The sequence below is a fragment of the Capra hircus genome, chromosome 16 (assembly GCF_001704415.2).
Source record: "Capra hircus breed San Clemente chromosome 16, ASM170441v1, whole genome shotgun sequence".
NCBI classification, from domain to species: domain Eukaryota; kingdom Metazoa; phylum Chordata; class Mammalia; order Artiodactyla; family Bovidae; genus Capra; species Capra hircus.
The window spans coordinates 67651518-67939875 of NC_030823.1; the positions used below are offsets into that span (position 1 = coordinate 67651518).

The 288358-nt window shown below is 44.1% G+C and overlaps 2 protein-coding genes and 1 long non-coding RNA gene across 4 annotated transcripts; 1 reads left to right on the plus strand and 2 right to left on the minus strand.

Annotated features, from left to right (window-relative positions):
- Positions 23799–212682, plus strand: PTPN14 (protein tyrosine phosphatase, non-receptor type 14). 2 transcript variants are annotated; one of them, XM_018060733.1, is made up of 19 exons: positions 23799–24332; positions 96941–97262; positions 108508–108677; positions 156102–156199; positions 159731–159798; positions 170269–170339; positions 171299–171386; positions 174985–175073; positions 178340–178427; positions 179196–179278; positions 182350–182407; positions 185752–185830; positions 187944–189427; positions 194103–194246; positions 195953–196171; positions 199977–200105; positions 203307–203541; positions 207035–207198; positions 212281–212682. In XM_018060733.1, exons 2-19 carry the CDS (start codon positions 97089–97091, stop codon positions 212407–212409), a joined length of 3570 nt encoding a protein of 1189 aa, XP_017916222.1. In that variant the 5' UTR covers positions 23799–24332; positions 96941–97088; the 3' UTR covers positions 212410–212682. The 2 variants fall into 2 exon arrangements, with proteins under 2 accessions (XP_017916222.1, XP_017916223.1); XM_018060734.1 differs by lacking the exon at positions 23799–24332 and adding an exon at positions 86432–86620.
- Positions 223110–276816, minus strand: SMYD2 (SET and MYND domain containing 2). The gene is made up of 12 exons (XM_018060735.1): positions 276499–276816; positions 256130–256193; positions 245936–246046; positions 243245–243305; positions 242406–242530; positions 236839–236906; positions 234030–234132; positions 230552–230662; positions 229743–229863; positions 228521–228695; positions 225704–225812; positions 223110–223552 (listed from the first exon to the last, which is right to left on the minus strand). Exons 1-12 carry the CDS (start codon positions 276669–276671, stop codon positions 223472–223474), a joined length of 1302 nt encoding a protein of 433 aa, XP_017916224.1. The 5' UTR covers positions 276672–276816; the 3' UTR covers positions 223110–223471.
- On the minus strand, positions 270930–276079 carry LOC108637790. Its single transcript, XR_001919330.1, has 3 exons — positions 275360–276079; positions 271231–271332; positions 270930–271065 (listed from the first exon to the last, which is right to left on the minus strand). It is a non-coding gene; the product is annotated as an uncharacterized LOC108637790 (long non-coding RNA).

Genomic DNA, 288358 nt, shown 5'->3' on the forward strand with positions numbered 1-288358 from the left:
TCTTTACCATCTGAGCCACCAAGGAAATCCCACTAGAGACAAAAGCCTTTCTCTTTGATTTCCTGGCTGCAGTTTTCTTTCTTTTCTTAAAAAGTAAATAAAAATAGTCTCCCTGCCTGATTTTATCATTGTTTACTATATCCACAGAAGTGGAACATAACCAACTTTTCACTGCTGTTGCGTCCAGGCATGATATTATTTCAGATAATCCACCATGATCAACCCAAGTGCATATTTGGATTTTGCAAAAGTTCTCTGACATTAGAATTTAAAAGCATTCTGAAAGAATGGAAACTATTTCTCCAACAAGGACAGGAGGAACTGAAGAAAAAATGCACAGAGGGTATGTCGTGTTACTTACATTCTCTGCTCTGGGGAGCATACGCAGAGAAGTAACCGAGGGGAACTTTTCAGAAACATGTCCAAAGATACTAGGGAAAATCCTCTCTCTATTAACAAAAATGTCTTAAAGGCTTTTTAGATGAAACAAAAAGTAGAAATGTTTTTCTATTTAGGTCTCCCTAACTTTTAAAATCTCCCTTGGTAGTAATAGAAGTGGATACAGGGAATAGAGATTCATGAGAGAGAAATAATTCTTTTTTGTGTGTCTAGACGTCCCTACCTAGGGAAGCTTAAAGGAAATTGAGTGCAGTCAACCTGCAAGGGTGAGCAGAGATCATGGAAATGCACTGATAATTCAGAATCTCATTTCCACCTCATTAATTTCAACCCCTGTTCCCTTCTACTGGTACTTCTACAAAAGAACAGGCAGACTAAGTTGAAGATAACATCCTCTCTGCACTCCTGCCCTCTCCTCCCCAAGATGCTCAGCTGAGTGGAAGATCATGAACAGAAGAAGGCAAAACAAGTGGCCCACAAGTTTCACAACCTACCTAGCCTCCTCTTCATCACTTAATTGTGCAAAGACTGCAGATGAGTATACCACTTTAATATTGGTGAGATCTAATATGAAAATTATTTCTGGCCTTGATCTGTTTCCAGTTTGTCAATTCCCTAGATTTTTACCAAGTTAGGGAACCTTAGCATAATGATGGCTAACATCGCTTAACTACAGCTAGTGAACTTCTGGGTTTTTACTCTCCCTCCCATTCTTTGGGAAGGGGGAATTTTGCATTGTTTTCAATAGGACAGTAATTGAAATAATTTCAATAGTTGATAGGGTTATTAATTATTGCCTTTACTAGAAAGTGACTGAGGTGCTGCCTCTCTCAAATATTTTCCTCTCTTATTTTACAGTATGTGCTCATCCTATTATTGTATAAGAATGTGAATTGTAAATACACTAAGTCATTATAAGGAAAAAAGCCCTATATTCTTGCAAGGAAAATTTGAGGATTCACCAATACTAGATAACACATCTGGGCGATAATCTAGGGAACATCAGACATTAAGTAAGTATTCTAGACCAATCAGGTATAAGTGCAAAGAAGAATAGTCAAAGTCATAGGAAGCCATTGTAAAGAGAGAGGAGGAAATTAAAGCAGATGTAGACACCAGAGACTAGATGGAGAAAGAGTCAGAGAAGGTAGTTTCTTGTGAGAGTCAGTGAGTCCTACTCAAAACTAGCTGCAGACAAACTTAACTTTCCTTTTTCCTCTTCTTTACCAAGACCAGCTCAGAATTTTCAAAAACACGATAATTATTATTACTACTTACAGAGTTTACATTTTAAGTGTTTGACACTTAAATTATCTCTAACTGGCAAAATTTTAGGCTGGAAAAACATGGATGAAGGGAAACTTGTGGAAGCAATTCCCTAGCCCCAAATTTCTCTTGCACATTAAAAGTGCTTTAGTCCAACCTTGAATAGTGATAAGGAAAAATTCTAGGCCCTGATCAAGGTATCTGGTATGAGGAAATAAAACACATATGCCAGCCACATGAAAAGAAAGATTAAAAAGAGTCCAATACATCTAGCAGGGTGTGTTGGTTGGCTTTATGTGTCAACTCAGCCAGGCTATAGTATCCAGGTTTTCAATTCAATATTAATCTAGATGTTGCTATAGAAGTATTGTGTAGATGTGGCTAACATCTACAATATGTTGACTTTCCCTTTTATTTTTTCAGTTGACTTTGAAATAAAAGAGATAATCCTACTTAATGAGGGTGGGCCTCATCTAATCAGTTGAAAGGCCTTAAGAACAAAACTGAGATTTCCCTGAGGAACAAAACACAGTTTTGTTCTTGACACAACAGTTTTGGGGAAGAATTTACCCAAGACTGCAGGGTCAGCCCTTGCCTGGAGTTGCCAGCCTGCTGGGCTGAACTATAGATTTCAGACTGCTACCACCCCTCCCCCCATAAAATGTCTATCTATTTATCTATCTACATAGCTCCATCTCTGTCTGTCTGTCTGTCCTTCTATCCATCGTCCTTACTGGTTCTATTTCTCTAGAGAACCTCAACACAGAGAGTTACCAGGGAAGACCTGAGGAGGTGACAATAAACTGACCCCCAATGAATAAGGAATCAGCTATATGGGAAGTAGAGGTTAATTATATTCCTTTCAAAGGGATGAGCACATATATATCCAAAGGCCCCGAAATGGGAAGTAGCTTGTGATAAATAAGGATGTGAGGCAGAACTAAGGATGTTTTAGGCACCATGAGAAATAGAGATGGCCCAATATGAGGTTGGAGAGGTTTGCAGAAGTCAGATCATACAAGACTCTTAGTAAAATACCTGAACTTGTTTTTTAAACTACTATAGGAGGCCACTGAAGGTTTTTAACCTGTAGAAAGATGGCTGCCTCTGCAAAAGACAATGGAGACCAATCAACAGGTAGAATGTTACTATAGTTGTCCAGGTGGGTAATGGAAATAGCCAGGCCTAGTATGCTGGCAGAGGAGATGGGAAGATGTGGGCTGATTCAAGGTTATATGATGCAATGCATGAAGAAAGTAGGAGGTGAGGGCTTCACAGATACTCCAATGATTCTGGGTCATACAGTTGGGTGGATGGTGGTGTTAATGCATACAATGGGCTAGACTGGGAGAGGAACAGGCTTAAAGAATGTAAATTAAGAGTTTAATCTTGCTACTGGAGCTCAGAAGAAAGACTGCAGCATTAGACATAAATTTGGAAGACATCTTTTACCAATGGCATTTGAAGTCACATGAATGAGCATAATTGAGGAATCAAAGACAGAGTGCTCAGGACAGAACCCAGAGTCATTTCAACATTTAGAGATGCGTAGAGAAGAGCTAGAGAGTTCGGAAGGGGGCAGTGAGAGGAAGAGTGTACCAAGAGGTGTTGTGTTTCAAAAGAGAAGGTCGTCAACTCAGCAAAATGCTGCCAAGAAGCCAAGCAAAGGGAGAACAGAAAGAAAAATGAACGTAGGGCTTGATAGCATGGCCTCACTCTGAGAGTCCTGATGTCCGGTGTGGCTGATTATTTACTTAAGGTGTCCTCATATACCATTCACCATTTATCATGACCCATCATGTCTAATTCCTGGCTATTACTGGGTCTCCTGGGTATTGGTTTTCATAACTGGGTGTATGTGTGTCCGTGCTGTCGTTCCAGTCGTGTCCGACTTTTTGTGACCCCGTGGACTGTCACCCACCAGGCTCCTCTATCCACGGGAATCTCCAGGCAAGGACTGGAGTGGGTTGCCATGCCTTACCCCGGGGATCTTCCCGATCCAGAGATCGAATCTGCCCCTCCTGCATCTCCTGCATTGCAGGCAGATTCTTTACCACTGAGCCACAGGGGAAGCCCAGCTGGATGTACTTGGGGGCCTAATTGTTTCTGAAAGAGAAGGAAGGAAAGAGTCGGTTTCCAGGAACCTGTGGATGAAGAAGGAAGACCAGAGAGAGGGTTATGGAGAGAAAGGACATTCTACATTCCCCAGCTTGATCTTTGAGAAAACATCTGATCTATAGGAAGCATCTTATATAAAAGATGAATGTTTTAGGGAATTCCCTGGCAGTCCAATGGTTAGGACTTGGCACTTTCACTGCTGTGGCCTGAAAGTTGAATCCCTGGTCAGGAACTAAGTGGGGTACACCTATGGGGTATAGCCAAATAAATAAATAAATAAATAAAATTTGGAAATTTTTTAGAAGATGAATTGTTCTACAGGTTCAAATATCCCAAGTTCTAGGTTACTCTCTCCTTTAATATTGGTTTTTTCTTTTTTTCTTCATTGTATTCGAAGGTTAATTTTATGTGTTGACTTGACTGGGCAAAGGGATGCCCAGATAGCTGGTAAAACATTATTTCTGAGTGGCTGTGAGGGTGTTTCTGGAAGAAATTAGCATTCGAGTTAATAAGATGAATAAAGAAGATCCACCCTCACTGATGTGAATGGGAATTTTCCAAACCATCGAGAACATGGATAGCACAAAAAGGCAGAGGAAGTGGGGATTTGCTCCTTCCACCTGAGATGGGACATCCGTTTTCTCCTGTCCTTGGACATCTGCACTCCTGGTTCTCAGGCCTTCGGATCTGACCTGGACTTACGCTGTTGCTGCTGCTGCTGCTAAGTCGCTTCAGTTGTGTCCGATTCTGTGCAACCCCATAGACGGCAGCCCATCAGGCTCCCCTGTCCCTGGGATTCTCCAGGCAAGAACACTGGAGTGGGTTGCCATTTCCTTCTCCAATGCATGAAAGTGAAAAGTGAAAGGGAAGTCGCTCAGTCGTGTCCCACTCTTAGCGACCCCATGGACTGCAGCCCACCAGGCTCCTCTGTCCATGGGATTTTCCAGGCAGGAGTACTGGAGTGGGTTGCCATTGCCTTCTCGTTAGCTCCTCTATTATCGGGCCCTGGGACTTGAACTGAACTGCACCCCCAGCTTTCTTGGTTCTCCAGCTTGCAAATGGCAGATCATGAGACTTCTCGGCCTACATAATCATCTGAGTCAATCCTAAAAGGACTCTCTCTCTGTCTGTGCATGCTCAGTTGCTCAGTCATGTCCGACTGTTTGTGGCCCCACAGATGGTAGTCCTTTAGGCTCTACTGTCTGTGGGATTTTCCAGGTAAGAATACTGGAGTGGGTTGCCATTTCCTCCTCCAGGGGATCTTCCAGACCCACCCAGGGATCGAACCCACATCTCCTGCATTGGCACAGAGCCACCAGGGAAGCCAAATATATATATATAGCTTCTATTGATTTTGTTTCTTGGAGACCCCTGACTGATACACTCAGCCTGGCCTCAGAGATCACATCTGACCTGGCATAAAAGAGAAATTGTTTTGAAGATTCAAGTATCCCAGATTCTAAGTTAGGAGATTTATCCTCTTTCTCTTGATACTCTTGTTTTTCTCCCTTCATTACCTTTAGCACAATTTGTGATTATGAATGTATTTCGTATAACAATTTATTTAGTGCTTGTCTGTGCTAGCTGTAACTTTCATGAGGCCAGAGCCTGTCTCGTTCCATCTACTTGCATCTAGTGTCTAGCACAAGGCCTAGCACATAGTAAGAGTTCAAGTTATAGTTGTTGAGTTAGTAAATGATTATAGTTTACATAGGAATAGAAAAGGACAGCCATACGTTTATAGGCATAAATAAACTCATGAACTAAAATTCAGTATTCTGCTATTTCTCCATCTGCATTCATTTGTTACCTGTTTATAATGCTGTCCTCCACTAATAGACAAATGGTGGAAGACCTTAGAAACTTAATGTCTGGAGAAACGGTAGAGAGCATTTGGTGTATTAACTTGCTTTTCCAGAGATTTTTTAAAGAAAAGACAACTTTTATTTTACCTATAGAAAGTCTCAGGTAGACTTCTGTACTGATATTTGGACATTAAAAACATTTTTTCTTGACATGTCCCCCAAAGTCCAGATGTATAGAAGCCGAAGTTCTAGAAACCACAGGAAGTTCAATTGTGTAGTTTCCAGACCATTGGCCAAAACCACCGCTCTTTAAAATAGGGAGTCTGGGGACAAGGTGTATAAGGGAACTGTGAACTTATACCACTGATGTAGTAAACTTATCTTAGAGAAATAAGAGAATCATATAGTTTAGAGTTAAAACGTGTTTTAGGCCAGTTTTCCTGACTGTATAGTTTGGGAAACAAGGACCCACAAATGAATTGTAGATTTACATGGCCAGTTACAACTTGTAATAATCTCACGCCTGACCTCAAAGTCAAAATACTACATCATGTGTGTGTATATATGCGTGTATATGCATGTGTATAATTTGTATAAATTTTGAATTCTGACGTGTAATCAATACTGGAGCACATAATATAAGTGAGCCTGTGATTAGAGCCTTGGCTATTTACCTTGAATGGGAAACAATCCCTCAATATATTTAGTTCATGAGTTTGGAATTTTTATATTAGGTTTTCTCCAAAATGAGGCGCTGCTGAACTTTTCTGATGAAATATCAGTTTTAGTATGAGTGAAAATGTCACTTTCTCCTCTTACAAACTCTTGCTAAGACATCGGTGAGCTCAGCAGGGGCTTTAGAGTGTGGACAAGCGGCCTGTGCTCCAGTGACCCAGGCCTGGCCAGCAACAGCCTGAGTGGAGGGTCTCACACATGAACACCCCTGTCCTGCCAACTGTTTATAACTCACTTATTTCTGTGCATTTTTGAGGAAATTGATAGTTTTGTGTGGCCATATATTAATATTTACTTTCTCGGTTACAGAATTTGGTTTAGAAATGACTACTATAGTAGTTTTCTCAAATGTTTTTCAACAATATAGAGAGAGTGTTCTCAAATGTTTTTCCTAGAGTCCTTGCTTTCTATACTAAAATGGGTACCAATGGCTTTGCTGGTTGCAAATCAATAAAAATGTGTGTTCAGTCAGATAGAAAACACACATAAAGATGTAACTCACTCCCAGAACAGCTATTATTTAGAGTAAAATTTTTAGTTCCTTATTTTAACATTGTTTTCTTCCTTTGTGTGGTTTTCAAATACTAGGAATTCTGAAGTCAGACTCCTTTTATATGCTCCATTTACAGTTCTTACAGCAAAGTGCTGTTTTAGCCAGAAATGATATTCTTGTGCTCCTCCTAAGGACTGTTTTCCTAAATTGTCATGATTTGATGATATCATAATATTTTTCAAGTTTTACCTTAAGTATCACTGAATTCGAATGATTCTTTTTAAAATTAAAGAATATAAAAAGATGTGGTAATAGTGTTTCAAGGAAAGTAGCTATTGAACCTTTTCCCCAAATTCTGTTATTAAAAAACACCCTTCATTTGTATCAAAAACCATGTATTCATGCATAATTTTGTCTTACAGATAAGAAATTTTTAAAAGATGATAACAGAGCCTTGCTTTAGTAGAAATGTGGAAGATTGTTTAAAAAGTTCACCCCAAAACATGTCTTATTCAACTGTATATTATCAACACTTAACAAACAGTAAGGGCTTATTAAACACTTTTGAATTAATGCTAATATCAGCTGGGTACACAGAAAAGAATAATTAACATTAGCCAGTATTAATCTGTATACCATCTATAATAAATAGATTAAATTTTACACAGATTCAGTCATGTAAGTGCTTTGAGGAGTTTGCAGAAAAATTGAGTAGGAAATGTGCTCTCCTTAATTGGAAAAAAAAAATCTCACAAAGAGATACATTGATTTTAGAGACCATATGGAGCTGGCCTGGCAGATGGGTGGGAGTAGGTGGTTCCTGGCATGCAGAAGGGCCCTGCAAGTCCATCTTTCTGCTTCTTGTCAGAAAAGAGATAATAAGATTGATGCACACCCTAAGTGTTTCTCTCTCTGTTTTTAAATAAGGTCTGTGTAGTTATGATACTCGGTGGCTATTTATATTCTTATGCTTGCTGAGCTTTCTTTTCTTCTCTTTCCTGGACAGGTCTACTGTGAGTAATTTATCAACTATTTAAATGGAGTATTTCTAGCTGAAACAGATAGTTTTAAAAACCTCACTGACAGGATTGACCAGTTGTTTGGATTCCCAGCACACAGGTTACCAATAGACTCAGGTCTTCTGACTTCAAATCCAGATCATGGATCATGGAGTGTGTGCCTTTGAGAAGGAAATGGCACCCCACTCCAGTGTTCTTGCCTGGAGAATCCCAGGGACAGGGGAGCCTGATGGGCTGCCGTCTATGGCATTGCACAGAGTTGGACACGACTGAAGTCACTTAGCAGTAGCATAAATTCAGTAGAACTTAAAAATCAAAATCAGTAGTGGAATGCACTACCTAAAGGAGCCCTAAGCTATACTTATGTTTACTTGTTTCAAGTGAAGTTTCCTTCTATCCAATCCCAAACAAATTTGTTTCCTCAGTTTGGAATGTTTATAGTGTGTTTTCTCCTAAGTGAAGTATCTTGGAACTTGTTCTGATAGCCTCAAATCCCAAATTTAGTACAAATGAAAATGTCATTTTTCTCTTCTATTTTGTTAACAGTTTAACATGCATAATTACAGACTTTAAAAAAAACTTACAGTCTTGTGTCTATCCTACCCAAAATGTAGGATGGCTGACAGCATTTTGTAGTAGCTAATGGTTCGCTTCAGTTTTCTCTTGCACTTAACATATATATAGCTATAAAATAACTCATAAAACCTTTGTATCAGTATAGAATTAAAGTGATCGCCTGCAGGGAATTTTGAGATGGAAACAGGATTTGAAAACATGCAACCCATCTTTTAATTATATACTTCAATAATATTTGAGATGAGGACATATTATTCTTATATTTTTCTTTTTTAAGCTTTTTATTATTAGGCTTTCAAGTTTATTATTTCATACTTTTACAAAATGAACCAGAATAGTAAAATGAATGCCCATATATCCATCAACAAGTTTCAGCAATCATAAACTCTTTGCCAATCTTGCTTTACCTATACCCCCATAAATTTCTCACCTCCTATCTTATTTGGAAGCAAAGCAGAAATATAACATTTCAACTATAAATAAATTTTTAAAATATGTGTAGAGGGTGGGATGATTTGGGAGAATGACATTCTAACATGTATACTATCATGTAAGAATTGAATCGCCAGTCTATGTCTGATGCAGGATACAGCATGCTTGGAGCTGGTGCATGGGGATGACCCAGAGAGATGTTATGGGGAGGGAGGTGGGAGGGGGGTTCATGTTTGGGAACGCATGTAAGAATTAAAGATTTTAAAATTAAAAAAAATAATAATAATAAAAAATAAAACATTTTAAATCTTAAAAAAAATAAATAAATAAAGAAGATCAATTTGGTTGTTCATTGGAAGGTCTGATGATGTAGCTGAAACTCCAATACTTTGGCCACCTCATGTGAAGAGTTGACCAAAAAAAAAAATAAAATAAAATAAAATATGTGTATATATATATATGTATATTTAAAACAGAAGAAGCTATTTTTAACATACAAACGATCAGTTATCTAAAATATTTCATAATAATTTCTTAATATCTAATCAGTGTTCAAAGGTCTTCATAAATAGAATAAATAACTTTTTTTTAGATGCTGTTTGAATCAGGATACAGATAAGGCCACATGTTGTGACAGTTAATATGTCTTTTAAGTCTCTTTTAATCTATACATTAACCTTATTTCTTCCCCACCATTGAAATGCATTGTTTAAAAGGAAAAACAAGTTTTCTTCCAGACACTGCCACAGCCTACATTCTGCTAATACTCATTTACTGATCTCTGAGATCTGTTTGAACATATTCCTCTGATGTGCACGTTTTGTAAATTGGTAGCTAACTCTATCTAGAGGCCTGATCGGGTTCAGATTACCTTTTTCAAAACAAAATAGTCCTATGTTTGACTCTCTTTAGTCTTCAAAATAGTCCTCTTTTTGTGATGTTAGTAACCACTCCAGCTGTTGCCTAGATCCATTCCTTATCAGAAGTTGCGAAATAGTGATATTCTAATTTCATCATCCCTTTTATTTGTTATCTAGGGTATTTCCATCATGTAAAACCCCTCCTCATCTACTATTTGGTTACCAGTGGAGTAATTTCTTAGGAAAGACATGGTGATTTATTTCTATGCCTTCATTTATCATTTTTCAAAATAATGAGTTGGTTCCAATGGTGACTAGTTAGGGGTTTTTTTCTTTTTCTTTTTCTTGTACCATTATGAACTTATAGGTTTCAACACAGTTGAAATTTTATAACCAATTGCTGTTATTATACTTACAAATGCTAAAATTGTTCTATCTACACCCACTGGGAATCTCTTCAAGGTGGTTCCTGAGTTTTTTGGTTATGACCCTAGTGTTCTTTGGATACCTTTCTTGTACATTTCTTTCCTCAGACTTGAAGTTTGCCATTTCTCTAAGGAGTCCATGTTTTGGTTAGTGGGAAACATTTGGAATGAAATAATTTTTTTAGTTGAATGGATAATTTGACCCAATCACTTTTCAGCAAACCCTGAGCATAGTTCAGGGGCTAACATCACAAGGACTGGCGTAAAAAAGATCAAAGCTTGAACCTCAGCTCCATCACTCACAGCTGGTGATCTTGGGAAATTTACAAAGCTTCTGGTTCAGGGCAAGATAGCAAAGAAACACAGATTGAGTGTTCTCTCCTGGAGAATTGCCACGGGAGATGACAGACCTTGGAACTGTGCTCAGCAGTTAGCCACGGAAAGAAATTCTTGGAGAATATCGGAGTTGACTTGATCTACCAGCAGGGAAACTGGCCAGGGGTGGGGAAGCCCTGGGGTCACAAGCAGGGACTCAAGTTTGGGGGAAATGTTTTAGTTCTGCCCTTTCCTCATCCGTGTTGCCCTAGGCAGATTTGTCCCCTCCTTTGGGTACTGTGGAGGCAGGATTTTCAGAGCATAGGCCAGGAGCAATGGGGTAACTATAAGGCAGAGCTCAGATCAGGTATGGGTATAAGCAGATGGCAATGAGTGTAGCTGGTCTGACCAGTCCCTAATAATACCCCCTCCTCACACATCTCCTCGCTCTCATCCCCACTATGGTATTTACTTATGATACAGAGTGGCTGCCTCCAATAAAAGATAATTCAGAAGTTCTTTGGAGACCAGTTGAGCAAAGCCCTGTGCCTTTCCCACAGATGCACATAACAAATATAGGCACCAACTCATCTAGAGCAGCATAAGCTTACTATAGATGTCTGCCCCTCTGCACAGACGAATTTTGCTAACCAAGGCAGCCCACGGATAAAGACTTAGCCTGCCAATGAAGAAGATGCAGGAGACGTGGGGTTAGTTCCTGGTTAGGGAAAATCCCCTGGAGGAAGAAATGGCAACCCACTCTAGTATGCTTGTCTGAAAAATCCCATGGACAGAGAAGCCTGGCAGGCTGCAGTCCATGGAGTCGCAGAGTCAGACAAGACTGAGCAACTGAACACACACACACACACACACACACACACACACACACACACACAATGGTCCCAAAGGAACAAGGATGAGTTCAGAGGGCAAATACTGAGAACTGTGAGTCTGAGGAACAACCAACTGAACAGCTTATGTCAGAGAAAGCAGAACACATGGAAAAGGGGAAAAGAATTTAAAACCAGAATAACAAATGTGCTTGAAGAGCTGAGAGAAGATATTGGAAACATAAAGTGAGAATAAACAGTTCTTACTAGAAAAGTAACCCCTTCCCTGATGGCTCAGAAGGTAAAGCATCTGTCTGCAATGCAGGAGACCCAGGTTTGATCATTGGGTGGGGAAGATCTCCTGGAGAAGGTAATGGCACCCCACTCCAGTACTATTGCCTGGAAAATCCCATGGACGGAGGAGCCTGGTAGGCTACAGTCCATGGGGTCACAAAGAGGCAGACGCAACTGAGTGACTTCACTTTCACTAGAAAAGTAAAAGAATTAGAATGAACCCCGACAGAGAAAGACAGTACTGATGTTGTCACTTCTAGGTGGAATTTAAAAAAAAAAAAAATCAAACTCATAGAAGCAGAGAGCAGAAACAGGAGCTCGAGGGTGAGGGGAATAGAGAGAGGTTGGTAAAAGGGCACAAACTTTCAGTTACAAAATGAATAATGTCCGAAGACCTAATGTGTAACCTGGTGACTATGGTCAATCACACTATTGTGTAATTGAAATCTGTTAAGAGGGGTAGAATTTAAATGTTCTAACCCACCTGCCAACAGTAAATATGTGAGATGATAGACGTGTTAACTTAATGGGCAAAATCCTTTCACAATGGTTATATATATCACATCAGGGCACCATATATTTTTAAGTATCTAACAATTTTGTTGATTATACCTCAATAAAAAGGACAAAATAATTTTAAAATCCTGTACTTATTGAATAAATAATTCAATGGCTTGCTTATAGAATGAAGGTATCTAGTAAATATATGAGCTGGAAGATTAGGTTAAGGAGTTTCCCCAGGAGGCAAAGAAAGTGTAAGGATAAAGAATGGAAAATGGAGAGAAAAGAAACGTGGAGAATCAGGTAAGTGTTAAAGTCTCTGTACTAGGGACACAGAAGGAAAAAAAAGGAAATGGAGAGAGATCAAACGTTCAAGAATCATGACCAAGAATTTCCTAATGTTACAGCTAATAAGTGGCAAAACCAGGAGGTCAGTCCAAGCAAACTAGCTGGACCCTTAACTATTATTTACTGCCCTAGACATACAATGTCAAATGCAAATCTGGAGGAAGAGAACCAAGTTAGGAACAGGGCATAAAGAGGGAAAATTATAAAATAAGCAAGAGAGAGGCAGTGTATAAACTGAAGAACAGAGTGTGTTTGGAATGGAGATTCCAGGCTTCTCTGGTGGCTCAGATGGTAAAGAATCCACCTGCCATGCGTGAGACCTGGGTTCGATCCCTGGGTTGGGAAGATCCCCGGGTTGGGAAGATCCCCTAGAGGAGGGCATGGCAACCCACTCCAGTATTCTTGCCTGGAGAATCCCATGGACAGAGGAGCCTGGTGGGGCTACAATCCACGGGGTTGCAAAGATTTGGACATGACTGAGTTAAGCACAACACTTAACTCCATGTGACTGAGGTTCTTATAAACAAACAGTCAGACTTCCCTATGGTCCAGTGGGTAAGAGTCTGTCTTCCAATTCAGGAGATGTGGGTTCAATCCCTGGTTGGGGGCCTAAGATCCCACACGCCATGGGACAATTAAGTCCAAGTCCCACAACTAGAGAAAGCCTGTGTGCCTCAACTAAGGCCCAGGGCCACCAAAAACAAACAAGCAAACAAACATCAAAACCCCCTAAACACAGAAACCACCAGCTAGAAATAACAACAAAAACAGGTAAGTTATTTCATCTCTCTAACCCTCAATTTCTTCATCTGCAAATGGGAGATTATAACCCCTACATCATAGGGTTGTTGTAAAGATTAAATAACATAGTACATGTAGAATTCTTAGCACAGGAAAATAACTGTATATAATGACATAAAAATTATACAGCTTTTATTTATCCAAATATTCATAAAAAATTTGTTGAAGGTCTATGTACCAGGCAGTGGAATACAGTTGTGACCAAAAATCTCTACCTGTGATGGAGCGTCTGGAGGGGCAGGGGTTGGGGTGGGGGGGCAATAAACAAACAAATGTGAATAGATACAAAATTGGAGCAGGATAAAGGAAGAGAGGGTTCCCCAGGTGGCTCAGTGGTAAAGAACCCACCTGCCAATGCAGGAGATGCAGGAGACGTGGGTTCAACCCTGGGTCAGCAAGGTCCCCTGGAGGAGGACATGGCAACTCACTCCAATATTCTTGCCTGGAAAATTCCATGGACAGGGGAGCCTGGAGCGCTATATAGTCCACGGGGTCGCAAAGAGGCAGACATGACCGAGCATGCGCACAAAGGAATAGAGACTGGAGTGTGAAGAGGTTCTATTTTGACAGGACGGTTGAGAAAAGTCTGTCCAAGGAATGAAGTGAAAAAACACCTAGAGGAGTGGAGTTCTCGGCAGAGGAAACAGCGCGTGCAGAGATCCTGGGGTGGGGAGTACTCCGAGGGTATGTTCAAGGAACAGCCAAATGGCGGCATCCCGGGGGCAGAGGAAGCCAGGGAAGTAGGGTTGGAAATCAGGTTGGAAAGTTTTTCTTTCAGCATATAAAAGCTCTGTCTTTGTGTATCCCAGGACCTCAGAGGCGCCCATCGTGGAGGCAAGGCCAGGACACGCCCTCCTACATGAGTAAGCTCCTTCTAGCATCTTAAGGGAGAAGGCAATGGCAACCGACTCCAGTACTCTTGCCTGGAAAATCCCATGGACAGAGGAGCCTGGTAGGCTGCAGTCCATGGGGTCGCTAGGAGTCGGACACGACTGAAGTGACTTAGCAGCAGCATCTTAAGATTTAGGATGTCAGCAGGTACCTCTGTCTCCTCTTGTAGCAGAAGATATCTCAAAATTGAGCTTCCTAGGCCATTTGCCTTTCCCCTGCTGGCCACCAGAAGTATCTTTCGATCCTCAGTGGTCATTCCAAACCAGTCCTCTAATTGCCCTTGTCTGGGTCCATGAGAATTACTCAGAAATGTTTGAAGTCAGGGAGTCAGCCACACTCTGAGTCACCCCTTATTCTAGGGGAGGCAGCCAGGAAGCAGCCGGGTCTTTGGGAAGGTTTGACTGAGTGCTATTGGATTCACTGACATAGCCCTGCCCATACTTGGGGGTAACCCTATCTCACCCCTGCAGGCTGGGGAGTCCATGTTCTATAGAAAGGCATCCCAAACACGACCTGATTCTTCCCTCCCCCAGCAAAGGTTGTTCCTTGTTGCTAATCACAGCAGAAGATTCTTTTCATGGCCCGTCCCTTCAGAGGGGTGTTCTGGCAATAGCGGTCCAGTGTTAGAAACAAATGCACCCTTTCTTGTCCTGTTATCCAGTCCTCTGAATCTGTAATCCATCTGGAAGTCTATCTAGCTTTTTTCTTTTTTTTTGACTTCCATAAATGCAGTAGTACAGTTTGCATTATTATTTATTGACAATTTCATTTAGGTGTTTAAATTACATTTAAAAATAAACTCAGAACCAAAGAGGTGAGGGGAAAAGAACAAACTAATGAATTGCCTTTTATTGGGGCTTTATTTAAATGTCACATTCAGGACACGAGATGGAGAAGAGTCAGTTGCCCATACAGTTGGAATCCAGCTTCCTCAGGCTGGATATATTTTCAGGGAGATTTTAGGGCAGCTGCGAATATTAGCAAACACAGTGTCAGCAAAAGGGCTGTATCTCGCCTGGCCCCTTTATTCTGAATGCCATCATTATAAGAAGGTACAGACTGACGCTCTGGCTCTAAACATTTTTCCTCTGAGGTTGGTGGGAAAGGAGAATGTACACAGTGGAGAGGGGGGAATCTATTGACGTTTTACTCAGAAATGTCCTGGCTGACTTGACTTTTTTCTTTTTTTTTAATAACAGTGTGTTTAGCTATCACTTTATCTCCTATGAAGAATGATTTTAAGATTCCACTCAGGATTTCTCTAGCCCAGTTATTCTTAGCAACCTGGCACCTGTAGCCACTACCATGTCACAGAATGACAACAGGCAGATATTTTGGAGATGGTTAGACAGGGATAATTACAGCTCTCATTGACCTGCCCTCACGCAGCTCCTCGAGGTGTTGATGGCTCCTTGGCCAGCCCTGGTAAATTCTATAGCTGTGTACCTTTCTCAGAGCTGGCCCAGGTAGGGATATAAATAGGACGAAGAACAGTTTAGCTCAGTTCATGGATTCCTGAGAGATTCACAAGCCACTATTCTTAGAAATTAGGGTATTTCTGACCTTTTGAGATCTAGGTCATGAACAGAAATGACTCTGCACTACCAGAAACAGTCACTTCATGGCAGAAGGCGAAGGCGATCTGTGTTTTAGGAAGGACCGTGGACCCAAACTGCCACTTCTTGGAGTTCATGTAGCTAAACAGTGAGGACTTTAACTCATAGGAATCTTGGGAGCTGATGACATAAATATTGCTGTTCAGTCGCTCAGTCATGTCCAACTCTTTGCAATCCCATGGGCTACAGCACACCAGGCTTCTCTGATGAAATAATTAGTAGTGAAAATTAGACGTCTTTGAAAGGAGCCGCTCCCAGACCATATGGCAGCAGCTTCCCTTCCCCCTTTTACAAGCTGCACTCAGAAATACATGGGAAAAGAAGGATTTAAAATAATCGGAGATACATACTCTGGGTATGTGCCTTCTTATTTGTAGAATTTAACATCAGCCAAGTACAACTGTCCTCTTCATGGGGAATTTTGACTCTACCCTGTTGATGGCTTAATTTCCCTTTTTGACCATACAAGCTCAGCCACCACCTAACCCTATTCCTGAACTATCCTGGTACTCAATAAACTTTGCGGCCACGTGATGGTTTAGAAAGCACATAAACAAATGGAATTAGAGAGGTCCATATTCGAATTTTGGTTCTGCCATGTACATAGGTACTTAGGTACTCGTCTAAATGCAGCTATTTAATGTCTTGAGATCTCAGTTTATTCCTCTGTTAAACAACAAAAACACTAACCTCAATGTATCAGCCTGCTAGGGCTGCCATAGTGAAACAGTACAGGCTGTGTGGTGTGAACAGCAGAAACCAATATTCTCACGGTTTTGGAGGCTGGAAGTCCAAATTAAGGTGCTGCCAGGTTGGTTTCTGGAGGGGCCTCTCTCCTTGGCAGGAGGATGGCCTCCTTCTGTGTTCTCACGTGGCCTTTCCTCTGTGCACACGTAGAGAGAGATCTGGAATCTCTTTCTCTACTTATAAAGACACGGGTCCTATTACATTGGAGCCCCACTGTCATGACTTCATGTAACCCTAATTAGCTTTGTAAAGTCCTTATCCCCAAATACAGCCCTGTTGGGGCTTAGGACTTCAACATATGAATTTCAGAGGGACAGAGTTCAGTCTACAATACTGAAACACCATCACAAGCACTACTTCAGATCGCGTACATACAGGCCCTAGCCTTGTTCCTAGTGCGTAGCAAGTGCTCAGGGAATATTGGTTCCCTTCCTTCCTCCCTCTGTCACTCCCCTCCCTAGGAGGTCACTTTCTTCTTTACCATGAGGAGCATCCCTGGGCACTCTCTCCTGTCTGAGAATTCTCTTTCCCACCCAGAGGGCTGCACCAAGCCTGCTCCTTTTCTAAGACCCTATACTGACACCTGAAGACATATTCTTTCTCCTGGGAATTTGGATTGAGATTCAGATGTATTTTCCTGCTGAGGCAAGAAATCCACTCTATAAGAAATCTACAGAATGAGGTTGGTGATGGTATTAATACGTACGTAACACATTGAGAGTTCAATGTGAACCAGGTGCTGTTTGAAGAGTTTCCTACATAGTGACTCACTTACCACAACCTTACTACTGCTCATTGCTGCAACCCTGTGAGAGAGACATGCTCATCATTCCTCATTTTACAGGTGAGGAAGTTCAGGTGGGAGAGATTTAGTACTTTGCCCAGGGTCACATAGCTATCAAGTCGCTTCCCTGGGGACTCAGTGGCAAAGAATCTACCTACCAGTGCAGAGGAGACACAAGGTCCCTCCCTGGGTCGGGAAGATCCCCTGGAGGAGGGCACAGCAAACCACTCTAGTATTCTTGCCTGGAGAATCCCACGGACAGAAGAGCCTGGTGGGCTACAGTCCATATAGTCACAAAGAGCTGGACACCACTGAAGCGACTTAGCATGCACGCACCAGATCTGTTAGGCTCTAACAGACTGTGCTTTTGAGTTTATCAATCGCATGTAAATGACTACAGAGAGCCTTTCTTTCTCTCTTTCATTCCTCCCTCCCTCCTCCTTCCCTTCCTTTTCTCCTCTCTTCTCTTTCTTTCCTTCTTTTTTAATGACTCTGTTTCATTACAAAGTTTAAAATGGTTGAAATCAAAATGAAGAAGCTCTCCAGAAAAATAGTGAAAACTTTTTTTTCCCTCTCCTGGGTAATAGATGGCTTTCAGCAGTAAGAGGAGGGTAAACTCTTCCTTGGCAGTGTGCTCCATGGAGCCTATGGTGATGACTCGTGTGTGTGTGTGTGTGCACACGTGCACGCGTGCACATGTCAATGTGGGAGGAAAACTGTGTGTTCTCATCAAGCCCGAAAGGCTGAAAGACAAGGCGGGGGCCGAGAGCAGGGTGGGGGAAAGTCAGCAAGCTGAGACCGGTGAATATGACCAGGAACTTTGCACCTTTAAGATGTGATTCAAAGTGTGTTTGTGATCTAAGGTGAAATTAGTAGAGAATAATGAATACATTGAAATAGGCAAGATACTTGATGGTGCCTAGGTTTTATTCTTCTTAAAACTTGCTGAAAATAGTGCAAATGTGTGTGAATTAATTACCTTTCTCAAGTGTACTTGATTAATATATATTGCTATTGTATCAAATTTTAAAGAGTAAACAATTGGCTGCATCTTATACATTTTCTTTGGAAAAACTAGTGATCAGCCTAGAGTGAGGCTGCCTGGTGTAAATGACCCTTGCTGATACCATTGCCCATGTGGTCAACTGCAGTTGCCAGGGGAGCTGGCACAGAGTCCCAGAGGACAGATTTATCTTTCTCCTCTCAGCTTGAAAGAACACAACCCCAAAATCTTTGAAATTCTTTCCAGAAGGAAATAATAAGGCAATAATTCATTTGTGACCTTGGTTGATGGGCATGGATCTGGGGGCCCTCTCTTCTTTGACTTAAGTCAGAGGATGATCCCTTTGGAAGGCAGGGAGCATTTTCCGGAGAGGTGGATAAAAGAAAAGAAGTGGGGCAATAATAAAGTGGCCAGGTTTGGCGGCCAGAGATCGGGGTATATCAAGAATGAGAGAGCTGAGACATGAGGAAAGATGATGAAACAGAGACAGTATGTAACATAAAGGGTGCAAGTATGGTGGGCCTCAAAAAGAGACTGGAAGAACAGGTAACTTGCACTTTCGTCCTATTCATGCATCCACAAAGGTCTCCTGTTATGTTCAGTTCAATTCAGTTGCTGTCTTGTCCAACTCTTTATGACCCCATTGTCTGCAGCATGCCAGGCTTCCCTGTCCACCACCAACTCCCGGAATTACTCAAACTCATGTCCATTGAGTCGACGATGCCATACAACCATTTCATCCTCTGTTGTCCCCTTCTCCTCCCACCTTCAATCATTCCCAGCATCAGGGTCTTTTCAAATGAGTCAGTTCTTCGAATTAGGTGGCCAAGGTATTGGAGTTTCAGCTTCAACATCAGTCCACACTCAGGACTGATTCCCTTTAGGATGGACTGGTTGGATCTCCTTGCAGTCCAGGGGACTCTCAAGAGTCTTCTCCAACACCACAGTTCAAAAGCATCAATTCTTCTGCACTCAGCTTTCTTTATAGTCCAACTCTCACATCCATTCATGACCACAGGAAAAACCACAGCCTTAACTAGACAGACCTTGTTGACAAAGTGATGTCTCTGCTTTTTAATATGCTATCTAGGTTGGTCATAACTTTCCTTCCAAGGAATGTGTCTTTTAATTTCATGGCTGCAATCACCATCTGCAGTGATTTTAGCATAGTCAATAAAGCAAAAGTAGATATTTTTCTGGAACTCTCTTGCTTTTTCAATGATCCAGAGGATGTTGGCAATTTGATCTCTGGTTCCTCTGCCTTTTCTAAAACCAGCTTGAACATCTCAAAGTTCATGGTTCACATATTGTTGAAGCCTGGCTTGGAGAACTTTGAGCATTACTTTGGTAGCGTGTGAGATGAGTGCAATTATGAGGTAGTTTGAGCATTCCTTTCTTGCATTGCCTTTCTTTGGAATTGGAATGAAAACTGACCTTTTCTGGTCCTGTGGCCACCGCTGAGTTTTCCAAATTTGCTGGCATATTGAGTGTAGCACTTCCATAGCACCATCTTTCAGGATTTGAAATAGCTCAACTGGAATTCTATTACCTCCACTAGCTTTGTTCATAGTGATGCTTCCTAAGGCCCACTTGACTTTGTATTCCAGGATGTCTGGCTCTAGGTGAGTGATCATACCATCATGATTATCTGGGTCATGAAGATCTTTTTTGTATAGTCTTTCTGTGTATTCTTGCCACCTCTTCTGTTATGTTAGCATTATTTATTTGAATATGGTGTGACTTTCTCCCTTTAGTCACCATGGGGAGATCTGAGCTTTAGAAAGTCACTTTTTGGGAATTCCCTGGTGGTCCAGTGGTTAGGGTGCAGCACTTTCACTGTCAAGGGTGCAGATCCAATCCCTGGTTGGGGAACTAAGACTAAGATACCACAAGCTGAATGGCATGCTCCCTCCGTCCCCTGCCAAAAAAGGGCACTTTTCTTCCCCATAAAGTCCACAGAGATGCAACCAGGAGGGAAGGGCTCAGCCTTCTATGCCAGAAATGGTTCTTCCAGAGCAGATTCCACGATGTTATTAATATCTCTAAAATGAGAGCTCATAATATCACAGCCACCACCGTGCCCTATCCAGAGGATGCCATTCACACTGCAGACTATTTGAGCTCATGGAATTCTGTATGCTGTGCATGAGGCTGTACGTGACAGTTCTGCAGTCGCATAGCTTTTTAAAAAGTCACTAGATAACACAAAGTCCGTATTCCAGTTAACTTCCTAATTTGTTTTCATTGATAAGAAGCTCTGAATGTGTACTACCATTAAAAAACTCTTAAAGTTGGTTGTTCTAAACTATTTTTTCCTCCTCTGCTATGTAATATTTTTTGTAGGTATTAATAATCTAGGCTTATTTATGATTACTTTTGTTGTAAGTCAACAGTTCTGAATTGGAGGTGGCCAGGCATAAAATAATTACTTGGGAAATGTTTTCAAAATATACTTACCCAATATATCAACAGAAAGATGGATAAGCAAATTGTGACCCAGACCCACATATACATACACACATTATATTTATAATTCTATTTATAGGAAGTTTGAGAACCTGCAGAACTAGTCTATGGTAGTAGAAGTTAATTTTGAGAGGTGATACTGACCGAAAAGTCACTTAAGGGAAGTTTTTGTGGTGATGGACATTTTCTATATCCTGATTTGGGTGGTTTTCACATAGATATATCTGCGTGAAAAAGTCAAGTTGTATGTGCATTTTTATGGCGTATGGATTTTATCAATAAAATACGGCCTAAAAATATTATATATATATATATGTATATATGCACCAACTGAAGTCTCTCTACCCTAGACCATGGGGATAAGATGAATGAGACATGGGGAGCAGGGATTAAAGAGGATGCATATTTTGAAAAAGCTTCTCTTTTTTCCTCTATTACGGTAAACTGCCAAATATCCTCTTAGGAACTGAAATTAGACTTAGGATAAAAGCAAACATTCTCTCTACTTATATATGACTTTACATTTTGTAGAAGGCCCCTAGTGGTTGTCAGACTTCTTCTAAGAGAGCCTGCTCACTTCCCAGGTTTCTTTGATTGGGGAACTTATTTTGTTTTGCTTTTCAATGGTTTTAAAGGTACAAAATTAATAAATTAATGAGAAACACCTCGGAGGCGGGAGGAATCACGGTGGCCCATGAGATTTGGCCTTTATTTGTAGTTTAAATTGGGTTTAGAACCAATTGAAAGATTTGGGAGCATATGTAATATTGACAAGTTCCTAAAATTACGAAGTTTGAAATAAATGTGTAGTGATGTGTTTGGAGCTTATCCCATCAACCAAGGTCCTAGTCACTCTGATGCATACTGAAGAGACTCAAGTATAATGAAGGCTTAGGCAATGGGTTGCTTTTTTCTCTTAGGAAAGAAACTTGTGACTACTTTTATATATTTATCTAGAGAATGAAAGTTTTTTTAAACCACTTTGTGGGCTTTTAAATTACTAAGGCTTTTTTTTTTTTTTTTTTAGAAACAAAATTATTTAACATGAAAATGAGTCCATAGGAGTAGTACTAAATTTTATTTGGTGGTTTTCTGTTTTGCCATTGAACACCCAGCAACATTCTTAACATTTATTTGGATTCTGAAGGCAGTGTGAAAACAGTCCTTTCCCCAAGACGTCCTGGCTTTATCACTTAGCTTCCTTCATAGGCATGCCATCTGCCGAGAGGAGTGTATATTCATCCCACTTCAGACTGGGAAAGACTTCAGAGATGAACTCCTTCAACCAAGCTCCAAAGTTCATGTCACACTTCACAATCAAACTCAGGCCTACAGGTGAAGTGGCTTGCTCAGGATCACCCAGGTGCAACTGCTGTCTACATACAAGTCTTTTCTCTTCTGCACAACAGTCTCAGCATGTTGTGCTCCAGGGTTTGGTAACAAAGTGACTTTTGAGCAAAAATACACAAATGCCACCTCTTTTCCTTGAAACCCCAAGAGAGCCTGTAGGCATTTCCTTATCTTTGATCTTAATCCTGTCCTGGTTAAATTTTACAGAGTTTATAACTTTGCATTTTGGGGCCAGACACACCAGGGTCCATTATCATAGTATACTTGCTGTGTGATCCTTGGTGAGACAGATAATGTCTTCACACCTCACTTTCCACATCTTACAAATGAGGATAATAGTACATGAACCCACGAAGTGCTTTCCACACTTTTTGGTGGACAATAAGGCACTCCCTAATTTTCTTTGGAAATCCAGCAAGTCTATATTGAAAGTATCCAGCTATTTCTTGGAAGTTGGAGAAACTGATCTTAACTCTCTTCAGCCTTTTTCCTTCCATCCCTTAGGGTCTTCTCTGCTTCTTTGTAGTTTTGGATAGGGGCAAATGCTCAGAGAAGTCACATGACCACAGATTTGTGCCTGATGGGTACAGGAGACTCTTCCCCAAGAGCCCAGGAATTTCTCTGGGTTGTGGGACACGGAAGGAATTTGGAACGACATCCTCAGTGGCAATTCTCCGAGGACCCTATTCAACCTCGGAAGGGTTGCTCGAGTAAGACCACAGACTAAGGCATCATTTTTGCAATGCCAAGGACCACAGAAAAACAGGCAAATCCTTTAATTTTTACAGCTACAGAGGCCAAGGCTTTCAGGAACGGGGACGGCAGGGCAGGTCCGAAAACCCGGGCTCCTGGGCCTGGCTCCGAGAGCCTGGTTCGTCTTACCAGCTGCGTCTCATTAACTCCACCTCCGAAAATGCTAAGGAAGTTTCCTCCCAATGCCTACGCCGGCTGGGTGGGGCGATTCTGTGGCAAGGAAAGAACCGGGAAAACTAACTCCTTGGGTACACTAATTCCTTGGGTATACTAACTCCTTGGGTAGACTAACTGTGCGATTCCCGGAGGAGCGGGTGAGGGGTGGTTTAGACGCCAGGTTTGGTACCCAGAGGTTCCAGGAGTCCTAGACAGATAACTTAAAGGATTGCCACCCCTCCTTTCTCCGGGTCTGTTTTCCCTGTGCAGTGACTGCGTGAGGACATCCTGCTTGGAGGGGTCCCCCGAATAAGGTGGGGCGCTCCAGGTCGGGGTGGGCCAGTCCCCGCTGCGGCCCCGCCTCTGCAGGTTGCGGAGTTCTTGGGGCGATTTTTCCTGCCCCACTCCCGCCCCCCGCCTCGGGCCCCGCCCGGGAGAGGCGCTAGGTGGGGTTGCTGTGGTCCCTTCGTTTTCCGCACTCCCCTCGCCTCTTACTCCAGGGGAGTTTCACCTCGTCCTCCCTGCTCAGCCCTCACCTTTGAAAACCTTCTCCCAAAGCCACCACATTTATAAAAGTGCGCGACTTCTCCCGGGCCTGCAGAAGGAGCTCCGGCAGCCCGGCATTCCTCGGATTCCAGCGCTGTGACGTCCCCAAGGACGCGCGCCCGGGGCTCGGGAGCCGGGGCTCCCCTTCCCGCGCCGCCCCCCTGCGCCCCCGCCCGCCCCGCCGCATTCCTCCCCGCCCCCGGCGCGCGCCCCGCGCCCCCCCACCCCGCGCCGCCGAGCCGGGCCCGGGGGTGGGGGAGCCGCGGCCGCCGGCGCCTGCTCCGTCCCCTCCCACTCGCCAGGCCCCTTCCTCCCTCCTCTCGCGGCCGCTCGCATTTCCTGCCGCTCTGGCTCTCCCGGCCCCTGAAAGTTCGTCCCAACTTTTCTCACCCCGGGGAGGGCGCGACGGGCGCAGTCCGGGGGCAGGTTGCTGCGCTCGTGCTCGCTCCGCCGCCTGCCCTCCGGGCGCCGGTCCTCGGCGAGCAGCCGCCACTCCGTGGCCCCTGGCGGCGCGTCTCCTACCACCTCGGCCAGCCTCCCCGTCCCGGCTCCCTCTCTGGCGGGACAGCCCCGCGCCGGGGTGGTTCTCCTTTCCCCCCTTCTCCGGGCGCCCCCGCACCAACTCTCGCGCCGGGATCGCAGCGGAAACCTCCCTCCCCTTTCGCCTCCTCCGGCTCCTTCCCTCCGCCCCTCCTCCGCCAGCCACTGGAATCAATTCCTTGGGGGGACTTGGGGCTCCGCCGCCCGCGGAGGGCAGCCTTTCGGCGCGGGACTCCGGGGTTCCGACGGGGCCATGTAAGCAGGTAAGCGGCGTCTGGGGCGGGGAGTCGGGCCCCAGGTTGGGGGCCGCCCTGGGCGCTCCGGGCGCCTTGCCGATGACTTGGGCAAACGCTGGCCACGCCGACTTGGGATCGGCGGCCCGGGACGCCTGGCAGGGCAGCCGGAGCGCGAGGGGCCGGGCAGCTGAACTCGTTAAGTGGCGGTGGGAGCCGCCCGCTAGTGCGCACGGCTTGGAGTTGGCGTTGGAAGGTGTGCGCTGTCTGCAGAGTGGACGGTGAAACTCGCACTCTCGCCCCCTCCTCCCCACTGCTGTTTCCTTTTGGGAAACCACAGAGGGCCTAGCGAGGGCAGCTGAGATACGCAGACAGCGGGGGCCGGAGGATGGAAGCCAAAGACGTCGCTGCCTCTCAAGTTGGAGGGGGTCCCCCGCCGCGACCCTCCTCTGTTCCACACCCCTCCCCCGCCCCCGGTCCCCCCCACTACCTAGGAGACAGGATCTTGAGAGGGAGAAATTTCCATGCCCTTCCACTAGGCCACAGCCTTGCCACCAAACTCCTGGGCTTCTTGGCCCCTACTTGGGTGGTCAGCCGACTCACAGGGAGACCCTCTGGCCCCCTGATTTCAGAGCAGGTCTCCACCTCGAACGCCCCAAGTTCTGAGTATTAACAAGTTCCAAGAGTGGTGTTCAGACACCGTCTCCCCTTTCTCCTGGCATGACCCCTACTTCTGGGCTTTTAACGCTCTGAAGGGGTTTTTCACCTTTTTGAGGAGCAGTGAGGGAGCGCTGCCCGGACCCCCACTTTCCTTCCCACTTCCTCCAGGTCCCGTCACCCCTACCCCACCCCTCCCTACAGCTTAAGGCCGATTGTGGGCTTTGGCCTTCAGTCCGTCCAGGGGCTGACTGTTGCTGGGTCTTTGTGAAGGTGAGGAATTTCCAGACCTGCTGTGGATGGGTTACAGGGTTTCCACCAACGTGTGAATTTCTTCAAGTGGGTTAGTTCGTTGGCCCATTCATTCAACAAACCTAGTATGGCAGTTTCTCCCCCTGGGCTAGGAATTGGGGATACAAAGATGCTAACACAGGATGTAACTGCAGCCTGCGGGAGGAAACCCACTGGCTGATCTGCAAGTAGAGTGTACTGAGAGGGCCTGGGAAGGCTTGGTCCAGAGGAGAGGGGGCCAGGTGTGCGCTGAGTCTGGAGAGTTGAGGTGTTGCTCACCTAGAGGACCGATTAGGAAAGTGCCTTCCACGGGGGAGGAAAGAACTTGTGCAAAGTAAGAGTCATCCAAAATATGGGTGCAAGGAGATCATACCTAGTAGAGAGCTGGGGACTGAAGGGGGATTTATGGCTTGGTTGGTTCAGTGTAGCCAGGACAGCTTATTATTTATTTATTTATTTTTAAAAATATCAGATATTAAACTGGAAGCACTTAGGAACCAAGTAGCTTCCAGCGGCGTACACATCCCTCTCTTTAGATGCCTGATGCTGGATCTGCAACAAGCAGTGGTTGGGGGACCATCTGTATTTTCATTGACACTAATTGGCTCATGCTCATGCCTGGTTTCAGCAGAATGGTACTGATTCCCTTTCAAAGGGCCACCTGACAGCAATAGGTGATAATACCGCAGCTTACAGAACCTTGCATTGAAGTCGCCTTATCTTTTGGTGATGGCGTTAAAAGCATGTGCCTTGGGAATGATAGCCTTAACGAGTGGAAGCTGGAGAGCACAGATGCCCTTTCGCCTAATCTGACTGGGCGTCTGTGCCGTGCAGAGTGAGTTTGTGTCTCACTGTGTTGTTGTAGTATTCTCCACTTTCCCACGTCATCACGGCATCAGCACCGTTGGAGGAATGACTTTTCCTTCCTCTGAAACTTTATGAAAAGCTGAACGCCTTCTAGCAGATTGTTGTCGCCTCCTGGTCCAGGATTCAGCAGATCCTGCCTAGAAAGCTTTTTATAGCGCAGGAGCCTCCTATGCGTGGTTTGCTGCTCAAGGGTGCCTCTTCACTGGGCTGAAGTGGCAGTATAGTATTATGCATAGTGGCTGCGTCCTGGCCGAGGTGGCGGAAGTCCAGCTCTCGGTGACCTCACACCAGTACCTGCCAGTGTAAAGAACACACTGACTTCCTACAGTGCTGGGTAGGAAGTTGCCTCAACCTCCCCCAACCGCCCCCCCCCCCCCCAAAAAAAGAAAAAAACAAAAACACACCTTTCTTTATCTCAAGAACAGCCCCTGGACAACGGCTTTCCTGAAGGTATAGGACCTTCATGAGAGAAATGGCTCAAGAGAAACTCTTGCTATTCCCAGGTACCGGTCCATCCTCCATCACTGGCTTAAACATAATACTTGTTACTATTAACGCTTTAGATATTCAGGTTTGTGTGGACCTTGTGGAACAGACAGCTATAATGGAAAGAGCATTTAGACTATTTGCATGTGGAAGACCTTTAAAAAAAATCAGAGAAAGATTAGGATGTTTGGGAGAATTCTTACTTGTCCTGAATGGATGAGCCAGAAGTTGACAACTATGAGAACTTTCCCCCCTAGTGCCTTCCCTCCTTATTAAGGATTTCTGTTTTGGGCTTCAGGGTTGCGAACATATACCCTTGGATTGCACCTTGTCCCCCACCTGGGTTCCGTATTCTTATCCTTTGTCACCTGCAATCCTGCATTCGGACTTCTTCAGTCACCAGATGCTGTGCATTTTTTGAACTCACTCTAAGCCTCAGTGCAGTGTGCCTTGTTAGCGATAAGGCAGGGGAAAGAGATAAGATGAAATCTTAAGCCAATTCAATTATTGCTGCTGTGCTGCTTGAAAAAGAATGAGGGAAAACAAGCACGTTTTGGTGGAGAAGAGGTTAAAATTGATGTCTAAAATAAGATTCTGTGGTCTCCCCTTACTGATTTAATTGACCCTTCCCCCCGCCTGAGCCCCAGGGAGGGCTTATTGAATGGTTCAAGGGGTGTGTGTAGCAAATTCAGCAGCTTTTCTGGCCTGTTGGTGTGCTGGAGCCGGAGATCCAGGGTTGGGAGTTCGAGATATAGCTCAGTTTGTGTCCCAGCTCTGCCGTCTGTTAGCTGTGATGTTGACTGAACTTTGCAGCCCTTCCGAGTCTCCATTCCTTCATCTCTAAGGTGGGGGCGGTAGTGGTTAGCATGCCAGGATACTTGTGGGGAATTGTGCGTAATGCCCTGTGCCCCTCTGCTAGCGGGGCCTCTCTCACACTGAGTAGGTGTTGGGTCAAGGATGGCTATTTATATGTTCCAGGAGTTATATGTGGCCATGAATGTGCTCTTTGTGTGTCACTTTTTCCCCGGCAGCCTGAACTCACATGTGTGCCAACATACACATAAGTCGTTGTCTTTGACCTTTTTTTTTTTTTTCAGTCTGTTGGCTCAAAGCAAACATGTTGGCTGGCAGCTGCTAGCCCCTCATGTAGAAGGAGGGTGTGAGTTGCAGGACCAGGCTGTAGGTTAGTTTAGGGAGGGAAAGTCATGTAGACAAGCGCAGCAAAAGGGATCCTTTCCTCCATATACTGCTTCCTATAATGAGAGTCTAGTGCTAATACAAGGATCCTTGCCTTTCTAATGTTGCAATCCAGTGAATTAAATGATGTTCGAATAAATCCGCCTGCCTTTAACAAGAATGCAAAAGGTAGCCGATTGGCACAAATGAGTCTCTGCAGCTTTGCTCTCCTTCTTTGAAGCTCAGGTCTAAGGAGTCAGTTGCAACGCGCCTCTCAGGTCCTGCCAGCTTCAGGTCGCTTGAACTTTAATGTTGCCTTTCATCCGAGAAGCCTGAAGTATTTGGCAAACATTAACTCACTGATCTTCATGTCAACCTCCCAGCAGGAGGGGCTGTTAGAAGAAAAGAACAACTCCTGAAACGTCAGGAGGACAGGTGTTTAGTAACTGTTCCAGAAGCCGAATGGATTGTTGGAGCCAAAAAATTGATTGAGGATCCGACATGATGTAGGATTGCAAACAGGTCCCAAGTGAAAGAAGACCCCTTTGAAGAGTAGAGGGAGAAAGTTCAGGAAAATGTAGATCAGGCGGTGGTTTTTGCAGTGGAAAGAGAGAGGAAATCGCATTGCTAGGACCAGCCTTTGCCTTTGCTGTGTATTGCATGCATGCTGATTTTGAAAATAAATAATCTCTGAATTATTTATAATTTTGAATGAGAGGATATGATGCAATTCTTGTGGATGAGGATTTAGAGTAGCTGAGGTAAAAGGTAAGTGACTAAGTACCTTTTTGTGGGATAGGAGTGGTTCTGTGTCCAAGTTGGATTATAAATGGCATATGAACATTGTTTCAATTTCCTTTCCCTTTTTCCTGTTGGTTCCATATGCCTTGGCTTGGTTTTGTTTCACTCTCCACTCAAGCTTTTGCTGGACTTGTTTTATGGTCCTTGCTACTGGAGAAAAAAACACATTGTGGCCAGGCTTGGATCAAGCTTGTATGTAAAATCTGGTATGTGGCTGATTTGGCTTAGTTCCTGAGGGGACTCCATTAGGCCCAGCTCAAGGATTTCATCCTGAGCCTGGTCAGTTAGCTTGACCCAGAAGTCTGTTGCATTTCCAGAGGTCCTGTAAACCCTAGGTGGCCATCCCATCAGTGCTTGATGCTGGTCAACTGGGAGGTGACTGGTGAGAAAAGGAGGAAAAGTGTGGCATGACATCCTCTGTGAAGCTGAGCATCCCCTTCACATTTGTGATGTTTGAGATTTTAGTACTGACCCATATTCCTAAATCGGGGAGCTTCACCATGAGGGCTGCTGACTTGATCTCCTTCGGGCTTCATTGTTGAAAACTTGCAAAAGTTCCTGATGTTTGTCTTTGTGTAAAGTGTGTCCTTTTCCAGCACTTCATTTCCTCAGGTCCTTGGGTTCCTCAGGTCTTTGGGAATCTGTTTCCCAGGATTTCTTTCTTTCATACTCCATTCCCTTCAGGTAATTGGGACATTAGCTAAGGTGGCGGTAAGCCTCAGAATCACCTGGAGGGCTCATTAAACACTGTTTGCTGGTATTATCCCCCATGCCCACCCCACCTTCTGATTCTGTAGGTCTGGGATGGGCATTGAGAATTTGCATTCTTAAGACACTCTCAGGTGATGCTAATACTCCTGGTCCTTGGTCCAGCATTTCGAGAATGGCTGAGCCATTTTGGTCCATCCGTCCTTGTCAGCCTCGTGTGGTAGTCACTTAAGTTTTTCACTGCAGTGGTTTGAATGATTCTGTTTCTGGTAGTTTTGGAGCTCTGGAGAGGCTGGGAGTCACTTAATGGTAACTTATTCCTAGCTAGGCCCATGGAGAGCATAAATTAGATGCTTCCATTTTAATGGATTTGCTTGCTGCCCTCTCCCGTCTGACCCCACTGCTCAGTTCTAAACAGTTTGGTTTATCTGATACTTCTGTCTGTCTGCTTATCCGCTATACATGCCCAATTCTACCTGTCTCAAATTGAACTCATTAGTTTCTGGCCACAAAAGCTGCTGCCTCTGTATTTCCTGTCTTACTGACATGAATTGAGTTAGCTGCTGAAGCCAGGCACTTGGAGTTCTCTACAACATGTCACTCTTTGTTAGCACCCAGCGCCCCCGCCCCTGCCCCTCACCCCCCCATAACAAACCCAATTAGTCCTTAGATCCTTTGAGTTTGTGTCTCTAAAGTATCCTTGATTTGTTCCTTTCCCTCCAACACCACTGCCTCTTGGGATTGTTCAAGAGCTTCAAAGGCTGCCTTTCACATTCTCTTAATCTGTTCTCTTAGAGAGCTTTTTAAAACACAAACCTTTTATAGTATTTAAATTCTTACTGTGCTTCTTAGTACCTGTATGATAAGGCTTCCTTACCCTGACTACCTTCGCATTCCCATCTGCGGTTCTTCTTGTCTCTATGTGTGAGGGCCCTAAGACCCCAAGGGTGATGTGTAATCCCCTCTCCTTTATTCCTCACATTCCGACCCAGACTGACCTGTTCCCCTTGGCTGCCTGCTTAGCCCCTGCACCTTCAGCTAAAGCTTTCCCTGCCCTGACACTCCTTCCCACCGCCAGTTAGGCATTCCTTTCTTTAAAGTTCCAGAACACTTTGCAGTTAGCTCTATCAGTCATTTCTGTCTCACCATATTATTTATGTTTACCTCCCTGTCTCCTCTACTAAGTTATAAGCTTCTCCTGGCAGGATTTACATTTTATTTGGTTCAGAATCTCTGCCCTATATGGAGGTTGGCTAGAAAGAGCCGCGGCTTACCTTTACTGCTGCTGACTCTATCCCAGTGTTCTTAGCACTTTCTATTATGTCTTTCAACAACCCTGTAAAGTAGGTACTATTATTATTGCTGTTATGCAGAGAATGAAGTGGAGTTGACTTTTTATAAAGAAGTGAGTAAAGAATCCATGAATGAATGCATTTCTGAAATGCTGACCTGGAGGTTTAGAGCCCAGTTTGGTGTGGAATTTATTGTTTATTCTTTAGTAGGAGGTGTGGTACACTGGGAAGATTATATCATGTTAATGACTGTATGTGATTTTCAGAGTTAAACAGATATCAGTGCTGTTTATGATACACATCTTATTTGTTCATTTGAGGAGGCGAATCACATCCCTGAGCTGTTTTCTCAAGCTACTGAGACTCTGGCTCGTATTATTGTTTTGTTTTACTTGGTTACTTTCAAACATGTAGTTATTTTCTTTCTCAATTTTTCAAACCTAGGAAACCTTGCAGATCGAGGGAGTGTGAATATCACACAAAAATTAGTAAGTAGGAACATTTGGGACTTAAGGCATAAGACAAAATTGTTTTCACAAGTTTAGATGTAGTATTGATTAGAATATGTTTAATTTCATTTCTGTGCATTATTTTCTTTAGTTCCTTATATTCATGAGGAAAAGGCAAATCACTCATTATTCAACCTCTGAGTTACTAGTCTTTAAAATGGAAAAGAGTGAAACCCTCCATGACATTGTCATAGTGGATACCAACCTGTCCTTAACCAAGATATCCTGTTCGACGTGGTGGTGTTGCTTAGCTGCTCAGTCATGTCCAACTCTTTGCGACCCCCATGGACTGTAGCCCGCCAGGCTCCTCTGTCCATGGGATTTCCCAGACAGGAATACTGGAGTGGGTTGCCATTTCCTTCTTCAGGGGATCTTCCCTACCCAGGGATCAAACCCGTGTCTCCTGCTTGGCAGGTAGATTCTTTACCACTGAGCCACCTGGGTTCTACATATAGAACCATGTAATAAGCAGCACTGATATCACTGATGTTATCCCCCAAATCATGAAATGGGCTTTAGTCATTATTTCAGTTCTCAAGTAAAAGGAATTAAGGCAGATTTCATAGTCATGAAAGTGAGTTTGTTATGAATTACATGTACATACTATATATCCTTGAGCTTGATCCTTTAAGGTTTTCCATGAATAACACCTCCCCCTGACCCCCGCCACAATGTTCCTCTGATTTCTTCAGCTTTATGTCATGCTATTCCCCAGGGTTCTGCCACGCTGCAGCTGTTTCCTGAACAGATCCCAGGAATCCTAGAGTTCAGCCATCCTAACCTGTCAAAAGCATCCTCAAAGATCCACCGTAAACACCACTCCCCTGGACAACCTTCCTGATCTCACCCCCACCCCCTGACCGGGCCCCTCTGCCACTTTTTAAAAAAACGTGTTCTTTATTTGGCTCTATCAGGTCTTAGTTGCCTCAGGTGGGATCTAGCTCCCTGGCCGGGGATTGAACCTGGGCCCCCCCATGAGCTATCTGTGTTGGGAACGTGGCGTCTTAGCTGCTGGACCACCAGGAAGGTCTCCCCTCTGCCACTTCATCTTGGCATTGACTTCTCTGTGCTCTGTGTCCTGGTTAACCTGTCTCATCCCTCTCTTGACCTGCCAGCTGCCCAGGAGCTGCCACTGGCCTCACTGCTCTCCACGCCCCTCCTCCACCCTGGCACAGACTGCCCCAGACGGTTGCTTCTCTTCTGCTGCTGGTCACCTGGACCTGTTCATTCGGGTCTGCCTCCTGCTTGCCCCAGGGATCCCCTCTGAGGCTACCCCTTTTCTCTCCATGACAACAGTTCCTTCAGGAAAGATAGTTATCTCCACCTCTCTTTATCACCTGTCTTGCTGCTGCCAGTGCGGAGACCAGTCCACCCTCTATACTTCAGAGTCTTGTTTTAAACACATCTGGGACTTCCCTAGGGGTCCAATGGTTAAGACTGCCCTTCCACTGAATGGAGGGTAGGGGGGTGAAGGTTTCATCCTTGGTTGGGAACTAAGATCCCACATGCTGTGCGGTGTAGCCCCCCAAAAACAAAAAAAACACATCTGAATTTTCCTTCTCTTGCTTTAAATCTATTTTGCCATTTGATACTGTTCAGAGATACATACACCAGTAATAAAAGTGAAGTTGGACCTTAAACAGTGTGTGCATTGGTGGGAGGGCACCAACCCTTCGCACATTGGAAATTTCTCATGTAACATAGACTTGTGTACCCCTTGCCCCCACATCTGTGGTTCCACATCCATGGATTCAACAAATGCAGATCAGTAGCACTGTAGGTACTTACTATTGAAAACGATCCAAGTATAAGTGGACCCAGGTAGTTCAGATCACGTTCAAGGGTTAACCGGGTAAAGAAATACCAGAAAGACAATAAACCCCAAATACAGGGGACGAGGTGGTAGTGCAGGTGAGGGGAGAAGTGTAGTGTTCTTTTATTCCCTAGGCTGAGTGGTAGGAACATGTATGTTTACTATGTCCTCTTGTGTGTCTAACATACTTAATTTTAACAATACACAAAGCTGCCCAAGGTCAAGTGCAGACTTAGCTGAGCCTTCCGGGCTCTGCATGTATAGCTCTTGTTTCCACCTAACCTAACTGCTAGCCTGGGCTGGAAACATTTCTCAGGGTTGAAACATTGTGGCTTTGACTCATGTCTACTGTTACTCTTCAATGGATTCCTTTTCCCATCTGGTCACATACTAATTTCTTCTGTTCTGTATCTTCTTAGATGTTCTCTGACATTCCTCTTTTACCATTTGGAAGAGTTCATTGTCACCTGGTCGGTCTTCTTTTGGTCTCCTCATTCTTTACTGATACGCATCACATTAAATTATAGCTGTTTGTTCATCTACCTCCCCACAGTTTTGAGCTATTAGGGGACATGTTTTGTTGATTTATTTATCTTTGGGTTCTTGGCACCTGCTGCAAAGTAGATATTCAATAAGTGCTTGGAATTTTTGAGTCATAGATGTAAGATTAGGGTTTTTAATTGGAAGTAATTTTTTTTTTAAAGCGTGGCCAAAAAAACTTCAAAGCAAATTGAAGGAAGGAATATCTTGTGGATTCAGTATCAGAAATGTAGACTGTAGACTGAATTGATTTATACGTGTGTGTGATAAGTCACTTCAGTTGTGTCTGACTCTTTGCAACCCTGTGGACTACAGCTTGCCAGGCTCCTCTGTCCATGGGATTTTCCAGGCAAGAATATTGGAGCTGTCGTGACAGTAGTGGGTTGTCATGCTCTCATCCAGGGGGTCTTCCCAACCCAGGGATCCATTTATACATGGATTTCTTAAGTCAAACCCATGATTAGTTTTGGGCATTATTTCTTCTGCTTTTCCCATTTACCTGATGGTGACAGGGGATAGTGTAATTGTTTTGGTTTGTTCTTATTGTTTAGTCCTTTCCCTCCACGGTCATGGACTGTGCTGATGCTTCCTGTAGCAGTGTCTGAGAGTCTGTGTGAGTCTAGGTATGGAAGTGGATCTGGGCTGTGAAGTGGTACTGCTTGTTGTGAGGGAGACTTCTGCCATCAGTGCTACTTGCTTTGGGATAGAGCAGCAACACATCCTTATAGAGGAGAGGCAGCAGAGTTTATTTTTGCGGCAGACATGTCCCACTGCAGAGCTATAATAACCATATGAAGGAGGATTATGCTGTATTAGGTTTATGAAGGGTGTACTGCTCTGTTACCAGGGTCAGTGGTGACAGCTCAAGCCAGCAATTAGGTTTCATTAAAGACTCCAGCAGGCAATTAGCATTCGTTTCTGCCAATGAAATCCTATGATCTATTAAGCATATTCTTTTTCATTAGACATTTTGTAAACTGTGCTTTACATGACAGAGGTACACTTTTTTCTTTTTTAAGATATACACTCGTCTCCAAATTATCATTTGAAAAATGGGCTTTTAGACTCCCTCTGTTTAATGGCAACCCACTCTAGTATTCTTGCCTGGAGAATCCCTTGGACGGAGGAGCCTAGTGAGCTGCCGTCTGTGGGGTCGCACAGCGTTGGACACGACTGAAGCGACTTAGCAGCAGCAGCAGCAGCAGCATGCTAACATTCTGGGTGGATTGTGCTGTTTTAAAGTCTGTATATTTTTAAACATTCATACAGATTCTTTTATTCAAAGGAAAGGAATTTGTTATGGAATATTATATAATTATGTGATTTATGAGGGGCAAACAGTGTGACTGATGTGAAATGAATTATAATAAAACTCTAAAATAATGAAATGACACCTACCAGTTTTAATTATATTCTCTAGAAAATTATTGTTTTACTTAAGAGGCATCTAAAAATAAAGGCTGGGAAGGATGATTTGTGCTGTGTTTCAGCTGAGCAGCTGTTTGGTTGTTTTGAAAATGAGGCTTATTTTCCAAGGGGTGGGTTTGGTACAAGTGAATGTTTGATGTAGCTTCATCCTTAGGCATGCGTTTAGGCATTTAAACTTTGCCTGTGAGTATGATGTGATGTTTACACTTACTACATCATTAAAAGAAATTTCCTCCCTCCTCTCTTTCTACCTATTCCCGTCCTTTCTCCTCGCTTCTGTCTTCTTCCCTCCCTTCCTTCTTTTGTAATACATTGCTTCATGTGGAGGACTCTGATAGGTTAACTGGGGCTTCCCTGGTGGCTCAGTGGTAAAAAATCTGCCTCCAATGCAGGAGACATGGGTTCGATCCCTGGGTTGGGAAGATCTCCTGGAGGAGGAAATGGCAACCCACTCCAGTATTCTTGCCTGGAAAATCCCATGGACAGAGGAGCCTGGTGGGGCTACAGTCCATAGGGTTGCAAGGAGTTAGACACGACGTAAATGACTGAGCACAGCACACAGATAGGTTAATTACTGTGTATGTATCAGGGATGATAAAAGGGAGAGCTGCAGAGTACAGCCTATCAAGCTGGAAACTCGGTGCAAAGGTCCGTACAGATGTCTATTTCCATGAGTTACTTAGGCTATCTTCCTGCTGTTTGATTCTCTTGGTTCACTTATCATTTTTCTCATTTGTGACAGAATGGTAATAGTGGCTGAGCATAGCAGCTTGAGAAGGAAGCTGCTGAGAAGCTACTGGAGAAGGAAATGGCAACCCACTCCTGTATTCTTGCCTAGAGAATTCCATGGACAAAGGGGCGTGGCAGGCTACAGTCCATGGGGTCACAAAGAGTCAGACACATCTGAGCAACTGTCGCTCACTCACTCACAGCAGCTTGAAATCTGTGTACATGAGCATATTAAAGACTCCAGGAAGTCTTGCAATAAACAAAAAATAGGTTGAATTTATTTAAGGACTTTTTTTTAAAGTCAATTTTATGGAACACGTAATCTCAAGGGACATAAATATTATATAAAATACTTTCTAGGGAAATCTCAGTTTAGAAGGTGGCTGTAATAGAGAAGGCTTGTTTGTTGTCTTTAAGAAACCCCACGTCTAAATTAGAGAGTATAATGACTTAGATTATTAACACAAATAAATAAACATTAAAAATCTTTGTAAGCAGACTAGGCTAACTTTATACTTTTTATTAGTTGAATTTTGGTGCGGGGAGTGGCGATCGGGGGGAGGCACAGAACAAGAGCAAGTTTAAAATAAAATATCAAGACTTTATTTGCAAACCAACTTTCAAGGAAAGTTGTAGGAATAGTAAACATCTAATTTTATGTATTTGTAATACATAAAGAGTAATGTGCCAATTGGATTTGAGGCACTACAGCAACCTCATCCTTCAAAGAAAGATCCAGGTATCTTTACTAATCCGTCTAGTTGAGGCCAGAAGCTGTGATTAATATATACACTACCAAAAAATCTTGAGTCTCTAAATTTTGGCAGCCAGCCATTTCCCTCACTCCCAGCCCTTATCATTTTGCCTAAAGAAAGCAGTCTGGCTTAGGAGGTATAAACCTTTGAGGGCTGTAGAAATGTCACTGCAATTATTTTATTAATAGCTGCGAGTGTGGCAGTTGTTTTGTGTAACTGGGCATTTAACACAGATGCTGTGACTATCACATGACCAGTTTTTCTCTTCCATGGCCTTTTTATTATCTCTAGCTAATTTGCTCATTATTTCCTTCAGTTTTCCCCACTTTCATTCCTGACCTTTTACGAAGTGGAACTTTCTGTGTGGAAACCCCTTTTCCTTTACAACCTTTCAATTCATAACAATCTTAAGAAAGAGAAGTTATTTTTATCTATAGTTTATCTTTGAGACATATAAAAGAGATTATTAGCTAACGAATCACAACTACCAAGTGGAAGAAGTGGATCTGAGCTCATTCCACAGCCCAAGTTCTGAACTGCAACCCTAGGAGGTCAGGGACATCTGTTCTTCCCACCTTCCTCGTTCTTTCCTTTCATCCATTTGTTTAATAAATGTATTTTGATGTTTTTGAAGGTGGGGATGTTTTTCTGAGGTCTTAATCTTTAAAAGACTCAGCAACCATTCAGGTAGCCGCTAGGCACATGAGACCAGATGGCATTTGAAATGTGACTAGTTTGAGTTGCTATGTGCTGTGTTAAGTACACGCCAGATTATTGCAGAATTAGTACAACAACAAAAAACAATGTTACGTATTTCATTGTAATTTTAAAAAATTGATTACTTCTTGAAATAATTTTCAGATCTACTGAGTTGAATACAATCTGTTATTAAAATTAATATCTTGTGTTCTGTTTTGCTCTTTAAATGTGACTACTGGAAAATTTTAAATTACCTATGCGGCTTGCATTTGTGGTCCACATTATGTTTTGAGGACATAATGAATCCTTGAGGACAGGACTGGTACAGATGGTTATCCAACTAAGCTTGGGAAACCTAACCCCTGAGTGATGCCTCAGGACTGAGGGAACAGTGGATGCAGATGAAAATTAGAAATAGTTTTTGGTGATGGTGAAAAGCAAACTTGATGGTGCCTTAGGATGACCAGCAGAGAGAGGCTAATATTAGCTGGCATTTATTTGCTACTTACCGTGAGCAAGTACTTTGTCAAGCACAAAGTATCTTTTCTATCCTTATAACAACTCTGTGAAATAAGTGCTCTCATTGGCTTATTTTATAGATGAGAAACCTCAGGCTTAAAATGGCTAAGGCACAAGATCCTACACTAAATACTAGTAAATACTAGTATACTGTGTAAATGCACAGTAAATACTAGTTTACTGTGTAACACCATTGGCATGCAAATTCAAGTACATAAATGATGGAACTCAGTGTCAAATCCGGGCATGAATCCAGCACGTGTACTTGTAACCCTTCTGCATCACTGCCTCTCAAAGGCAAAGGGAAAACATTACCTGGAATCAATCAGTAACAGTTCCTTGATTCATTCAGTGCCTAGGAAGAACACACATTCCTCTCTGCAGCCCTGGCTGCGGTCATCTTTGAGTTAGGGAATGCAGTACAACCATCGATGGCATCAAGTATCAAGAAATGGTGAAGTTATGCTTAGTTTACTCTCTTTACTAATCCAGGGTTGTCTTAATTAGAAAGGTTTATACCAGAAATTGATTTTAGAAACTTGTAAGTGTGCTTCAGATTGCTTTTAACTGAGAGACATTGATGTATCTCATAGCAAGTACAGATTTTGTAAATATAAGTATTAGATCTTTTTCCTTAGTATAGCTATAATACTTTTCAAAAATTGGTAAAAGTGTATTTTACAAATCTATTTAATTTTTTAGCCTTTGTTCTTATGTAAACATATTTTTGTAGTTTTATATAAATGCCCTTGCAAATATGCACGTTTTTCATCTTTCTTACTATCTTAATAATGAATGTTATATGTCTGCATATAATTGACATGCTGTGAGTTCCTTTTTTGATTGTTGAAAATGCATTTATATTTCTTGCTATCTCATGAAAGAATATAGTGAGAATCTTCACATTAACAGTTATTTTGAAAGTCTTTACTGAATTTGTTACAACATTGCTTGTTTTATATATTTTGGGTTTTTGGCCCTGAGTCATGTGGGATCTTAACTCCCTGACCAGGGTTCAAACCCCAGCCCCTAGCATGGCAAGGCAAAGTCTTAACCCGTAGACCACCAGGGAAGCCCCACATTAACAGGTTTTAAAACTTACTACTGAATTTGTTTGATAAATTTCTGTAAGTAACAGTACTTGTTCTAATAAACATGATTCTTGAATCATACAAACGTAGTGGAATTTCAAACAGGTCATAAATAAATTCGGAGGCAGCGCAACTTATTTTTGGGTTAAGTGATGTCTTCTCAGATCTTGCTTTTGCACAGTGTTTGATGGCTAGAAAGTGGATCATCCCTGAAAATAACTCTTGCTTTTGTCTGTTTTTTGTTTTTGTTTTTTGACAATTCCCTTCCTTGTAGTCTGACAAAAGAATTTGATCAACCCTGAATTCTTACTTTCTAAAACCAATTAACCTTTCACACTAGATTCACTTGTAGCCTAATTGTTCACTAATCTTTATATCATTTAATGCAGAAAAAAGTGTGTTGTATAGAATTACTTCCGTTATAATTATGATCTGTATATATATATATATATATATATTTATATAAGTGAAAGTCGCTCAGTCATGTCCGACTCTTCGTGTCTGAGCCACCAGGGAAGCCCAAGAATATTAGAATGGGTAGCCTACGCCTTCTCCAGTGAATCTTCTCTACCCAGGAATCAAACCAGAGTCTCCTGCATTGCAGGTGGATTCTTTACCAGCTGAGCTACCAGGGAAGCCCCTATATTGATATAAAGGTAGCATTTAAAAGGGAATTAAAGATATATAAGGACCTGCTTTATCGATAAAAATAATCATAAACTTGTTACATCATTCTAAGTTAATTTCTGGTGCTTGTTGGCTTGCCTTATTTTATATAAATGTCTTTGGTAAATGCCTTTTAGTTTCATCTTCTATTTTCTCACAAACATTTTTCAAATATGTTTTCCTATATCAGCTACTCTATACCTTGCCATATTTTCATGACTGTTATATTAGTTTTTGATATGGTAACAAAAGAGGTTCTAGCATCTCAGTGGCTTATGACAACATCTATTCCCTGTCTGTGTGATGTGAGTGCTGCGGTGCGCTGTGGCTCCTGGTGGCTTGATGGGGCCTTAGTACCACTCCACATGTCTTCATATCTGGGACCGAGGCTAAAGGTCAGCCCCCATCTGGGGCATGCTGTTCTCATGACTGAGGGCAGGAATAATGTGAGAGGTGTGCAGTCTCATTTACAGCTGCTGAATGGAGGTGGCAGGGCTTCCCAGGTGGCACTAGTGAGAAAGAACTTGCCTGACGGTGCAAGAGATGTGAGGGACCCGAGTTCCATCCCTGGGTTGGGAAGGTCTCCTGGAGGCGGACATGGCAACCTGCTCCAGTATTCTTGCCTGGGAAATTCCATAGAGGAGCCTGGCAGGCTACAGTCCATGGGACCCCAAAGAGTTGGATGTGACTGAGCTCCTGAGCATGGAGGTGGCAAGTAATGCTGCCTGCTCACGTCTCATTGGCCAAAGTATATCCCATGGCCAAGCCGCAGGCCAGTGAGTTGGAGACCAACACTGGCCTGATTCCCAGGCAAGGCACAGGGATATGGATGGGATACATTATAGGAAGGGAGCAAAGAGTTGGGATCAATAATCTCGTCTTTTATACCATGATTGACTTAACTGTTCTCTTACGGTTTGGTATTTGGATGGTTTTCAACGTTAACAGTTATAAATAGCATTGCAGTCAACATTGTTGAACAAATTGCATTTATTTATCTGCAGAGTATTTTCTTAGAATACAGTTTCCGAAGTAGGCTATCTGGGTCAGAGGGCATGGATTGCTTGTAGATCTTGTTACATATGGCCAGATTGTTCTTTACAAAGGCTATCAGTTTATAGCAGCATCATCAATATTTAAGTATACAGTTTTCATCATTGCTTATCACTTAATTTTTGTAATTATCAAGGATGGTATTTTAAAACAAAATGTTTAGAACAAATTGTGTTTTCTTTTCTATTAAATTGAATAAAACCAGGGCCACTTATAATTTCCTTTCCCGGTTTCTGAAGGTCATTGTAAGTAAATACTCATTTGTGTCTTCTGTTTTTCTCAACACACTGTTTCTTAAATACACCTTTATTCTTGCAGTGAAACAAAATGGTGAAAAAAGTAGAAAGAAAGCATATATTTGATTTGAGGTTTTATAACTTTTATCCAAAGCAAATCAGTAATTCTTACTGTGGAACTAGGTAAATGGCTGAACCTACTCAAATTGCCGACTTTTGCTGCGTATCTCAGTCTTAGGAGAGGAGATTTGTTTATTGTTCTATTGCCTAACATTGGATGGCTTTAATTCCACGGCATTCAGATTCCCCATGGCCGTATGGTTTTTATAGCAGAAAATACCAATTGAAACTTAAGAACCAGTCTTTCCTACAGTTCCCCCCTCAAGCTGTAAACTAAAACGCTTTATTACCAACTGCATCCTCTCTCTTGGCTTACTTTACAAGTGTCCTATTGCCTGCTGCTATGCTTGTGCTTGTCTTTGGTTTCTGCTTAGAAATAGTAGTATCTAGACATGCCCATCAGTGTCCTTCGTTATACTTCCTCATGTAAGATCTGATATCTCACAGCCCAGGAAACAAGAGTTGCCAGACAGATAAGAGAAATCCTTAGGCCACTCAATCCAAAGTGCATAGGCAGAATAAGCAGGTGTGTGTGTGTGTGTGTGTGTGTGTGTGTGTGTGTGTGTGTGTGTGTGTGTGTGTTCATGTTTGGATGGGAAATGGTGTGCTGGAATTTGGGGATGATAGGTTTGATTTTGCAACTACCATTGAAGTGCAAATGCCTCCCACCTCATTTAGCAGAGGAATGTTAAAAATCCTCAGAACTGAGAAATTCATTTTCGAGAGAGATGGCCTGGTCAAGCTTGCAAGAAATATTACAGTTCAGTGGGAAACAAGTGTGTGTGTGAGCCAGGCATCAGTGTGTGAACCAGAGTTTATCTGAACAGTAACTATCGATGCTGATTGCAGAATGTAAAAGTGTGAGTTATTACTGTGACTAGTAAGACTCAGATTAATGTTGAAGAAATATTAATTTCAATAGATTTGCCATGAAAGTCTTCGGGTTTTTGTTCCTGAGATGGTTTCCTATTTCAACTTAAGTTCATTTTGTATAGGTCTTCTTGAAATTTGGTACAAATTTCTTTGGAAGATAAGGACCCTTGCTTTATGAAGTTTTGATTTGGTAATTAAATCTTTTGGGAAAATTGGATTCTAAGGCTCAAAGTAAGGAGAATGAGGATGTTTTACATTAATATAGAGTAAACCAAGTAACCACAGAAGAGGATCTTTTAAAAATCAGTGTTGTTAAATAGGATACTTGTTTTATATTGAGTGGTGATATATCTTCATCGAATTTATAAGCAGAAATTTATTGCTGAACTTTTCTCAAAGGTTGTTGTGCTCATTGTAAATGTTTTCTTAAGCTGCTAATAATTTTAAAGACAAAAGAAGTGCTTATCTTTGCAGTGTGTTCCTCCGTTCTGATTTCTGTATTTCAGAGTTGAGGCTAAGGGTGTAAAGGTGAAAGTGAAAGTGTTAGTCCCTCAGTCGTGTCCAACTCTTTGCGACCCCATGGACTGTAGTCTGCTACGCTACTCTGGGGATTCTCTAGGCAAGAATATAGGAGTGGGTAGCCATTCCCTTCTGCAGGGGATCTTCCCCGGGATCGAACCCAGGACTCCTGCATTGCGGGCAGATCCTTTATGGTCTGAGCCACCAGGAAAGCCCAAGGGCGTAAAATATATGTAAATATAGCTTTTAGGTCTAGGACTGATGGTCCCACTTAGGGCTCTCTGTACAGTGTTGCCCCAAATTAGTTAGTGTTATCCTGTTCACTCCTCAGAACGTCTTCCTTTCTCTTCTGTTTTCCTTCCTTCTTAGCCTGTGTGTTGGCCTAAAAGTGGAATCGACTTATATAGTGCTGTGCACTGAATGTGTCCCCCTAAGATTCATATGCTGAAATCCTAACCCCCAGAGGTGATGCTTTTAGAAGTGAATTTTAAAATGCTTACGTTGTGAGGGTAGAGCCCTTATTAAAGAGATTAGCGCCTTTATTAAAGAAACTCCATACAGTTCCCTAGCCTCTTCTGCCCTGTAAGGATACAATAAGAAGTCTGCAGCTTGGAAGAGGGCCCTCACCCAATCGTGATGACACCCTAATCTCAGAATTCCATTCACCAGAACTGTGAGCAGTAAATTTTTCTTGTTTGTAAACCACCTAGTCTGTTAGTGTTTTGTTCTAACAGCCCAAATGAACTTGGTCTCATGGCTTAACCCGATGGGTGATTGTCAGGCGCAATGTTGTGGTCGTTTACCTAGGAAGACCTGTGACTACTAGACAGTTTTAATATACCTGCATCCAACTGACTGTGTCTTTCACCAGCGTTGAGTGTTCAGTGCTTTTTAGACATAACACAGACTTGGGGTTCTTCTCTCCCATTGTTGGTCATGTAGTACTTAGGACCTGTTTGTTGATATCCACAAGGTGCCTGAAGCAGTTCGTAAGGAGGACAGTGGCAAAAACCATGTTAATTTCCCTCCCGTCTTCTTGCTCCAGGCTCCCCAAAGAAACTTAGGCAACACACTCTGTTGCACTGGCGTGCTCAGTTGTCAAATTCAGGTGCATTCTGGGCGGTGGCTGCCTTGTGAATGACCTGTCATCTTTCCCTTGGTGCTTCGAGGACCTTGGTGTCATAAGCACGTACTTCACCTGTGATCAGGTATCCTTGACTTACAGCTTAGAATCCTCCATCCACGACTTCTATGCTTGTGGGTATCACACTGAAGTCCCATTTTAAAAAACAACCATACTTCAATTCTTTTTCTTTTATTTTTGGCCGTGCTGAGTGGCTTGGAAGATCTTAGTTCCCTGACCATTCATCTTTATGTGTACTTTATTGATTTTTTAAAATGTTGTTTATAGATTTCTTTTTGGTGGGGGAAGCAATGAAGAGAAAAAAAAAATGTTAAAAAAAAAATCCAGACAGCATTTGTCTGAAAGACTTCAGGATCTGCTTAACTGTATACCCCAACTACTTTTTAGAATTTTCTGTTGGGTTGATTGTGATTGGCTAAGCATATCTTAGCATGCATTTCTGTGCTACTATGAAATCAGGTCCATTTTTAAACTACTTGAGTATTCAGACTCTCGGATGTGCCTGCTAGAAGGAAATATTGTTATGCCAATAGGAGTTTTTAGTTGATGAAAGGAAATGTTAAAAAAGAATTAAAAGTATAATTACAGTAATGTTTAAGGGTCATTCTGGACAGGTAGCAGGAGAATCAGTGCATGTAACAGACTCTGCTTGTTTTATAGCAATAGGTAGAATGATCTATTTCTCTTCATTGTAAATTTTTGAGTCCTAAACGGATTTGCCAAAACCCATTAGTCCTTTTGAGTTGAGAGTGAGCAGAGTCCCTTTGAAAGTTTAGCTTCTCAGTATAATTTCTCAATTGGCATTGATCATTTCTGGTTGAACTCAAAATCAAGTTCCCTAACCAGCAAAATCAAAGACCAGACTTGATCTGTAGACAGCCTCTGTTGGCATTTGGACAGAAATTTCCAGATATCCTGGGACATGTGATCTGAGTCTTATGTCTTGATCAGGGTTTTCCCCCATGAAGGCATGAGGGCTTTCCTACTGCCCTCTTGGATAATATACACCTTTTTTTTTTTTTTTGCCTTTCCTGGCTTGTATCTCTGGCTCTTTAATTCTTCATTACTTTCTTCTGATTTTCTATTCTCCCCTCCTGTTCTGTTCTTTCATCTATCATTTCTTCCACACATCCCAGGTTTAATATAAAACAACAAGCAAACAAGACCCTCTAGATTTTCAGATATCTTGCCAGTCAAAAAGCCCAGTCTTCTCTGCTGTGTCTGGGCCAGTCAAGACTGGGTTAAGACCTTGAATATCTTTGTTCCTGGGAGATGTGCTCAAAGAATTGCTTTTCTACTCAAGTTAGTTCTGTCTCTCTCAAATGATATGTATCTTTCTAGTGTCTAGGTGGAGAAGGCAATGGCACCCCACTCCATACTCTTGCCTGGAAAATCCCAGGGGTGGAGGAGCCTGATGGGCTGTAGTCCATTGGGTTGCTAAGAGTCGGACATGACTGAGTGACTTCACTTTCACTTTTCACTTTCATGCATTGGAGAAGGAAATAGCAACCCACTCCAGTGTTCTTGCCTGGAGAATCGCAGGGACGGGGGAGCCTGGTGGGAGGCCGTCTGTGCAGTCGCACAGAGTCAGACACGACTGAAGCGACTTAGCAGCAGCAGTGTCTGGGTACCTACCTTGAGCTGTTACTAAACAGACTCTCAGGGTAGTCTCCTCATTGTGCATATTTTACTGGTGACTGAATACATTACAATGGTATTTTCTCATAGATTACTGTTTAACCTAGAAAACGGAATAATGACTTTATTGCATGATATTTGAGCTGCTGTTGGTATGTGTACACTCAGCTTGATTTTAATCACTTTGATCACACATATGTCTAAAAAAGCTACTACCCCTTAAAAAGGCAGCACTATTATGAAGTGACTGGCTTGTTACATGAGAGTCCTTAGGTTGTGTAAGATGAAACTATGCTGGGCAGATGTGTAATGGGCTGAGTCCAGTTTGAATTTTTGCAGACACTCCACTCATCCCCCATCATCACCCATGTGGTCTGAAATTGCTTTCCTGTGCAATTTAAGAAACCTGAGTCCTACTTCTGCCACTGATTAGCTATTTTGGTTTTAGGCAAGTTTCTTGGCCACTCTTGACTCAGTTTCTTTGTCTTCATCATGAGTTTGTTGACCTAGTAGAGCATGATTTCTCAGGTTCCTGGTTTCACACTTCTCTGAAAATTCAATAGTTCTGGAATCCTTTTTGTTTTAACTCTGTGGTTGAGTTTGTGGTCAGAGCAAAGGAGAGCTCTGCTATTACTCTTCTCAGAAGAAACTACTAGTTGCCCCGTTTATTTTTGTCCAGGAAAAGATTCAACTAGCATATTTAAGGGTAAAACTTTTTTGCAGTGATGGTTAATTTTATTTGAATGAATCTGTGGCATTTATCTTTGACCCTTCCCATAAAAAATGGGGTTATCCTGTATGCTATATATGAACTTATTCCTTTTATTTAGATCGATACTAATTTTGTTTGAATATATTGTCAGAGTTTCACCCTGGTCATTGAGGTCATTTTAGATAGCATTAGGTATTTTCCCGTCAAAGCTTGGAAATCAGGGGAGTAAAAGGATGAGTAGAATTTAGAAGAAGTGTCTTTGTATTGTGGAAAAGGATTCCAGATCTTGGAGATTAGTGCTGACTGTTGTTACCATGTAGGTCTTAGAGTGTTTGTGGGTTGCTGTATGTTACATATGTGCCTGTTTGGCATCTCCTGAGCTGTGATGCTTTTGAACTGTGGTGTTGGAGAAGACTCTTGAGAGTCCCTTGGACTGCAAGGAGATCCAGCCAGTCCATCCTAAAGGAGATCAGTCCTGGGTGTTCACTGGAAGGACTGATGCTGAAGCTGAAACTCCAATACTTTGGCCACCTCATGCGAAGAGTTGACTTATTGGAAAAGACCCTGATGCTGGGAGGAATTGGGGGCAGGAGGAGAAGGGGACGACAGAGGATGAGATGGCTGGATGGCATCACCGACTCGATGGACGTGAGTTTGAGTGAACTCCAGGAGATGGTGATGGACAGGGAGGCCTGGCGTGCTGCGATTCATGGGGTCGCAAAGAGTCGGACACGACTGAACTGAACTGAACTGAGCTGAGCTGTGAATTGTCTTCTTTTGGGAGTTGCAACATCGTCTCCGAGGGTTTTAGGTTTCCTGATGCCCTCCAGGGTAGATTTCTTTATAGCATACACTTATTACATTGATTTGTTTTCAGAATTTCATCACTTATTTTGAAATACTTTAAGACATTCAGGGTGTTTCAAATTCCAGGCTGGAAATCTAGTCTAGAAAGCAGTAGGTGGTGGATAAGAGAGACAAGACAAGATTGGGAGGTGGGTCAGTGATTTCCAAACAGAGCCGAAACTGATGTATAGAAGTTGCTGGGTAAGAGTAGTCTGAAAAAATAGAGTTCATAGTATATATGTGATCTTTTCTCCCTATTTTGTTTTCAGTCCTTTCATATTTTTAAAAGCACATCTTGTGTTGCTTACTTTCCACTTTAAGTGATTGGATTTTAATGTAATCAGAGTATTTTTTTTTCATCACACACACAGAGTTTTGTTTATTGATACAAATTGCAATTCTTTCACTTTTGCTGCTTTGAAACATGCATCCTATTTCAACTTCTAAGCCCATTTTATCAAGAATTGATTCCGAAAGTTTGTGTGTAAATCAATTAGCCCAGAACCAGGAATTGATTTTCCTATGGAAAGATGTTAAAATTGATCCTAAGTTCTCAGCTCCCTGGAGAAAAAGTCTCTTGTGTTGTGTATTATAGAAGAAGCTCATCTTTTAAATACTATTTTAGTGCAAAAAGTGACTCCTATGTCTTTGCCCAGTAACAGGAGTCAGCAGGCTGGTGGGCAGCTGCTACAGGAGGAAGGACTCTGGACTTCACAGTGGTGCTCTTGGGGGCAGCTGCCTGGGGATTGCTGCTGGACCTCTAGGCTCCCTTACCCCTGGGCACCTTCATAGAAACTGCCTTCAGAGCCCCCAGCTGTCAAATCCATGAAGCCAGTTAAAGTTATTACTCTGGGTTCATTCCTCATTAGGAAAGACTACCCATAAGGGATGTACAAGGAAAAGAGGAAGATAGGAGAGGGGCAGGCAGATGTGCTTCAATGAGAGATTATGTTGACCTTTGCTTACAAGGTCCAAGGTCACTGCCCTCTGTAAAGTTGGGTCATGCCTGTCCCTATAGATCCTGCACTGTGAAAAAATCAGGATCATTTAAGAATTAATAACATATTAGTCTCCTGTATGCTTAGATGCCTCAGAAGTACGATGGAGTCAAGTCAGAATAATTTTCATTATTTTGGCAATTAACTCCTGACCACTATTGTAATAAAAAAAATCTTATGCTTGTATTTCCCTGCTGCTTAACTGGTCTAGATGGATGTGAGAGTTGGACTATAAAGAAAGCTGAGCGCTGAAGAATTGATGCTTTTGAACTGTGGTGTTGGAGAAGACTCTTGAGAGTCCGTTGGACTGCAAGGAGATCCAACCAGTCCATCCTAAAGGAGATCAGTCCTGGGTGTTCATTGGAAGGACTGATGTTGAAGCTGAAACTCCAGTACTTTGGCCACATGATGTGAAGAGCTGACTCATTGGAAAAGACCCTGATGCTGGGAGAGATTGAGGGCAAGAGGAGAAGGGGACGACAGAGGATGAGATGGTTGGATGGCATCACCAACTCAATGGACATGAGTTTGGGTAAACTCCGGGAGTTGGTGATGGACAGGAAGACCTGGCATGCTGTGGTTCATGGGGTCGCAAAGAGTCGGACATGACCGAGTGACTGAACTGAACTGAACTAACTGGTCTAGTGGTGGCTGCTTTTTCCTTTTGTCTTATTTTGCCAGTATTTTAAATGTAATTGATATCACTGGCAGTTATTAAGTATTAAGCATTAAGTTGCACGTTAAATCATTAAAAATGCCATGGCATTTATTTTCACAACTGGTGATCTTTTGTTTACAAGTGCAGTGTTTTTTTTTTTTTTACAATGTTCTTGCTATTTTTTTCTTCTGGTGGTCTTCATTTATACTTTCCAATGTCCTTTATTTAAAATAGCCTGAAGTCTGCTAACTGTACTTCTTTTTTTATGATTTTTTTTATTTTATTACTATTATTATTATTACTTTACAATATTGTATTGGTTTTGGCATACATCAACATGAATCCACCACGGGTGTACATGTGTTCCCAATCGTAGGCAAGCTCTTCCATTTAGCACCATTTGGTTTAGACTCATGGAATGTTAGCTATTTTTTATGCTGGTTTGAGCCAAATGTAATTAGGAAAGCAAGTTTGTTTCAGAATCTGATATAAGCCACGCAGCACATGCATTCTTGCTTACATTCTACTGATTGGGGATGTTTGCTTGTTCTTCTGAGCATAGAGAATCGAGTCTCTGGAATTGGCTGACTCTTTTGCAAGTTATCCTTTTTGAAAAGGAGGCCAGGTGGCGCAGTGCTAAAGAATCTGCCTGCAATGAAGGAAACATGCGAAATGTGGGTTCGATCCCTGGGTTGGGAAGATCCCCTGGAGGAGGAAATGGCAACCCACTCCAGTATTCTTGCCTAGGAAGTTCCATGGACAGAGGAGCCTGGCAGCCTACAGTCCATGGGGTTGTAAAGAGCTGGACGCAACTGAGCATGCACACTGGCTATTTAAAGCTTGCCTTGGCAGAGATCGTTATCACAGACTCTGCAACTCAGTTGGCAATTGTGTATTTAATTACAACTACTTTTGAACATTTCAGTTGCCATAATACTGATATGAAATCACTCATACTTGTGAAAAAATGATTTAAGAAGTTTCTGATTTATGTTTTCTTGTAAATTAAATAAAAACAAAGTGAAAATATTGTGAAACATGGTGGTTTTAGGTGCCTTTGACAAACAACTAGGGGAACATAATTAGGGGGTCAATATTGCCCATATTCCTAACTGTTTATGTTACCTCTTTGGATACGTTTTTTATTGAAGTCCTTTAGTTTTTTCTTCTTTGTATTTATTTATGCTGTCCTCAATTTAGTACTTGTATATGCTTTTCTTACTTGACAATTTTAATTGTGTTAGTTGTTTTGTAGGAATTTCTTTTGTATAACCTGGGCCAGAATAGGTAGCTAAGAAGTTCTTTTTGCCACTAATTAAGGGACTATCAAATACTTTATGAAAGGAATATACATGTGTTTGCATTTATATGAAAAGTCTTTTTATTTACTCTGTTAACATGTTGTATCGGAGAAGGCAGTGGCACCCCACTCCAGTACTCTTGCCTGGAAAATCCCATGGACAGAAGAGCCTGGTGGGCTGCAGTCCATGGGGTCGCTAAGAGTGGGACACGACTCAGCGACTTCACTTTCACTTTTCACTTTCATGCATTGGAGAAGGAAATGGCAACCCACTCCAGTGTTCTTGCCTAGAGAATCCCAGGGACGGGGGAGCCTGGTGGGCTGCCATCTATGGGGTTGCACAGAGTTGAACACGACTGAAGCGACTTAGCAACAGCAGCAGCAGCAGCATGTCATATGTCTCATGGACCACGTACTAATTGATGCCTTTTCACCAAAACTTGAAACAAACATGCATTTAGCTCTCTCTTTTTCTTTAAACTGCTACTTGCAAAGATAAATTTTATTCTCTACTTAGGAAAACAAATGACTCACTTTCCCTAAAATTCCCTCTGTGAAATGGAATGTGGACCCAGCAGCCACTGTGAATCTGTTTTATTTTTCCCTTGTGTTATATAAAGCAAGGAAGGCATTTTAGCCCCTTTAAGGAGATACTGGCCTGGGGTAAATAACAATTTAGTCCAGGTGGGTAGAAAAGAATGCTTATGACATTCTTTTCATCGGCTCCATGTGTAACCTCCAAGCAGGAGGTCAGGCAGTAAAACATTTGAGTGAACTGGTGAAATGTTTTGTATTTATTTACAAGGCTCTTAATCACAAGACTGATCCCAATAAACTCAACAAGTCAAAGTGATGGAGGAAAGTATATGAGGCATGCAGAACAGTAAAAGTGGGGAGGGGTCGGGGGTCTTCAGACTGACTACATTTAGCCTGCCCTTCTGTTCCTGCTGTGGAATGATGGCCATCAGAGTCTCTTGTGCAGCGGTCATGGGTGAATTTGATGAAGAATGCAGTTATACCCATTCTGTCCCCACCTGCTGCTGAACTACTTGACAGCTTGCTTTTAAGCTTCCAGACATCTTGAAGTAGTTGAATTCTCTTTTGCAAAAGTCCTCAATTTTTTTTTTTTTTTTTAACCTTCTCTGCCCCAAGTCTGTCTGTCTTTGTTCCTAGGGTATTCTGCATTTTCTGTGGCGCTGGGGTTGATGACTTGATTTCATTGCTTATTACAGCCTGATTGAAAGCAAAAACATTCAAATACCTTCTTTTGGAAAAAAAATCCATTTATTTTTGGCTGTGCTTGGTCTTCCTTGCCGCACTCAGGCTTCCTCTAGCTGCAGCTCGGGGGTGTCTCCCTCGTTGCAGCGTGCTGGCGTCTCGTTGCGGTGGCTTCCCTTGTCGCAGAGTGCAGGCTCTGGAGCTCGAACTCGGTAGTTGTGGCGCATGAGCTTAGTTGCCCCGCGGCATGTGGAATCTTCCCAGAGCAGGATCTTAAGCTGTGTTCATTGCATTGGCAGGTGGATTCTTAACCACTCGACCACCAGAGATCCCCAGATCCCTTCTGAGTTCTATCATTTAATGTCATTGTATTTTTAAAAAAATTTAATGTATTTAAAAAAAATAAAAAAAATTGTTTGGATGTACTTGTAGATTATTCAGAAAAGGGAAGTGGACAGTGCCTCTAGATAAGCAGTCCCTAACATTTTCTACCCAGAAGGCCGATCACATAGTGAGCTCTGGGGTCACAGACGCATCCTCCTTGTCTTTCTTGTGGCCTGTTCACATTTTGTCATGGCACTGCCACCAAATGATGGGCAAGGCTGTAATCCATACCTGACAGCTCTGCTTTCTTTATCTCAAAAGATTTCATGAGGTGGGAGGGTTCAACCCTTTTTGAATATTAATAATCCAAATGAATGTGAAAGAACCTTCATTTTATATGCTACTGGAAAAACAGTTGAGACAAGCATTTCTCTCACCCAGCAGAAGTCTAGGCAGGATAGATATAATGAGTAAATTAGAACAATTTAGTGTTAGCCTGTTAGACAAATAAGAGTGCTTTGGTATCTGGAATAAGATTTTGCCAGTTTTTGGACATTTCTTTTTTCAAACTGACTCTGGAATATATTAATGAATATTTGGCAGTTACTTCAGTATTTTATGGACCAGCGAACACTGAGGACTGACTGTGTTGTGGGTATGATGCAGAGTCTATGAGAATGAGGAAGGTGCTCCTAGCTGGAGTGGGGATGGAGAATAGACCAGAACCAGCCAACTTTACTAGAATGGTAAGAACCTGGTACAGGAATGTAATTGATGCTGCTCTCAGAACATGTTTCCCACTTGCTTCTGGAGAGGTTTTTTTTAATTGGATGATAATTGCTTTACAATATTGTGTTGGTTTCTGATATATATCAACATGAATCAGTCATAGGTATACATATGTCCCCTCCCTCATGAACCTCCCTCCCACCTCCCACACCATCCCACCCCTCTAGGTTGTGATTTTCTCTTTTTTCATTTGGGGGGGAGTAGTTTGCAGCAACCATTTCTGGAATATGAAATAGAATATAGGCCAGGCATTCTTTGGACATTTTTGTCAGGTTAGCATTTGTGTTTTTCTTTTTTGTTGTTTGTAGTTTAGCTTTTTCATTTTTCCTCTTTTTCAGTATAGTTGATTCTAACTTAAAATAGAATGCAAAATGTTGTCTTTAGAGGTAGAGCAGGTAACAGACAACTCTATCATTTCCTTATATTTTTTCCCCACTTGGATCCAGCTGATCCTTGTGTCCAGTGGGATTTTAGTTGATTTAGATGCTGTCTCTTGAGCCAGGAACTCAAGAGAAACCATAGGAATCTATTTTTGAAGCTTCGTCCTCTCTGTATGAATAAATTACTCATCATTATCTCCTGCTTTTTATTCTTTGTGAAAGAAATGAAAAGAGAACTGGAGGCAGGGAGAGAAAAGAAGGAAAGCAAAGAGACTTATAATATATGCAAAACTTATAATAAAATCCTCTAAAGAAGGAACTTAAAATTCATCATCTATAATAATGGATAATGGAGAAGAGTAGTGTTCTAGACAAAAGGACTTATATTTGGAATAGGTCATGTAATACAACATTTACTCTATTTAATGACTTTTATGAACAAAGGGCTTCCCTGGTGGCTCAGACGGTAAAGAATGTGCCTGCAATGTAGGAGACCTGGGTTCCCTCCCTGAGTTGGGAAGAATACTGGAGTGGGCATGGCAACTCACTCTAGTATTCTTGCCTGGAGAATTCCATGGACAGAGGAGCTTGGCTGCAGTCCATGGGGTCACATGGAGTCAGTCGTGACTGAGTGACTAAGCACAGCACATGAACAATGAAGTGAAATAAAATATTGTTGTTCTGGGAAATAATTTACCAACGTCTAAAGGAGATTGTCCTGAATCTGGCTGGGACATCTTTTATTAGTCCTGGTGAATAGAGGCTACTGTCTTGGATATGCTGGAGTCATCTTTTCATTGGGTCGAAATCTCTCTAACATTTCTACATGACATCAGTTCAGTTCAGTTCAGTCGCGTCTGACTCTTTGCGACCCCATGAATCACAGCACACCAGGCCTCCCTGTCCATCACCATCTCCCGGAGTTCACTCAGACTCATGTCCATCGAGTCGGTGATGCCATCCAGCCGTCTCATCCTCTGTTGTCTCCTCCTCCTGCCCCCAATCCCTCCCAGCATCAGGGTCTTTTCCAAAAAGTCAACTCTTCGCATGAGGCGGCCAAAGTACTGGAGTTTCAGCTTTAGCACCATTCCTTCCAAAGAACACCCAGGGCTGATCTCCTTTAGAATGGACTGGTTGGACTTCCTTGCAGTCCAAGGGACTCTCAAGAGTCTTCTCCAACACCACAGTTCAAAAGCATCAATTCTTCGGCACTCAGCTTTCTTCACAGTCCAACTCTCACATCCATACATGACCACTGGAAAAACCATAGCCTTGACTAGACGGACATTTGTTGGCAAAGTAATGTCTCTGCTTTTGAATATGCTATCTGGGTTGGTCATAACTTTCCTTCCAAGGAGTAAGCATCTTTTAATTTCATGGCTGCAATCACCATCTGCAGTGATTTTGGAGCCCCCCAAAATAAAGTCTGACACTGTTTCCACTGTTTCCCCATCTACTTCCCATGAAGTGATGGGACCAGATGCCATGATCTTCATTTTCTGAATGTTGAGCTTTAAGCCAACTTTTTCACTCTCCTCTTTTCTCTATTCTCCCCCCAAATGATAATTTCATCCTTGGGTAAAGAAGTCCATCATGGCTGGGTTTTCAGGTCCCTCCTTTGATGAACACTTATTGTTTACTGTGTGCTAGGTGAAGTCACCGTGATAGTTGAGGGATTGTGAGAAGAAAACAAAGCATAATTCCTTTTTTAGAGACTTTTATTATAAGTTTTAGATGTTTTAAGCCTCTTTTCTTCCTTCCTCTCCTTGCCTTCAGTTTTTGTTTTCTTTTTGTTTGTTTTTATTGTTTTAAAATATTCATTAATTTATGGCTGCACAGGGTCTTCCTGGCTACACTCGGGCTTTTTCTACAGTTGTGGCTTGGGGGCTCCTCCCTGGTTGCAGCCTGGTGGCTTCTTATTGAAGTGGCTTCTCTTGTTGCAGAGCGTAGGCTCTAGGGCTTTTGGGCTTCAATAGTTGCAGTGCATATGTTCAGTTGCCCCTTGGCATGAAGAATCTTCTCAGGTTCTAGAGATTAAACCCATGTCCCCTGCGTTGGCAGGTAGATTCTTAACCACTGGACTGCTAGGGAAGTCCTATTTGTTTGTGTTTTGTGTCCTTTTCCGTTTTATCTGAGAAGAAAGATTTGTTTCACCTTGCTGGCGTGTTCTTGCATCTTTTCATTTATGGCTCCTGGTTAGTGCTCTCATAAGATTTTCAGATGTGTGTGTGTTGAGTGACATTTCTTTCCCGAACTGTTTTCTCCATTTTTCTGAGGAAGGCTGCTAACCTGTTCTAGCAGCAGCATTTCTCAAGCATCTTCAGATTCAACGTTTGGGCTGACTTTCGTCTTAACTAGTCTTAATCTTCATGGCTGGTGTTCCGCTGAGATATAGTTGAGGAAGAGATCTCCTTCTCCATCTAGGGTCCTTAGGATCTGGTGCAGTGATGAGTTAGGAAGGCCCTGCTGAACTCAGGCATGCAGTAACGTTGTAGTGGATGCATACAATTTTGGGGAAAACTTTTGCAGTGCCCCTCCCAGGCTTTCACAGGAACAAAGTAGAAAGAAGAAGACACGCAGGGTTGATGACTGCTTAATAAATGCCGTGAATAAGATGTGACGGTTAGAGGCAGAACTGATTGAATTTGCCTGGACGACATGAGGCAATCTTAGCAGATGAAAGAGGTGGGTCAGGAGGAATGAGTAGGATGTACTTGTTGGGAAGAGAAGAAAGAATGTCTCCAGGAAGAGAGAAAACAGGAGCTGAAAGACTGGTGGAGTGGGGATGCCTTGAATACAGGGCATGGTCAGGAAGCCAGGAGTCCAGAATGTGTTTTTCTTAGCGTAAGTAGGGTGAGGTGGGGTGGGAAATGGAAATTGCTTTCAGTCTGGGTTTTGATGGTAACTCAAGAATTGTGTATGACTTTTCTCTTTGGAAAGATAAGAATTTTCCTGGATGGGCCCCTTAGGACTTGCCAGTGTCACTGATTTTCTTTTTTTCTTGTTTCCAAGTCAGTCCTTTGTTTTCAAACATAAATTGCCTATCTATTCCCATTTGATTCTGTCCCCGGAGAAGATACATATTTACAGTCCTGGTAGCAATGTGGATTGCCTGGGTAAGCTTTTAGGAGTAGGTAACGTCAAACATACCTTACCAAGGCACATATTGTATTTGTCTTGCTCTGGTGATAATCTGGCGAGAATGATGGCCAGCCGGAAAGTCAGCATATCTTACTAAACCATCTGTTTTACAGGAATGCTGGGGTTCTGGCAAAGGTCATATCTGCCTGGCATACATTTTATACTGATGACTCTTTTGAACTTGTTTGGGTGGCGACAGAAGTGTGTGTCTCCAGTCTCGGTCGTCCTTGCAAAGGGTAGTCTGAAGTGCTGTGAATTACTCTTCAGTTCGTTTGCATCCCTCAGCCTCTCACACTGTGAGCCTGAAAAACCAAACAAAAAGCATCAAACGGAAATTATTTCTACCATTTCACTACTGTGGCGTCAGAAGTGGGTGGTAGCGAAGGGTGAAGAAACTGGAGAGATTACGTGTTCTCTCTTTTTATCTGGCTGCACCAGATTGTGGCCGTGGCCCTTGGGATCGTGAGTCTTTGTTGCGGCATGTGGGACCTAGTTCTCCAACCAGGGATCCAGCCTCGGCCCCCGGCACTGAGAGTGCGGAGTGCTGGTCACTGGACCGCCTGGGATGTCCCTGTGTGTTGTTTTGTGGCTGGGTTTGTCAGCTGTGCGTGTGCCAATGTGTGTGTGTGCAGTCGCTCAACCGTGTCTGACTCTCTCAGACCCCGTGGACTGTAGCCCACCAGGCTCCTCTATCCATGGGATTTCCCAGCCAAGAATACTGGAGTGGGTTGCCATTTCCTACGAAGGGGATCTTCCCAACCCAGGGATTGGACCCGCGTCTCTTGTGTCTTCTGCGCTGGCAGATGGATTCTTTACACTGCACCACCTGGGAGGCCTGAGTGTGCCAATAGGGGGATTTCCCTTGAGAACGTGGCCATAGGGTGAGCCCAGCTCCTCTGAGATGAGGTGGAGATGTACTTCCTGCTTTTGTGGTTTGGCAGGAGGGGTTCAGGAGAATGATGCCCAGATATTGGGAGTTTCTTTAAAAAGTTGGCTACCACCCTCTTTATCAGATATAGGACAAGGCCTAGTGAAAGTGTCAGCCCAATTGCAGTTTGGCCAGAAAAGCGGTATTTGCCAAATGTTACTGTTCCAAGGGCAGTGATATAGCAAGACATTTCCGGAGAGAGGGAAGGAAAGAGGAAATTCCATGTTATGGGATTAAAAATGGAGAGAGTATGCTGAAGGCAGTTTCTAAAACCTCAAATAGTGTATACGTTTTTTATTGTCTTTTAATCCCTGAGGTAAGGCTTTTTCTGCTTATGGAGGGATCTTTCTGCACTCTTGAAGAGCTGACTATTGAGAAGGCATTGAAGAGATGCCATTCCCTGGGCACGTTGTCATTTTGATGAGGTGGTAATGTGTTGGAAGGAAAGGATTCTTTTCTTGCTAATTCTGCCTCTCCATGGTGGAGAGAGAGCTATGGTTGACTGGAGGGGAGTCACTGCCAGGAGACTAAACAGGGTTAAGAGGGCTCCTGCTCAGTCTGTGACTTACACTAAGCCTCTAGGGCCTTTTCTGGTCTTCAGGCTGAGCTTGGGATGCTGCCGTGTGAGGGCCTGAGGGTGCACAGCTTGTCTCTTTTGGAGTCTTAAAATGTGTGGCTTTGTGCGCAGTGCAGCAGTTGGTGAGCGGATGTGGGGGGTGGTGACTGCTGGATCAAATGATGGAGTAGACATACCTGGGTATTTCATCACACTCCCAGATTTGTTCACCTGGGGGCTCGTTAAACCTAGTTTCCTGCTTGGAGTTCCCCGGTGGCCTGGTGCTTAGGATTCCAGGCTTTTACTGCCATGGCCTGGGCTCAATCCCTAGTCAGGGAACCGAGATTCTGAAAATCATGCTTATCAACCAGGAAAAAAAAAAGAAAACCAAAAAAGTAGGTTCCTGCAAGGAACCCTGGACATGGGGAATCACACTCTTTAGTGAAGCCTTGGAATCTGCATAACAAATTCCTTAGGTGGCTTTTCACTTGGGAAATTGCTGGTTCCTAGTTGCCTATCTGCAATAGCTCTAAGTTTATTTTGTAGCTTGGAAGTCTTTCCCCCAATTATCCAGCTGTGGGGAAGGAGTGTGAGTGGCCCAGAGTGGTTCTGATATATCAACAGGACTCATATGTGCTGCGCATTCTAAACTCAGGGTCACCTGATGATATTTTGCAGAGAGCTTGGGAGTCTATTTCAGGAGCTAGGTTTATTGCCCTTTAAAATGTGGTATTTTCCCCTGTTTAAGAACAATTTAAGACTGTTAATTTGCTCCCTGGGGTTACAAGTTGAATATGCTTGCTGTTCTGGAATTTGTAGCCTGGGCTTGGCCAGATGGTAAAAGACCACCTGATTTTCCTAAGTCAACTCTCAAAATTATCCTCCTGAATATTCATTGGAAAAACTGATGCTGAAGCGCCAATACTTTGGCCACCTGATGTGAAGAACTGACTCATTAGAAGAGACCCTGATGCTGGGAAAGATTGAAGGCAGGAGGAGAAGGGGTCGACAGGGGATGAGATGGTTGGATGGCATCACTGACTCAATGGACATGAGCTTGAACAGACTCCAGGAGTTGGTGGTGATGGACAGGGAAGCCTGGCACGCTGCAGTCTTTGCAGTGGTAGCAAAGAGTCTGACACGACTGAGTAACCGAACTGATAAAATAAAAACAGGAGAGAAAAGAGAAAAATTGTTGGCCTAGGAGTGGTGCATGGGAGGAGTCTTTCACAACTGGATGGGTCCTAGAATTTCCTGCATGTTTTAGTTGTTTTCCTTGCCATAATAAGGATGGTGATGGTGACGAGAGTAATAACAAACACACACACAATAAAAATAGCAAGTATTTAATGAGGACTTACTCTGTGCCAAGCATTGTGCTAGACGCTTTGCATACCTTGTCTCATCTAATTTCTGTGACAATCCTATGAAGTAAATATTTACACTTCATTTTACAGATGAGGCAACTGAGTTAGAGTGATTAGCTCAAGTTGCATAGCTAGTGGTGGCACATATGGAATTCAGACTCTGTGAAGTCTGACTTCAGGTGCAAAATCCAGTGCAGATTATAGATTCCGTGCCTCCAGGGCAAGGCAGGAAGAATGAATGAAGGGAGCAGAGCTGCAGTCACATAGCGGGCGGTGGGGACCACAGCCAAACCAGAGTCCTTGCCTGTCAATGCAGTAGCCACTGCAGTCCCACCTCCTTGGTGCTAGGCTGAAATTCAGGCCATTGCTGTCAAATTTTTTGTTTTTTTCATGAGCTAATGGTATCTGTATTTTGTGGTGAGATATCTTGATTTCTGGGCTTTCCAGGTGGCACTAATGGTACTTAAAGAACCTCCCTGCCAGTGCAGGAGACGTAAGAGACATGGGTTCGATCCTTGACTTGGGAAGATCCCCTGGAGGAGGGCATGTCAACCCACTCCAGTATTCTTGCCTGGAGAATCCCATGGACGTATGAGCCTGGTGGCCTACAGTCCATAGGGTCACGAAGAGTCAGGCTTGACCGAAGTGACTTAGCACACACACACACATCTTGGTTTTTAAATAGGGGCAACAAATTCAGATTCTAAAATAAAAGTATCTCGGTCGAACAGAACAACAGAATGTAAACAAGATCTTTAATCTGTTGTGTGTACTGCCGTATTCGCAGCTTTAAGAACAGTGCCTGGCATAGAGTAGGTAAAGAAGGAAAAGTTGAAGTGACGCTGAACTTTTTGTTTTTCCCCAGAAAACTGAACCATCTCATAGTGGCAGAGCTTAGTGTATTTAGAAAGGATGGATAAACTGAAGTAGCCACATAAGAAACGTAAATGAATGATCTTTCCTTGTGCTGCATTGCTAGTTGGTAATGATTGAACAAATTTGATGGAATCAACGTGGTGAAGTGTTAGACGCTCAGTCATGTCCTGCTCTTTGCAACCCTGTGGTCTGGAGCCCACCAGGCTCCTCTGTCCATGGAATTTTCCAGGTAAGATTACTGGAGTGGGTTACTATGCCCTCTTCCAGGGGATCTTCCTGACCCAGGGATCAAACTCGGGTCTCCTGCATTGTAGCTGGATTCTTTACTGTGAAAATAGTGGTAAAGTCTAAAACTCTCAAATCCCAGAGAAGACTAAATTTAAGTCTGTGACAGCTAATTTGTAGTTTCAGGGTTAAAAGGTGTTATGTACACCTCTTGAGATTTTCATTCTAGAATTTAATATTACAGAGTGAACCTCTCCTGACTCAGGATTAATTGAAAAAAGGTACATATGTTAAGAGGTCTTAACTTCTGAGATGTTCTTTATTGATAGAGCATTGCTGTGGGATTAACCATATCTGCAGCCTTAGAAACAGGAGGCATTCCTGCCTTTTCACTGTCTGGTTCACAGACATGAAGGCTGGGAAGGATTGTCAAGGCTTTTGTGAGGCAGTCGGTTAATGGTTAACTCCTGCAGCATGCCAGACATAACACCTAATCTTTGATGAGACCTACAGCTCAGAATGACTAATGGTTAACCATTCCTTACCTTTGACTCAGACCATTTACCATCCATAGTTTGTTCTCTTAAATATGTGAGACTGTGAAGGGTTTTTTCTTTCTTTCGCAAATAAAATTTACATCGCACAGACATTTTATGACTCATTCCTTGCAAAGAAAGCAGGTGCTATCTATGAATAGTTTGGTGTTTTTTTTTCGGGACTAGCAGAATGATTGCTTCTGAGTTTTCATTTAACTCTATCACAGCTGTGTCGCTAGAGATCCGTCTCAAAGGGCCCTTTCCTCAGTGCAAAATATGAAAAAAAAAAATAGTGCTGGTGTGAGCAGTGCTGGTGTGTCTTTTTGTCTGCTGTGCTGCGTATGACGGTGAGACTTTCTTATTGACGGCGACCAGTCATCTGGACTGAAAAAGGTGAAAAATAAAAGCAAACAAAGAAAGACAGGGAAGCCTGGCATCTGCAGTCCATAGGGTCACGAAGAATCGGATGCGACTTCGCTACTGAACGACAACAGCAAAGAAGCAAAGAGAAGTTTGAGGCCTCTGTCTCCTCACAGGGGTTGTTTGAGTTGGGTTGGACAAGGAGTCAGCCCCCTCACTGCTGGTTACTGAGTGGTGGGCACCAGACAGAATGCCTGTTCCATGATGAGAAGTTTCAGATCTACCATGTGTTATGTCCAGCTGAAGCTTTTGGTGCTCTTGCCTACTTAAGAGCAATCTATAAACATTAGAAAGAGTCTTTATCTTTAAAAAGAAAAAATGAACCTGGGCTGAAGATTAGTTTTTGCCAGCTCTGAGAAGTTGATCCTTAGTGGTGTTAATGGTTCCATAGTCATTATCATCAGGGTCCTGGTTTCCTTTCTTGGTAACCTTGCTAAGCGGTTGGTCTTAATTTCCTCTCTGCAGTTTGTGTGCTGTCTGAGCCGAGGATGCATGGCAGACATGACCAGCGTCTGTCTGGCTTGGATTTACTCCTGAGAGCTCGTTGTCATGTCGTGTGCTCAGTTGTGTCCAAATCTTTGCGACCCTGTGGACTGTGACCACCAGGCTCCTCTGTCCTTGGGATTTCCCAGGCAAGAATACTGGAGCGGGTTGCCATTTCCTACGAAGGGGATCTTCCCCACCCAGGGATCAAACCCATGTCTCCTGTATCTCCTGCATTATAGGCAGATTCTTTACTTGCTGAGCCATTGAGAAAACCCTTACTTAACTGAGTTCCTTGTAAATGTGTTCTAAACGGACAGTTCAGTCCAGGTTGGAATATATTTTGTTTATTACAAACTCTTAAAATTAAAAGAGAGAGACTGGGCACCCTTTCCTTTGTAGATAATGGTTTTTGAGAAAGTTCTGCGGGCTGGCTGCATCTCACATTCAGACTTTGGTTCCATGCAGATGCTGGCAGCCCCACCTCACCTTGGACCCTGTCTTTGCAGAGGGTCTGGCCATCTCCTAATGGCCACAGGGCATGTTTCTCAGTTCTCATCTGATTTGACCTTCCTTTGGAATTTGACATGGACCTTGGCTGCCTCCTTGAAGCATTACCTTCTTGGGCCCCGGTGATGTTTCTCCTCCCCTGGGTGTTCCCTGCCACTGTCCTTTGGGGGTTCTTCTCTGCTGCTTAGCTGTGAGTGCAGGTGTGGTCCAGCAAGTGACCTCTGTTCTCCCGTCACTGATTTCCAGGTTTGGCTGTAGCTCTTCTCTCTCTGTCTTCAGGGCAGCCACGTTCCAGCTGCCCCTGGATTTTCCATGGGATTGACTGCAAATATCAAACTCAGAATGTCACACACATGCATTGACTTTCTCCTGAAACCTCTTCCTTTTTCCATATTCCCACTCTTGGGCGTGGTGTCACCTCTTGTCGAGTTAAATGCACTGGAGACTCAAGTCAACCTCCTTCACCCCCAATGTGTGTAATACCAAGCCCTTTTCCTTACTCTAAGGTTGGTATTTTTCTTCAAACTGAGCTGATTCTACTGTCCTTCAGAGACAGTCTATACCTTTCCTCGTGCAGATTCCCTGGGACTCTTGACCTGTTCCATTAGTTGTAATAAATCTTGTTTACCTGTTTGTCTCCCCCTTGATGGATGGAACTCAGCCATCTCCAAGCAGAATAGTACCTTGGAACTATGTAGTCTAGTGGAAGTGTGTGAATACTGTTCTGTGGCTGATGGGTGTGCTACCTTTTACGTTCAGAGTTGGGGCTGGGGTATCAGTCTGTGGACTTCCTGCTTCTGAGAACCCTGTTTGAGTGACGCCTATCATTTGGGTGCTTTAAGTTGGTGTGACAGTTATGAAGGTGATAGAGGGCAGGAGGCAGTTTTGGTTCCGTGGGAAGAATACAGACTTCCAGAACATTGCTCTAAGGATCGGGTAAGACTCATGCATCAGGAGCTCCCAATGAGAAGCAGGTTCTCAGTTGTAAAAGGTTTTGGGCAGCTCCCCACTGCCAGGGCTGGACAAAATGCTTGCATGCAGCAACTGAGAGAAATGGTCTTTGGCTAAATGGCAATTGACCGGAGTCACAATCCTCGCGTATTTCTTCACTCCTCCAATGTAAGTATGAAGGTCATCTCAGAGGTGGGCTCAGGTGAAGGCACTGGCTGTGCTTCAGTTCTGCAATGTCGGTTGAAAGACTTCAGTCTCAAGTTGACTCTCCCTCACTTCCAGAACCAGTGGGAAGGAATTGGGAAGGGGTGACGTCACTGACGGCATTCTAATGACCATTTCCTACTTCTGCAGTTGGGGCAAGGTACCTGACTTCCCTATTTCTCAAACTTCCCCAGGACAAGAAAGTTCTGTATTCAAAATGGGTAGAGTCCCAGACAGCTTATTAAAAAGCAGAGACATTACTTTGCTAACAAAGTTCTGTCTAGTCAAAGCTATGGTTTTTCCACTTGTCATGGATGGATGTGAGAGTTGGACTGTAAAAAAAGGCTGAGAGTCGAAGAATTGATGCTTATGAACTGGGTGTTGGAGAAGACTCTTGAGAGTCCTTTGGCCTGCAAGGAGATCAAACCAATCAGTCCTAAGGTAAATCAACCCTGTATATTCATTGGAAAGACTGATGCTGAAGCTGAAGCTCCAATACTTTGGCCACCCGATGTGAAGAGCTGACTCACTGGAAAGGACCCTGATGCTGGGAAAGATTGAAGGCGGGAGGAGAAGGGGAAGACAGAGGATGAGATGGTTGGATGGCATCACTGACTCAATGGAGATGAATTTGAGCAAGCTCTGGGCAATCATGAAGGACAGGGAAGCCTGGCGTGCTGCAGTCCCTGAGGTGGCAAAGAGTCAGAAGTGACTGAGCAACTGAACAACAAAGGGTCCCAGAAACCAGCCATTGCCCTAGGCTTGTCCTTACTGGGAAGGCTCAGAGACTCAACTGTAAGCTAAGATAAATAAGTAAAAAGACATAAGGCAATCTTGTTGAAGTAGGTATGTCAGGTATATTTGCTCCCAGACAGGTAGAAATATTCTATATGCAGATAAAATTAGACAACACATAATTATTGCTGATGTTAGTCTCTCCTCTTCCTGCAGCTAAATATGTCACATGGTTTTTGCTGATCGCCCCAACTACAAATTTCAATAACATCTCATTTGGTTTTTCTGCTATCTTATTAGAAAACTTGAAATCTGGTTACAGCCTATGTAAATAATTGATATAAGAAAGATAGCACTGTTTCATCTGTGTATTCCACATGTACATTTTCTGTGAGATTTTTTTAGCATTATACTGCTAGGCGCACAGGGCCACATATAAAGGTGCTGCACTTTGCTTTGAGAGGAAAGAATGAGCCCCTGGGGAGTTGGTGGAAATATAACAGTTCTAAACCAAGGTTTGAAGTGACAGTGCAATGCTGGATTTTATTTTTCTGCTCCTTAAAGTCTATTTTTAAAGTTTATCTTGTCTTGTAACTATATACCTGCATATTGGAGATAAGAATGGAAGAGGGGCAGCTGGCAATAAATTTATGACTGTGTTTACATAAGCTTTAGTCTTCTGATTACTGAGGTATGTCAAAGAAGTCATGCCTGAAATGTCTTGCAACATCTTTCTCCATGCCAACCCCAATACTGGGTGTAAGTTTAGGTCCGATTACCTCTTATGTATTGTCGGAGATTATTTTGAAGATGTAATGAGTTATTTCTTACAAAATATTTAGAATAGTGTCATAGAAAACCCTAAATAGTGCTTGCCGTCTTATTGTTAATGCTCTTGTTTATTTTTTATTTTATTTTTTTTGTTTTATTTTTTATTTATTTATTTTTTTAATTTTAAAATCTTTAATTCTTACATGCGTTCCCAAACATGAACCCCCCTCCCACCTCCCTCCCCATAACATCTCTCTGGGTTATCCCCATGCACCAGCTCCAAGCATGCTGTATCCTGCATCAGACATAGACTGGCGATTCAATTCTTACATGATAGTATACATGTAAAGAAGACATACGGATGGCTAACAAACACATGAAAAGATGCTCAACATCACTCATTATTAGAGAAATGCAAATCAAAACCACAATGAGGTACCACTTCACACCAGTCAGAATGGCTGCAATCCAAAAATCTGCAAGCAATAAATGCTGGAGAGGGTGTGGAGAAAAGGGAACCCTCCTACACTGTTGGTGGGAATGCAAACTAGTACAGCCACTATGGAGAACAGTGTGGAGATTCCTTAAAAAATTCCAAATAGAACTACCTTATGACCCAGCAATCCCACTGCTCTTGTTTATTTTTAACAAAATTGTATTTAAATCTTACTTTTAATTTAAAACTCAGAATTCCTCTGTTAACTGGATTTTGGGGGGTTTTTTTGGTTGAAATTTTCTTTTGAGATCCTTTGTTTACTTTTATAGGATTAGGCTACAAAACAAACTAATAATATATATTACCAATAATATACTTAAAAAAATTTTAAATTGAAGCATAGTTGATTTACAATGTTGTGTTAGTTTCTGGTATACAGCAAAGTGATTCAGTTATACATATACATATATTCTTTTTTCATGTTCTTTTTCACTATAGGTTATTATAAGATATTGAATATAGTTCCCTGTGCTATACAGTAAGATCTTGTTGTTCATCTATTTTATATACAGTCATTATTAGGTTTTTTAAATTACAAATTTCAACAAAGTCTCATCTGATCTTTCTACTGTCTTGTTAAAACACTAATGGTCATCTCGTTACCTCCTATGTGAATAATTGGTGTGAGTGATAACACTGTCTCATTTATGTTTTCCACATACATATTTTCTGTGATACTATTACTTTTAACATTGCTGTGTTATGTTTCATTATGGAACACTTCCACACAGTCAAATAACTCTGCCTTTGGTTTTCATAATTTCTTCTAATTCTTAGACCTTCAAATGCTGTATTTCCCCCAAAGTTTAGATTAAAATGCCTATCCTTTTCCTTAGCTTTTTAAATGATTAAAATGTTTAATATAAATTATTTTTCAGTTCCCATATTTTTCTTGTATAATTCTTGTCCCTTTGTGAGTTGTATTGTAGCAAGAGGAGGCTTATCTTGCCCCTGGGAAAACAAGCTTATAAAGTGTCCATCATTTGCCTGCCTAGTAAGAAAGGGAACTGAATTAAACTCAGATCTCTGTCTCTAAAGCCCAGACTCTTAACCAACATAATAAGAACATGTCATAACAGTTGCTCTTAAAATTGAGTATATGGCATGGAAAATGGCTTTAAGTTAATTTTTCTCTATATTACACCTGGTGATCCCAGTTCATTTTCTTAAGTGTTTGTTAAGCTCCTAATATGTTCCATGCACAGTGTTAGGTAGAAGTTAAAACAGGGATAAATATAAATAGTGTCCCTTCTTGAAGAGTTTATAGCTTCTTGTTCATAGAATTTTTATGGTGTTTTTACTGATTAAATTTTCTGTTTAATCGGCTCTCTTCTGGTTTATGAGACCATAATATTATTATCATACTGTAATACTGTTAAAATATGAAAAGAAATTTTAACATTTTTGCCCAGTTCTGCCAGATGAATCTCAATTATTTGCCATGATATTCCTTGAACTTTGGTATTGATTTAAAACTGCACAGCCTATCAATTAGAATACATTTTAATCTTTACTATAGTTAGTTTTCTCTAACTAGTCTTGAGCATGGTTAAATCCTTCATTGTTAGTGTCTGACATAGCTTCTCACATTAATGAATAATTACCAAGTACCAGAGGTTTTTCTTCGTCTTTCCTCTAAGGTTCACACTTGATCTCTGGAATGAATATATGCTTTCCTCATATTCATAACGCGAGGATCTAAGGCACCACATGCCCTACAGATGTGGTCGTTCCAGGCCAGAGCAGTCCTGGCTGGCTTTAGGTTTCTTTCAGACTTTCTTATAAAGACCTTAGATAGGCTGTAACAAGTTATCCCTTCATCTGCTCCTGTGATAACCAAGGTTCCTTATTGCCATGGAAATCTGGTGAGACCAGTGATGAACTGATTGTTGGACATTCATTTCTGCCTGTCCCTCGGTGGTCCTGACAGCATCAGGATGTTGTACTTCTCGAGAGATTTATTCAGTAAACAGTATCCCAGAAGCCACTTGTCTTCAAGCCACTTATATTAGGAACCATCTCTTGTCATTTACTGAGATGGAGAAGGGCTTCCCTGGTGGCTCAGACGGTAGCTCATTAATGAGATGGAAAAAGATGGTATTTCCTGCAGGGGTGGCTCTGATGATGAGAGCCCTCAAGTAGAGAGTGCTCAGGAGAGGTGAAGTTGAGCCATGGGAAGAACGTGGGAAGTTGGGGGTGTTTGAACAAAATTGGAGCCTCCTTGGGTATGTTGTAAAGGAAACTGCAGATTTGACTGGCCAGGGAGTGAGGCAGATATATGGTGCCTTTTAATTGGGAAGCTGGGTCGTGACTATGCCCTTTTGTTCCAGGCTCCTAAAAATCAAGGTGTTTTTAATGATGGTCACAAATATACCAGCAACATGGATATATAAGTATATGGTACTGAGTTGGGAGAATATTCTTCAGAGAACTTTTGTGCTTGGGCACATCCATGCTGGTGTCTTGGAATTAAGCGTAAAGCCGACATGCCCTCGACTGGAATTGTGACTCGTCGCCTTCCATGAGAAAACGTCACACGGAGTTGCGGGCAGACACTGGCAGGTCGGACTGTTTGCCCTTTGCCTCCTCAAGTGGCTGGTACATTTGTGTCCCCAGGAGCAAGAGTTCCTGCAGGACATGCAGTGGCTTTTGAAGTTGAGTTTCCTGTAATAGGAAGAGTGTTTTCTGTATTTGGAGACAAACGGAACTGAACATTATTTTCCTTTTAGGAGTTGTCTATCTTATAGTCATTTTTTGAAATTTTGAATTAGAAGTCATATAACAACCCAGGCTCCATCCCTGGATCAGGAAGGTCCCCTGGAGAAGGGAATGGCTACCCGCTTCAATATTCTTGCCTGGAGAAGTCTACAGACAAGTCTATAGACAGAGGAGCCTCGAAGACCACAATCCATGGGGTCACAGGGAATAGACACAACTGAGCGACTAACAGACATAACTCTCATAAACATAACTAACAACTTTACAGAGAGTTTGACATATTAACCATTTAAAAAATTATAGTGACGGGAACTTTAGCAGACTTTCTGAGTTCATACAAATAGATAATTTTACCATGTAAAGTGTTGGCTTTGATGTTTCCTTTTGAGGGCAGAGATAAAGTGCCTTAAATTTAAATTTGAAATCATATGTTTTAAACAATTTTTTGAAATGTTGCTTTATTTTTGGACACATACTAAAAAATGTGATCAGTGCTTCAGGTAGCTCCTTTAAGAGCTAATAGTTTTAATGAAAATGTCAATCAGTTAATCTTTATGACTGTTGAAGACTATTGCTACTGTATCTTTTTTATTAATTTTTGAGTAATAATTATTGTTGTAGAAATATAGAAAAAATTTTAAAGCAAAAAATAAAAAATCACCCAGCATCCTCCTACCCAAGAGTAATCGCTGTATCACTTGTCTTGTCCTTTTCTGTGTTGTGTGTGTGCACAGGTATGTGCGTTCCTGCGTGTGTGCATGTGGATGTATGTGTTTTTAATTAAATTGGGAACAACATACTGATACAGTTTTATGTTCACCTTTTTTCACCCTGTCAATAGCTGACAGTTTGGGGTATGTGTTCCCTGAACTATTTTTATGCACATGCACATGCATACACAATGTGAAATGTAAAGAAAGCTTTAAGAAAACAAATTAGAGACAACATTAGGCTTTTGTTACTCAGAGATATGTGGTAATAGCTCCTTATCCTGTGAGTATGTATACATCCTGGTTCTTTTAAATGTTTGCACCATGTTCCACACAAAATTTCAGTTTTATCAAGGTTTCCCTGTTATGTCCTTTTACATAAATACATGTAGAATCTTGTAGGATAGATTCCTAGAAGTAGAATTACTGGCTTAAAGGTCATGCACACACGTTTTCCCAGGTAGTGCCGAATTTCCCTTAAAAGGGTCTTACCTGTGTCTGTTCTGGGCTTCCCTGGTAGCTCAGAGGTTAAAGCGTCTGCTTGCAATGCGGAAGACCTGGGTTCGATCCCTGGGTTGGGAAGATCCCCTGGAGAAGGAAATGGCAACCCACTCCAGTATTCTTGCCTGGAGAATCCCGTGGACGGAGGAGCCTGGAGGGCTACAGTCCACGGGGTCGCAAAGAGTCGGACACGACTAAGCAACTTTCACTTTCACTTGTGTCTGTTCTAATAAAAAGCACTGTATCCTCATTGGCACCGAAAATGGTCAGTCTCTAATTTTTTTTCCAACTTGAGAGTTAAAAAATAAAGCAACAGACCACTTATGCTTAATTTACACAATTACATGTGTCTAATTTACACTTCCCTAATAATTCAGTGTGTTTGAATGTCTTCATAACTCCTTAGCCCTGTTTCTTTCAGTTATGTATTGCCCATTTTTCTAGTTTCTTATTGATTACTTATTGATTTCTTATAGGATATCTTTGATATTGACTTTTTGTCTGTTATATATGTTGCAAGTATTTTTTCCCCAGCAGGTCTTCTAACCTGCTTTATCTTTAGCCATGTAGGAATTTTAGATTATGTAATAAAATCTGATATGGTTTCTGAAGGTCAGGATCTTATTTAGGAAAGACCATACCTTCACATTTATAACGTATAAATTATACAGTTTTGTAACTTTAACATTTAATTTGAGCTAGATTGGTGGACCTCTACTATTCCTTTTCCCTGTAGATTAACCATGAAAACTGATATATTTTTGTACGGAATTTTTATGATTTACCAAAGCAATTCTGTATAATAATAAACCAAGTTAAAACTGAATGATGGCAATTTACATGTCCTAGATACATTTTTCTTGAGGATCTTCCAGTTTTTCTCTAGCTCCCATTTATTAATAGTTTGTCTTTTCAGATTGTGTTTTCTGTCAAATCATCTCCTTCTCCCACTGAGTCCCAAAGTTTCATATGTAAATTAGATAGCCAGTGAGAACTTATTGTATGATGCAGGGAACCCAGGGCCGGCACTCTGTGAAGACCTGAAGGGGTGGGTTGGGGGGGTGTGGTTTGGGAGGGAGGGGGCTCATGTATGCCTATGGTCGATTCATGTTGATATATGACAAAAACCATCTCAATTTTATAAAGTAATTATCCTCCAATTAAAATAAATACTTTAAAAAGATTGTGTTTTATGGTTACTTTAGAGGTCCCAGGACTCGGGGCTGGGGGTCAGGGTGACTCAGAAGGTGTCACCAAGTCAGTTCTGCTTTCCTCTGTAATGTTTTATTTGAGAATAAAGATGTTGCTTTAAAAAAGAAGCATACCTACTGATTTGCTAATGTGTTTGATATTTGGGGAGCAGGGTAGGTAAAAGCAGCCTTTTTTTGCCTGGAGGGGTCCAGAGGGGCAGCACTTCCAGGACTTGGCGTTGATCCTGCGTGTAGTCTGTGGCTTCTGGAGCGAGGATTCCTTGCCTCGGGGACCGGCACTGAGCTCCCTGGGCGGGCCTGGGCTCAGCCTCACCCTGCTTCCAGCCCTATCCTGTTACAGTTATAAAGTATGTTCCATGGCTTGACCTTCTACTCTAGAACACTTTGCACGCTATTATTCCACATTTCCTCCTGAATACCTTTCTCATCTGTCCACCGGGATGTAGTTAAGCAGAAGCAATAAATACTTCAGAGCATAAATATTTTTGTTAAGCACTAAAGTGCTTTTCTAAATCTGTGAGCACAAAAGTGACATGGAAAATTACTGAGTACATTCTAAGCTCCGGACCAAGAATGCCAGGAGAGTTTTATTTTTATGTTTAGAAAAGAAGCATGAAGTGTTGTTTGTCTGCGGGTGTGAAAAAAGTATTAAAATAGCATTTGCTAACCATGTTGTGAAGCTTTTTTCCTGCCCTATCTTAACTGGATAAGTTCAGTCTTGTTTAAATATGTTTTCTCCTGGAGTAGATGGATGGCAGTCTTTCTTATTTGGATTCCTTTGAGTTACTGCAGACGTTTTGACTCTTTAATTCTTACGCCTCATCTTACTGTTACAGTTTTTCAGACATTAACAAATAGAGTGTAGTTGTTAGTGTCACCCTTCAAATTTATTTATTTCTTGAGTGCTTTTTTTGTTTTTGTCTTTGGCTGCTCTGTGAAGCTTTTGGGATCTTAGTTCTGTGAGCAGGGATTGAACCTGGGCCCTTGGCAGTGGGAGCCCTGAGTCCAAACCACTGGACCACTGGGGAATTCCTTGAGTGCTAATTTTTTGCCACCTTTCCTCCAGCTGTAATAGATACATTAATAGAAAACTGGAGGAATCAACTTGCCTGACTTCAGGCTCTACTACAAAGCCACAGTCATCAAGACAGTATGGTACTGGCACAAAGACAGACATATAGATCAATGGAACAAAATAGAAAGCCCAGAGATAAATCCACACACATATGGACACCTTATCTTTGACAAAGGAGGCAAGAATATACAATGGAGTAAAGACAATCTCTTTAACAAGTGGTGCTGGGAAAACTGGTCAACCACTTGTAAAAGAATGAAACTAGATCACTTTCTAACACCATACACAAAAATAAACTCAAAATGGATTAAAGATCTAAATGTAAGGTCAGAAACTATAAAACTCCTAGAGGAGAACATAGGCAAAACACTCTCAGACATAAATCACAGCAGGATCCTCTATGATCCACCTCCCAGAATTCTGGAAATAAAAGCAAAAATAAACAAATGGGATCTAATTAAAATTAAAAGCTTCTGCACAACAAAGGAAACTATAAGCAAGGTGAAAAGACAGCCTTCTGAATGGGAGAAAATAATAGCAAATGAAGCAACTGACAAACAACTAATCTCAAAAATATACAAGCAACTTATGCAGCTCAATTCCAGAAAAATAAACGACCCAATCAAAAAATGGGCCAAAGAACTAAATAGACATTTCTCCAAAGAAGACATACGGATGGCTAACAAACACATGAAAAGATGCTCAACATCACTCATTATTAGAGAAATGCAAATCAAAACCACAATGAGGTACCACTTCACACCAGTCAGAATGTCTGTGATCCAAAAATCTGCAAGCAATAAATGCTGGAGAGGGTGTGGAGAAAAGGGAACCCTCCTACACTGTTGGTGGGAATGCAAACTAGTACAGCCACTATGGAGAACAGTGTGGAGATTCCTTAAAAAATTGCAAATAGAACTACCTTATGACCCAGCAATCCCACTGCTGGGCATACACACCGAGGAAACCAGAATTGAAAGAGACACATGTACCCCAATGTTCATCACAGCACTGTTTATAATAGCCAGGACATGGAAACAACCTAGATGTCCATCAGCAGATGAATGGATAAGAAAGCAGTGGTACATATACACAATGGAGTATTACTCAGCCGTTAAAAAGAATTCATTTGAATCAGTTCTGATGAGATGGATGAAACTGGAGCCAATTATACAGAGTGAAGTAAGCCAGAAAGAAAAACACCAATACAGTATACTAACACATATATATGGAATTTAGGAAGATGGCAATGACGACCCTGTATGCAAGACAGGAAAAAAGACACAGATGTGTATAATGGACTTTTGGACTCAGAGGGAGAGGGAGAGGGTGGGATGATTTGGGAGAATGGGAATTCTAACATGTATACTATCATGTAAGAATTGAATCGCCAGTCCATGTCTGATGCAGGGTACAGCATGCTTGGGGCTGGTGCATGGGGATGACCCAGAGAGATGTTGTGGGGAGGGAGGTGGGAGGGGGGTTCATGTTTGGGAACGCATGTAAGAATTAAAGATTTTAAAATTAAAAAAAAAAATTAAATGAAAAATAAAAAAAAAAGAAAACTCATGAGGGTTTATTTGCGGTCAGAATACCCTAACCGCTTTATATGTATTGTCTCATTTAATCTGTCATGGTGCTGGTGGTAAAGAGCCCACCCGGCCAACACAGGCGACGTAAGAGAAGAGGGTTTGAGCCCTGGGTATGGAAGATCCCCTGGAGATGGAAATGGCAACCCACTCCAGTATTCTTGCGTGGAGAATCCCATGGACAGAGGAGCCTGGCAGGCTAAAATCCATGGGGTCCCAAAGAGTTGGACACACCTGAAGAGACTTAGCATTCTACCCTGTGAAGTGTAGTGACTGTTATTTTTATCTTACAGATGAGAATATTGAGGTTCAGAGAAGTCAAGATAGTTTGCCTAAGATTTTACAGCTAGTTAAAACTCAAGCTTAGTATTCAAATTTAGGACTTTCTTACATCAAAGCCCAAGCTCTTAACTCTTAGTCATGTCTTTAGATTTTTTTTCAGGATGTGTGTCCATCCTTTTCTGGCATGAGGCTAAGGAGAGGGAATCTCTTCATCAATGGTGATGGTCCCAGTTCTCAGACTGTCGTTGCTTGATCTAAAGTGAGTTGTTAAGTAACCTTCAAGATCTGTTTAGTTTTGTGAGCTGGACAAGAGAAATTCCAGGTCTTGTAGGCATCTCTTTCCTTTAGGTTCACTTGTGGTGAAGATGACACACCGTCATTGTTGCTAATTATACTTCATTCCTTCCTTCCCTTGAACCTTGTCAAGGAACAGAATCACCCACCCTCACTTCCTCTCTTTTCATCCAATAGTGCAGTGGAGACTCTTGGTCTTAAAATGTCAGGAGAGGCCATTCTTCCTTTAGATATGCAAGTATTTTGCCAGCTTTCATTTTCTCCTTGCTCCTGTTCAGTTAAGAGCTTCTATGTGATCAGTTTCCTAACATCATCTCTTTCTACTCCTTCAGAAAAAAGAGCAACAGCTCTAACTTCTTAGATGATAGAACACAATGGAGCATACTGTGTTTTGGTTAGCTCGGCAGGTAAAAGAGGTATATACAGAGTTTGCTCATATTTTGACCAGTGAACATTACAGTGTAGGTTATATGGCAGGAATCACCCCACCTCTGTATCCTTGGGGACCATCAGTAGGCTGCCAAGACCACTCCTGTAACATAAGGAAGAGAGAAGGAGGAAGAGGAAGGCGCTGAAGATGGGAGAGAGGACACTGGTGGAGCGTCCCAGCAGTTTTATATTTGGTTGTCTTCATGTGAGTTGAGTGCCACTGGTTTAGAAGCTGTCCTTATTTTCTTTGATGCAATAAGAATGTGTTCTGTATAAGCTCCTCTCAATATAATCATTCTGCCAATATTTCTGATTTGAGCAGCTTCTCATCCTGTATGTGTGACCTGATGTGTAGTGCTCTTGTACATAAAGGAGGTCTAACACGTGGGCCAGCAGATCAACTTGGAGCATCACCACTGATCTCACTGTGTCTCTGAGGAAATAAAAATGGTGTTTAAAAAGTAAATGTCTTGCTTAGTGTTCTGGTTTTTTAAGACTAAGATCTACTGTGATAAATAAGCCTTTTGTTGGAGGAGGGTGGTGTTTGTGAGAACAATGACGCGTGGAAGGAAAAAGGTGCAAGTTTGCTGTGGCAGGCTACTCAGCTGAGTACCCACCTCATCTGGTCTCCTTCCAAAACTAACTTTCCATGTTCCAAAACTTTCATTGTATGTTTCCGGAGGTGGGGGGCGGGGTGGGAAGTGTGGGAGGATGCAGTGGTATTTTATCAAGGCCGGTGAATAAAAGTTGGAATATTTCAGCAGCATTGCCCATCTACAGCCACTGTAGATCTCTTACAATCGCACTTTTATCCATGAACTAATATGACATTGTGGCATCATGAGAACATATAAGATGAGGCTTGGTTTTCGAAATTTTCCAGGTCATTCCTAGTTCTATATCATTGTTGTAATAAAACCTACAGAGTTTTAACACCTATTAAAATATAATTTGAAAAGCAAATTGTTCCTACCTGAACAGGAGGGGAGTTTGGGGGAGAATGATACATGTATGGCTAGGAGAAGGCAACGGCAATGCACTCCAGTACTCTTGCCTGGAGAATCCCATGGACAGAGGAGCCTGGTAGGCTGCAGTCCATGGGGTCGCACAGAGGCGGACATGACTGGAGCGACTTAGCAGCAGCATAGGTACGGCTGAGCCCCTTCGCTGTTCACCTGAAACTGTCTCAACACTGTTAATTGGCTGCTGTTGTCATTGGTCAGTCGCTAAGTCGTGTCCAACTCTCTTGCGACTCAGTGGACTGGAGTACTCCAGATTCCCCTGTCCATGGGACTTCCCAGCAAGAATACTGGAGTGTGTTGCCATTTCGTTCTCCAGGGGTTCTCCCCAACCCAGGGGTTGAATATGTGCCTCCTGCCTTGCAGGTGGATTCTTTACCACTAAGCCACCAGGGAAATCCTAATGAGAAATAGACTTCCCTGGTGGCTCAGACGGTAAAGCATCTGTCTACAATGCGGGAGACCCGGGTTCGATCCCTGGGTTGGGAAGATCCCCTGGAGAAGGAAATGGCAATCCACTCCAGGACTATTGCCTGGAAAATCCCATGGACAGAGGAACCTGGTAGGCTACAGCCCATGGGGTCGCAAAGAGTCGGACACGACTGAGCGACTTCACTTCACTCCACTTTACTTCACTTCCAGTACAAAATAAAGTGTGTTTTGTTTTTTTAAAAAAAAAACAAACCCAAAAAACAGTTGCTCCTATGGCACTGAATATGGGATTAGGCCATATTAAGCAAATTATATTTCTTAAAGTAGCAGAAATATAACTAAATTCTGACATGGTTCATGGTATTGTTACTTGTATATACAAAAAGGGAAACACTTATGTTGTCTGATTTCTAGCTAAGGAGGTTTTGACCAGTACGGTATGAAAGGAGGAAACTTTTGAACCTGAACTTCAGTAATGATACAGTTACTAATAGCGCTCTGTCAGGGGTAATTGTTACAGTAGCAACTGCTTTATTCTGAGCTAGGTCATCAGTTCCCAGGGAAATGCTTGTTTTGGGAGAAAAGGTGAAATTCAAGGTTATAGGTGAAACATTGTTTTTCCTCTCAAAGCTTTATTGAGAAACCTAAGTGATTCTTAAAAGTTTAGCTCTGGAAGGGACTCAGATTGGTTGTGGAAGTGGTCTGTCCCGCCCTATAGCCATTTTGTAGGGGGAACAACTTTGTATCTGCTCAGAGCCTTTAGGCTGGAGGGGAGAGAGGAGCTGGGTATCGGGGCCAAAGTACTTTACTGCTAAAGGGTTGGTTATTGACTTGTAGTTTACTACTAATAGCTGACATTTATTGAACACATACCATATACCACATACTGAGCTGTGTTGTTAAATCTAAATCCTCTGAACAGCCTTTTAAGCTGTATGCTACTGTTAACCTTCATTTTAGAAGCTTAGAACACTGAAGTTGGTCAGGTTGGTAAACGATCAAGTTAGGACTTGAACTTGGGTATTTATTTCTGGCTCCAAAGAATGTCCTGGAATAAGCCCTTAGCTTCAGTTCTCTCTCCTTGATCATTTGTTCAGCCAACCAGCACAGCTGATTTGATGCCTGCTTCACATAAGCACTCCACAAAACTCTGAAGCTCCAAAATTGAATGTGAGATGGCCCACAACCTTGAGCAGATCAGGACTGTGTGACATGTTGAAATAAGTACTGTGAGACAGAGGACCCATGCCCAGGGCTGCAAAAATCCAGAGAAGAGACATCAGACCTTAGAGAGGGGCAGTCTAGAAAAGTTTCCTGGAAAGATGACACCAAACGAGTCCTGAAAGACGAGGAGGAATCAACTGGGTGAAGGTTGTAAAGAGAGTAGGACCTCTCAGAGGCCAGAGCACTTAAGGACTTGGTGATTAGGAAGGGTGTGCTGGGTTCCTGCCTCTTGCAGGTGATGGGTGCAGGTGGGGAGGGCAGAGTACACTGGGAAGACAGTTAGGTATGACTCTGCCACTTCCTAGCTTTGTACCCTTGAGCAAAGTCTCTACCTCTTCAATCCTCAGTTTCCTCATCTGTAAAATGGGGATAAATAATATAGCTATCCCATAGGGCTATTATAAGCATTAAATGACCATGAACCAAGACTGCTTAGCCCAACGTTTGACTTGAAGCTTGGTTTTAGAATTTTTCCAAATGCTCTGTTCATTGAAGCTGCAGTTATTAATCACCATCATTAACACCATCATTCTCTAACTCCTCCTCAATATTTAAGGAAGGCAAAGACCAGATCTTAAAGGGCCTTGCTTATAAAACCATATTTAGTCTTTGGGAGCAGCCTTTAGCCATACCAAAGACTAGGGAAAATTCAGATGACTTTGAATGCCATAGTGGGAGGGAGAGTGAATTTCATATTTTGTGAAGTGACAGCAGGCTCGTTTTGATAAGCACATTCCACCATAGCAGAGGTCAATAGCCTGATGTGATGTCAGTGCTTACTTGGGGAAATTTGTAAGGAGAAAAAGCAATAATATTACTATGTATCAATTTTGCAAAAATCTTCTTTTTATAAAAAGCAATTTATTTACTTATTTGATTGTGCCAGGTCTTAGTTGTGGCATGCAAACCCTTAGTTGTGGCCTGTGGGATCTAGAGCCCTGACCGGGGATCACACCTGAGCCCCCAGCATTGAGAGTGCAGAGTCTTAGCCACTAGGCCACCGGGGAAGTCCCTCTAAAACTCTTCTTAAACACAGCTCTCAAACCCCTTTCCAGAGAATACTCGTTGCCCTCCCTGATTTTTAAGCTTTCATTCTCACTAGATTATGAGCTTCCTGAAGACAAGAACCAGATTGTATGCATCTTGATATCTGCGGTGTCTACAGGGTTGCTCAGTGGAAATGAGTTGAATTAGAGACAGTTAATGGTGTTCCTTAGTGTTCTGGTATCTCTCTGTAAACAAGCGCAGCTGTCATTAAGAAAAAAGGTGAGACTTAATGCTGCTGCATTATTTGGTGATTTTTCTGTGCTCAGCGGTGATACTCCCCTACTTGGATGCTTTAGTGATTTTGATCTTTTGTGTACTGTACAGACAGTTGTTTTAGAGATTAAGGTATTTTATGGTAGGTGAGCTTCTTGAGGACAGCAGAGCTGTGTCTGTTTTGAGGAGTTTTATCTCTGCTATCTAGCACGGTGCCTGGCACATTGTAGGTCCTTGTTAAATATTGGTAATAATAAATTTCTTTTAAAAAATGTGTTGTTAGGCCATTGCCCTGAAATACAATCTCAACAAATTTGACTCTTACTGACTTCTCTTGGCTTGTACGTGGGAGGGTAGCCTGCGGTCAGTACACAATTTGAGTTTGGAGAGAAACGCCCTTCTGTCTCAAAGGTCGGCTTAGATGCTGTTTGATGTATACAGAGCCCTCACTTTCTCGCGGAGGCACCGTTGGCGCGGTGTTGTAAAGGTAAGGTCTTTGGGCTGAATGGGTTCAGTGCGTCGGGTGTGGACTTCCGGTGCTGGCTCTGTTTCGTATCCGTTTGCTCTCCGGACTCTAAGTGGAGTGTTGGAGGGATGTCCTGGCCAAGCGGGAAAGCCGTCCTGCAGGGCTCTCCCCTCACCCTCAGATGAGACTGTGTGGCCTGAAGACCACACCCAAGGCATCCTCTGCCGCCTCTTCCCAGGCAGGTCAGAGAGAGGCCTTCACCCAGAGCCGGTTTCCCTTCCAGTCCCACTTTAGCATGTGACCTGGCAACACAGTGCTTTCCTACCCTTTCTCTCTGTTATCTGCACAGTGTGGGTTGGTTGAGCTGCTTTTTCCTATTGCTTTCATAATTGGATGTCACAGTCCTTGATTCACCTGCCTTAACTGTAGGCTGGTTTTTGAAACCTCTCAGTAAGTTTTCTGTCTGGTCTTTCTTTTCCTTTTCTTTCCTTTTTTCCTTTTCTAGGTGTATGTGAGCTGCCCACAAATTGGTGACTTCAGGATATGCCTTGGAAAATAGGCATAATTTACTTTAATTTTGTTATTTTATCTTTTTACTGTGTATGTGGCTTCCCTGGTGGCTTAGCTGGTAAAGAATCCAACTGCGATGCGGGAGACCTGGGTTCAATCCCTGGGTTGGGAATATCCCCTGGAGAAGGGAACGGCTACCCACTCGAGTATTCTGGCCTGGAGAATCCCATGGACTGTATATCCATGCAGTCACAAAGAGTCGGACACAACTGAGCGACTTTCACTTACACATAGCTGATTGACAATGCTGTGTCAGTTTTAAGTGAACAGCAAAATGATTTAGTTTTTATATATATATGTGTATGTGTATATATATTCTTTTTCAGGTTCTTTTCCCTTATAGATTCTTACAAAACATTGTGGTGGTTCACTGGGCTGTATAGTAGGTCCTTATTGGTTAAATTTGTTTTAATACTGACACTGGTTTAAGAGGCGTGGGTGCAATGCCATTTGCGTTCGCTTTTGCACTTCCCCTGAGAATATAAAAGCATACTGTTTTTTTCTGGTATCAAGATTTTAAAAACTCAGCTTTATTAGGGATATAACTAACATGTAAAACTGTAATGTTCTTTTAGAATGAGCGTGATAGTGATTTGATATGCATGTATACTGTGAAAGGGCTCCATCCATCCAGTTAATGAACACATCCGTCACCTTATGTCTTTATCTGGTTTTTATTATTTGGTTGGTAGAATGAAAAGATGCTTTGGAGAGTTTGACCAAAGTGCAAAAATGAACATGAATAGGTAGAAGGTTGGTACCTCTGGTGACAGTGGTTCAGCTTTTCCAGATTCCGTGAGAAGTGTCAAAGCTAAAACTTGGGATGTGCCAATTTTTCATGTAAGCGTCTAAGAACTTCCCCACATTTTGGTTTATTTTTTTCAGTCCTACAGTATCAAGATTGGCCTCTGTTCATTAGTAGGAGGAGTTTCAGGATCCAGGGAGGTTGTTTTTGTTTTTGAAACAGAGGAGGAACAATAGTGGCAAACTCCAGGCATGTGTTTAGAGCAAAGGAGCACACGGAGTGAGGACCTGGCTTTTTGCCTTCCAGTCCCTCCAATCTCAGTTCTTTCTTCTCCTCCTGACCGTGGGTCATCTAGCAACTTTGTTCCTCTCGTTCTAATTCTAGGAACTCTAAGAGTGCATTTCTCTTAGGTGGTAATTAGCTGTGTTCCACACTGTCAGTTGGTCTTGAGCTCTGAGCTCCATGTCCATGGGTAGAGACTGACTTCCCTCTATTCCTCCAAACTCTAGAAGTGTCATAATGAAGGCTCATACTGTAATGTATGATGGGAGGTGGGACACCACACGGCCAAGTGGAGACCATGTGAGCTCCATTGCTAGCGAGTGAGTTGTCTTAGGTGAGTTACTTAAAACTTGGGAGCTTCAGTTTACTTATCTGTAAAATGGGTATGATGCCTAGTAGAAGGTTGGTGATGCGAGTATTGGAAATAATATATACACAGAGTTTAGTGTGGAGGAAATGCTCCATAAATGGTAACTGTAACGTCTGGCTTTTGGCCATGAACACTTAGTGATCAGCTCTCATTGACCTTCACTCGTTGACCCAGAGTGGTTCCAGCATCTGTACACATCTGTCCTCAAGGAATCACCACTTACCTATAAAAGCTGGAGGTCTTCAGTGCCCCCTGGTCATCCATCTTCATGGATTTAGACTCAGTGCAGAACCACTTGTATTTACATTTGGATTAGCCTCTGTAGTATCTGAATGGTGGAGGTCGGGAGCTGGAGGTCTAAGTCAACTGTATTTCATATTTCTCTCCCCATTCAATTCTCCCAGCTCAGGGTCTATGGGCCCTTCTTTGTCCAGTCTAGCTTCCTCTAATGAGACCCTGTTCTTCGGTCACAGACATCCTGAAACCGAGCGGGATGCTCCTCTTCTCACTCAAGGAATCCCAAAGGCTGACTTTGCAGTGTTCAAGGGGACCTTTCCTTCCTGGATAAACATTCCTCTTTTCTCAGCCTGGGAGGCTTCAAGGTGCCTTTTGTCTTGACCCCTTAGGAGAGACAGGAGCTGACTTCTAAGTGCTCAGAATAAAAATTACAGAACACAGTTAAGTGTTCAATAACGTAGCTTGGCTGCTGCTGCTGGCGGTGACGGTGGTGGGAGGTAAGGGCTTGAGCTCATTTATAGTGGATCTTCCTTTCCACCATCCTTTCAGAGTGATTAGAAGCATGAGTACTCTGGTTAGACTCAGTCCAGTGCATTCTATTCATATGAATATGCAAGTAGTGTTTACGGCTAAGCCCAGGGTGTTGAGATTGCATCTGCTTTTTCAAACACAGTTTGATTTTTCCTTGAGTTAGTAAATGCTTTCCCTTTCCCTTTGCTGGCTTTTCTTTAATCGTCCCACACACCTCCAGTGGCTTTGTGAAACTCGTTTTATACAACTTTCCACGTGATCCAGTCTTGTCGGATAATTTCACACCCCTCTCCTTTCCCTCTTCCCTCCTGGAGACATCTCTTTTGGAGCCCTCTGACTTCCTGTTCCATCTGGACTGGGAGGAGTAACACTTCCTTGTGAAGATGCTCAAACAGTTCCCCTACTTTCAAATCTTCTCTACTCACAACCTACAGACTCACAAAGCAAAACACAACAACCTACCCACCCCAGCAAACAAAACGAAACACCGGTGTGTTGTGCCTCTCAAAGGTAGGCTAGCAGGGCCAATTTAACCTGCTCTCCCAGGTTTTTCCAATCTGGATTTGCATTTTTTTTTTTTTTCTTTGCTGGGGGTTTCTGAAATACCCTCCTTTCATCAAGCTTGGAGCTTTTAGCATTTGTGTCTTGTTCCTCTCCTCAGTTTGAAGTGATCTTTCAGTTGGGAGAAGAGCATAAACATCTTTATTTTGTCAGTTAAACTCATCAATCTCCTAGCTTCTAGCTGCATATTTGTAGTTACTGATTGGATTCAAGCAACTAGATGGAGCAAGGAATTAAGCCTGCGTATTCCAGACTGATTTTATACTTTCTTTTTCCTTTGCCCTATTCTTTTTCTTCATCTGGTACAAATGAAAACAGAACTGGGTTGGTTGATTTGTCGTTTTTTGGTGTCTTCCTCTAGTGAGAGATCTTTTCCTTCAAGTATAAGATATGGGATGAGATGGTTGGATGGCATCACTGACTCGATGGACATGAGTTTGAGCAAGCTCTGGGAGTTAGTGATGGACAGGGAAGCCAGGCAGGCTGCAGTCCGTGGGGTTGAAAGTGTCGGACACGACTGAGCAGCTGAACTGAACTGAAAGATATGGGAAACTGCTTGTGTCTGCTATGTTTTCTGTTGAATCATGAGCTCATCTCAATGAAATAAGTTGTAAAGATAGCTTGTCTCATTTCACTTCTGCAACTAGAAAAAGATAAGGGGAATTTAGAGTTAATAGGGAACCACAGAGATAATTAAAGGGCAGCAAGCTAGTACCTAAAAAGAGAAGGTAAGAAAGGAAAGATTAAGTTGGAATCTGAGGCAGTGCATGTCATAAAAAGTGTTAAATATTTGAAGGTGTGATGTAGAGATGATGGCTCACAGTTTCCCTCTTCAAGATGAAAGACTGTAAGAGGAAGTGGGTAAAATTAGAAGTAGAGATTTAAGGGTATTTTACAAAGAAGAAATTTCAACACAGTGAAGATTGTTGTTGAAATGAGTTACTGAAACATGGTCACCCTGGGTAATTTTTCTTTGTTGTGTTTAACCATCATCTGAAAGTTCTAACCTTGTGACTAAGTGCCATTACATTTTTTCCGAATCAGTTCACTCTCCCGTGAGAATGTCCAGGAGCAGGTGGTAGAATGGCCTCTTCATTCTTCACTACTTGCCTGTTCGAGCTGCTGTGTTAGAATACCCCTTTACCATCTTGACTTAACTGCTCTGGAGAACTGGTGATTATGACAGTGTTTGAGTAAATGAAATGGTTTCAAAACACTGTATGTGATAGTAAGATCAGTAGAGTTTTAATTTTTATTCTTGTGCTGTATGTGTTCAGACCTTCCATTGCTTCTGTCTCAAATCTTGTGTTTATGTGAAACAAAATGAGCTTGAATGTCACCTTCAGCCAAAAACCTCTCCATCTTTGAAGCTCTTCTTGAGCCACCAACCTGTGTCATTTCCCTTTCTACTTTTTGTAAGTTATCCTAAAGCCTAAAACAGTCTCCAGATGGTTGGTGTGCGTTTTCATCTACTCCTTTCCTTCTTGCCCTTGCTCTCTCTGGGTGAATCTCTTTACAGCTGCTCCAAGCATTGGCTGCTCTTGGTTTTTATCCTTACCTAGCATTTCCTATGACTCGGTAGGGAGAGAGGGTGTCTTTGCTTGTTCTTTGAGATTTCCCACAATCAGTAGTCTGTGCTGAGTGAATAATAGTTTTTGAGGAAATGATATATAAATATAAGGAAGTATAGTCATTTGATGTTCAGGCCAAGTAATTTCCATAGTTACCTCTTGATGGAGGGCAACCTATTCCGTTTCTCAAAAGCTATCCTTAGAACTGCTGCTGTGTTACAGCACTGTACCTCTGGAGAGAGGGGATCCCATTTATTGCAGGCTGGATATTGGGGGGCATTCTGTTGCCCAGACCTCTTGTCACATGGCACTTTGGGGCTTTGCTGTCTCCTTTTTGGGTTGCAAGTTTCCTTTTCTGAGGCTTTTCAGGTTTGGGGGGAGTTGTGCTGATGGTAACCCAGTAAGAGAAGGAAGCTTTAACTTCATCTTTATACTTTGGACTCCCAAGTTTAATTACTTTCTTTTTTATTGAAGAGCTTTTTATGACAGTATTTAAGGAAACAAAGGTATTTCAGTCATTTTATAGGTGAAGAATTGGAAGTCTTAGCAATTTGTCATGGTTTCTGCATTTTATAGTCCTTTGGGAATTGATTTAGAATTATACAATGAGACTTTTAAAAATGTGTAGCTTTTGACTTGATAACACTCCGTCTTATCTACTGTAAAAAAAATGATCAGAGGTCTAGGCAAATCTCCTTTACCAATGGCAAAAAATCAGAACCAAGTTAACATTTCAGCAATGGAGAAATGTTGATCTTTCCCATAGAATATGATGTAACAGTTTAAACTTGTTTTTGAAAAATTTTCAGTAATATGGGAGGATAAAAAGTTGGAGTGAGAAAGAAGGAAACAGCTCAGTGTTGTACAATCCCAACTTTGTAAACAAATTTAAAATAACTTAGTTAAAAGAATGGGATAAAATGGGCAAAAGTTTTATATTGATCATGACATTATGAGTGACTTTTATTTTTTCCTTTTAATTTTCTATAATTTCCCAGTTTCTTTTAATGAATTTATAAACACAAAACTTTAAAGATTATTAAAAGTTTTAAAGGGACAAAAAGAATGACATTTCTAACTCTAATAATTCAAAAGAATGAAAACTCACTCATGTTCCACAACTAAGTGACTTTGAAAATTGCTCAGTTTTGTCAGACTCTTTGTGTCCCCATGGACTATACAGTCTATGGAATTCTCCAGCCCAGAATACTGGAGTGGGGAGCCTTTCCCTTTTCAAGGGGATCTTCCTAACCCAGGGATCGAACCCAGGTTTCCTGCATTGCAGGTGGATTCTTTACCAGCTGAGCCACAAAGGAAGCCTTGTGATTAAGTGGCTTTAATTAGTTCTAATTTTGAAAAGGAATGCTTGATCCCAAGTGACTTTTTTCCTTTTGCTTTTACTCAAGGGATGATTATATATGATGCTGAAAACCATATGGTTAGTGAGATAGTGTTCTAAATATTGATATTTATCAAGAGGGCATATATGGCAAACGTGCATCTGGCTGTATAATCTAATGGTGAAAGACTGGACTTTGGAGGGAGCCTCTGGCACCCACTTGCTTAGGGACCGGCCAGGTTGTGCAGTCTGTTGTCTTAGATTGGGATTGTGATGCTTAATTGATATGATGCATGAAAAGTCTTTAGCTCAGTTTTGGCACATAGTAGTTAATCACTCAAATGATGCTATGACTGAAGTGATAAATGATAGCTGACATAATACTACTCCTGAAGGAAGACTGCTTCCAAATTTCCTTCATATAGTATTTAAGAGAGGCAGAGACTAAGTGGTTTAAAGTAAAATTTTTTTTTTTTGGTGTAATACAGTATTACTACTCCAAAAGCTATAAAGACAAAGTAGACATTTTGCTTGCCCTTCATCTCTCTGAGGATGGATGGAAATGTTCTTCACCTTTCTCCGAGCTTGTATAAGCAGAAACGTTCAAGGCTGTGCTGTTTTCCCCCTTTTTTTTCAACTTTTCCAGGAAGCCAATAGTTACAGAGTTTTTAACGTGTTGCTCTGAGTTCATAGGTTCAGATATTCCTAATATATTAATAACTGCATGATACCAAAAATAATGTGACAATTATAGAATTTATTTGGTCATAACTCTACTAGGGGTTGTTCTTAGTCCACACTCTCTGCTATAGATGATGTTTACTGCCGCATCCTTGCATGTAACCTGAAGATCCATTGCTTTTATTTCCAGTTAGTTTCCCCAAAGTGGCATTGCTGAGTCAGAATATGTGTTAAGTACAGTGCAGAAGGATTGGGGTTATAGAAGTTGTGTAAAACATTGTTGGTTCCTGCCCTCTAACAATCTAGTTGAAAAGCTGATATGCACTTACTTTCCCAGGGGTTTCTTTCTTTCTTTCTTTTTCTGTTTATGTACAAAGATTTCAGTAGATGTTGTTTATTTCCAGGGAAATTTGAAATCCTTAACGTTTTAAAATATAAATCAGAGCAAAAGGAGGCCTCTTGGATAAGATTTACTCTGTATAGTCTTTGCTGCATTTGTTAGATATGAATTTGTTAGAATTGTACATGTGTAAGTTTTTCAGTTTTTAAGAGCTAAAAGTCCAAACTGCAAACTGAAGCACTTGACATTTGCCCTGGTCCTAACGGGGCTCACACCCTATAGGGCACAGACATCCGCTGTGCAGGGGAAGGGTTAACCCATGTGCAGTATCTTCTTTCTCAAGGCCCAGAGTTGCTCTGCGAGATGCAGGCAGCTGAACAGATCTTCAGGTTTGAGGTCACTGATCCTAACATGAAGAAAATGTTTTTACGACAGTGAAGTTACTGTGCTATGCTAGAGGCAGACAGATTTTTGTACTGTTACTGAGAACTACTTAGTACAACATGCGTTTTACCAAGTACCCAGTGTGTGTGTGTGTGTGTGTGTGTCTGTCTGTCTGTCTGTCTGTCTACCTACCAGGTAAGGGACAAAGAAAAGAAAGGATAGTTAGGGTGGGTTTGCCATGCATCGGTGCATATGTGTACGTAGTCTTCCTACATGAAGGGACGTACTTGTTGCATGACCACCTATCCATATGTAGAAGGTTTGTTTTCTCCCATTAGTAATTAACATTTGATTGCATCAGTGGGGATTATGCAACTCTCTGACAGCTGACACTAGTTCATACCTGTTTCCGATCTTTCTCCCCCCGATTCAGCATCTTGGCTCCCGAACGGTGGTGGTGTTGTAACACTTTGGAACCCACTTGGCTGTGTTCCTGACTCCCTGAGGTGGTCACATAGCTGAAGCTCACTGGGCATCCTGGCGTGGTTCTCCATCAGCGAGACCAGTAATTGCTCGTTTTTCATTCATGTTTTGCCTCCTTATGATGAATAGCCTTAACTTTAAGCATTCCAAAACCATTGATTTGTTAGAAAACTGTTTGTTTTTTTAACTCTTTGGGGACTTGGCGATAGTCTGGGTTTTCTTGGGCTTCCTGCAATATTCAGTGAAATAACAGTAACAAGGGCAACGAGAGCAAACAGCCGCAGTGCGGACCACATGCCAGGCACTGGGCCAGCCCCATTAATGGTCCTTAACTCCTCTCATTCCTCCAACAGCTCTGTGAGGGGTGGGACTCTTATCACCCTCCTGTTACAAATGGAGAAAGTGAGGTGGCTTTTAAGTGGCTCGTACCTGGAAACGACTCCACATCGGGGCGAGGCTCACTTGATGGGGCTGGAGAGGCTCGGGAACAAGGCGACGCACCCAGGGAAGCCAGAGCTGGATGGTGCAGACCCGGAGGGAGAGAATGGGCAGAGATGCTTGGCTGCCGCCTTTGCAGAGGAAGTGACACAGATGAGTCCTCCCATCCGAAAGCCCTGGACAGGGGACTCAGGGCAGGAAGGAAGCGGAGGAAAGGGAGGTGTAGAAACCGGGCTGAGGGCGTTCGCTTGCTGCAGCCTCTCACGAAGAGCCCCTGCTCTTCATCAGCTTTGTCCCTTCAGGGTGTTCATCCCAAGGGCAGGGGGGTGAAGCAAGTGAAAGGTGTGTTTACCTTCAGCCAGTTTTTTTTTTTTTTTTAAATTTTTGCAAGTGAGTCACATGACCAGGCTGGAAAACCTCGGTGACAGCTCTTGCGATTGTTTCTGAAATTGGTTTTTGAAGAGGTTGTATGTGACCTGCTAGGATTGCCCCACTGGGTGGCATAGACCACAGACCAGGACTGTAGGAGGAAAGCCATTTAGGTAAGAGGCCTTGGGGGTAGGGGGGTGTACCGTGGGCCAAACAGGACCTTGTCCTGCTGCCGTGGCCTCTGGATAGAACATGCTAGGGCTGAAGATGGCTCAGCCGCCTCAGGGTCTGTCTCTGCCATGTCTGCGTCTTGTGTCTGGGGGGAGCAGCGGCAGGCTGCAGAGGGCGTGTCGCAGTCCTCCTGATGGAATGTGGTGGCTTGCTTCTGCACTGTCATTTTCCTGCCACCAGGTCATGGCTTCCAACTTGCTTCCTGGATTTTATTAGAATGGTTCCTTGAGTCAGAATGTGGCAGGTCAGATAGCATGATTAGGAACTGGCGAGATCTTGAGCTCTGCAGCCTTGATGCCCTATCCTGTGACATGGGGCGTTAGGAAGCGCCATCTCCAAGGGCCTTTGGAGTTAAAGCTCAGCAGGGCACCCCTGGCCTCGAATCTCCTTTAAACATGGAGGCGCCCATCATTGCCTTCTTCATGTTCTGACTCTTGTGGGAATCGCCCTGTCTGATCCCTGACGATGATTGGCTTGAACATTCCAGGACACACATCACCATGCTGTGGGTGTAGACACTGACAGAAGAAAGAGCTGGAATTGAGAGCTGCAGATTCTACGGTCTCTCAAAGAAGGGTGGAGTCTTGAGGACAAAGCATTCCTGGCATGAATAGACAGAGAGAACTCATTTAAGGAGTAAACCCGAGTCAGGTATTTTGATACAAGTGATTATGCAAGTTGGACAGAGAAGAACCCCTTATTTTATGCCTGATTGATTGTTCTCTGTATTTTATCCAACTTGTCACTTTACCTACCAAAAGAGCTATTCCTGTCATCTTTTAAAGATGAAATGAAAAACTCCAGTCAATTTGATCTCCTGAGATGTAAGGTTTACTTTGGAAGGGCAAGAGGGGTTGGGTTGGAGGGAAACTATTGACCCTATTTTTCTGTAAAATACCTCTTGCAAAGTAGGCACTGTTATCTGTTATACCAGGTTGCTTTCAAAGTACCATTTAAGAAATACTTCTTTATTAAAAACAAAAAAAGCTTTTTAATATGGAAAAGATGGCAAGCACAAAGCTGTAGAGAGTGGTCTGAGCCCTGACTTGCCTGGCTCCAACCCTTGAGACCTGTCTACTCATGGCCAGTAGGCCAGTATTGCTTCACCTCTACCCGCCCCTCCCACCCCGAGTTCCCCCACCCCATTCCTTTTAAGCAAATTCAAACACCGTATCGTTTCATTGGTAAATATTCAAGAGGTACTTTGAATGCCTTAAAAGTTTAGTTAAGTGAAAAATGGAAATTTTCACATTTTAAGGTCCTTCTTGTGGGAAGACCCTGTCTCTCTAGAAACCTCAGGGCTGTAATCTTCAAAGTTCAGTTCAGTTCAGTTGCTCAGTCGTGTCCGACTCTTTGCGACCCCATGGGAAATGATTTTTGTAAACATCTACCTTGGGGGACCTTGTCCACTGCTTGTTTTCCCAGAGTTGCCTTCTGCAGGTCTCCTCCGTTTCCTCTGCGTCTCCCTGTCCTCCTCTCTCCTTCTCCCTTCCCTGGTTAAAAATGGCAGCATCTGATACTTCTTGGAACTGGTTTGCTTCTGAGTGTAAGAGCAGAAATAAAAGGGACCCACTTGCTTAAGGAAAAAAAAAAAAAAAAAGATTCCAAGTAACAGAAGCTTTACCTTCTCAAGAACCACTTTTTTTTTTCTTGTTATTTCTAACGACTATGAATGGGACTGTTTAAGAATATATTCATTTTCTGCCTTCTCAGCCAGAGTCCACTGGATGTTATTCAATCATTCCCTTTACTGCAGAGTGTTTTCAGTACAGCTGTTGTGTGCACGCTCAGTCGTGTCTGACTCTTTGTGACCCCCTGGACTGGAGCCCGCCAGGCTCTTCTGTCCACGGGATTCACCAGGCAAGAATCCTGGAGTGGGCTTCCATTTCTTACTCCAGGGGATCTTCTCAACCCAGGGACTGAACTTGTACCTCCTGCATCTCCCGCATTGGCAGGCAGTTTCTTTACCACCAGTGTCGTTTTCCAGTTTATCTGTCACCTCCCTCATTGCGGATTTTATGCCCTGTCAAGGTGCTTTTCCTTATCCCTTTTGAATCTGCTAAGGGCGGATTTAGCTATATAAAGGTATGTAAAATTAGAACAAATCAACTGTGAGAGTGTTGTTTCCCCAAGCAAAACTGTATGTTGTTGGACTTAAGGGCCTTGTGATATATGAATGCTCAAAGGCTGTTTTGTCTGTTTCCTGATTTTCAGCCATATTCTGCAGAGATGTTACTGTGTAGCTACCTTTCCTGTGGGTGAGGCACCCTTGTGATGGGGCACTATATTAGGAAGCTTTCTTCTCACTCTAAATACAGCTTAAGAAAGGCTTGAAAGGCCACCTACGTAGTTAGTGCATGGGAATGTTAGGAAATGTCTTTTTGGACACATTTCTTGCATCTCACCGATGGATGTTTGAAAGTGAGTTGGTGGGAGAGAAATAAAGGGATTTTAAAAGGTGGCCATTCTGTTTTTGTTGTAGTTGTTTAGCAACTGAAAAGTAGAGATTTGCATTTCAGACCTTGAACAAAAATTTTTTTTGGCTAAAAATAATTAGGCATATGGGTATATGTCAAATTTATAGTAGAAACTAATAGTCTGATTTTTTTTTTTTTTTACTAAAAATGAACTTCCTCTCTGCTATTCTTTCTGTTTGATAATTGCTTTACAATGTTGGGTTAGTTTTGCTGTACAGTGAGGTGAGTCAGCTATAAGTATACATGTACCCCCCATTCTTGAACCTCCCTCCCACCCGCTCCATCCCAGCCCTCTAGGTCCTCACGGAGACATGGGCTGGGTTCCCTGTGCTATGCAGCAACTTCCCACTAGCTCTCTCTTTTACACATGGTAGTGTTTATGTATCGAACCCAATCTCCTGTTTCACCCCTGCCTCCCTCCTTTCTGCTGCTCTTCAAAGAGGGAGTCAGAGAAGACATTTTCATCCCCTCTCACTCCATGCTTTTTTAAAACTCCCCTGAGGAAAATGACATAGTATTTTTCAGAACCAAGCTGTGCCTTCTGCAGGCTTATACACAGGATGTGTGAGTTACATCAATTTTTCCCTTCTCACACCCAGACCATGGTTACATAGTTCTGTGAGGTGTGCTTGGGAGTTGCAATAATATGGAATGCTGGAAAGATTCCAGAAGCTGTTGGTAAATAAAGAATGCAGCTGAACAACAGTTAGCTTCTGCTAGTGATTTCAGAAGCTTGCATCTTGGGGGGTGGGGAAAGGAGGCAAGTATATGTAACATAGCATGAGAATGCAAGAGAAAGTGTGATGACTGTCTTGAAGATTTGGGTTTTAATTTCTGTCTTTCATTTTTCTAAACGCTGTACAGGTAATTTAATAAAGCAGATTAAGCTGTATTTGGTTGACATTATGAAAGATCTCTCTACTTTTAACCCATCATATTTAAAGATTTATTAGATCAGCCAAATAATTTTTTCTGTATGATGATGAAGCTGTTTTTGCTTTGTGTTTTTAACTGGCAGGATTTTCACTGATATGTTTAGATAAAAGAAATACACAGTACTAGAAATTCACAGCTGATAGTTAGAGATGGATATGTACATGTTAGAGGTTTGGGAAATCTGATGGATTAGTCAGGAGTGGGTTTTAGAAGTGACTTTAAAGCTTTCTGTACGTTCTCTCTTACTGTTGCCTATTACATGAAAGGAATGGGGTGTTTACAGAGCAAATATCCCAGCAAATTGCTTTCAGCAGTCACGGGCACACTGAAACCCTGACCCATCAGTAGTTCCAGTGTAGTTTTTGCAGAGCTTCTGGGCATATGGCATCTTTCTGGTCTTCAAGACCACCCCTGGAATATGGCACATCAAAGGCTGGAGAAGCAGAACTTTTAGAAATCTGGGTAAAACTCTTCCCCCAAGAAGCACCAGGGAGCTAAATAACGTCTCATGCCATTTTTTCCACGGTTTAAGCCTCTCTTAAGCTTCCCCAAGTCCATCCTCTCTGAGGCTCCAGATTCCTCCAGTCTCACTGAGGTCATCTGGAGACGCCTGTCCTACCCTGGTTTCAAAAATCTCAACTGTTTTCAGGATTCATTCTTTCTTTCATCATAACGACAAATATTTATTCAGCTTCCTGCCACGGCCAGAGCTCCATTTCCGGGTCACAGGGGACCACAGAGCTGAATCCGACACAGATCTTTCCCTTCAGGATGCTACTTGGGAGCCCAGAGGCCTCTGGGAGATTCTTCAGTGTGAGAGAGACTGGGATATGCCTGCGGCTGTAGAGACACAGCCAAATGGGTTATAAAACCAAAGACAGATTAGAATCAACCTTCTACCAAAAAACAAGCAAAACAAACCAAACCCCAAACCAGTTGCTGACCCCACACACTCTCTACACGTTATTGCCTAAGATGACAGTCTTCTGACCCACTGAGGATGGGCTGGTAATGGGACATTTCCTCTGATGGCTGGTTCATTTCTGCTCCCGATGTCAGAGTCAGGGGGATGGCAAGGGAGCAGTGCTGGGAGAGGCCGTGATTTTGTTTTACACTTGGTCAGGTTTCACCATAGAATTGTCATTGCTTCATGCTAAACTTTATATTCTTTGTTTTGCCTTTTTCTTTTTAAAATTTTTTTTGGAGGGAGGGATGTGGGCTGTTTAAAAAGTCTTCATTGACTTTGTTGCAGTACTGTTTCTCTTTTATGTTTTGGTTTTTTTTTTTTTTTTTTTTTTTTTTTTGCCTTAAGGCATATGGGACCTGTTTCCTGACCAGGGATCTAACCCACACCCCCTGCATTTGAAGGCAACTTCTCCACCACTGGACCACCAGAAAAGTCCCTGCCTGTTTTCTCTTTTAAAAGACTTTGTCCACAGTAGGTGCCAAGATCCTCAAGTCCTTTCGAAACACACCTGCTCTGCTATCCTTGAGCAAACCCAGCTCACAGCTAGGGGCATAGGAGGGGAAAACGCCCACACTTACTGAGCACACCCAGGAAACGTTTTCTCATTGGCACCTCACAAACACCTGGGGAAGAGATTATCTTTACAGGTGAGTAAAGCCACTCCAGTACTCTGACCATGGAGAATCTCATGGGTCAGAGGAGCCTGGTGGGCTATAGTCCATGGGGTCACAGAGTGTCGAACATGACTGAGCAACTGAGCACAGTCTGAGGTTGAGTTTATCTTTATGGATGAGTAAACTGAGGATAAATAATTGACATCCATTCTAGGCCTCTCTGGATGAATCCAGTTCTGCTACCAAGGTTTGAGTGTGTCCTGTTCCCTGAGATTAAACTTTGAATTATAGAACTGCTCAGCTCATTTGGAATTCTCTCTCCTTCTGTCAAGTGAGTGACTTTTTACACCTAAATATATAATGTTGTTGTTTAGTCACTAAGTGTGTCCGACTTTTTGTGACCCCGTAGACCCTGTCAGGCTCCTCTGCCCATGAGATTTTCCAGGCAAGAATACTGGAGGGGGTTGCCATTTCCTTCTCCAGGGGATCTTCCTGACCCAGGAATCAAACCCGTGCCTCCTGCATTCCAGGCAGATTTTTTACCACTAAGCAATCTGGGATGAACATAACCACAATTCCACTATTGAAAAAGAAGAAAACCATAAAATATTCATATCATCTCATTTCTACTCCCTATTTCAGGTTTCCCTAATGTCTTATGTGTTTTATAACTTTTTTTTTGCAAGCTCGGTTTTATGAAGGTCACCCATTGCATTTTGTTTTTATGACTCCAGGATTTCTCTTACTCTGGAGCAGTCTGCCTCCAGTCCTTCCTGTCCAATTTTTGTTTCATGACATTGACTTTTAGAGGAACCAGACCAGTTTTCTTTTAAGCTTTTTTGTTCATAGTTTACCTGGCAAGTGTCTGACAAACTGAAGATTTCAAAAGTTCTTTAAAACTTAAAATAGGTATTTTCTAGGAGATGTATGGAGAAGGCAATGGCACCCCACTCCAGTACTCTTGCCTGGAAAATCCCATGGATTGGAGGAGCCTGGTAGGCTGCAGTCCATGGGGTCGTAAGAGTCAGACATGACTGAGCGACTTTCCTTTCACTTTTCACGTTCATGCATTGGAGAAGGAAATGGCAATCCACTCCAGTGTTCTTCCCTGGAGAATCCCAGGGCCGGGGGAGCCTGGTGGGCTGCCGTCTGTGGGGTCGCACAGAGTTGGACACGACTGACGCGACTCAGCAGCAGCAGCAGGAGATGTATTGTCAGATGTTGCACCTGATGTACCATTTTCTGTAGCTAGAATATTTGAGAAGAATCTTTAGTTACAAAAATAAGGCAGTTGTAAAATGTTAGAACAATTCAGAAATACAATTGGCCCTTTGTAGGCATGGGATCCACATATGTGGGTTCAACCAACTTCAGATCAGAAATATTTTTGAAAAGGAAAGTTCCAGAAAGTTCCAAAAAGCAACACTTGAGTTTGCCAGACTGGCCAGCTCTTTCCAAAGCATTTGTATTGTATTAGGTATTGTAAGTAATCTAGAGATAAAGTATAAGATAGGTTCTTTGCAAACACTGTGCTATTTTATTTTACATAAAGACTTGAGCATCCTCGAATTTTGGTCTCTGTTGAGGTCCTAGAACCAGTTTCCTGCAGAGACTGATGGATGATTGTACAATATATGAAATATAAAATGAGAGTTCTGCTTGATACCGTCGCCATGGGGCCCTGAGATAACAGTCATTTTGGTGACCTTATTTTTTCCCCCATTTCTTTGTGTGTGTTTTGTTCATTATAAAAACAGTGTTTATCTGTGCACCCTGTTGTACGGTGTATTTTTTATCGCTGGATTATGGATTGTGTCCTGTCAAATATGTGTTTAAGAGCAGGGACTGTGTTTAGCAGTGGCTGGGATAAATGTGCACCGAGCCAGCCGCATTCCTTCCTAGGTGTTCAGAGTGACACACCCAGGGGTAAGGTGCCCGGCCCAGGCTGAGAAATGTGACTTGTGCCCACAGAGCAAATATTTTTCTCTCTCTGAGGCTCTCTCGTTTTTCATATAGGAATTGAATCTTGATGTCTTCTGCCCTGTGTGTTAGCAAGTTCATGGAAATGTGAGAGGTGTAAACTCTTTAAGGACTCCATAGTTGAATTCTGATGCTCTTTTTTTTTTTTTCTCTCCTTTTTTGGGTGGGTCCCTCCGTGTTTTTTTCTGCCGATATCAGGAGATCGTCAGGTTGGCCTACCTTGGAGGTAAACACGACACACTGCCAACATAAAGTGATTTAGAAACGTTCGTCTATTTTACCAAGCCCGAGCCTCTTGCATATGTATTTTAAGCCTTCATAAAACATGTACCTGTCACGCTAAGGAATGTGCCGAGGGCGGACGACAGAGGCTGGCCCAGGGAGTCTCGGGAGTGTGTTTGGCTGTGTTGTAGGGTTGTGTCCTGACAACCTCCTGGCTTGAGGCCTGGGGTGATTTCTGACAAGGAGTGATTTCTAAATATTGAAGCCATTAGAATTATTAATTCAAGAATTCCTGCAAGTAGCTATTCCTGTTTGTCTAAGTGTAGGGGGCTCAGAGGTAATTCTGTGTGGCAAAGGCTTAACGGCTGCCTGACTTAGGGAATCAAATAAACAAAACGATCATATGAACAGGAGATGATGGTTCTTTGTGCTTCACGGGAAACAGAAAGTTGAACAGAGAGGCCATGTGGACATGTCTGGCTTCTCTGGAAGATGAGAGCCCTGGAAACCTCCCAGCGAGAGCATTGCTGGCACAGGGCGGATGGTAAAGCTGCTGCTGTTGTTATTTTATTCTTGTGTTGTCCATGGCGATAATGTCATCACTGGCATTCATGGGACATCTGGGGGTCAGTAAATCTTGTTATTACTGAGTTAAATTTGGTGCAGTTTGGTGACGGGCTTTTGCATCAAACATTTTGTAAAGGAACAAAATTAGAATAGGGTGGTTCCCCACATCTGTCTAAATATTTGGTGAAAAAAGGATACAGCTGTGATTTTAAGTACATTAAAGAATTCGTGTATTCACTTTTTCTTAAAAAAGAAAGTTGCAGACTAACTCATCATTAATTACTAATTTATAATTAATAATTAAATGCATATTCATTTTATTTTCTATCATCCAATAATATAAGAAAATAAGTATTAAAAATAAAGACAAATAATGTTAAAAGAGGAGCAAGATTAGATTTTAAGTTCAGGATCAATGAATTGCTTAAATCGTTGAACCTCACTTTTTCCATCTGTAAAATAGGGATTATAAGTCAACACCAGAGAGCTGGTAAATGGGGTTGAAATGGACAATATATTTAGAAGTTTAAAAAAAGTTCAAATTTCACTCCTTCTTTCTTGAGCAGACAGGCTGTATTATGTAACAACCTAAATAGGAAAAGAATTTGAGAAAGGATACATGTATATGTATAATTGAATCACTTTGTTATATACCAGAAACTAACACAACGTTGTTAATCATCTGTACTCCAATATAAGATAAAAAGTTTATCTAAAAAAAGAATAGAGAAGAGACTTAAGAAATTTGAAGTTAATGATACTTGAAGCAAACTTTCTGATAGCTGGGTAAAGAGGGGCAATGAGATATAAATATCTTATTGAACTCCAAGTTTTGCTGCCCATCTAAGACTTCTCCAACCTTACGGTTAAAGTGACTTCAGTACAAGCTGTTGGATGGTTTTAATAGAAGGTTGGTTCTTGAGTAAACATAGTATCTTATTCACTATGTTTTTCCCGATCATTAAAGCAGTGTTCACGACAATAAAAACAGAAAATCAAGAGTAGTCAAAGAAATGTTTAAACCACAAAGTCTCTCATAATTCTATTCACCGGAAACAACCATCATTAAAACTACCATGGGCACACTGAAGGAGCTTCCCAGTGGCTCAGAGGGTAAGGAATCACCTGCCGTGCAGGAGAGGGTTCAGTTCCTGGGCCGGGAAGATCCCCTGGAGAAGGGCATGGCTACCCACTCCAGTGTTCTTGCCTGGAGAATCCCATGGACAGAGGGGCCTGGCGGGCTACAAGTCCATCGGGTCACGGAGAGTGGGACACAACTCAGTGACTAACACTTTCACTTTCATACATTGAAGGAGATTTTCTTTACCTGCGTTGTCGTAAATATTCAGTTTTTAACTCAGCCAGAATTAATACAGTAACTTTTCCTTCTATCATCAGCGATCTAGCAGCACACGAGTTGGCTACCTATTTTTTTCAATTATAAAAGTGATACTCTGTAAGTAGATTAAGAATAAATCTTTATTAGAGCACACGGAAAAGTAAAAGATTTCTCTCCCAAGAAGCAGCCACCCAATAGTTTTCTGTGCATCCTTTCAGAAATATTTAATGTATACACAAGAATATATCTTTCTCTACATATTTTTTATGCAACTGGAATCTATGCATACAGTAAGCATCTTGCTTTTTTAAATTCCATTTAATTCCATGTCCTAGACTGCCACACTAAAAACGCTAGCTACCTAGCCGAATTCAAACAATTTGCAAATGATGTATTTATTTCAGTTGTCAGTGATAGCGTATTTTTACACTCTGTGGGTATAGTACTACTTATGTAACCAATCCTCTGTTGACAGAGAAAATGTTTCAGTTTTATGCTATATGTACATGCTAAGTTGCTTCAGTCGTGTCCAGCTCTTTGCAGCCCTATAGACTGTACCCCACCAGGCTCCTCTGTCCATGATTCTCCAGGCAGAATACTAGAGTGCTACTTATAAACAATTTTTCAGTGGATGTCCTTTTCAAGCTTGGTCAAATGTATCTCTAGAAAATCTTTCCTAAAGTAGTTCAGAGAGTAAAAGGATATATACATTTAAAGTTTTCTGTATTATTAGTAACCAAGCTTTGTTTTTTTAGCATTTCGTCAGTTTACACTCTCACCAAAAAATATTACCCAGCATTTTCCTCAGTGGTGGCTATTACTAATTTTTTTGGTCTGTGCCTATCTAATAAATGAAATATGATCTCTTAAAAATTGAAATTGCATGGACATTGGTTTGAATACTGACTTTGCCACGTGGGTTCTTGGATGAGTCTTTTTAATCCTCTGAACATCCGTGTCTCTAGCCATAAAGTGGATCTTGTCATATCACCCTTGTAAGATAAGGTCAAGTGCATGGGTTCCACCAAGGCGCTTGGGAGCATCAGAGTTTGCAGGCTCTTGAAGCTGGGCCTCAGGGGATGTGCTCATGCGGGAGGAACGTGTGCCGCCTGGAGCTTCCCTTCCAGCCCGTAACCTTGCTGCTACATTTGTGTTTGCAGCGACCCTCCGGAGCACCACGCCGGGCATGGACGCCCTTTTCCGCACCTGGAGGAGCACGGGTGGTAGTGCCCCGTCACGAAGCTGCTAAGGCCATCTCAAGGGCGTGGGCGCCGGGACACGAGGGCGGCATCCCAGGCCTGCAGAGCCATGCCTTTCGGCCTGAAGCTGCGCCGGACGCGGCGCTACAACGTCCTGAGCAAGAACTGCTTTGTCACTCGCATCCGCCTGTTGGACAGCAGTGTTATCGAGTGCACGCTGTCCGTGGAGAGCACGGGGCGGGAGTGCCTGGAGGCGGTGGCCCAGAGGCTGGAGCTGCGGGAGGTAAGGGCGCGCGTGTGAGGAGTGGAGAGGCCGCAGTGCGGCCCGGGGCCGGCTTGTCAGCCTCAGCCTGGTTTCCAAGCATCCTGTGTTTCCCAGCGTGACCTCCTTCATAACACCTTTCAGTGGATGTGGGGACCTGCTCTGACGCTGGGAGAAGCAAGGATACCCCCTAGAGCTTGCACGGTGGTGGGGGGTAGGAAAGAGGGGTGTGTGTGTGTGGCAGCTCCCCTTTGCTTTCAGCCCATGAGGAGGCTGTAATGAGATTCTCCTCCCCAAAGTCATTTACTCTCTTTAAAAACAATCAAGTGGGGTAGCTGGGGTTTTGATGTTCCAGCTACATATCAAGGAGAAAACTCCCACATACTGGGTGGATATAGCTGCTTTTATTTTTTGTTTGTTTCTGTACTCTCCTCTTCAAAGAGGGTAAAAGAAGAAAAAAGAAGAAAAAAGCATTTATAGTGAGCATGACTGTTGAAGCTTTTTTTGTGGGAGCTTGTAAAATGGGAGTTTTGTTCCTCTTAAGATTCCTCATGACCTGTGTTTTCTTTGGGCTTTAAGCAAACCCGGGGTTCACCATTCAGACAGTCACGTTATCTCTCTTTAGAGGAGACTCTTAGAGCAACATGCCCTTTGGTAATAAGCAAGCCTGCTGTTTTGCAGCCTTGTAGACTTTCAGGAGAAGAGACTTTTGAGAGAGACACACTCAGGCATTTGTTTCTTGAGAGCTTTGTAGGTTGGTAGGTAAGGGACCGTGGTTGAACGGTTGCCAGTGTTGAACTGATGGCAGACCCCTGAGAGTCAAGCCCTCCTTAGGGTAAGGAAGAGCCTGTGATTGCCCTGGGCCCTGGGATATCATTGCCCAGTTCTCAGGGTAGTCCCTCTGGAAAATGATCATATTTGATCTCTTTCCTCACTTCTCAGGATCCACACTCTCTTTCCATTTGCACAAGGAGTTGGGGTCAGGGAAGGTCTTCCTCTCCCCTTGGCACCTACCGCAGGCTGCCTCTTATCCTCTGAAGGACTGTTTCACCTGAGCACTTGTTTCTCTGACTGGTCTTCATGTTTATACTTTGGTTTGGGTGTTCAGGTCTTCCTTTGACTTTTCTTTTCCTGTGGAGGAGACTGTCCGGCCCAAAGGATATATGTAGCTTGGTAACTGACACAATTGGATAAGCACGTGAAAGGTTCTGACCTTGGTGGTTGGTAGTTGGCTCTTTTTTCCTTATTAGTAGCACATTTGGGTGTACGCATTTAAGCATCCGTGTGTAAATCGGCATAAAGCATGCATGTTTTAGAGTTTGCTGCTGCTGCTGCTGCTAAGTCGCTTCAGTTGTGTCTGACTCTGTGTGACCCCATAGACGGCAGCCCACCAGGCTCCCCTGGCCCTGGGATTCTCCAGGCAAGAACACTGGAGTGGGTTGCCATTTCCTTCTCCAATGCATAAAAGTGAAAGTGAAATCGCTCAGTCGTGTCCGACTCTTAGTGACCCCATGGACTGCAGCCCACCAGGCTCCTCCATCCATGGGATTTTCCAGGCAAGAGTACTGGAGTGGGGTGCCATTGCCTTCTCTGCTTTGTATTAAGAAAATAAAATAAATTTTGATTTCAGTTTTGATATACATTAATTACAGTTGGTGTTGTATTAGATAACTTAAAAATAGACTATAGGGGGGATCCCTGGTGGTTCATTGGTTAAGACTATATGCCCCCAATGCAGGGGGTCCAGATTTGATCCCTGGGCAGGGACCAAGATCTCACAAGCTAGAATTAAGAGTTCACATGCCACCGCTAAGACCCAGTGCACCCCAGAAAACAAAAAAGCCCCAAACATTGTAGGGAATTTCCTGGCAGTCCATGCTTCCATTGCAGAGGACACGGGTTCAGTCCCTGGTTGGAGAACTAAGATCCTGCAAGCTACATGCTGTGGTCAAAAAAAACCCCCAAAAAACAGAGGCTGTATTTTTTCAGGCAGTTTTAGGTTTATAGCAAATTTGAGTGGAAAGCACAGTTCCATATGCCTCCCGTCCCGCCCACACTGCTTCCCCGCTGTCAACACCCCACACCAGGGTGGCACCTTTGTTACAATGAACCCACATTAACACATCATATCACTCAAAGTCCATAATTTACGTGAGGGTTCACTCTTGGTGCACATTCTGTGGATTTTGACAAATGTACAATGATCTCTGTCCATATGGTAAACTTGTTTTTTAATTTAATGAACAGTGATTTTTTAGATATACTCAAGCGTTAATGTAAAAGGATACACGTTTTAGCGTTAAACACATATTCCTCTTCCAACAAAATGAAAGGTCATCCTGAGGCACCTTGGGTCACCAAAGGCCTCGTTGTCTTTCTACTGGTGTTTGACTATGTCCTATATGACTTCATCCTCCTGTTACTGAATGCAGGATCCTGTGTTTGATACACAGTGAGGCCAAACCAACATATCCGAGTTTGGAGCGAAAAAAGGTTTATTGCAGGGCCAAGCAAGGAGAACAGCGGGCTGGTTCTCAAAAATCCCTGAACTAATACGGTAAACTTTTCGAAGGTCAAATCTGGTTTTGAATGCACGGCTTTGCTGCCATTTCAGTTCCCAGGCCTGGTTCATGTGATTAGCAAACAGTCATCTCCTGGGGAAGCAGAATATGACAGGGTCTCTGCTCCCAAAAACCCGAGAGCTGGGAGAATAGGAAAAACAAGAGACAAAGCAAAGAGAACATCCTGTGCTAAGGTATAGAAACAGGAAAGAACGTGGAATTTTCAGGCAAGGGCAGAGGGCAGTTTGTACTGATCTGTGTGTGTGTGTGTGTGTGTGGGTGTGGGTGTGGGTGTCTAGGGGTTATGGAGGGGAGGAAGGAGCAGGTGCGTAGATAGGTGGAGACCACTTTTGAAGGGTTTGATGTATCTAAGTACTTTTAATTATTAACAGATCCCACAGGACATTGTTCCTAAAACATGTCACAAAAATAATTAAAATAATCACCAGCTTTTAATGTATCACGTGCTATGCTAAGCACCTTTTGTTGATCAGCTCATTTAATGCTTCTTACAAGCGTGCCAGGCGACTACTCTTGGTTTCTACTTTTATGGTCCAGGTAGGCTGACTCCACTGTTCTAATTCCCAGGGATGTGTAGTGGCAGAGAAAGGGGCCGTGGTAAGATGCTTTGAGAAACACTCTCATAACTTCTGCAGTTAAAAAAAAAAAAGAATGTGTTGAGCTCAGTGTTTCACAGTTATTTAAGCCTTCTAATAAATACTCTTTGAATCCTTTAGGGAATAAAACACTGCCTTGAAATAGAAAGCCATCGAAAGATTCCAAGGTGAAGCATGGCACAGGCACCTTGCGTTGTAAGAAAGAACCAAATGGCAGAAAAATGATGGGGATTGGGGTGACGGGAGGAAGTAAGTAAGCGCAAGTGTTAGCCACTCAGTCGTGCCCAACTCTTTGTGACTCCATGGACTATAGCCTGCCAGGCTTCTCTGTCCATGGACTTCTCCAGGCAAGAATACTGGAGTGGGTTGCCTTTCCCTTCTCACAGAGATGCCAATTAGGCATAATAAGAACCTGGCAAGAGGAAATAAAATGAACCCTTTAAGAAAAAAAATTTAATTCTTTTGAATAAGTTCAGGAAAAAAAGTGTGAGTTTCTGACTGGGAACTTTTATTAAGGAGGAGACTTGAGAGATACAGGAGGCTCAGAAAATTAGAATTCTGATAATACAGCTACAATATATTTGAATCAATGGATTTTACCATTTCCCTTTTCCCCAAATAAACTCTTGTGTGGAACTCCGACAGATAAGGTGGAGCCGCTCTGTTTGCTGAGGGGTCGATAGGGTTTTCTGGAGTCCCATCTCCTTGTGCCTTTCTCACCCCCGCATGGCTTGAAAAATAACTGACCTAGATTGGGAGGAAAATAGCTAAAAACAGTGCTGCCTTATGATTAGCTCTTATATTTGAAAAATAAACACCTGGAGAACAGCAGAGTTTAGTGGCTAGGAATGTGAACTTGAACCAAACTGTCCGAGTTTGAATCCTGGCTCTGTCACTGATTTGCGTTGTGATCTTGGGTAGTTTCTTAACCACCCTGTGCTTTTGTTTTCTCACCTGTGAATGGAGATGGTCAGAGTAGCAGCCTCCATGCATTGTTGAGAGGATTAAGTGAGTTCGTTTTTGCAAAATTGCTACTGTATCACAGTGTCGGGCACATAGGAGCCACTCAATACAGTGGTCTGCTTGGCAAGACAAACCACTCAGATCAGACAGAGAAATATCCTATGATGTTGCTTATATGCAGACTCTGAAAAGAAATGATACAAGTGGACTTATTTGCAGAAACAGACACAGACTCACAGACTTAGAGAAGGAAATTATGGTTGCCAGATGGGGATAGAGGGGAGGAGGGGTAGTTAGGTAGGGAGTTTGGGATGGACATGTGTACACTGCTATAGAATGGGTAACCAACAAGGACCCGCTCTATGGCACGGGAACTCTGCTCAGTATCACGTAACAACCGGAATGGGAAAAGAAGTAGAAAAGAATAGATACCTGCGTATGTATAACTGAATCACTTTACTGTACACCTGAAACTAACATCACGTTGTTAACCGATTATTGTCCAATATAAAATAAAAAGTTAATAAAGAAGATATTACCCAGGCCCCTCCAGAGACTGGACTCTCACCGTTCATAAGTCTCCTTGTTGCATTTTTAGGTGGCTTTAGTCATAGAAACTATGATCTACCACTGAGCTAAAATCTTTCAGTTCTTTGAACAGTTACTAATTGCAGATTGTGCTGTCCAGTAGGGTGGCCATTGGCTACATGTGGCTATCGAGTGCTTGAAGTGTGGCTAGCTTAAACTCACATGTGCAGTAAGTATAAAATATATAGCAGCTTTTGAAGATCTAGTATGACAAAAGGTTAAAATAATCTCATTAGTCATTTTTTTATTTATTACATAAGTAAGTAAGTGTTAGTCACTCAGTCATGCCCGACTCTTTGTGACCCCATGTACTGCAGCCCACCAGGCTCCTCAGTCCATAAGATCTTCCAGTCCAGGATACTGGAGTGGGTTGCCACTTCCTCCTCCAGGGGATCTTCCCGACCCAGGAAAGACCCAGGGAAGAAGTTGCATATTAAAAGCATAAAACTTTGAATGACCATTTTAAATAAAATGTATTGAAATTTGAATTTTACTTCTTTGTAGTTTTTAATGTAGCTTCTAGAAAATTTTAAATTAAGTATATGGCTCACGTTATATTTCTGCTAAATACTGCTGCTCTAAGAAAAGCAAGAAGGCCACTTTAATAGTAATAAGGAATATAAATAATTCCAATAAAATATAAAAATATGCTGGAATTACTTCCTTTAGGAATAATCGACTCTACATTTTTTTTTGAGTTATTTTTATTGGAATGTAATTGCTTTATAATTTTGTGTTAGTTTCTGCTGTACAATAAAGTGAATCTGCTATGTGTAGATATATCCCCTCTCTCTTGGACCTCCCTCCTACCCCCACCGCCATCCTACCCATCTAGGTTGTCACAGAGCCCTGAGCTGTGCTAAACAGCAGGTTCCCACTGCTTATCTATTTTTGCATATGGTAGAGAATTGACTATACTTTTCCCCTCGTGGCTCAGAGGGTAAAGCATCTGCCTGCAATGTGGGAGATCTGGATTCGATCCCTGGGTTGGGAAGATCCCCTGGAGAAGGAAATGGCAACCTACTCCAGTATTCTTGCCTGGAGAATCCCATGGATGGAGGAGCCTGGTAGGGCTACAGTCCATAGGGTCACAGAGTCAGACATGACTGAGCGACTTCACTTTTACTTTAATTAAAAAATAATAAAGAGAGATAAATAACAGAAGTACTTGAGACTACTCTTCCTGGCCATACTCTATTCAAGATAGATAACTTTTTTATTAGGAAATCCAGCACTTTGTGGAAGGATGAATTTGACAACTCTTGGGTCTCTTCTCAGGCTGGAATAAGAGTCCTGGTTTTTAAAGGAGCCTAAAAAAATCCATAACCATTTCATAGGGTTGGTGATTATCCTCCAAATTATCCCCTTTTCTTTTACAAATTTGTATTTTCATCTTTTCTGAAAGCTGATTTATCTCAAGCTAGCAGTTATGGTAGACGTGTCTCACATTTTGCTATTTTCATGATGGCTAGAGTTTATAAAGGTACAGCATCTTAACATGCATTTCCTTTCATCCAAGTAAAGCTAGCCTACATTAAAGACATTGCTATGGCGTGATTTTATGTTAATCTTTTGGGAATTGGAAATTTATCTGTGATAATGGGAGTACTCTCCTGGCCCTGTGAGATAATAGCGGAATTTGCTGTGTTTTATAGCCAGCTTAAATGCATCTAGATATGTTTGTATTTGCAGAGGACTAAAATAGTCAACCATGATTAAGAAACGACTGAAGAGTAGGCTGCTGGGGAGATTTCTGAATTTTGTACTGTGTTTTCTCTTTGTAAAGATTATAATGTGAAATCTTATTAGCTTAATGTCAGTTTTGTAAGGTAAATTGGCACCGTGTCTGTTTTCTTGATAGACAGATTGTAGGTGAGGTAATCCCCTGGTCTTCATCTTTTTGTGTATTCCAAGTGAGTGGTATAGCCTCTGAAGGAGGGATTTTTCTTGGCTATGAGATTTGCTTCTTTGGTCTGTGTTACCCTGCAATTTCTTTTCCTGTACTTTTACGAAGAGATTGCCTAGGAAAATGAAGATGGTGCAGTTGTTAATTATAGACGTGTCAGTTACAGAAATCCCAGACTACCCAGAGTAGAGGTTGATTGCGCATAAGTTGTTTTTTTGCAGTTATCCAACTGATGTATGGTGGTTTATGTTCCAAAGCCGTTGGAATGTAATTGTGTGAACTGCTATTTCAGAGTCTGCGTCTAGTCATCTTTTGAAGTATTTTCCATACTTCAGTGAAGGTTTGAATGCTTGTGTGTAATTCCTCTATATTTTATGTGGAGGCATCTCAACTTCTCTGCTTCTTAATTTACAACTGAACTATATGTTCCTACAGAGAAACCCTTACAACCTAATGCAAGGTATTTTAAACTTTTGCTTCTGGATGATTACCTCTTCAAAATGCTTGTGATAAGATCATTGGATTTAATCCCTGGTCCCTAGTAATTGCCAAGACTGTGTCTGTTACCCTTATAAACAGTTAGCATTTAAGCTGTGCTGTTGGTCACAAAACTAGAAAAACAAAACCCTAAAAAAAATAAAAACAAAACCTTACCCTCATTAATAACTACTGTGGGGAATAATACCATTTTTACAGATAAATGGACAGCAAATCAGAAACATCTCAAATTGTTTTTAAAGCCCTTCTTCACTATAGTCTTTTGATGATCCCACAAGAGGGGTCTAACTTTCATGCTGGAGGATTTACAGGCCAATCTGCCACTGAAGAAACCTATTTTTGTGGGCTCACATACACTTATGCTTTCCTGTTAAAATGCAAAACTCCAAACCAAATAAACCAGGAAGCTACTCATATGAAAATGACAGTTTAGGGTGACTCTTCTCCCATTGTTATTTTAGTTGTGCATTTTTAGCAGTTGATTCAGAGATGTGGTTCCTCTCCCTGGGAACTGGTTCTTCTGTCTTCTTTTTCTTATCTGCAGTGAACGCATTGCAGAATTCACAGCACCGGAGCTGTTTTTTCTAAAGAAAACTAGAGAAATAAAATGGAATTTAGAGCTCACACAGAGGTATTGTGAGGCTTAGATGGACCTGGCTTATGTTTGGTACTTTGGAGATAAATCAAGCAAGCGTCTCAGGCATTTTACTTGGGCAGTGCGGTAGAATCCTTGGTCGTGGAGGAGGGGGTTTCTGTTCGGAATCCACCACGTTTTCTTCAACCACGTGGCAGTGTTTAGCAGAGGAGCTCAGCTTTCAGAATTCAGCTGGAGTTGAAATTGGCAGGTGGCTTATGCACAGGCCTGGTGTGGCCTCAGCTGGGCTGGATGGGATTAGTGTCCCCTTGGATGATACACAGGAAGTTAACTGGCGCGCATGTTAGTTTGAGTGAGAGGTTAGGTTCTGGTTCTGTTTCTTGTGACACACTGTGAGACATGGCTGAGTAAACGTGCGGCCTTGTGGACTTGAATAGAGCAGGGTAATAAGAACTTGGGGACAGGGTCCTTCTCCTCTGTTGAGCACTCCAGAGCAGGCATATGGCAGAGGAGGAATAGGGAGGGGTGAGGTGGGAATGGAGAACGTTACTTGGAGCAGAGCTTTACGAAACAGTGTTGGATGGGGTGGATAACGGAATTGAGCACTTCTAAAACTAGGTCGTTCTGGCCATAACAGGTAGAAACTGTGTCCTCCAGGCTATCTGCCTCTTCTGCACGGTAACCCCATTTCTTGAATAGTTAAATAATTGTTTCACTGGATAAATGCATGTGAGTCACCCAGAAATACCCTGTATCTTGTGGAAAAGGCTATACTGAAGCAGCAAAAGTATCTTATGCCATGGATTAGGTTTCAACATTGAAAGTGGTTTGCCTTGTTATTTGGAATTCTATACTGTTAATTATAGCTCAAGACTATTTTCACAGCATGATTCTCTTATACCTCATCACCTGCCTTTTCTGTGTATGCACATGTGCACACATGTGTATATGTGTATTCCATGGAATACTTTCTCAGGGTGTTTTTTCTTTCTTTTTTATTTTGAAGAGCAGAGATCAGGTCTCGTTTAATGATTGGGTGGGAAGGAGAAAAGGAAACTTAAAATGCTGGCCTTTAAAGCACAGGAGAAGTAAAAGTTACCTTGTTTTTTTTGGGGGGTTTTTTTGCAAAATCAATTATAGAATGTTTATGCAGTTATGATGGACCCTTTATAGTTTAAGTGCTACTAATTTGAGTGAATGTTACAGTTTGAGTGAAATAGGGACCATAAAATCATACCTCCAAATGTCAAGACTGCTCTTAGTGAAAGGTGATAAATCACAGCTGGCCTGGGAAGCAGTTGCAAAGTTTGCCCTCACTTTCTCCACCCAGGCTTACAAAAGGGCTCTTTTCCAAGTAAAATAATTATCACATAGCCCATCACTGCTTACATATATTACCTCATTCATCATATACAGACTCACTCCTAGTCATCCTGAATACGATGGAATACCCTTATACGGCACCGTGCTCCATGAAGGAATTTGGTGCAATGCAGAACTGCATTGGATCTTTTTCAGAAGGTTTATTAAATTAAGTCCCCAGATTGCCTCATTTTCAGGCTAGCCTAAGCCCACGTGATAGATCCCCTCGGAAAGCTTCAGAGTGATATTCCAGTGTCCCATAAACACCTTTAGTGAGACTCTTAAAGAAACTCTTTGGGGAGACACTGCTTTGTGATGTTTTTTCTTATACCTTTTAGATTTTTATGTTACTCGTGGACCTTCCAGCTTCTGCTTTTGCCTGCCTCTTCTCCTCTATTTCCAGATAACTTCTGTTTTCTGATTCTGTGGTTGACAGGGATGGCAATAGCGGCTGATGACAAAGATGCTTAAGGCTTGCCTGCTTTTGTTTTTTTATTACTGAGGATGATGATCGTGGCGATACATAGCTGCAACAGAAAGCACCATTTGTGAAGTAGTTACTTAAGGTGGGCCACGCACATGGTGGCTGGTCTTTATCTCATTTACGCCCCTAACAGCCTGTGGCTGATGGGGGTAATCACCATCCCCATTTTGCAGAGGAGAAAGCTCTGAGACTCTGGGAGGTTCTATCACTCATACAGTTACGGAGACAGTGAGTGTGGAAGCTGGGAGATGAACTGACATCAAAGCCTATTTTCTTTCCGTTCAGCCACATTTCATTTCTTCTATATCATCAGTCACATTGGAACAACTAATGGACTTGCTGGAGCTGGGAAATGAACAATAGGGTCAGAATTCACTCAAGCAAGTTGGCCTAAGTTTTGAATAGAAACATAGCCTTGGTTCTGTTTGTTGGCATTTTGTTGCTTGAGAAATGCATAGATTTCTGGTGTGGACTTGCCCTGTGAAACATCATGGAGGAAATGGTCCCATCTGAAAGCTCACACATTTAAAAATATCCTTTAGAATTTTTAGATCTGCAGTTTTATGTAGGGAAGGATGTGTCTGGTTTTCTAGTAAACTCAGAGTCAAGACTTGATTACACATTTTGGTGGCTTGGTGACGGGGATTGACGTACTATATCGTTGAGGGTGCAGCCAGCTGTAGTGGGAACTTGGGCACAAAAACGCCTTTGGAAATTAAACATTGTAATGAAATCATGCCTTTGAAGGCAGATTTCCAGGTGTGCTGTAAACCATTCTAGGCTATAATTGAAATATAAAAGAATGCTTCAAAAGCAGTGATCTGTTTTTTTTTTTTTTGGGGGGGGGTGACTGCTGTGCTAATCCTGAAATCGTAGCATGAATTAATATATAAAGACAGGATTGAATGCATAAAAGTACCTGTTTTAATCATTTAGCACGTTGTTCAAAACTCAACCAGTTGAGGCTTCAAGTCCAACGGTGAAAAATCTCACTTTCATCTATCAAATCCCCCCCCGCTAATCTGCCAAGAACAGCCACTGGGGGTTCCTGTGGCAGCTGTGAAGAGCGACTCCTTCCACTCTCCATGCTTAATATAGGGGACAGACTCGTTGCAGTTCATGTATAACGAAGTGGTAGAGGCCGATGTTTCTTAAGGTACTTCATTAAAGCCCAAACAGAGTGAATCCATTTTCTGTTCAAATCAGGTACCCTATGAAAACATTCTACGCTGCAACGCTTAACGTTGTCAGAAGGGTTCATCTTCGGAGTTGAGCAGAGTTAAGCTACTTTGCAGCAGGTGCAGGAGCTGTGTTTGCCTCTGCTAGCGAGCTCCATGTGATATCACGAAGCATTCCAAAAGCACAAGGAAGTCAGCCTCGAGATCTTAGAATAAGTCCACATGGTCTCCACTCTGTATCGCCCATTGCCCTTACCTAACACAGGTGCATCCGTACCCATGTGTACAAAGAGCAGTCATGGGTAGGAATACTGCCCTCTGGAGACTCTGGGTGGTTTACAGTAAGTCCTCTGTGCCTCTGGTTTCTTTTCAAAAGTTCCAAAGTAAAAGCTGGATCCTGGTGTCCGGGCTAGGGGACCAAAGGTGAGGTTAGACGCTGGAGTCTTATTTCCTGTGTGGTCTCAGGATGCCCCTTAGGAGGCCTGAACTGACGCTGTCTTGTCTTTTTACCTAGACACACTACTTTGGCCTTTGGTTTCTCAGCAAGAGCCAGCAAGCACGATGGGTGGAGCTGGAGAAACCTCTGAAGAAACATCTGGACAAGTTCGCTAATGAGCCTCTGCTTTTCTTTGGAGTCATGTTCTATGTGCCAAATGTGTCATGGCTTCAGCAAGAAGCCACAAGGTAGGTGCTTTTCTCCGTGTTCCAAGGAAGGGTGTGGAGTAACTGAGGCTTCAGACGAGGTAGATGAGCTGGTTGCTTTGGGTGTGTGTGTGTGCGTGTGCGTGTGTGCGTGTGCGTGTGCGTGTGCGTGTGTGTGTGTGTGTAGTGGAGGAGAGGGGAGGTAGTTGGGGATTGTTTACCAGTCACTTTGCAGCTTTAGAATTTTTGTCTGAATCCATGTAGCTCATGCCAGTGGTCCCCTCTTCTGCTTGTGAGGTAGCAGTGATCCTGAGACAGGTAGAATTTTGTGTCTAGAAGCATAGAAATATTAATTGGAGACTGTGAGTAAAATAAATATGCTAAAAAAAAATTAATTAACCTCCTAATGCTGTTTGGTCCACTCCTTCCCTCAAAATGTCCCCAGACAAAATGCATCATCTGACTTTGGATTTGAGGATTGAGAAGGTCACTGAAGATGGGAGTAGAGTTGAGGAAAGCTCAGACAGGGTAAGAGTTTTGATTTGGTAGGTTTAATACAAAGAAACAGGAAGCCAGCAAACTGAGAGACCTGGGGATTGGCCCCACCCTCCTGCTCATTGGCTGCTTTACCTGGGAGAAACCCTGTGTGGTCTTTGAAATGGTATTTCTCCCCCATCTGTAAAGTGAGGGATTTGCGTCTAAGTCTTGAATGATCTGATTAGTCTGCAGCTCTGTGAATGAAATGAGTATGTTTTTATTGATGTTTGTTAAAATATGCAGGGGGGGGTGGTGTGTGCTTATCGAATGTTTATTTCCAGTAATGAAGGGAATTGCATAAACTCTCTACTTACAAGCCTTTTACTCGGATCACGACATTCAGAGTGCTTGGGAAGCAATGCCAGTGACATCTGGGGTAGAAGGAACAGTATGCTACTTGATTCTTAAATGTGTCATTTCTTAGATTTTAAATTTCTGAAAGAAGGATGCAGTTGAAATTTTTATTAACATTTTAAGGTGATAGTGTCCATCCTCTCCTTTTTTTAATCCAAACTATTGTTACATAGGTGGTGTTTCTATAAAACAGAGCCTGTGAGAGGGCTGACTGTCTGACCCAGGAACCTACATCAGTCTTCAGGTGTCATTCATTTGAAGCACTTAATTATAGACCATCATGTGCTGGTTTTGAGTGATTTCATTTAAGTCCTTTCTGTCCAAGAAATTATCTCCTCAAATCTCCTCAAGTCAAATCAGATCAAGATGATTTCCTCCAGCTTTTGAATCCTTCTTGAGTACTTTATACAGTGTTTGGAGCACAGCATTAGGTTAATAAATACTTGCTGATTCATAGCTCTTGGACCTTTAAATGCAAGACCATGAGTGCCAAGGGTGAAACATGGGCTATAAATTAATGCATACTGAGAAAAGTTCAGCCTGTAAGAAAAAAAAAAAATGAAGTAGTGTTCCTCTAGACAGATTTATTCTGTAAGGTCTATTTAGGAAGAGCAGTTGAAGTGGTGAGGGACTCAGAAATTATACTTTATGAAGTTAAACAAAAGATTGTTTAAGCTTAGAAAGATGAAGACTTGCAAGGGTACAGTAGCTGCCTTTGGACTCTCATGGGGAAGGAATTTTGTGTTAGCTCTAGAGAACAAAATTAGGGGCAGTAACAATGAAGTTCAAGGAGTTGAAAGACGTTGGTTATTTGGCTTGACATAGGAACAGAGTTTCTAATAATTAAAGCCATATAAATGTGGAAGAAGCAGACTTAACCAAAGAGCAGGCTCCTTGGTCTCTGGAATTGCTGTAGCTCAGGGTGAATAGCCTGTGTGGTGTCTTGAAGAGGAGACCGCCATACTGGATAGGATGTTGGAATCATCAGTGATTCTCAGACCAGAGCTTGCTGGATCATAATTAAGCCAAAGCATTTATTCGAAATCTGGATTCTAGGACGGCACCAGAAGTCTGAACTAGAATATCTCAGGCTGGGGATCACAAGGATGTGTTGTTTAAAATAAACAATATTCCTCAGGTAGTTCTGATGTTCATCCAGACTTGGGAATCAAAATAAGTTAGCTAACCTATAAAGCTCTTTACAGTTTTAGATTTTCTAGATAAGTAAACTTAATGCTACATTATTTGTCAATATTTGCCTATATAAGCTGAAACAAAGCATGTTTAAATCTCAAAACCTGAGGTAGAGAATAGGAACTTTTGACTTTCTTTTTGCTTGGTTAGGTTGGTTCACGTAAGAGGTTTGATAAGGAAGGAAAGGAGTGTTTTTCAACACAGGAGTTTGAAGCAGACTCTCTTACTGCTGTTTGAGCAGAAAAACTAACTGAAAATAATTCAGAACTTTGAAGGACATTTTTTTTAGATGTAAACTCTGGAACTAACCTATGTAAATTTCAGGTATAACCTTCTCTCTGTGAGAAAGGATATTTGTAATTAGGAGCTGGGTTTGCAAGAGGAGTTTTTTGGTACTCCTCCCTGCACCCTACCCCTGAGCCCCCTGCACCAGCATTGCAGGAATTTTTGTTGTCTCAGAGGGCCCGAAAACTGAAATGTGCCAAGGGGTGTCAGAGCAGGTCAAAGACTTACGCTGGAGAGATGGAGAAACAAGACAGGAAAGTGTTGTAAGTAAATAAACGAACGTTGATAGAGGGATAAAGAAGAGAAGCAGGGAATTCCATCGGGGTTCAGTGGTCAGGACTCAGCGCTCTCACTGTGGGGACCCTGGGTTCCAGCCCTGGTTGCGGAACCATCCGAACAAAGAAAAAGAAGAGAAAAAAGGAATGTATATACTTGGGCAGGTTGAGGGCCACTAAACATGACCCAGATTTGGCTCACTGAGACCCACCCTTAGTTTTGGACATATAGACCAGAGCGTAAAGGAGGCCTGGTTCAGACAGAACAACATTTTGGAGTGTTTAGGATTTCCGAGTTTGAAGTTAGAGATGAACAGATGAGCTGAATTCAAGTGGAAGAGAGCTGTAGTACTGACAGTCATTAGGAGCCCTAGGGAATGTGAACCTTCCTGGGAGGTTTTAGAAGCATCGGGGTCTCCACCGAGTATTGAAACTGTCTTCCAGGCAGAGCGGCCGAGGAGAAGCTGTGGTGGGGCGGGGTCCCCGAGGACTGTCTCACCGAAGGCCCCAGCAGCGCTCACGAGGAGCTGGTTAGTGACTGGCTCCCTAGTCAGTTCCTGTTTCCTGAGTGACCAGGGTTTCAGGTGCAGATGGCCTTGGGCTTCTGAGAGCACCTGGAGTCCGCAGCTTTGACACAGAACAGTTAGTCTTTGTGATGCCCACACAGTAAGATGTTTGCATAGATTAGAACTAGAGATCTGTCTTTCACTGCAGGCAACCCTTTGGAGGAGGCAACCATTCAACCATCTGTGCTTAAAAAATAAGCCTTTGTCTGGAGCCCACCACACTTGTTTTCACGCGACACATGTTTGCAGTGATTTGGCTACCTCTGTTTGAGAGTAAAACAGGTTCTATAACATTAGCCACTTCTCTGGATAAGAACAAAGAAGTTAGAATTAATACTGTCTCTCTCTGTGTGTGTGTGAGTCTATATAAAAACACACAGAGGCGAAAAGAAGATATATTTAATGTATATTTCATTATGTGTGTTTCATTTGTGGTCTTCAGACAGTTCTATCCTTGAAAACTTGCAGGTTAATACAGTATTTGGAACAATACAACAAAAATTGGAGAAGGATGTTGATTGCGTGCTGTTTAAGAAGGTGATTGACTTTATTAAGATGATCAACGTTTTTTAAATTAGAAAATTGAGACACTGTTTTTTAAAAAAATAATTTTACTTATTTATTTTATGCCGTGCTGGGTCTTGGTTGCTGTGCGGGCTTTTTCGCGAGCTGTGGCGAGCAGGGGCTCCTCTCTAGTTGCAGTGTGCGGGCTTCTCGCTGTGGGGGCCTCTCCTGTGGACCACGGGCTTTAGGCCGTGTGGGCTTCGGTACTTGCGGCTCCCGGGCTCTAGAGCACAGGCTTACTTGCTCCTAACCCTTTCTTACTGGCATGTGGGATCTTCCCAAACCAGGAATTGGACCTGTGTCCCCTGCATTAGCAGGCAGATTCTTAACCCCGGGACCACCAGAGAAGCACCACCCCCCCCTTTTTTTTTTCCTTTAATTTTGACATACTGTGTTTCCTCTCATCTCTCAGATCTGACTTTTCAAAAACAAGCCTCTTCATAAGGGAGGGAAAAATGCCAAGATAACTATGGTAGAGTCAGGGATGAAAGAGACAGTTCAGAACCAACATTTAGGTGGTGATTAAATAGAAGACCAAAGTTATCAGAAGGAGCACACACACAGAAGTACACATAAAAGGGGGAAAAACCTCTTAATATTCTTAAAGAAGTGTGAAAAAGCTGGTGAAGAGGACACGCTAACAGACAGATGGAGGATGAGTCATGAAACCATGAAAAGAAAAGAGATTAGGGAGAGAATTCTCTCCAAGCTCTAAGATACATTACCTTGGGGCTTTAAAAATGTTCGTTTTTTCCCCCTTTGGTTAAAATGACTCAAGGATGGACCACCATAATTTTTTCCATTTTGCTTGGCTTCTCTTCTGCCTTTTTGCCAGCTTTTCTGTTCAGCAATGGGACTCTGGTTAGGAGTTTATCTTCCCCCGTTCTGCCCTCCTCCTGACTCAAAGGAAAGATTTTTGTAATGTGTTTTAACGATGTGCATAGCAACAGGCTCATTATAAACACATGGTGTTCAGATTTTTCTGGACACAGAATGAAGAAAGATGGTTTGTGAGAGGTGGAGAAATTCTTAGTCAAACAGAAGGATCCTTAATAATAGCCAGGGGAAACCAGAAAGCTGCTGGCCAAGATCACTGCTTTTCGTTTAGGTCTGGGGTTTTTCCAAGTCTTCCTCCAGTGAGGAAGTCCCTATTTAGTTTTTTCAATACTAAAGAGAACACTTTGTAAGAGAAGAAGTAATTTTTGAAGCGTGAATTGGCTTTGAGGTTGAAGTTCCTTGAGTTCTAAAATTTTCAATTCTGGGGCATTTTTCCGTTATCAGAATGTGTTTATCTTTGCTTTATCCCTATTGAATGGTCTATTTGCATAGTGCCAAGGGCCTTCTAGGCTTCCTGGATGGTTCAGTGGGTAAAGAATCTGCCTGCAATGCAGGAGACGTGGGAGATGTGGGTTCTATCCCTAGGTTGGGAAGATCCCTTGGAGGAGGAAAATAGCAACCCTCTCCAGTATTTTTGCCTGAAAAATTCCATGGACAGAGGCGCCTGACAGGCCAAAATCCAAAGGGTCGCAAAGAGTTGGACACAACTGAGCAACTAAGCAGCAAGCAGCGAGGGGCTTCTGATTGTCCTAAGGAGGCCAGATAACCGTTCCTTCTTTTCCAGGACACGTTTGTAGCCCGCTGTGGAGGTGGGGTGGTCCGCGCTTCTAGAGGTGAGCGTCGTTTAGGCAAAGCAGTGCAGCCGCCGCTGTGGCCAGCTCAGTTGCTCTGCAAGGATGGTCTCGGGACACTGTCGCTCATCTGCTGGGGACTCCAGGTCTGTGGGGCCTGTGGCAGGCTCCCTCCACCCAGTGGGTGCTGCCTCTGTGTTTTCTGCATTTCTCAGCCTCTGTGAGTCGCTCTTCTCTCAGTATCACTCTTCTCCTGTCCATCTCCCAACTTCCCTAAAGCACTGGACAATGAGGCTACATGCTAGTCTGCTTGGTAGAACTGCCTAGCAGTTATTTCCAGAAAGATTTTGAAAAAAATTCTTAATCTCTTTATGGACTAGTAGGGAGCATTCCACAGTGATAAATGTAATTCCTTGTCTGGGAAGAACTAATGGGACAACGTGTCATTCCTCCAACTGGAAATACACGGCCGCGTTGAAAGCTGCGCTCTTTCGGTGCCATAGAGAGCATGGTGCATTTTGTGTTGTGATGGTGAGTGACAGGGAGGTATAACATTATTACAGTGTTAGATGGTGGTGGAGAGTGGTACCCCACTTTTCTTCCAGTTATATGTTTTGGGCTGTTGGCAATTCTGTTGATGTTTAAGGTAGATTTGCTTAAGACTTTTTATATCCCCGTGAAGGTCAAACTGGTGTTTTGATTTTTTGTTTTTTAACTAGGCTTCAAGAAGTGGTTCCAGTGACCTTACAAAAGCTTTCTTCACCTTACCTTTCTTGTAAATACCTAAGGTTTCCTCCTTAGTCTCTTGGCCTCTGCCTCGAGTGCTTTTGTAAACAAGTCAGTGTTCAACCAGTGTTTAAAATGTCTCTTTTAAAAGCTCTAATTATGGTAACGTTTCCATTTCCTTGTACAACACCATATATTTTGTTCCTCCGGTTCTCTGAGTTCTTTTATTATTTTGAAATGTCATTTTAATGGCTATTTAAAGTTTACCCGTGGGCTGGGAAATAGGGACTCCCTTCAAGTCAGACTTAAGATTCAGCATGAATTCCCTGTGGATAATATAATTTGCTGAGAATGGCAAATCCTTCTCCGAGCCAGCTCCAGCCAGTGAATGAGAACTTGTTCTCTCTCTGTCTGATGACTGAGAACGAAATTGTTTCTGCCAGATATTTTAAGATGCTGTTGATACTGAGATTTAATCTCAAACATTATACTGTGTGGCCAATGTCACGTATGATGAGATGGGAGGGGAGGATGGCTATGTGCCACAAACAGCCATCTTGAAGGCCAGAAGAATTGATTCCCCAAAGGAGATGAGTTGATGAAAATGTGAGTTGCCATTTGCATTATTTTTTATTTCAACCTTTGTGTTAAGCACCTATTCCATGTTAAGACACTTTGCTAGTCAGTTGGGAGAATAAAATGAACAGATCTCAACACGTCCTCTGTCTTCTGAAAGAGCAGTATCTCCAAGCAGCGTCTGTTTCATTTCCACTTATTTGATTTATTGGAAATTGGAGTTTGCCTGTAAAGCTTACACTGCTCATGTTATTTACTTCCTGGCGTAGGCTTTCTCGCTCTTTTCGTGAATCACGGGGAACCTGGTAAGTATCTTCCTGGCCCAGCTTTGTGGGCCTGTGACCTGTGCAGTTATTTGCACGGGGCCCCACACTCAGAAAGGTGCTGAACTTGGCTTTGTGCTCTGCTGCCATTCTTTGAAATTCTTAATGATTTTTTTTTTTTTTTTTTTCGGCTGCACCAGGCAGCATGTGGAATCTTAGTTCCCTGACCAGGGATTGAATCCATGCCCCCTGCAGTGGAAGCTTGGAATCTTAACCACTGGACCACTGGGGAAGTCCCAGAAATTCTTAATGATTTTTGAATTATGAACCCTGCAGTTCATTTTTCACTAGACTCTGCAAATTTTGTAGCCAGTCCTGCCCAGGACAGCCTGCTACCTATGTCCCTGTTCATTCATTTCTGCTTGTTTTGTTATTGCCTTGTGACTCGCTGGGTGGATCTGAGTCTGCTGTTATGGGTGTGATCAAAGAGGAAGAGTAAATAATAATAATAATAAAATCCACAGAGGAGCAAAAATAAAATTTTCACTCTGTATGCGCACTCTGACAGATAGTATGGAACAGGGAGGCCTGGTGTGCTGCAGTCCATGGGGTTGCAAAGAGTCGGATACAACTTAACGACTGAACAACAGCATGTAAATATGAAAATAAAATTGAGGCCTTAGTAACCGTTTCTGTCCCAGAACTTGACTTAGTGGAAAAATTCTGCAGAGTTGGGGGAGCCATTAATATTCTAAAATCAGTTGAATTTCCTTTAGGGAAGCTGATTAATTAGCTTATCTCAATCCTCAACTAGGATTTCCTTACGTCTTTCTGTAAAGAGGATGACTCTCCAAAGTTTAGACTTTTGTTAATTAAAGCAAAAGCACACCTTAGTGCCTACCTCATCATACCCAGTCTTCCACATGTATGGATATCCTTTTTATCCTTGTCTTGCCCCTCTTGGGAAAAAGATCTCATTTGCAAGAACATGTAGAGAGATAGAAGTTTAGGCAGCAGAACAATGAGGTATACCCAAATAAAATGAAGTTAGTACTTAAACACAATCTGGTTGTTTCTTTGTTTAAAGTTCTCATTTTCAATCATATGGCTAATGTGTATTTACTAGTATTTGATGATCTGTTCTGAAATTCTCAAAAGCAAACAAAAATCATGTGTTTCTGTTGAGCTACTTGAATATAACTTGATGTCTTAAGCAAGGGCAACGATTTTGTTCATTTTGTATTCCCTGATCTTCAAAGATACATTTATTCATGTGTTTATTCACTGATTCATTGATTCCAAATGGTTCTGAGACTGAGAAGGATCCAACATTTGACTCATGGAGTAATAAAGATTTATAGTACAGCAGGGATTAAAATTTTAGACTATTGAATTATTTCAAAAGCCTAGTAGAACCCAATGATCCCACACAACAGTGTTTACCTTCAGAGAGGTAGAGAGGGGTTGAAAATAAACAGTAGTGATGAGAAGAGGTGTTTTGTCATGTTAAAGCATGCCAGCTATGCTGTATGGATTTTTTTTTTTAAAGAAAGCATCCACTTCCTTAAAAAGCATTTATTGGATTTTTTGGGATACCATTTGTAATGGGTGGGATTGGGAGGAGTGTGTACATTTCAATACTAGGGTTTTAAAAAAATCTTGCAGGGAGAGAGAGGCACAGGGGGGTAGATGTTTTAGAATCCTTTGCTCTGCTTTTCCCCTGGCATCTCAGTGAGGGGGACCTTAAGTTGGGGCAGAATGGGTGGGGAGGGAGGAGGGAAGTGGCAGGCGTGCGGGACTCCCACGTGAAAGAGCCCCACAGTGCCTGAGCAGCAGCAGCATCTAGAAAGCATAGAGTCCTTTTTTGTGCTTTTTTTGGCATAGCTGTTTTCTGACCCAATATGAGACCTCCCAGTCTAGCCAGCAGGGCCTGAGAATATGACTCTATGGGGTTTCGTGGAAGAAGGTAGTTGGTATTCTGTCACTCGACAGAATTTAATAGTAGTAGACATGAGAGTGCAAGGTACTGCAGTAAGTGTGTTCAGTAATTTTCTTTTTTTGGTCCTCACTTGTGTGCTTAGCCGCTCAGTTGTGTCCGACTCTTTGTGACCCCATGGACTATAGTCGGCCAGGCTCCTCTGTCAGTGGGGATTCTCCAGGCAAAGATGCTGGAGTGGGTTGCCATTGCCCCACCTCCCGGGGATCTTCCCAACCCCAGGGATCAAACCCAGGTCTCCCGCATAGTAGGTGGATTCTTGTCTGAGCCACCAGGCTACAACCCCATAAAGGGGGCTCTATTAGCATTCTCTGAAAAAGGATTGTGGGTTTTTCCCCTAATAGAAGTTTTATTACTAATACGTGGAGATTTCATCCATCAAATTAGTTGAATTCTTTACATTTTGTTGCCAGAGAAATACTTCTGTCCACGTGTCCCCCGACTCCCCAGCTTTCGTAGAGAAACGAGTGGGGGTTAGTTCCTACTGAAGGGTCAGCAGAGAAAGGCAAGGGCAGGAGTTCCTGTGAAGTCAGAGATGGTGAACTGGCAGTGTGAGAGCTGATTCTGGTCTACTGGTGGGTTTTGTTGTACCTGGACCATTTTTTAAAGAGTTGGATTTGGATGCCTTGCAGGTGGGCATGTCCTATCCATCCAGTTTGCCCATCACCCCGACTCCCTGTGGTGCAATATGGACTCCTTCAAGTGATGTGCTGGCTCTGTAGGCATTTAGGTTGTGACCGCTGATACTTGTACTTTCTATATAACTTGGCGTGCTTCTCAGTACTGCGGTCAACCCATATCTCCGCAGTGGCCCATCTGGATCTATGGCACTCAGAGTCCAGCGGTCTTCATGCTTTAGCCACCTACCAGAAACTGGATGGTCCAGAGGGATGTCCGAGTATCGTTCTCCTTACATCCTTGTTTGAAAAGTTTCTTTCTATGTCAGATCACTGCAGAGTGCCAGATAACATGTTCGTGTACTTTATGTGGTGGAGATATGGCCCAAGTCTTTCAGATTTCCCCTCTTTATTGCTTTCAATATCTGCCTCATCTCTGATTACTCATAAAAGATTCCATCCATCAGAAAAGTACCAAATGTTCTGGTACCAAAGGTACCAAAAGAGAGAAGAAACCACCCAAATTTTAAGCAAACATAGCTTATTTGAAAAAGTAGTTTGCTGTCTATCAAGATAAACTAAGCTTTACCAGAGTCATGGTTTTATATCCAAACGTGAGATGCCACACATTCTAAAGGCCACTTGCTTTATTGTACAGATGAAGGAGACGAGAACTAGGGAGATGAAGGGGCTTTGCCCATAGTCACACCACTGCTTAGAGATGGAAGTCTGGCTCTTCAGCCGGTACTGGCGTGGTTTGTAGGTTAGCCAAGGATGCAGACATGGGAGAGGATTTATTTAAATTTCCAAAAGCCTTAGCCCATACTCCCCTCCCTTGCCCTGCCACAGCTAAGACACCCTGTAGAACTGGAAGAGATGTGTTTTGTCCAAGGGAAGGAAGTAGTTTAGACGGAAGAAACAAAGGGCAAAGGAAAACAGGCGCTTCTTTGAATGGAGTCCTTTAAATAGTTAGCCTTCTGTCGAGATTGGAACTGAGATGGGTTTTATTTAGCATTTTTATCAGTGATCTGCCGCCCTGGGCATAGAGTGAAAGTGCCAAGCTTTCAGCTGACACTAAGCCCTTTAGAAGAGTGGAAAATTGAGACATTGGAAATAAACAGTAGAAAGGTGTCAGCTGGTGTCAAGTTCCCAGGTGTGACTGTGAAAGGATGATACTGTGCTTTCTGGTGTAATTTGTGAGCGGGGGGAGGAGTCGTCCTAGCAGGGACATGTTGCAGCATGTTCCAGTTTACAGCAGCCCAGCTCTCAAGGTTAGCCCATCAATCTTGTGCCTGCAGCTGGCCAGAATGAGTGGATGTGTTGCCAGTGTAAAAATGTTTCCTGCCAACATGAAAAGGTGTTACTGTTATTCAGAGCAAATCCCAGCAAATTTTACGTAAGTTTCACTGAAATACAAGCCAGACACATGATAATTTACCAGAAAATCGGAGAGATTGAAGAAGTAGTGTTAGAAACAAATGTTTTTGACCAGGACACCAAATGTTTTGAAGAAGGTCTTCAGAAGACATGAACTGTGATAAATAAACAGAGAAACCCACAGATCAAGGAAAACTCAAAAAGGTCAGTAATTTGGATCCTTGAAATAAATGACCAACTGTGAAAAAATGGCTATTGGTGGAAAATATGAAGGCAAGTTAGGTATCTGCCAGACTGCACTGTGTATGTATTTTGAATGACTAATAGAATCAGTGAAGAACTGGTATTTGGTCTAATCTTCAAGGAAAATATTAGCTGGAAGTAAAATATAGTTCAAAAACAAACTCTGCTGTAGTAGATTTGTACTCAGGAAATCTGCTTTGCGGTTATTTGTTTCTTGGTCAGGGTCTGTAAACTCCCTCAAACTCAGCTTTTGTGTTTATTATCAACTGGAGATGATGTCAGCATAGCTCCTGTGAGGATTAATTCAGAAAGCACCCATTACTATGTCCAGGACATAGTGGATATTCAAATAATGTTTGTTTTTTAAATAACAAAGAGGTACTGTGAGGTAAGGAGAAATTGCTGTGCAGATAGTTGTCAGTCAGTTTTGGCCCTGGTAACCAGAAGTGTACAGGGAAGAGAATTCTGGGAATGTAGATTAATCTAGTCAGGTTGTGACATTACAGTGCCACCAAGGGGCTTAGTATCTCACTAAGCTAACTGAGCTCACGGTGCTCAATTATTCAGTTGTGTCCAATTCTTTGAGACCCTGAGAACCATAGCCCACCAGGTTCTTCTGTCCATGGAACTTCACAGGCAGGAATACTGGACTGGGCTGCCATTCCCTTCTCCAGGAAAGATTCCTGATGCAGGGATCCAACCCATGTCTCTTGTGTCTCCTGTATTGGCAGGCGGATTCTTTACCATTAGCACCACCTGGGAAGCTCTTGATTCTGCTAACTGATGATCAGCAGGGTCCAAATTACTAAAAACCCTGCTTTTGTAGAAACTCTTACTGGCTAGAAACTTTTTAATAGTACTGACTTACGAGTGCTAGCCCCTTCATGGATCATACCCTTGTCATGGCGAAGGGGCTTGCCATACAGAGCCACCCAAGATGGACAGGTCATTGCAGAGAGTTCTGACAAAATGTCGTCCACTAGAGGAGGGAATGGCAAACTGCTCCAGTATTCTTGCCTCCAGCACTGCATGAATAGTATGAAAAGGCAAAAAGATAGGACACCGGAAGTTGAGCTCCCCGGGTCAGAAAGTGTCCGATAGACTACTGGGGAAGAATGGAGAAATAGCTCCAGAAAGAATGAAGAGACTGGGCCAAAGTGGAAAGGATGCTCAGTTGTGGATGTATCTGGAAGTAAAGTCTGATGCTGTACAGACAATTCTGCATAGAAACCTGGAGTGTTAGGGCCATGAATCGAGGTAAATTGGACATGGTCGACCAGGAGATGACAAGAGTGAACACCGACATCTTAGGAATTAGTGAAGTAAATTGCACTCATTTTACATGCTAGCAGGGTAATGCTCAAAATCCCTCAAGCGAGACTTCAGCAGTACTTGAACTGAGAAATTACAGATGTACAAGCTGGATTTTAAAAGGGCAGAGGAACCAGAGATCAAATTGCCAACATCCACTGGATCACAGAGAAAGCAAGAGAATTCCAGCAAAATCATCTGCTTCACTGACTTCTCTCAAGCCTTTGACTGTGTGGATCACAATAAACTGGAAAATTCTGAAAGAGATGGGAATACCAGACTACCTTGCCTGTCTTCTGAGAAACCAGTATGCCGGTCAAGAATGGAACAACAGACTGTTTCAAAATTGGGAAAGGTATATGTCAAGGCTGTATATTGTCACCCTGCTTATTTAACTTCTATACAGGTTACATCAAGCAAAATGCCAGGCTGGATGAATCACAAGCTGGAATCAATATTGTGGGGAGAAATATCAACAACCTCAGATATGCAGATGATACAACTCTTATCTCAGAAAGTGAATAGGAACTAAAGAACCTCTTGATGGGAGTGCAAGAGGAAAGTGAAAAAGCTGGCTTGAAACTCAGCATTCAAAAAACTAAAATCATGGCATTCGGTTCCAACACTTCATGGCAAATAGGTTGGGAAACAGTGAAAACAGTGACAGACTTTATTTTCCTGGGCTCCAAAATCACTGCAGATGGTGACTGTAGCCATGAAATTAAAAGACGCTTGCTCCTTGGAAGAAAAGCTACGACAAGCCTAGATCGCGTATTAAAAAGCAGAGATATCACTTTGATGACAAAGATCCGTCTAGTCAAGGCTATGGTTTTTCCAGTAGTCATGTATGGATGTGAGAGTTGGACCATAAAGAAAGCTGAGCACTGAAGAATTGATGCTTTTGAACTGTGGTGTTGGAGAAGACTCTTGAGAGTCCCTTGGACTGCAAGGAAATCAAACCAGTCCATCCTAAAGGAGATCAACTCTGAATATTATTGGAAGGACTGATGCTAAAGCTACAATACTTACGCCACCTGATGTGAAGAGCTGACTCATTAGAAAAGACCCTGATCCTGGGAAAGATTGAGGGCAGGAGAAGGGGTGACAGAGAATGAGATGGTTGGAAAGCATCACTGACTCCATGAACATGAATTTGAGCAATCTCAGAGAGATAGTGAGGGTCAGGGGGGCCTGTCATGCTGGCTGCAGTCCATGGGATCCAAAGAGTCAGACACAACTTAGTGACTGAACAACAGCAATGTGAGTGCTAGAAATCAAATTACCCTCCAAAGATAAAGGATTTGATGTCATTGAAATGAAGTTTAACTTTGTCCCTATTTCCTCTGGCACTTCCTAAAAGTAGAGTTGCAAAAAGTAATTTAAGCAAAAACTGTATTGTTATCATCAACGTGTATTTCCTAAGTAGATTCCCCACTCCTGCCCCAGTCCCAAACGAGGGGTCAGATCTTGCCCAGAGGGTCGTGCTTACTGTGCAGAGGTTATCAGACCAGTGTGAGAAAACAGGATAAGGCAGGCCTGGCCTGCAGCTTCACAGATGGTCAGAGCAGCTGTTCAGGGTCTTGAAGCCAGGTTGGCTACAGAAAGAGGGGCCAGTCTTGCAGTACTTGTAACTTGAAGAGGGTGTAGTTTGAAGAGTATAAACAGATTTCAATTAAATTATTTAAGAAAATGATGACTTTTGGTAAGTGATGATTATCATTTTTTTTTTAAAAAAAGCGAAACTAAGAAATTGGACTGTTTGTGCCTTTAAGTGTGGTCTTTAGCGTGCATGGCTCAGAAGCATGAAAAATGCATGAAAAAATGAAAGTGTTGGTTGCTCAGCTGTGTCTGACTCTCTGCAATCCCATGGACTGTAGCCCGCCAGGCTCCTCTGTCCATGGGTTTCTCCAGGCAAGGATAGTGGAGTGGTTAGCCATTCCCTTCTCCATGGATCTTCCTGCCTCAAGGATCAAACCCAGATCTCTCGCATAGCAGGTGGATTCTTTACTGTCTGTGCCACCAGGGAAGCCCTTTGCTCTACAAAAGAAATTAATACAACATTGTAAATCAACTATACTTCAGCGAAAATTTAAAAAATGAATCTATACCTTAAAAAATTGCATATTCTTATACCCCGCTCTTGATTGCCTGGTCAAAATCTTTTAATTAATGCCACGTTGAGACTTAAAATTTGTTTGGTTAAATGAAAGGAAATTCTACCCTGATGTTCTTTCAGGTGTAGCTAGTGTTTTATGTTTGGAGAAGGCAATGGCACCCCACTCCAGTACTCTTGCCTGGCAAACCCCATGGATGGAGGAGCCTGGTGGGCTGCAGTCCATGGAGTCGCTAGGAGTTGGACACTACTGAGCAACTTCACTTTCACTTTTCACTTTCATGCATTGGAGAAGGAAGTGGCAACCCACTCCAGTGTTCTTGCCTGGAGAATCCCAGGGACGGGGGAGCCTGGTGGGCTGCCATTTATGGGGTCGCACAGAGTCGGACATGACTGAAGTGACTTAGCAGTAGCAGTGTTTTATGTTAGTAAATAGAGATTCTCAAAATACAATCTCAAGATAGATTGGAGGAATTGGAAAGGAATTAAAGAGTTGCAAAGTTCATTTTAGGCTGAGGAACCTGGAGGATAGATTATTTTTGTTGTTTAGTCGCTCAGTTATGTCCAACTCTTTGCCACCCAATGGCCTATAGCCCTCTTGGCTCCTTCTGGTCCATGGGATTTCCCAGGCAAGAATACTGGAGTAAGTTACCATTTTCTCCTCTAAGGGATCTTCCTGAACCAGGGATCAAACCTGGCAGGCAGATTATTTATCACTGAGTCACCAGGGAAGCCCAGAGGATAGATGGTCTTATTTGTACAATAAGTGGGCATCTTCACGATGCCTAACATGAACACAATGGAGAAACTGAGGCTCTGCAGTAATTTTGATTAGTTTTTATTTCTCATGTTTTATAGTCTAAAATTTTAGCCTTTTAGTTAAAATCTGTTAATGCATAACTGGTTATATATAATATAATGTATGATATATCCTCAAATAAGTCATTAAATTTCCTGACTGTACAAGAATTTAGCATTATGTTGTTGTTCAGTCCCTCAGTAGTGTCTGCCTCTTTGTGACCCGATGGACTGCAGCACACCAGCCTTCCCTGTCCTTCATCGTCTCCCGGAGCTTGCTCAAATCCATGTCCATTGAGTCGGTGAGGCCATCCAACCATCTCATCCTCTGTCGTTGCCTTCTCCTCCTGCCTCTATATTTTCCAGCATCAGGGTCTTTTCCAGTGATTGGGCTCTTTGCAGCAGGTGGCCAAAGTATTGGAGCTTCAGCATCAGCATCAGTCCTTCCATTGAATACTCAGGACTGATCTCCTTTAGGATGGACTGGTTGGATCTCCTTGCAGTCCAAGGGACTCTCAAGGTCTTTTCCAACACCACAGTTCAAAAGCATCCATTCTTCAGCACTCAGCCTTCTTTATGGTCCAGCTCTCACATCCATACATGACCACTAGAAAAACCATAGCTTTGACTACATTTGACATTATGTACATCCTTGAGAGAATTGGGCTAAATTGTAGTACTCTAGGACCCTAAAACCGTATGTGAGACCTTTTCCATTGTTTACTCATGCTTTGAAATTATAAATTTAACTTAAAAAAAAATTTCAAAACTGAGAATCTGTGTGTGGATTTCAGTAATTCTCTTGCCATGCCAATATGTCAACTTCTACTGAATTTAGGTAAATGTAAGATAAAACAATAGATGAATTTAGAAGTGATGATGAAAATATTTCAGCCAAATAAAAATCCCAAGTTGTAAAAACATCAGTTTTCATCATGAGTTTTATTAAAGAAGGTATTATTTTCTAGACTGGTTTATGGAATCCTTGATTCTAATTACCAACCAGAAGCACAATATATTTAAGTAAAAAAAAAGGCAAACTAAAGATAAAAATTCTCAGTTCTAGATTGGAGGTATTTTAATTTTCTGAACTATCTTTTGTGACCTTTCTATACTTTGAGAGGTTTTGTGTTTTGTATGTGTGTGTGGAAGTGCTCCCCTTTGTTATGAGTACTGAAAGTTTTATCCTGAGAGCTAATACTCTGACAATCTTTTACAAGAAAATTTAACTCATATATTTGGAAAAATATGGCCTGGAAGTTTTTTATCCACAGGAAGTTGGAAAATACCACATAAAAGAAAGCTGTGTTCTTTACATCTGGTTCATTTTCAAAAGAGTGTCACGAATCTTATAAAATTATACACTAAAGGAGATATTTTTCCTTCCTGATTTAATGTGATTATTTGCCAATTTGTAACCTTGTGTGATTATAAGGACAGTATGATTAGAAATCTGTTTAGAGCTTTGACCATCTGCAGGAGAGGAATGTTGAATCACAGAGGTTCTTATTCATTGCTCTGTGATACTTGCATTTACACCTGAAAATATACACACACACACACGGACTATAACATTTTACTTTTCTTTTCCCTTGACTCATCATATAAATAATTGGTTAGAAAGCATTAAATAAATGAGAGAATCAATCTAGCTTTTGATCATCCATAATGAAATACTGTATATATAATTTAATTATCATGTTTACTAACGTTGTGAATGAGGCTCATTTGGCCATGGTACAGATTCTCCTCTTATGATTTTCATTTAAGAAACACAAAACTTTATCATAATAAAGGACAATACAGACCATCAAATGGGGCTCTTCTCTAAAGAAACCACCCTGATCAGATCCAGAGCCAAAAGCCCAGGCTGGCGTCTGCTTCTGGAGTGGCGTCCTGTGCCCTTTAGTATGTTCCAGCTCCTGCTTCTCTTCTCCCACCCTTCACCAGGCCCCAGGACTGGGTGTCTGCTGTCTGCAAGAAGGCTGACCCTTCCATTCTTTTTTTCTTGACTGTCATTGCTTTCCCTAGGCAAGCTCCAGTTTCCAGTGATGTTCAAATATCTTTAATATCTGCTTCTTATAGATTCCTTACCTTTTTTTCAATCAGACTTTTTTTTCTATTTTAAAAACCCACCCCAAATATTCATTTCACATTTTTACTTCTTAATTACCATTTAGTATTTCTATTACCTTTGGGTGCCTGGTGTTTCTGCGTGTATTCTGTTTATCTGCTTACTGCTTCCATCGTTTTTCGTTTAGCCATTCCATCTGGAGCCCTTGAGAAATTATGTCCATCATTTATTTGGCTCATTTGAGCCCCTTGCAGGTTACCATGGGAACCCCCACCTCAGAACCAGGGACCTTTTCCTATTCATTTCACTCCCGACCAAAACTAGACATGGAGAGTCCACTCCTGAAATTCTCTCCCTCTTAGACTCCCAGTCCCGTTCCCTTATCTGATCCTTCGTTTGCCAGAACTCTGCCCTTCTAAATTTTTCTTTATCTATGATCTTTATAAAGCTTAAACATCTTCTGACCTTACAGGTAGTTTCTGATAGATGTGTCTTAATTTTATTCTTACATCTTATTCTTGATTCCCTGCTGAGGACAGTCTAGAATACATTCATACCTATATTGAGTATCTACTGTATACATGGCCCTGGAAGCGTATGCATAGTATGGCCGTTCTCTTAAAGCGTCTGCGTTCATGGGAGCCCTTCTGTGGCCTGTTAGTCTTGCTTTAGGCTCCTTGGGGTGATGAGGGCAGTACTGTTTGTTGATAACCTCTCCCTTGGGGCACTTTGCTCACTCTTGCACAACAAAGTTTTGCAAGACCTAGAAAGCTAGACAGTGATGAACTGTTACCCTCCCACTACCTTTTCCTGACCTTAAATCTTTCTCTAAACATCCCATTTTCCTGTAGATAGCTCTGTCTTTCTTTCCCTGTCATAAATCGACCGTCATCCAGGGCTCTCTGTCCTTTTATCATTTGTGGTACCAGGCCCTTGCCATTCCTCCGCGCTCTCATAGACACTTCCACTTGAAGTCATGTTGTTACCTTCTTTCTCTACCATGAGTCATTTTTTTTTAGGTAAATTTTTATTGAAGTGTGATGCATACAAGTGCAGAAATCAGACTGTGTGGTTACCAGTCCTTAGATCAAAACTTGGAGCATCACTAGCCCCTCACATCCTTTCTCTTGTTCCCTCTCAGCCTCTATGCCCCCAGAGTAACCATTAATCTGACTTCAAACAACATAGGTTAGCTTTACTTTATTTTTTAAAAAACTTTTTAAAGTGACTAATACGATATGTTGTCTTTGGTCTCTTACTTCTGTAATCACCATTTTGTGAGTCATCCGTGTAACAGTATAGGACGGTTAGAGCTCAGTCCTCTTCATTGCTGCCTAATATTCCAGTACAGACATACGCCACAGTTCGCACATTCTACTGTGAGGACATTTGGACTGGTTTCAGTTTGGGACTGTTGTGGACTGTGCTGCTGTACGTGTAATAGACATTCTAGTACGTTTTCTATGGACATTCTCCCATATGGCTTTGACAGGTGGACTCGTTTCCTAAATATGCACGTTTGTTTTATTCAACGGTTCTACAGAATTTTTCATTATTACTGGGAAAATGAAAAGCAGATTTTAAGGCTAGAAAATTTGAGCTGCTTGACCTTGCTTTCTCTGGGCTCCATGTATTGAGTTCATTATTAAACAAGCATGCCTATTGTGTTTGAGGTCCCTAGAGCACATCAGTAAACATAAAAACAGGTATTTGGGCACTTAGTTGCAGATCCTTATGATTATTGATCTTTCTAATTATTTACAATAATGACTATTATCATTTATTAAGTCTTTAATATGTGCCAGGGTACAATTCTAACATCTTTATATGTATTAAGTCTTTTCGTCCTTAACAACAGCTCTTAAAGTTGTTGTTACTAAAATACTACTACTTTTCTGATTTTACATAATAGGCAACAAAAGCCCAGTGAAGCTGAGTAACTTGCCCCAGATATGAATAAGTGATGGAGCTGTGATTCAAACCTATGCATTGTGGCTCAGAATCCATGGTTACCCCTGTGCTTTCCCACTTTTCATTTAAATCCATTCCAGCCTTGTTTGCCCTGCTTTGTGTTTTCTTTCCTCTGGCCCAAGATATAGGGAAGTGGTGACGACCACAGGCTTTTGAGTTGCACAGACTTGGGTCTGAATTCTAGCTCTGCCACTCACTCTCTGTATGCCCTTAGGTGAGTTATTTATCCTTTCTATGATTTAGTCTCTTCACAGCCAGATCTGGTGAAGATTAATCTGGCTAGTAAATGGAAAAGCGTGCTTCATAGTGCCTGACACCACTGTCGTGGTTATTGTTTGGCCTCCTAACTTGTATCTTTCCCAGCCATCTGCATGGTACATACCACATACATACCAACTTTAAGCATCTTCCTTAAGGGTGGTTGTTTACATCATTTTCCTTTTATCAAAAAGGTTTAAGTATCATTGCCTTGAAGATAAAGACAAACATCCACAAGCATTTGAAGCATTGCAAAATTGTATCTTCCTTCAGTCCATTTCAGTTCAGTTCAGTTGCTCAGTCATGTCTGACTCTTTGTGACCCCATGAATCGCAGCACGCCAGGCCTCCCTGTCCATCACCTACTCCCAGAGTTTACTCAAACTCATGTCCATCGAGTCGGTGATGCCATCCAGCCATCTCATCCTCTGTTGTCCCCTTCTCCTCCTGCCCCCAATCCCTCCCAGCATCAGAGTCTTTTCCAGTGAGTCAACTCTTCGCATGAGGTGGCCAAAGTCCTGGAGTTTCAGCTTTAGCATCATTCCTTCCAATGAAATCCCAGGGCTGATCTCCTTCAGAATGGACTGGTAGGATCTCCTTGCAGTCCAAGGGACTCTCAAGAGTCTTCTCCAGCACCACACTTCAAAAGCATCAATTCTTCGGCACTCAGCTTTTTTCACAGTCCAACTCTCACATCCATACATGACCACAGGAAAAACCATAGCCTTGACTAGATGGACCTTTGTTGGCAAAGTAAATGTCCCTGCTTTTGAATATGCTATCTAGTTTGGTCATAACTTTCCTTCCAAGGAGTAAGCATCTTTTAATTTCATGGTCGCAACGACCATCTGCAGTGATTTTGGAGCCCCCAAAAATAAAGTCTGACACTGTTTCCACTGTTTCCCCATCTATTTCCCATGAAGTGATGGGACCAGATGCCATGATCTTCATTTTCTGAATGTTGAGCTTCAAGCCAACTTTTTCACTCTCCACTTTCACTTTCATCAGGAGGCTTTCTAGTTCCTCTTCACTTTCTGCCATAAGGGTGTGTCATCTGCATATCTGAGGTGATTGATATTTCTCCCGGCAATCTTGATTCCAGCTTGTGCTTCTTCCAGCCCAGCATTTCTCATGATGTACTCTGCATAGAAGTTAAATAAGCAGGGTGTCAATATACAGCCTTGACATACTCCTTTTCCTATTTGGAACCAGTCTGTTGTTCCATGTCCAGTTCTAACTGTTGCTTCCTGACCTGCATGTAGGTTTCTCAAGAAGCAGGTCAGGTGGTCTGGTATTCCCATCTCTTTCAGAATTTTCCACAGTTGATTGTGAGCCACACAGTCAAAGGCTTTGGCATAGTCAGTAAAGCAGAAATAGATGTTTTTCTTGAACTCTCTTGCTTTTTCCATGATCCATGTCCACCTTTAGTACTTCCTAAAAATTTCTTGTCATTAAATACCGCATATTTATCCTTAGCATGGAATATAGCAAAATAATTTTTTATTAGCTTAGACCACCAGTTGGGGCAATATACCAGTCAGTTGGGCTTTTCATTTATTCATTCATGTGAGCAGGTATACATTCAGTAAGTATTTACTGAACATCTGTTATGTGCTGGGAATATCCTAGTAATTAGAGATACAACAGTGAACAAAATAGCCTACCTCCCTGCCCTCTAAAAAGGTCGCATTTAAAAAATATTTATTGTAGTTTATGAACACCTCCTTCCCTTTTATAAAATTCAAGGAATTATAAGAGGATATGGTACCTAGTTATCTGAATAATTAAAATCAGATACCAGTTTCCCTAAAGAAAATTGTGAAACAGTTTTGTTCAAGTCTCCCCAAATGGTTTCTTCTTACATAGTTATTAAAAGCCTTGCCATAGAGAAGATGATAGATATTAAATACACACACACATATATAATAAATGTAATATAAACTGTAGAGGGGTCTACAATGTTTGTTCTTCTTTAAATAAGCTTTTGATCTTTAGGCTTGACTTAAATCTATGATTATGACTTTGATGAGGAAGTCCTTGTTTACAAAGCCAGTCATTTCTTTATGTATGAATTGATGGAAGTTATACAGAATATACTTACTTGAGACAGTGAAGAACTGCTTGAGCCTTAGTTCTGTGTGGAATGTTTTCAGGGCTTCAGTTCAGTTCAGTTGCTCAGTCGTGTCCGACTCTTTGCGACCCCATGAATTGCAGCACGCCAGGCCTTTTCAGGGCCTAGTTGCAGTGTTAAAGAGGACAGTGGCTCTTGATGAGTCTTCATAAAGATAAAATTTAACAGGAAATGCATGAACTAGTAACTAGGAATTACACAAACTTCTTTTTTTTTTTTTTCCTCCCTAGTCTTTTTAGTGCAGGTTTTTCTATCAAGTTATTTTGCAAAACATTTTTTTAGTGTTACTATTCTTTAATTCGATGATGACGATGTTGTTTTTAAAGTATGGCGGTTTTATCATGGAGTTGAAGTGGGAAGGGCCCATGGTTTGGGCTTCCCAGGGGTTTTGCAAAGACTTGATGGGAGTCGTGGTTCATTTCCCATTTCGTACATGTCCTTTTGCTCGCTCCACATTTGCCACATGGGCCATTTTGCGGTTCTTGATCAGAACTCAGAATTCAAATCACAGGGAATTTCCTGGTGGTCCAGTGGTTAGGACTTGATGCTTTCACAGCCGTGGGCTGGCTTCAATCCTTGGTCTGAGAACTAAGATCTCACAAGTGTCACGGCACAGTTGGAAAAATCCCCAACAGTTTAATCATAGAAAACAGGAAGAAATATCTATGAACTTAATTCATTTCTGCTTTTTTTAAAGAAAAAAATATTTCAGCCATGTCACGTGGCATATGGAATCTTAGTTCCCTGACCTGGGATTGAACCTGTGCCCCTTACGTTGATAGCACAGACTCTTAACCACTGGATCACCAGGGAAGTCCTTCATTTCTGCTTTTACAGAAATAGAAAGCAGAAGATTTGGGGGGACGAGGGAGAAGAAGAAACAGAAGAATGAGGAAAAAAAAGTGAATCCGTTACTATATCAAAGACACCCCCTTGAAACCTAAAAAAGAGTAAATCAAATATTCAAATGTTTGCAGTGTTTTAATGAACTCATCATAGTAAAAGATAATCTGGTCATAACTGCCTTTTAACTGATAGTAAAATCCATTTCCCTTCAAATTGGCTTGTTGAAAAGCAGTCTGTCAGTTTTCCATAAAGGAAAAGTCTTTATCTGAAAGCGTTAGTTTAGTTGCTCAGCTCCAAAGTCTTGCCATCATCCTTAAATTCTCTTTCTCCTACACCCTGTAGCCGGCCAGAATATGTCCAGATTCCCGCGCCCACGGCTGCTGCTCTAGCTCAGTGTGTGGTCATTTCTCATGATTGGTGTCCCTACTCCCACCCTTGCCCCTTGCAGACATGTCCGTTTATGTAGGGGCTTCACTTGTGGCTCAGGTGGTAAAAAGTCTGCCTGCAATGCAGGAGACCTGGGTTCTACCCCTGGGTTGAGAAGATCCCCTGGAGGAGGGCATGGCAACCCACTCTAGTATTCTTGCCTGGAAAACCCCATGTACAAAGGAGCCAGGCAGGCTACATACAGTCCATGGGGCTGCAAAGAGTCAGACACGACTGAGCGACTTCACTTTTTTTTTTCTTTGCCCAGCTCCTCCACTGATTTGCCATCTTCCTTAGAACAGTCAAATCCTGACATTTTGCCCTAGAAGCTGTTTACAATCTGTACCGCTTCTTGTCTTTCACCCATCTTTCCATTTGACTTCTTGCTCACTCCTTGTTACACTGGCCGTCTTGCCATTCTTGAACAATCACAACTTGCACTTCCCCACAAGCCTTTGTACTTTCTGTTTATCTGCTTGGAATGAGAGCATCAACCACCACTCCCACCTCCCCCTCCAAGTAGCCACATGTCCAGTTCCTCATTTCTTTTGAAGATCTCTGCTCAGAGTTCATCTTATCAGTGAAACCATTCTTGACTGCTTCCACTTTGTTCCTTCTTACCTCCTTTTATCTCAGTGAGCTTATGTATTTACTTAAATATTGCTTGTTGTCTGCACCAGATGTAACCCACGTGATTGAGAGCAGGGATGGGGACTTTTGAGCCACTGCTATTTCCAAGTGCTGAGAACCGCTCTTGGTATAGTAGGTACTCAGTAAGTTTTATTGAATGGGTGAATACATAATTGAATATATTTGCATTTTACCAGTAAATTGGGTCTATGTTGGCCTTACTTGTTTTTTTTTAGAGAGTGAGTTGGCTAAAAGGTTGAAAGTGACTCTTTTTCGAATATAATTTTCTGTATTTATTTTGGGCTGTGCTGGGTCTTTATTGCTGCACAGGCTCTTCTCTAGCTGTGGTTCTTGGGCTTCTCACTGCGGTGGCTTCTGTTGTTGTGGAGCCCGGGCTCTGGGGCGAGTGAGCTTCAGTAGTTGCAACGCCTGAGCTCCAGAGCGCAGGCTCATTAGTTGTGGTGTGCGGGCTTAGTTGTCCTGTGGCATGTGGGACCTTCCCAGATCAGGGTGAGAACCCGTGTCTGGTGCATTGGCAGGCAGATTCTTTACCACTGAGCCACCAGGGAAGCCCTTGACTTTATTTTTGAATAAAGGTGTTATAAGAGATTGAAAAAAAAAATCATTGTAGTAGTAGAATTTGATGGCTTTTATTAGAATTACTCCCCGGTGGGTCTTGTGCTGGTTTCATGAACAGGTTAGCAAAGTATAAGAGGCCATGTCTGTTCTGCGGTCATAATTTTTAGGGAGAAGCCCATTGAACTTTTTGCTTAAGGGGGAGTTTGAGTGCTTACATAGTCCTTTTCTGTAGGAATCCTGCCCTTTGAACATGGCCCCAGACCCCGTGTAGCCACTGACTCTCCGGAACTGGCTCCCTTCTTGGTTTTGTGTACCTGGGTTTTTGGTTCCTAAAGAAACATTTGATGTGTTTTTATTCTGGTTCCTAGTGAGATAATTTTAAGTTCTTAAACACAGAAGGATGAAACAGGTGTTTGTAGCAGCTTTCTGCATGAAATGAGGAATGAGGAATTTTCTTTGATGTGGAAATCGCAGTTCTCTGCTTATCAGCCCCCTTCCCTGCCCTCACACCTAAACAAAGGGCTTCTTTCCACCTGGGTATGGCTTGTTGTCACTGTGGGTCATCATATTCATTTCTAGGAAATTAAATTTCCTATCTCTGATAGCTCGGTTGGTAAAGAATCCATGTGCAACGAAGGAGACCCCAGTTCGATTCCTGGGTTGGGAAGATCTGCTGGAGGAGGAATAGGCTACCCACTCCAGTATTCTTGGGCTTCCCTTGTGGCTCAGATGGTAAAAAATCTGCCCACAATGCGGGAGACCTGGGTTCTATCCCTGGGTTGGGAAGACCCCCTGGAGAAGGGAAAGGCTACCCACTCTGGTATTCTGGCCTGGAGAATTCCACGGACTGTATAGTCCATGGGGTCACAAAGAGTTGGACACGATTGAGCAACTTTCACTCACTCACTCACCCCTTTAAGTATTAGTAAACTGAGACTCTAATGGAAGAAAGGACAGTGAAAACTGTTTCAAAATTATATGCACCACAGGGAGTATCTAGTCCTTCAATCCTAGAGACCCGTGAAAGGAAGCATTTCGAGAGACATTTTCATGCCTGAAAATATCAGAGACAGTTTTGCCAGGAAGCAACAGGACAGGAAGATGGTAGATTCTTGCCCAATGAGATGTTTGCTGGTTTGGTATTTCATCTTTGGCTGTTGTTGCCACATTTGACATTCTCAGCTGCTTTTGAAGATTCTGCAAAAGAATAGTAGTATTCATTTCCAGCAGTACAAATTCGGTAAGTGGTCAGCGGATTCATGTTGCAATGTGTTTACAACCTCCTGGAGTTTTTTTCTTCCTTCCAGTTTCTCCTTTGAGGTTTATGCTTCAGACTTATAGAAACTACAGACTCTGCCAGTTTACGGCCCAGGCGCAACGTTGTCATGAAAGAGCACTTGACTCTGACATCAGAAGTCTTGGCAAGTCACCTTCCCTTTCTGAGTCTCTGTTTCCTCACGGGTGAAAGGGAAATTGTAGGGACTGTCTCGAAGGGTTGTTGTGAATACGAGGTAATGTGTTGCAGTACCCGTGAAAACGCTTGGAAAATAACTCTTCAAATGGAAAGCACTGTTATTATTAAGGATTATTTGAATCTTCTGATGTCTTAACATCTAGAGAATTTCACTTGTGGAGAATGCAAGTTGTCCATAGGTTTTGATGCACAGAGGTGCGTTTTTATTGTTTCTTTCAGAGGACCCCGAACGATGTAAAGTTTCTTTCAGCTAGCCTGTAATTGACTGGCTTTTAAGTAAGGCTGCATCACGCATGGCTGGCGTGATGTCTTGCTCTAATGAAGAGATGCAGTGAAGACCTACTTTATGTAGATGTTGAGGTGAAATACAAAGATGTACATAATAAGCTTATAAAGTAGCCAGAGAGGCAGAAATAAACCCCTGTAATTAAACACATTGCCTGATTAGGCATGCGAGAGTTACCAAATGCTGCAGGAACATAAAGGATGGAAAGAATGACTCCAATTCTGTGGCTGGGGAAAGTCTTTATTTTGCAATACCTGGAGAATAGGTGATTTGAGGGTTTTGTTTTGCTGCTGAGTGTAGTATTCTTTTATGCCAACTATTTGGGTGGCTGGCTTCCAAAAAAAAAAAAAAAGTGTTCTATTTTATCCACTGGGTTTCTGTGAGTCAGTAAATGATCATAGTGTGTTTTTAGCACAGTTATTAATGTCATGTCTGGGATCATCTGTGGGTCTGTGAATCACTGAGCGATGAGGGGTGGTTCTTGCCCTCAGAGTGCTTCTGGCTTGATGGAGATGGGTGAGCCTACCATCATTAGGAATGTGTAAAGTCTGTGATAATGTGACGTGCTGTGATTGGGGAGAAGTTGAACATGGATCTCATTGGCCAGATAGAAAAAGGGCTGGAAGGGGCACAACAGGTCCACCCAATGGGAATTTCAACCATCCCTTAGGATTTCAAGGTCTCTCCTGTATTTCTGACTTCAGGACTGAAATTGCAGCTGCTTTGTTGTTTCTGATGAACAGTCCATCCAACTTATGTGTTGTTGTTTTTTTCTCCTGTCAGTGTTTTTAAATATACTTTTAACATGAGTCACTCCTTAGGTCTCAGACATTTTAAGCAGTATATATGAGGAAGTGTGTAGTAAGTGACTAAGAGAGCATGGGGTGAGTGGGCACCTGAAGACTTAAGCACTAAAGTCCAAACCCTAGTGATGAAAAATATTTAAAACTTAATTGGTCAATATGTAAAAACAGCAGCAGGAGTGTAAAATTAGACTTGGCTAGCTCTTAGTTCGGAGAAGGCAATGGCACCCCACTCCAGTACTCTTGCCTGGAAAATCCCATGGGCACAGGAGCCTGGTAGGCTGCAGTCCATGGGGTCGCTAAGAGTGGGACTCGACTGAGCGACTTCCCTTTCACTTTTCACTTTCATGCATTGGAGAAGGCAATGGCAACCCACTCCAGTGTTCTTGCCTGGAGAATCCCACCAGCCCTGTCTCCGGGCTCTGATACCTCAGTACTCGCTATGATCAGCACAAAGACACACACCGGCCCCACCACACAGTATCTCTGTCATCAAAACCATGACCCCATTCAGGTTTTGTCCCTAAGAGCTGAAAGTGTGCACAAGTGGGGGAGCCTGGTGGGCTGCCATCTGTGGGGTCGCACGGAGTCGGACACAACTGAAGTGACTTAGCAGCAGCAGCTCTTAGTTGGAGCTTCCCAGGTGGTGCTAGCAGTAAAGAATGTACTTGCCGAAATGGCAGCCCACTCCAGTATTCTTGCCTGAAAAATGCCATGGACAAGAGGAGCCGGGCAGGCTATAGTCCATGGGGTCACAAAGCGTCTGAGTGACTGGGCACCACTGGCTGCTTAAGTTACTGACCTAGTTATTGGGCTTCCTAGTAGTTCAGTTGGTAAAGAGACCACCTTTAATACAGGAGACCTGGGTTCAGTCCCTGGGTTGGGAAGATCTCCTGGAGAAGGGAATGGCTACCCAGTACTGTATTCTTGCCTGGAGGATTCCATGAACAGAAGAACCTGGAAGGCTAGAATCCATGGGATCGCAAAGAGTCAGACAGGCCTGAGTGATGAACACTTGTGCACACTTTCAGCTCTTTGGGACAAAACCTGAATGGGGTCATGGTTTTGATGACAGAGATACTGTGTGGTGGGGCCGGTGTGTGTCTTTGTGCTGATATACAGAGTACTGAGGTATCAGAGCCTGGAGACAGGGCTGGTGGAAGACAGCTAAAGGCAAGGAGGATTCCCAGCCCATCATTGTGAACAGAAAAAAACCTCACAGTCAATGACAGATTATTCTCTTCCAACACTTATTTTAGACTAGAGATTCTCTTGGCTGGAGGGTATTGCCTTGGTTTGACTTGTCACTTGCCTTTTGCCAGTGTAGAATCTTTGATTATTTCTCGAATCTAGTGGGGGGTGTGTGAGAGTTGGATAGACTAGCACTTTTCATTTATAAGAACTAAAGAAAGCCTCCTCTTTGTGTTGCCCTGCTCTGATGATAGGAAACTGAGTTGGAGAAGATATTGGTAGAATCCTAGTACTCAGCGGTCTCCCCTTTCTGCTCTATCCATACTGAGTTTCCTGGTCGCCAGTAATGATCAGATACCCTATGGGTCAAACCATGTGACTTAATACAGAGTGGAAACTTCTGTTTTTATCATAGTTTCTCAGAATGTGTAATTGATTAGTTACTTTCATTCCATCATTCATTCATCAAACATTTATTAAGCCCATAGTCAGAATGTCCTTCTCATTTCTGGGGCATTACCTCGTTGACCGAACTGGCTTCTTTTGACAGTTGCTGTGGAAGTGTGGAGCTACCTTTAATTAAGGATTCTATCCCTAACTATGTTATATTTCCTCCTCCCACTGCAGTCACTGATCTTTTGGCCATCTTCATAGGTTTGCCTTTTTGAGAATGTCATGTAGTTGGAATCAGACAGTATGTACCCTTTCACACTGGCTTCTTTTGTCGATTGATATGCATTGAAGTTTCCTCTGTATCTTCTCATGACTTGATAGCCTAGCCACAGAGATAATCCTCTTGCCAGCCTCCTGTTCGTTGATTTATACTCATTTTCTCCTTCAAACCAGGCGTATGGCTAACAGCAGTACTGCTTTTCCATCTGCTAGCTCACCAACATTTTAAGGATGTTATGCAAACTTTTTAGCCACAAACCTGGCTCTTTCCCAGGAAGCCAGATCTTTGGGCAGTTGACTCACCCAGTGGCCAGGTGTAATTGAAGCACTCTTTTTCGCACAGTGTTGTTGTAGGTGATATTATGAACATCTGATTTTCGGGGCAGGCAGATGTGTAGTTGGCGCTGACGAGTCAAGACATATTTATTCCTAGTGTTATGGGGCTGCGACTCCTGTTCTACAGCAGTGGTGTAGAGGAGTCATTTGCCCGTGTAGAGTGCTAATTCGAATGAACTTTGTTCCTCCTTGATTTGTGCTGCTTTTGCCACCAGGAGGATTTACTTCATGCTATTGTTGATCATAGACTGTGATTCACCCCCAAATTCCTTCTTTGCCTCTTGGTAGCTCAGAAAGCAGCATAAATAATTTGCAGGTAAACAAATGATTCACATGCTGAAAGAGTATTTATTTATTTTTATTGAGTCTGTTGTTTGTTTTTTTTTTTTTTTAGCGGTTTTAGGTTTATAACAAAATTGAAGGATGGGTACTGAGATTTCCCGTGTACCCTGCTGCCCCAACACATGCATGGTCCCCTGCATTATCAATACCTCTCAGCAGGATTTTTACCACAGACCTAGGTTGACAGATCATAATCACCCAAAATCCATAGTTTACCTTAGAGTTCACTTTTGATGTTGTGCCATCTAAGGGTTTGGACAAAGTATAATAACATGTATCTGTCATTATATGGGGCTTCCCAGGAGGCACTAGTGGTAAAGAATCTGCTTGCCAATGCAGGAGACACAAGAGACACGGGTTCAATCCCTGGGTCAGGAAGATAATCTGGAGAAGGAAGTGGCAACCCATTCCAGTATTCTTGCCTGGAAAATTCCATGGACAGTGGAGCCTGGTGGGCTAAAGTCCACGGGGTCACGGAGAGTCGGACACGGCTGAGCCACTGAGCAGCTTCTGTCATTATATAATCATTGAGGGTGTTTTCACTGCCCTGAGCCCTGCTCTTTGCCTATTCCTCCTTCCCCTGTAACCACTGTCCTTTTTACTGTCTCCATAGTTTTGCCTTTTCTAGAATGTCTTAAAATTGGAATTGTACAGCACGTTGCCTTTTCAGATTGATATCTTTCACTGAGTGATATGCAATTAAGTTTCCTCCATGTCTTTTGGTGTCTAGACAGCTTATTTCTTTTTAGCCCTGAATAATATTCTAGTGTGTGGATATACCAGAACTTATTTATTGATTCACCTACTGAAGGACATCGTGGTTTCTTCTAAATTTTAGAAATTGTGACTAAAGCTGCTGTACACATCTATGTGTAGGTTTTTGTGTGGACATTAAGTTTTCAGTCCCTTTGGGTAGATACCAAGAAGTGCTGTTGCTGGATTGTATGTTACGAGTATGCTTAGTTTTGTAGGAAATCACCAAACTGTCTTCCGAGATAGCTGTGCCATTTTGCAGTCCCCCAACGATGAATGTGGAGAAGGCAATGGCACCCGACTCCAATACTCTTGCCTGGAGAATCCCATGGGTGGAGGAGCCTGGTGGGCTGCAGTCCATGGGGTTGCTGAGGGTCAGACACGACTGAGCGACTTCACTTCCATTTTTCACTTTCATGCATTGGAGAAGGAAATGGCAACCCGCTCCGGTGTTCTTGCCTGGAGAATCCCAGGGACGGGGGAGCCTGGGTGGGCTGCCATCTATGGGGTCGCACAGAGTCGGACACAACTGAAGTGACTTAGCAGCAGCAGCAGCAACAATGAATGAAGAGTGCCCATTGTGCCACATCCTTGCCAGCATTGGGTGGTGTCAGTGTAGTAGATTTTGGCCATTCTAATGGATACGTAGTAGTATCTCATTATTGTTTTGATTTGCATTTCTCTGATGCTTTATGAGTAGCGCATCTTTTCATGTGTTTATTTGCCATTTGTCTGTGTTCTTTGATGTCTGTTAAGGTCTTTTGCTTTTTTAAAAAATTGAGTTATTTGTTTTCTTATTATTGAGTTTTAAGAGTTCTTTATGTTTTGGATCAGACTTCTATCAGATGTGTGTTTGGTAAATATTTTCTCCTGGTCTGTGGCTTGTCTCATAATTCTCCTGATATTGCCTCTTACAGAGCAGAGGTCATTTTTATTTTATTGTTTTATGTATTTGGCTACACTAAGTCTTAGTTGCAACATGTGGGATCCCGTTCCCCGATGGAACCGAACCCAGGGCCCCTGCATTGGGAGCGTGGAGTCCGAGCCACTGGACACCAGGGAAGTCCCACACATCAGAAGTTTTTTAATTCAATGAAGTCCAGTGTATCAATTATTTCTTTTATGAATTTTTGTCTTTGTTGTTTTATCTAAAAAGCCACTGTCATACCCGAGGTCGTCTAGATTTTCTTCCGTGTTCTAGGAGTTTTATAGTTTTGCATTTTGCATTTAGCTCTGTCATTCATTTTGAGTTAGTTTCTGTGAAGACTGTAAGGTCTGTGTCTAGGTTCGTCTTGCATGTCGATTCACAGTTGTTCCAGCACCATTTGATGAAGAAGCGATGTTTCTTCCATAGTGTTGCCTTTGCTCCTTTGTCAGAGGTTAGCTGACTGTGTTTGCGGGGGTCTGTATCTGGGCTCTGTATTTTGTTTTGCTGATTCGTCTTTTGGTAATACCACACTATACTCTTGCTGTCACACTCTAGTAAGTCTTGAAGTCACGTAGTGTCATTCCTCCGACTTGAGTCTTCTTCAACATTATGGTGGCTCTCCTAAGTCTTTGAATATTTTTTCTCTTTGCCTGAAAACAAATAGGTGGTGGCTTACATTTCTGAAACTTGAGGTGCCTGTTTCATACCGTCGAGGCAGCAACTGCAAATCTTACCCTGAGGAGATCAGCCTCGCTTTCTCCCGCTTTCTCTTCTCTGTCAGTATTTCATCAACTCGGAAGCACATATTGTGCCTCTCCTTGGCACCAGGTACTGGCATTAAATGGTAAGGCCTGTTCCCGAGTCTGCGGAGTGCGAGAGGTGCTGAGGGCAGTCAAGAGGGGCCTGGGTGAGGCGCTCTCAGGGCTGGGAGGGAGGTTTGTTAGCTGGGTGAGAGGGTTTGGGAAGCTTTACAAATGAGATACCTTTCCATGGAGCTTTGAAGGGTGAGGAGGGGAGTGTCCGAATGGAGAGGGCTGAGTCGGGGCATTCAGATAGAGGAACTAGCAAGAGGGCGGTACTGGGAAGCACAGTACACCCAGGGTAACGCAGTGTGTGTGCCTGCTGAGGCATACAATTAGAAAGAAAGTACCTCTGGGTGAAGCCTGGAGAGCCTGCTGTGCTATCTCAGGACTTCCCCCTGACTAGGCTTATTGGATATTTCGTTTTGTTGAGATACAATTCACATAATATAATATTTACTGTTTTAATGATGGTAAAGTATACGGTTCAGTGGTTTTTACTATATATACAAAGTTGCCATAGCCACCATCACTATCTCATTTCAGAACATCCACCGTCATACCCCCGTCCCTTGTCTCCCAGACTCCGGCAACCACTAGTCTACTTTCTATCCCTATGGATTTGTCTGTTCTTGGACATTTTGTGTGAATAGAATTATCCAATACATGGCCTTTTTTGTCTTGAGTTATTTCACTTAGCCTAATGTTTTCAGAGTTCATCCATGTTGTAGCAGTCTACAATGCCTTGTTCATTTTTGTGGCTAAATACTATTCCATCGTATGACTAGACCACACTTTGTTTATTTGTTCATAGGTTGATGGATGTTGGATTGTTTCCTCTTTCTTGGTTGTTACAAATGATGTTGCTGTTTGTGTACCAGTTTCTGTGTGAATATGTGTTCTTAGTTCTCTTGGGTGTATACCTAGGAGTGGGATTGCTGGGTCAGATGATAACTCCATATTTTGAGGAATTCCTGAACTCTTCTAAGTCACTGTGTTTTTTCAGCCGGGGCAAAACAGACTTAGGTGCTGTTTTAACATCACACACTTGAGGTCAGTGTGTGTTTTTTTGTGTTTGTTTTTTTGATATGGAGTATTTATACTGCTGTTGCCTTGTTTCACTACTTTAGAGCATCACAGTTCACAGCAGGAAAACATATTTGGCTCTTTAAAATTCCATTGATGTGATTACTGTAGAGCAATCTGTACCCAGTAGCACATAGTGGGACAGAAATAAGTACTGTCAGGGTATTGACGTTCTCTGTCTAGGATGTACTGTCGAGAATGAGTTTTTCTAGTTTAAAAAGAACCCTTGATTAAATTATAGGCTATTATTAGGGAGCTTATTGTACATATAAACTGCACTTGGATTCCCTGTAATTTGTTATAATTAATGCAAGAGTTCAACAGCAGAAAGCAAGGATCAGGTTGTGGCATGCTTTGCTCTTTTGCAACACCTGGCTATCATTGGCCTTTTTTTCACTAGCAGTTAAGGCCCGTGTCTGTTTGTGTGCATTTAAACAAACATTATCCTTTTTAGGAAAGAATTGCGATCCTTTGACTCACTGAAACTTAAGGAGCCTAGGTAAGAAGTTAAGTGTCTCTGGCAAAATGGACTATTGATCAGTGATTGCCAAGACAGTCTTGTCTCTATGTATTTGAATGTGTGCACGTTTGTATTTTCAGGTATGCATGTGTGTTGGCTTGTAGTGTGAAAAAGGCAAGAAGAATAACTTTCCCTTTTAAGGTTCTCTGTCGAGTTATGGTTTAGCCTTTTCCTTTCTTTTATCCCCACTCTGTTGGTTTGTTTCAGTTTTGCATAATTGCAGGCAGTGTGGAAATCTGTAAGCTGCTTGATGATGCAGAGTTCTCATTGACTGTCAACCTGAACATTTCATTAAATAGAAAAGATTTTAGATAGTTCACGGCTCAGGTACCGAACACATTATTATACTTGAATAATCACAAGCTGGGATCTCCTCAGAGGCTTTGAGGACAGAGGGGCTGAGAGAGGGGAGCCTTCAGGTTTGTCGGGTTGCCTGCTCACGTGTGGGCTTCCCTGGTGGCTCAGCTGCTAAAAAATCTGCCTGCAATGCAGGAGACCTTGGTTCAGGTCTGGGTCGGGAAGATTTGCTGGAGAAGGGAGAGGCTACCCACTCCAGTATTCTCAGGCTTCCCTGGTGGCTCAGCTGGTAAAGAATCCACCCGCAATGCAGGAGACCTGGGTTGGGAAGACCCCTTGGAGAAGGGAAAGGCTACCCACTCCAGCATTCTGGCCTTGGAGAATTCCGCGGAGAATTCCATGGACTGTATAGTCCAGGTGGTTGCAGAGAGTTGGACATGACAGAGTGACTTTCACTTTCATGCTCACGTGTTTATCTGGTCCTGGCAGATAGAGAGCAGGGTGGGCCACCCTCTCTATTATCTGGATTTACAGCTGTGAACACTCTTCCGAATGGCTGGAATGTGCTGTTCCTCTCGTATTGGTACCTCTGTCAGTCTAAGAATTAGAATTATGCTTTGCCATCCCATATCCCCAACTTTAAGGGCAACTTATGTTCAATCCCCTCCTTTTTTTTTTTTTTTTTTTTTTTGTAGTAGAGAAATTTGTGTGTTTATTTCTTATTGGCCCAATATAATGCCAACCAGAAAGTAATGCAAGCGTTTCAGCACCTGCTGCAGTGTCCTGGGAGAAATGGGTTTCTAGGACATTCTAGCAAGATTCTTCTGATATTGCTGATTTTACTAAAGAGAGTTTTCTAATGAGGAAAGGACAATTTAAGTCTTCAGTTCAGTTCGGTTCAGTTCAGTTGCTCAGTTATGTCCGACTCTTTGCAACCCCATGAATTGCAGCACGCCAGGCTTCCCTGTCCATCACCGACACCTAGAGTTCACTCAAACTCATGTCCATTGAGTCCGTGATGCCATCCAGCCATCTCATCCTGTCGTCCCCTTCTCCTCCTGCCCCCAATCCCTCCCAGCATCAGAGTCTTTTCTAATGAGTCAACTCTTCGCATGAGGTGGCCAAAGTATTGGAGTTTCAGCTTTAGCATCAGTCCTTCCAAAGAACACCCAGGACTGATCTCCTTCAGAATGGACTGGTTGGATCTCCTTGCAGTCCAAGGGACTCTCAAGAGTCTTCCCCAACACCACACTTCAAAAGCATCAATTCTTCGGTGCTCAGCTTTCTTCACAGTCCAGCTCTCATGTTCATACATGACCACTGGTAAAACCATAGCCTTGACTAGATGGACCTTTGTTGGCAAAGTAATGTCTCTGCTTTTGAATATGCTATCTAGGTTGATCATAACTTTCCTTCCAAAGAGTAAGTGTCTTTTGATTTCATGGTCGCAATGACCATCTGCAGTGATTTTGGAGCCCCAAAAACTAAAGTCTGCCACTGTTTCCACTGTTTGCCCATCTATTTCCCATGAAGTGATGGGACCAGATGCCATGATCTTCGTTTTCTGAATGTTGAGCTTTAAGCCAACTTTTTCACTCTCCCCTTTACTTTCATCAAGAGGCTTTCTAGTTCCTCTTCACTTTCTGCCATAAGGGTGGTGTCATCTGCATGTCTGAGGTTATTGATATTTCTCCCAGCAATCTTGATTTCAGCTTGTGCTTCTTCCAGCCCAGCGTTTCTCATGATGTACTCTGCATAGAAGTTAAATAAGCAGGGTGACGATATACAGCCTTGACGTACTCCTTTTCCTATTTGGAACCAGTCTGTTGTTCCATGTCCAGTTCTAAGTGTTGCTTCCTGACCTGCATATAGGTTTCTCAAGAAGCAGGTCAGGTGGTCTGGTATTCCCATCTCTTTCAGAATTTTCCACAGTTTATTGTGAGCCACACAGTCAAAGGCTTTGGCATAGTCAATAAAGCAGAAATAGATGTTTTTCTGGAATTCTCTTGCTTTTTTGATGATTCAGCGGATGTTGGCAATTTAATCTCTGGTTCCTCTGCCTTTTCTAAAACCAGCTTGAACATCTGAAGTTCACGGTTCATGTATTGCTGAAGCCTGGCTTGGAGAATTCTGAGCATCACTTTACTAGCGTGTGAGAAGAGTGTAATTGTGTGGTAGTTTGAGCATTCTTTGGCATTGCCTTTCTTTGGGATTGGAATGAAAACTGACCTTTTCCAGTCTTGTGGTCACTGCTGAGTTTCCCAAATTTGCTAGCATATTGAGTGCAGCACTTTCACAGCATCATCTTCTAGGATTTGAAATAACTCAACTGGAATTCCATCACTTCCACTAGCTTTGTTTGTAGTGATGCTTTCTAAGGCTTACTTGACTTCACATTCCAGGATGTCTGGCTCTAGGTGAGTGATCACACCATCATGATTATCTTGGTCGTGAAGATCTTTTTTGTACAGTTCTTCTGTGTATTCTTGCCACCTCTTCTTAATATCTTCTGCTTCTGTTAGGTCCAGACCATTTCTGTCCTTTATCAAGCCCATCTTTGCATGAAATGTTCCCTTTGAATCTCTAATTTTCTTGAAGAGATCTCTAGTCTTTCCCATTCTTTTGTTTTCCTCTATTTCTTTGCATTGATCGCTAAGGAAGGCTTTCTTATCTCTCCTTGCTATTCTTTGGAACTCTGCATTCAGATGCTTATATCTTTCCTTTTCTCCTTTGCTTTTCACTTCTCTTCTTTTCACAGCTATTTGTAAGGCCTCCTCAGACCGCCATTTTGCTTTTTTGCATTTCTTTTCCATGGGGATGGTCTTGATCCCTGTCTCCTGTACAATGTTATGAACCTCTGTCCATAGTTCATCAGGCACTCTATCTGTCAGATCTAGTCCCTTGAATCTACTTCTCACTTCCAGGAGAAATAATGTATAATCATAAGGGATTTGATTTAGGTCATACCTGAATGGTCTAGTGGTTGTCCCTACTTTCTTCAATTTAAGTCTGAATTTGGCAATAAGGAGTTCATGATCTGAGCCACAGTCAGCTCCTGGTCTTGTTTTTGCTGACTGTGTAGAGCTTCTCCATCTTTGGCTGCAAAGAATGTAATCAATCTGATTTCGGTGTTGACCAGCTGGTGATGTCCATGTGTAGAGTCTTCTCTTGTGTTGTTGGAAGAGAGTGTTTGCTATGACCAGTGCCTTCTCTTGGCAAAACTCTATTAGCCTTTGCCCTGCTTCATTCCATTTCCAAGCCCAAATGTGCCTGTTGCTCCAGGTGTTTCTTGACTTCCTACTTTTGCATTCCAGTCTTCTATAATGAAGAGGACATCTCTTTTGGGTGTTAGTTCTAAAAGGTCCTGTAGGTCTTTATAACACTGTTCAACTTCAGCTTCCTCAGCGTTACTGGTTGGGGCATACATAGACTTGCATTACTGTGATATTGAATGGTTTGCCTTGGAAACAAACAGAGATCATTCTGTCGTTTTTGAGATTGCATCCAAGTACTGCATTTCAGACTCTTTTGTTGACCATGATGACTACTCCATTTCTCCTGAGGGATTCCTGCCCGCAGTAGTAGATATAATGGTCATCTGAGTTAAATTCACCCATTCTAGTCCGTTTTAGTTCGCTGATTCCTAGAGTGTCGATGTTCACTCTAGCCATCTCCTGTTTGACCACTTCCAATTTGGCTTGATTCATGGACCTAACATTCCAGGTTCCTGTGCAGTATTGCTCTTTACAGCATCGGACCTTGCTTCTATCACCAGTCACATCCACAGCTGGGTATTGTTTTTGCTTTGGCTCCATCCCTTCATTCTTTCTGGAGTTATTTCTCCACTGATTTCCTATAGCATGTTGGGTACCTACTGACCTGGGGAGTTCCTCTTTCAGTGTCCTATCATTTTGCTTTTTCATACTGTCCATCAGGTTCTCAAGGCAAGAATACTGAAATGGTTTGCCATTCCCTTCTCCAGTGGACCGCATTCTGTCAGACCTCTCCACCATGACCCACCTGTCTTGGGTGGCCCCACGGGCATGGCTTAGTTTCACTGAGTTAGACAAGGCTCTGGTCTGTGTGATTAGATTGACTAGTTTTCTATGATTATGGTTTGTGTGTCTGCACTCTGATGCCTCTCGCAACACCTACCATCTTACTTGGGTTTCTCTTACCTTGGACGTGGGGTATCTCTTCAGGGCTGCTCCAGCAAAGTGCAGCTGCTGCTCCTTACCTTAGACGAGGGGTATCTCCTCACAGCTGCCCCTCCTGACCTTTACCCTTTTCTTAATAATAACAGTGGCAAAACAATCTGTCTTTCTCTCTTGTTCTCCCATCCCGGTAGTTTTATGGAAAAGCTTCTTCAGTTTGAGGATTTTCAGGATGGATTTTCAGGGCACCGATAATGCCCCCTCACTCTAGATTGTCACCGTGCTACTGACCGTGCGCATGGGAAGAGAAGGGTCGATTGGACTGACATTGAACTTAGAGAAGGGACGGGCATATGTGGCCCTCTGGTAACACTGCATGTGCATAGCTCTATAGGCGAACAGAGTGCTGTTACTGACCTGTTCTTAACTATGAAGGAGCATTTTCTTTCTGTCCCAGATCTCCTTGGGCACTGGGCGCAAAAGAGGTCAACCTGTGGATGGTATCTGCTGATCAGACAGCTTCAAGTGTTATTAATACCTTAATTGAGGGAAGTCTGTGTAACTTTTAATGATCTGTAATAGGGAAGTATGGTTACTCAATGCAAGGCAGTAAAGACTGTATGTAATACTGATGATGAACTCCTGTTTACTCTTTAAAAACATGTTGCATTTAGAAATAAATGCATTTAAGAGACTAGTCTGCATCTGCTTCTGGGTATAGCCTCTCCTTTTAGGTAGGAGCCTGTAATCCGAGAACCCAGTCTCTAGATTTTACTTTTTTCCCCTCAGTGCGTCTTTCAAGGTTGTCAGTGAGTAGTTAGAATGCATGGCGCGGTCTCTTTCTCCTTCCTTCTGCCTCCGGGGGAGGAATGTGCAATATCCCAGAGGCTACTTCTGGGAGAAAACACAGATCTGAGTAATCCACGGGCCAAACTGTGAAACGTGTCATGTAATGTCTTCACAGAACAGCTTCTGCGTCAGTGTTTGTCTCATACGCTGTGGCATAGATGCTCTAGCAGGGGCGGGAGGGCAGCATGGTTATCGAAGCCTGGGATCATGAAAACATGAAAATCACCCGGCAGTGGTGTTTGTATTTTCGTTTCTCTCTCTCTTTTTAATGTGGCTGTGCTGCACAGCTTGCAGTGTCATAGTTCCCCAGTCAGGGATTGAACCCAGCAGCGAAAACTTCGAGTGCTAACCACTGGACCACCACGGAATTTCCTGTACTTTTATTTCCACAATACTTTTTGACTTCAGTGAAATTGATGGCTTGCCTACAACGGCTGGGAATCCGATCCCACTCTCGTCACCTCGTGGTTGCCGTGCAGAAACGGATCTCCAAGCTCTGGTCTGTGTGGTCCTGCCTTTAAGGAGCAGTATTACCTTGGACCAGTCCTCCTCCCTCAGTGGAGTTTCCTTCTTCAGAAACGAAAGACCTGGACTTGAGTTGTTGAAATCCTTCGGTTATTAGATCACTTAGGCTAACTCATGCTGCCACAGTGCATGACCTCCAGCTGTGCGTGGCTTTCAAAACCAAAGGCTCACTCTTCACCATCCTCCATGTCCGCTGTGTCCACTGCCGTCTTTCTCTGGGGCTCAGACTAACTGAGCAACCGTGCCTGCTTGGGTGCTGCACGTCTCACGGCAGAGGGAGGCCGAACAGGGAGCCCGACACGGGTTGGAAGGCTTCTGCTTGGAATCTGCACGCGCCGTTTGCTCCTCCACGTCGCTGACCCCAGAGCTAACCGCAGAGTTAATTCGGTAGGTGGCTGTGCCTCTCTGGGAGGGGCAGCCCCGTGGCGCATTTCGGCAGACTTTCAGAACAGTGATACTGACTTTTCGCCCTCCTGCCTCCACTATCCTGTGATTTTGGCCCAGGCTCTTGCCCTCGTGGGTAGAAGCCCAACCAAAATCACATCTTAATTTTATTTATTTAGTTTTTTGTAGCATAGTATGTGGGATCTTAGTTCCCTGACCTGGGATCGAACCTGAGCCATCTGCATTGGAAGGCAGAGTCTTAACCACTGGACTGCCAGGGAAGTCCCCCCAAGTCACATCTTAAAGCTTTCAGATTTTCATGTCATTCCTGTGTTTAAGGCATTTCTGCTGAACTGGACTTGGAAAGAATATTTCATTTGTGAGAGTCGGCGGGGGGAGTACTTCAAAAGCAGCACGTACTCTGCCTCCGAGTTCTCTCGCCTCATCTGTGGTTCTGTGGCAGCACAGTCCATACTTTCCAGGCCAACACATGGAATTTCTCAATCTGAGAAGTATCAATAGACCTGCAAGGGAAATAGGCTTGCTCAAGTGCTTAGATAGAGTCCTCATATGTGAATTAAAATGAGAGACGAAAGATCTTAGCGGTACATCTGTAAACATTGAGGATAATGTTATGGGGTTTTGAAAGAGTCTTTTGATACCACTGGCAGAAGTACTGAATGCCTTATTGATTTAACTCACTGTGGAGTTTTTTTTTAAACTTTCTTTTCATAATCTTAGGGAGAGGAGGGAACATGGAAAAGTCCCTTATTTTCTTGAGTTTGTGTAGAAAATATCCTGATGCTGGGAAAGACTGAAGGCAAAAGGAGAAGGGGATGACAGACGATGAGATAATTAGATAGCATCACTGATTCAGTGGACATGAATTTGAGCAAACTCTGGGAGATACTGAAGGATAGAGGATCCTGGCATGCTACAGTTCCTGGGTTTGCAAAGAGTTGGACATGACTTAGTGACTGAACAAAAACAAAATCAAGACAGGTGAAATCTCTAGGGATAGGTTCTCAGTGACTTCCAGTTTCCAGGTGTGATGTTTAATAGCACCAATTACCAGGAAGCCTTTGTTACTTTACCCAGAGAAACCTGCGTTCAATCCACAAATTACTATTCTCTGGAGATTCAAAACAAAAAACTTTGAAAATAGAAATGTAACCCTTATTCAACAAGCACAATTATGTTCACTAATTCTTAGAGAGAAAGCAAAATCTTCACCTAAAAGCATTCATTGGACCTCAGCAGTCAGATGGACTATTTCCAGGTCTTTGAATATAAAAATTATTTAAAAGTTTTCCTTGTGGGCTTGGGTTTTCAAAGAGGATCCCTTTGGAAAGTTGGCAAATACTTACTTTCCTGGCACAAAGTTTGGTTTTTTTCTTTTCCCCCTCCACCCAAAGCTATGACAGGGTGGAGTGGAGTATACTTCCATGAAATTGCATGTTTCCAAAATAGGATTCACTGTTACATTTGACTTCTGTTAGAATTGAATCTCTAATCAAAAATAAGCAAAAACCAAACACTCTAGAAATAGAACTTCAGCTCATATTCTCTAATTTGGTCTTCATATAGGATAGAATTATTATATTTTATAAAAGTGCCTTTTGAGCAGAAATGTAGCAAACAATCAATTAACAAAGTGGTTCAGATTCCATTCCCGTGTCTGTGATCTCATGTAGTAATATCCACAATCTCAAATGGCTGTTGTACCATATCATTAACGCTATTCAGATTCTCTTGTAGTCTGGATGGCTTCCAGGAAAGAGCACCGCATTCTTCAGCTCCTTGGTTTAGTTTCCCAGTATTAGACCACGTTTAACCTAAAGGACCAGGAAACATCCTGGTGTTCCCTTGCTAGTGGATTGGGGTTCGCTGTTGCCTAGCATTGGATCTGTAATAGAACCTGCTCATGTGTTTTATAGAAGGATAATTGTAGCTGAAAGTTGGGATCAGCAAGGTAAAAATAAAATCATGACTATTGTTTAGCTGGATCCTGTGGATTATATTTCCCCAAGGTCTCAGCTGCTCATTCTTTCCTCCAGGTGATGGGCAAAAAGGCTTCTAGCTGTGGTAGCTAATGCTAGGATAATACCTTTTACAATGCTTTTACTCACTGGTTCTTAAGCATTAAACCCTTAATAGTGCACTAGAGAGAGAAACCACGACAGCAATGGTCCGGGAGATGATGAGCATCCTTGCAGGGCAGAGACTGCCTTTAGACTTCTCTAGGAACTCTTCAGCTTCTAGCCGAGTTGGACGTACAAGGAAGTGCTTAATGACTATGTGTGAATATCCATGCGCGGAGCAGAAGATGAGTCGAAACCACTTGAGCTAGAATGGTTTCATGTATACAGAAGAATTTCAAACATTGTATGAACAGGAGGAGTAGGCAAGCTTTACTCTCCCTTCCCACCTTGAAACTGTGTCTTCTGGCTTGTTTGGGTTTGGGGTTTTGTGCATGTTGTTCTTGTGAGATTCCCATTGTAGCTTTCTTCAATAAACATTAACATTCCTTCCTATCCTGAGAGTCTCTTCTTGAGGTTTTGAGATGTTGTGTTTATTTGTTTTTAATATCCAATAACTTTTCTGAAAAAAGCCGCGGGTGGAGGGTTCTCTGGTCATAGGCTGGTTAACACTTTTCCTTATCCCTCTTTTCTTACTCCCCTAGTTTTGAAAGTGTGGTCTTCAGATTCTAAGTGACCCTCCTTTAAAGGTCTAACTGCTTTCACAGTGAATTCTTGCCACTTGAAAGATCTTTGATGCCTAAGGACCCCTTTGTTTGCCTGGGTGTCCATAGGAAGGTGTTCTGTCTGAGAACCAGCTAGGTTATAAGCATGAAAGATCTTCCACGAAAGTGTTAGTTGCTCAATTGTGTCCGACTCTCTGCAACCCCTTGGACTATAGCCTGCCAGGCTCCTCCGTCCATGGAATTCTCCAGGCAACAAGGGTGGAGTGGATTGTTGTTTCCTTCTCCAGGAGATCTTCCCAACCCAGGGATCGAACCTGGGTCTCCCACATTGCAGGTAGATTCTTTACCATCTGAGCCACCAGGGAAGACCCACCAGGGTCTAAGCATAAAAGATCTTCAGTGAAAGTCTCCCAAGCAATTCTGTAAGTCTCTTGAGGGAGAAGTTACCTTTTATGAATGAGTAGACCTTTTGCTGTTTCCTGGAGAATTGGCCCAGAAGCACAAGAGAGGTGCCAGAGAAAAATCAAGAACCAGTTTGGGGACAGGGAAAGAGTGAGGCAGAGAGATACTGAGGAAAAACCCTGAAGGACGGGTGGAGGACACCCCAGAAAACGTGGACTGTAGCTTCGCACCAGAAGAAAGCTCCCAACGCCTGTGTCTCCTTTCTTCCAGGAGATGTACCTATAGTGTACATCAGTAGACTATGGTTTTAGACATGAAACTGTTATTTAAGTAAGGGCTATAAAACGCTGGGCTTTGCTTGTATTGATACTTAATAAGGGTGCATGCTCCTTGAAGCAAAGGTGCTAGTGTAAAGCATTTTTGTTGGGGCTCTTGATTTGCTGAATGAAACTGTGGAACCTGTGACCCTTGGCACTTGCCATGTGCGGGCTGGCCATCCTTCACCTTCCAACAGCAGACACGCAGGCAAACAGCAGGCGTGTGGATCCCAGGAATGTATGGGACTGCCCTTCTGTGATGGTAACTTTCTTTGGGTGAAACATCTGAAAAATATGCCTGAGCTTAGGGACTTGACTTGAGTGAACAGGGAGGAAAAATGGAAGCTAGAGGTAACATGTAACATATTTTAACTCTGCAGCAATTCAGGTTTCTTAGGTCTTCAATACTTTGATCCGCTCTCATGCTGTTTCTTTTTTAATTCGTGTACAGTTACTGCTTCAAAATATTTTCATTTACTCCGATTCTCTCCAATGAAGAATGAGCAGGCGGGTCATGGCTTCCCCTTTTCCCGCCATTGTATGTTATTCCCAGAAACTCCGTCAACAAAGAAATGCACACACACACACACACACACACACACACACACACACATAAGGGCGGTATCTTCAACTTTACAGGATTTTAAAAAGCATCCTATCTAGTATTTGCTCCAAATTATGCACACTCAGAAGCAGCAGACCGCCCCTTGAGTACCAGGAAAAGACTTTCAATCACAAGTTTTTAGATGTAACCTCTGTTCCTATTTATTGAGATTTAGACTCCACGATGCCTTTAACCAGCTAAGACTGCAATGAGTAGGTGAGGGCAAGGCTGTGTCCTCTGAACTCAGGGTGGTGAGTGGACACAAAGATTTTTTTCTACACATACCAGGGACTTGTCTCTGAAAATCAGTGAAGATACTTGTTATGTACATTAATTGATTTCAGTTCAGTTCAGTCGCTCATTCGTGTCTGACTCTTTGTGACCCCATGGATTGCAGCATGCCAGGCCTCCCTGTCCATCACCAACTCCCAGAGTTTACTCAAAGTCATGTCCATTGAGTCAGTGATGCCATCCAACCATCTCTTCCTCTGTCGTCCCCTTCTCCTCCAGCCTTCAATCTTTCCCAGCATCAGGGTCTTTTCCAGTGAGTCAGCTCTTCTCATCAGGTGGCCGAAGTATTGGAGTTTCAGCTTCAGCATCAGTCCTTCCAGTGAATATTCAGGACTGATTTCCTTTAGGATGGACTGGTTGGATCTCCTTGCAGTCCAAAGGACTCTCAGGAGTCTTCTCCAACACCACAGTTCAAAACCATCAATTCTTCAGCACTCAGCTTTCTTCACAGTCCAGTTCTCACATCCATACATGACTACTGGAAAAACCATAGCTTTGACTAGATGGACGTCATGTCTCTGCTTTTTAATATGCTGTCTAGTTTGGTCATAACTCTTCTTCCAAGGAGCAAGCATCTTTTAATTTCATAGCTGCAGTCACAATGTGCAGTGAAAATGGAGCCCCACAAAATAAAATCTGTCACTGTTTCCACTGTTTCTCCACCTATTTGCCATGAAGTGATGGGACCAGAAGCCATGATCTTAGTTTTCTCAATGTTGAGTTTTAAGTCAACTTTTTCACTCTCCTCTTTCACTTTCATCAAGAGGCTCTTTAGTTCTTCGCTTTCTGCCATAAGGGTGGTGTCATCTGCATATCTGAGGTTATTGATATTTCTCCCGGCAATCTTGATTCCAGCTTGTGCTTCATCCAGTCCAGAATTTCTCATGATGTACTCTGCATATAAGTTAAATAAGCAGAGTGACAATATGCAGCCTCGATGTGCAGCCTTAATTGATTTAGTCAGCTGATTTTGACAGGAAGTCAAATTATTGACTCACTAGTGGACCCCCTGAGAGGTAGGGAAAATAGGGGAAGGTTGGTAAAAGGGTACAAACGTTTAGATAGAAGATGACTAAGAGCTGAGTAACTAATGACTGTGGCTGATAACACTATACTGTACGTGTGCTCAGTCGTGTCCGACTCTTTGCGACCCCTTGGACTGTAGCCCACCAGGCTCCTCTGTCCATGGGATGCTCCTGGCAAGAATACTGGAGTGGGTCACCTTTTACTCCTCCAGGAGATCTTCCTGACCCAGGATTCAAACCCACATCTCCTGTATCTTCTGCACTGGCAGTCAGATTCGTTACCACTGCGTCACCTGGGAAGCCCTGCTCTACTGTATAACTTTGTATAATTGTATTGAAATTTTCTAAGAGCATAAAACAATTTTTAACCAAGAAAAATGAGAATAAATAATAATATTCTCATATATACATGTATATGCTGCTGCTGCTAAGTCACTTCAGTCATGTCCAACTTTGTGCAGCCCCATAGATGGCAGCCCACCAGGCTCCCCCGTCCCTAGGATTCTCCAGGCAAGAGCACTAGAGTGGGTTGCCATGTCCTTCTCTAATGCATGAAAGTGAAAAGTGAAAGTGAAGTCGCTCAGTTGTGTCCAACTCTTCACGACCCATGGACTGCAGCCTACCAGGCTCCTCTGTCCATGGGATTTTCCAGGCAAGAGTACTGGAGTGGGATGCCATTGCCTTAATGGACCCTGTAAAATGATTATGAATATTTTAGGTGAAAGATAAAATGGTGGTAGGAAAAATTGGTGGCTTTTCTAATAGATACTAAATTTGACTAGAAAAAATATTTAGATAACTCAGAGTGTTGGTCTTTCTAATTTTAAGTAAACGTTTTCCCACTAGAGACTTCCCTAGTGACTCAGATGGTGAAGAGTCTGCCTACAATGTGGGAGACCTGGGTTCAATCCCTGGGTCAAGAAGATTCCCTGGAGAAGGGAACAGTAACCCACTCCAGCATGCTTGCCTGGAAAATCCCATGGGCGGAGAAGTCTGGTGGGTCCCCAAAGAGTCGGACACGACTGAGCGACTCACACACACTTTCCCACCAGAGGCTGACGTGGCTGTCTTTACCCTGCCCTGTAGACTCAAGAGGAAAGAAGTAGAGAACTGTTTTGTAGAGAGAACTGGACTCTTCTTCTCAAATAGGTGCTAGGTTGACATGTAATAGGCTTCCGCAGTGGCTCAGACAGTAAAGAATCCGCCTGCCAATGCAGGAGACCTGGGTTTGATCCCTGGGTTGGGAAGATCCCCTGGAGAAAGGAACGGCTACCCACTCCAGTATTCTCGCCCGGAGAACCCCATGGACAGAGGAACTGGTGGGCTACATACAGTGCATGGAGTTACAGAGGGTCAGACACGACTGAGTGACGAACAGTGCTGCTGACATGTGATGATGTCCTTGATATCAAGGCAGAGACAGCAATAATTTGCTCTCAGGACTGATTGCCTCTCTCCAAGAGAGCAGGGTTTTGGGTCACTCCTAAGTTCCCTTGGTTGACATGCTGAAGTTTTGAAGGCATTACAGAGTTGTGGTTACCAGGAGCAAAGAAGTTGTTAGCATTTGCCAAGAATTAATGCCTAAAAAGTGTGACTGTTCTAGAGGTAGCTTGTTTTAAGAGTATATTTAAAGGAAGTGGAGTCCTGGGATGTAAAGTTTGGGGTAAGGAGATTTCAAAACGCTTAGGTAATTCTAATTATGATTTTACTGGCAAGGAAACAATAGCACTCTGTTAGCTTCTGAGAACAGTGGTCTGATCTGAGGTTGATGTTGTATACGGGCACATTCTGTCTGTCTGCACTTTGCTGCTTTGAGGATGTACTTTGGGTTGGAAGGCTCAGTGTCACATTTGATTAGATTTTTATGAGTCACAGATGTGGAGGGTGAGCCTGACTCCAAAAAGCTTTATCCTGTCCATTAGCAGAATTCTAAATGATTTGGCCTGTTTGTCTTCTACCCTCTATAACCTTGGGATTTAAAAAAACAGTGTGTTCCCATAATTTTTTTTTTTCAGGAATGCACACTGTGGCGTGGCTTTGGCAGCTGTGTGTTGTGCGTGTCCAGGTGTGCAAGAGTGCTCCCATCCTCAGTCTCTTGTTATGAAGAGCTGGTCCTTATCAGTAGTTCCTCCTGCCGGCCTGCCATGAAATGGTGTGATGAGAGCACTTTCGAACTCAGAGCGAAGGGGACGTGGCACCTGCCACATCAAACAAAGACAAACAGGGCAGAGGTCACTTTCCATCTTTTATAGACCTGACCTTTATCGACATCACCTGTGTATCCTGCTGTGTGCACAAGGGGTCATATCTAGAGGCATTCATGGCGTGGGAATATATTCCAAGTATGTGTTTTTAAGGTTATTTCTTCTTCTGTTTCCATGAATAGATATCAGTATTACCTGCAAGTCAAAAAAGACGTGCTTGAAGGGCGGTTGCGGTGTTCGCTGGAACAGGTGATCCGGCTGGCAGGCTTAGCTGTGCAAGGTAAGAGTGGGGACCGGTGTGTGACAATCCAGCTTGTCTTGAATGCTGGCACCACTAGCCTCTCGGAGGGAAAAGTTAAATTTACTTAAATGATCCCTTCGTAACTCTTTTTACATTTTGAGGTATCTTACATTAAAAGTGCAGAGGTAGTGACTTTTGGTGGCAGGATGGTGGATTCCTCAAAGCTGTTTGCAAACTGCTCAAGCTTGTATAATTTTAGTTTTATTTGAAGAAATAGCAGCTTTCATCCTGCCTCTAATTAAAACTCCATTGCAGGGTTTGTAGACCATTTTCTTAGAATTTTTCCACTGCCCAGTGTGGTCATATTTTGCGGCTTGATGTTATGACTATGTGACTTTCACATCAGTTTCAAGTATGAGAGCTTATGACATTATAGTGTACTTTATTCTGACAGTTAAAGAGAGAAATTTAAAATGCAGTGTTGTAATGTGAGATAGCTAATGTGTGTTAGTCAATTTATCTTTCATCCTACCCTACTTACATCGATCTAGATCAGTCAGACAGCTCTTTTTTTTTAATCTTCTGTAAATTTTCACACCTATTTGTGTTGCACACTGTGTAATCTTTTACATATATTTATACATTTTTCTTTATCGACTGGTAGCTTCATTGTCTTTAGTCATGTTAAAAACAAGAAGATAAAAGACAAGTTTCTTTTTAAAAAGAAACATGTTTCCCTTGCAGAGACTTTCCTTAAAATCCTTAAAATCAGATACCATCCAAATATACGCCTGTCAGCTGCAGAGTCCTTGCTGTGTGGATTGTTACTTTAGAAGCTGTGAACTGAACTTCTCATCCCAAACTCTGCACTGAAGTTAAACCTTCTAGATTTAAAATGCCTAAAGTGGCAGCCTTTCCTTGATAACTTTCATTCCTGGGGTATTAATGGGTTAGCAGTTTGGGTTGGCCGTATGATGCTTCTTAGTTAGCTTCTCCCTGTGGATTGGAAGTCTGAAAAATACATTGTATCTCATCTGTTCACCTAAAGATTGGAAAGGGAAGGAGCAATGCCCAGACTGCATAACAGAACCATCAGTGGTTATAATTGAAAAATCAAACAGTGGAGAAGATACCCTTAAGGGGGGTGGTGCAGAGAAAGATCTGGGGGGTCCCTCATCTTCCAATTGGGTCTTTCTCCTTTAAGTGCTTCCTTTTCTTCTTCTTCTTTTTTTAACTCTCTATTTCCCCCTCTCACTCTTCCATCATTGGGCTCATTACAAGCATCCTGGTTATTGGAGGGACCTCAGTGATCACTTTTAGGCTGAAGGAAGTTGGTGAACTTACTCTGGGGTCCTTTTACTTGGATTCTTGAAGTTCGCTATTCAATCTGATGAAATCCTGTAGCTATAATATTTGTAGAATATTTTTTTCTGAGAACTTTCATTGGGCAGTTAGAAAGTCAAATCAGGAAAGATATAAGCTGTGACAAGTATGATAACAGATGACTGACCTTGGAAATAGGCAGAGCTGTCGGCCTTTGGTATTTCCAAATGCCTCACCTCAGCAATACATGAACCGTGAACTTCCAGATGTTCAAGCTGGTTTTAGAAAAGGCAGAGGAACCAGAGATCAAATTGCCAACATCTGCTGGATCATGGAAAAAGCAAGAGAGTTCCAGGAAAACATCTATGTCTGCTTTATTGACTATGACAAAGCCTTTGACTGTGTGGATCACAATCAACTGTGGAAAATTCTGAAAGAGATGGGAATACCAGACCACCTGACCTGCCTCATGAGAAATCTGTATGCAGGTCAGGAAGCAACAGTTAGAACTAGATATGGAACAACAGACTGGTTCCAAATAGGGAAAGGAGTACGTCAAGGCTGTATATTGACACCCTGCTTATTTAACTTCTATTCAGAGTACATCATGAGAAATGCTGGCCTGGAAGAAGCACAAGCTGGAATCAAGATTGCCAGGAGAAATATCAATAACCTCAGATATGCAGATGACACACCCTTATGGCAGAAAGTGAAGAGAAACTAAAAAGCTTCTTGATGAAAGTGAAAGAGGAGAGTAAAAAGTTGGCTTAAAGCTCAGCATTCAGAAAATGAAGATCATGGCATCTGGTCCCATCACTTCATGGGAAATAGATGGGGAAACAGTGGAAACAGTGTCAGACTTTATTTTGGGGGCTCCAAAATCACTGCAGATGGTGACTGTAGCCATGAAATTAAAAGACACTTACTCCTTGGAAGGAAAGTTATGACCAATCTAGAGAGCATATTCAAAAGCAGGGACATTATTTTGCCAACAAAGGTCCATCTAGTCAAGGCTGTGGTTTTTCCAGTAGTCATGTATGGCTGTGAGAGTTGGACTGTGAAGAAAGCTGAGTGCCGAAGAATTGATGGTTTTGAACTGTGATGTTGGAGAAGACTCTTGAGAGTCCCTTGGACTGCAAGGAGATCCAACCAGTCCATTCTAAAGGAAATCAGTCTTGGGTGTTCTTTGGAAGGACTGATGCTAAAGCTGAAACTCCAGTACTTTGGCCACCTCATGCGAAGAGGTGACTCATTGGAAAAGACTCTAGGAGGGATTGGGGACAGGAGGAGAAGGGGACCACAGAGGATGAGATGGCTGGATGGCATCACCACCTCAATGGACATGAGTTTGAGTGAACTCCGGGAGTTGGTGATGGACAGGGAGGCCTGGCTTGCTGCAATTCAGAGTCGGACACGACTGAGCGACTGAACTGGGCTGAACACCTTATAATTACTTGTAGGAATTTATACGTACTTGTATGTGCAAGCTTGCCTTCTTGGTAACGTCTTTACACTGGCCTTCTGTGTGGATCCTTTATTCTTGGTACCTTAAAGATGTCTGGATCCATTTCTACCTGAAAGTGAACATTTAACATGAAATTTAAATATCATACTGTGTTGATTTTTTTTGTTGTTGTTGAGAGCAAATAGGATAAGATGCAAGACATTTATTGATTTATGATAGAGGTTCTCTGTATTCATTTTACGTGTGTTCAGACTTACAATTGTGAGATGAAAACAGGACAAAACGGAATTCGGGGCATCTTGTAACACATGGAGTTGTTTAGGAGGTGTAAAAATTTGCAGTGTTGCTTGCCAAGGATGATTTACAGTGGGAATTTCCAGCTGCAAATATATGAAGAGATGCAGATGGGTTTGGCTCTTCAGTTCTCAAAATTAACCTTGTGTTAAAAAGTCCCCTTGGCAGATAGTCTAAAGATCTGTGTTGGCACGTATTTCATAAAAGATAAATATAGTTTTGTTTTAAATTCTTAAAATAGATTAAGAATCACTTTCAAATGTCTATTCTTTCTAGAAAATAAGTTGCAGTGCTTGCCTGCTGATATTTACATTATTGCTATCTAAAAGTGGTAGTAATAGCAAACCCATCTTGGCACTGTTTGTATTTAATACTAGTGCAGAAGTAGGATGAGGTGAGAAGAGTAAATATGGTAATAAGTTTACCCTATTTTATCCCATCTTTAATGTCATATAGTAAAGACTACCCTCTCCCCCTTTTCTTTTCAGCTGATTTTGGAGATTATAATCAGTTTGATTCTCAAGATTTCCTCAGAGAATATGTACTATTCCCTATGGTAAGTGTATCTTCCTTTTTCTTAATTCATGTTCTATCTTCTTTGGATATTTAATTCTTTCCTTTGAAGATCTCACAGGAATTTACACATGTATTCCCTGAGAAGAATGTCCCTGCATTTATGGAGATAAGTTTTATAAGACCCTGAGAAAAGTAAAGATGCCTTTTCTTACCTCTTAAGAACCCTTCCCTGCCTCATACACTAGCCTTGAGTACTGAGCGCGCTCTTTCTTTTTTTTTTTTTTAATATTCGTATGTTTATTTGGCTGCACCAGGTCTTAGTTGCGGCATGTGGTATCTAGTTTCCTGACCCGGAATCGAACCCAGGCCCCTGCATTGGGAGCTCAGAGTCTTAGCCACCGGAGCCCCAGGAAAGTCCCTCTCTTTCCTTCTGAGCTGCTCAGCTTGGTCCCACTCCAGAGCCTCTGTCCCGTCCATCCTCTGTCTGGAATGTTCTGCCCTGGGTCCTCCTGTGACTGCTCCTTCAGATCTTGATTCAAATACCGCCTCCTTGTCCTTGACCGCCTGTAGGATGCACTCCGCCCATCCAGCACTTCCTGCTAAATCCCCTTTTATATGCATGCTTTAGAGCTCTCTCAGGATCTAAAGGAGTTCCTTCTTTCCTTCATTTTTATTGTCAGCTGAAATGTCTTCTCAATGATGCTTAAACAGGGGGCTTCTCTGTCTTGTTCATGGTTGTCTGGGACATAATTTTGTGCTCATGTGGGTTTGTTGAATGAGTCTATGAAGTAAAATGTCCATTCTAGGGTTAAATTAGGGATAAGGCTAGGTTTTTATTCTTGGGAAAGTTTTGGTAGCTTTGGAGTAATTGAGAAGAGTTTTCATCAGGAAAGTTAAAATATTTGAAAAGCCATCTTAGGGAAAAGCCATGCCCACTCCAACATTCAGCTCTGATTTTATTAATCATGATCATTCACCACTTTGTGTGGGTGTGCATGCTCAAAGCACTGACCTGGGTTTGCAAAATCTGAATGCAAATCCAAGTGTGATAAAATATGATCAGGATTTTATGTAGGGAGAGGTTACCTGTGTTTTGCACTTGAGGGACTAATGGTGTGTGAACTGCATCTTAAAAGATGAGCAGCAGTGTGACAGGTGGTGGTCAGGGCGAGCAAGGGATGCTCTAGACAGAGGGAGGAGGAGCAGAGGTGAGGTGGCAGGTGTGACTGGATAGGAGTCAGCTGGCCATCCTGATGGCCACTCAGGGGAGCGGCAGTAGAGAAACCAGAAACATCTGAGGGGTTCAAATGTGTGGGGTTCACAGACCCCACACTTTGAGAACTGCTGGATTACAGCAATGAGACTTTTTGCAGGAGGATGTCGGATGAGTGTTCTTGGCATGACATAGGAATTAGGTGTTCGTCCGTGTAGCTCAGATGGTAAAGAATCTGCCTGCAATGCGGGAGACCCAGGTTCAATTCCCAGGTCGGGGAAGATCCCCTGGAGGAGGGAATGGCCATTCCAATGTTCTTGCCTGGAGAATCCCATGGACAGAGGAGCCTGGTACAGTCCACGGGGTTGCAAAAGGCTGGACACGACTGAGCGACTATCACTACTACACTATACGATAGAAACAAAAAAACCAACACGAGATATTTTGGAAGTGCAATGGGCAGAGCTTGGCATCTAACCTACTGTGGCCTCAGAGAGAATTGAGTGTCTGGAAACAAAGGTATTAAGTTTTGAGAGGCTAGAAATTATCTGTGTTAGTGCATGAGAGGAATCTAAATTAGTCCCAAGTTAAAAACTTTAAAAAAATTTTTTATAGAATTCTTAAAGGTTAGTTTCAGTTTACAATTATTACAAAATCTTGGCTGTGTTCCCCATATTGTACAATACATTCTTGAGCCTGTCTTTTGTCCAGTAATCTGTACCTCCCACTCCTCCACCCCCATGTTGTTCCTCTTCCCTCCCTCTGCTGATCGCCACTGGTTTGTTCTCTGTGTCTGAGTCTGCTTCCTTTTGTTATATTCAGTACTTTGTCGTATTTTTTAGATTCCATATATAAGTGATATCATACAGTATTTGTCTTTCTCTGTCTGACATATTTCACTTAGTATAATACTCTCCAAAGCCATCTACATTGCTGCACATGGCACAAGTTTGTTCTTTTTATGGCTGCGTTACCTGTGTCATTGTGTGTGTGTGTGTGTGTGTGCACGCACGCGTGCGCCTGCCACATCTTCTCTATCCATTCATGTGCTGATGGACGTGTGTGTGTGCGTGCGCGCGCATGCGCTTAGCACATCTTCTCCATCCATTCATCTGCTCATGGACGTGTGTGTGTGCATGCACGCGTGTGTGCTTAGCACATCTTCTCCATCCATTCATCTGCTGATGGATGTGTGTGTGTGTGTGTGTGTGTGTGTGCGTGCACTTGCCGCATCTTCTCTATCCATTCATCTGCTGATGGACGTGTGTGTGTGTGTGTGTATGTGCGTGCGCATGGCACATCTTCTCCATCCATTCATCTGCTGATGGATGTGTATGTGTATGTGTGTGTGTGTGCTCATGCGCTTGGCACATCTTCTCCATCCATTCATCTGCTGATGGATGTGTATGTGTATGTGTGTGTGTGTGCTCATGCGCTTGGCACATCTTCTCCATCCATTCATCTGCTGACGGACGTGTGTGTGTGTGTGTGCGTGCGCATGGCACATCTTCTCCATCCATTCATCTGCTGATGGACGTGTGTGTGTGTGTGTGTGTGCACGCGCGTGCGCTTGCCGCATCTTCTCTATCCATTCATCTGCTGATGGACATGTGTGTGTGCGCGTGCGTGCACACACGCGTGAGTGTGCTTGCCACATGTTCTCTGTCCATTCATCTGTTGATGGACGTGTGTGTGCGCGCGTGCACGTGAGTGTGCTTGCCACATCTCTATCCATTCATCTGCTGATGGACATGTGTGTGTGTGCACATATGCGCGCATGAGTGTGCTTGCCACATCTTCTCCATTCATCTGCTGATGGACGTGTGTGTGTGTGCGCATGCATGTGCGTGTGCCTGCCATACCTTCTCTATCCATTCATCTGCTGATGGACATGTGTGGGTGCGCGCATGCACACACGCGTGAGTGTGCTTGCCACATCTTCTCTGTCCATTCATCTGCTGATGGACGTGTGTGTGTGTGTGCATGCACGCACATGCATGAGTGTGCTTGCCGCATCTTCTCTATCCATTCATCTGCTGATGGACGTGTGTGTGTGCGCGCGTGCGCACATGAGTGTGCTTGCCACATCTCCATTCATCTGCTGATGGACGTGTGTGTGTGTGCGCGTGAGTGTGCTTGCCACATCTCTGTCCATTCATCTGTTGATGGACGTGTGTGTGTGCGCGCGCGCACGTGAGTGTGCTTGCCACATCTCTATCCATTCATCTGCTGATGGACGTGTGTGTGTGTGCACATACGCGCGCATGAGTGTGCTTGCCACATCTTCTCTGTCCATTCATCTGCTGATGGACGTGTGTATGTGTGTGCATGCACGCACATGCATGAGTGTGCTTGCCACATCTTCTCTATCCATTCATCTGCTGATGGACGTGTGTGTGTGTGCGCACGTGCGCACATGAGTGTGCTTCCCACATCTTCTCCATTCATCTGCTGATGGACGTGTGTGTGTGTGCGCGTGTGTGTGCATGAGTGTGCTTGCCACATCTTCTCTATCCATTCATCTACTGATGGACGTGTGTGTGTGTGTGTGCATGCACGCATGCGTGTGAGTGTGCTTGCCGCATCTTCTCTATCCATTCATCTGCTGATGGACATGTGTGTGTGTGCATGTGCGCACATGAGTGTGCTTCCCACATCTTCTCCATTCATCTGCTGATGGACGTGTGTGTGTGCGCGTGTGTGTGCATGTGTGCACATGAGTGTGCTTGCCACATCTTCTCCATTCATCTGATGGACGTGTGTGTGTGCGCGTGCCTGCCACATCTTCTCTATCCATTCATGTGCTGATGGACGTGTGTGTGCATGCATGCATGCGCGTGAGTGTGCTTGCCGCATCTTCTCTATCCAGTCATCTGCTGATGGACGTGAGTGTGTGTGCGCGTGTGCCTGCCGCGTCTTCTCTGTACATTCATGTGCCGATGGATGTGTGTGTGTGCACGTGCGTGCGCTTGGCACATCTCTATCCATTCATCTGCTGACGGGCGTCTAGGTTGTTTCTGTAGATTGTCAGGGGCTTCTTCCCTGGTGGCTCAGGCACTAAAGAATCCACCTGCAAAGCGGGAGACCTGGATTCGATCCCTGGGTTGGGAAGATCCCCTGGAGGAGGGCACGGCAAGCCACTTCAGTATTCTTGCCTGGAGGATCCTCATGGATGGAGGAGCCGTGGTGAGTCCATGGCAAAGAGTCGAACACAACTGAGCGGCTGAGCAGAGCACACAGTTTGTCAGCTGTAAATATTGCTGCTGTGGACTTTTCGGTGCATGTATCTTTTAGAATTAGTGTTTTTGTTTTTTCCAAGTACATACCCAGGAGTGGAATGGCTGGGTCATGTAGTGGTTTTTTTAATGTCTTGAGGAAGCTCTACACCGTTTCCTGCAGTGGCTACGGAAGTTTGCATTCCCACCTACAATGTACAAGGGTTCTCTTTTCTCTAAATTCATCTGAACCTTAACCTTAGTCTTCTGAATTAGGGAAATACTGCAAGATCTCTAACTTTTTATGAGTAGCTGTGTCTTTAGTCTTATTCCAAGATAAGAGCAGTATTATCTGCTGGACCTGCTGTTTTTGGTACCTTATTAATTCCACTGATTAAATCAACCTCTGTTCAAAGAGATTTGCAGATCACTTAGCAGAGAAGTTCTGCATGAGACTTGGTGTCCATGTCTCTGACATCTCAGAGGTTCACCTCAAAAGTCAGGATATTTTCCTGTGTGCGTGGTGGAAGGAAAAATGAAGCTCATTCCTCAGAATTTTAGAGTGTGCATGGTTGTGTCAAATGAAGGTGATGAACTTGATCATTTTCTATAATTTCTTTCCTTTTTCTTTACCTTTCTCTCATTAAAGATCTCTGCCACATAGCCTTTAGGCAGAGGCCAGGAGAATATTCAGAGTTGATTTCCAGCATGAGATGTGTGCATTTGTGGATGGTAAAATGCTTTGACAGGTTTAAGTGCTGTGAAGCAGTAAAGGAGTTATTTTGTACATATCATATCTTTTTCAGAATAAAACCTATCTCCGCTTGTCTCTAAGCAGATTGGATATTAAAATAGCCCAGACCTCATTCAGTCTCATTATGGACAGACAGATATTGGTGGTGGTGTTCTTGGGTCGAAAACTTCCCCTTTTGGGATAGTAGCTACTAGTGATGGGTGCCTATTTACAGTCAGATTGAAATGAATTAACCTTAAATAAAATTTTAAATTTAGTTCCTCAGTTGCATAAGATACATTTTAAAAAATGCTCACTAGCCACCTGTGACTCGTGGCTACTGTCTGGAATATTTCCATTGTTCCAGAAAGTCCTGTTGGGCACTGTTGAGGATGAAGTGGCAGAAGCTGATGTCGGCCTGTATGTGTGAGTCGTGAATATTCCTTGGCTTTTGTCATCAGTCATGTATCTTCTAGGGCTTCCCTGGTAGCTCAGCTGGGAAAGAATCTGCCTGCAATGCAGGAGACCCTGGTTCGATTCCTGGTCAGGAAGATCCCCTAGAGAAGGGATAGGCTACCCACTGTAGTATTCTTGGGTTTCCCTGGTAGCTCAGAGGGTAAAGAATCCCCTTGCAGTGTGGGAGATCTGGGTTCAGCCCCTGGGTTGGGAAGATCCCCTGGAGGGAGGGCATGGCAACCCACGCCAGTAATTGTGTCTGGAAAATCCCGTGGACAGAGAAGCCTGGTGGGCTACAGTCCATGGGATGGCCAAGAGTCAGGCACAGCTGAGCGATTAAGCACAGCACAGCGCATGTCTTTCCTTCCACCACACCCCCCACCCCTGTTGTATTCTGGATGCACTGTGGCCCGTGGTCAGGCGGTCTAGAGTGTATTCTGGATGCACTGTGGCCCGTGGTCAGGCGGTCTAGAGTGTATTCTGGATGCACTGTGGCCCGTGGTCAGGCGGTCTAGAGTATAGGGATTAAGTGTTCAGTGCCTGTACCCTGGCTGTGCCATTTACTGGCTGGACAAACTTGGGCACGTTGTTTAGCCAAAGACTCCATTTTCTCATGTAAAAATGAGGATGACAAGCCTGATCTGACTGTGAGGATAAAAGGAGAGAATGCGTGGTGTGAAGTGCTGCGTTTGGCACACGGTGAATTCTCAGTGTGTTTATTCATTCATCACTGTCGTCGTCATTCACGTTATCATCATCATCAGCATATTGTTCTGTCTCAGGCAAGCACAGCATGCTGAAATGCGTGTTTTCTAGGCATGAATACTCTGTGCTGTTTGAAATGTGAGCAGACAGAGGACAAGCAGAGGGTATCAGTGATCACTCAGCAGCTTTGTGTAGTTCAAACTCTACTCAGTGCTCCATAATGGCCTATGTGGGAAAAGAATGTAAAAATGAGTGGATATATGTATATATGCAACGCAGGGGACCCAGGTTCAATCCCTGGGCGGAGAAGATCCCCTGGAGAAGGAAATGGCAACCCACTCCAGTAACCCTTGCCTGGAAGATCTCATGGATGGAGGAGCCTGGTAGGCCACAGTCCACAGGGTTGCAAAGCATTGGACAGGACTTGGTGACTAAACCACCAACCAATATGTATATGTATAACTGATTCACTTTGCTGTACAGCTGAAACTAACACAACACTGTAAATCAACTGTAACCCGATAACATTTTTTAAAAAACCTTAAACAAAAACAAGACAATCTCATTTGGCAATATGAAACTGACATGTTGTGTATTTGGTTCAGCTCACTCGACACTCATTGGTCACCTACTGTATGCAGAGAGTTTGTGAGCAGGTATCATTCAGAGCCCTGAGATGGGCCATGGAGGTGATGTGGAGGCTTGCAGCTTGCTGAACTTGTCTCCGTCATTTCTAGTAGGAGGGAGACAAGGATAAAGGGTAAGATGAGTATCCAAACAACTGTGTAAGAAAGACAGGGCTTCCCAGGTGACACAGTGGTAAAGAATCCACCTACCTGTCAGGGAATACGAGGTCAATCCCTGAGTTAGAAAGATCCCCTGGAGAAGGAAATGGCAACCCACTCCAGTATTCTTGCCTGGGAAACCCCATGGATGGAGGAGCCTGGTGGGCTGCAGTCCATGGAGTTGCAAAGAGCTGACACGAATGAGTGGCTAAACAGCAGCAATAACAAAATGTAAGGAAGACAGTAGGCAGATTCTGGTAAGGGCTACGGGAGAGGCACAAAGGGCCGAAGATATAGTTCCAGAATGGGAAAGGCTTCTGTCCTGCCGGGGCGAACATGGAAGCCTTGTCCAGAGAGTGGGAGGTGTAATGGACCTCAAAGACGTCAGGGTGAGATGTGAAAGCGGTTTGTGTTGGGAATAGTTGGCCTGAGGTTACAAACTCTTGAGAGAAGAGGTCTGAAGGGACGTCTGGGTCGCCCTGAAGCGCGGTCTGAATGCCAGGCCCAGGTGGTGACCTGATTGAGCAGGCGGTGGGGAGCCATGGCAGGTTGTACACTTTCTGCTGGGTTCCACTAGTGCTTTCAAAGGGAAGAATGCATTCCTTTGGTGGGGGAGGGAACCGGGGATGAATGGCTGTGTTTGATCTCATAAAGCCACTGAAATTTGTCAAATGGCATTTCTGCGGCTGAGCAAAAGAACAAAGTTAAGTACACAGGGCGCTCCCCAGGTGTGCAGCTGTGTGCAGGCTCGTTCCCCCCCATTTTTCATCCCAGCTCAGCCGCTCTGGCCCGGCCCAGTGGCGGGGCCGCATGCCTCAGGGAGGCCTGGACGCAGATGGAGCTGGTAGGGTTGAGTACAATAGTGGAGGGTCCCTTTGGACTTTTTCTTCTTTCAGAGAATCGGAGACAGCGGTTTACTAGAGCACTTTTTGATCTTCACTCAGCTTTATTTTATCCTATTGTGCCACGCCTTTTATTGGCTTTTCAAAATTAATATCGAGTTATCCCTGGTCCTCGGTAGCCAGATGTATATGCAGAGCTAGATTTCTAAGCCACGTAGCATCTTTGTGATCCCACAGCGTAAAACTGAAAACGTCAAGCTTTATTTCCTAACATGGACTTGAGTTGCTTCAAGTGGGTGGCTAAACAGACAACAGCAAATGAAACAGCTCACCTATGAAAAATAAGAGCTGCCAGTAATTCCCTCAGTCTTCTCTAAGGTATCTCAGGACCATCTGCAGAGCTCTAAGAATTTCCAATATAGAGCTATGCTAGCATTTTCCAACTTTAAAAACATTCTTTTTTTTTTTTTTTTTTACAATTTCATCATTTGAGATGGGATGTTTCTTACAGTTTTGAGATGTACCTTCTTGGGGATAGTGTTTCATGAAAAGTGGCTGAAGTGGAGGTAATCTTTATGTACCTGATATTTTACAACCAAGGGAATGAGGCATTTTGGATGGTTTGAAAGCATCAGCCCTCACCGCCTCACACCCCGCCCCCACCCCCAAGTGGCTGTGATGAGCCTCAGAGGACCTCCCTGGGACACACAGCTCACACAGCCCTCCACTGGGGCTCAGAGGAGGATAGAACTTTCCAGGTTGCTGCCTAGGAAGGGCAAAGACAGCAGGGTTCCTGGCTGGAGCCACCCACAGGATAAGCTTTAGAATCACCATGCTGGTCAGTGTCTCAGGAACCAGCTGGTCTCCCCGCCTTGGATTTATGCCTCCAGACTCCATCTCACTTTCCCAGTAGGTGTTTAACAAGCTCTGTAAATACTCACACTGTCCTAGAAGGGGAGTTGAGAAGCCCTGTGTCCAGTTGACTCTACTCCCAAGGGCCTGGGGTTTATCTGGTCGAGACGCCAGCTGGTTAGCTCCCCAGCTGTTATCTTCCGGACTCCCTTGAGGTAGTTTAGCTATCGTGGCCTCTTTCGCTCCCAAGGCCCTGCCAAGTAGCCTCTGAATGAGCCTGCTTTGCCTAAAGTGGCTCTGAATTAGTTTGCTGGGATTCAGCCAGTGGATAAGAAGGTCAGGCACTGTCCCTTCCTGGGCTCAATCTTTGAGGAGATGATGGCCTGGAAACTCATTTGCCTGTATATCCTCACATTTTTGTTAAAAATGTATAGGCACTTACAAAGCTTTTTTTTTTTTTTTTTTTTGCCGTGCCAGGTGGCATGCAGGATCGTAGTTCCCCAAGTAGGGGTCAGACCCATGGCCCCTGCATTGGGAGTGTGGAGTCCAAACCAGGCAGATAGGGAAGAAGAAGCAAAATGAAAAAGAGCTATTCTTAGGCCCTCCAGAGTTTAAGTGGCATCTCCAAATATGCCTTGGAGTAGCCTAAGTTATAATGCAGAGCCCTGTTACAAAAGTGAACACAAACCTCTGTTCTAAAAATGACAACCTTTAATTCAAAGGAATAAAAGGAGCAAAACAGAAAGAGAGACATAGACGTAGAGAACACATACATGGACACCAAGCAGGGAGAAGGGGGTGGGATGAATTGGGAGATTGGGATTAACATATACACACTACAGTGTGTGAAGCAGATAACTAGCGAGAACCTGTTGCATAGCACAAGGACCTTTGCTCATGCTCAGTGGTGACCTCAGTGGGATGAAAATCCAAACAAGAGGGGGCATCTGTATGCTGCTGCTGCTGTTGCTGCTGTTGCTGCTGCGAAGTCGCTTTAGTTGTGTCCGATTCTGTGCGACCCCATAGACCACCAGTCTGTCTCCCACAGCCCACCAGTCTCCACCGTCCCTGGGGTTCTCCAGGCAAGAACACTGGAGTGGGTTGCCATTTCCTCCTCCAGTGCATGAAAGTGAAAAGTGAAAGTGAAGTCACTCAGTCGTGTCCAGCTCGTAGCGACCCCATGGACTGCAGCCTACCAGGCTCCTCCATCCGTGGGATTTTCCAGGCAAGAGTCCTGGAGTGGGGTGCCATTGCCTTCTCCAGGGGATCTGTATACATAAAGCTGATGGTAGCTCAGATGGTAAAGAATCCGCTTGCAATGCAGGAGACCCAGGTTCGATCCCTGGGTTGGGAAGATCCCCTGGAGAAGGGAATGGCTACCCACTCCAGTATTCTTGCCTGGGAAACCCTATGGACAGAGGAGCCTGGCGGGCTGCAGTCCATGGACCACCAAGAGTCAGACACGACTGAATGACTACCACTTTAACACTTTAAAGCTGATCTGCTTTGCTGTCCAGTAGAAACTAACACAACATTGTAAGGCCACTCTACTCCAGTAAAAAATTAACTTTAAAAGAAAAAGGAATTGCAGAGGAGTAAAGGGAGGTTGAGGAAGTGAGGCAGGTCAGGGATATCTTTTAGAAAAAAGGAGCATGTTCAAGGCTTAGAGCAAAATCGCAAGGGACCTGAACTGCTTTCCATTTTGACAGGACTTGGCCCTGGAAGAAGCTGTTCTGGAGGAACTGACGCAGAAGGTGGCCCAGGAGCGCAAAGCCCACAGGTGAGGCAGGGCTGCCTGCTGTCCTGTCTGAGACAGGAGGTGGTGGCCCCCAGCCCGCAGCCTGCGGCTTGAGTCCGCGCAGTTCTGTTCCTTGTAGCAAGAGACTCAGCTGTGTTCTGAGAGTGCATGCAGACTGGAAAACTGTGCTCCCTGCCCCTACTCCCCTTTCTTTTTTTCTCTTCCTTTTTTTTTTCCTTTCTCCCCCCGCCATCCCCCCTTTCCCCTGTTCTTTGACACCGGTAGACCCACGCTGATGTGGAGCTGTTGGCCAGAGGAATTCCTCTCTGTGACCTTCCTAAAACTCTGCTGCTGGACTTGGGAAGCCTGGGGCTGCCTGTGCTGAGTGTAGACCTTAAGAGCTACTTTGGGTGGGAAAGTCAAGGTCAGGTAGAAAAATGGTGAGATTCAGGTCGTCACTGAGAGCTTGCTCAGGGCTGCTTAGAGCTCTTTGGGATGAATAGAAAATAAACAGCTTCCCTTCCAACTAAACCACCACCACTTCCAACCTCAGAGGATGTGTGCAGCGGTCCTGGACTCTGTTAACTTGGTTACTTGGCTCCCAAATTGTCATCCTCATAATCTTTTTCCTTTCTTCCTTCTTTTTTTCTTAACAGTGGAGATATTTTTCCCAGGTTGGAGAAAAATTTTTTTTTTCAAACCCCCCCCCCCCCCCCCAATGGTCAGCATTATTCACCAGGACTTCTGGATAATCCATGTTCATAGGGCTGGGGCTCTCAATTAAATGCTTTGCCTTCCTCTTATTATTCCCTGTTGAGTGAAAGATTACTGGGGGAAATGTTAATGAATTACTTAGCAATGCACCGTGCCCACAGTTGGGTGATAATGGCTTTTCTCAGAACTAAAGCCACGGTTCTGGAATTTGCCACCAGGAGGGTCGGGCCTTCCACTGATTTTATTGCCCTTAACCGTTTCCTCCTTTGATGCTCTTTTGGTTTTAGTGGAATCCTGCCAGCAGAAGCCGAGCTTATGTACATCAACGAGGTGGAACGTTTGGATGGATTTGGACAGGAGATCTTCCCTGTGAAGGTAGCATTCCCTGTCCTTGCTTCAGCTGTCTCAGAACAGCACAGGCATTTGGAAAACCAGTGTTGTTTGAGAGCAGAGAACCAGAAGGCTTGGCTTTCTCATTTCTACGTGGCATTAGTTAGCAAGTCCAATATACTTTAGTGAAAGCAAACCCTTTTCTGTTAATGGAGAGATTTTGAAGCTTTCCACAGTTCTCAGCAGACTATCTCAATTGTAAGACAGTGTTCTGAGTGAGTACCAACACCAGCCCATCTGGTGCTGAGAAGTTATCAAGGTCACAGCCGACGTTACAGCAGGACACGTAGCAAATGTCACGTGTGCCTTAATACAGACCCTCCCTGGCAGTTTTCCTCCCTAGCCTTTTATTTTCTCTTCTTGGGGCTAATGCAGGGATAACTGTTTGTGAGGAAGAATGAAACATTTCCTGGATACAATCATACTTTATTTCTATGGCTCTAGAGAGACTCTGTTGTGGATTTCCAGCCCCTTTGGTGTTTTCTGGAAAGTATGTGTAGGAAATGGTTATAAGCACATCCCACCCTTTGCAGCAGATTCACCTCCTGAAGTGAGGGTGTGGTGGTGGGGTCATGGTGCAAGGTCATCTATACAGCAGAGTCCATCATCCAAACTCATTTTCTTCTCTCTGCTGACCCACTTTACCAAAGATGGAGTTTTATCAGAAACCTAAAGCAACTGGCACATTTCAGCAATTTGGGAGACGCCTGCAATTTCAGCGTAAACATTTCACTCCAAACTGGCTCCACTGGCTGTTTTATAAGCGTTCTGTTCCCCCTCCGTTGCACGTTTGCAATTTGCCTTAATGAGAACTGCCCATGTGTATCAAGTAGAATCGAGCAGGGTGGCCGCAGCTTGCAAAAAAGGCTAAATGACTCTTTTTTAGATTTGTTTAATTTTCTTTTGCTTCTCTAATAGCTGCCCTTCATAGGGTTGTAATCCATTTTCCTTGCAATAATGCCTTATGAAGCCATCTGCATCCCACTTACATTTCAGCAGCCCATATATAGTCATGATATTTTGGAAAATCAGAGTAAACTTTTCTCCACTTCTAGAAAACCGACTTCTCGGGCCCTGGAAGTTGGAGGTTTGGTCGTGGGGGTCCTTTGCTTGTGTGGTTTTTAGTCATTCTGAACTGTGGGAAACAGAGGCAGTGGAGACGGCGTTAAAATCTGCTGTGCTGGGTTCGGATGCATTTTTGAGTCTGTCCTTTAGTGGGAAAAGTACAGGGAGCTACCAGAGCTACTCCGAGTGGGCAGACGGGCTCGGCTGACTCACAGCCCGTGGGCGTAACTCCGCTGGGCTGCTGTCTTTTTTCCTCCCCCACTGCATATCTGTTCATGATTCAGGTGACCACCTACAGACCACATGATTCCTAGTGGCCCAAGGATGAGGGGCAGGGTGGTAGTACCCATGGGGGCTGTGATGCAGCCAGCTGTAAGTGAAAAAGCACCAAGGGCAGCCTGCCCATGGTGACAGAGTCCCTCTGGGCTGGTTGGGTCCTTCTTGACCAAGGAAGGTTTCAAACATATGTTATGGATATGTCCCAGGGAGGACCGTTTAAGTTTAGTGTGGGGTCTTTTTCCCCCCATAAGTGATTTCTCAAAAAATTTTTCAAGATTAGGGAGCAGGAATACCAGTGCATTTCCTGACAGGTCTTCCCTTGCCCTCCACAAACACGGGTGTCTGCAGCCTCCGTGGGCTCCTGTACTGTCGGAGCAGGTAGGCATGGGGGGAGGGAGCTTCTGGAATGGGTCACACGGGGTCTGGAGCCTCAGTCCTAGCTGCGTGTGCTGTTCTAACGGGGGTCTGGTCCATGTTTCTTCATTGTCCCACGCTGATGGCCTGCTCCTCCTGCGTCCGCCTGCATCCTCCTCGACCTCTGCACCCACCTCCTGGCAGCGTCCCCAGGGAAGTCTTTCCACCGAATTTTCCTTTTTCTTCCCATCTCTACTTTGCCCGTCTTCCTTTCCCGCATAGATTCTTTTTTTTTTTTTAATCATGTAACGTACCTTTTAACCCCTTGTAATTACTGAGGCCCTCTCCCTACCCCCTAGTTCTTTCTCGCTCAGCTTTTGCCATCGGCAGTTGTCTTTCCCTTTCTCTCTCTCTGTGAGAAGAGTCCTACGTTAATGGAAAGTTTTGGGGAGGCGGGTTGAGAAGAGGTCCTTGAGAAGGGGGTCTTTGTGTCTTAAATGGGTATTCCGAGGAAGGTAGGGGTTTATTTTTTCTTTCTTGGGCTGAGTTGGACGTGTCTCTCCCCTTACTCCACAAAGAGGATGCCTCCCAAGTGAAAGCAGGGGACTGGGTGACAGTTTGCTCACTGGATGCTGAGTCCTGCTCCTGCTCTGCTCTCAAGAACACTGGAAGCTGGGTTATGCTTTCCCAGGCAGGAGGTTGGAGGCACCTGAGTGGACCAACAGACAGGACTGAAGACAAGACCCCTGGCCTCTCCCAGACAGGGCCCAGCGGATTGCCCAGCAGTGAAGCTTACAGTCCACGTGCCCGTCCTGTGCTCACAAGGGTCCCAGCCAGTGTTTAGCCTCCCACTCTGGAGTGTGAATACATACCCAATCATACACCCCTCCCAGGGTTGCCCCAATAGGAAAAACAGAGCATTGAGAATGAAGCATCCCGAAAGAGGCAGAGATTCTGCAGGGTGAAGGATTCCACCATCCCTCACACTGTGAGCTTCAGGGACTTTACATATATATGTATAGGTATTTATATATATATTATGTATTACCTCATTGAAGGAATAGATTGCTTTTAAAAGAGAACATTTAGAAAATAGAAACTCTTAGAAATTTACAATACGATATTGGAATGGTAAACTTAATGGATAGGTTAGAAGAGAAAGAAAAATTTCCCCCCAAAACCCAAAGTTATAGAACGTGGGCGGCAGGAGATAAAATTGGAGGGCCAGCCCAGATGTTCAGCATCTGAATAATGGGAGTTCTGAAAAGAGTGAACGGGGGAAACAGAAGGTAGTAATTTGAGAAAATATCCCAGAACTGAGGAACACGAGGTTCTAAATTGGAAGGCCAAGCGTGGTGGATGCAAAAAGACACACTCTAGGGCTTTAAATGGTAGAAGCGGATGCCTTTAAAGGAGAGGAAATGGTGGGGCTGGGTCTGCTGCTGGCTGCTTTAAACAAGATCTAAAGAATATTAGATTCTTCAAATTATGTGCCTGTGTAATTGCACATATACAGTATGGATGTATAATCAAAATGTAGGCACGTGCAATTTTGATTTAAAAAAACCGCAAATACTAGGGTTAAAAAAGATATCAATAGATGCACATGAAAGAGATCTTAACTGCCAGCCAATCTGAGAAAAATCCTAAAATTCTTTCTTAAACAGGAAATGTGACAAATTGAAATAAAAGAAGAAAACATATCTGTGTAGTCTCTTAGGAGGTGCAGCGAGCAGTGTGCCTGCCTTCAGATCGCCTTGTTGCCCTGACGCTGTCTGTGATTCATTCCCCGTGTGGGCGAGAAACGGGGTGTGGTCCCCAAGAGGAGGCTGCCTGACCGCTGGGATGGTTTTCATCACGACGATCTCTTGTTGATCTTGTGCAGGACAATCACGGAAACAGTGTGCACCTGGGCATTTTCTTTATGGGGATTTTCGTGAGGAACAGAATTGGAAGACAAGCAGTAATCTACAGGTAGTCTCCTTTTTCCTTTTTCCCCTGGAGGTGCTCTCACAAACCACATGGAGTATGAAAGTTATACGGATGAGTTAAGAGCCAGACTGTGGATAAGAGTTGATCAGCCCCCTCTGCAGGGTTTAAGTGGTTATGAAGAAATTCCTCTCACTTTCCCTGGGGGTTTGTTTGGGGGCGGGGGATGGAGAATGTTCTTTCTTCCCACTGACTCCAAGAAGTGCATAGTTGAACCCCCACTGAGCCAGAAGCGTGGAACCAAATTCTGTGAGTCTGGTTAGAAATGGGCTCTTTAGGCATGAGGCTCCTGCAGGATCACCTTTGCCCAGATTACCCATGACCAGTCATTACCCATGATCAGTCATTAAATCCAACCTGGCTTCCATCCATTGCCCAGCGTGCCCTTTGCCTAATGCCATGTGCTATAAAGGCGCAAACTAATTTTTCTATTAAAGAAAGGGCTCTTTGTGAAAGTGTGTTTTGAAAAATCAATATTTGCTATCATTAATGAAAAGACCTTGGTCCTTTTTTATTACTTTGATCCTTCAGCCTTCTTTTCCATTTAACAGGAGTGGAAACAGCATAGGGAAGTGACAGGGTGTCCCCTGCATTACAGGTCCATGAGCTTGCCTTGTATTGATGCCCACAGGTCCCATGCTAGTGTCAAAATCCGAAAAACTGCATGCTTGCTTTAATTTATGAGGGCAGTGTGGCCTATTATTTACAGGAAAAGCAGCTTTCCTGCATGTGCATCTGATAGGCAGAGCTGCATGTCCTAGGAAGATCAAAGATGGCTCTTAGAGGTAGAGCATGGTCCACCTTCTGGACGTAAATTCTTGGCCAGCCGTGTACTTGTTGGATCATCAGTTATTGCAGGTCATTTTGAGAAAATTTTCCCATTAAAAGCTTCCTAATTGGCTTTTGCTTTCCTAGGTCCCCACCCTGCCATTATTTTCGCCCATTTGTTTTCTTTTGCTCTTTGAATAGAGACATTATTGAAGGAGAGTGGAGAGAGAGTGTGTTGGGGCTACAAAATAAGCTTTTTGATTTTTGGACATGTTTTTGACTTTGGGACATGTTGCAGGACTCACATACCTGCAACGAATTGAGCAAAATATATAAATATGGGCAGAGTTGGAGCTATACATCTCTATGCCCAGGTAAAGCTACGCAGGCCTTTTGTCCCACACAGTTCTCTGTGGCTAAATCAGTGCTTGAGTCCAGAGAAGAGAAGCAGATAGATTTTGCATTCTGGGGCTCTGGATTAAATCGAAAAGAGCAGTTTGAAAGTTCACTGACCATAATAGGCCCCTCACAGGCTTTGTTCAGTTTCCCTGGGAACTGCTTCCAGCCCACTTCCTTTAGCATGTGCCTTGATAACCCTTATGAGATGTGAATTTACTGCTGCTATAGTGTCCTGTTAACTGTGCCACTAAAGGTGAAGTCATATGGTGGCGTGAGGAGTGGATCCAGAATTTTGGCCATTGATTTGAGGGAATGGAGCCAGAGAATATCAAATATCTTTTCTCTTTCAAGACCCTCAGTAAGGAGCATGTAGCTGTGAGGCCATGTAGATGTGATCTTATGGAGCTATTAGCAGACAGCTTGCAGAGTACCTGTAGATGTATATAAACACAGATGACATTGGTGTAATAGAAGGGTGATTGGAGGAAAACCTAAAGGGGATCGATAGAACTCATGCTGATAAGGAAGGTTGCTGCTGCTGCTGCTGTTAAGTCACTTCAGTCGTGTCCAACTCTGTGCGACCCCAGAGACAGCAGCCCACTGGGCTCCCTTGTCCCTGGGATTCTCCAGGCAAGAACACTGGAGGGGGTTGCCATTTCCTTCTCCAATGCATAAAAGTGGATAAGGGTAATTCCTCCCCTTTGACCTGAATTGCCTCATCTCCAAAGTGGGAAACTTGTCTACCTAGAGACCTGATAAAAGAACTGACCTTTATACAGATAGGAGGCAACATCATTACTTTTCATTATTTCAGCAAGATCTGGCGTATGGTCTATTCCAGATGTACTCAGCCCATGGAATACAGAGATAAAGCAAGCAGAATCTCTGCCCAGGGCGCGAGACCTATGGCTGAGTTTGGTTTAGTTAGGAATCTGATCACAGACATAAACCACTGTAATACAATGTGGTGACTGGTAAATGACTACACCCAGCTTCTTCCTGGCATGTAGGTGATTGGGAATGAGGAAAGGCTGCCTGGAGAAGGTGGCCGCTTCTGAGTCTTAAAGGAATCATGCAGGCAGAGATGGGAGTGCAATGAGCAAACGCAGGATGGAAAGGGACTTCCATGGCAGTCCAGCGGTTAAGACTCTGAACTTCTACTACAGGGGGTGTGAGTTGGAGCCATGGTTGTGGGACTAAGATCCCTCATTCTGCCACAATGTGGTCAAAAAAAATTTTTTTAAGTTAAAAAAAAAAAAAGCAGGATGGAGAGGAAAAGGCAATGGGCAGGGAATTATAGGTTGGGGAGCAGACTGAAGGGCAGGTAGTGTAAGAGATGATTAGAAACTGGCTCTAAATAGAATGAGAAGCGGGAACTTTACCTTCCCTTGTCTGGTGGTTCTCTCTGTGTATCTCATTTTAGGTCAGATCTCCATGAGGAAAGGGAAGGAAATTTGTCTCTGTGTGTGTTTAGATCACAAAAATGTAGGCACACTGAACATTCCCTCAGCATTTTTTCTAAGTGGCATAATCAAATCTGTAGTGTACATTGCAACACAGAATCTGCGTGAATTCTTCAGCCTAGGTTCCTAAAAATACACAATTTATTATTATTATTTTGCTGTCCAGTGTGACTTGTGGGGTCTTAGTTCCCAACCAGGGGTGATCCAGGGCACACAGCAGTGAAAGGCTGAACTCCTAATCATTGGACCTCCTGGGAACTCTGCACATGACTTTTAAATGACCTGCTCTCCCAGCATTGAAAATGGGGTTCGGGGGAAAGACTTTGTTCGTCTGGAAATATGAAAAACCAGGCAGCAGAAATCTCTTGCATATTTTTCTCCTAGCTCATAAGGGAAAGTGTACTTTATCAAACAACAACGTTGAGATGGTGTGTAGCTGTTTAAGTAGATGAATATTGCCTTTTATTTCCATTTCTGCTTTGAAGGAAGAAACGTTTAGCTTTTAAAAATACAGCTAAACCATAATTTGTAAAGTGAGGCTCAGTAGCAGATGACCCTCCTGTGGTGTCATAAATGTCTGGAAAGTCTTTGGGCAAACACTGTGGGATTTCTTCTGTGCAGGTGGAATGACATGGGAAACATCACCCACAACAAGTCGACTATCCTGGTGGAGCTCGTCAACAAAGAGGAGACCGCCCTCTTTCACACGGTAAACAAAACAGACAATGAAGGCATGATCCTGCAGGCAGCTTGCGGCCTGACTTCTCAGCTCCTAATTTGCTTTCCTTGGTCTCCACGTCATGAGAGAATGAATAGTCTATCAGACCCATAACTTCCCATTATGCGCCCAGTGCTGCCATCGCTCATTTCCAAGGGGTGTTGGTGACCTGATGCTCACAATGCCAGGGTTCCAAGCTGAGTTTCACTCCAGGCTTTGCGTTCCTCCACCGGCCTTATTTGTGCTGGATCGCAATGTCTGGCATGCCCTTCACTAGTCAGCTCTGATGATATGGCGTGGTATTTTCTTTCGTTGGCTTATTTGGATTTTCTTTGCCATCACAGCCCAAGGCTGATCTGAAGCAAACTGGTGATTGCCTTGAATGCCTCCTTGGGAACCAAGGCAGTTCACACACCTCTCTGCCTCGAACTCAATGACGCTAGATATCCATGCCACACTCTGCCTCGATTCATTTATTGATTTGCAGAGCACTTGGTTTGGCATGATGTAAAGACACGCCAGATCACCAGTGTAACTCATGGACATAAGGGATTCTCTAGCAGGCAGTATCATCTAACATCCTTGGGTGGGCTTCATCAACATGACCGCCGCTGAATTTCAGCATGTTGGGTTGTGGCTCAGGCGGCTATTTTGTGCCTGACGTGAAGGGAGGAAGGGACGTGTCCCTGACGAGAGGAATCGTAATAAAATGCATATACAAACAAATGTTTATTTTTTCACCATTTCTTCTTTTCCAAGGAGGATATCGAAAATGCCAAGTACATATCTCGACTGTTTGCTACGCGGCACAAATTTTACAAGCAAAACAAAATCTGCACCGAGTAAGTAAACATTTCATCCACCTGCTCCCTGGATGGCTCGTTCCAGCTTAAATTCTTATGCTTTCGGAATGTTGTAGATCACCTTTTCAGCTCACTCTTTCGCCTCATTCCTTGTAGAAGCTAAAGGGGCAAGCTGAAGCCAGGCGGGAGGGAGAGAGCTTTAATGATGAAGACCGTCTGGTATCGCCTATATGCCTAGGGGGAAAATAATTTGCAAATTGACTGTGAATGCTTGACTTCCTGGACGGAGTGGCCAACATCAGTGCCTTTCCAACCTCCGCCATGAGTTTGGAGGAGCCGAGCGGTTCCCAATTTGCCAGGGCGCCCCTTCGTGTCAGATGTAGTGTGTGTTCAGAAGCGTGTAGCAGAGTGATGAGCCAACTTGAAAGAGAAGAAGCTGCTGTCATCCTCAGCCCCGTGGCACTCACACAGTTGGCTAACCCTGCATGTGCTTCTGGGTCAAGTCACCCGCCTGTAAATGAGAGGCCAGGGTAATTAGAGGAAGACTTGGAAGACACTAATAGATGTCACAAATCCATGTGTGTGTTTTCAATTTAATTTGGAAATGGGGATGATAAAGAGAGTCTGATGAGAGAACTTAACCGTGACCTGACCTTGGATAGAGTGTGTCTGGCACATGCTATCGTTGAATTTCCTCTGGTTGCCTTCAAAAGACATTCCTCAGCAGAGTACCTCAGCAGTTGGGGCGCCCAAGGTGCTTAATTTTGTTTCAAAGAACTTCAGGGATGTAAATGCCAGAGAAGAACTGCTTTCCTGCTTCCCCAGTGGACACAGCCAAGAGGGTGAAAACGCTGTCCTAGAGCAGATCCTGCTGTAGAAGGCACTGCTTTAAAACTGGAGGATCAGGTCCTGGCTAATTTTTTTCCCTACGTGATGGAGACTCTTCTCAGCCAGTCTCTGCCACTGGTCACTCTTGGAGTCTGAAAGTATATTTGATAGTACAATCAGTCAGCCCTCTCTATCTGTGGTTTCACATCCGTGGAGTCAACCAACTGTGGATCAAAATATTTTTTAAAAATTCCAGAAAGTTCCAAAAAGCAAAGCTTGAATTTCCTTTGTACTGGCAGCTGTTTACATTATATTAAGTATTATGAGTAGCCTGGGATGATTTAAAGTATGTGGGAGGATGTGCATTGGTTATATGCAAATCCTATGCCGTTTTACACAGAAGCATAGGTGGATTTTGGTATCAGAGGGGGTCCTGGAACCACTCCTCCTTGGATATCGAGGATGACTCTATCAGGTCTGCAAACAGAGTTTGCAAAAGTAAACAGAAGAGCATTGATTCAGGAGCAGCAATTTAAACAGCCGTGTCTGTGTTATGAAAGCATGTGTGCATACACATGCTCTCGTGCGCACACACAAACCCCATTCTTGTGCACACGTGCGCACACACACACACATACCATTCTTTTGCACATGTGCATACACACACAGCCCATTCTTTTGCACACACACACCATTCTTTTATGCACACGCACACCATTCTTTTGCGCACACACACACACACCATTCTTTTGCACATACACACACACACCATTCTTTTGCACATACAAACCATTCCTTTGCATGCTCACACACACACACACCATTCTTTTGAACAGATTCCCTATAGGTCACATCTTTGCAATTTTCTGCTACTGCCTTTTATTTGTTGAGATGTCTTTGAATTAACAAGAATTCTATAGTTGACTTCCTTCCATAGGGTGGGTTTAAGAAGAAAACTATTTTGAGGAGTAAATATCATTGTAGTCTTCTTGTTCAACCATATCTTAGCAAGTGGCTTTATTATAAAACTTTCTGAGTATTTGTATTTCTTTTGTGTCCTTTTCTTCTTATACAAGTGAGCATCACCTATTAGACGGAAAATTAAGGAAACTCTGTCCTCCTTCGTACTTCTGTAATAACCATTCCTTTCTTCTTCCTAACCAGGTGTGGGAGGTTCCTATTCTCATATCTGATGAAAACTGGGACTCTCTAAAAACACCCTCATCCCCTACATAGACAGTGAACTCTGTATGCAGTTTCAGAGTCTCACCGTGGGCTACATGAAGGCTTGGGATAGCTCTTTGGAGTTTATGAAATCAGCATCATCTGAGCAGTATCCTTCCCCAGAGGTCTCTGTTCTCTGACCTCTAAAAGATGGTCATTGATTTTTATTTCCCTTGTAATTCATCTTTAGAAAGAAGCCTCATTCTTTTCATATTACTTTGTAAAACATTATAAAATATCATTTATTCCAAACATTTTGCAAATAAAACAAGAGGAAAAAAGGAAATTAAAATTGTCTTGGCTTCACCAACCAGATATAGAAAATGTTTTTGTTTTACCATAGTTCTTATTTATTTGATATGTAGGTCAGCTGGATCTTCTTTGCTGCCCTCAGGCTTTCTCTACCTGCGGCAACTGGGGGCTGCTCTTCATTGCCGCGCACACACTTCTGTTGTGGCGGCTCCTCTTTTTGCAGAGCCCAGGCTCCAGGTGCGCGGGCTCCGTAGCTGTGGCCCGAGGGCTCCAAAGCCAGGGCTCCAAAGCCAGGGCTCCGTAGCTGTGGCCCGAGGGCTCCAAAGCCAGGGCTCCAAAGCGAGGGCTCCGTAGCTGTGGCCCGAGGGCTCCAAAGCCGGGGCTCCATAGCTGTGGCCCGAGGGCTCCAAAGCCAGGGCTCCAAAGCCAGGGCTCGGTAGCTGTGGCCTGAGGGCTCCAAAGCGAGGGCTCCAAAGCCAGGGCTCCGTAGCTGTGGCCCGAGGGCTCCAAAGCCAGGGCTCCGTAGCTGTGGCCCAAGGGCTCCAAAGCCAGGGCTCTGTAGCTGTGGTGTGCTACCATTGTTGCTCCTTGGCATGTGGAATCTTCCTGGACCAGGGATTGAACCTGTGTCTCCTGCACTGGGAGGCGGGTTCTTATCCACTGTACCACCAGGGAAGTCCCTGTTCTACTGTAATTCTTAACCCATTTTGTCTGCTTTCCCCTTTTCTCCCTCTCTCATCTATCAGCTCATCTTATACATGGTAAATAAGAATAACCATCCTCATTTTTTTCAACTTTTCATATAGACAATCCAATTCTCCACCCCCTATCAGACGCCAGCCCACCTGGAGCCGGTCCTCCCTGGTATGTATGACATCTTCAGTTATCAAGTCCTCTGGCTGCTGGGATTCACGTGTCCTTCTGTGGTTAATTTTGAGGGGAGGGGTGGCCAGGGCATCATGACCAGGTGAAATCTGGTGAGAGCGCAGCAGGACATCATTCTGCTCTGCAGGTGGGATGTGCACACCCATGGCCCATCACTTCTCTAAATGTGACCCCAGGGTCACCCCTGGGAGTCTTATTCCAGGCCGACGAGGTCTTAGGCCTTCAGCATGCACCTTACTGTGTGTGGGTTTTTTTTTTCCCACTTGCTTTATCACTGGTCCTGATTTTTGCCCATTTAGACATGTCATCAGTTACAATCTCTGCAAATTCTTTTGTATTCACTGCCATAGACAGTTTAATAAACTAGTCAGAAAATGACCACTTGAACGGAATATTGAAGGAGTCTAGTTGATGCTCTCAGGTAGAATATTTAGTGGGGAAGAAAATTAAGGTTAGTTAATTTTCTAATTTTAAGGTCAACAGAATTTGAGTTGAGGTACTTTTCTACCTACTGTTAGCCTTAAAAAAAAAAACGCACAAAAAACTGCTCTCCTCATATGAATAAGGAAACAACTCATGTGAATAAGGAAATAACTTATTCTAGGTAATTATTTATTTTACACAAAATCAAAATAAACACATGACCTTTAAATGTCTGTAGGTGAAGAGTTCCTTTGAATTGATGGGAGAATAAAATTTTTCTTTATACATGATATATATCCTATAGGACATCTTTAACCTGTCATTTAAAAGGAACTGTTTAAGGAAATTTTTTTTTTTCCTGGAAAATGCGTTCACATGAATTCTTAGAATTCTAGAGTTTGGACATCTTATCATCACGTAATAATTCCTGAGAACCCATGTAAATACAATTAATTCTCTGTGTCAATGCACGATCTCTCACAGAAAGTCCTTGGAGATGTAATGAGTTGCTTTGGGCTTCTCCCCTGAAGCAGCAACGGATTTCCTCCTGGCACTGTTCTCTTTAGTCTTCTCCTTTGTTGCTATTATTTCCCTTTTCCCTTCCTTAGAGTCCACAGGTCTTTACTAGTGAGATAAATGTTCACTTGTGTCCATGAAAAGCCAGGGGAAGCAGAGTGTTTCAGGGCTATCTTGTGATTTGATCGTATCCTGATTATCTGGAGAAGATGCAGAGGCTTTCCTGTTTCATTCGGACGCAGATAATCTGCAGGAAGCCAGGTTCCTGGCTTCTCCCTTTCCTCTGCCCTTTAGGATTAAACCGTGTCAGCAAGCGTTCCTTGGGATGAGTGAGAGTAAAGCCAGATAACGTTGTCGCCTTTGGGTTTCCTAGCTGATAACCAGGGTTCCGGGCGGTTGTTTTTCTCTTGCTCCTCTGGTTCCTATATTGTGGCATCAAATTTGCTGTTGTCTTAGCAGATCTGGAAAGAAACAGAATAATACACTGAAATATATAAAGAGATAGAACAAATAATACAATCCTGAAATGGTATTTGGAAGATTGCTATTATTACTTCTCACTTGTATTGCTTATACACTTATGTCGGTTCATAAACAGTTACTTGCTTGTAGGATTTTTCTTTTCAAAAAAATTAAAGCAAGAGAAGGCAGGATGAGCCAACTTTGCCTTGCTGTGTATTTCTATTCTCTTGTATGAATCCTTCCCCACTGGCTTTTTTTGTTGTTGTTGTTGACTTGAAAACTGGCTATCCAGTCATGGAAAAAAATGAGTTGAATTAGGTGTCAACAAAAAGAGGAAAAATATTTTTAAACTGCTCATCAAAAACCAGCCAAAGAGAGATTTGGGAATGTTTAGAAGAACTGATACCCTTAACTACTGTATTAAATTGGTTTCAATTTTTATTTCTTCTCCTCTGATTATCCCTAATTTTTGGATTTCTGGTCATTATATCTTCTTTATGTGCTCTTTTGATACATAAACATTATTTGCAGAAAAGGAAATAGTAGATGAGTATCAACCCAGCTTCATACTGCCAAGTGTTCTTCAGTCTAGGGATACTGAGAAAGTGTGACCCCTGCTGGCTTTGTATGGTTTTTTGGCTTGATCTCAACTTCTGTCCCAAAGCAGTAATATTTAAACCAATGTCTATAAGACAAATTTAAAGATAATCAAATAGAAATGTAAGAGACCATCCGGTTTGGTGGTTTACAAGCTTAAAGTTTATTTTTTTAGCATTACAACTCTTTCTTCAAACACATTTTTACTTGCTGCTGCTGTTGCTAAGTCGCTTCAGTCATGTCCGACTCTGTGCGACCCCAGAGACGGCAGCCCACCAGGCTCCCCCGTCCCTGGGATTCTCCAGGCAAGAACACTGAAGTGGGTTGCCATTTCCTTCTCCAGCGCATGAAAGTGAAAAGTGAAAGAGAAGTCACTCAGTCGTGTCCTCCATTTTTACTTGGAACCCCAATATCTAAATAAAATGGATAATGTTCGAAGGAGAAGACTGATTTGATTGACAGGAAGCTGAGACCTACTGAGATTAAATGACTTCCTCTAGACCACATTAGCAACTAATTATATTTCCTTTGTTGGCTCCCCAAATGGCAAAACTGTCTAAGCATTTTGGTGTTTTCTCTAAGAGTTTTACCCTCTTCTGCAACACGCAGTTATTCAGATTGAGTGTAAATGGCCATGTTTGAGTCTTATGGCAATGAGTCTTCATTGAAAGGGGAGATGATTGCACCTGCAAGGTTCTCTGCAAGACCTTTCCACATTTGGTTCTGCAATGGGGGAGTGTCAGTAAGTGATCTTGGGAATTGCAAACTTACTGTTATGGGTCCTCATTTCAGATTATATACGGTTGCAAGTGGGCCCAGCTTAACACTCCCTCACCCCTATTAGAGGTTGTTGTGGCAATGGAACTTGGGCCACAGGTACAGCTATGCCGATAGACAGAAGCTTGTGGCTTTAAGAGGGACCCAGTTTTGAATAGAAGGAAACAGGCTTCCCCTTGACTCTCATTATGTTTTAGGTGGAACATAATAATATGCATGTTCTGAGTTATTCCTTTGAAAAATGGCAGTGGGAACTTTGCAAGGGTGTTAGAAAATAGGCTATAATGAAGTGCCTTCATGCCGATTGCAGCCTCTTTCTCACCTTGAACCAGCATCCCCATTCCCCGCTTTGTGTGTCTCCAGTCCAAGGCTTGGTGATGAGATGAGGGTGCAGATGCTCAGAAGAGGGTGGGCTGAGGGAGGAGGGCAGAGAATCCCTTGCACGTCTTGTTGCAGGGATGAGGAGTGGGGCCCGTCGTGTGCTCGGGCTGGCACTCGTGAGTGTTTCGGTACGGGACCTCCCACCTGTGCTGTGTTCTCTGTTTCAGCCCCGGCAGCAGCCCTACATCCTGCCTCCCATGCACGTCCAGTGTGGCGAACACTACTCGGAAACACACACTTCTCAAGGTAACGCTGGCTTGCTGTTGTCCCTTCTTAAGACCTGAATTTGAGTACTGGGGATCAGTGCTGAGATTATTTTGTTTTAGGTGACAGCGATACCTTTATTTTAACTTTGTCATGATCTGAATGGCAGCAGTTTGGGATTTGTGAGAGTCACGGAATACCATTTACCCCTGAGACGAAAACTTCCCCAGAATTGCGTGCGGAAGGAGTTGGGGGAAGACAGAAGGCGAGTTCCTTTCTCTTCCTCCTCATCCTCAAAAGTGGGTTAGAGAAGAGAGTGACAGCTAAGCCCAACGGAAGAGTCTTCACCTTCCTTGCCAGGGTCAGAGAGCTTGTAACAGTCAGCCAGATTTTCATGGTGACAGAGAACACAGGCGTCCAGAATAATTGAAAGAAACACACACATAATCTCAGCCCCTCATTTTAGCTCTCATTTGCCACCTCTCCCCCAGTCTCTTTCTCAGTGAACTCGTTAAGCTCTTTAGTTCCTTGTCCCTCTAAACACTGCCCTGCAAAATGTGTGGGGAAAAAAAAAAACCCATTTCAATAATGGTCTAGTGATGAGCATTTATAGAGCAATTCTTTTCCTTAAGCACTGTTCTAAGTACTTGCACTTCATTGTCTCATTTCATCCTCAAAATAAACGAAGGAGATAGGTACTGTTGATGTCGTTATTTCCATTTGCTGTAGAAATTGGGATACAGAAAGGGTATTGGAGGAGCTTGGATATGAAAATCAGTGTCTTAACTCTGGAGCCGGTGCTCCGTGATCATTTCAGTAACTGCATCTTAGAAAACGAATGGGATTAAACACTGGATGTTGACAGTGGGGTAAAGGATAATTCATTTCTGGGTTATTGTATGCTAGCTCTTGCACTGTCAAAGTGCAAGCCTGGAAACTAAGATCATCAAGATAACGTAATTTAATAAAACATGACTGTTTATGAGCAGACTAGCAAAAGTTACCCTGCTTTTATGGGAAGGCACCAAACCCCATTAGAGGTGGATAAATGCAGTGTTCTCTCTCTCTAGTTTTCCTTGCCTCTATCATTTCATTTTGTCTCTGTTCCCACCTCTCCTCTTTAGGCAGCCGAGTATTTTCAGCCACCTTTTCTGTTTTTTAACCTTTTCTGCCTTTGAATTCCTCTACTCTGCTCATGCTTAAATCTATAGTGTACAAACGAATATATTTTGCCCACAGAAAAATGTGTTTGTAAGAGCTTGCCTCCCAAGGGTGTGTGTGTGTGTGTGTGTGTGTGTGTGTGTGTGTGTGTGTGTGTGTGTGTGTGTGTGTGTGTGTGAAAGGAACACTGGATGCGTAGAATGGTCCTGACTTTAGAAATCTGCTTTCTATTCTCTTTGTTATTGCTGTTGTTCAGTCACTAAGTCGTGTCTAACTCTTTGTGACCATAGACAGTAGCATGCCAGGCCTCCCTGTCTTTCACTGTCTTTTATCTCTTTAGGTACCTGTTTAAAGTATTAATAATTTTAATGTGAAATTGACCTTGGTGATGAAACCAAGTCTAGAGGCGGGTTTTAGGCAGTGGCTAAAATTACACTCCTGAGTCTTCTTTTGCCTTCCCCTGGTGATCATAATGAAGTAGCCATGTTTGCTGACATCCTGACTTTGTTACTTGCCTTGTGTCTTGATTGATGCTCGGCAGTCCCTTAGATACAGGGAGTTTTTCCATTGCAGTCAGGAAGATCAGCTCCAAGAACTCAAAGTTCTTCACTTCCTGGCCCAAATATCCAGTTCTGTCATTAAGCCCTGCACAAGAGGGACCGGTCTTCCAGTGTGAGGACCGTTGTTGGTACCTGATTTGAAAACTCAGGCCAAATCAAGAACTTAACCCAGCTGACAACAGTTCCATATGTACCGAGCTTCATTTGTTTAGATTCACTTTTTCTTTATAGTGTGCTTTAAAATACCCTTTCAGTATCTTGGCATCTTGCCCAAGAAATTGCTGGGTTTTTCTATGGAATATGTGGGTGGAGACCTTGGGATTTCCCTTTTTATGACTTCTGTGAGTTAAAAATTACCCCCATGAGTGTGAGGACCAACTCGATGGAAGCAGGATGGCGTGGAGGTTCATGGGCCTCTGTTTGACTTCTTGCAGACAGCATCTTCCATGGGAATGAAGAAGCCTTGTATTGCAACTCACACAACAGCCTGGACTTAAGTTATTTAAATGGCACCGTCACCAACGGCGGCAGCGTGTGTAGCGTTCACAGTATCAACTCCCTCAGCTGCTCCCAAAGCTTCATCCAGGCTTCTCCCGTCTCCTCCAACCTCAGCATCCCTGGGAGTGACATCATGCGGGCGGACTACATCCCCAGCCACCGGCACAGTGCCATCATCGTACCATCCTACCGGCCCACGCCCGATTACGAGACGGTCATGCGGCAGATGAAGAGGGGCGTCGTGCACACGGACAGCCAGAGCCAGTCCCTGCGAAACCTCAACATCATCAACACCCACGCCTACAACCAGCCGGAGGACCTGGTGTACAGCCAGCCCGAGATGCGGGAGAGGCACCCGTACACGATCCCCTACGGGCCCCAGGGGGGCTACGCGAACAAACTGGTCAGCCCGTCGGACCAGCTCAACCCCACGAATCCCACGGTGCCGAGCAAGCCGGGGGGGCCCAGCGCCATCTCACACACGGTGAGTACGCCGGAGCTGGCCAACATGCAGCTGCAGGGCGCCCATAGCTACAACGCAGCCCACGTACTCAAAAACTATCTCTTCCGGCCGCCGCCCCCCTACCCACGGCCCCGGCCGGCCACCAGCACACCGGACCTCGCCAGCCACCGCCACAAGTACGTCAGCGGCAGCAGCCCCGACCTGGTGACCCGAAAGGTTCAGCTGTCCGTGAAGACCTTCCAGGAGGACAGCTCTCCGGTGGTGCACCAGTCCCTCCAGGAGGTGAGCGAGCCCCTCACGGCCACCAAGCACCACGGTGCAGTGCACAAGCGTCACAGCCTGGAGGCGATGAGCAGCATGGTGAGGGGCATGCAAGCCATGACCCTGAAGTCGCTCAACATCCCCACGGCCCGCCGCAACACCCTGCGGGAGCCGGGGCCTCCCGAGGAGGGCCCCGGCAGCCACGAGGTCCCCCAGCTCCCCCAGTATCACCACAAGAAGACTCTCTCGGATGCCACCATGCTGATCCACAGCAGCGAGAGCGAGGAGGAGGAGGAGGAGGCTCCCGACCCGGTGCCCCAGATCCCTGTGCTCCGGGAGAAGGTGGAGTACAGCACCCAGCTACAGGCCGCCTTGGCCCGGATTCCAAACAAGCCCCCACCCGAGTACCCCGGGCCCCGGAAAAGCGTGAGCAACGGGGCGCTGCGGCAGGACCAGGCGTGCCTGCCTCCTGCCGTGGCCCGGGCCAGGCTGCTGCGGCACGGGCCCGCCAAGGCCATCAGCGTCTCCCGGGCCGACCAGCTGGCGGTCAACGGGGCCTCTCTCGGGCCATCCATCTCGGAGCCTGACCTGACGAGCGTGAAGGAGCGGGTCAAGAAAGAGCCTGTCAAGGAGAGACCTGTGTCTGAAATGTTCTCCCTGGAGGACAGCATTATAGAGAGAGAGATGATGATTCGGGTAAGTGGCCACCTCTCCTGGGGGCATCTTTGAAGGGACGGTTAAAGGGGCTGGTCCCCCCCGACCTCCACCCCGGAGCACCCTCTCTGCTCCTTTTTGATGATTCAGACACACCTCCCTCCTCTGGGCATTGAAGAAAGCGTGAGGCTTATCAGGGAATATGGGAGGATTTAAACATGTGATAGAATTTAAAAGTCACTTGCTTTTAAACAGGTAGGGTTTCGTTTCACAAAACTTTGCCTTTTGCTCCTTCCATTCTCGTCCATGGCTTCTCATAGGCCTGCGTGGGGCAGAGTGCTATGACAAAGTTAGGATCTTACAGGTATGTGGTATTGAGATCAGTGTCTAAGCCAGCATTTTGATGTATATATTCAGGGTCAGATTTCCCATTGCCTGAGCTGCCAGGAGCTCACCTTCCTCCATCTCCTGGCATTTTGGTTTTCTCTGGGGAAAGCAGTTCTTCCCCAGTTAGATTTTAAAAGAGCAGCCTCCCTTCCAAGCACAGCTTTCTGTGTAGATCTGGATGTCAGGATTGCTCATCAGTGTTGACCTTGGTGTGTCCAGTTTCAGTTTCAGATCTTCTTTCAGTAGATGGTCAGCACAAATCTATGAAAAATTACAATAAACTCAGAAGCGTGCAGTTGAGCTTGAATTCACCAGTGAGCTTACTCTATCAAGAACTCACACAGGCATCTTCATACACTCACGCACACACGTGTAACATTTGACAATGCCTAATATTAGACATAAGTCACACTTCTTCAGTATGTTTCCTCTGGAAGGTTAGTTATGTTGCCGGAGCAAAAGTATGCAGTAATAGTTGGACATCTAGAGCAACAAAGTGAATTACATCTTACTAATGAGAAAATTGCTGGATTGTAGTTGCTACTTTACAAAATGTTTTATAATACCATTGCTGTTTATCCTGGAGATGTTCACTCCCTTAAAAAAGAAAATCCTTTCATTATAACTACTCAAACCCAGATTGACTTCTCTGCATGTACCACATCTGGGTCATAAGGTAGCCAGCGCTTATTTTAGGAACTCCAGCACAGTTGTAACTTACATTTTGCTTTGAGGAATTCATCAGACGTACTTCATGTATAAGTCTCCCCAGTTCTGCAGTGGGAATCAACTTGTAAAGAATAGTAAAGAGCCAAAGTTTTAAGAAAGCCAAGTCCCTAGGTTTAGGAATCTAATCCATAGCAATGTTCCGGCTTGAGACAAACCTCAAGAACATTCTCAGCCTCACGGTTTTAGCCATCCACGGAGTATTGCTAGGAATTTGGTACAGGCATAAGTTTTTCCACTTTTCGCAAACCTGGAGGGAAGTTGTGAAAGACGTGCTCGTGCCTGTGGCAAATAAAACCGTTTAGCTTGGGGATGGAATGAAGTGCGGGGTGGGTGCCTGGGGGAGAACTTTCCACGTTTGGGAAAAGTAATCATTGGTAGAAAGGGAGTTTCAGCACTTCTGGGCTGGCCCCTTTCACACAACTCAGTGTCAAGAACTCATCAGCCCAACCATTTGGCCTTGTTATTTCCCTTGCTGACTGGCTGTTTATTGCCACCTACATGATTGCCTAGCCTCACTTTGGTCATATTCATCCTCTTGTTACCTGTATTAAACAAAAGCCTGTAGCTGATACTTACAGCACTGATTCCTCATATAGAGCTTCATGCATTATCACAGAGCAAAAACAAAGCCTTTCTTCACTGTTTATCCACATGTCCTCCCATCCCATCCATTGGGTAATAGTGAATAGCTGATTTTACCTCTTAACTAGTTCAGTAATGTTGTTACCCTGGCCCTATGTCATTTTCCCTTATTTTTTTTCAAGTGTACCTTTTTTAAAAAATTGTTTTTTGTTTTTTGGCCATGCCGCAGAGCTTGTGGGATCTTAGTCCTTGACCAGGAATCGAACCCATGCCCCTCACATTTTAAGCACAAAGTCTTAGCTACTGGACTGCTAGGGAAATCCCTTCCCTGGTTTTTCCCCAAATCTTACATACTCATGAGCTCAAGGGCAGCCACCCTTGGTGGTTGTCCCGACCTCAGAGGAAGACTTGGAGGGTCTTCAGTGAGCCAGGCAAGATGGTGACCTGGCCCCTGACACTGGAGCTTGGGGTGGGTCTCCATTGTCTTTCTGAAGAAACTCACCCCAGTGACCTCCCCACCTCTCAGATGCCTTACTCTGGTGCCCATCATGGTAGCTTTTGCCTGGCTTGTTAGGCATAGCTAAGAGAAGGCTGTCAAGGCCTTCCTAGGATGAGAAAATGTCACCAAATAGGAACTGGAAGCAGACAGCTATGGTGAGAATTTGCCCTGCAGGTAACCCTCTCTACCTTTCTGGAGCGGCTTGTCCCCTTGATGGATAGTTCAGGCCTGTGGTGTGGATCCGCACAGCTCCTGCTTTGAAGACATTCCACTGTCTGTGGTTCCCTAACCCCCAGGCAGGTACTGGGGAGAGAAGAGGCCAAAGCAGATCTTTGGATTCATTATTTTTTATCTCTGGTAATAAGCTCATAGGATAAATGAGGAGGAGCTAAGAGAAATAGTTTATCATTGGGGTTTCAGTGTTGCCTGGGTAGTAATCCTTTCCCAAGAAAGACAAGTAAGTTACTTTTTGCTTTGGGTCCAGTTGGGGTCACCTTATGGTGCAGGTGAGAAGGAAGCAGAAGGACTGTCAGAAGGATCTGAGGACCATTTACAAAAAAAAAAATCATTGCTGTCTCAAAATTTTGCGGAGGAGTGAAACATTCTCAACTGAAAGAGATAATAGCAGGCAGGGAGGAAGTTCTCCCTTACAAAAACAAACTAGTAAGTAAATACACCGACAAAACTCCCCAAGTTTAAATCCTGAATTTTCAAAGTCTGCCCAGGGTTGAGAAACCAGGATCATTCTTCAGAATAGAATATATTTTAGCCCTTTCCCACGTTCTCACAGTTAATCCTCCTCTGAGATGCTCCTTCGGTTTATCTGATGGGTTAGCCCTGTCACGGGACCAAGCATCTTATTGACAGCATCACCCACAAAGGCCAGGGCTCCATTCTTCTTTCTTTTTAATTGAAGTATAGTTGATTGGCAATGTGTTCCCTGGTGGCTCAGATGGTAAAGAATCTGCCTGCAATGCAGGAGACCTGGGTTCGATCCCTGGGGCATGAAGATCCCCTGGAGAAGGGCATGGCTACCTAATCCAGTATTCTTGCCTGGAGAATCCCATGAACAGAGGAGCCTGCAGAGATACAGTCCATGGGATCAAAAAGAGTTGGACACAACTGAATCAACACACACAACAGGTGCTCTATCCTCTACCAATACCATAGCTCCATCAAGACACTTCTTTAGGAAGTAAATTGCTAAATGACAGGCTAAGAAAAAAACACCTGAAGATTTGAAAAAAAAAAAAAGAGTAAGATCACTCCTTCATCTGTGGCAACCAAAGGAACCTGCAAACTGTGGGTCAAAATTGTTGACTTTGTAAAACTCATCTGTTTCTGTGCTTTATAGAGTCCCTCTGTCCTTTTGTCTTCTAAGACAGAATTATTGGGTGGAAAATGCCCTTGTTGCCTGAAGTGAGCAACTGGAGATTGGTCACACCCCAGTCAGCTTAGAGGAAGTGGGAAAGCACAGCTGTAGATGAAATAACAGGGGCCCAACAGTTTCAGAGTGTCTGTGCAGGTGAGGACAGAGAGGGGTCACAAAGTCATAAGCAAGGGCTGGGCACGGTCTATGTGGTCCCCACATGGTGTTCTCCCATGGTTTAGTCACCGGGAGCCATGGCGTCCATTCCTGTGGGTCTTCTGGGTGAAGCATGAAGGATCCTGCTGGTGGGTCATCTCAGGTGGTTCCACGCTATGGTATTAGCGAGTTTGTTAAACTACATCAGCTCCCTTTCTGGGGATAATATCCCAGGGACCAGAGAGATTCAATATAGAGTTAACACCTCAGTCTTAGCCCCTCTGGGTGGGAACTTGGGAAGGAAGTTTTTTCTCTACTTCTATATGTATCCATTCTCTTATCAAAGGGACAATTTTTCTGCTATATCCTTCTGCTTCTCTATATATTCATTCTACTGATTTTTGAGAGTTTGATATTGAAACTGCAACTAAAAATCTTTAATTTTGCCGCTTAAAAAAATAATTATGTGATGGAGCTGTAGATAACCTTGTTCTGTATTTTTCAGGTCTCCTATAAATGTGTTATCACACTTACATAATTTAAAACATTAAAAAAAATCTAAAAAAAGAATGCAGCAGTTTTTATAAGCTTTTTACTATTTAATCTGCGTAAAAGGCCCATCATTTTGATTAGCTCTGATTATTCATGAATCTCTGTTTCTCTTTTCTTTGTCCTGTCTTCGTTCAGTGTTCACCTTCCTAAGGTGACTCACGCATGCTGTTTTTGTGAGCCCTGTGGCAGGGTGTATTTGTGTAGAGTCTCTGCTCTTGTTTGTTTATTTACTCCATTTTTAAAGAAACGCTCAGGAGGCCCAGAGGAGCCGGCTTCCTTGGGCGCAGTGGGAATGAAGGGGAAGGCTGTGTTTGAATTTGCCCTGCTAATGGTAATTGTCTGCATTCCTTGGCTGGGGAGTTATAGATTTGGGGAGATTAAAACACATTCCAGCATTCTCCTGATATTATAAACAATGAGAACATGCCTTTTCTTGCCACAAGAATCTAGAAAAGCAGAAGATGGCAGGCCTGGAGGCGCAGAAGAGGCCACTGATGTTGGCAGCCTTGAATGGACTCTCAGTTGCTCGGGGCTCAGGGCGGGAGGAGAGTCGCGTCGATGCCACCCGAGTTCCCATGGACGAGAGGGTAAGCGCTGGGCTGGTCAAACACGTGACTCATTCTCTGTGGTCTTAGGATTCTGACGCTCTCTCCTCGTCCAGACACGCCAGCACGAAGGTGTGTTGGACGAATTCATTCTTCAACTTGAAGATTAGGGTGACCTGGGTTGTGCTGTATTAGACTGATCCTGCCAATAACTCTTGTTTCTTGGTCAGGTTGGTTCAGTGATGACGCCTAGAGACACCAGCCCCTGGCCACCTGTCTGTGTGGCCTCAGTCAACCCATACTTCTCTGGGCCTGTTTCTTTGTTTTGCAGAGTGAAGAGGTTAAGCCCTTGCCCTAGTGCTCGACTTCTGTGATTTTTGTGAACAAGTACCCTTTATTAGGGAGTAATTATTTTACCCAAGCACTTATAGAATTCTTTAATATGCTGGCCCCTTGCTAGGAACTTCCTAGGTGGTGCCAGTGGTAAAGAATCCGCCTGCCCATGCAGGAGATGCTAGAAATGCAGGTTTGATTCCTGGGTGGGGAAGATCCCCTGGAGTAGGAAGTGGCAACCCACTCCATTATTCTTGCCTGGAAAATTCCATGGACTGAGGATCCTGATGGGCTACAGGCCATGGGACTGTGAAGAGTCAGACATGACTGAGCAGCTGGTCACATGCTTGGCTATAGAGTATGACTGATATATAATTCTTGGGGTAATGCATTGTGAGAACTTTGGTTTTGAAAAGCAAAGAAAGTTGCACGGTAGTGTTTCAGAGGTGAACAAACATGTTCCTTTAGTCCCTGAAATTGCTGTCAGGTTGAAAAACAGGTTGTGTAAATGTATTAGAGTGCCAGTAAGATTAGGGTTTTAGGTTTTGTCAGCGTATATGAAGTATTAGCATGCTCTGAGAGCCAGAAGTGTCTTACTTTTTCTTTTTTTTTTGGCCGCACCACATGGCATATTCCCTGACCAGGGCTCAAAAACTGTGCCCCCTGCATTTGAAGCATAGAGTCTTAACCAGTGGACTACCAGGGAAGTTCCTGGAAGCGTCTTTAGTGGGATCATTTAATCCAATTAATACCACGTTATTGTAATTAGTATTTTGGCCATGGGAAAAATAAAAGAGGAAGGTGTCTAATCTGCATGAGTAGAGAACTACGGACCAATATCACCTTAAAATTTAGCTAAAAACAACTACATAAGTGGAGAAAAGGATTTTTTTTGATAACTAAGGTTTAAAAATCTCCTTATCACTAGAACTTGAAACAGCAGGTGGCTCAGTGGTAAAGAATCCTCCTGACAATTCAGGAGATGTGGGTTGAATCCCTGGGCTGGGAGGATACCCTGAAGGAGGAAATGGCAGCCCACTCCAGTATTTCCTGCCTGGGGAATCCTGTGGACAGAGGAGCTGGCAGGCTGCAGCTTATGGGGCTGCAAAGAGTCGGGCACAGCTGAGCGGCAGAGCATGCATACACGTTAATAACAAAATGCTAATTTTGAATTTCACCTCTTGCCTAGTCTGGCAGACTTTACTGTTTAAGGTATGAGTGAGGAGGCAGTTGGTTATTGGACAAGAGAAGCTTGCAATATGGTGAATGAAGGAGACTGAATCATCAAGTTCTGATTGTCCATCTTGAAACTACTGATTAACACTCTCGCTGTAAATATTTTGAGAAATCTGGGGGTTTTGTCAGAGTGTTTGGATCAGATTATTCAGAGAGCTGAAGATCACCTTCTGTTGCAGTTCAGAACCCTGAAAAAGAAGCTCGAAGAGGGAATGGTGTTCACAGAATACGAGCAAATTCCAAAGAAAAAGGCAAATGGCATTTTCAGCACAGCGGCTCTGCCAGAAAATGCTGAGCGCAGCCGAATCCGCGAGGTGGTTCCCTATGAGGAGAACCGCGTAGAGCTAATACCAACCAAAGAAAATAACACAGGCTACATTAATGCCTCCCACATCAAGGTAAGAAGGGGGGCGTGTTGGGAAGGCTGGTCGAAGATTGCTGGGTTAACGGTAAAAATGCAGGGAGGAGAAAACAGACGGGCTGCCACTGTGCAACTTGGCTGGTCCCCAAACCCCGAGGGAGTGTTTTTGAACTCATGGAGTTTTTCTTAGTCAACTCGAAGGCCATGCCTACTGCTGCAGAGAGAAGGAAGCCGAGTGGCCTTAGGGAAAACCTCAGGTCAGCTATTTCTGAAGCTTGATTATGTGGAGGATTTAACTTTTTCTTGTTTCTGTAAGTGGTAACTTTTCAGGAAACTCACAGGTAAAGCTGAGGACTGTCCCTTTCAGTTTGTAATTTGCAGGCGATTGAGGCTGTGGAAGTTAACTGGCACTGTGTTTCTGTCACTGGAGTTTTTCTGATGTTCAAGAGAAACAGAGAGTTGTCATTTCTCACTTGTGATACTGGTTTTGCATTTTGTAGCTGAAATCCCAAATTTGTATGATATTCACAAGAGTGGACTAATTTAACCATCAACCATAATGGTGACATTGATAATGAATTTTACAAGGTTTGCCAACTTTATTCAATGTATTTGAGTCATTACATTTTTGTTAACTAGTTTGAATATTCCAAATCTTCATATCTCAGTATTTCATAGACTATAAAGTTAGTCAGCTTAGCTTTACTTCGGTTAGAATTTAGAGTTATAGATACATCTGTGCATGCAAACAAGTTTTCCCTAAACAGCTTAATTTCACCAGGGCCCCTAATGACAGAGCATATTTGTTTAGACTGTCACCGTTTGCCCTGGCCTCCAAACTAGGGGAATTATTTGTATACTAATGTGAATTGTATCCGTGTAACTCTTACAGTTGTTACGGGATGTTTTTCAACAATGCAAGGTTCACATTAGTAGTCTGTTGTGGTCAATAACCTTAGAAACCTATCTCTGGCATTATTTCCTTTTTTCATTGAATTTTTCAACTGTAGCCAAATCACAGGTAGGTTCCTTTGAGCCTCTAAAATACAGCCAGTTGTTGGCCCGTGTATCAGTTCAGTTTTGATGCAGAATGTGGAAAGTATACCATTGTTGATATAGTGTTTTGTTCACTGAGCATAGGCAACCACATATTTTTCTATTGGAATATAATTGCTTTATAATGTTGCACAACATTGTGAATCAGCCATATGTGTACATATATCCCCTCCCTCGTGAGCCACCCTCCCACCCTCTCATTCCACTCCCTTAGGTCATCATAGAGTGGTTTTTTTTTTTAACTGTCAGAAAGTCCTGTCCAAAGAAATAGAATGGCATAACTCTCATGGGTCATAATTGTGTATTTTAGTCATATTTTTGAGAGTGAGAACTCTCAAAACAATACTAATACAATAAAAAACAATAAATAAACTAAAACAATAAAAACAATTAAAAAAAAAACTGAGCCCCATAAAACTCTTCAGGAAACTGACAGTGGTGAGTTTCCTGGGCTGAATTTAGATGACGAAATAATGACCGAAAAAATGGACTCAAGCAGAGATGCGGATCACACAGCTGCTTCTTGCTGGAGTATCTGGGAAAATCTTCCACAGCTGTAATATGCTGTCTTCTTTTGGCCAGATCGCCTCTCCTGTTTTCCATCTACTCTCTGGAAAAAGCTGTCAGTCTTCATGGGCTGTGCCCGTCGGGCGTTGTTAACAGAAACGTGCCTTCCTCCATATTCTCCGAGGCCCACATTTCATCTTGTGGATCTGGGTTAGACATGGGTGCATTTAATAGACCCAGAGAGCCTGTGAGAACTTGTCCTTGTATTTTTGGAGTGGAGTTGTATATCTTGCCAGTGTTTCCTCCCTGGATTCCAAGCAGCCGTTAACACAGAACAGAGATTTGTTTGCTCCAGAGGTGAAATCACATTTGTGAAACCCACCTCAGTAGCATTGGCGGTTGGGTTTTTAATGCAGCTTTTAATACCCTCCTGTCAATACTTGGGAATATGCTGAAAGGCCCCAGGCAGCAGCATACTCTGGAAGTATTTATGGCTCCTATATGTTGGGTGCCAGAGAGGATAACGTTTAAAAGCATGATTCCACAGATAAGCCAAATTCCTAGCCAGCTAGCAAATACACGAGTGTCATCTCCCACCAGTAATCAGAAAATGGATTTTGCTTGCCAGCTTTGACCTAAACATGTCTTGTGTAACGAGATAATAACTGACATGGTTTTTGTTTGAATCAAGTTAGTATATGAGAGAAATGAGAGAAAAAGCTGCAAACAGTGATTACTCCATTACCCCTAAAGCTATCTTGAGATCCACACCGGTGAATGTGTAAGGAAGCCTTACTTGGCAATATCAAGGCACAGGAATGAAGAGATACCCAGAAAGAGTCCCTCCAAAGGCCCATTTCCCCCTGCTAGCATCACCTCCCACACTCGGGGCACGCCTTTTTATTGATGAGTCGCCACTGCTGATATTTATCTCTGCAGAATTATCCTCCCAATGTGGGCTTTAAAAATATTCACAACCTAAAAGTTGAGAGTTATGCTTTATTTGGTGGGGATTTTTCAGAATGTAAAGCCTAGGAGACAGCATCTCAAGTAAACCTGAGGGAATTGCTCCCTGGAGGCTAGGGGAGGAGCCAGGTTATATAGAAGTTTTGCAACAAAGGGCGGGGTAGTCAGAACATCAGGAGATTATTGTTAATTAAAGAAAACCAGATAACCCAAGTTAAGGAATTTAGCACTTTTCTGTGAATGGGAAGATGCAAGGGTCTGGGCTTACTGAAATCATTCCTTTGATATGCACCTCAGCTATCTGGGGCCAGCATGGTCTTTTTACCACCTGAGCTCCCTGGAGGCTCACCATGGGGAGTGGCTGCAGTCTGATGGCTGCTAGAGGGCAGGTGTTCTTTCCTTCCCGAGTCCCCTCAGGGCTCACCAGCTCACCATCCATGCTGGTGGTGACTGTGATATCCTTTGTTTACTGATATGGCAGGAAATACTCCATTTCTCACAAAGGTCACCCTGAGCTGTGTAGGGTAATGTTTTTATTATCCAAAATCATGTCAGGATTCCAGAGTTCAGTTGGATGCTATGATACTGCACAAGGGGAAGGTAGTGATGAAATATCATGTACTGCTGGCTTCTGTGCATTCATAACACCTTTACTGTATGTGGTACAGAGCAGTGGGTACAAGAGACGTTTAGGACACACTTCCCAGCAGGGCAGTGGCAGAAGGACATTGTTATTCCAAAGGGGTGTTGTTCCATGGTAGACTTTTCTATTATTTAAAAGGATGCCACAAAGTACTGTTTCTCAATATAGTAGTGGGGTATAAAACCAATTTAGTAAGGGAGAGCTTGTGGGGTTTTGTTTTGTTTTTTTGCTTGTTTTGTTTTTTTAATGGATAGACTATAAAAAAGGAAAAGAATGGCAATTATTAATGCATTGCATATTGGAAACATAACTATTATGTCTGTAAAAATTGTTAGATTATGCACATATATATTCATATAATATTATACATGTGTGTGTGTATATATATGTGTGTGTGTGTGTTTAATATGCACTGATTTATACATAATTACTGTGAGTTGAAGACCAAAACCCATGAGATATATTTTGATAAGCTTGAGTGGCATAATGTTTTCATGTGAGGCTGTGTCGCTAGCCACTCCTGGTCTCAGGACTGTTGATAATGGCACTAACACATTGGACCTAAAAATGTTATCCAAGGTTTTCAGGTGGCTGCAAAAGGACCTGTGGTCAGCATGGGATTCTGTCCTGGCTTTGGGGTTCATTCACTGATGCTTCCCTTGGCTTCCAGGTGGTGGTCGGTGGGGCAGAATGGCACTACATCGCCACTCAGGGGCCCCTGCCACACACTTGCCACGACTTCTGGCAGATGGTGTGGGAGCAGGGAGCGAACGTGATCGCCATGGTCACTGCAGAGGAGGTAAGGGGCACGGGCAGCCCGCCATCTGTCCCCGGGGGAGGGAGTGGTCGGAAGATGAGCTTTGTGTCGGCGACCCCACTGCCCTGTCCCCCTCCTGGCATCTTTTCTCTGCCAATCCTTTTCTCTCTGACGCACCTCTCTATTCTCTCCTTATTTCCATATAGGTTTGTTTTGTTTTCCAAAGATCAATTTATTGTTATGTCCCATTTTGATCCAGCTTTTAACTGTTTTTCTTGAATCACCATGTACTACGATTAAACAAGCAAACAAAAAACAACCAGACTTCAGTCCAGCCAGCTCACTTTTGTTGTGCCAAACAAAGCAATGGTCTTTCCATTGGAGTCTGAGAACTTTGGGGGATCTCCGAGTAACTCGGCGTATATTCCCAAACCCTGGGCATGGCAGCTCATAGGCTCTCCTCTTTATCAGCTGAAAAGAGACCAGAAGTTGTTATTTCTGTAGAGGAGGCCTCTATTCTTTGGGGAGAGAAAAAAAAAAAATCTGTTTCTTCCTTTGCCAAGTCAAACATAGTTTTTCCATTGTAACTGAAGAAGTCTATGTGGTGTTGCCAAAACTGGCGTATACCCCCAGTCCATCTAGCAATTCACTCAGAGCCTCCTGTCTTTGGGGAAAGATGTTTTGTGTTTCTGCTCTTGTCACAGTCTAATTTTTTTTTAACCACTTCCTTTGGTTCCCTCCATTAAATTTTACCTTATGTTTTGAAGTCATTTAGGGTCAGGCTTCATCTGGGTGTCTGGGTTTTTTTTTGGTTTTTGTTTTTTTTTTTTAACCATGTATGATCACATGCTTTCCTGGTGGTTCAGACAGTAAAGAATCCACCTGCAGTATGGGCAACCTGGGTTCAATACCTGGGTTGGGAAGATCCCCTGGAGGAGGGCATGGCAATCCACTCCAGTATTCTTACCTGGAGAATCCCATGGACAGAGAAGCCTGGCGGGCTACAGTTCATGGGGTCACAGAGACTCAGGCATGACTGAGTGACTAAGCACAGCACAGCATGGTATCATATACCTATTTCCTAACAAGTTTTAAAGGATGGGAAACAGAAAGATGTGAAAAACAAGTCATATTCCTTTTATTGACTCTTCTGAGCAGATGCTTTCCAGAACAGCCCATTAGAAGGTGGTGATGAAAGGACTTCGGGCCCCTTCAAGCCAGCTGTATTTCTCTAGGCTGACCTTTCTGTCCGGACAGGGAGTAAATGCTCCTTACAGTCTCTAGTTTTATCACCCTATTGAATTACATCCCTAGAAGGGATTCATTCCATTGAAAACAATGTACTTGCCCTTTGTGCTGACCCCAGGGAGGGACAAGGTGGTAAACACAGCAGGTATGGTCCTTGTCCCCAGGGAGCTTACCTCCCAGTGGGATTTACCGTAAAAAATGAACCAATAAAGTCAGCTTACCATAAAAAGTGAACCAATAAAGTCAGCTCAGATAGTGGTGAGTGCTGTGAAACCAGTAATGGGCTGGAGGGTGACTGCGGGACTACTTTAGGTTAGATGGCAGCCCAGGGCCCTCCGAGGAGGCTGCATTTGAGCTGAAACTTGAGTGTCAGGAAGCCTTAGGAAAAAAGTCCAGTGATCTGTGAAGCAGCCAGAGGCTTACAGTCTCTTGAAATCTGTAATTGATGTAGGTTATTGCTGAGTCATGTTGAACTCTTTGCAACCCCATGGACTGTAGCCCCCCAGGTTCCTCTGTCCATGGGATTTCCCAGGTAAGAATACTGGAGCAGGTTGCCATTTCCTTCTCCAAGATGATGTAGGTACTCAGCAAGTTATGTAAAGACCTCCGATAAATCCTCTTTCATAGGATGGTTCAGTAAAAGAGGTGTGCTTCAAATTTCAGAAGACTCAATTCAACTGAAAGAGTCAGGGCAGGACCACTTGGGTCCCTGAAGATGTGTTGCTCTGTCAGTAGGCCAGCCACTTGCGGCTCATTCCCCCTGTCCTGTACGCTGGGCTTCTCTCCTCTCTCTCCACCCACCTCCTGCCCTAGGTACCCTTCTTTATTTTTATTTTTAAAAATTTTTAATTAAAATAATGTTTTTTGGCCGCACCATGTGTCATGAAGGATCTTAGTTCCCGGACCAGGGACCAAACCTGTGCCTCCTGCATTGAAAGCACCAAGTCTTCACCACTGGACCACCAGGAAAGTCCCCTGGGTCCCCTTGTAAGCCACCATCTCATCCACCCTGGCTCCCACCCCTGTGATGTCAAAATTCTGCAGCACTTTAAAACAGACCCTGTTTTTGTTAATGGCTAAGAATGCATATCCCCAGAAAAGATTATAAAATTAAGAGAGAGCAAAAGGGGGTAGAGCCAGTTTTCTCCTCTGCTTCAGTTGCAATGGAATTAAATGAATCAGGCTGGGAAAAAAAAAAAAAAGGAAATTGACACCAGATGATAGAGACAGTATCGCTGGTTGGTGGGGGTAACAGAGAGTAGTACCAGGGTCAAGCATATGAAATGAGAAGCATGACCTAGAATGGGAGCTTCCCAGGTGGCGCTAGTGGTAAAGAACCCTCCTACCAGTGCAGGAGACATAAGAGACATGGGTTTGATCCCTGGGTCAGGAAGATCCCCTGGAGAAGGGCATGGCAACGCACTCCAGTATTCTTGCCTGGAGAATCCCATGGGCAGAGGAGCCTGGCAGGCTATGGTCCATAGGGTCACAAAGAGTTGGACATGACTGAAGTGACTTAGCATGCATGACTTAGAATGATTACTGGGATCTCTCACTCCTCTGCTTAAGGTCACTTCATCACCTTCGGATGGCTTCCCACCATCCATGGCATGAAATCCCTCCCTGCCATGGACCACAAGGCCTTTCTAACTAACCTCCTCTCTGCCATCCACACTGAAGACCTTCCCGCAGTTCTCACAGTACCTAGCTTGTTCCCATCTCTGGCTCGTCCTTACTCTGGTTCTTCTCTCTAACATTCAACTGCAGCCTGGTTGGGAATCTTTACATTTTTTTCATTGATATAACTGCATGGTAAGTCTTACTGCTGGCCTTAGCTAAACTGTATGAAATCTGCTCTGTGGGAAACATTGCGTGATGTTACTGAGTCAGTGACTTAGAAGCCATTCAGGTTTCCTGCGGTCCTCAGATTTTAAAACTAAGAGGATAAGAGCTTCCCTTGACTCCTGTCCAATTTTGCTTCTCTGTGTGATTCAGGAAGGCGGACGAACCAAGAGCCACCGATACTGGCCCAAACTGGGTTCCAAGCACAGCTCAGCCACCTATGGCAAGTTCAAGGTCACCACGAAGTTCCGAACAGATTCCGGTTGCTATGCAACCACAGGCTTGAAGGTCAAGCACCTTCTGTCTGGGCAGGAAAGGACCGTGTGGCATTTGCAATATACTGACTGGCCAGACCACGGCTGCCCAGAGGATGTCCAAGGATTTTTGTGTAAGTTTTTGCTTCCCAGTCAGAGTTTTACCAACAGCATATATGGTTTGATTAGTTAGAGGTGAAATGAAAAGAGAGGATACTTTCTCTTAGGTGGTGAAAGTATTATAACATTGAAGTGTATAGTACTTTATATGGTATGTGTAGAGCAGAGAAGGTGAATACTTATATTCTGTTTACCATTGATGCAGTGAGCTAAATATGGTAAACTAATTGGTTCTACCGTGATTTAGATCTTTAGTACCTATTCTGATACACAGCGTGTCCTGGAACCTTGGAAACATGCTAAATAAAATAAGCCAGATAGAAAAGGACAAGTGCTGTGGGATTCCACTTATGTTGAGTTACCCAGAATAGGCAACTTCATAGAGATAGTATAATAGAGGTTACCAGGAGCTAGGGGGAAGGGGAATGGGAAGTTATAGTTTGATAGATACAAAGTTTCTGTTTGGGACCACAAAAAAGTTCTGTAAGTGGATAATGGTGAGGTTTGCAGAACTCTGTGGCTATACTTACTGTCACTGTATACTTAATGTTATGTACTTTTAGAATGATCAAAGTGGTACATTTTATGTTATGCATTAAATGTATTTTACCACAATAAAAAACAGAGCAATAAAGAAAAAAAAGACTTTTAAAAGTTCTCTTGTAAAGTAAAATAAAGTAAAAATAAAAATTAAAAAAATTTTTAAAAAATTGTAAAGTAAAATAAAGTAAAAATAAAAATTAAAAAAAAAAGCTGGCTTAAAACTCAGCATTAAAAAAATTTAAAAAAAATTTCTCAGGAAGATTTATATCTCAGAAGCCTTGCATTTCCTACAGCAGTAAATCCCCATCAGTAGTTTCTCCATACATATGATTAAAGGTAGGTGGCTAACTCTAAAGACAGAGAATTATTGAAATCAGCCTGTAGTATTTGAAACTTTTATTTTCAAATTCATTCATTTATGTATATTTTTTGAGTTATGATCCTCTTAGAAACGAATTCATCCAGATTGTATGCGGTAGCTATTTGAAAGGCCAACACCTGGGCGTGTGTGTCCACCATGTGCCAGACACTGAATGCGGCTCTTAGCATGCAGAGATGACATGGTCTCTGTTTTAAAGACTCTCTCAGTCTTCTGATGAAGGCAGCCCAATGATCACAGTCTGGGGTGAGAGCTGATGCTTCTGCTGCTAGCTGTAGCATCCTCTTTCCTTTCCACAGACTCCCCTAAACATCCTGCACTTCTGGGAAGCCCCATTGCTTCCTCACCCATAGGAAGGTGGTGCGAGGGTGCCCTGCAGATTATTGATTATATCCCTGCTAAGTTGTTGATTCACCAGCTGGCAGAGGACCTGTGACCACCACAAAGGGAGAATGTTGAATGTCAAAACCTTGATTTTCATTTTGATAACTCATTTAGAATAGGAGGGGTGGGGAAGAGAAGTGAGAATAAGTTTTCAAAAACCTAGAAGTACCATTTCACAAGTCCAGCTAGAAAGACTCTGGTGCAGGTATTTCATTCCCCATTAATGTGCTGATGGTTCTTGGGGAGTTGGACACTGAAAGTAAGAAAGATGACTGGACTCAGAGGACCTAGAACAAGATCTAGAGTGGGTTAGTGGTTTGCCTGAGGCCCGACAGTTACCTATAGCTCAGAATATTAATAAGGAGCATGGTGACCTCTGCAGAAGTTTCTTTCTTCGTAACAGTGTGCTTTTTATTCTTTCTTGGTAACCTTTTGCTAATTGCTATTAGAAACAAGACTTAGAAATTGGAACCAATGAAAGTAAATCCATCAGATGGTTGACTAACAGCTCTGATAAAACATTGAGTTTATAAGATGGCTAAAATTACAATCAAATCTTTTAAATCTGAGCCAGTTTAAGAAAGATCAATCTAAATTACTGAAAAAAATAGAGAAAAATTTTAAATAGTATTAATTAGTTTACCTTTCTAAGAAACTCAGGACAAGTGTGCTGAGCAGGGTCTTAGAAATGATGGCTCTTTAGGTCATTAAGAATTTTAAGAGATTTTTGTTTGTGTTTAAATTAGATTGCCTGGATGCAGAGAAACTGGGTCAAACTGTCTTCCAGCCTCCAGAGGTCTTCACTGAGTTACAGCTCAAGAAACTATATTAATATGATTGCTGGAGAAAGAATTCATTGAAATCTAATTTCTCTGTGTTTCATGAAATTCCATTTGATAGTGGCATCTGTTTTATTGATCAATATTCTTTTCACTTCTCTCCTTAAATTTAACACAAGAAAAACCTTGTCTCTTGTATGTGAACATTGCCTGCCATCAGAGAATGTTCCTCGCTTAATATCTCTGGAAAAAAAATTGTGAAGGGGATTCCACGCTCAGTATTTAGCTCATGTTGGTACAAATAGCAGCTACTTTATGTAGTCACCTCAGACTGCCTTCCGCCTTGTTTTGTTCTATCTCATTTTACATCACTGATGGTGGTAGTAAATGTTCATTTGGGTAAAACTACTTCAGATTACTAATTAAATAAGGTTATAAAGGAAAATAGGAGTTCTTAGTCATTGTATATAAACTGGTACTTTTACATTATCAGAATGGTTTGAATGCAGTTTTTTTCTCTTTAGCAGTCTGAATTTTTCTCCTCATTTGATTTTACACTGCTGCCCTGGAACAAAATTTTCTGAGCATCAAGAACCTTCAAATCTGCTTCTCCCCTGAACTATAACAATCTCAACTACAAACTGACTTTTTCTGATTTTTAGACTGCATGAGGATTACAATTATTCTTTTCCCTTTTTTTGTGATCATGGAAAAAAAAAAGTCTTTAAGGTTTAGATTGACTAATTTTTCATTTGTGACCAATTGGAATATTAAACAGTTCCTTGCATAGCCCTGCGGGGCCAGGCAGATGTTGGAAGCAATGAGGGAGGTGGCACCCCCCTCCCAACCCACACATTGCGTCCAAGAAAGGGGGGGCCATTACCTTGAGCTACTCAAGTAACCACAAGGGATCCAAGCTGAAAACCAGGCTCCCCAAAGTCTATTTTAAAGTCTGAAAATGGAGTCAAGCCTCAGCTGATGTTCACTCACTCAGTGAAGGGAAGGAAGGAAGGGCAGATGGATGCTCTTCCCACCAGAAATTGGCTCTGACAGGCGGGCGTTTCAAGGGGACCTAGCTGGTGTTCTGATCCCAGTCTGTTAATAGTAGGAATTGCTGTAAGTAATGTCGAGAATCATCTGCTTGGGGGACTTTGGGATTTGCAGAGGGGAAAACAGAATTTAATTTTTAAAAAAGAACTATTTAATTTAAAGAACAAATTCTCCCATGGACTAATTGACTCCCAGCTGGTCCTTTCTGGATCCAGGACTGTACAGTGGGTACCAGCCAAATAATTAGTGTCTTGTAAGAACTGTAAATTATTGTCACTTAAAAAAAAAAAATTCACCGTCATTTTTGCCCCCCTCTCTTGTATGCAAAGCCGTGGAGGACTTCAGTGACGAGATTTGCATTTTGTCTTGCAGCCTACTTGGAGGAGATCCAGTCAGTCCGTCGCCATACCAACAGCATGCTGGAAGGCACCAGGAACCTGCGCCCCCCGATCGTGGTCCACTGCAGCGCCGGGGTGGGGCGGACCGGTGTGGTCATCCTTTCTGAGCTGATGATCTACTGCCTGGAGCATAATGAAGTAAGTCTCTCCGGGCTTCTGAATCATTCCCTTTGGGGGCCAGGCTGCACCACGGCCAACCTTTGACCTGTGCCCTTCTGTTTCCACAGCTTAGTTTCCCCTCTTGACAAGAGTTTTCCAGACCCGTGATTCCCACCTGGACTCTGACATTTACAACCTTCCGTATCTTCTTTCCCTTTCATTGCTCTGTGTAGAGACCCAAATAATATAGAAGAAGAGTGCAAAGTGTAAGAAAGGAAACATTTAGAAAATCTGATCTTCACTGGCATCGACTTCCAAAAGCCTGCAGTGATTTTTGTAGAAGGTCTGGTTTTATTGTGGGTAATTCTCCATGGTGGGTTATTCAGTCCATATAGCTTAGCATTTCCGGGATGTATTTTGGCTTAACTCCTCCGTGAAAATGTGTGTATTTTAAAAGCCTGTTTCATTCTTCAGAGGGAGGTTTCATTGAGGAGGCTGTTTGCTCTTGTCTAGGTTGGCAGTGGTGTGTAGCAGAGCTGGGTGGATGACCTGAGGGTACAGACATGGCCTGCCTTTGCCCAGGCTAGACATGGCTGGCTCTTTCCCACTAGATGCGGGCTGTGGCTATCTGTGCCCACACGGTGCATGGCATTCCCTACTTGCTATAGGTCAGAGTTACACTGAGGGACTTTTGATTTTGTGGAGATGAGAAAATAGCAATTAAAGGCTAAAGACCAGTTCATCTGCCCTCTATTCTCATGAGGCTTTAGGGGGTTTAAATGGCTTTCATTTTTTTTTTTTTTTCTTAGCTGGATTCTTCATAGCAGCTTTGTTAGTTTTCTGATTTTAGAGATGACGATACCAAGGGCCAGAAACAATCGAATGACTTGCCTAGTGCCAGGTGGCTCTTAAGCACTGGTGCCAAGGTTTGAAATGAGGTCCTTCACTTCCTGGCCCCGAGTTATTTCTTGTCTTCACTCTGCCTCCAAATGCCGAGTGTCATTTGGTTCTTGTTCAATTTCCAAATTGTATAACTTGGCGAATCAAAGGAGACTTTTGAAATGATAGTTTTAAAATCAGGAGATGTTATCATGCACGTTCTGTGAAGGAATTTATCCAACAATATATGTATTTGCTCAGTAGCATCAGTAGTTTGAAAAATCAGATTAAATATTGCCCCATGAAATTTATTATATTGAAATGTCTAGGAAAACAGTCAATGCAGAGTTTAAACATGTTCAAAGGATGTTTTAAGTTCCCTGACTATAAAAAGTTAATTTTGGAAACTTTCAGCCTGTACATATGAATGTTTATGCTGCTAAAAAGTAGAAGGATTATATCCAAGTGGCTTTTTGTTCAGACAGACAAACATTCTGTTGGGGAATGAAATGCCCATCATGGAATCAGTTGAGTCTACATCACAGAAATCTCATCATCTTCTGTGAGTTTTTATCCTTTTTTCTCACGGAAGATTTCTGGGTTGTTTGCTTCCCTGTCCCTGCTAGAAGTCTCTAGGAGTTTCTGTTAGAATAATGGCTTACCACTAAGTCACAGATCCACTCAGTGCTGGGAAGGTGGATTGAGAGACAGTGGAAATGGGGTACATATGACTGCAACGTATCCCAGCTCCCCTGGTGGGTTCCTGGGGAGGAGAAAGGGCCTCATCGTCCCTGTTCCACTTAAGAGATCTTGTCCTCATGTCAGTTTCTTTGACAAACTCCTTCTTTTTGCCATCCCCCACGTACCCTCCTGTGCTCCCCTTTCCTCCTTTTTGACTATGAGAAGCTATTTTCTTTGTCTTGTCTGACATGGAGGAGCGCTCTGTTCTGAGCGCTCTTTGGAGACCCATCAAAGACTGAGCTTCACTAATACAATGACATGAAGGATTATCGATCACCAGATGTCATTGGCCCAGGGGAACATAAATAACACGTGTCAGAGCCAGCTTGGTGCAGAGTGAGGGATGCGGCCACGAGCACCCTGTGTGGACTTGGTGAAGGCTTGGGGGGATTAGACTTTCCATGGGGTTTATCCAGACGTAGCGGATTTCCTCAATGCCTAGTTGCATGCCAGAACATTCTTTATGGGAACCGGCAGTCAGTCCAAAAACGACTTCTGTTCCCATTGATATTCCAAGATAGCAAGATGACTCATATTTTTCACTTCCCTTCCCCTAGCACAAATATAGTGAGCCTTATCTGTGCCGTTTCCCATAACTGCTATTGGTAGATGGCTAGGGGAAAAAAAGTTCTCTTCTTGTTCTGCTTCAGGCCTGTCCAGTAAAATTCAAACCCTTATTTTAGGAGTGGGACTCATTGCTTTGTTTTTTAAACAAAAGGTTTTGCTAAATCAGTATAAAATCAAGTGACCGATTTTTCTCCTGTCTAAACTTTCCCATCTCCTTTTCCTGTCTTCTGGATCTCGGATACTTTATGTTTTAGTCGATAATCCATAGAGTTTGAATTTTCTCGGGGAGATGCTTTTTATCGGAGCAAAGATCCTTACTGGGAAGTTGGGCAGCTGTGAGGTAGGAACGGGAGGGGATTCTCAGGGGCTGCCCTGAGAAGCTTCTGTGTGTCCTGTTACCTTTGGTCGCTGAATGTTAGCTGTAACATTTCAATGCCCATTTTTTTCCTCCAGAATGCACCAGTTTCATGGTTTTGTGATCCTCTCCTGGCTGCCTGTCCCCAATCAGCTAGATTACAAAAGGTCAGGTCCTCACTAGCCACAGAGCAAGATGTCTTGATCTTGCTGCTTTTCTGAATTGGCTACCCCCTCCTCCCCTTTCATAGAGTAGGAAGAGAAAATGTCTCCTAAACAAGGTAGAGAAAGTATCAACGGCCTCCTGGTTCCTTGAGCTAGGGACAGTGGACAGTGGAGCCTGTGGGAGTGAATCTTCAAGGCAGGTTGAAGGATTTCATTGAAGACCAGGGGAACCTTGGTCTTGTCCCCAAACGGCCCCACATCAGCTAGTACATCACCCTTGAGTCAGCCTCGGGGGCTGAGTCCTGCAGGCTAGGGAGATGGTAGTGATCTTGATGATAGTGGTGGTGGCAGAGATGCAAATAGAAGTGATGGCGGTGGTAAGAAGGTGGTGGTGGCGATGATGATAGAGGTGGGGAAGTTGGAGGAGATAGTGGTGGAATTGGAGAAGGTGGAAGTAAAGGAGATGGCGGTGGTGGAGGAGGTGATATAGATGGTGAAGGGGGTGGTGGAGATGATGAAGGATGGTGACAATGACGAGAAGAATGAAAATATTCTAATAACCACACCTAACATGTGTTTAGCATTTACCAGGTGCCAACACTGGGATTTCCCTGGTGACTCAGCAGCAAAGAGTCTGCCTGCAGTGCAGGAGACTTGGGTCCAACCCTAGGGTTGGTCAGATCCCTGGGAAGAGAGCATGGCAACCCACTCCAGCAATCTTACCTGGAGAATCTCATGGACAGAGGAGTCTGGTGGGCTGTAGGCCATAGGGTCCCAAAGAGTCTGACGCAACTGAAGCAACTGAGCACTTGGACATGTGCCAACATTGTTTTACGAGCCTTACACCTCGTAGCCTTCACAGCAACCTTATGAGAGAGGCCCTCCTAGTGTGTGCGTGCTTGCTAAGTCACTTCAGTCATGTCTCACTCTGTGTGACCCCGCAGAGGGCATGGCAACCCATTCTAGTATTCTTGCCTGGAGAATCCCTATTAGAACCCGCATCTAACAAAGAGAAACTGAGGCATAGGGAGAGAACCTCTTAGCTCCTATGTGACTCTGCCTCTCTTTTCAAAGCCTTTGATGGGCGTGAGGTGGAAACAGTCTTATCCTATCCTTCCATTCAGGGCCCCACACAGAGCAAGGCTCATCATGCACTATGTTAATTGTCTCTGTTAGGCGCCCTGTGGTACTTTAGAATATAGTTTAGACACAGACCCACTAGTTACCATCAGGAGCTTATGGTCTAGGCTCTGTATTTTGACTAATAGTTTGAGGATTCACATGCTTTTTTCTCTTTCCTTATTACCAGGGACTTGTCCCTTTGAAATCTGTGGTGTGTGTTACTTAACTCGTTGTGCTCAATGAAATAGGACGGTATGTGTGGTATGGCTACACAAAATTTGGAAATAGCTGAAATGACTTTTGAAAGTAAAGGAAGAGAAGACATATGACTGAGTTTTTTATTGTTATTCTGTTTTCGATGCTTGCTGAGTCCTTGGTAGTTTCCTGGGTGTGGTTGTTTCCCTGGACTAAGGGCTCCCAGAGCAGGGGGCCGTGTGCCAAGGGCACGATGGCACATGGACTCCATGGTGCTTCTGCCCCAGCTGGTGCAGGAGGATGGAAGTGACACAAGGAGGGCACACCAGGGCACTGGTGACCCACTGTTTTCACTCCTTTCCACTGGAGATCCTCAAAGGATTTACACACAGGCGATCTCATTTAACACTCGGGATATTGTTTGTTAAAGGCGATCACTCCAAACATGAGTGGTGTCCAGAGATCGTGCTTTGACATTTTAAGGGTTTACACATACATGATCTCACGGAGTTATACCTGAGGTCCTGCGAGATAGCAGGATGGGCACGGGTGCTCTTATTTCACTAAGACTGGGACCCTGAGTAGGCTTTATCGAGAGCTCTTGTGTGCCAGACACTGTGCTCAATGGTTCACATGTGCTTCTTCACTTGATCCTGTGAGCTGGGTATAGTTTATCATCCCGTGTTACTGCTGAGGAACCATCACTGACTTGGTCAAGGCTACATGGTGTTAAAGCAAAGCATCGGTATGCTGGTATCACAGAGGAAGAAATGAAGACCCAAACCTGGCTTAAATCCTACCGTTGGGCCATGGTAGCCTTGAGAGGAACCAGTTGGGTTTAACTCCAGCCTCTTTGTTTTCTCTAACAGACTGGTCTGTATTTAAAATATCACACCAGTGGTGCGGGACAACCAGCTTCTCCAGTTGTAGGCATGGTCTTTGACGGGGTAACCTAGAGGGGGACTGTCTTTGGCTTCCTCCCGTTCCTGTACAGGGGCCGCGGGTAAATACATTCCTCATTCGGGTAAGGGAATGAGGAATGACCCAAGGGAAGCACCCCCCGCCCCAACCATCTCAGAATCTTTTCTTTTCTTGCAGAAGGTGGAAGTACCGATGATGCTGAGGCTCCTCAGGGAGCAAAGGATGTTTATGATCCAGACCATCGCTCAGTACAAGTTTGTCTATCAGGTCCTCATCCAGTTTCTCCAAAACTCCAGACTCATTTAACCCCCGCATCCCCGACGGCAGTTCCTGGAAGAGGGGCCCAGCTCCATCTCGTGGATGGGGAAACACCTCCAGACAACATCTGTTTCTCAGCAGGGCGCAGATGGCCGGAGCAGGCAGAGGCCGCGGACTCCCTGAAGGCGGGAGCCAAGATCACTTGCAAACATTGTGTACTATTTTATATGAGATAATTTATTTTTTCCTCCTTTGGGATAACTTTTGTGAATCATCCTAACTCAGTTTTCACAATAATATAGTCTTTTCATTTGAACCACATTTTGACTGATCTGCAGTGTAAATAGGGCTGTATGGAGGGAGGGTTGCCTGGTGCATCCTTTGTGGGGGGGACAGAGGCAGAAGGGAACACATCTCTAGTGAAGTTGGAGCCAGATTTGTGACCAACCCTGAAATTCATCAGCCTAATTGCTCATATCCAAATCAAAGATGGCAAGAAAATGAGTGCATCCTAAAATATAAAGCGCTAAGACCTTATTTCTGAAGGGGAAAAGCAACACTATTCTCTTATATAGGGGGTTCCTGTGGCTTGATGGGGGCTTTCCAGGTGGCTCTAGTGGTAAAGAACCCGCCTGCCAATGCAGGAGACATAAGAGACACATGGGTTTGATCCCTGGGTGGGGAAGATCCCCTGGAGGAGGGAATGAAAACCCACTCTAGTATTCTCGCCTAGGAGAATCCCATGGACAGAGGAGCCTGGCAGGCTACAGTCCATGGGGTCACAAAGAGTCAGACATGCTGAGTGACCAAACTACAACACCGTTGGTTTGCTGGTCACTGTCCTGAACTTCATAGGTTAGTACACAATAAAGCATGTTCTGGGTGCTTTCCCTCTTGCTGACTTTAGGGAATTCTTCTGTCATCTGGCTTCTCTTGGTGCAACTTTTCAGTTGTGGCTTTGTTCTTAAAATGACCTTTGTGGGTATTCCATGATGTAGTCCTCCACTGCTTTTCTTCCCCCTCCTGAGCTGTAAATACGTGGAAAGAATGGCACCCAACCCATCAGAAGGAGTGCGCCTTTGTGATTTCCAGTCACCACACAATAGACGGGTGTGGAAGCTGATTCCCGATGGGCTTCTTTGGAGTATAAATCAACTTGGTTTCATTCCTGGCCAGGTATGAAAAACTCAGTTTCACACCTGAGTCTGTATTTGGACTCAGAGTATCTGGTGAGGGAGGGTCTCTTCCCTTCTCCTCCAAGGACTGAAGAATCAGTCAGGAGTAAAGCTTCTACTGAGCCCCCTCGGGTCTGGAATTTTGCTGAATGATCTGAAGAAGGAAAATCACTAGGATGACATGTATTTTCAGCGGATCAGAGCTCATAACTCTCACGAGGAGATGCTCAGAACATGGATCAGCAGCAGGCAGAGAGGTACTTGTTTCCTTTTCCTTAGAGACTTTCCATCCTTGGGATACTCTGCCATTAGGGATGTTTTAACGGTTGGTCTGCAGTTACTGGCTTGTTGTTTGATGAACCACATCAGTATTCCTCTTTCCTCTCTCAGCCCCCCGCGTGGGCACTGTTGATGTCTCATGTGGGCAGCGAGTAGATGTGCAGGCTCTTTGAGCCCACCACTCTTGGATCTCCTTTCAACTCACCCACTGTTGCCACTTGGTGCCAAGGGAATATTCATGAATGCACAAAATGTAGAGAAGAAGTAGGTTCGGTATCCAACTTCCTAGCCAGAGTTTATATTGAAACGCGAAGGAAAACATTTAAAAGTGATTCCCGTATTTTGTTTTTAAAAACAAATGCTTTTGGTCCTTGAGCCCATTTTGCATTCCTTTTCGCATCTCCAGTAAATGCCAACCTATCTCCTGTTAAATTAGCAGCAGCCATTTAAAGTCCTTTCAGTGGCATCTGCATCATAATTGCCCAGAGATGCTTTATATCTGGGAAGCAAGCCAAGGAATAAACCTTGAAGCAAAGTGTATTAAATTAGTTATCTAGTTAGAGCTTTTGGAATGAGTTCCTGACGACATATCAAGTCTGAAGCTGGAGCTGCCGGGGTTGCTACAGTGGGGAAAAATAAAAAATGGAGGGGGGAAAAAAAAAGACACTGTGTCACCACAAGGCTGTCCAACACTTTCAGGCCTCTGGGTTTGCAGCTTTTCTGGTTGAAATGTCTTGTTTCTTTCATCCGTCTCATTTGGATGCATTGACCCAGGGTTCATCCTTGTTTACTGTGGTCCTTGGATCAGGGGGAGCTGAGTTTGATGTCTTCATCTTTGAGCTGAGCTGAGGCTGCCAGCAAAGCCAGACCATGTCCTGCTGTGCTTTACTGGAATCCTTAGGCTCTAAGGAGACACCACCTTTTCGCTGTATTTATCTTTAGACCCATCTCTTTCCCTGGATGGGAAGCAGATAAGGATTTGCTGGCTTTAGGCAGGGATGCCAATCGCTGGTCCCTTTATAGGCAAGGAATGGGGTTCCTCCCCTCAGCTGGAGAGAACAGTAAGGTCAGAGACATCTCCACGTGGACTGTTTTGAGTAATAAACTTCGGAGAACTTAACTTATACATTTGTGGTCCTAGATTGAGAAGCACGACTATTGTTTTGACTGTCATTAGTCATTTGCCTCCAAGTTCCTTGGTCCTCTGGCACCTTCCTCCATCAGGTAGATAGAGGGTCCTTGTGGGCTCTGCTGGGTGGGGTCCCATGGGACTTGTTCATTGGCTGCCCAGGACACATTTAACCTTTATCCTGCCTACACTCAGCTCTTTCTATAAACCCTGGTGGCTACAGTAAGTCAGCACTCTGATCCAGTTGCCGACCTTTCTTATCCTTTTCCAGGTTGACTCCTATGAAATTTCCAGTATTTGGACCATTTTTAAAATTCACAATGACAGAAAATTCACTTGGATCAACCTAATATGTACACTTTGTTTCTTCCCCTCGATTAGTGTGGATCCCAGTGCGCCATATGTCTTTTCTCAAGAGCTAATGAACACGAAAGTGTGTACGTTGGGTTCTTTCTGTGAACCTGTGGCCTTGCTGCAGCGACCCTTGCCTCACTTGATGAGTGGGCTGTCTCCTGGGGCTTGGAGTCACACTTTGCAGAGATCCCCGTGCACTTTGGATTCTCATAAGCATATGTCTGGGGGTTTTCAGCTGTTGTTCTTTCTTGATGTATAGTCCGTATTAGCTGGCCTCAGCCCAGTGGTTATGGAACATAATCTGTGGGCCCAAAGGCGTCCAGAGTGGCAAAGCAAAATGTGCTTTCAAATCTCTCCCCCACTTCCAGTCGTGTGTATGATGGAGAAAGTGGGTAGAGTTATTGATTTTTTGGGGGGGAAGGAATCTGTCAATCAATTGAGATCAAGGGGTGGGTAAGCACAAGGGCCTTCTAATATGTTTGCCAGGGAGCTTAGATTCAAGGAATGGAGATTGAGTCCCAGGTATATCAGTGTTAATCTACCCTTCATCCCTCTTTCGTGTTAGGAATAACTGTCAGCATCCTAGAGTAAGAAACTTCCAGAAGCACCAAGTAATTCCTGTTAGGCTGTTAAGGTGGCTCTTTGTGAGAATTCAGTTTCCTCATGTTTTACCAAAGATTCTTCTGCAACTGTGTTTTGTTTTATGGCCTAGGGATTTTATCAGGCATTTATCATGCTCTTATTTACTCATTTCTTTTTGTGAGCAAAGTAACAATTCATCTAGCACTACTTTCCAATGGAGAAATTTGGGGTTTTCATGGAGACTGCACAAAATTTCCATTGGTCTAGAACTTTCTGGGTGACAAACCAGTTGGGCCTATGGGGTTAAAATAGTCCTAGTTGGCCCTACTGGGTGGAAATCTCTAGGACGTTTGACACTTCTGAGCTCTGAGCAAGGTAGCAGAGTGGTCTTTCTCTTTGCCTCAGCTTCTAAGACATTTGGGGGCAGAAGACCTTACTGTTAAAAGGAGCAGCAACATTCCTGGGAGAAATGGGCAGGTGTATTCAATCAAATTCTGCCAACTCATATGTATTACCCTGAAAATTCGATGACCTGCTTGCCAAATACTCAACCTTTATCCTGCCTGCTCTGAGCTTTTGAATTTCCATTAGAAACTCAGATGGGTAGGTGTTTTTACCAGCTTACTACTTTACTTATTTTTTCCGGCTTATTATGGCTGCATCTTCTTTCTCAAGGCCAAACTAAAAAGTTCTCTGTTAAATGTCCATGAGGCTGGCATTGAATATCTGGCATCCAGTCGATGTCACAAGACCGCATAATTTATTGTTGTTTGGTGCCGTAAAAGGGAGGACGTGCATCAGTTCCTATTGTTCAGCTTTGGTCAGCCTTCCCATTTTAAAAATAAATTCAAGGACATTTTAAGACAGGAGGGCATGAGCTGATGGGCAAGCCTGACTATGATGAACATCTGTCTAGAAAGTATCTGTTCCCTCTGCCATGCTTTGGGCTGTCAAGGCCATTCTTTCCCCAAAACACCAGGAGCTTGCCCAGAGAAGAGCTGTAAATGGGGGGAGGAAGAGGAAGGCTTTTATAGATCAGCTGTGGAGTTGCTATCAAAACGTTCTGGACTCAAAGAACTTTTTGAACTCAGGGGTGTCTCTCCTACTCCGTCCTTCTCTGCGAGGTCAGAGGGGTGCAAGTGAAGCCTCACTCCTAGATAAGACCTGGCTGCAGTGGGAAGATCGGTGGCACCCTCGCTGGTCGGTTTAAACTGTGTCCTCGCTGTTGTGGGAGAGCTTGAAGAACGTTCTGCGTTCCGCTCCCTGCCTCGATCCACTGCTCAGGAAGACCCCTCCCCTTGCTTGCTAGTGGCCCTCCGTTTGCTGGCAGCCTTTTCAGCAGAATGTTTTGCTCATCCACGCAGCTCTGGAATTAGCCATCGCTGCTCCTGGGCGTCTTGACTGTGTCTCTCCTGGGGGGCCCCCCTTCCCAGCATGCCGTGTTTGTAATCAGCGCATGAGAACCAGGAGGATGTCAATATATAACAGCAGTTCCCTGGCTCACTTGAGAGCACAGGTGGGAATACTTTCTGATGTCACCCTCTCCTTTCTGAGAGCACCCTGCGTGCACTTAGGAGGGTGCCGACCTTTCCTTTTCTCATTTGCTTTTATGGAGCAGCTCTCGACAGCAACACCTTTTCCTTCCTTACCCTCCTGGTGCAACCCTTACAAAACGGTTGAATCTAGTTATAGGGACTCACTCTTTAAAATCTCTCCAAATTATAAAATTAGGGAATCTAATTCTTATCTTAGCATGCTTCTATAGTTTCAAAAAGTAAAATCTGGCACTTGCGTGGTTTCAAGGAATAGAATCTGGCAAATGGAAGTAACCAGAATGAAAATAGCCAGGTGCTGTCAGCAACCAGGAAGCTGACCTTCCACCCTCTCTTTCCCCTTGGTGATCAACACTATCATTTAGGACTAGAAGGGATGAACGAAAAGCTGGATTCGATGATCAGTCCTGTTTGAACAAAGATTGCAGCAGTCTCTCAGGCTTATTTTGAGGTGACCTTCCATGGATCCCCAGTGACTGCCTTTGGCATAATGACACGTGTGAGTCAGACAGTCTCCAGCCCCTTCCTGCAGACCGTGTTCCTTTCATCGTGGCCCCTACAGAGCCTAGCTGGTCTGGTGAAATGGGTGGAGCTCTGGGCTCTTTGCGGACTTTTTACAAGCTGCAAAGTTGTCTAGGGAGGGGCAGGATTGCTATTCATCCAGTCTGTGATGGAACCTTTCTTCCCAACCTCCTCCTCAAGGGAAACACAGAGGCCGCCTTACCTGACAGAGGTCTTGGGGACAAGCCTGGAAACATTGGATTGGGGTCTTTCTGTGCTTTGGGGTGGAACTGTTTTGCTAACAGCTCAGGAATCCTGCTCCGAGTTGAGCTCGGCTGGCTCTCAGAGCAGAGGTACCTGGTATTCTCAGCATTTCTCAGGGGCCGCCCACCTCCCTGAATTGCAGTGTTAGCTAATAAATACCTTCAGCTTGGAACTGAGAGCTGTAATTCAGAGCCATTTTCTGCCCCCCATGTGAACACTGTAAGATGTTACTGCAACTTCCTTTGACTGAACTTTCTTGCCAGTTTGGAATCTTTAAAATCTATCAAACTTATCCTTTCAAAAGTAAGGTTACTCTTCATCAGAGATGATTTCCTGTGTATGTCCTTTGTTCCTTCAATAGTCAACTGACTTGCTTGAGGATATATATGTAAATGGGATAAAAAAGGGTTTACATATGCAGATGACTATTAAATGTGTAACCTTAGGTAACCTGTGTTACATCAAGTAACATGCTAATCTGTTTTGTTTCACTGGACTGTAATTGTGCTACTTAATTCAGTATTTTGAAGTTTTCCTTGGTCTCTGTCTTTAATATGTTGTCAGTTTTTATATCATTCAAGCCAGTTGACATTTAATAGGCCTCATTTCGGATGTCCAGACAAGTCCCTAATGTAGAAACCGGTTTGTTCTTAAGGTTCTTGAGTCAGTCCACGGAAGCCTTCTGACATCCAGCACCACTGAACTGCAGGCTGTCAGCCGTGCGTGGCTGGCTGGCTGGCTGGCAAGGGCTGACCTGGACATTTAACCACCTATTGAGTTCTTGCTGTGAGACATGCATTCCAGAGTGGGGACTTGGGATCCTGAGAACACATTCTCCTCCCCGAGGTGTCCACTTGCTACCGTGCAAGATGGAAGTCCAGTCTCATTACGACAAGCTAGTTGTAAGGAGAAGGGGAGGGGGAGACATTTATAGGACATTCCCTGAGTTGGGGAGTGATTAATGTTCAAATGTCAACTTTACTTTTATAGACTCTCTCTCGAAAATATTAAAAGCCTTAAATAAATCTATGCATGCTCTTCTATGTGCTTTTTTTATATCAGTAAATAAGCTTATGCTTGCCAGTTTTATACGCAGTTATGAAGTGTATGAAACTGACTTTTGACAGTATTTTTGCACTGTTTCTTATCTGTTTTTATAAAGTCTTTAGATATTGGTCCTAGTTGTGTATTGTTTTACGTCCTCACTGCCCGTCATTGCTGTAAAATGTTTCATATGTGCCTTTACAAATGTGAGATCTTTATTCTAACCTTTTTTGTAAAAGATATCTATTGACTTCCAAATGCAATAAACCTTTTTTTTTTTTTTTTTCCAGAGAAAACAGTTGAATCTTTTCTGTACTCTGTATGTTTTGCCTTAGTTGAAAGCATCTGCTCACTTTTAGGGTTATTTTCATAGGCAAATGTGCCTGGGAAAAACCTGCTTCTTAACTTCTTTAAAGCCCATTTATTTCTACCCACTTTTCATTCCTGTATAACACGCTGAAGGATTAGTTTGAAATTTCCCAAAGTCATCATTGTTAGAACAAAACCTGAAAGGGGTAATTGCTAGGTAAATGGAGTGTGAAGAGCCTAGAAATGGAGCTTTCTCACTGCTAGTGATAACCCTTATTAAACGCCAAGAATGTGCTGCCCCCACCCCACCGTCATTTACTTACATCCCGATCTGTCGAGGGAGAGAAGACAGGCAGAGGCTGCTATAGAAAACCCAAATTCTCGTTTTTGTCTTTCAAGTTTACTAACAGCATGACTCATCTCTTTAAAAATGGCTTCCCAGGTGGCTCAGTGGTAAATAATCTGCCCGCCAATGCAGGAGACACAAGAGATGTGGGTTCGATCCCTGGGTTGGGAAGGTCCGCTGGAGGAGGGCATGGCTACCCACTCCAGTATTCTTGCCTGGAGAATCCCATGGACAGAGGAGCCTGGTGGGCTGCAGTCCACGGGGTTGCAGAGAGCTGGACACGATTGAGCTGGGCAGAGCACAGCCCTGGCCTTTATTTTCAGCCAACTGATCAACCGCCCTAGACTCTCACAGGGAGCCCCTGGTGATGAGGGTGGACACTTTTCCTGTCTCTTTGATGAGTAACAGGGCACTATAACCGCTTCAGCGACTAACCCACTTTTCAACACTATTACTGTGCAAGGAGTCACTCACCCACAGAGGCGTCCCGGCTTGTTTCACGTCATGAAGATGGGAGGCACCATAAGCCACAAGGGGTGACAGGAGATGCAAGCAAACTTCACTAAACACACGGGTCATTCTGCGTAGAAGCTGACTGTGGCAACAAGACAGTGATACGTCTTCAAAAGAAAAACGACGTCATGTTTGAAAAGAAAAGCTAACAGGAGATCCTTAGAGCCTCAGCTCCCCTCCTCTCACAAACACCCCCAAAATCACAACTGTCTGCAGCACCACCACTGATGAGCAAGCTGGAACCCACCAGCAGAGATCTTCTACAACTAAAGACACGAGAGAAGGAACCACAACGAGAAGGGGCAGCAGGGGCAAACTCGGGACATCATCAAGTGTCACGCTCCCTGGGTCCCGGGGCGACCCACAAACTGGAAAATAACTCGACTGCAGTGGCTCTCCCACAGGAGTGAGGGCTCTGAGCCCCCCATCAGTCTCTCCCGCTTGGGGGTTCTGCACTAGGAAGATAAGCCCCCAGAGCACTTCGCTTTGAAGGCCCATGGGTCTTAATTTCAGCAGCCCCACAGGACTGGGGGAAACAGAGACTCCACTCTTAAAGGGTGCACGCAAAACCTCTCGCACTTCGGGACCCAGCAAAAAGCAGCAATTTGATAGGAGCCTGGGCGAAACTGACCTGAAGGTCTTGAGAGGCAGGGATGGCTGTGGCTTATCCTGCAGATATAGACACTGGCGGCAGCCATACTGAGGGGTGTTCTACCACGTGGCCACTGGGGCAGGTGCCATCGTGGGATCCTCCCTCCAGCGCATTAGTGCCCAAACTGGGCCCCACCCAACAGCCTGTAGGGGCCAGTGCTGGGCTGCCTCGGGCCAACCAGCTAACTGGGGAAGTGACACAGCCTCATTCATTAGTACACAGGCTGCCTAGAAGCTTCCTGAGCCCACAGCCACCTCTCAACACACCTTTAGACGGGCCCTGCCCACCAGGAGTCCAGCACCCACCTCTGTCTGCCAGCAGACAGGCCCCAGCCCTGCTCTAGCCTCTAAACCAGCCTTACTCACCAGGGGGCAGACACCACACCAAAGAAAACCACAATCTTGCAGTGGAATGAGTTCACCGAAAAGAGAGACCAGACCCTACCCTGGAATCAGCCGGTCCCTGACACTGCCCACTAGCAGGGCAACACAAGCTTTCAGACACCCAGACTCCACACCCAACTGTGTCAATAACCGGTCTCCAATGACGGTCTCCAGTAACCAGACCCAGGAACTGGGTCTCCCCTGGTCCTCCCAGCAATCCGACAACAGCTCTGGGATCTCTGAGCCCCATAACCAAACTCCAGGACCCAGCTCTGCCTACCGATAGGCCAGCACTAAGTCCAGGGCCTGGCGTCACCCACCAGGGGGCAGGCAACAGCCCTGGCGGCTTCTGGGCCCTGACTCTGCCCACCAGTGAGCCGGCACCACCCCCAAGGCCCCCAAGGGTTCCACGGCCAGCTGCCTCAAGACCAGGCCCCACTAACCAGCAGCATCCATACAAGGCAGGGATGACAACCAACCAGACTAGGGGCCAAACTTACCAGACCACCCACATAGCCCCCCAAAAGAAGGATACATGCAGCTCTTTTAGGGGGAACTCCTCGAGCATACAGCTTGGGCAACGAGAGGGGGAGTGTTCTTCTGGGAAACAGAGGACGTCTCCTACAGAGGGCCACTTCTCCAAGGTCGAGAAATGCAACAGAGCTACCATACACATAAGATACAAACAGCAATTCAGACAAAATGAGGTGGCAGAGGAAGATGTTCCAGACAAAGGAACCAGACGAAGATGCCAGAACTAAGTGAAGTGGAGACAGGCAATCTACCAGCGAAAGCGTTCACGGTAATGACTGTAAAGGACTCGGGGGAAGAATGGATGCACAGCGCCAAGTTTTTAACAAAAAATCAGAGAACAAAGAAAACCAGAGATGAAGAACGCAATAACTGAAATGAAAAAGACACTAGTTGTTCAGTCACTAAGTCTTGTCTGACTCTTTGTGACCCCATGGACTGCATCACACCAGGCTTCCCTGTCCTTCACAATCTCCCAGAGTTTGCTCAAACTCATGATGTCTGTTGCATTAATGATGCCATCCAACCAGCTCACCTGCTGTCGTCCTCCTCTCTTCCTGCCCTGAGTCTCTCCCAGCATCAGGGTCTTTTTCCAATGAGTCGGCTCTTTGCAGCAGGTGGCCAAAGTATTGAAGCTTCAGCTTCAGCATTAGTCTTTCCAATGAATATTCAGGGTTGATTTCCTTTGGGATTGACTGGTTTGATCTCATTTCTGTCCAAGGGACTTTCAAGAGTCTTCTCCAGCATCACAGTTCAAAAGCATCAATTTTTCAGTGCTCAGCCTTCTTTATGGTCCAACTCTCACATCCGTACATGACTACTGGAAAAAACCATAGCTTTGACTAGATGGACCTTTGTCCACCTAGTGATGTCTCTGATGTTCCCCCAACCAACAGAGGGGGCTTCCTACGTTACTCAGATGGTAGAGAATCTGCCTGAAATGTGGGAGACCTGGGCTCGATCTCTTGGTCGGGAAGGTCCCCTGGTGGAGGGAATGGCAACCCATTCCAGTATGCTTGCCTGGAGAATTCCACAGAGGAGCCTGGTAAGCTACAGTCCATGGAGTGGCAAAGAATCGAACATGACAGAGCGACTTTCACTTCCACCCAACAGAGGAAAACACAAACTTCAAATACTATTATGTTTTTTATTCTCTTTCATCATTCATGTTTGCTCAGAACATTACAGTAGTCATGAAGGGAAAAATAACTACAGTTTTAAATCTTCGGACACAATCTGTCCAAAGTATAATATATGAAACCATGCCATTATCTCTTGGTTGGGGGGGGGGAAGCATTCAAAACTGAATTTGATATTTTAGGTCAAAGATTAAGATCAATGTCCAAGTAAGCCATGTGCAAGGTTTAAGTGCAAGTCATGTTTTCATTCAGTGAGTTTAGAGAAATGCTGGCGTGACGTGAATGATCTGAAATAGTCAACTCCTTGAAGGTTTCTGCACTAGAATTTAAATAAAAACTAAAATGTCGGCATAGTTTCAGTGGCTTTCAATTTCCTGTTTGATTTCAGAAATGTACGGATGGTCTTTGCCATGAGCTACTTCCATGATGGCGATGGCCTAGGAGAGAGAGGAACAGGGGTTGAGAGTTTGAAGCCAGCCCCCTCTCCCTCCCCTAGGCTGACTTTAATTCAGGCTAGACTTCTCTGCTTGACAGTGCAGGATACTAAGTGGCTGTCAGAGCCTCTGGCTTTTAAAAAAAAAAGGAAAAAGACAAGATTGTCTCATATCTAGTCATCCAGTCTCTACTGTTGAGGAAAACATTCTTCAGTAGCTGAAGAAATGATCGAGAAATGATTTAGGGACAAACCTTTCTGATTTTAGTTCATATTACTAATGCGTAAGACACGACCAAATCATTTTTCCCTTTCGAAAAGTGTATGCTGACGTCTTTTTATGTATTCTTTAAAAAACCTAAAAATAGGCATGAGGAATCCAGAGAGAATATATTTAATAAGATTTCTTTCCAATGAGAGTGTGGTGGCTCCATCCTTCCTAGCTGTGTGACCTTGGGCAATTTACTTAACCACTCTGTGCCTCAGTTTCCTCATCTGTAATAATAAAACAGGAGCAATACCGCCCTCTCAGAGTTGTTGATATACATCAAGTGTTTAGAACAGTGTCTGGCATATAGGAATGACATATCTAATGTAATCCATAATAATTTATCTTGCTCGTCTGTGTTCAAAGGTATTATTCACAGATAGAAACACTTAAATCATTCCCATTCCCTCAAACAGGGAATTTTTGACGGCTTGTGACTGTTGACCAGCCTTCCTTTCTGTTCCTATTCTCTTCCTAGGTCTCGGACCAGCGGGAGTGCAGGTCTTCAGGAACTGTGTGACTTAAATGTCTCTCCTCACTCCCCGCATTCACCTCAGGACATGCGTTCCTTCCTCAGATCCACTCTATCCTTCAGGGATCTGCAATCAGTTTCCTTACTCTGCACCTGAGACCTAACTGCTTAATGTTCCTCCAGCCTCACCGAGGCAATAAACGTCGTCTTAGAAAAACCGATTCCGTGGTTCAAAACCAGAATATTTGATCCTTAACTCCCACGTCCAGGCTGGGTGGGCCCTGGCACTTCCTTCCACCATGTGGGACCGTATTCCATCTTCCTGTATAGTATACTGGGGAGGTTTGGGGAATCTGGAGGGTTTGGCATCCAGGCCTAGTCCATGATCCTAAGGTGTTTCTCTTAGTGGTACAAAGAGACTGTCCCAAAGGTTATAGTTGATCAACTTTGGGCTTCTCCATAAATAACGACTGTCCCAACGATTGTATTTCATCAGCTATTGACATCCATAGAAAGAGCAATGAGAAGAAATATGCAGGACAGTGACTGTGCTTCTGTAAGGAAAAGGGCACGGCCTGGCGCTCTCACCCACTGGGCACAGAGCAGCTGGCAAACACCACGCCCAGAGTCTTGGTTCTCCCTGAGTGTTTGTCCCAGCATGAGTGGGTAGACTTGAAGCTTTCAACTCAGAAAGACCCCAGTTTGAATGAGAACCGCACCATGTACCCTCAACAAATTACTTAACGTGCTTGCATCTCAATTTATTCACTGGGAAAGCCTGTCTCATTTTTTTTTTTTTTTTTTTTTTGAGAATTAAAAGAAAAGGACCACATGAAGGTCCTGGCATGTAACCGGACTCAGTGAACACTGTCAATGATTATTAGGTTCACTTTAAAAAGCATAATTCTCACACTGAGGGCCTCTCCAGGCCCAAATGCCTTGACTTTACCACAATTGGGCATCATGAATCTATAAACCCCGAAGAGCAGAAATTTGGAGAATTCCTTCACCACAGTCTTCTGACCTATCCTTGGCCTTTTTTTTTTTTTCTTTTTATCTGTTATAGTGGATCAGAAAAGACATTTTAATAATGCTGGCCTCTTAGCATGGTCATATTCAGCACTTCCAAGGCTTCCCAGGGCACAAGGGCAGTACCCCCTTCACAGCTGTGAGCCTGTAGCCACAATGTGGATGTACCTTTCTCAACAGGAGGGTCAGGACGCAAACTTGCCAAAGGTGCAATTACTTCGTCCCCTGCTGCCTGCAAACCCACCTTTGCCCACTCCTATGGCCAGAGGGTGGCCCACGGCAGGTCATTCTCTGTGGCTCTATCAGTCACCCACGTCCCGCAGGAAGGGAAGTGCAAGGAAAGGAAGTGCAAGGCACTAGGCAGCCCAGTTGCATCACACACGCACCTTCTTCAGGGCTCTCTCCCCCGCCGCTTTGTTCTCCAGGCCCATGTACAGTCTTCCTAGCTTCAGCCACATGGAGGCCACATTGAGGGAGTACAGAGGGTAGTGCTTACTGGAAAAAGAGAAGACAACAGGCCACCTTGTCACAGCTTCCGAGGGTCCACAGGCCTGACACAGTGAGCCTGTAGCTGCCCAGCTGATGGCTGCACTGTCCACAGCAGCCAGGCTCCTCCAGACCCTGGCAGGGGCTGGGTGGAAGACATGGATGGTTCAACCCTGCCTGCTCATTGTGGATGCACTTCCTTTTATGCAGTTTGTGTGCTTCTGAAAAACCACACAAAATCTATAGGGGAGAGCCTACATAAAGACACAAATAAACACAAAATTCAATCCTAGCCTCAGATTTTTGTTTTACATGCACCTGCTGCAGGCATTGGGAAAAACGTCTTTTAAAATAAATTCCTGGGACTTCTTGATGGTCCAGTGGTTAGGAATCTACCTTCCAACACATGGGACGCAGGTTTGATCCCTGGTCGGGGAAGAAACATCCCACATGTCTTGGGGCAGCTAAGCTTGTGTGCCTCAACTAGAGAACCCGCATGCCACAACTACAGAAAGCTTGCACACCGCAATGAAGACCCAGCACAGCAAAAAAATAAAAAGGTAAATTCCCTCTTTATGAATATGCCGTCACGTTAAAAAGACAGTATCCTTAAAGATACACACACACCAGTGAATCAAGACCTCAGCTTTCTGTCACACTCTATGATGTCATTTGGTTTAGCAAAATTATAAGCTCTCTAAAGTCATACTTCCTACTTCTTTTCTCCACTGTCCAAGAGAGGGCTTTGTATACAAGAGGTCTTCTCTTTCTGGTTTCAACTGAAGGCTGACTGATAGGCCTGCCTAGGAAAGAGCCATCTCCCTATGAAGAGCCCAAGAGGCTCTTGGGGGTGGGGAGGTAGGAGCTGGAGGTGTTTGTTTACAGGCTGGTCTGTTCTACCTGCTGTGTCCTCAAAGTCCATAGACACATTCACGCTGTATTCCCAGGCATGTGGAATCCCTGGGGATGCCCACAGTATCAAATTCTTCCCTGGTAGCTCAGTTGGTAAAGAATCTGCCTGCAATGCAGGAGACCCTGGTTGGATTCCTGGGTTGGGCAGATCCCCTGGAGAAGGGATAGGCTACCCAATCCAGTATTCCTGGGCTTCCCTGGTGGCTCAGACAGTAAAGAATCCACCTGCAATGCAGGAGACCTGGCTTTGATCCCTAGATTGGGAAGATCCCCTGGAGAAGGGAACGGCAACCCTCTCCAGTATTCTTGTCTAGAGAATTCCATAGACAGAGGAGCCTGGTGGGCTGCAGTCCATGGGGTTGCAAAGAGTCAGACACAACTGAGCCACTAAGCATGGCACAGTGACCCAGGGAAGGCAGTGCTGGGCCTCCCCAGAGGGCCTCCCTAAAGCTAATAGAGGGTGGAGCATGGCAAGCCCTGCTGGGAGAGCAACCACAAGGCCAAGATTCATGCAAGTTCTCTCTCCCCGTACAGATCTCAAGGGGGGAAGTGTGCATGGACTTCCTCACCCATCTCAGGAAGGACAGGCTGTGAGATTATCCCCACAGGATCAAATTCTGTTTCTAGGAGCAGATTTTAGGAGCTGGCTGCCCCGTGGGCTCCCCCTGCTGGCTCATCACGGCACTGTGGGGTAAGTGGAGGGCCAAGTGGTCAGTGGAGATTCAGATTAGACACAGGTTACATAAGCCCTGATCTTAGAACTTGAAGGAGTACTGAGGACTAAGCAAAAGCACCGGGGTGCCTGACACACAGAGACTTCAGGTGCGATGCCAAGAGACTCGAAGCCGCTTGGTCTTGAAGAGACTCTGTGACGTTTAACAGAAATATGTTAAACAAGCACCCCAGTGATCTGATCTAGGTCAGCCTGGCCCTGAAGCAGCTAGTCAGAGCCGCCTCCTGTCACCCACTTTAAGGTTTGCTAACCTTCCTAGCCCTCTCGACAGGAAACCTTCCCATGATTTACATTCATTATTATTACAGGTTAAAATCCAACTTACTTTAATCAAATCTATGGGAGAATATTAAATAACTGCAACCAGCAGTCCCAGAGTTTCCTTATTTGCAAACTGAGTGAGTGAGTGAAAGTCACTCAGTTGTGTCTGACTCTGCGACCCCACGGACTGTATAGCCCTCCAGGCTCCTCTATCATTGAGATTCTCTAGGCAACAATACTGGAGTGGGTTGCCATGCCCTCCTCCAGGGGATCTTCCCAACCTACAGGTCGAACCCAATTCTCCTGCACTGCAGGTGGATTCTTTACCACCTGAGCCGCCAGAGAAGCTGGTGCAAACTGAGGCTGCACTTTTAAAAAAGCAAAAGAAGGAGCTGGAAAACAAAAGAGTGTTTCTGAGGCCACCGCTAACCAATTACTCAGAGCCATTTAACTTAAAAGGCACAGCAAGGAGGAGAAACCAGCCAGTGGCTTTTCCACACTGGTCTGAATTAACTCCAGTGAACAGAGCATCCTGGACGGGTCCTAGGAGGGATCCTGCCCCAGCCCTCCCCTCACCTGGTAGTCACCTCAACCTGCCTCCCTGGGTGTCTCTTCCGGGTGGTGGAGGGCACAGGCTGGGCCCAGGGGAGGCACCCTGAGCCTGCACCTGCAGATGTCATGGAGAGGAGAGAAAGCTGCTCCCGGCCCGCTCCAACATGGCAGTGTGAAGACATGGGATGGCCAACGGGCGCATTCCAAACCACCCAACTCTACTCCGAGCTACGCTGATGGGAAGAGCCCGTGCAGTCACCTGTAGGGCTGGATGATTTTCTGCCCGTACCGCAGGGCTCCCTCCCAGTCCTGCATGTACAAGCAGACACCCATGGCCTGGTACATCATGTGCAGCATGTACACGTTAGTGTCCTCGAACACGCAGCTCATCTTCTCCTGGCTGAGCTCGCAGATCTCCAGCAGCTCACTAGGGGGTGCTGTGGAGTCAAGGAACCAACCGGCCTGGCAGTTCACGAGGACGCTTCCCAAGGGCGGGGGGCGGGGAGGGGGCGAGGGGGGAGGGGGCGAAGGGGGAGAGAGGGAGGGGGGGAGGGGGGAGAGAGGGAGGGGGGGGAGAGAGGGAGAGGGGAGGGGGGAGGGGGCAGGGGGCGGGGAGCAGCGGAAATGGGGCAAGGAGTTACTGTTTTGCCCACTCCATCCCCAGCTACACCGTCTGAAAAAGTAAATTACAGAAAGGCAAGCAAGTGAAAGGACTCATATTTTTCTGGAAGGAAAAAAAATCTAGGAAAAACGGAAGACCTCAGCTGTTAAACACAACTAAAGAATTTTAGCCACAGGGAACACAGCCTTCCTTCAGCTGTGAACAATGTTGATTAGAATAAAAAAAATCTTCAATCTTCTGGTTAAATCTAAATCCTCACCCAAGCTGGGAACTTTCGCTAAAGCTCTTAAGGAAGCGTTCTCCAACACAGGAAAGCTCTTTCTTACGCTCAGGAAAAAAAAAAAAAAGCCTTTCTTTAATTCCCTTTCACTGGTTTCCTTTCTTCAGTACAAATCTACCCAAGAAAACGCTATAATATGGTGGTTAAAAATATGGATTGTGCTGGCAAACCTGGGGCAAAACCTTGCCCTGCTGAACAGCGTGCCCTGGGCAAATGACCTGCTACCTATAAGCCTGTTTCCACCTGTTACACAGCAAAACCCTCAGTAAGGTGCCTTGCCCAAAGGAAGATACTCGATCAGTAAGGGTCTTCAAGGAACTGTTCTCCACTTTTAGAAAATAAAAGCCGTCCACCAGGATGAGCTCCTGAGCAAACTAGTCCAACACAGAAAAATAAGGGCAACATTGGGAAACACTGACGCAGCTGACTACAGGTCGTGGATGGCCAGGAAGTCTTCACCCTGGCCATCCTTTGATAGGAAACGTCTTGCCTTCGATACTCAGAAACCCACCCTTCTCCTGCTTCCGGTGCCCAGCTCGCCAACGCCCCCTGTAAGACCGGGAAGGTTGCAAAGGATATATTTGTAGTGCTTGGCTCGCCGGAACTCCTCAATGACATTGCGCGCATATCTGACCATGTCGCGGATGGTTTCTGCCTTCGGGGGGTCGTTCAGCTTTCGAATTTCCACCTTGGCCTTATCCTGAGGGAGATGGCCATAGGTTACTTCCCACGGAAACCATACTGATGGGTGAATCTCTCAAATAGAACATTTCCCCACCCAGAGGGACAGGCTTGCCCCTTCTAAGGTTACGAAAGAATGAAAGGGAATCAGGCAGCGGGCAAGTTCGATACTCATTTCCTACTCACAGAAAGACAATACTACTCATTTTTGAGGTGCCCCTTATCGAGGCAGGACACCTGCCTCGATGTTTGCTGTGGGCAAATATGTCTTCACACATCTATGAAGTCAAGGGAATAAAGTAAGGAGGGAGGCACCGACAAGGTAACCTGGGTGACGTCCGAGAAAATTCTGTGGAGTCTGGTGAAGAATGGGAAAGCTGGAGAGTGCTGTCCACCTCCTTGTGGGTGGACCTCGCTGCTCATCTTTCTCCCTCCCCTCTCTTTGGAGCATCCATTTCTTTTAAAGAAATAGCAATTTGGCGAATCCTTCTCTTATTTGTACAATGTGATGGAAATGTTTTCATCAGCTCGGAGAATCAAGTTGGAACAGAGACCTGGTCTGACTGGATCCCCTGGGCTGTGCTAGTAAAGCAGGTTTAAAGGCTCAAAAACACGAGGAGACGCCCAACTCAGGCAGGGGTGCTCGCTTGGCAGAAAGGTCCTGAGAGAGAGCCAAGTCAGCATCTGTGCTGGGAGAAGGTGCTGACCTTGTCTTTGGTGGTGCACTCCCGGCATTCACAGGTGAAGAAATAAGAATCTCTTAACCGGTCATTCCTATCTTCCGTTGGGTACAGGAGGTCAATGTAGCTGGTAAAAACCTAAAGTGAAAAAATGAAAGCATTAGTTGCTCAGTCATGTCTGGACTCTTTGTGACCCCAAGAACTGCCACCTACCAGGCTTCCCTGTCCATGGAATTCTCCAGGCAAGAACACTGGAGTGGGTTGCCATTTCCTTCTCCAGGACCCAGGGATCGAATCCCGGTCTCCTGCACTGCAGGCAGATTCTTTACCGTCTGAGACACCAGAGAAGCCCGATAAAAACCTAAGGGAATCTGAAAAGTTGGTTTGCCACAGGCCAGCTCACGCTGTGTCCTCCTTGTTTGGCTCTGCAGACACTCCTGATGGTGGCTGTGAGGAGGGCCACAGCTCAGCATACAATCTTCACCCTAACACACTGAATTCCTTCAACTGGTGCTGCTAGTGTTGTCCACCTCCTCTTACAGAATCAAAGGGTCCCTAAAGTGGTAAGTTGGAGGATTCAGAGCAGCCCTGCCTCCCTCCTCCGCAGAGAGTGAGCTGGGCTTTGGCCCAGCAGTGGACGCCCTTGTGGAAGGGAAGCAAAGGGCACCATCAGCAAAGAGTCTGCTTGGCCTTGGGATGGGGCCTCTGCTGTCTCCGCTTGGCCTTTGTTAGGCGTCTTTTATCTCACGACCTGGGATGGCTCACATGCACTGCTGGGTGGGTGGTGGGGAAGCATGAACGCGCATATGTGGACACACACACACACACACTTCCCTTTATCCTGCCACCAGCTGGCGATGGAGCAGGAAGTCAGATCAGCAGGCTGGGACAGGTCAGTGCAGGAGGACACAGCTCCTAGGCCACCAGCCCGCTGCTGCCTTACCCAGCCAGGCCGGAAAACCTGGAAAAGTCGTACCTTTGGGCTCATCAAGGCCGCCTGTCCTTGCTTTTTCCTAACAGTCTCTATAGCTGAGACCTGGAGCATATGGAGGAGGCTGGCATTTAACTGCCCATTATCTACTCATGGGGACAGCACTGGCGGCTCGTCCCACACCATCAGGCAAACGTCTGATGGAACAGATGGGTGTCCCACAGCCGTCACTGTGCCAGTCACCTCGGGTGCTGGCAGGCAGGCCGGGGCGGGGACCCACACGAGCTGGGTGCTCACAGGTGCCCCGAGCTCTCCCCAGCCCGGAGGGCAGAAACGGAGACCCCTGGCTCATCGGACACCCCAGCAAATGGCTTCCTCCCCTTTGAAGGGCAGGTCACCCCCAAAGCAGCAACTCCCCCCACAAATGCGGAGGGTGACTTTCTGATGGGTGACAGCTGCTGCTGCTGCTGCTGCTGCTGCTAAGTCACTTCAGTCGTGTCCGACTCTGTGCGACCTCATAGATGGCAGTCCACCAGGCTCCCCCGTCCCCAGGATTCTCCAGGCAAGAACACTGGAGTGGGTTGCCATTTCCTTCTCCAATGCATGAAAGTGAAAAGTGAAAGAGAAGTCACTCAGTATTGTCCGACCCTCAGCAACCCCATGGACTGCAGCCTTCCAGGCTTCTCCATCCATGGGATTTTCCAGGCAAGAGTACTGGAGTGGGGTGCCATGCAAAATCACAGGAAGGAGGCCTGTTCTGCCCGGTGGCCAGAGCCCACCTCAGCGCTTCGAAATGACTGATGGGCACGGGGTGCAACAGACAGAAGGGCCCAGAAGAGGGCGACAGAGGCCGCTCAGCATCACAGCTCATGGTCCAGACACAGCCAGGGCAGGTGACAACGTGCTCCAGGCAGTCCAGGAGCAGGGGCTTGGGGACTTAGGTTCTGGCTGATAGGCGTCGGCTGTTTTAACAAGAGGTGCTGGGGCAGCCTCCACAAGACATTCATAAACTGAGACACCCGGGTCCTCAACAGGGTGCCCCCTGCAGGACGCATTTCCTATAGGACGGCAAGTCTGATCTGTACATGGGACCTGCGGTCCCAGTTCAGCTGTGGCTTATTGAACACCACCCAGAGAAATGGAGGCTTTGATCATTTTGCCACACTAATCATATTGAAAAGATTCTAAATATCCAGACATGTAACTTAAAAAAACAGCGGTAGTGTTAGTCACTCAGTCACGTCCATCTCTTTGTGGCCCAATGGACTGTAGCAGTCAGGCTCCTTGGTCCATGGAATTCTCCAGACAAGAATACTGGAGTGGGTAGCCATTGCCTTCTCCAGGGGATCTTCCCAACCCAAATTATTTTAAGTGAAATGTATTTAAAGTGATTACATTGCCTAAAAATTCAAGTGTCTTGTTATGGACATCAGGATTTAAGAACGTATTGTATACATCTGGTCGGAGAAGGCAATGGCACCCCACTCCAGTACTCTTGCTTGGAAAATCCCATGGACAGAGGAGCCTGGTGGGCTGCAGTCCATGGGGTCGCTAAGAGTCGGACACAACTGAGCGACTTCACTTTCACTTTTCACTTTCGTGCACTGGTGAAGGAAATGGCAACCCACTCCGGTGTTCTTGCCTGGAGAATCCCAGGGATGGGGGAGCCTGGTGGGCTGCCATTTATGGGGTCGCACAGAGTTGGACACGACTGAAGCAACTTAGTAGCAGCAGCATACATCTGGTAAGGGCTGGTCAGCATTTTCAAGGGGAGACACCTGACGCGGTGGTTGTGGAACCACACGGCACAGGACAGAAGGGAATCGCTGAGCAGGCTCGCCCCCTACCCCGAGGCTGGGAAGGGCAGCTCGTGGTGGCCCTGACCGCAGACTGCCTCTCCCCACCCCATCTGAATTCCATCCCCAGGAAGGGAACTGTCTCAAGGGCAGAGGTGCAGGGGATGTGATGTGAACACACCATGTGTCATCTGGGGCTGTAACTCATTAGCTACTGCTGGGTTGCTTTGCTCTTTGGGGGGAAGAAAAACAGGCCGAAATTCATGAATCAAAAGTAAACTCCATTATTTGGAAATGGGAACTCAGAGCCTCTAAGATTTCATCATGGTTATTTTGGCAGTCTCGTTTCTCTATAAATCTCTGTAGATCTTTGTGAGGAACTTTATTCGAATTTAATCTTCCTTGTCCACCCCCCCCCACCCCTTTGGCCACAGCTTCCCAGGTGGCGCTAGTGGTAAAGAACCCACCTGCCAATGCAGGAGATGTAAGAGACATCTAGGTTCAGTCCCTGGGTGGGGAAGATCTCTTGGAGAAGGGCATGGCAACCGACTCCAGTATTCTTGGCAGAGAATGCCATGGACAGAGGAGGCTGGTGGGCTACAGTCCATGGAATCACAAAGAGTCAGACACAACTGAGCGACTAACACTTTCACAGGTAGACACGGTGAGCACCCAGCGGGAGCGAAAAGTATGGACTCCACGCCACAGGTCTGATCCTGAACCCGGAGGACCCGAGGATGGTACCCACCGCCACAGCCACCCTGAGCCACACACTCACCTCCTCTCCCGGGTGGATTTCCTGCACAGCTCTGACTTCGGCCAGGGTCCCCTTGTAGGTCACAATGACATTGGGGCAACAACTATGATTCATCAGTGCAACACTGTCAATCAGAAGAGAAAACCCAACATTCTCAGGAGGCAGATGGACTGCTTAGGTAACTCCATGGCCACTTACTTGCTAAGTTATGGAAACTGTGTCTTTGCAGGACATTAAAAAAAAAAAAACTAAGAGCTGGTCTAAGGGGCTGTTCTGCATGCATTTATAACAAGATCTAACATCTTAAATTGGAACAATAGTGAAAAGTGAAATCTGCAGTGCAAAATAGTGATATCTAAGCCAAAAACAAAGAAAAAATAAAAACACATAATAAAGAGTGAAAACAACAAATGCCTTCCTGTTAGATGTAGGACTCAAAACTCAACACCCACAGCGAACTGCTCCTCCACCGGACACTGTGCAAGACAAACAGGCTGTCGTTGCCAAGCAGGTTTTATATCAGAGGATGACTTCTAACATGCTGTCTTCAGATGTTGAGAAATCACCACTGGGGGAGACGCCCGGCTTCCTGAGTGAGGGTGTGGGATCCCCCGAGAGACCCGGAGGGGCCCGTCTGACTCTCTGCAACCTCCATCTCCTCATCTGGAAAATTGGGCCATCAGTCGCTCCTGCTGCTCGCGGGTCGCTTTACAAGGGACAGTGGGGACAGACAGTCGCCTACGCGAGGGCTTTGAGCTTTCTGGTTATATCAAGGTCAAAGTTCTGAGAACAGAAATTTCTAAACTACAGGGGAAGAGTGCTTGATCTCTGAAAACGCTGCCTTTGAAATCACAATGTTGATATGATTCTCAGCAAAAGGAATTTTTCCCCCCCAATTAAAACTGGAAACTGGGACTCAGAGGGGCACTCAGATCCACGTGTACAGCGGCTCTGGTGGCCGGGGTCACCTGCCTGGACCCTCCACGACCAGAACCCATTCTCCTGTTTGCTCCGTGAAGATAAAAAAAAGCGAGAGGTTGGAAACGGTGCAGAAGAACCGCCCCAGGTTGCTGTGTCTGGGGAAGCCACTGCTAGAAGTTTCGATGAAGGGTGGGGCTGGCCTGGGGCCGGACGCGCAGGGGTTTCCTGTCTTGTCTGCGGGAAAGGTCATCTCCACCCTCCTTCCTGGCCCACCTGGCTCCCTGGCAAGTCATGCACAGGGAATCAGGCCCTAGGAAATAAACAAATGCCCCAGACACTGTTCTCAACACTTTGTTGTTGGTGTTTAGTCGCTCAGCCATGTCTGACTCTTTGCGACCCCATGGACTGCAGCCTACCAGGCTCCTCTGCCCATGGGATTTCCCAGGCAAGAGTACTGGAGTGGGTTGCCCTTTCCTTTTCCAGGGGATCTTTCTGACCCAGGGATCAAACTCCTGCATTGGCAGGTGGATTCTTTACCTCTGAGCCACCAGGGAAGAAGTATTAAGTAACCAAGCTCAAAATAGACCGCTGGCTATCTTTCTCATGAAGGCAGGGGAGCTGCCTGAAGGCAGACCTGACCTAACTCATGTTCTGGGTGCCGTGTTCTCGTGGCAGCTGCTGGGGTGAAGCCTCAGACACCACCATGCTGAGCCTGGTTTTCACTCTTTCAGATACAAGAGGAGACATTCTAGGGCTCGTTTTAGGGCTGAAGTAGTCAACGCAAGCCGTCTAAAGAGGTCTAGTCACCTTTCTCTGTTCTCCTTCCTCTTCTCAAGGGCAAAAGCCCTAAAGAACCTCTCCTGAAACCATTTCTTCCCTCCCTGTCGGAAATCCAAATGCAGACAATTTTGGCCATAGAAACAGTAATATGACGGGAATACACTGTTCGTTTCTCTGGTTCGAGAAAGCCTGTGTAGCTTCTCAAGAGACATGCCCCTAACAAAGTTTTCTCTTTTGGACCTATATGATGCATGGAGCTGGGTATGACAGATGTGTAGGCTTCAGGTGCCATCCATGGCCAATGCGTGGGTGTTAAGGGTTTCCTGCAACTGCTCCAACCTAGAGGCAGAGGTGCTTAAGCAACATCACTCTAGACCAAACTAATCTCCAGTGTGGATGGACTCAGATAGGGGGTGCTGGAAGCTCTCCTTTGCTCCATCTGTGAAGCCAGGGCTTGATGTTTGGGACTGATGTATCAGGAGACTATCCTGTCCTCTAAACAGATAACGGCAAAGCCATGCTTGACAGAGCTGTAACGTTAAAGTCAGAGCTGTAACGATTTCCACTGGTCAACTGACTGGCCTTTCTTGAATTACTTGTATATTCCTGAGGTTAAGAAAAATCCTATAGGTCTGTGAAATTTATCCCTAGTTCACTACTTTAGCATACTGTCCCTCCAAAATGTGCTGTTTCTATACTGGTATATTTCAAAAAAGGACAGATAGGGAAGGAGCTTATATAGTCCCTATGTACGTCTACAGTCAATTCCCAGCAATTAATGTTTTCCTTTGAGTGAAAGAAACCCAAAGATTTCCAGAACCACAGCTATGCAAAAAAGCAAATTTCTCAGCAGGGCCTGGGTTGTTTCTTCTATGCGCACTCTGAAATATTCTTTAATAACAGCTCTCTACCTAGCAGGACTTAACAAGCAACTGTTCTCTTAACTACTACCTTCAGATCCTTAAATGCAGGGGAAATATTTTGAAATCTGGCAGAATTAAAAAGGGGATTTAATTCACTCAGAGTTTCATGTCTGCCACATGCAGCTAGGGAGGTTATTGGAAATTAAAAAAAAAAATTCAGTGTTAAATAAGTAAAAAGGAAAGAGATGAAGTCACACTCAGCCTACTCAGGAAATATTGCTGATCCCAAATGAGAAAGTTCTTCATCTTCGATTGTGAAGCCATTACAGTTAACCTGCGGTAAGAAAGGGGAGAGAGAGAAAGGGGGAAAAATGAGCTAAAGCTTCTTTCTGGATAGAAATCACCTCTTTAGCTGGGAAGACGTTTGGTTTAGTGATCGGAACACCTCTTTTGAACAAGGTATCCTACGTTCAGACACTACTTACCGAGCGGTCTCACGTGTAAACAGATACAAGCTGAACCGTCACGTCTGAAGCATCTAGTCCAGCCCACCTGCCCGTGGTGGTGGAAGGTCACAAGCACCACTAAGGCCCCAAGGACTCAAGTCTGCAGAGCCGCATGGGAGCCCGGACATGTGCACTCTAACCCCAGTTCTGCCCCAGGTCTGGTGTGGGATCTCAAGCCCATCACTGTGTCCCTTCTGTGCTCAGTCTTCTTCTGCTAAAAAAAGAAGCCACTTAATCTGGTACCTCGCTCATAAGGTGAGGTGGTACATCTGACAGGCTTTACACAGCTAATCTAACTGCTGTCCATCCCCTTGAGAGGCAGGGAGACCAAGACCCTGAAGCCAGGGCGCTGCAAATGTCCCTTCCTGCCTCAGACACATCAACCACTGGCCACCTACTCATCTGTGGCAAGAAGTATTACCCTGAAAATCACCAAGGGCAGCTCTCAGCATCCTAGAAGTCAAGCTTAGAGCTGGCGGGCTGAAGATGAAGACTATACATCTCCAACTTTAGGCTGTTCCATAAACTCACTCTTTGCACATTCACCGAGGAAACCTTATATGCTGGGCGCTCTGCAGAGAAGGAAGACCAGGCCAAATCTGCACCCTCCAGGAACACCCAGGCCACTGGGAGACAGCTCAGTGAGGGTTTTTCATTTGTACCTACAACTTCACAGCTGGAAGGGAACTCTGTCCCTTTACTTCTCAGATGATGAAACTAAGGTCAGAGAAGGGCAGTGACTCGACCAAAGCCAGCAGCAAAGGCTGAGAGCCCACCTCTTCCTCTGCTGCTAAGAGGCTGTCTGTGAAGCGTGCATGCTGAACAATTCCACCCTATGAGCTGCAGTCAGGCTCTTCCCCATCAGACACATAGCACGGCTGTGTTTCAGGCCAAGGGATGAGCTTTTTGAAACACTACTTTGCTGAGCGCTTAGTCCAGACTACCCACTGGGCTGGGTGCTGCACATTGACCCTCCCTCAAATCTACAATACTACCCCATTTTAAAGATGGGGAAATTGAGGCCCAGGGAGGTCAATGATTAAGTAATGCAAGGCCATATAAGCAGCAAGTGGCAGAAAAGGAGTCAAAAGTCCAACTAGGCATTCTAATAGCGAGGCTGTCAGAAACACAAGTGTGTCTTTTCACCATACCATGCTTCTTCTAAAATTGTTCTCATCTCTGATTCTTCTGGTTGTAATTTTACTTAAAAGCAAAGGGCCAGTGTCAAAGGCTTGGAAATCTTGGTACATAGAGAAGTAAAGAATCCGATGGGTTTGACTTACAGCTTTAACCATTCGATACATTTACAACCAGTATTTACGATTTTCAACGCAAAAAGAGATGACTGCAGTGAGTAAAACAATATACAGTCTTTGGAATCCTGAGGTGTCAGGCATTTTTATGTAGAAAACACAGCATACTGTGTTTTGTGTCGGCCTCAGGTACTCTAACCTCTTCTGTCATCAGGACATTCACCAACCATCATTCACCAGGGACCACCAACCAACATCGGGTTAAGAGTAAATCAGGATTTTCATTCATTCAGCTAAATTTACTGAGGCCTGAACTATGCGTCCTGCACCTGACCAGGTACTGAGGGATCTATACGCAGTCTCGGATTGGGATACTAACATGCCTCGGCCGTGTCTGGTTCCCATAGGACAGCAACAAATTTTGCAAAGTGGAAGAAGGCGTGTAAGAATGTAGCAATTTTCACAATGGATCTCGGGACTGACAGCTCCTGACTAGCTCTGAAGGGTGAGGGCCCCAGACATGCGCCTTTGCTTTGTAATCTCTTCCTCTGTAAGGACCGTTTGTAATTCCAAATTCCTTCCGGCTTGATGTTCACGCCCATGGGCCCCTTTATTCCCTCTCCCCGTCCTCTTACTGTGAGGGAGAGTGCGTTTCCACCACAAAGAAAGACTCCTGCGAACGCAGGTGTCATCGGGGAGCTGGCGGTAATGTTCAAGCCTAATCGCCTAGCAATTTGCCTGCGAGCCTTCCCTCCCTTCTGAAAGATCCCTAGGGAAGAAAAGTGAACTTGCCTGTTAAGAAAGATGCATAGGCCATCGTCTTTTTTTTTTTTTTTCGAGTCAAATCAGGCGTAAGTGCCTTGCTGAAGCTATTCTCATAATTAGCATTTAGACTAGATGTAGGCTGCACACCAAAAAAACATTTCCCAACCATGCATATGCTCCTGGTGATTAAAATGCGCCTCGGCGCTGTCGAAGGAGCGCAGTCACCTTCTGCTGCCAGCTGCTGCTGGGCCACGAGTTAACCCACAACAGCCTCCCACGAACCAGACAGGAAAGGGCTCCAAGGCCAGAGGGGAGGACATGCGGGGGGCAGGCGGGGGGCGGGCTGAGCAGCAGGGCCAGAGGGGCTGGGGCTGGGACAGCGCTTTCCACCTGCGCTTCAGAGTTTTCTTTGGGGATACCGAATGTCCCCTTTCAATTTTGTATGTGAGAAAAGACATGAAGGTGCGTGTGTATGTACATCGGTGTGTATGCGCACCGTCTCAGAGTGGATATTATGATTTGATTAATATGAAAGTCAAAGTCACTCAGTCGTCGCTGACTCTTTGCGACCCCATGGACTATACAGTCCATGGAATTCTCCAGGTCAGAATACTGGGGCGGGTAGTCTTTCCCTTCTCCAGGGAATGATATCTCCATTATTATATTGATTAATATAAAGCCTTTGAAAAAACTACTTACCTATATTTACATATGTGTGTGCTTGTATCTGTATCTATCCCCTGAATACTCTGAGTCAGTCCAAATTTCAAGGACTCTGAGTCACTTTCAGCACAAATTTAACAGTTCTATTTTTGACAACAAAGGTCCGTCTAGTCAAAACTATGGTTTTTCCAGTGGTCATGTATGGATGTGAGAGTTGGACTGTAAAGAAGGCTGAGCACTGAAGAACTGATGCTTTGGAACTGTGGTGTTGGAGAAGATTCTTGAGAGTCCCTTGGACTGCAAGGAGATCCAACCAGTCCATACTAAAGGAAATCTGTCCTGAATATTCATTGGAAGGTCTGATGCTGAAGCTGAAACTCCATTACTTTGGACACCTGATGCGAAGAACTGACTCATTTGAAAAGACCCTGATGCTGGGAAAGATTGAAGGCAGGAGGAGAGGGGGACGACAGAGGATGAGATGGTTGGATGGCATCACTGACTCGATGGACATAGTTTGAGCAAGTTCCGGGAGTTGGTGATGGACAGGGAAGCCTGGCATGCTGCAGTCCATGGGATCGCAAAGAGTCGGACACAACTGAGCAACTGAACTGAACTGATTTGTGACATCAACTGCCTTGATTTTTGGTAAGTATGGTCCCATATCTACTATGTCAACACTGAGAAGGCCCATCAGCATGCACTACTCTGTTGCTGGAAGTGAAAAGATACCTTATGTTTACTTCATCACTCTTGCTTTCTCACAAAACCATGCCTCATCTAATCCAGAAAAGTCATATATCCAAGTTTTTCTAAAAATGTAATAGGAGAAGTCAGTTCCTCCACTGTGTACTGTTACCCAAATCCATTGCCTTAGCGTGGGTAGGGAAATACGCTGTAATCCCAGGATAATATAATGAAATCAGGAAGGTTTTTCATTATGTCTAATTTAACACCCATGACTTGAACCCATTTTCTCTTTTACTGAGAACAGCATTTTTTTCTGATTATGACAGTCATATAACAGAAAAAAATCCACATAAACATAAAGTCTATCAAGGAACTCATCAAACTGTTCTCAAGAGTTCTCACTGGGGGATGAAGTAGGTCAGTGAAGTGGTGAAGACTCACCTCTTTCCTTATAGGAGCAATTTTTAAAGTGGGAGAACTATGGGTGCTTTTCATCTTCTCTTCTTTTCACTATTTTCTTAAGTCACAATCCTCACTGTAGAAAATCCAGAAAAATCACCCCCAAAAAAGTAAAAATTTTCCACGACTCATGAGATAACTAATGGTGAACTTCCATTTAAGCTTTTTTTTTTAACCAAAGTAAATTTTCATATTACACATTTTCCCTCGGCTTTTACACTTGACATTATGTTATCAGCGTTTCACATATCTTTGCTCTTTGAAATATAATTTATAAAGGCTTTATAAACTTTAATTGAAAATCTAAGCCATGATTTACCTAATGACTACTGCTGACCATTTATAACATGTATTTCCTTTTCCTTTTTCCCCTTTCTTTTTGTTTTTATGTTTTTTAAAAAGAACCACACAGTAAACAATTTGCATGTCAATTTCTGTCCATAATTTCTGACTACTTCTTAGGATAGAGTCCTAAAAATGGAATTAGTGACTCAAAGAGTACCGAGGTGATGCTTACTCTCTTCTAAGACAACAGTGTGTAAGTACCCACCCAAGCTTTTTCTCCTGTCTAGACACTGAAGGCAGGGGAGTGTAGCGACTTGCGCCCACAAAACAGTATTCCAGTGTTTCTCCCTCTGCGAAGGTCACCTTCAACTACACATTAGGCTTGTAGGGGAAAACACAAGCGTATGTTAGGGAGAGAAATCTGATCTGGTGAGTCAGGCCAGGAAGAGCCACCCTCACAGAAACAGGAGGAAGGATGCGGCCACACGCATCCAGCCCAGGGTGCTGACCACATTGTCTTCTCCTGTCCTGGCCAAGTCCAGCCAAGCCTCAGCCTTTCCAAAAGGTTGGTCATCAGTTCCTTGGTGCATTTAAGTGGCTCTTGTCTAGAAGTCTATTTTTTTTTTTTAATCCTATCTGATTTTGGTAAATCTAGGCTTCTAGTCTACACAGGATTACTTAGCAATCATCGGGAAAGACCTACTGTACCTAGACCCACTCAGGCTCCTCTCTGTGATGTCTGTCCTTCCTGGCCATCTGTATTTGCCTCTGCTTTATCAACACAGTGTTGGTAAGAGTAAAAAAAGAAAGAGTAAAGAAAAACAAAAACCTACAATTCACTACTGTCAGACGGGAAGGTTTAAGAGAAGAGTAAAATTGAATGTAGGAATCTCAAATGGTCTCTTCCATCCAAAGGTGTTGCAGTCTCCCACAGTTCTGGGATCCTGGCAACTCTGTTTTCATAAACTCTTTCTGCAGCAAGAGGCACAGGGAGGGTGGATTTCCTACGCTCCACCATTGGTGATGGCCAGCACAGACAGGACTCTGATCTGCTCAAGGTCAGTTTAGGCAAAACATGGACCAAGATGTCAAGAACTGTATCAGGTAGACGGCATCATTCTGCTTTCATTCATTTTCACCAGCTATGTGCTGGGAGAGGGACACTGGCAAGGAAAGGCTAAACTAAGTGTCGCCTGACACTCGCGTGCTTACCTGGGCAAAGAGCACTACTAGGCTATCGTTGTCGGGGAACTCAAGGTGCTTGGAGTAAAAGTGATGGAGAGCAGCAATGTCACTCTGAATCAAATCCCTCTTCTCATTGTCTAATTTATCCAGATCTGTGGATAAACAAACCATTATTCAGCACGTAGAAAACTCTGGATCTCTAGCTATACATCCTTTCAGTACTATCAATGGCATAGAGAGAAAGGAAAAAAAAAAAAAAACACGTGGAGCCCCCAGGAAATATTATCCCTCCTCCCTTGGTCTAACTAATAAGCCCTAGGGCAAAAAGAGCATGCCATTTCTTCCTTCTATTCCTCTGACAAATTGAAGTCACTCAGGACAGGGAATTTCAACTGACCATTAACAGTGAGGTCAGGAATAGTGGCAGTGACTGATAACCAGCCTTGGTCTAGTCAAGGGTCCCCCAATTGGCCCCAGAGTCTGTGTCATGATGGAGAAAGTGGACAGCCCCTGATTTAATGCCTCCAGTAAGGACATCAGCTGTGTACAGGACTGCAATTCAGCAAAGATCCAAAAAATATTCAACATGCCAGGAGAGCCAGCAAGAGATAGCTCAGGATGTAATAATTTATCCTGCAAGTTCACACTTCCCCTTAATTATTTCCTAGCAATCCTGTCAACTGAGGGGGCGGGGGGAAGTTATAGTCCATTTTCCAAAACAGCACACAAGTCAAAATAAAAACTGATAACTATAAAATCCCCCCCACCACAAAGAACCCAGCTATCCCTTCCTTCTTTCAATCCTGTCTAATCCACAGAAAACATGTGGCTGAAATAATTCCTCAGCCAGTCACAGACAGACTTACGTGACTCAAACTCCTTCACGGCTAACAATTTCTCTGAAGGTGTTCTCTCTGGGTGGATTTTCTAGTAATTGGGGAAGAAATCACACAGTTACAGACTGCAACAACTTGTGCAAAAAACAGTGCTTTCACGCTTACATCAACATGAAGAAAAAAGCAACGGTTCTAAATGAAGTAAAGAGCAAGTCAAGGATTCTGCCATTTGGGCTCAGAGAGCATTTGCCCAACGTCCAAACCCAAAGGACTCTTTTGAAAAGCTTTTAAAAGCATCGGCTGCATTCCTAACACCCTGATAATGCTATGCACACAGTAGGCTCAAAAATGCTTGTTATGGGAAAGAACAGTGGCTAGAAAACAACTTTTTAGGGCCCCGACTTAAAAGGACCGAGTCTATAGATGAGCCATCCCATTTATTATCTCTCCTTCTAAAAAGGAACAAAATCAACCCCCGCCCCCCATCCATTTTACACTTTCTTTAAGCATAGGCTAAAATGATCTCAAATTCCTGCGTTTCAAAAAGAACACTTTCGGTTGTATCCGTGAGCCGAGATTCACTTGAAACATGTTGCCGGCTTTGTTCTAGACACCCCAAGAGGAGCTGACAATAGTAAATCCGCCAGGCTTTGAGAACATGAATAAACTTGGTGTTGACAAGAGTTCAAACGCAGAGCTCAAGAGCCGGCCCAAGGCCGTGTCTTTGTAATCGGGCTATTCAGCTTGAGGATTCAGGTGGTCCACCCAGGCGTGCTCACCTCCCTAGTTAACATGTTACGCTTCCCCTCGGTAGTTGGGTAGCCTGTCCCCCTCCTGAAACCTTTGCAAGTGACTAGAATACAAATGGTCTGTTTTTTTAATCATTAAGTCCTACAGAGATAAAAAGATGGCCAGGTAACTTTTCATTTAATAGACTATTAGTGGTAGCAGTAATTATAATAACAGTTGAATGAAACTGGTATAAACTCATCATAGCTTTCAGACTACCCTCCTGGGGCCAAAACATTTCAATAGTTCTTTTTTGGAGTGGAAATCTTCCCATTCATAGGATCCATTTCTATAAGATTAGTAAGTCATTTTGCCTGGGAAAACTTTTCATTCAGAAAAGGGCACCAACTCCTTCTGAATTCTTAACCACCACACTTTCAATAATGTCAGGAGATGGGGTCTGGGGAGAACCAGGAGACTGGTCACTCAATCCTGGCAAGATGCTTACGGATTGAATCTGATGGCTTATTTACCCTGACACCTTGGTGGCTCAGACAGTAAAGAATCTGCCCGCAATGCATGAGACCCAGGTTCGATTCCTGAGTCAGGAAGATCCCTTCAAGAAGGAAATGGCAATCCACTCCAGTATTCTTGCCTGGAGAATCCCAGGGACAGAGGAGCCTGGTGGGACTACAGTCCATGTGGTCGCAAAGAGTCGGACACGACTGAGCAACTAACGCACACACACATACACTCACCCAGTCACACCATTTTCTCCTACCCTTTCCTTCCGACCAAGTACTTGGCCTGTATTTAAAGACAACTGTGAGCAAGGAACCAAAAGTTAACCTCCTCCAGCGAAAACAATTCTGACTTTTCGTTCCCACTCTAAAGGCCAGCCTTGAGTGCCTCTGGTTACCCTGAGCGGGCGAAGTGGCATTTCATCAAGCACCTGACCCAGGCTGAACATAACGAAACTATGACCTCAGAGGTTCAAAATGTTCTACTTCTGTTTACGAGGTCGAGGAGCCTAACTTGGTCTGGGGACAGATTTGAGTTGACCATTATGATCACGTTTGGTTTCGATCAAAAAAAAAAAAAAACCAGAAAGTTTTAAATGGAGGGAGGTGTGGTAAGGGAAGATAGAACGAAGGGGCAGATGAAATTTCAGCTTTAAGATTTCCAGTACAGAGGCCCTGCCCGCAGCTTATCGCTGGCAAGCAGCTCTGTGGACATTCGCCTTTTAAGCTCCGTGCAGCCCATTTCACCGTCACAAGGACACATCTTGTGGCATTTTCCTCCCCTCCATTTAAGCTGGTCCTGTCAAGATCAGGCGTCTTATTATCATGCAATCAGTACGGGACTGAGCCAAAAAGGGGTCAGGACAGCCAGCCCTGGCTTCATCTTTGGAGGAAACTGTTGATGGCCACATCGTTCCCACCCCACCTCCCCGGCCTTGATTTTTACTTTTCCACTCCTCTTGTTTCTCTCCCAGCAGGTGCCATGCTGGTTATCTCACCCCATTCCCTGCCCGCCGAGGCAGGACGAGTATGGAGACAGAGGGAGCAGGAGCCAGCCCTGGACGGGGGGTGAGGGGAGGTGGCAGCAGGGGTGCATGCTGTAAGAGAAGGGAAGAGGGGACCTCCCAAAGCTTTGAAGGCCAGTCTGGTTCCCTAGGACGCTCTCATTACCGTCACTCAGGTTTTCATGCCCTGAGAGGCCGTATTTTTCTATGCAAACCTGTCTCATATAAAAGCTCAGAACTTAGCAGCGGCTGTGCTCCCGGCCTGGGATGAGTGACATCCTAGGTGCACAAGGCAGACAAGCCAGCTCACTCCTGGAGCCTTGCACTCATCTCTGTCCACAGGAACATGACGGGAAATGCGGTCCCAGAATGCTGAGCGAGAGATGATCACCACGGGTCACTCACTCATCTTTCTGACCTCAGAGTAAAAAAATAAAACACACTTGAACCTGTTCCCAATTCCTCACCTGTTTGGCCAGAATCCTTGCTGTCAACCTTACAGTCTCGGAGGGATTCCAGTTTTCCCCAAAAACAACCATGGGAGAACATTCCAGCTTGTGCATGGGCCAATCTTCTCTCTGGGAAAGTTAAAAAAAAATATATCACACACACACACATGTGCGCGCACGCACACGCACACACACACACACACACACACAGCAATAAAGTTCGAAACAAGAGGATGCAGCAAGTTCTCCTAGTTGAGGTCAAGTGAAATATGTTTCCTTTTGGAAAACACGACGGTGCTCACAAAAGTTAGAGACGAAAACATCCTTTAAGATAGACGTGGCTGTATGACCTTGACTCAGGCCTGGCTGAGCTTGCTGGCAAGAGAAAATCTGCTTTGTGTGGTTTCCTCAAGCATCTCACGCCCCTCACTATTCCGAACACCACGCATACCTTTGCATTATCTGTGGACGCTGTCATGCCAGTCACGGGGTGAGTGACTTGGGTATCAGCTGTTGGTCTGGCTCTGCTCCCTACGGTTCTGGTCTGGTTCTGTTCTCACATGAGGGCAAATAACCGAGAAGTGACATCCACAGCACCTCATCCTCTTCTATGGGTGATAAAATCCTACCAGAGACGAGGGCTCGATCAAGGACCCGTGAAAAGTCTGGCCAGGGCAACTCTCGGGAATATTTAGGACACAGACTCCCTGAAGAGTCACTGGATAAAAGAGGAAAACTGGACGCCTTTCTAACACCGGTCTCAATGCTTTTTGCCCCAGGCTGCGGGGTGAAGGGCATGTGCTCACTCCTGGAAGGGTGGAGATGCCCCTTTCGCCACGGGAAGACTGGGGAAGGAGGAGGGTGGGGTGCTGGGGAGGAATGCACTGAGGACCGGGGCGTAAGGACGACGCTGGTGCTGGTAACAGGGTCAGCGGGGGATGGCTGGGAACTGGCTGAGCCACTCAGGCTCTGATAAAAACCAGCTGTGGTGGCGTGATGGGCTTGGCTGTGGGAGCGGACTCAGTGGAAGTCTGCAGACACTCCTTGCTGCAACGGAACTGGGTACCATTGTGGGCTTCCCTCTGCCTCTCCTGCCTCAGAAAGGGGCAAGTCTGACTTTTCCAATGCTCAGGCCAGAAACCTGGAGACTTCCTGGCCGCCTCTCTCTCCCCCACACTCCATGTTCACCTTTCCAGTGAATCCATCCTGTCTGCCTGCGGAATACATTCAGCCTCTGATCATTTCCCACCCACACCTTCCTCACTGGGCGGCAGACCCTATACCTACGCCGTGACGGCTCCCTCTGCCTCCTACCTGGACACCTGCTTCTGCCCCCTCCACCCCCTACCCCACCCCTAGCTCCGCTCCAGAGAGCAACCGGAGTAATCGATTCTGAAAAACACAACTCAGATCCTGCATTCACGGCTCAGCATGCTCTAATGGCTTCTCCCCTCGGAGCAAAAGGCCAGGCTGTAACGATGACTCACGAGGCCACACGTGGTAGGAGCTGACTCTCTGCTACTCTGAGCTCATCACCCCCACCACGCTCCCCTACCTCACTCCACCCGGCCACCATGTCTCCTCGCTGCTCCCTGGAGCGACCACGCTTGCTCCTGCCTTGAGAGCTTTGGCACTTGCTGCATTTCCTGGAGAGATGCCTCTTCCCCAGACATCCTGTTGGCTCCCTCCCTCCTCCATGTCTCTGCTCTGATGCCCCTTTTCAAAGTACCCTCCCCAAACCAGTGCTCTCCCCCCACCACTCTCCCTTTTCCTTGCTTTATGTGTCTACCTGACATATTTATTGCACACTGATTAGATGTTTGGTTTACTACGTTTTCCCCCCTGCCCCCACTATCCATCTGCCCAGAACCTAGAACTGTACCTGACAGTCACTAAGCACTCAATAAAGTTGCTGAATGAATGACAATGTCTCCCTCCCCACGGCCAAGAAGGAAAGACACACTGTCACTTAATGATTTAATGCAGCCCCCGTGGCACAGACCCTGGGCTCAAGCACTGTGCCAAGGTGTTCTGCAGAGTTAAATAACAGCATGCCGAATATAACCAAGAGCAAGGAGAGACAGAAATGACAAGATATACACAAGGGAGAAGAGGATCTGTTTTTAGCCAAAGCCTAAAACGAGAGCTCGGTGATGAAGCAACGAGGTAGGAACAGGTAGGTTCAGCTCCCAGCAGACAAACCGACTCCGCACACAAATGCAAAGCAAAAAGGGAAAGACAACAAGGGCTTCTGGCCCTGGGGCATCCGAAGGAAGTGAAGAACGCTAGTGGGGGACAGACGGGTAACTGACGCCTATGAACACACACAGGAATTTCACTGTGACCCTAGCTGTGCTAAGAAAAGGTGTTTGCATGGCCTTAAACATGCTAGTTTCCTGAAGTATACATGGTGTCTTTGGCGTTTAACAACGAGCTTCGGTGAGAAAAAAGTTTAACATTTCTTAATATGACTTATGTGTTTTTAATACAATTTAATTAATACGAATATAAATAAATAAATACGAACACACAATGCTGACATCTATTGATGTTAATGTCCTCCAGGGAAGAGAACCTCACTACAGTGCACGCTGTGGGGGAGAGCAGAGCTCTATTTAGCAAGAGGAGACTGGTCTGGGGCTCGGGGAGACCTGCATTCTCACCCCACCCTCCAGCGAAGCAGCTATGTCACACCAGACAGTCCTCTTAATCCCTCTGCCTGTGTATCCTCGGCTGTAAATAACATGATCCCTAAGTTACTTAGCAGGTCTGGAATTCCGAGTCTACGATTGTATGCCTTCCAATAGTGATAATCAGACACAAAGCTTGAAGCCTACCATTATCAGGCATTCATGCAACCACAAAGGGTCGTTGTGAGGATCCAATAAACAAGCTAACCCACAAGAAGCACTCAGACCAGTGCCTGGCACACAATGTGCTCTCAACAAATGCTGGTAATTGTTCACGTCCTGGTTCCTTCATTCATTCAATAAGCCCTTGATGACCCCAGAGGCAGGGATGGGAGATGGAGTCTTTGACTTCAAGTCGTTTATGACTATATCTGAACACAAAGAAAAGCAAGAGCACCTAGAAAGTAATGGAGACCCACACAGAGCAGTGAAATCAGAGAGCTGGGTAAATTAAGGACCGGCAGCATTATGTTAAGTTTCATCAGGGGAAATTTGTCAGCTAGTAAGAAGTTTTCCTTTTCTGTCAGACGGTGGAAATGTCAGAGACATACCAAAGTGGCACTACTTGGCTTCCAGTTTTCCTTCAAAATTTAAGCTGTTACTCCTTTAATGGTTGCAATCTTTATAAAACTTTATGAAAATTCAGATGGATCCCATTTCCTAGGAAAGTAATATATTATAAAGAAATGCATAGGAAAGATTCAGAAAGACACATGCCGAAGTGTTACTAGCGGTTTTCTCTGGAAGGATAAAATTATGAAGCATGGATACTCTTTCTGTTCCTCTTTCAGTCTGAAACTTCTGATTTTTTCTATAATGAGCACAGATAATTCATGCAATAAATTTAAACAATTAAATCTATGTAAAAAGTATGAGAGGGAATTTTTTTGACATCCTTTTAAATTTCTAGTTCATTTTCAGCCACTGTAACAACAGCTCTGCATGACTTTCCTTTCTGTGCATGGACCGAAATGCTTAAAGATGCATAAAGAGTTGAAAAATTGTCTCATGGTACACCAGCACTTCCAACGCTGGAAGAAAAGAGTGATTGTTATGTCAGCCAGTTTTCTGCTGAGCAAATGATATATTGTCTCCCTGCATAAGGAGACTGGATTTTTATTGTGAAGTCCCCTTTTCTAACTCCTGCATTTGGTGTTTCTCTTGTTCTAAAGGGGCTTTCAGTTTAGACCATAATTTCAGGGGAGCTATTTCAAATCCTGAAAGATGATGCTGTGAAAGTGTTGCACTCAATATGTCAGCAAATTTGGAAAACTCAGCAGTGGCCACAGGACTGCAAAAGGTCAGTTTTCATTCCAATCCCAAAGAAAGGCAATGCCAAAGAATGCTCAAACTACCACACAATTGCTCTCATCTCACACGCCAGTAAAGTAATGCTCAAAATTCTTCAGCAATAAGTGAACCGTGAACTTTCAGATGTTCAAGCTGGTTTTAGAAAAGGCAGAGGAACCAGAGATCAAATTGCCAACATCCGCTGGATCATCGAAAAAGCAAGAGCGTTCCAGAAAAACATCTATTTCTGCTATACTGACTATGCCAAAGTCTTTGACTGTGTGGATCACAATAAACTGGAAAATTCTGAAAGAGATGGGAATACCAAACCACCTGACTTGCCTCTTGAGAAACCTGTATGCAGGTCAGGAAGCAACAGTTAGAACTGGAAATGGAACAACGGACTGGTTCCAAATAGGAAAAGGAGTACGTCAAGGCTGTATATTGTCACCCTGCTTATTTAACTTATATGCAGAGTACATGAGAAATGCTGGGTTGGAGGAAGCACAGCCTGGAATCAAGATTGCCAGGAGAAATATTAATAATCTCAGATATGCAGATGACACCACCCTTATGGCAGAAAGTGAAGAACTAAAGAGCCTCTTGATGAAAGTGAAACAGGAGAGTGAAAAAGTTGGCTTAAAGCTCAACATTCAGAAAACTAAGATCATGGCATCTGGTCCTATCACTTCATGGGAAATAGATGGGGAAACAGTGGAAACAGTGGCTGACTTTATTTTTCTTGGCTCCAAAATCACTACAGATAGTGATTTCCGCCATGAAATTAAAAGATGCTTACTCCTTGGAAGAAAAGTTATGACCAACCTAGACAGCATATTAAAAAGCAGAGACATTACTTTGTCAACAAAGGTCCGCCTAGTCAAGGCTATGGTTTTTCCAGTGGTCATGTATGGATGTGACAGTTGGACTATAAAGAAAGCTGAGCACCAAAGAATTGATGCTTTTGAACTGTGGTGTTGGAGAAGACTCTTGAGGGTCCCTTGAACTGTAAGGAGATCCAACCAGTCCATCCTAAAGGAGATCAGTCCTGGGTGTTCATTGGAAGGACTGATGTTGAAGCTGAAACTCCAATACTTTGGCCACCTGATGCGAAGAGCTGACTCTTTTGAAAAGACCCTGATGCTGGGAAAGATTGAGGGCAGGAGGAGAAGGGGACAACAGAGGATAAGATGGTTGGATGGCATCACCGACTCAATGGACATGGGTTTGGGTAGACTCCAGGAGTTGGTGATGGACAGGCAGGCCTGGCGTGCTACGGTTCATGAGGTTGCAAAGAGTCAGACATGACTGAGCGACTGAACTGAACTTATTTATATACATGCCTGTGTGATTTCCTGAAATGCAGAGTAGCATGCATAAGTGATTTCATAAAATGTGGAATAGTAAGAAAATGTCATAGGACTACTGTTCTCCACCACTACTCTCTGTGAGAGGAAGAATGCAAAAGGAATCAGGGGCTTAACGACTACCTCACGCCGGGATGACACCGGGATGACAGCCACTGCTGGCCCCTATCTGCTTTGTTTTCTCTTTCCATAAAAGAGTGATGGAACGCACTCATTGATTCTTACTGGTGATGTTAAGCATTTATTCACAGGAAAAAATCAGTGGCTCCTTTGAGGATGCTTCCTATGTCTGAATGAAGAGAACAAAGTGAATTTAACCAGGACTAAACCCCATGACTCTAGCCCACTCACTGATCACCCAAAAAATGACAGGGTCATGGGAGCATTTCTTAGACATTTTCTACACTTCAGTTACTTTGTAATTGGTGATAAAAGTCGAGAATGTTCTCACATCTTTGGTCACATACTCCTCATACATGCTTTCTTCAATCTTCATCAGAACATGCCCCCTCCTCCTTTCAAAATCACACGCGTAATCCTAACACCTCCACTTACAACACACAAACCGTTTTCTTCTATTTTTCAATGTTAAGAAATAACACCTTAGAAAGTTCTACTCCACAATGATTCCTCTATGTAATAACTCTAAAACTCTTCTCTTCAATGTGCCGTGGTACAATTTAACAAAAAAGTCTGAGTGAACAACACTCTTAGTTTTCTAGGCATATTTATAAAAATAAATATAGTTCATTAAAACACACAGCTTACAAACTGAGCCTAACTAAAAAGGAATTTCTGTTTCTTTTATATTTCCTCCCATTACCCCTTTCATGCATTGTCAATTAAAATCTCTCCTCTGGCAGGATCACACTGAGTCAAATGAACGAAAAGGAGAATAAATGGGACAAGACTTGAGCCAAACTGTATAAAATAAAGCATGGTCCTAGAATCTCCTGCAATCAGAGAGGATGGCTGGGTGCAGGAAGCAGAGTCCTGAGGAGCTCTAACATGCTGCATTCCTGGAAGGATGCTATCAGGCAGGGATGTGGACCTTACACTTAAAAGGATCTTCCCTTTCACCTCCATGAAAGGCCACTTCGTCTCTGACTCATCCCCACAGCGCCTCTTCTCCTGGAGGGTTGTCAGGACCCCAGGCGCAGTGCTGGAAAGCAGTGAAAGCCCTCCCCAGGGATTCTGCACACTCTGGCCTCAGTTTTGTTGCTGTGTGACCTTGAGCAAGTCACTCAGCCACTGGGGACACTGCTTTCTTATCTACTGATAAGCTCCTTTCAACCCCCGCCGTCTGCTCTGTGGTGTGGACCCCCGGTGGCTCCAGGTGGGTGGGGTCTGCCTGTGAAGAAGGCCCAGTGAAGAGGAAAAGACGCTGATGCTGGGAAAGACTGAAGGCAGGAGGAGAAGGGGACGACAGAGGGTGAGATGGTTGGATGGCATCACCGACACGATGGGCATGAGTTTGAGTGAGTTCTGGGACACGGTGAAGGACACGGGAGCCTGGCGTGCAGCAGTCCCAGGGGTTGCAAAGAGCCAGACATGACTGAGTACCTGAACAACAGGGGCAAGGGCCACACTTTCTTAGGTGGAGAATCACTCAGTCACCTTCCTCACTGCTGCCCTTGTTTTACCCCCCTTGTTTTACCCTGCAGCAGAGTCTCCACCTTGATCCCATCCAAGTATTCCCTTGGGCAGAATTCCGAGTCCATTTCCATCTAGAGCAAATACCCCACACTCCTCCCCAGTGATTTTATGGACGAAACCTTTCTACGGCCGTTTGTTTCTAGGCACTTAACTTTATGGCCATCCTGTCTCACTGTGATACGGCGTCCTGCTCCTACTCAGCCCTTCAGATGACAGGACCGAAGACCTTAATGATTATGTGCCTCCTCCTGCCAGGACAGGAGAGATGGGAAACAGACATGAAACAGGCCAAATCCAGCCTCATTTCTAGAAACAGGCGGCTTTTGGGAAGTGTGTTACTACTTGTCATCTACGAGAGTACTTTGGTCACAAGATACTTCACAGAGCATGGGGAAACTGAAGTGCAAAACTACTCTCTAGGACCAAGGGTGTCCTGGCCCAGGGGCTGGCGAGATGCAAGGAAGATTGCACGTGGTGGGGCTGGACACAGCAAGCTGTCACGCCCCGGACCTTTGACATGACTTAGAATCACAGGACTGCGTCCCCCATCCTGGGGTTCCTTGCTACAACAAGCACATTATGATGTGACCTGTACAATCTATCTACACCAGGAGGAGGACATGCAGCCTGTCAAGCTGCTTGATGTAAAGTAATAAAAAGGCTCATCTTTCAGTGTCGTATCTTCTTGCCTTTTCATTCTGTAAGGTGACTGATGCGGAGGCTGAAGCTCCAATACTTTGGCCACCTGATGCAAAGAGCCGACTCACTGGAAAAGACCCCGATGCTGGGAAAGACTGAGGGCAGGAGCAGAAGCGGGCAACAGAGAATGAGATGGTGGGATGGCATCACCGACTCAACAGACACGAGTTTGAGCAAACTCTGGGAGATGGTGAGGGACTGGCGTGCTGCAGTCCATGGGGTTGCAAAGAGGAGGACATGAATTAGAGACTAACCAACAATAAAGAGGCATTCTGGTTCACACAGGTTGATATACTTGGTTGCCGGGAACCTCCCAAGGCCAGGCACCTATCACAGTGAGTCAGCAAATCTGGAAGACTAGGTCCTAAAGGCAAGGGAACCACAATGGCCCCCACAACACCCCAACCTGGACTACGGTTATGCATCAGTGTAATGCCACCTGGGGGGCCTAATGGAAGACAGCTCAAGAGACCAAGAGGTAGCTCAGCATCTCACAGATGCTTATGTTTCATATCCATGCCGAGTCTACAGTTCATCAGAGAAGTTAAAGCTCCATTTTGTAACAAGCACTATTCATATAATGTATACCATTAAGGATCTCAAGTTTCTTAGAATCCGTCTATACGCTTTGGTGAAAAAAACCCAGTCCTTTAAATCTAAAGTGGGCTGCCTACTTTGTTCTCTGCATAAAGCTAAGCTTCGTCCAGCCTAAATTACTATCATATTATTATTTACAAGCCCTCATGCCTGCACGCAGCATCACAGTTTACATAGAACTTTGATATCTCACATATCATTTGATCCTTATAATTCATCAAGATAGGGGCCACTGTCCTCATTTACACTTAAAGAAAAAGACTCTGAGACGTCCTTTGAATTGTCAAATTCACAGAGGTAGGCAGGTGCAGGGCTGGAACTATACCCTCCGAGTCTTCTGTGTTACAATAGTCTGACCTGTGTGTGAGTTACTAGCTGGCTTCTTTAAAGAACCAGAATATCATGAGCTACTTTTTCTAGAAGCGTTTAACTTAAATATAGAAACAGCTAACTTATCAGGCCTGGAACCTAATCACGTCATTCTGGCGCTCACTGACCTTTTTGCGGGCCCAGCAATCTAACCACAGAACTCTCTGTCCATAATCGGGAGGAGCAAAGCACGGTCTCTCCTCTTCAGAGGAAGCCACACTCCCTGATAAACCAATGACAAGCCCATCTATATTCTCACCGCCCTGCAGGCCGGAAGCCTGCGTGGAGACACAGGGAGGTGGACCATGCACATGGCCTTCAGAGCCAAGGCAGCCCTTCCCAAGCCAACGGCTCAGCCTGTGTTTCCTCTGGTCAGGGGCTCTGTGAGGGCAGCTCTGTCAGATAAGACTTTGGGGCTTACCAACCTCTCCCACTGCTGCACAACACCCTTTGGAGACATTCAGAGACCAGCTGTGTAGGGATAAAACAGGGGAGAAAAAAAAAAAAAGAAACCATGGGTAATGTGGTCGACCAGAGCAGGGGTGGGGGGCACAGGAGAGTGCCAGCTACGTATGGGAAGAAGAACGAAACCGAGGTGCAGGTATGAAGAACGGCCTCCCTCTCCCTTAGAACCATTATTTAGTAGCATCATTTCCCAAGCCATATTAGTAGGTTCCCATTTAAAAAATAGATTGGGGAGGATACACAGAGGTTGAAGATCACATCCTCCCCAAATTCAAACTGCTAGAATGTGGAGTGCGTTTTCTGTAATACCTGTGAACATTCTGTGTAACTATACAGTATTAAGTAGAAAAGTTTGGGGGGGAAAAAAACTTATCCCTTAAAGAGTCTACCAAGAGTTCCTCCAAATATCCTCTTGAAATTCTCAGTCCTGGGTTACAAGACTCCCTCAAGATGCATCCAGCCAGTCAGATGGCCTGTGATCTACACGCAACCTGCTGCCTGAACCGCTCACTCCCCGCCCCCAGGTCTCCAGGTCCAAGTTCAGACCAGTCCACCTCTGGCTGCACAAAAGCTGTGTCAGGGGCCCACCTAAGTCCAGCTGGAATCAGGCTAGATTAGACGAGCCCAAGGGTGACGTGTAGCCTGCCAGGGGGATAGATACAAATTCAGACTTGGTGATGGTAAAGACTAAACAATTTTAAAGACAGCATTTTAACATTTTTCACTGGTTGTCTTTGCACATTCCATCTGTTGCTGGGAGCCGTGGGGGGCAGACTGTTGACCTTGGTGAAACACCTGCCTGTATCCAATGTGGTCCCTATGTCTTTCCCACTTTACCAACCTCTATTTTTGTTCCTGTGTGGGGCCCCAAAATGTTACTGCCCACTGGCTGCCCATCACCATCAGTCCTGGGTGCCAGCACACAGGGGCATCCAGCCACACCCTACGCCACAAGGAGGCTTTCCAGCTCTGGCTGCGGGAGGGCCCTGGGATGCCGTGACAAGGATGAGAAGGATGCTGGGGTCCCGAGCTTCCGAGGAAACCAGGCCCTCCCTGCCAGCTGGCCCAGAGACACCTACCTGACACTCCACATTGCAGTAAAATGCCTGCTTGCATCTTCCACATTTGGACAAGCCTTCTTTCCTTAAAAAACAGAAAGGGCACTGTAGTGGCGAGAGGCAGAGAAACGTGAAGCCGCGCATTTTATCATGCAATAACAGCTGCCATCTGGTTCGAAAGCAGAGCCAAGAGTCACCTTACCTTGCTCTCCCACTGCTACATGGGATTTTCCCAAAGGAGAGTTTGACCAGACTCAGCCCTTGAGTGGGAATGAGTTAGTCAAAGGGGACACACACTGCCACTGACCGACCCCGACAGCATGAAGGGTACTTTCCAAAGAGACGAAGGACATGCTCTCTGACTCGTGAGCCTGGCCTGGGACACCACAGCTGTTAACATCAACCTGCACTATGACTCAATGCTTTGGGGCCAGTCAGAGGCTCTTGTGTCCTGTTTTTCTCAGCTGCTAGAAAGGGACAGAAATAAACAAAGCCATCTTAGAAGCCTGGTCTGTAAAGACAGAGGACTGGGGTCAACCTATATTGCTGAGAACACAAAGTGGGTGACAATCTTTAGTATTTAGGGATGGAGCGTGTCAGTAACAAATGTCTGAGAAGCGAAGTTTAAAAACAACGCTACCCAGCAACTGGAGGCATATTCTTAAATAAAATACCCCTAGATCTGACTGGCACACACATCTACCTTGTCTGTACCCACTGAATGATTCTTCTGCTTTGTCATAATTAGGTTAGTCCTCACCATTCATCACCAAAGAATTCATTTTCCTGCTTCTCATAGGGGACAGGGACGTTGCTATTCCCCAACTGTTAGGTGCTGGTGTGTTTGCTGCATTAGACAAGCCACAGGATTTTTCAAAAGCTGTGAAGCCACTAAGTTAAACCGCCTATGACAGAACCCTTCAAATTTTTCTGAGATGGGGAACAACCAGTTCGTTAAATGAGAGTGCGATCTGTAAAGCCCGCTGTCTGCCTCTCACTGACCACCCTGAAGCCAGCTTTCCAATGTACAGAAATGCTGGTGCTGCAAAGGGCACTCTAGCTTACTGCCAGGGGTGCCCCCTCCCCTGCCATGGAGCCCCCTCACCCCAACCCCATCTGCAGCATGCCCGGAGGGCTGACATTGCAAGACATACATATCATCACGCTGCAGAGTCCTCCTCCACGTCTTCTCAGAGAGTGGTAGTCACCACACTACTCCCACAGAATCGGGAAAGGGTTCCAAAAATGCTACTGTTGGAACAAAACTGGCTGCCTTGCAGTTTTCATGACAGTGCTTGGATTCCAAGCAGCAGGCTGAAGAATTGTGTGGGAGAAAAAAAACGCAACTCACAGTTGAGGTATAAATAAATATTCCGAGTTTGCACATCTCAGTGGTTCAAAGAGGAGCCCACTAATTTGGCTGAGTGCATCCTCTGGCCTGAAATACCCTCCGAGGATACATGTGGATAAGACGGCCGGCCCTGGCATCTCCTGCATTTTATGCCAAGGGGGAAAGGACAGGCGATGTGCTCAAAGACAACTGTGAAGTGACTAGTGAGCAAGTGCTAATTGACAGGCACCGTGAAGGAATGCCAAAGGGACGGAAAGAGCAGACGGGCAAAGCCGCAGAGGGAACTCTGAAAATTCTTTTCCAAAAGCCGTGTGTTGGGACCTGGACAATGGATGGGTAGACGCCACCCATAACAATGTCCATCTGAAACAGCCATTTGGTGACGGTTGGTTTTGCAGGGGGCGAGGTCATAAAACCTCTCTGAGAATTTAAAGCTATTAACTCTCCCCAACAACCCAGCTTATCCCCAACCCTCAAACAACAACAGAAAGTGTTGTGAAATTTTGAGGGCTCACCAACCACCTAGAATCTATGCACAGACTCGTGAAATGTCTCTGAAACCAGAATTAAGACCCTTGATATAACAGACCAGGAAACTATCACAAAAAATGTCTTTCTTAGCTCTACACCATACAAAAAGAAAACAAGGATTATATACAGAGATCTTCCACACATAGATGTGAGCAGTAAAGCTAATATGAAACCAAGGTTTGTTTTCAGCTTGTTTTTGGCTTGTTTCGGATATTTCCAAGGTAATATCCCAGGAAGGAAAAAAAAACAACTGGGCTCTGGTGAACGCAGGAAGAACTCTATTGGGATTTCACCAAAACAACAGATCTCCCAAAGGCCAGGCTTCATTCAGCCTGGCTAGTCACCAAGTCCACGGCCACAGACAACGAAGACCAGGAAGAAAGAGCTAACTTGTCAGGAGGTTACATAATGCCAGTGGTTCTTGAGGTGTGGTCTGTAGACTACCAGAGGCCCAGAGGCCCTTTCGGGGAGCCCATGAGATCAAAACTATTTCCAGAATGAACTACTGCCTTTAGGGTCTTGACATTTGTGCTCTAGAAAGTGAAGGGTGCCCGAAGGGTGAAACCTGCAAGGCTTTGAAGTGAAATGAAGTGAAATTCGCTCAGTCGTGTCCAACTCTTTGGGATCCCATGGACTGGTACATGGGATTCTCCAGGCCAGAATACTGGCGAGGGAAGCCTTTCCCTTCTCCAGGGGATCTTCTCAACCCAGGGATCAAACCCAGGTCTCTCGCATTGCAGGCAGATTCTTTACCAGCTGAGCCACAAAGCCTCTGGTACAAATCAAAGCAGCAAGTATGTCGTCCCTGTATTCCTCCCTTCCACATGCTCACAGTCAGGGGGGAAAAGCCAGTTTCACTTAGGAATACCCTTAAAGAAATCTAAACTATGATACAAATGAACTTACCTACGAAACAGACTCGCAGACTTAGAGAGCAGACTTATAGTTGCTAAGGGGTAAGGGATGGACCCAGAGTTTGGGATGAGAGAATGCAAACCATTACACGGTGGTGGCAATCTCACTAAGTTGTGTCCGACTCTTGCGACCCCATGGACTGTAGCCCGCCAGACTCCTCTGTGTGCGTGTCTATTCATATATATATATAACTGAATCACTCTGCTATATAGCAGAGATGAACACAACATTGTAAACCAAGTAGACTGAGATACATTAAAAAAAGAATGTCCCTAATAAAGCCGTGTGTGCATGCTCAGTCACTTCAGCTGCGTCCAGCTCTTTGTGATCTCATAGGCTGTAGCCTGCCTCTGTCCATGGGACTCTCCAGGCAAGAACACTGGAGTGGGTTGCATGCCCTCCTCCAGGGGATCTTCCTGACCTAGGGATCACACCTAAGTCTCCTGCAGTTCCTGTTACAGGTAGATTTTTTACCACTGAGACACCCGGGAGGCCCACTAAAGCAGGCACAAATGTTAATGTCCTTGAATCGTGAATCTTTGGTATGTATCATCTCGGCACCCTGAGATGAAGGGGGCAGAAGGCAGGAAGTGTTTCTGCTCCTACTGAAGAATGAGGGTTATCTCAAGGATGAACTCTTGGCCATCCCTGGAGCTATAAACTGAACATGCCACCATTTTCTTGAAATATCACTTTTATTAGGAAGAACAACTTTAGACAAATTGGCTGTTCAGACTTGTGTATTTGGCAGGTATATTATGGAAATAAATGAAGTGAGTCCCTCACATCAAGGAAAATAATTGGCAATATTTGTTGCCAATGATAAAATGTGGGCTCGTAAGCAAAAATCAGAATTTTGGAACACATGTATCTGCTGCCCAGAGTTTGACAGTCTCTCATCTGAAAGATTGGTGATGGTTTTAAAAATTGTGGGTTTTTTTTTTTGTTTGTTTGATTTCACGGTTTGATGAAACAAAGTTTTAGGAGGTCTATATAACTGAGTGAACCAACGTTTTCCAAATGACCAGAGTATGATGTTTAAAAAATTACACATGACTAAAAGAGTCATTCAAAGTACAAGACAGACTAAGGGATTTTATGTAACAGAGTCCATAAAATTCATAGACATGGCTTCAGAGTGCACGTTACAACTAATATTTAAGACAAAAATCACTTCACTGAGTTCTAACGGTGAATCAAAGAATATCCACAATTAACTGCAAAGGCTATTAAAATACTCCTTCCCTTCCAATTACACACCTATTTGAGGCCAGATTTCCTTTGCATATGTCAACCAAAACTACATTACATGCCAGACTGAATTCAAAAGCATATCTGAGAATCCACTTGTATTCTTTAACCTCTCATTAAAGAGATTTGCAAAACTGTAAAACACCACTCATTAATTATTCTGATTAATTCTTTTGTCTTGAAGAGTCGTCCTCATTTTAAAAAACAAGTGCTTTATAATATTTTCTATTTTAAATTATAAATATGGTAAATACTGATAAATTTCTCGGTGAACAAAAAAGCTCTTTGGAGTTCTCAATTTTTATAGGTAGAGAGGGATCTTAAGAACAAAATGTTTGAAAACTGCTGATTTCTTCTAATCATTCCATCAGCTCTATGAAGAGGTTATTATTCCAGCTTTTCAAATGAAGATACTGAAGATCTTAGAGGTGAAGTATCTAACTCAACATGGCCATTCAGCAAGTTGGTAGCAGAATCAGAATTCAAACATCAAGGGACATATTTTGTCTCCATCATGCAAAATATCCTTCCTTGAGTATGATGACACGATCAAGGAGCATATACTACAGCAAACAAAAATAATCTATGTGTCTAGATAAGGTAATTCAGTTCAGTTCAGTTGCTCAGTTGTGTCCGACTCTTTGTGACCCCATGAATCACAGCACGCCAGGCCTCCCTGTCCATCACCAATTCCCGGAGTTCACTCAGACTCACGTCCATTGAGTTGGTGATGCCATCCAGCCATCTCATCCTCTGTCATCCCCTTCTTCTCCTGCCCCCAATCCCTCCCAGCATCAGAGTCTTTTCCAATGAGTCAACTCTTTGCATCAGGCAGCCAGAGGATTGGAGCTTCAGCCTCTGCATCAGTCCCTCCAGTGAACACCCAGGACTGATCTCCTTTAGGATGGACTGGCTGGATCGCCTTGCAGTCCAACGGACTCTCAAGAGTCTTCTCCAACACCACACTTTAAAAGCATCAATTTTTCGGCGCTCAGCTTTCTTCACAGTCCAACTCTCACATCCATACATGACCACTGGAAAAAACCATATCCTTGACTAGATGGACCTTTGTTGGCAAAGCAATGTCTCTACTTTTGAATATGCTATCTAGGTTGGTCATAACTTTTCTTCCAAGGAGTAAGCGTCTTTTAATTTCATGGCTGCAGTGATTTTGGAGCCCCCAAAAACAAAGTCTGACACTGTTTCCCCATCTATTTCCCATGAAGTGATGGGACCAGATGCCATGATCTTAGTTTTCTGATAAGGTAATAGCAGTAAGTAAATAAGTGTTAGTTGTTCAGTCATATCAGACTCTTTGTGACCCCATGGACGGTAGCCTGCCAGGCTCCTCTGTCCATGGAATTCTCCAGGCAAGAATATTGAAGTGGGAAGCCACTCCCATCTCCAAGAGGGTCTTCCTGACCAAGGGATCGAACCTGTAATAGCACTAATGAAGAGTAAATAAAGGCATTCTTTACCCTCGTCTGCACAATGTCCCAGCTCCAGTGGAATCCTGTTAATGCTGCGCCATGCTGTACTTGGCCACTCAGTGTGTCCGACTCTTTGTGACCACATGGCTATAGTCCGGTTGGCTCCTCTGTCCGTGGGATTCTCCAGGCAAAAATACTGGAGTGGGTTGCCATGCCCTCCTCCAGGGGATCTTCCCAACCCAGGGATTGAACCCAGGTCTTCCGCATTGCAGGGGGATTCTTTACTGTCTGAGCCATCAGGGAAGCCCAAGGATTCCAGAGTGGGTAGCCTATCCCTTCTCCTGTTAATGCTACTTGGCTTCAAAGATACAATGGGAAGAATCCAGTCATTTCTGAAAATGAGATCCAGGAAGGGGAACATCCCCACAGAGGGTCTCTTGACCAACTATGCCAGAGGACTCAATGTCACCTGAAGTGGACTGGAATTAAAATAAGGGCTGATTTGTATTCAGCCTGTGCAAAGAAGGTCCCTCTGTCTCATTCAGGGAGTAAATTCAGGCAGTAAATCCAGGTGTGTTTGCAGACAGACACTGGGCCAGTCCACATGGGATTGCGTCCTCTGGGAACTGGGTGATAACACACTGCAGCTCTCAGAAAGGACAGAAAAGCCTTGCCTGGCTCGGATGCAGATGTTACCGTATATGTGATTATGGGGTCATCTACCTGGCTTACCTGTGTGAATATCCTTCACAAAGATTCTCTCGGCCAGACTGCCCTCAGCGGAGAGGAGAAAAGCTAAGCCAGTTACTGACAGCGATCAGTTTAAGAATCTCCTTTGGTCTATTTGGTAATAGCAGTTCTCAGTGAAATGGGGTAGGGATGGGAACTCTGTTTAAACTACCCAGATACGTGCTTCAGTTCTTCCCATAGCTTACCACAGGGCGAAACACACACAGTCTGTAGGTCTAATGGTGGAAACCCCGATTACAATGTGCTGAGCTGGCTCATGCGGGTGTGTGTGCTTCAGAGAGCAAGAGAGGGTTTGTGTGTGTGTGTATGTGCTTCAGAGAGCAAAAAGTAGAGCTCCCGAGAGTCCAACTACTGCTGACTGCAAAGTTCAGCCAGAGAGAAACTTCATATGGGATATCCATTTTCACTGTGGGAATACACAAGGCTTTTAGAATAAACTCTGTGCCTGCAGAAGACCCAGCTGTAAAGCTTTCATTTGCGATGTAACCCGATCTGAATTGTCCAGGAGGTTTGGGGAAAGACTGCGAAACAAGGAACAGAAAACTGCCCTCCGTGACAGAAGAATAAAGGTCATTCGGAGGAATGAAGTGAAATAACTGAAAAGGAAGGGAACGAAAGAAACACTAATGGTGAAATCACGCACAACCTCTCAGAGCGGTTCTCAGCTTCAGCTGCCCACGCCCGTCTGGGGCTGGGTCCAGCTAGTCTCATCAGACTGGTTTGTGCTGGGAGTTTTAGAAAGCCACCCAGGTCAAATGTGCCTCCATAACACACAACTGCTGGTCTAGGCCTATTGTCGTCCATTTGGGTTGAGAGTTTTTGAGGGCAGAATTTGATGAAGAGCGTCGAAGCATTCTTCTCTGCAGTCCAGACTGCTTACAATGTAACTCTTCTTAAGAATGACTCACACACAGGATGGATTAGGTGGTTTAACTACCTTGATGATGGATGGATAGGTTGGAATAAAGGGGCAGACACTGCATTTTCTTACTCTGACAAGCAAGTGTTCCAGAAGCCAGGCTCAGCTGTCTTTCCACCTCTTCCTGATTCCTGCTTCACAACGCAGGATGACTGTGCTGGGCTCCTTTTCCTACTTCCCTGTCTCAAATCCTTTTTCCTTCTCATGCTTGAGTCCTATGCGATCTTGGGCAAGTTATTCATCCTTTCGGAACCTGTTTCCTCCACCATAAAGATATAGTTTCTATCTCGCAGGTTTGTTATGTAAATTAAATGAAAAAATAGAAGCGAAGCCCGCCACTACTACACTTTCAATTAGTCTTCATACTTTTGTGTTTTTTTTTTTTTAAGTGATGTCAACTCCTGAAATATCTTCAGTACCATCTTGCTCAGACTCATATTTAGAGGATTTACGCTTCTAAAGCCTTTGTTTTACAGGCAAATATCTACTTTGCTGTGAATGGAAGGGCTCTTTGAACTTAAGAAATGGTTCCATCCACAAAAGGAGGAAAGAAATGTGACAGGAAAATGCAAGTGTGTGATTATCAGTGGCTGAAGCAGAACTCAGAAGACACGCTCCGGTCATTTTCGACAGGAGGAGACACGCGCAGTGATTAATTTTCTTGCTTTTAAAATTCGGAAGCCGGGAAGATCAACAAGTTAGGATCGTAATTAACAACTCCTGCTAGTTAATGCATTGCCGCAGGTGCCGCGGGTCCAGATAAAAAGGATTTGATCCTGTAAGCTCCCTCCTTTCTGCTACTGAAATGAATGCTTTGTGGGTTTTCCCCATGAAAGAGAATGATACTGGCATGGAGTGGGTTTGCAATAACAATTACTTTTAACTAACGATGATAGAAGAAGTGACAAGGAGGCTCTGTTGAACAGAGGCAGCCCCGGCCAAATGAAAAAAGAGAAAAGGAAAAAAGCCCCAGCGGCACAATATAACTTCACCATGGGTTGAAATAAGACAATCAGAAACAAAGTTAGCCTCCCACCCAGAGTGAGTGGTTCCACTAGCAAATTTTTATTGGAGAGAAATAAAAATTGGAGGAATTGTGGCAAAACCCTATTATAGCCCTGGTCAGGTGACAAGGATAATACTCAGGGTATGGGTTTTTGTGTAACCCTGAAAGATGCTCCATGTAGCACTTTAATCCACAATGTAACAGTGAAACGGGACCACGTGCTGCGGGAGCTTCTTCCCAGAGCAGGGCTGAACCTTCCCCCCAGGGCATCCGGCTTTGTTCTGAGGCTTGTTAAAAGTTAGAGCCCAGGGCCTCCAGGGAAGCAGGAAATATTTAGGGCAGTAAGGTAGCAACTAATAGGTTTTCCCAAATGTTGGAACAGAAGCTGTGATTTACAAGGAGAAAGAGGAGGCTTGGTGGTCAGCACTGAATAGTTGACCTTGTCATAAAAATGATGACCCTGGAGAAATGGAGTGACACAGGTCAAAGGGCAGAAAGTTTCGGCTGTAAGGAGACACATGTCTGAGGATCTACTGGACGGCACGGTGACTACAGATAATAATACAGTAGAGTATGCTTGAAAGTTGCTGAGACTTGAGCTTAAACATTCTTGTCACACAAAAGGAAGTTACCTATGCGAGAGGATGGATGCGCTGATTATCTTGATCTTGGTAATCATCCCACAGTCTCTATGTACACCAGATCATCAGGCTGTACACTTTGCATACAATCATATCTGTCGATTTTTCCTCAATACAGCTAAAAAAATACTGTAGACATGACTCTCCACATCACTGACTCATGAAAATCAAACTCAGCAATGAGAAAACAGTGAGGATGCTGATTTAAGATTTGTTTCAGTGAAGGCTCTAGGGAAGCCTGGCATGCTGCAGTCCATGGGGTCGCAAAGAGTTGGGCACAACTGAGCAACTGAACAACGGCAAAGACTCTAGTTGAGACGAAATCCTCCTCTGCCTTAGAAAGAAAAAAACAAAAACAAAAAACCATGAGGCTCACATATAGAGCAGAGAGCTACTAAGCCTATGAAACAGTGGCGATGACTCTTTTCAGCCACTGGACAGCACCTACAACCAAACCTCATCTTACAGGCCCTGTAAAATCCCTAACAGCTGAAGCCTGCCCGAAGAACAGATGTGTGCGCTTTTAAACTGAACATTCTCCTCTGAAATTCTGTATATGAACTTCTGCGGGAGATCACAATGATGCTTCCTTGCAATGTGTCTTTGACTTCTCTGATGCTTACCAATGAGGAAGTCAAAAGGAAAGAAACAACAAACTCATTTTTAACTTATTCTCTCTTATAAGAACTGACCATAGGTAACAGCCACCATTGGGGAATGACGCAGCACCATTGTGGGGGAACTGGAAAGACCACTTATATTTTGTTTAGGTTTTAAGTGAAAAAAGCAGTAAGGGATAATTCCAGGCAGGGTGGAATATGGAGGACTTGAGCAGTCAAGATTCTGCCCTGAAGACAGGGATCAATGAAGTGTTCTGTAAGAATCTATAAGGATCCAAGAACAAACAGAGAAGGGGATGAGGCCTGCCCACAGAGCTGTTTGTAAAATAAAACTACAGAAATGAGACTGTTCATTGATTAAATATTTATTGAGGTCATGGACTATCAGGCCTCAGGCTAAGTGCTGGACCTACAAGGTTGAAGAAGACCTGGTTCCTGTAGTCAAGTAGCAAGTGTGATGAAGGAAGTATGCAGAAGGTGCTACGGGTGCAAACACACGCATGTGTGTGTCCAAGCATTTACACATGTACCACTATAAGCACTTTGGAGCTGCTGGAGTGAAATTAAGACTGAAGAGCAAACTGGACCATTGTGATGCCCAGCCTTGGGGGCGCGCCTGCAGGCAGCCTTGACCCGACAGTGGCCTTCCACTGGGTCACTCTCTGAAGATGCACAAAACAGAAGTTGGCGGTGGGCTGCTTTCCCCACTCTGTGCCTAGAAAATATTTAGCAGGTAGGTACGTCGGAAGGCCTGAACACGTGCTGAAATCAATTTACTATTGAGTGAAATAAGTCAACTGTTAGTTTCCGAATCTCTACTACTTTGTGACCCTGTAAGGTTTTAAGGTGAAAAAAATCCTAAAGCTTTTGAAAGTTGTATTTAAAAATACTTATTCAAATGTATGAATAAACACTTCTAAATACAGTTGAATAAATATTTCTAAATACAACTTAAAAAGCTTAATGGATATACGTGAGTTTGAGTAGGCTCCGGAAGTTGGTGATGGACAGTTGGAAGCCTGGCATGCTGCAGTCCATGGGGTCGCAAACAGCTGGACATGACTGAGCGACTGAACTGAACTGATTCAAGTGTATGAGTAGACCAAATTTCATCAAATTCCAAAAAATGTCTACCCAAAGTGCTGCTATTTTAACACAGTGCAGGGATGCTACAGTTTCATTTGACCCAGTATTATCTGATCAGAGTTCTCCCTTAGTTTGCATAAGTCATGAACTAGAGTGTGTGCTTAAACTTCTTGGTCAACAGTTTTATGACATACATACATGGATTATCAGTGTTTGAGGAAAGAAAGCACTGAACTCAAAACATTACTGCCTTTAACAAAAACTCTGCTAAAATGACAAAGTTCAAGGCACTACAGCATCAGCTAAAAATTGTCACTTGCTATCTGCTTCTACAAGGATGACATCACTAGCCACTGCAGTCGCTGACCTTGAACCACTGCCTGAAAGGAGTCCAGGGTGGAGACGAGGAGTGAGGCACTCTGCGCTCTGGGAAGAACCGGCAGAACAGGCCTTCAGATAGCTAGAAATTTTCAGACAATTTTATGAGCCCAACTTCTGACATCTCCTCGTATCTAGAAAAGCACTAAAATCATTAGCAGAGACATCTGCTGCTCGTGACTAGTCACAACCTTCTTGAGACTCTTTTGTGACCCCATGGACGGTAGTGCACCGGGCTCCTCTGTCCATGCGATTCTCCAGGCAAGAACACTGGAGAGGGTTGCCATTCCCTTCTCCAGGGGATCTTCCCAACCCAGGGATGGAATCTGGGTCTCCTGCATTACAGGCAGATTCTTTACCCACTGAGCCACCAGGGAAGCCCCCTTAGGATTAGCAGCAACCTTCTGCTGTGCGTTTCACCAAAATCAAACGTACGCTGAACTCCCGCACCCACCTCTTCAGAACAGGGCCTCCGAGCTATCTGAGAAGCTGTCTCTTGGGCAGTAAGTCCTCATTCTGCCCTCAAATAAAACTTAATTCACGACTCTCATGCTGTGCTTTTTCTTTTCAGTCTACGGTGCATAAAATAAAGATGAATTAAACCTACTGGAACAGAAGCTTCATGGTGGGAGGGATTTTTGTTCCTTTTTTCCACCGGGATTCAGAACCTAGTGTGTGCCAGCTGCTCAGTCCTGTCCGACTCTCTGCGACCCCGTGGACTGTAGCCCACCAGGCTCCTCCGTCCATGGGGTTCTCCCGGCAAGAATACTAGAGTGCGCTGGCATCTTCTTCTCCAGGGGATCGTCCCGATTCAGGGATCGAACCTGCATCTCTTGCACTGGCAGGCAGATTATCACTGTGCCGCTTGGGAAGCCCAGAACCACAGTGAATGCCCCACAAATATGAATATTTGCTGAATATATTAAAAACAGAATCCCTGCTCTCAGACAGCTTAATCATTAAATGTCTCTTACTGCTGAGGTTTTAAGAACCTGTGACTGACAGTGACCGTCACTCTGCTCGAGATTTGTGTAACTGAGGAGTAAGAGATGTTTTCAGGTGGCACAAGTGAAGAAAATCAACAAGATCTGAGCCCCAGGGCCCACACCCCTTGAAGAGCCTTTCCTGGTCCTCACAGACTCAAGACAAAAAACTCCTCCGGTCCAACATCTTTTCATTTTGTCACAGATGGCAACATAACTCCTTTCAAGTGCCAGGATATAAAATCCTTGAGATTTCTATTTGGCTCAGATGAAAAAGTGCATCCTGCTGTCAGCCAGACTTCCTTTGCACCTCCCTCCCCCAGGATACGCCTATGTCTTCAGGCCTTGGTGTGAAATTCGCTTCTCCGTGAAGGAATCGTCCTTATTCTTCCTCTCCCCCAAGTGGTGACCGCAGATTCCCTGGGCGATGAGATGTCCTGTTCATCGCAGTGGACTTGCAGATACACAGTGGTGTCTCAGCTATCACAGCAAGCATTTATTTTGGTTTCTAGGGACTATAAACTTGTGAAACAGAAGCACTGATGGATTCTTGGATGTACTCCTTTAAGAAGCGAACCCAATCCACTTGAATAATGCACATGCCATATTTCCACTCAGTCATCAGAAACCTTCCACTTAGCCCCTAGGTTTTATTTAATACATTGGCACAAGGAGTCCCACAGTATTTTTAAATTTTTGATGGAAGGAAAATATGAGACACACAGTTGGATTCTCAACAAATGCATGGACTAGAAAGATAAGTTGTTTCCTGAACCCTCAAGACACTTTGGTCTTATTTTCCTGCTAAATCGCATATCTCTGGCCTTCAGAGAAGTCTAGAAGAGATCCGATTTCCTTCTGTTCTATTGTGCTGGCGTGAACGCCTTTGCAATTGAAAAGGAGGCCTCCGAGGGTGGTAGGAACAGAGTCAGCAGAAGTTACACAAAGTGAGGTGTGTGGCTTTGTGACTGGTTAGAGTGCCTGTGCTAATGAGGCCAAGGTCATGGGTTCAGCCCCTGAAAAGGCAGTTACTTCAGTCAATTCCCTGCTGGAGGACTGCACCCCTAAACTCCCACAGATTCACTAGAAATCCAGAGATGCGAGGGTTGGGATGAGAATGGGAGACTGATGGTGGTGTACAGAGATTGATCGCATTAATACAGATCCCTTGAGAGAGGACAGAGACCTCTAGTCCCAGAGTGGGCCCCTCTCCAGAGGCAAGGGGACGGCTCCAGAAGCGACTAACCTCCAGGCTGACCAGCGCTCTGTTGTGCTTAGTGGCTCCGTGTCTGACTCTTTGTGCTCCTATGGACTACAGCCCGCCAGGCTCCGCTCTCCATGGGGATTCTCCAGGCAAGATTACTGGAGGGGGTTGCCATGGTTGCCATGCCTTCCCAACCCAGGGATCAAACCCAGGTCTCTCACACTGCAGGCGGATTCTTTACTGTCTGAGCCACTAGGGAAGCCCAAGAATACTGCAGTGGGTAGCCTATCCCTTCTCCAGGGGATCTTCCCAACCCAGGAATTGAACCAGGGTCTTCTGCATTGCAGGCAGATTCTTCACCAGCTGAGCTACCAGGGAAGCCTCTCCAGAAGAGGGCTCAAAGCCTGCATCTGGTCAAATACAATCAGGGTGCCCTGTTCCTAGTTCCCTGGTGGTGATCAGGACTATATACTCATGGACTTAAAGGCAAGCAGGCAAAGCAGAGCCGGGCTGCCTTTGAGAGGAACAGGACATGGGAATGCAGAATCAGTAAGAAAGGAGAAATTTCAATCCAATTGTCCTGGCACAGGTCAGATGAAAGCAGTCCTCAAACTGAGAAATGTGATTACTTCCCTCCACGTCTGAAGTACAAAAAACAAGATGTGCGTATGGTGGGAACGACCTTAGTTATTGATGACTCCAGTTACAAAGGGATATTTGTAATTACTGACTGCCTCCTCGGGATGCAGAAATACAGTGGCTTAAAATTACAATGATTTCACGTTTTCTTTATATTGACAAGAAAAAGAAAGGGGATATGAACCTCAGGCAAAAGAGTTAAGTCTCAAACACCAAAATCAAGTAGCAACTTTCTTTGCAGTTTTCAAGTTCTATAAGATGAATTGATGCTTTTGAACTGTGGTGCTGGAGAAGACTCTTGAGAGTCCCTTGGACTGCAAGGAGATCCAAACAGTCCATTCTAAAGGAGATCAGTCCTGGGTGTTCTTTGGAAGGAATGATGCTAAAGTTCAAACTCCAGTACTTTGGCCACCTCATGTGAAGAGTTGACTCATTGGAAAAGACTTTGATGCTGGGAGGGATTGGGGGCAGGAGGAGAAGGGGACGACAGAGGATGAGATGGCTGGATGGCATCACTGACTCGATGGATGCGAGTCTGAGTGAACTCCGAGAGCTGGTGATGGACAGGGAGGCCTGGCGTGCTGCGATTCATGGGGTCACAAAGAGTCGGACATGACTAAGCGACTGAACTAATCTGAACTGAAGATAACTTCACTGTCCCAGGTTCTTAGCAGTTCTGAGTTCTGTTGTAAATCAGCTGCTGCCAAACTACAGCCCTGAACCCTGAATCTTCCCAAAGAAATTAAAGACATTTCTGAGCATCTTTTAAAGAATCTTTGGACAGACAGTGTGCCATTAGGTCAGACAGTGCTTGTCCTACAGGAATACCATCCAGGGGCCTTTCAGCACAGCTGCATCATGACTTCTGTTCCCAAACCATGTCTGTTTAACTTTGCATAGAGCAAAGTTCTGAAGAATGGGTCTGTTTAAGGGAAAAAATAGGCAGGCGTGGTTAACATCCTCATGCTGCCCTACCAGAGCACACAGAAACAAACTCTTTATACGTACCTATAAAGACGAAGATGACAAACGCCTTTTAAATAATTTGAACATATTTAAGAATATCCCAGACTTCCCTGGTGGTCCAGTAGTAAAGAGTCCATCTGCTAATGCAAGAGTCCAGTCCATCGAACCTGGGTTCGATCCCTGGTCTGGGAAGACCCAACATGCCATGGGGCAACTAAGCCCAGGTGCCTCAATGACTGATGGTGAGGACTGCAACTACTGAAGCCCACGTGCCCAAAGACTGCGCTCTGCAACGAGAAAGGCACCGCAATGAGAAGCCTGTGCACCTCGACAAAGAGTAGCCTCCACTCACCCAACTAGAGAAAGCCCGCACACAGCAACGAAGACCCAACGCAGTCAAAGTAAAGAAATAAAAGTGAAATTTTAAAAAAATAAAAATATGCCAAACTCACCAAAGGACTAGAGCCTCATATTTATTTTCACATTTTATCAGGTAATAGTGGACGATACAGAAGAATATATGCAGTTGTTATACAAATTCCAAACCGTCGGAACTGAAAAAAAAAAAAATCCCTGAAACCGCAGCAGCATAAGATATAAATCCAAGACAGATGAATCAATTGATTTTGCTGAACTTTTAGAAACGATGTATTAATCTGTTGCATTATCCACAGGGGCAAGGGCAGGGGGAAGAGGTGATAAAAATTGTGTTCACCTGAGAAAGCAGAGGTGACTTAAGTCCTCGTGTCCAGGTGTGAACCACACGGTAGTTTCAGGTCAAAAGGGACAGAGATATGTGTGGCTGAGTCATGTAGATGTATGGCAGAAACCAGCACAATATTTCAAAGCAATCATCGTCCAATAAAAAATTTTAAATAAAAAAAAAAAAGGACAGTGAAGGAAAACCACACTCAGAACAGAAAGACACAGTTCCCTCCATGGAGAGGCTGGTCCTTAGGGGGCACTCAATATCTTCCCCTCAAAAATGTTAAATTCAAGGAAACAACTTTTCCAACACTCAGTTACTTCCTATGTAACACAGGACAAGGTCTTCTCTACACAAGCCATCCTGGGAGGATCAAAACACAAATGTACCTGGAAACGCTTTATGAGTTGCAAAGAGCAACACGATTTAAAGGAATATCATTTTATACGGGATCTTCAAATTTTTACAATCGAGAGGATATTGTGCAATTGCTTTTTGGAGGGAAAGGGGTTAGATGGTGGTTTTAACTCACCAGGGTTTGAATTTCACTTAGGATATCTATCCTGCTGCCAGTCTGCCTCTTTCGTCTCAAATCGTTGCTAATCATGCAGCTTGGTCACTGGGCCCTGATACACCAGCACAGAAATGATGCTCCCTGCGTGTGAAAAATGTTCCTGTCCTGGCACTGTGCACACGTGATGTCTTGCAGGACTGCCCCTTGCCACAGCTGAATCATGCTGAAGGCAGAGAGCAGAGCAGAGCTGTGGTATCCTTGCTAGGTGGAACATTCTGTTTTCCTCTGTTTCTTATTTCAAACCTTTGTTTAATTCCAGGGCAAAAGAGTATTCAAGTCGTTAATCATTTTGGAGCTACACAAGGCTCCTTAAAAAGAAATAATAAAGCTTTATCTGTGTAGGCTCATCATATCATTTTCATCAGGTTTTGGAAAATACTGAAAACTGATCCCAGACACCCATTATTTACGCAATTGAATGGGAGGTTGAGAACCGCTGCTTTCAACTCTGGGTCAACTTGCCATCTGAATGATGATTCCACTGGCCAACAAGGTATAATATTTTCTTCCCAGTATTCCCCAGCTCAACCCGACCGCCATAAAAATGTTCCTGAAATGAGAATATGTTCTCATACTGTTTAACATTTAGCCAACAGAGCTCATCAAACAAGTCCATAAAAGCAAGACACCGAGCCAATTGTGACACCTCCCGAGGGGTCTGGGTTGTACTAGGCACTTGACTTCCCTGACTCAGGACCAGCTCAGGAGGTGGGTGTTAATGTGCACTGCTTACAGATAAAGGAAGCTGGGAGTAAGTGCGTGCATGCTAAGCTGCTTCAGTCATGTCTGACTCTGTGCCACCCTATGGGTTGTAGACTGCCAGGCTTCTCTGTCCATGTGATTTCCAGGCAAGAATACTAGAGTGGGTTGCCACACCCTCCTCCAGGGCATCTTCCCCACCCAGGGATCAAACCCACATCTCTTATGTCTCCTGCACTGACAGGTGGGTTCTTTACCACTAGTACCACCTAGCAAGCCCAGAGGGGCTAAATAATTTGGCTCAAGACAATCCATCAGGAAGGGATGAAACCAGAATTCCAACCGGTCCATCTGGCCCCAAAGTCCCTCCTTTGCAGTCTCTAAATAAAAGAAAAACTTGAAATACTGAAATGTTGAAAATGGCAAACCAATATCTCATTATCTACTGTACAAATGGCTGAATTTTATATTCTTCAGCGTAACTTTTTAGAGGAAATCTGTTGTCTGTGTGTGTGTGTGTGTGCGTGTGCCTGTGTGTGTACATATACCTTTTTGGGGGGAACACCATGCACATGAGGGGTTTTAGTTCCTGGACCAGGGATGGAAACCTATGATCCCTGCAACGGAAGTGTGGATTCTTAACCACTGGACCACGAGGAAAGTCCCTGTTGGCTATCTTAATCTTCCTACCCATTTCTTTAAAACACATGTAAAAAGATGCAGGGAACAGATTATAGGAGCATGTGCCTATAGAAAGTGAAAGTCACTCAATCATGTCCAACTCTTTGGGACCCCATGGACTGTAGCCTGCCAGGCTCCTCTGTCCATGGAATTCTCCAGGCAAGAATACTGGAGTGGGTTGCCATTCCCTTCTTCAGGGATCTTCCTGACTCAGGAATCAAACCCGGGTTTTCTGTACTGGCAGGTGGATTCTTTATCACTGAGCTACCAGGGAAGCCCTCTCAGATGGAACATGGGTTACAGATTTTTCTCTTTCTGAGACAAATACTAGCAAGTGTTAAAATACATTAAATATCAAGTGGAAAAGTGTGCCACAAAATACTGACCATACCCAACGTATGTGCTTGCATGCGTTGTGCGCACACACACACACAAAATCTAAGAGGTCTGATGAGGACAGCTCCCAACTTGAAGACATTCATATTTTTAGGAGCTGCCTCTTAGCAGCTGAGGCAAGATACACATCTTCCCAAGTGTCACCCTAAGAAAATGTGATACAGAGGCAAACTTTTGCCTGTGTTACCCTGACAGTAAGAATTCCACTTTGCTCTGACTTAAGAGACTTCCTATTATTTTTCCATTTGCAGAACATACTTATTCTGAAAAAGATCACTTCTTTTCCCCAAAATAAGTCAAACCCTAATACAATTAATATGATAGGGAAGATCTCTGCAGGCTCATTTGTCTTAAGCAATATTATTTACCTTCAACTTCTGGCACAAGAAACAATATGTGCAGTTTTCTTTTTATGGCAGGGGAGGGGAAGTCATGGAAGAGTATTTGGGAATTCTGTTCCTATCCCTGGGGGAACCATGGGGACATACACGTGACCTCCAGTATAGCTGAACAGAATAATCTGTCCTCGGTCTATACGAACAGCTGACAGGAGAAAGAATGCTAAATCTTTGAGATTGATCTAGCCACTAATTCTAAGTGAACTGGATTTAAAAGAAACCACAGAGTGAGTACAAAGATATTTCTGATTTCACAGGTGTCATGATGTCATGATGTCATCATAGCCTGTGTGTTATTTTAGCTGATTTCAAATGAGTCCTCAGGGAGAGAGAAGAAAGGAACTGTGGGTGTTGACAAAAGTTCACCTAAGCCAGAGAAAAGCAAGAGGAGGTGCAGCGGTCCCTCCCTGGTGCAGGGGCAGCGCTGGAGAGGGGCCTAAGGCAACAGTGACACTAATGACTGTCATTCAGAAAAGGGGGAAACAGAGGCAAACGCCATCCCATAGGGCGGGGTGACTGGCCAAGCCGCACCTGGGGCACTTTCCGGTCCGGAGGTGAGGGCATGTGTAGCAGGTACAGTTCGGAGGCGAAAGAGAACCATCTCTCCGCTCTGCTGCTCCACTGCGAACCCAGCTGGATTTGATCTATAATTCACCGGAGGAGGAGTCTGGTAACAGACATCTGAGCGCCTACTAGGTGCCTGGTCCCACAGTCTTCTCTGCCACGATGGATCCCAGGAATCACCAGGATCCCTGACGGAGGAGGGAGGCCCCTTCTGTGCGGGGTGACCTTGCTTTGCTCCTGCCACTCCAGACACCCACGCTGCTTCAGACTCTGAGCCACAGCGAGGCTCAGAAGATCAAGGGACCAGACACAGCAGCCTTTTTAACTTTGGGAAAACCCAATGCTCACTTCACTCAAACGTCGCAAAGTGGTGCCATGACCCTTTAGCTCTTGGCTCACCAATTCAAAGAGACACATCACATACAGCCCTTAAGCTGCCCACGGCATGATTCTGTGTCTAGTTCCTTTCCAGGTCCCCCCAAAGCGGAAGACAGCTCTGGCAGGGAGTCTGGGCAAGATGACTATAGTATTTAGCTTTTGTCCCTTCTTTTGCTCTGTCTTACCGTGGAATAAGATGAACATATCTCAGGCACTGAGTTCTTCGGTGTGTGTTGGACTGGAGACCTGTATTCAAAAGGTACCTGCAAACCTCAGGTGGGCTTAATCTAGCCCAGAAATCTCCACTTGGAAGATGAAGAAACTGAGGTTCAAAGAAAGGGAAACAGGGTCAGGGAAGGTCCCATGGCATAAACTCCAATGCCATGGTTCCTGCCTCAGTCCTTTTATTGAAGACTTGGCTAGGTAGGCAATCGGCAGAACTGAGAACATCAGATTTGATTTTCTTAACTATAAGCGTGAATATACATACTTCTTCTCTGGGTAGTAGTTCTCTCCCCCTTAAAACTGAAAGTGTGGCATTCACGCTTTCTAAGGGTGCCTTTAGGTCTGAAATTGTCATAAGGCTTGAAGATATAATTATGCGTTGGTGTATGTGAATATATACACATATACACACATAACATGATTTGCTCCATTTAAATACCAATTCTAACCAGACGTTTTGCCTAATCCCCCAAGCAACCAGGTTTTCCCAACCCCAAACCAGGGCTAGATCCCGTCCCCCCGTTGCAGTCCCTCTGAATCCCGGATCGGTGCCCCCCTGGCTTCTCCCCAAACACCAAGCGCAGAGGGTGACAAGAAAGACGAGGGGCCACGTACTTCACATGAAATACGAAGTGTCATTAAGTTCCTCGGCGGTAACACGGCAAGCCTGCGGCAGCGCGGGGCTGAGGGGAAGGAGGAGGGCACAGATCTCATCGCAGGAAGCACAAGTGAAAGGTGACTTGTGCTGTGGCCGCTGCGCGAAACCTGGGGCCCCGCCGGCAAAGCGCCGAGTGGCCAGGGCTGGGGAGCAAGTCTGGCTCCGAGCCCACGTGTTGCAGGCACGACCCTGCCCTGGCGGGTTCGCACAGCCCGCCGGGGCCAGCAGGGAAACGTGCCGTGGTGCAGGGCGTGCGACGGGAACTTGGCAGGTCTTGCTGAGTGCACGTGGCCCGGCCAGTCCCGAGTTCCAGGTCCCCTCCCGCTCCCCACCCCCGCCCTGGAGCCGCGGGCGCTAGGACCCCGCGAGGCGCGCGCACTCCCGCCCGCCCGCGCGCGCGGCGCCCCCCGAGCCCCTGCGCGCCCGCCGGCGCCGCCCTACCTGGCGAAGCAGAACTCGCAGTGGTTGCCGCGCTCGCTGACCGTGAGCACGTAGGCGTAGGCCGGGCAGGAGAAGAGCAGGTCCCCCACCTGGAAGGGCTGCAGGGCCCGCAGACCCCGGCCCTTGCCCGGGCTGCAGAAGCGCTCCAGCCCGCCGTCGCCCTCGGCCCTCATCCCGGTGGCCGGGCTGGCGCGGTGGGGGGGGAGCCCCGCGGCTGCGGCTCCCCGCGCGCTGTTATTGGAGCAGCGTCACCCGGAGCCGCGGGGGCGGGAAGCCGCCCGGCGGACGCGGCGGCCACCGCTTCCCCGGAAGGGACGGCGGCCCCGCCCGGCGCTCGCGCGCCCCCGGGAGGCGGGGGACCCGGCCCGGCGGCCCCGCCCCGCGCGCGGGACCCTCGCCCGCGGCCCCCCACTCGGCCAACTGTCGGCCGCTGCGGCCACCGCCCGGAGCTGCGTCCCCCGGGGCGGCTCCAGGCCGGAGGGCGGAGGCGTGTGCGTCCTGGCGGAGGGCGCGGGCCGCGGCCGCGTTCCGGTGGGCGGGATGGGGTCGCGGTGGGGCAGGTACCCAGCGCCTCCCCTGGACCAGCCAGTAGGATGGCCCGCGCGGGGTTAATAGAAGTTGGCGGGGTTGGGGGGCAAGATGCTTCTCAACCTTCAGTTCGGTTCGTCTGTCCTTGTCGAAAACCCTAGAAGGAGTCCTCGGGGAACGCCGAAGGGAAACCGCTGTAGGAAAGTGATGTGCAGAGGGTTCAAAGGTGCCTCCCCAAGGTGAAAGGTTTTTAGAGCCCAGTGTGACTCCCAGCAATCTCAAGTATTGATTGTGAACCTACTTTTTTCCCTCTGCCCCTCCGGTGGAAGTTAATTACGTGGACGGAAAAGGAAGTGCACTGGTCAGGCTTGCTCACTCAGACTCTGCGTACAGGCAACGATGCGGAGGAGGCAGGAGATAACCTTTCAGTCAAGGAACTTAAGACTTGCCTGGAGACAGTGCCGTGCTGTGGCCAGAGCACACGGCTAGGGGTCGAATCGGCTTGACCACGCACTGTCATCTTAGAAAAGTCAGTTAGGTTATGAGTCACAGAGAGGATTTTCCGTATGAGAAAGAAGGGTTTAATCTGTTCTGCATAGGAGTGTGGAAAGGCTGCAGTTGATGTGCGGGCTTAAGGACTCCGTGCATGAAGAGAGGGTTTAGCAAAAGCACGAATACTGAAAGTGTGATCTCAAACTAGGTTGCCTGTGTAAGTTCAGGAGTGGTTCAGCAAAGGGTAAGATCAATGTGATTTGAGTATGTCATCAGAATTTTTGACCCTTCAATAAAACTCCTAAAATGAATAAGCCTCTGGCCTTCCTGAAGAGAAGAGTGCATCATGGATACTCTCCCATTTAGACAGTTTAAGAAGCATTCACTGAGCACCCACTGTGGCCAGTCAGTGGGGTAGAAAGGGGCAAAATGTGGGCCTGGGCCTTTCCATTGCATACATTCACAATCCTTATTGGGTGTTACCAGGTCAAATACTGGGCTAAGTGGCTTAAACACATTACCCCCATTAAATATGTAATTCTAACTGCCCAGTGAGTTAGGTGTTATATGTTTCCCATTTCCAAAACTAGGAAACTAAAACTCAGAATACTTTCCAAGGCTACACAGGTTGCAAAATTTGGTTTCAGCCTCCAGTCAGTCTGAATATGAGGCCCATGTTCTTAAGTGGAATGACCCTCTGCAAAGACAGCTCTCTGAGACAAGTGGTGTTACGGCGGCTTGTACAAAGCATTCTGCAGGCAAACAGGCAGGAGAGGACAAACAGCGTGGAGAAAGCAGGTGTGGTCAAGGCAGGTGCCACATTCACGTAACCTTTGAGCTGGGCATGGATGATGGATGAGACTTAAGTACAAAAGAAGAGGACAGTTGGCTGGGCTGAAAGAATTGCATGTGAAGACAGAGGGACTTGAAAGAAAATGGTGTGTGGTTGCAACCTGCTGTGTTGAGTGGAGCCTGAGATCTCAGGGAGAGGACAGGAGGTGAGGCAGGAGCATAGGGAGGGCATCTTCTCAGGAGATGAGTTTCCTCCCAGAGGAGGTATGGGGGTCACTGAAAATGGTTAAGCAGAGGGGTGCGCTGATCAGTCCAGTGCTGTGAACAGTTCTGCTGCAGCTTCGCCGATAGACTGGAAGGGAGGCGACTGAACACGGGACCACCTGTTAAGACACCACTGGACACAGCGGGCACATGAGAGTCAATCTTGTAGGCTCAAGACAGGAACCAGAGACTTCCCTGGTGGTCCAGTGGCCAAGACTCCAAGCTCCCAATGTGGGGGCCCGGGTTGGATCCCTGTTTGGGGAACTAAATCTCGTATGTTGAAACTGAAGATCCCACATGCTGCAACTAAGACCCAGCACAGCCAAATAAATAAATAGTGTTTTTTTTAAAACCCCCCCCAAAAAAAACAGGAACCATAAATATTCTAGAATTTGGGAGAATGGAAGAGGCACTTTCTTACTAATGAGGAAAATGAAGCAGAGCTAGCAAGAGATTCCAAGACATATCCATTCATCATGTAAATATTTATGATATGCTTACTGTGTTCCAGCAACAGTGATAAAGGCTTGTGATATAATGGTAATGAGAACAACAACAAAAAACTGACTTATTCCCTGTCCTCACAGAGCTTTGTACAGTCTGTCTGGCAGAGGAAGCAGACATTAATCAGATAATCACATAAACAAATATAAACTGTCAACAGTCTCAAGTGCTGGAGCAGTGCTTAGAGGACATGACCTAGTCTAGGAATGCTTTTCTGAGCACCGAAGAATTGATGCTTTTGAACTATGGTGTTGGAGAAGACTCCTGAGAGTCCCTTGGACTGCAAGGAGATCCACCCAGTCCATTCTAAAGGAGATCAGTCCTGGGTGTTCTTTGGAAGGAATGATGCTAAAGCTGAAACTCCAGTACTTTGGCCACCTCATGCGAAGAGTTGACTCATTGGAAAAGACTCTGATGTTGGGAGGGATTGGGAGCAGGAGGAGAAGGGGACGACAGAGGATGAGATGGCTGGATGGCATCACTGACTCGATGGACGTGAGTCTGAGTAACCTGCAGGAGTTGGTGATAGACAGGGAGGCCTGGCGTGCTGTGATTCATGAGGTCGCAAAGAGTTGGACACAACTGAGCGACTGAACTGACTGACTGAGGAATGCTTTTCAGAGACAGTAATGACTGAACTAATATCTGAAAGATGAACAGAACTTAATCAAGAGAAGAGGAGGGACAAGCATTCTAAACAGAGGGAACAGCATGTGTAACCGAGCAGGACCCCGTGGGGCCTTCTGGGAACAGATCCCATGTCCCCCACCTGCCTCCTGTCTGTAGGAAAACTTTAGCCTCCCAGGCCTTCCCCAGGTTCCAAGGAGTAAGTTTAAGAAGTGAGAGAATGTACAAAAAAGGGAAAACAGTCAAGCAAGACAAAACAATAGTTTATCCATTAAATAAAGCCAAAATCATTTAGTTCCTCCTCAAGGGTTATATGGCAACTCACTCCAGTACTCTTGCCTGGAAAATCCCATGGACGGAGGAGCCTGGAAGGCTGCACTCCATGGGGTCGCTGAGGGTCGGACAAGACTGAGCGACTTCACTTTCACGTTTCACTTTCATGCATTGGAGAAGGCAATGGCAACCCACTCCAGTGCTCTTGCCTGAAGAATCCCAGGGACAGCAGAGCCTGGTGGGCTGCTGTCTATGGGTTCGCACAGAGTTGGACACGACTGAAATGACTTAGCAGTAGCAGCGTCAAGGGTTATAGGTAATATTCTGAGCCATCCTCTGGGCTGCTTTACAGATACTGAAATCCCTGTCAGGTGGAAGAAGTTAACTGCATGGTGACCATCAGCACATCACAGACCCCAGACAGGTTGGAACCAGAAGGTTGATGATGTTGACTCCAGATTACCTCCCTCCCAACTGATCAGAAGAATGTCTGCAAGTTGGTCGTACACCCCACAACCCCATCACCATTTTTAAAACCATTCCCTGAAAGCCACTGGGGAGTTCAAACCTTCTGGGCACTAGTTATGTGGACTTCGTGCTTGGTATCCTGCAATAAATGCTGCTCTTTCCTCACCACAACCTTGTATCAGTAGATCAGCTTTACTGCACATGGTGAGCAGACCCAAGCTTGATTTGGTAACATGTGCAAAGTGTTGTTGGTTGGAAGAAGTGTGACCATGATGAAAGGGTGACTAGAGCAAGGCTAGAGGAAGAGTGTTGTTCTAGATGATTTTAGGAGGTAAGTAGGTCCTGTTGGACAACCCACAGGAGTCTCCTCTGATTAAAATAGCCTCTGACAGATGCCAGATTCTGTTAGATGAGCTTTATGTCAGTTACCATACCTAAATCGTATTCCCAAGTGGTGCAGTGGTTAAGAATCTGCCTGCCAGTGTAGAAGACAGGAGATGGGGGTTTGATCCCTGGGTCAGGAAGATCCCCTGGAGGAGGAAATTGCAACCCAATCCAGAATTCTTGCCTGGAAAATTCCATGGAGAGGAGCCTGGCAGGCTACAATCTATATGGTCGCAAACAGTCGGACACGACTGAGCACACACTTACACCTAAATCAACTTTTATTACTGTGTTTTACTACACATGGATGTTGTATGTTAATGCGAGAATTATCTTAAACCTCAGAAGCTTTCAGATATACACCTACATAGGCAAATCTTGGATAAATTCAGTGACTCCACATAGTTTTATAACTTTCTGATTTCTGGCAGCTCTAACCAGCACAAAGATGAAAAGACTGGCATAGAAATGCACAATTACAACACAGTAAACAGTGTGCCGTATAAGGATTCCTTATGCAAAGTAATCTGCTTGTTAGCTTTTTACTGCGAGTCATCTTTTCCTCTTTCGCTGAGAAGGATTTCCAACAACTGAGCAAAACAATCATGTTAACTGCTGAATTGTCTTTCCAGGTGAGTGGTGGCGGGAACAGACTTATGGTGAGGATGAGTCTAATTTAAGAACACTGAAAAAGAAACAGCCTCATTTGAGAAAAATGCCTGTGCTGAACCCAAATGACTCAAGATGGAAAGATGGTCAGTTAAGTTTAGCCATTAATTTAGGAGCTTAGCTTATGAAGAAAACTGTGTTTAAAATAAACTGCCAAGGGATGGCAGCTCACCAGGGCAGCAGATCGATGACAGCACTCTTAATGCAGCTCATGCTTGTCAGCCAGCCACCACGCATTCTCGCATTCCGGGAGAGTCTCCATCCACCTTTTTCACTGCCTGCCACCCCACAGCTTGGAAAGAATGGAGCTTGAACGGAGCTTTTTGGGGACTTTGCCTCACCATAGCTCAGGAGAAGCGATAAGAAGTGGTAAGTTCACTTAACTTCTCTAACCTAGAAGGTGATCTATTGAATAATGTATGAGTGAAATATCCTTCCGGCCACAGATTAGCACATGAAGGCAACAGCTCTGGCCTGGGGATATAAAGCCTCAGCAAAGAAGGAATACCAATGAACACGGACAGTGGGCCCCTTGCCTATACCACCGTACCTCTGTATTCCGTGTATTCCGCTTATTGACTGCATGTTCTTACCCGGTGCTAAATCCTTGTCGTACCATGGTGAAAAGACCAATACATGTGCAAGCCGTTCTGTAGTAGCTGAATAACTGCACCCAAAGATATTAGGCCCTGATCCCCAGAGCCTGTACATGTTACCTTATATGGTTCAAAAGGGTCTTGCAGATGTGTTAAATTGAGGATCTTAAGCTGGGCGATTATTCTTGATTGTCCAGATGGGCCCTCAATGCCATCACAAGAGCCTTCCCACATCCCCAGAGGGGATTTGACACAGACCGACCCAGAGATGGGAGGGATGTGGCCATAAACCCAGGAATGCGGGACCTCCAGCAGAAGCTGGAAGAGGCAAGGAGCAGATTTTCCCCTTGGAGCCTCCAGAAGGACTGTGGTCTTTCTAAGACCTTGATTTCAGCCCCGGGACACCAATTCCAAACTTCTAGGCTTCAGAACCTCGAGAACACATTTCTGTTGTTTCAAGCCACCCAGACTGCAATAATTTGTCCCAGCAGCCACAAAAAACTAAAATAAATTGTAATACAATAAAAGTGTTCACAGGGGGATTAACAAAGTGAAGTGGAAAGGCTTCACAGAGGAACTGACTTTTTAACTCCTCCTAGAAGACTGGGCTCAGAGAAGGCAATGGCATCCCACTCCAGTACTCTTGCCTGGAAAATCCCATGGACAGAGGAGCCTGGTGGGCTGCAGTCCATGGGGTCGCTAAGAGTCGGACACGACTGAGCAACTTCCCTTTCACTTTTAAGTTTTCATGCATTGGAGAAGGAAATGGCAACCCACTCCAGTATTCTTGCCTATAGAATCCCAGGGACAGAGGAGCCTAGTGGGCTGCTGTCTATGGGGTCGCACAGAGTTGGACACGACTGAAGCGACTTAGCAGCAGCAGCAGGAGACTGGGCTTCCCTGGTAGCTCAGATGGTAAAGAATCCGCCTGCAATGCAGGAGACCTGGGTTCGAGCCCTGGGTTGGGAAGAACCCCTGGAGAAGGGAATGGCAACCCACTCCAGTATTCTTGCCTGGAGAATCTCATGGACAGCGGAGCCTGATGGGCTACAGTCTATGGGGTTGTAGAGTCGGACACGACTGATTGACTAACACTTTCACTTTGAGAAGGAAGACTAAAAATTGACTGAGGGAAAGAGGGGCCCACAAATGGGATTAAGAACCTGAAGGTATAAATTCCCTGGGGTAGGAGAGACCTTGACAATCTGGGGAGGTATTTTTGTCTTACTGCAGATGCTTGCATAGTTCTGACTATGTACTAAGTGCACTTTTAAAATAAAGTCTCACCTAATCCTCCTAACAACATTTTATAGATGAAGGCTCACTATAAATAACTTGTTCAAGTGAACAGCGGGGTGAGGACTCAAAGCAGGCTGTATGTAACGAGTCTGTGCCCTGGACCACTGCACCTCGCTGCCTTCCTGCTTGGCCCAAGCTGCAGCCTTAGGAAGGAGACCTTAGGTAAAGCCGGACCAGCAGGAGTGGCCCAATGATGAAAGGTTCTATAAAGGTTCTATAAAGTTTCTATAAAGGTTGTATAAAGCTGTGTGCCTAGGAGTTAGATGCCCTCTATGGTATTATGGAGCCAGAGAAGTTTGGCAAGCGTGATTCAATTGTTGCTTAAGGTCATTTTCACAGCTGAATCAAGGATACATTACAGGAGGGTGAGGACAGAGAGAGAAATAAGAAGTGTAATGCAGTCTGTAGCCCAGAGGAAGATGTCGCTGGCATGAACAAGGGCAGTAACGGAAAGAAGGGATACGGGTTTGGAGAACTTTTAATTAACAGGACCTGGTGCTAATAGTGCATGAAGGGAAAGGTGAAAGGGGAATTTGAGCCATGGAAAAATCTGTCTGATGACAGCTGACATCAGTTCCATTCAATCCCTCAAGTTCATTTACGTCCTGTGAGTATGTCACAAACAAGATCTTGTTATTTCTTTCTTCCTTTCTGCTATTTCTTGCTTAACCTCACTTCATTTCTATTCTTATGCCACTCCTTGCTGATGGCTTTGTTGCTGGATTATCACAGCAGCACTAGGCAGCCAGAGATCGTACACAGCTCTGCATTTCTTTCTGAACCCCTTCCATCACCATCCAGTCTGCGGCGCTGACTCAGAGATGAAATGACATCGCAGAGCAGGACTGAGAAAACTCTTGGGCTCCAGGAGCCTAGGAACTCAGGAGACTCAGGGCTCACTCCAGTCATAGCAGATCCGTGGTGATGTAGGAGCAAGGCCTCTGCCCAGGAAGTAAGAGGGAGAACTGGAGAGAAAGCCAGAGGGAAGATGGAATGTTTGTGAAGGGGGCATGCATGTTTATTTCCTCCCAGGCTGCACCCTGAAGGAATGGAATAATGCCGTAAGAACCCCCATAGGTTTGAGAGGATTCAAAAGAGAGATAACCAAGGACCAGGGGTTCTGACACGGGAGAAGGCAATGGCACCCCACTCCAGTACTCTTGCCTGGAGAATCCCATGGATGGAGGAGCCTGGTGGGCTGCAGTCCATGGGGTCGCTAAGAGTCGGACACGACTGAGCGACTTCACTTTGACTTTTCACTTTCATGCATTGGAGAAGGAAATGGCAACCCACTCCAGTGTTCTTGCCTGGAGAATCCCAGGGATGGGGGAGCCTGGTGGGCTGCTGTCTATGAGGTCGCAAAGAGTCAGACACAACTGAAGTGACTTAGCAGCAGCAGCAAACACTTCTTGCCTTAGCATCATGGTGCCACCCAAATACAAGACCCCACCCCCAAAACTGATAAGACATTTCTACCACCCCGGGGAAATGAAGGCTCTTAACACACTCTGTTCCAGTTTTTCAAAATGTTCTGTGCATTTATAGGTGAGCTTCATCTCTGGTCTCTCCCAACTCTGTGTGCCTTGGTTACTGCTGTCAAACACATCATCTCAAAAAACTGCTTTTTCTGTTGAAGAATGTTCAGTTGCTCCTTACTGGATATTGCATCAAGGACAAGCTCTTCTTCCTGGCTTTAAAAATTCTACCTCTGACTGTCATACTCAGCTTGAGTTCTATCTGTTCTGAGAAGCTGTCTCCAAACATTTCTGCCCATAATGATTTCCATTTCCTAAGGTAAGTCTTTATCTATCTGTACTTCCTGACATAAATCAACAACTTTATATATATAATCAACAACTTTGTATATAACCCCCTGTAAGTCAAAAGGTCCTTAAAGGAAGACACTCTGTATCATATTTATTTGTAGTATTAATACTTGTTATATGGTAAATTCTGACACATTTTCTGAGTGAATAGAATCAAATGTATTGACTTGGAGTGTTTACAAAGCAGACAGCCAGAGGCACCCATGTATTTCTCACTGGCAAGCAAAGTTGTGGACTCAATAGAAATCAACCTCTGTTTCCAGGCTGGAGTGCAGCAAAAGCTTTCCTAATGCGTAATTTACAGTCCAAACACTGGCACCTCAGTCGACATTGCATCATTTTTACTAGAGTCAGGGTTTCTCCAGAATAAGGAGGAGCAGAAAGAGAGCCAGAGAAAAATAACCAACTATTTGAGAGTCAGATGGATCAAGTCTCAAACTACCAATCATGTTCTCTTGTATCTGGAGTGAAAAAGAAAGAAAAAGAGGCGGAAGGGTGGGGAGGTTAAGCTGTGTTTGTCCTCATGATGCTGGCAATATAGTGATTCTGACTAGATGCAAAAAATTGAGTGAAAAGGCAGCCCCCCAAAAGGGGTAGATTGGGAGTTTGGGGTTAGAAGATGCAAACTATTATATGTTGAATGGAGAAACAACAAGGACCTACTGTATAACACAGGGGACTATATTCAATCTCTTATGATAAACCACAATGGAAAAGAATATGAAAAAATATATATATATGTATACATATATATATATAACTGAATCCCTTTGCTGTACAGCAGAAATTAACACACCACTGGAAATCAACTGTATATATTCAATAGAGTAAAGTTTTTAAAAAGGCAGCAAAAACCCCAAGAAAAATCCCATTACCGACATAGCTGGTTCTGATCTAGACTTGTCAGCTTTTTTCTTTATCTCTAGAAAGTCTTGCTACCTTTTTTCCCCACTTGAAAAAAGTATTGACGGTAACAGGTAATTGAGTTTAGAGGTTTTACACACTAGAGGTCTTGGTGAGAACTATTAACAACTTTCTTATTGGGGGGAGGTAGTGGAGGAGGGGTGGTGGGTACAGAACTTGACTTTGTTACCGAAGGCACATGACCTTGAGCAGCTCACCTGGAGCCAGAGTTCCAGGGCTTTGTGCTGCCTGTAAAGTCCCCACTGATTTAGCTGAAGGCAGAAGAGTTCCACAAAAAAGAGAGAGGAAATATGATGTTTAATGCCTTAAAGCCTGAGTCTATCCCTTTTATAGGCTTAATCTTTACACAGAATTTGAATACATCAGTATAGTTTATTATTTTTTTAATAAGAGGGAAGAAAAGATTGGGAGGAAAAATGTCAATCACTGTGAATTGAATTCCTGAAGAAGAATCTGTGCAAAAGTGACTGTCATCATCTCCACTGTGAGCAGTGGCAACACTTTGAAAAAATCTTTGGTTTAGTTTTCTTTCCTATTAAGGGTGAACAATTAGTAACATTAAATGTTTATTAAATCATGCAAGTTTAAGGTAAATACAATGTATTTTTTTTTAAGCTGGGAAAAGAGGATTTATGACTTTGCTTGATAAAAAAATAAATGTATACAATAGTATTTTTAAATACAGCAAATTTAAGACCCCAATAGGTTTTTGAATGATTTTGGAAAATATATACTGGTCAAAATTTTTTCTAATCGAATATATTTTAAATGCTACTTTTTATGAAAATTTAAACATTCAGGCATTTATTTCACTGACATATTTCTGAAATAGAGCACTTTGAATGCACCAGGTGAAATGGTCATTTTTTTTGCTTGCTTCATTGCTAGTTTTCCTTCACCACAAGTTCTCTCTCTGATTTTTCCTCATCTTCAGAATTTTATAAATTGAAATCAGGAAAATTAAAAACTGAAAAAAGGACAGGTTAAGTGGAAAAAAAGGGAAAATGATTGGTGTGGCTCTTAGGGCCAAAGTGTAAATAAACTGAAGGGCTATGGAGACTTTCGTTGTTCAGTTATTCCCTGATAGCAGTGCAGAGGCTCTCTTGTGTGCTATGGAGGAGTCAGAGTTAAATTAGAGCCAGATCTGGTCCTCCCGGGACTTAGAATCCAGAAGAGGAAACATGCCATATCCTTAGAGAGCTGCAAAAGTCTACTAGAGTGTGAGCCTACTGAAGGTAAGGACTGTTGTCTGCTTTGCCCACTCACTGCTTTGCCCAGGAAGTGTCAGACACAACGTGGGTGCCCAAGAAATATTTATTGGATAAGTGAATAATACAAGGTAGAGAGTGTTGAGCCATTTAAGAACTGTTAAAAAAAATTGAAATTGGTAATAGGAGAGATAGGTAACTTGCAACATCTATAAAATTACACAAGTATCTTACAGACAATTAAGCTGACATGCCATGAACAGAATCTTCTATGCATTGCTACTGTTTTTCAAGTCCATTAACAGCCCTGCCATTCTCTTCAAGGAAGACCATAAACACAGAAGTAAAAAAGAACATTATTTAACACCCTGCTCCTCAGTGAAATGAGGAAGTTAGACTACGTGGGTGTTTGTGGAGACAAATATCCAAGATCCTTTAAATGGCAGAATGGTTAAAAGTGTACACTTACCCACCAAACCTTTGATCATGGATATTACTGCCGAGGAAAGAGGTTGAGAGGAAAAATATAAAATAAATAATAGTGGAGGTGTTCTGCAAATATGACAAAACTTGTAAACACAACACATGAATGAAGTTTGAGAAACAGGAAGAAAAATGATTAGGTTCATTGTAGTTTCAGTTTACTGTTATTTAAATGAAATTCAACAGGAAAAAAAAATTGTCCTTTCCTAAATAATGTTAAACAGTTCACTTTCTTAAATCCTCTGAATTGCTTCTCCACAGCCTTCTGAATAGCTGACCAAATACACACAGTGTTTACTCTGTTTTCTTTTTTTAAACAGAGACCACTTGACTAGATAACAGACTTAAAAAGCAGTGCTAGTACCTGCTAAAGGCTTTGCCAGCAAAATGAGACAAACACAAACAAGATACTGCTTTTATTTGTAAAGCTAAAGGGACTTTCCTTGAAGGACTTTAAAAAAAATCTGAGATTAGGATCTTTTCAAGTTTAGAATATCTTTTCTTTTTAAATGATGGCTGCTAT

Excerpts from the sequence above, each read along its gene's own strand:
- PTPN14 (XM_018060733.1), top strand. The coding sequence starts at position 97,089 with ATGCCTTTCGGCCTGAAGCTGCGCCGGACGCGGCGCTACAACGTCCTG. Across the intron at positions 97,263-108,507 it reads AGAGGCTGGAGCTGCGGGAG|ACACACTACTTTGGCCTTTG; the intron begins GTAAGGGCGCGC and ends CTTTTTACCTAG. Across the intron at positions 185,831-187,943 it reads GGAAACACACACTTCTCAAG|ACAGCATCTTCCATGGGAAT; the intron begins GTAACGCTGGCT and ends GACTTCTTGCAG.
- SMYD2 (XM_018060735.1), bottom strand. The coding sequence starts at position 276,671 with ATGAGGGCCGAGGGCGACGGCGGGCTGGAGCGCTTCTGCAGCCCGGGC. Across the intron at positions 243,306-245,935 it reads CAAGGATTCTGGCCAAACAG|AAAATCCACCCAGAGAGAAC; the intron begins GTGAGGAATTGG and ends CCCAATTACTAG. Across the intron at positions 225,813-228,520 it reads AAAATCATCCAGCCCTACAG|TAAGCACTACCCTCTGTACT; the intron begins GTGACTGCACGG and ends CTCTTTTTCCAG.